Genomic DNA, 255543 nt, shown 5'->3' with positions numbered 1-255543 from the left:
CAGTCCATCCTCTGCCTCTGGAGAATATCACTGCCCTATCACCTTTTTGCATACACCAGACTTACTATTCACTCTTTGTACCCATCTTTTCTTCATTATAATGGCTATTCAATATGAAACTTTGATCCAAGTATCAGAGACTTTAGACAGGAGAAAGCAGGTAGGTTCTTAATATGCCACAGAACCTCTTCCAAGTAAAGAAGGGTGGTGCTGCATACACAGCAGCAACCACCCATCCTCTTTGCACTACATTTAGTAATGCATCACCACTTTTCCAGATACTCCAGATTTTGTAGTGTGGACAGCTTTTTTCTAACATATATGGTCAGCTGTAAATAATAGCTCTAGCCATCTGTTTCCTGGAGAACATTTTTTGACAGCTGCAGAGTCACTTCCTTTCCCACTCTAACAGTTAGGTGTTTTGCCAGTGTGCTCACTGGCAAGCAGCGTACAGGAAGAAGGAAAATAATTATTCTGGGTATATTTGGGAAACTGATAAGAAATCCTGATGCTGTTAGAACACAGAGCTTGCTTTTTATCTCTGTTTTCAGAAGGCAATACTGCTCCAAGAAAATAAAATCATATGGGTCTGGAAGTGAAGGGAAAAGGCCCAAAAGCAGTTTGCCCTCTTTCCTGTTCAAACATGAGCGTAGCCTTACATTTAGATAGGGTATGGAAAAACTGCAGCTTAGGGACAAATTTCAGGGGCTTTGCAGTTCAAAAAGCTGTGGCCTGGCCATATACCTATGTGTTTGCCTATGCATGAAAATATTAAGACCACTGTCTTCCAGTACAGAGCTAAAAAGGAGAATGGAAATAATGCTCCTCCTTCTTGGTCTGCACATTGTCTACTAGGGGCAGAACAAGAAGCAGTAAATATAGAACTGTAGCAAATGATATGGAGGTCATGTGTTAGTAAAATTTTCCACTAATAATGATAGCACTGGAAACAATAGCCAGGGGGAAGATGGGAGAGAGTTGTAATCAGAGGATTTTAAGAACAGGTGGGAGAAGCAACTGTCTGAAATGACATGCCAGCAGCAACCATCAGAAATGCCATGAGGCAGGCAGCTGGACCTGGATGACCTCCTGAGATCCCTTTTAGGCAGGCCTCCTTTAATGGGTCTGTAATTCTACTGCAATTTTCCTCTTTAAGAATCAACTTAAAAGGGAAAACTGTGAGGTGTCCACACTTTGTGACTTTTATAGCACTGGATAACCAACAATTCTGCCTGTGGTCCATGATATGGCATTTATTTACTGAGAGCACTGGTCAGGTAAGATTCACCTATAGGTTTGCTAAGGAATCAAATAAGTGACTTCACTTTAAGCTTTCTTGAAAATGTCTACCCAAATGTAACAGCTTCTAAAATATTCCTCTGGTCTTTTAAGATGAAATCCTTTTGTTCAGTGCAATGCCCACTTTTCACCAGGCACCAGGAGCTATAAGCAAAGGGTTTTTTACAGGAGTCTCGTTGTCCACGTGTTACACTGTACATGAACTGTCTGCTTCCCTAGCAATGGGAGCAAGGCCTGTGCAGAAGAGAGCTGCACCATGAAAGTGCGTGTGTAAAACAGGCTGTTCACAGTTTTTTTCCTGTTTTTCAGAGGGAATTGTTTGTAATATGTCACTTGTTGAACTTGCCACAGGTGCTACTAGCTCTCTTGGGTACCTCAGGCAGCAGTGCACTTACATGTGGCAGTGCTCACTGTTTCCTGCTGGTGTCAGGGGGTAATTCACTGATGTTGCTCAAGAAGAACTCACTTGGCAATACACAGTAGGATGCTGATTAGATCTATGTTATTCCAGGTCCTTTATTTACCAAGTAAAAAAGTAAATAAATCAGCCAATTCTTTTATTTCCTGGAGCATGACATCTGACAGTTGACCTAGAGGAGACAATAAACTTCCTCTTACTATGAATACTTAAATCCCAAAACCATGTCTGAGGCAGCTGCATTTGTGTGAACTACTTTCTGAGACACTTGATAATGAGAAAATTTTGGGTACCCCTTACAGATGATGTTACAGATCACAATTGTCCTTGGATTTCCTAAAATCTTAACAGAAGAAAGAGATATCCTCAAAATCTATAGCCTATAATTTCTGGTTCCACTGGGAATGCATTTGCAATGAATAAATTTACATGCATTGCTTTTCAAATAGTACAAACAGCCCTGTGGCAAAAGTGCTGACTGGTCTCACCTAAAAGTCACTTGGATACCTCAGTGTCTTGAATGCTTTTGTCTGATATGTTCCTGGGCATACTCTCCTAAGTGGCTTTTCTGAAACTGTTTTCCCTCTACAGTACAGAGTAGAAAACAAACATATTCTGAGCAACTCTAACTTTGTGGTAGAAAACTGCCATCCAGTGACATCCAGTGTCAGCATTGAGGATAATTTTTGCCAGTTTTTAGTAGAATAGCAATATGTCTTCACAAGTCTTTTGATACTGAAGGTAAGTGCTTTAAAGCATTAAAAGGAGTACTTCAAAGCATTAAAAGAAGTTAAGAACAAAGATTACTACAAAGAAATCCCATTGCAAATATTCACCTTGAGGCCTTTTCTGTCTTCATATAAGCAAGGTAAGCATATGTTGAAACAGGGAGAAAATCCTTTCTATGCCATAGCAATTAAAAACCCCAGACCTTCTCCTAATTTGCTTTTTGTTATACTTTTAAAACTAACATTAAATAGGCATGTATTTCATTAGGCAGTGTTAAAAAGACAAAATATTCACCAGGACATCAAATGAATGTGTATGTTTCAATTTAATTGGAGGTTGTGTTTGTGAAAATCCTCTACTGGAAAAGTAGTGAACTCACTCTTTTGGAATTTCTGGTTTTGTTGGGCACAGAAATTTGCCACATTACAAATAGTAGGCATCTATACTGTAGGGAGCTATTTCAGTGCCCATTTCAGCCTTTCTCCTGAAAGACAGGAGAGACTTGCACTTCCATATGAACATTTTAGACCAGATTCTGTGTGTTTAACATGTCAATTACCTGTTCTGAGCAGCCTTTAAGACAAAGACTGGACCATATCCAGCAGAGACCAAGGAAAAGAGAGTTTGGACTTGATTAGAACCAAAGTAGCTGAGCCACATGGAGATTTACATTGCTGTCTCCCAGGTAAGTGCTTGGCAGTCAAGAGGCCCCTCACGCTTCTCCGGTAACTTCACCTTTTGAAGCAGATGGAAGCCACCATCTTTAGCACTATTAAGTCAGGTAGGGGAAAAGAATGAATTTGTTCTGCCAGTAAGGACAGTACAGAATTCCAGAAACAGGAGAAATCCATTTCTACAGAGATTGATTTTTCATTTCTGCCCTTGTCCTCCAAGTATGTGAATAGATATACACTCTTTTATATGTATATTTATATGTAAATATATAGATACACATCAGAAGAATTTAAGATGTCACACAGGTATAACATAAAATATAACTTGGCAACCACTGTTAAACTAACAGGTTTTCTCTGGCATTTTATGATCTTCATCTAGATTTATGGAGCAGAACATATGTTAGTCAAACACTGCCTATTAAGAATAACAGTAACTTCGAAGAACTGAAAGTATGTTGTGCCAGGCAAAGGGAGCTCCTTAAGAAATACTTCACATAAAAGTCTCTTTAGAGGCCACAGTTCTCCTAATGATATATTTAGAACTTGATTCAACATGGCTTGGAAAGATTTTAGATACAAACTTTTCAGGAAACAAGTTCAAACCATTTGCATTGGAATTCTATTTGAAACTCAGTAACTGCAAAATCATGTGTCATTAGTATGATTATCCAATTAGTAGCTATCCTCAGAGTATTGTTTTCTGTATTCCAGATGCTTTTTTTATGCAACACTGAGTGAAGCATGCTCCAGGTTTTAAAGCATAAATCTAACATTTTCTCTAGCTTCAGGCACTAAAGTATTACAGGAACACTTTTCAGCAAACTGTCGGCAAAATGCAGGAACAAATAGAAGGTATGTGAGTAAGGTATGTTAAAATAGAAGGTATGTGAGTAAGAATGCAGATATTATTTGCATGCAATAGCTTGGATTTTGAGTGGCAAATGAACAGTGTCCTGTGTGCAACGACAGAAACACATCATGGGGATGCTGGCTGCCCTGTGGCCTCGCTGATCACCAGAGGGAGACAGAGCGTGTAACATTTCCAGATAGTGCTGAAAGTGGCAAGCAGTGCTCAAGGTAAAGGTAGCATGAGATTATGCAAGTTTCCAAAACAGTGACTGATAGGAATAATAATGAGACCTCACTCTGTGCTCTGTGTTCTTTTGGACAGACATGCATATGACAGATGGGTAACTTCATAATACCTCAGGACAAAATATTTCTGAATATAGGCAGACTTACTAGTAATCATTTTGTTTTACTCTAAATTAATGAAATACATATGTAAACACAAATGGTTTAATGAAATCAGCACAGAAGCATGTGCATATGTGCATTTTGGGGTGCTGCCTTGTTGAGAGAGAACAAGAGGAGTGTTTAAGACCCCATTTTCACACCAGAGGGAACCTGTTGTTGTTAAAATGGACGTTTTACATCCTACGATAATATTTAATTATTTCAAAACTTCTTAATGTGTTGTAAGTTTTGGTGGCGAGAATACTGAGAAGTACATTCTCTTTTATAGCCACATTTCTTGTAATTAACCTGTGTTACAACAAGGCTGAGAAGACAGCAGAGATGATCTCTGCCTGACACCTGCAGAACAGTGAGATCATCCTGTGGATGATGAACTCAAGCCTTTACCATTTCATCAGCCAAAATAATGATTTAGAAGTCTACAGTGGCTGTAGCAATGACTGTTGGAAAAAATCTAGCAGCCAAAAATCATAGTACTGCTCCAGGCAATAGACCAGCAGGTCTCAGAGGCCTCATAATTACCTGGATGAGATGGCTTCTCACAGGTCCCATAGCTAATCAACATCCTCTGCTCTCAAGAACTTGCATTTGCTAACTGCCTATGTGGCTAAATTACTTCGTTCTTCTTTCTATCTTACTTTATTGATAGGAAAGAAAAAACTGGCAACTTAATGATTTGCAAGTGGTTGGGCTGTCAGACAGTTTTTCCCTGAAAGCCCATTCAGTGTCATTTCCCTGACATGTGTTGGAGCAAAAGCATTCTGTAATGGTCTAGGATAATGTGGGCTCTCAAGTATTCTGTCTTTCAAAACACACACAGAAAATCTATCATTTCTTCTGTGCACCACCCATGATTGCTGCAGGAATGGATTGCTTACACAGCACTCATTTTAAGTTATCAAGTACAAACAGCTTTTATCTGTTCAAACACAGTGATATGAAAAGTTATTTGAAGAATAGGGGAGAAGAAGGAAAGACACTGAAGCTTCCAAAACACAGCAAAGCAAAAATAATTTTTTAAAATCAGATAGCTCATGTTATAGTGCTTTCATGTATGGCTGTGGCCTTGGCTAATTTTGGCTATTGCAACTGTCTTAAATTTAGTGTGGAAAAAGTGTCCCACTTGCCAGTTCTATGAACCATTTCTTTTGTAGCACTGAAATAATGACATTTCTTGATCAGTCAGGCCAATGGGATTACCTGGTTGTTAATTTCTGGCATTTGGCTTTACTGAAAGTTTTTTACATTTAAAAATAAGCTGAAATAGATAAGCAGACTCATACTGTTCTCTTGTTCTGTTTCCTCTCAGGTATGTCAAGTTTGTGCTGGTTCTCACTAGCAGAATGAATTCTACAGTGGCCAGAGAAAAGAAGCCACATATACTTCTACACGTAGGACATGCACTCACATGAATATTACCTGACTGGAATTTACTCTGCTAGTGCATGGTTTGCTTTAGGAAATCTCTGTTCTTGCAAACAGAAACTTAAAATGGGGGAAAGACTTTTTTACAAAAGCAAAGCCTAGAATTACATCTATTTTGAGCACCCATTTTAAGATCACTTTAGAAAATATATACTACTATTGTTTTTATTTCATCATGTCTTTTCCTCCTTTATTTAGTCATTTACACAGTATCCATCATGATAAAATTTAACCATCTGTACTATGTCACATGAGCCAAATATTCTTTCTAATGAAGTTCCTTGGGAATATTGTCATTAATTTCCAGCTATACTGGGAATTTTTCCCAGTGTTTAAAATTAAGTAATGTCTTTCATCTCCAGAGATCTTCGGAGTTTCTCACATGCTGTGGACCTGCCCCCAGTCATACTTAATTCTTCAAAGAATTTGTCTCCGGTGATGTGATTTAGGTTTTAGTTCAGCACATGCAGTGTTGGGTGTGTATATATAGTGTTTTTACGTCAAAAGCAAACACATTTGGTGTGAGTGCTTGAGTCTGCACACGGACAAAGGCAGGTTGTGTGTTTTAAAGGGCCATTGTTTCATTTACTGGCACAGCGTAACACGGGAGAGGCTGACGGGAGGCAGCGGAAATATTAACTATTTTGGCACAGGAGTCAGGAAGATAGCTGAGAGATCCAAAGAAGCAATTTGATGCTTTTTCACCATCTGCAAAAGAATTTTTCTCAGCTGGTTGGTACAAGCAGCTACAGACCGTGAGTGAGCTCATGCCTGTGTCTGTCTCGCAGAGCTTCCTGCCGCAGTTGCTGGAAAGCCCATTTTCTCTCTCTGCAGTTTCAGGCAACTTTGCAAAGGAAGAACCATGACAGCATGAAAGTGGAACATATAAGAGCTTCCTGTGAGAGGCCAACTTCCAAAAACTAGTTGCATTTCTTTCATTTGGTCCTTTGACTTAGAAAATAGGTTACAATTTAATTGTAATAAGAGATTACTTATAGCCTCTCTTCCATATCCACAATTCTTGTTGGAATCTAAACCTCACCAGACACATATAGCTGTTCAAACTGTACTTTACTTTTGTCTGTGTTCTTTCTCCATTCTTCTTCTGGAGAGAAGGAAGGGTTAAGTCCACAACCTCACAGAGGAGTAATAGTTCTGCCCAAAAGACAAGTCACAACCAAACTATTTAATTGTAAACGTCTCACTGAAGAATTGGTACACGAATGAGACATGACTTCATCCTTTAACCTACATGCTTCACTGGTCTAGGGAACCCTGGTGGGTTTGGCCCATTTTAGTCATAGTTGTCATGGGAGATCCATAATGACTTGGTAAAGTAGCTTAAAAAAATCTCCATGCAGAATCCAGCATATGGTATATTTATTGGCAAATGTTAATCCCCCTAGGAACAAGTTCTGCAGTAACAAATGATGAATTATGTGGCTTCATAAGCACTCATGTCGTCAAATGCACCACTGACCTTTTTACATTTTCTGGGGGATTTTCTGCTGTGTGCAGTTTCTCTAGTTTGGAACTGAAGCAGTTTAACACTGTGTCCTAAAGGAAACAGGTAATCAATAATTTCAGTTTTGGTTACTGTAAAAGGTAAATGAAGCCTGTGTATTTGTTGGGTAAGTAAGCAATACAGGGTTTAACAAAGCTTAAACAGGGCCTAAGAGAGAACTTGAACACTCACAGTACAAGGACACAAAGTAGACTTCCTTTACAGGAGAAAAGAAGTTAGGAGTAGGCCAAAAAGGCCAGTCTTAAAACATGCTGTGTTTAACACAAAGAGTACCAGAGTAAAAAAAAAAAAAAAAAAAAAAGAAAGATAATAAGATAATTTCAAGCATTTTTTTCTGAGGGCAGTACTTCACTCCACCAAACAAGTCTGATATGAATTTTCACAGAAGATGGCCACAAAGTAGCAACCAAGAGGATGAACTCCCATTGCAGTTAATCTGAGAGATTATCTGAATCTGTTGCCTCGATCCCATGGTTATAATTTTGGTCTTGTTGGAGGGGGAAACTCTAGGAGCTGTACTGAGAGCAGAGAAGGCCTGCCTGAAATTACCAGATTGAGAAAGGGAGCTGAAGATCAAGATGTAGTCACATCTGGCCAATCCCATAACTTGAGGCTAGTTAACATCCCATAACAAGATGCTCTGCCCACAAGAGCAGTGTCTGAACCACCATTCCAACAAAGATTGCTGCTGAAAAAACCAGAGCACCTTTTCCAGCAGAATGGTTTTCCAAAACTTAAATTTTAGGATCTGATAGAAAGAAGCAGCTATTGCAGCGAGTGTGGAACACACACAGATCGGTGTATACAGCATACAGTCGGTGCTGCACACAGGTACCCACTGGCTGCAGCACAAGCAGAGATTTGACAACCAATGCTTTCTTTTTCTTATTGGTCATAGACCATGTTAAATTCAAACCTAACTCTTTGTTGAGCCAGCTGATGAATTTGAGTTCTTCTGTTCTTGACTTAATCACTACTAAACTCTGCTTCACCCAGCAAGAGCTGGTATCAGGCAAGGCAGTACCCATGGGAGAAACTGAACCTATATTTGGCAAGGTGCATCAGCTGCCAAGTAAATCAAAGGAATCCATAGCTGCAGTGGTAATGCAGTTGGTTTTGGTCCTGGCTTCTTCCTGGCTTCTCCTGGCTTCTCCCTGGCTTCTCAGCCTGATAGCTGAGATGAACTATCAGAGTTGCATGCACTCAGCTGTGGACAGACACATAGCTGTTGGAAACACTGTTTATCCCTGTGGCTGTATCTATAGAAGGCATGTAAGTAAAGATATAGTTGAGTTATCTTGATTTTAAGTTACTTGTGTAGTAGGAATGACTATTGTTAGTTTATCATGTGTTGCACTACATGCCAGTAAAATCCGTGCTAGGAATTGTGTAAGAGTAAGTTGCTGGCTGGACCGCTACCACTGTTACTTTCTTCTATTGTAAATCCTATGGGGCTTTTCTCCATGGCTTGTCTGGGCTGCACTGTAGAAGCTGAACAGACTGCAAGTGGAGCGGAGCTGGAAGTGCCACCTTCTCCATTTTTGTAAAGACTGACCATAACCACAGAAATTAGTGCAGAAAGCTGTGCACTTCTGCAGCTCCACTGCTATCTTATGCCTCAGGACGCCCTTACAGAGCCACAGAGAATATTCACCAGAGATCTGTCAACCATCTCTCTTACCCTCAGGCCCCAAGGTAAGTAGATACTTTGTCAGCACCACAGAAACAATCCTTGAGGTATCACTAACCCGAGAAGCATGAGGCAAACAAAGTCGACCAGCACAGGCATACTGGAAAACACAGTAATTTAAGTGGACTAAATTGCTTGGGGCTGGGGTTGCCAAGAGAATTTTTGGGCCATGAGAACATTTATACACGCTGGGCCTGGGCTGCCTTCTCCATCCCATCATGACTTCCAGCCCTAATTGATTGGAACTGCCAAGCCTGGCTGCCAAGCAGAATATTTTTACAATCCTGGTTCTATTTATGCACTGACAAATACAAAACTTGGTGTCAGAAAAGAAACTGTGAAGCAGAACTGCAGAAAAAGAGAGGAGTTGGCAGAGAGGACTATGAAATGATGAACAGGGCACTGAGGAGTAGTGCCACATGTTAGTACTGTGCCTGGTGCAAGCGAGTGCTGAGAGCACTTCAAGAAACATGCCTGTACAGGTCTCTGAAACACACTTTGGCAAGATGCTTTATTTTGAAATGTGCACTGGCCTCTGCTGGAGATGAACTTGCTTTTCTGCTTTCAATCTGGTTCAGAGACAAGTGACACCCAAATTTATCACCTTTATCAGAGCATTTTAAAGCATGGAACCAAACCTATTACAAAATGAAAACCACAAAGGATCTCAGTAGAAGCAGAATGTTTTTATTGTCTATGACTGAAAAGGAAAAAAAACCTCCTCTTTCTCAGGCAGGAAAACAACCTTCTTAGCCATGGAGGAAAAAGAAGTGTTCTGGTTTGATTTCTTCTCCTAGCCAGAAGAATTGGTGCATGTCCACAAGTTATAGGGGAATCAGTTTGGAGGACTGCAATTTTCTTAAGGCTGTTTTTTGCACCCGTAGCTGACAACCCATGTATTTATTACAGCTGACCCAATCTAAAACATCTTTTCTCTTTCATTGCTACCTAAAAAAGATATGAGAATAGTAACAACTTCTCTCACAACATATTCTCAGCTCTGTTTCTGCTTATGCAATGACCACAAGACTTCACAAGCTTGTTTGTCATACTTTTAGTCATATGGGGCTGTCTCTCCAGTTATGCTTGCTGCACTTTTATGAATGCATCAGGCTTAAGTAGCACACTTGGTAAAACCCAGAGAATATCTAGAGTGGCACCTAGGAGATAGAGAGGTGAGGGTATTCCGTAATGTGATGGTTTTTCTCTACCTGAGTTCGGATCCTCTCTGCTTTTGCTCATTTGCTGTGTGGTGTGATGAACTTTTAATTCCTGTCCACGTCTGAGATTCCTACAGCAGTGACTGTCTGCAGCTGCCAATCAAAGAGTAAAAGTGAGAAGTGGGTGCATTTCCATATGTATTTGGTAAGACCTTATGTGAACCCTTACTGTGGGTTTCCTAACTGTAGTCATGAGCAATGAGATGCTCACGCAGAGACTGAAAGCAGATAAACTTATCAAAAGGGCAGTAACAAAGCAAGGAGATTCATTAAGAAGCTGTGTGGCTCCTTGAGTAAATACAGCTGCCATCAGAACACTGAAGGTAGACTGGCCCAGAACTGGTTTAGTGTGGTAAGATCAGTGTCACTTCTCATGCATTAAGTAGGTGACTTGATCTTTTATGTGATCCACCAGGAGTGCTTTATGAGCAGAACTGCCACATAGTCATTCGTCACTTCAGCACTGGGAAGATGACTGCTGAGTCCTGCCCTTCTGTCTGCCTCCAGTTATGAAAATTGATTGTGTATTGATTGTATGGTATATTGACTTACTGCTAACACCATAAATAAGGACTGCAAAACTGTCTGCTTTTACATAGCTGAGAAAAGGGATTGCCTACACAAGAGTGCCGTATGTGTTTTCACATTCAAGCTTTTGTAGCAGCAGCTACGAAGGGGGAGAAAAAGTGCCCAGCCACCTCATATGACCGGGCATCAGACTGAGGCACGGCCAGCTGCGGGCACAGGAGGTGAAAATATCCTGTGAGGTGACCAAATCACCTCTTTATTCCCACTCAGCCGCGCGGGAAAGAAGAGATGCCAAACCTTCCTTCGGGCATCCCGCCGCAGGCGAGAGAGGCGAGTCTCCAGGCGCCGGCCGTGTGCGGAAGCGCTCCTTTCCCTGGAAGCTCGCTGTTTCCTGCAGGAAGGCAGCAGAGGGGGCCCTCGGCCCGCGCAGAGGAGATGCAGGCCGCTCGGGGCTGTCCCGACCTCGGGAGCCGCGGGACCCCTCGCCCGCCGCCCTCCTTGGGGCCCGGGCACAGCGGAGGATGGAAACAGGATTTCCAAGCGCTGTCCCTGAGCTAAAGGCTGCGCTGGAACGCTTCTGCCGTCCGAGGTGGCGTGCCTGTCCTCTGCAAAAATAAAATTAGGCTGAGCAACCCAGGGGACGCGTTACTGGGAGCAGCTGAGTTTTTCTGGGTCTCCCCTCCATCTTCCTTCCCTGTAACAGGCAAGCTGAGGAAAACCTTTCCCCATCACACCCACTTGCAAGAACATCTGGTGGTTCCACCACGTTTTTTGTAAGGCATAGTTGGGTCTTGCATATTGTTGGAATTGGCAGGCCTCAAAGAGAAAGTAAGAGAAATGCAGTGAGATTTAATTGCTTCCTGTGTATCTAGGAAAACCACCCTCAAAAGGTGTGATTTTTTAAGTTTTAGTATGATTTTCCAGGGAAATAATTTGTTTGCAACATCAGAAATCGAGAGTTAGACATGAAGACTCTCCAGAATATTTGTCCTTTGCAATCAAGTGTATTGTATGAAAATGATTAAAAGGATACAGGAAGAGCTTTCTCTAAAAAGACAACATTTTTTTAATCATACATAGAATCAAAGGAAAGGCAGTAAGGAATTGATTTATCACTCATCACTAGAATTCATTTTATCTCTGATTCCACAGCACAGCATTAATGCCAACAGGATGGTGCCCAGAAGCATTCTAGAGGAAGCCACTGTAATACCTACATAGTACCTACAAAGTATGATCGTGAGTACAGCCACGACTGCAGAACAGTTTGTTTCAGTAATTATAATTTCCTGAGATTTCATGTTCTCTACAGGAATAAAAGAGTGAAGAGTTGTTATGTATAGTTCAAACTTGTTCCATTTGTATCTAATAAGCAAGTACTATGTACCTGATCATAAAATAAAACCAATTCCTGATGAAACAGCCCCACTACTCAGAGACAAGACAGATACAGAAAGGGAAGGAATAATGAATGGCAAACCCCTCATTTTTATTTACTTGTGATGTTTAACATTTCCCTAGGTTTCTACCTTGTGCAACGATCTCATTTTTGGGGGCTCTCTTCAGGTGAAATATATTATATTTGATTCCTCAAATGAGCCAAAAGTTTCATGATGACCCAGAAAAAATTTTTGTGGAAACTGTAAACTGCTTCCTTTTTTCCTTTTTTAAAACCATCAGGGTAATAAATAGACTGCAAGAAAAAAAGAGATAGGAGTACCAGGACATACATAATCCTATTCCAATAATACTTTTTATGCATAAAGGAGCTAATATTGGTTTTGAGAGTTTTGAAGTAGTCACTGGGCTATTATTTAAAATCTATGTAGAGTGTGCATTTCTTGAGAATTTTTCTCCACAGGAAAATGTACAGAAATGCCAACATTAGTGTACAGCTGATCTTTATCGAGTATGTATTTTTAAGTATAAGGGAAATATCTGTATATTTAAAAAAAATTTGTGTGTGAATAATTTTATCATCTTTCTATTCTGGGGATTAGAAAGGTTTGGTTTCTTTGCCAAATACAGGGAGGACAGAGAGAATGATGCTGACTTTATGCTAATGATTCAAATGGAGTCCTCAAACTGTCAGAATTGTTGTTTTGTCAGCACAACCTGCTTTGGATAAACAGGGAGAATCCAGACAGAAGATGACTGCTAGGGAGGTAAAAATGAGGAAAAATACAACTCAAGAATTTGAGATAAAAGTTACCTATCTTCTCCAGGGCTGTGCAGCAAATCCATCTCTGGGAAAGCACAGGAAGATATCACCAAGTTGAACTTGCTTATGACTAGCTGGGCCACCAGTGTGCTGCCTGCCACAGCCCAGCACGGGTATAGCAATGTGCCTCTAGAACATAAACTCCACAGAGATTAGGATCTAAAACTGGGTTTGTGGCTCCTTGCAGCTCAGGAACCCTTGCAGACCCCTTGTTTTTTTGCAGGGTCTGCTATCTACTGTCAGCTCCCTCTGTAAGCACGTTTGTCCACCTTCCTCTCCATAGGCACAGGGTGTCTCAGCAGTCGTGGCAGAAGTGGAGTCAGGAGGAGATAGAGCAGCCAGGGAGGAGGGAATGAACTACTTTTGGAAGAGCCATGCAAGCAGACTGTGAACATGGAGAGTGAAAGGTTGTCTCTCTGGCTGGAAAGACAACAGGTGAAAGTGAGGAAAAGCCAGAAACCTAGACAATTTACCTGTACCCACATGTCTCTCCAATCTTCGAGTGACATCATGTCACCCATCTGTCATCCTGGAGCCATGGAAGCATTTGATGTGCCCATGTGTCAGTGGATAGCCAAAAAGCACAAGGAGGCTGGGACGAGGCTGGCAATTATCACCTAGTGATGCTGAACACTGAAAAATTTTCTAAAGGCCTTCATGCTCAAACTTACACTCAAACCAGTCAATGTTTCTAATGCTTGTCTAAACTGAGTAAAGAAGCAAAGCACCGCTGCTTTGAGTTTTATGATTAAAGTACAGTGGCAGAGAAGGTATTTGAATCTGACAGCCCTGAAGCATCACATCAGCAATGTTCCTCCTCCCATCTCTGTGCTCAGTGCTGTACCAGGGTGTCACTTCTGTCACTTTCCCATGGGCTGAGCACTAGAGATGCTATGGCACTCTAACAGTGCACATCTACCTGGAAAGAGCTAAACCTTCTTTGATATTTTATGTGTAATCCATATAATCATGCTTTAGGGTTTTTACTTTTCAATGGGTCCTGATTTTACAATAAGCCCTGTATGGGAGGAAAAGGGTTGGAATAATAAATAAGCATGAATAGGGTGCTTGAATAATGATCTGAAGTCTGGTCTTTCACAGCATTCAAGGAAGCCATCCTTTTCTGCCTTGCATTATGCTGCTGAGATGCTGCTGCTAACCTGATACAATTTCTTGTCCATCTTGACTAAAAAGGTAGCATTTGATTTGGAAATAGTACATTTTTTATTTTAAATGGAATAGAAAAAAATTGATTTTAAGCCCTAATTGCATACATGTCAAATAACATGTCACATTTAAAGGCTGTTGTGGGAGCCAACTGGTGTAATTGTATATGGACAGTGTTATCTAATTTACCCTGCTTTGTATGATTTACTGGTATGTTTTGCTGTGGGTTGCATTATTTAGTTGTTTGATAATCTCTTTTCTTTCTGTTGTGATTTATGACACGGCATTTCTGCTTGTTTTATATCAGTGTGTTATTTTGTCAATCAAATTCTCTTTGTGCAGTGGCAATATACAAAAAAGATAGTGGGGAACAGCCCATATAGTGTATCTAATGTTTACTTTAAACAGATTATTTATGGCAAAATATATCAGAGGAACCAATTTGCAAAGCAATGGTTAGTTATATGTAAAGAACAAATGCTGCAATCAGCACTCTATGGGTTTGCTTGTGTATGTGTTGTGGACCTGTACAGTTGTCTAAATGATTAATGGGCACAAAATGAAAACTCTTTTTTTCCCTTTTGAGCCTTTGTACTTTTCCCTCCTTTTTCCTGATGGTGGAGTCATATCCTCTGTCTTTGCTGCATCACATCTCATCTTTCTAGCCTTCTCTGGGACAGAAGGAGTACATCCAGGGCCTGGCTGTTGCGTTTCCCTGCTGGAGGCTGGGGACGCTCAGAGGGTTTTGTCTGGTTTGGTGTCTGTGTGCCCCTGAGGCACAGATGATGAGCAAAAAGAGGATGGAATGTGTCCCAAAGGCTCGAGGCTGTGTGCTCAAGAGGCCATGTAAGGAAGCCAAAAGCAAGATGTAGAATACGTTAACTGTAGTCCTCAACATCTCCTAGTGATATGAGAATGCTAGTGCTCCATTTGATTGATTTCTACACAATTATCAAACTTTGCAGTTCATAATATTTTAGATTTTACAAGCTCTTTACCAATCACTTACTGAGTTCCTCATTTATGAGAAGGAAATGCAAGAATTTACTGAAGTGAAATGAACTTTGGACTTGTGAAACACCTGATTTTCTATGAGCTCTCCACCAAATACGGCAGTGGAGTGACAGTGTATGATACTAATACTATCATAAAAAATTGAAAGAGCAATCTGTAAGTTAAGGCTTAAAAGAAATTTTCAATTATAGTGTTTTCAATTTTATTAGAACCAATTCTACTAAGACAGGCACTCATTCAGAAAACCAGCTTGAGTACTAAGCCGTTGAATGATGATGCACAGTACATGCAAGCAGGCTTATTAGATAGCTGCAGAGGCCATAAAGTGTTAAATTAGTGCTGCTCAAGTTTGTACCAGTATGAATTCATGACACTGTTCCCAGGAAAAGCAAAAATCAGATTGGTTTCTGAAGACTCATATTCACCCATGATATTAATTTACCAGTTTTTAAGCATTCGATTTTTGACAGTGACCTCAGTTATTTACATGTGATTTAGAAGTCAGCATGGTATAATAAGGACTTTAGATGGTTACAAAGAAAACAAAAATAAATTGTATTAAGTGAGAGGGAGCAAACATGCCTGAAGTAGCTTAGGAAGGTGGAGCCTCTTTGTTGATTTCAAAGAGAATGTAAAAGAGTGCAAGGCTGAATGAAGTGTACTTGTATCTTTAATACCTCTCACATATTTGTCATGGGGAAAAAGTGAATCTGTTTTTAGAAAGAAACCTTGCCAAAAAAAAAAGGGATCATGAGAAAGTGCAGTCCCCAGCTCAGCTGTGAATTGGTATTTCCGGGTTAAGTGACCAGAAGGCTTTATGGCCCTTCTTAGAATTACAGGTCTGCATGCCTTCTTTCTCTGTCTTTATCTCTGCATTCACAGGCTCAGTGGATGCTAGGTATTTAACAAAAAGATGACAATTTATTCACTTGAAACAAGAAAACTTGACAGGTCCAGATGACTTTAAAATTTACAACATAAACAAAAGCAAGACAGAAAATAAATAAATACTTCACATCAAAGCTGCTGCTGAGAGTATCCTTATTTTAATAAAATATCTAGAAAGGGCATTTTTTAAGGAAATGAGAAGATAAGATGAGTGCTGGTTTAGATGGAGGAAATAAACAGGTACTGTCTTTGGTTATCTTTCCAACAAAATGCAAAAATTCAAAAAATTAACTGTGGAGGCAGTGTTCAGACTGTGTATAAATCAAAGGCTTTCCTTTAATCTTTTACTAATCCATCACTTATCTTGCCTACTGTACATGCATTGTTAAAAAAGATACAAGCAGAGAAAAGACACACAGATATGCTAAAGGAGTTAAATTACAGTATTTCAAATACAAAATGCAGAACGCCCACCACTGAAAAAGTCTTTGATTTGACCTAGGCATATTTAGTTTTCAAGATTAATAAAAAATTCTCACAGTCATTAGCAGCTCATGTATTTTGGAATTATTGAATCACTTCTTCTTTTTTAAATTATGATAAATACAAAAGATTTGTAAGAGAAGGTATTGATCACCTTTGGGTTATACCAAGCACTAGATTCTCATTATAATTTAGGAATAAGTAACAGTAATGTAATTCAAATTTATTTATTTTTATGTGTATTTTATGAGAGAAATTTGGCTAATACATTTATCTTTTGTTATAAAAATACTTCTAATATAAGAACAGAAGTTGGTCCCTATTCCAGTCCTTTTTTGAAACTTAGTTCAAGATGAAGGTTGTTGAAAATAATATAAATTACTAGCAGTGATACTGCTTGTATCTGAAGAACAGAACTCTTCTACTCTTGGTGATAATGAATTTGACATTTGAGTGTTTCAGAAACCTGCAGTATTTTCTTAAAGCATACAATGAAACTGGAATTTGCAATCTGCTGTGTTTCAGACAATTCAAAAGAGACATGACTACAGAACTGAAGCACAATTTTACTTAGCTTAACCTTGTGTTATATTTTATTTTATGAATTACCCCAATCTTTTTGATTTTAAAATTGGAGAGGAAAACCTTTCCAGATATGACTTTTATAATCAAGTGTTGTTGATTCCACATCCTTTAGTGCATATTTTAATGCCTAAATGTGAAGGATTATCAAGTCATCAAGTACAGAGCACACAGTATCTGTGACTGTATTATTTCATCCTAGATATTTTTCTGAAAACTCTACACCACTGCTCATTGTGTGTATGATGGTGCTGCTGGAGGAGGTATGAAGCAAAGTTACGAAATAAACTAAAAAAACCCAAAAACAATACCAAAAACCAAACAACCAAAAACCCCAACCAAAAGAACCACAACTCTTTAGAGACTGGATAAATAGTAAGAAGCATGTTTAATACAACTAATTTATAGATGAATGTGGTGCCAAGCTAGAATACATTAACAAGGTAAGGCTGCAGGGCCTCTAGGTAAGATAATATATTGCTTTCATTAAAAAGCAATCTGCATGGACCATATCCACTAACACTGGAAACTCTGCAGCTGTCACCTTTATCAGGGGAACAAGAGCAAGCCACTACATTTTAATCACTGGAGTTTGTCAGGAACGAAAAACAGCCAGCTTCCCACAAATCAACAGACATGTATCCTGATAAGGAGAGTGAATTGGAAAAGGACAGCTACACCCCACACTACACCACCTATTCTGGAGTGATCAAAGCACTGTAATTGTAGCAGATAAATCTACTGAATTAGGCTCTGGGATGAAACGCTCTTCTTTTCACAAAACAAATGCAGGTTTACTTGAGTCATCTGAAACATATTTCATTATTAAGTTTGAGTATTCCCAGTACTTGCCACAAAGACAACGAGAAAGAAAAATGGGATATCTGTATCCAAAATCTAGTGGCATTTTTTCCAGAATCTCTTTTCTGGTCATTTAACAGTAATTAATATCAGAAGTGCTATTCCTGGGGTATCCTTTTGTATAACTCTGACAATAAAATTAAACATGGCTATTTATTAATACTTACAGCCTTTGAATTTTTCATATCTGATATGCATGAGAGCAGATACTGTTTTTCTATGGTAGATAATTATTCTTCAAAGAGAAAGCACTAAGGAATTGAAAAAGACAATGCTTGGGACAAGAAGAACTTGAAAATTCTTGTGGGAGACATAGTATGAGAGTCAAATTTTAACTTCAAATGCAATCATAGTTATATGACAGTTTTATTTTAGGCACTGATAGCAGATGTGACCCCTGTAATGGACAATACAACAAAGATTTCCTGTAATGAAGGAAGCATTAAATAAGGACTTTAATGGAAAATATTTTTGTCCAAAGGAAATGAAAAAATCTGCTTGTTTGTGGAGGAAAGACTGCAATTTTTTAAGGCAAGGAGCGACTGATAGACAAGATTTTAATTTTTTAATATTTTTTTTTAATATGAACAAACGCTGTAAAAGGAAATTACTTTTTTAGGGAGAGTTGTTTTGATTTCCAAGAGCTTGGGAGTACTGATTAAAATCAGTTTAATGTGACAGAGGGGCCTTTTAAAAGGAGTTATTCTACTACTGTGCAAGCAAGGCTTGGAGGGAAGGAGATATATTCATTTCATAGGATTTGCAGTTCTGAACTGCCCACCATGTACTAAATTTGGTAGAATTGCTGTTTTCTTACCATTTGTACCTGAAGTTTGAGATCTTAATCAGCAGTGAGACGGAAATAAAATAAATACTGTCTCAGTAGTAAGGTACCAGTATCAGTACTAATCTTGAAAGTACAATGCACCAAAAATCATTACTGCGAACTGTTATTTGCTGTTCATGTTACATGTCTTCATATTTATAGTACTTCAAAACTTTCCAGCACACAGAAAATATTCCAAATAAATTAACTAAATTGGTATTATTGGAGCCCTCCGAGGCAGTTTCATGGATGATATCCATACTCTTGTTGCATATTTACCTGCAGTTAACAATCACCAAATGTCAAAGCCGCAGGCGTCAGAAATGAAACTGAGTTCATAACTGGAAAAGTTACTGTGAGACTGTCCTAAGAGCTAAGTTTCAGAGGGGTCCTCCTGTGGTGTATTCTCCAGAGAATGTGAGGATACACATCCCATCTGTGGGAATTTAGGAGGGATGTGGAGGCAGGCACTAGCAGACAGGTCACCACGGAGACTGCAGGAAGCGCCTGAGCAGATGAGGGACATGCATCCAAGCCTTGGGCATGGGCAGTCTGCCTTCCCCAGGCTCTGAGACAAGGCAGGAAGGAGGTCTGTGCCTGTGGGTTTGCTGCTCCCCATGCCCCAGCAGGACGTGGCCAGGCCGGTGCAATAAACCAGATTTCACAGGCCTATCTGCCGTATCTCAGCACTGCTTGTAGGCCTGGCTGGCTATCCATGAGAACAGCGAGGGCTGATTACAGCACTCACTGCCCAGCAGGTAGCTAAGAAAACCAGCCCCTGCCACTTTCTCTCTGTTTTTGTTCATGCTGAAAGCCGTGGTATCCAGGCATTGCCCCCAGCACTCACACATGCAGAGAGAGCTACATGCACAAAAACTGCTCCTGTGCACTCAGCTGCTCTGTGGAATCCATTCACAAACACGTGGTTTTCACACAGATATTTAAATAATTAAGTAATTTCAATATCACAGTGGTTATATACATCTTACTGTCACAGAGATGGGAATATAAGAATCTGTTGCAACAGGAGAATGAAGTAGACAGCGAAGACACACCTATCTCTGTTTTCAGGGAGTTTAATTCTATAACTGATCTCAAAGTATGAGAATGGTGTTGATGAACACTTCTGAAAAATAATAGGGAATTGTGCTCACATTTTCTAAATTCTGCACATGTTTATGTATGAGAGAGAAACAAAAAAATCCAAGCTGGCTTGTTTTATATGCTTGAAACCTGTTGGTTAGCTGAAAACCAGAAAACCAAACATTAAATCAGTTTATTCTGATGTTTCACCTCTCAAAATCAATTATTTTTATCTTCTCTGCATTTCAACAGCCCTTCTAGATGTAAAATAATATCCAGAATGGCAAGAGAATCAAGGGTTTCTTTTTTGCTCTCATTTGCTTCTGGAATAAAAATTTGGGTCATCCATCATCTGGAGAGCTACTAAAATAAAATCACCAATATTCTGTCAACTTTATGAAGGAAGTCCCATTGTCTTTCTGTTTTCTTGTACTTTACAAGAGAAGATCTGAGTATTTCATGTTGATTGCTTGATTGGCTGCACTGGGACTCTTTAAAAATACTAAAAAATCAACAGTCTGGTACAAATCAAACACAGGCTTCTATCAATCATGAGCCTGGGGTATTATCTGAGGTTTTTACCCAGAAACATGTCATTAAAAGTTGCAGAAATTAATTGGTGCCATTGGCTGTAATGGCTTTCCTGACACAGTTTCTCAAATGTAAAGAAAAATTATGGATAAGGCAAATTCCTCATGGGATTTTTATAGATGTCTGCTTTGTTCTGTTATTGTTTATTGCAAATGTTATTACTGTGATCTATTGCCCCATCATGCTTTGTCTATACTGCTTATACCATTTTGCAGCCCGCAACACAACTGAGGGCTTCTGTCACTGACCAAGATAGCACTTATTTTTAAATTCTATGTTCCATATATTCCTGTAGTGATCTCAAGGCGTTGATTTTGTGTGTTTAAAATTTCATACTTACTCAGATCTTGTTGTGATTGAATAAATGTTGCCAATGATCTGCCTAGAAGAATTGTGAATCTTGTCTCAGTGTGAGCTTCTGTTGCTCTTAGTTGGTAGCTGTACAAAGCTGCAGGAGTTACCCATTTGTTTCAATTGTTGTGATTTGCATATCTACAAAGCAGGTCTGTTAGATGACAGCTTTCACTCCTTTTTTTAAGTAAATTTATTGTTTATTTATTACTTATTACCATCTTCTTGATTACAAGTTATTTTACCTTGCAAGCTAACCTTGCAGAAAGGTAAATATTTTAGGAGCAGAAAACTAAGAAATTGCCTGCACTTACAGCAGTGCAAAAATAGTAGTAAATGAATTCCCCCAAATTAGATTTGGGATTCAAGAAAGATTTCATACTTAATACCAACAGGTCATCTTACCATCATACCATCATCTCTGAAGCAAGATTATACAATTACATGCATTTCCAATTATGCAATTATATTGTGTTTTCCGTTCTGGGACTTGAATGATCTGTTTATAGGCCTTTGGGACCATAAGTCTCTCTTTAAAAAAGGAAAACAAACAAACAAATGAACAAACTGCTGTGAATTAAACTTTAAAGTATATTTTTCTTCATTAAACCCTCTCAGAATAATCTGCGTAAAACTTATTGGACCTTTAGGTTAACATGTACAGTGCTTTCTGTAAAATGCTAATAGGTCGTACATGGTACACTCTGGCAACACGACCAAAACCCAACATACATGGGCAAAAAGGAAAACTCACTGCTATATTACCATCTCAGCAATGTAGGGCTGTTTCTTTTTTTCCCCAAGGCTTCAGGCATGTGGGAAATGGTGTAAAAGGATCAGCATCATTAGCCATCTGCACAGCCTCCAGTCTGTAAAACAGTGATGTTTAGGCTGTCATCTTGCAGTTTTAATCTCTTTCTGCTGTGCACATTAGTAGGCTGTCTCCTGCCCATACGTTTTGGTTCTACCTGGCGGCGCAGTGCCACTCCACTCCCTGGTTCAGGTAATGTCAGCGTGCAGCTCCCAAGCACATGCTTCATCTCTTTGTCACTGTCAGCTTGGTTTTGATTGGATAGTTTCAGAGCTGTGCTTTCAGAGCATTTGAATTGATTATCCTGTGCTAAAGTTGTAAATCCTTGCAGGGCCCCAGCAAGAGTTCAGTGCAGACAGAAACAATGGGCTCTGTGGTCTCATGGGATCAGTAACAGAAACACAAATTTTCTTTCATAAGGGTTTTTTGCTCTGTGCCTTCTCTTGTCACTGATAGCCTTATTCTACAAGATCAAGGTTTATGCAGTGATATGTACCAAAGAGTAGGTTTTGGGTGACCTATTTTACATGTCATTATAATAACATTGTCATAGTCAATCATCCCTATAGCAAAAACATGACCATTTTTATTTGGACTTTTGCTATAATTTTCAGGAAAATTACATCTCAATTTTTATATCTCTACAGATTATGGCTTTTCTTACAAAGGTTGTTTCTTCAGGGCAGTATTGTTAGGCTGGAGACATTGAAAAGTACCCTTCTATGATGGTTGGATCAAGGGGAAAGGCTTTCTCTACCCTTCTTCCAAGACTACTACTCCACCTTCTTTTTTCCTTCATGTTTATTGTTCCATCCTCATCTCTCCCCTATGGGTCATACATCCCATATCATTTAATGACACTCACTGGGGGACTGCTAAGAACAGTGTGTTCTGTGCTTAGTGTCACACCGTGTCTTCAGAAGATCACATCAAAGGGGTCTGAGCTGGAGCTCCTAGTGACACTGTTTCCACCTGAAATTATTCCTTTTAGGACCACAAACACCACCATCGCCTTAGCTAGGTACTTGTGGCACAGCATCTTTAAAGACTAAAGCACCCAGGGCACATGCATTTTTGCAGTGCCTGGAAGTTAAAGCAGTGCTTAAGTCAAGAGGTCTTGCTCTTTTCTGATCACCTCCCAGCTCCTTGTGATGTTTTAGGTGCTCATGATGAGTATGATGCTGAAGCCATTCAGTGAAGGTGTCACACAGCATGTCAAGCAATACGACGTTTACAGCAAAACCTGTAAGCAGGCAACATGTACCTTCATTTTAAATCAACTAAATTAACTATTCACCACCAAATTTAGACTACTCATTATTTTGCAAAACTGTAATAGATCCTTTAAAATCTCACATAAAGCCTACATTTGTTTGATTGTTTTCAACAGTCAGTTAAATTCTCTGTAATTCACACCTAGAAATCTTATGTCTGAGGTCTCATAATCACTGTGTGTCTTTGTACCAAAACTAAAAATGGGCTGCATGTGAGGTGCCTTATTCATACTTGTCTAATTTCATTGTAAGAAGAATGCTTGGGCAGTACTCTGTTTCTTCTTTCTCTCTCGTTCAGATAAACTTGTAGAAGGTTGCTCAGTAGCAATGATTTAGAAGGTTTCTGAGTGTCTGTGATTGCCTGTACCTAGCACATTCCCCTGGCTGCCAGCTCCCAAGGTGAGTCCCTGAGGAGACGTGAGGTGTAACCCAGAGAGGATGGGCAGTTGTCTGCTTCAGTGATTTCCACCATTCCACATCACCTTGCTTGTGCCTTGCAGGTTAAGGAGGCAGGATGCCCCCAGCAGCTGATCAAGGGATATATAACATGGATACAAGGACACCAGCTTGCTTAAGTTCAGCCATTTCCTCTGCTTCCCACCAGCTTCCAGTCGTAGTAACCACCAGGTCTCAGACCAGTCTTTCCTGATTATACCCCGTGCACTGCTTTTCTGACAGTCATCCTTATGAAGAACAGCTATAAAAATCAGCTTGTCAATGTGCTCTGGGAGTGGAGTTAGGTTTTCTTGGAGAATATGGTTATGATTTATTGAATCTGCTGATCACTTGACAAAGCCAACAGAGAGAAACCTTTATTTTTATCTGGTCACTCATGTAGCCAGGCCCTGCAGCACATAGAAAAGGGCTGTGCTGGTTCCACACACAGTGGTATTGAGGGGATTGGAGAGGACCTGCTCCTACTTTCTCACCAGTGTAGTTGTGCTGCTCTCAGAGTGTAGTCAGGTTCTCTTAAAGCTGTAGAAAAACAGGATCCAGACCTGACCCTTTTTCAGAAATGAGCATGGGTTTGATCCTTAGTTTGTGTAAGCTGGCACAGCTGTGACTTGATTTTGTAGGGAATGTAGTGACAATTTAAAACACTTGAGAGACTGGCTTACCAAGGAAAGCAAAGAAAAAAGAGACATCGAACATTAAAAATCTGTTGATAATAAATTTTTATATATATTCTGCAGGCCTGTCTTTAATCTTTGAAATTTACACGATTTTCTGTCTCTGAGACAGAACATTAAGTATTTTTGATATATTTTCAAAGGTCAGGCACAAAGTCATGCTCCTTTAGAGGCCTTATGTCTGTTTGTGCTTTTTTGATGTTTGTACCATCGTGCAGACCTGATAAGTAGATGAATGACCATGATAAATGTGCATAATGAGAAAGTGATAAGAATTGCAGCATCTGACATGAGTTATGTCTCTGTTGTCCAGAATTGGAGATGCTCTACTTTTATCTTTGCTCTCCTAATTTCTTAATTAGAAAGAAAACATTTTTTCTACCCATTGCATATATATTTGGCAAGGATGCTGTGTAATAACAAGATATGTCAGCCAATGAGCTTATTATAGATATTGCTGTACTCTTTTTGCTTAAAAATGTCTCTCCTTCTTGTAGATCAGGAGACACAGGTTTGTGCATATATATCAACAAGGTTTGTGCATATATATCAACAAAAAATTCTAGACATTAAAAAAAAAAGAAAAAAAAAAGTTAGGGCCCAATCCAGCAAGTACTTGAAAATACATGCTCATTTTCTCACATATAAGGTCTGATTCAAGTTGCTGAGATTAGTTTTATGAGTAATGACACACAGATGTATTTTGAAAAACCTAGCAATTGAGATCAGATTCTAATCTGAGTTGCCCAGAAAGTCGGGATCCTGGAAGCCTTATAAGGGCAAAATTCCCTTTAATGAGATTTCTCCAATTGATAGGCCTCTTTAGAAAAACAACCAAAATGTAGCCATTGAAATAGTCCTCTAAAATTGAGCCACTGCGTGTTGTTGGAGAATTAGACCTGTGGATTTTTTAAGAAAGTGCAGCCTGCATTCAAGGATGTTAACTTTGCAGAAATTAACAGAGTGGTCTGAATTAATTTATTCCTTGGACGCTTTCAAGCCAGTGATCGTTTGTTGTCTTATGTCTCTACTCTGCAGAGATTCACACACTTGCATGTGTTTTCATGCCAAGCACTTCCACATTTGTGGAAGGAGAGTTTAATGTATTGAAGCTACTTCTCTCAAAGTGAGTGGCAAAACTGCTCTCTTGAGTGAGAGGAAGATAAGATTAACAGCAATAAAGCTATACCAAGCTAAAAAATTCTGCATGCTGTGAGCTGCAAAACTGTATTGATTTCAAAACCATAGAAAAGGAAGGTAAAATTAATATCTTCTGATTATATACTTCACAGTTGTTGTAGTATAGTATTTCATTCTGCCATTTAATTATTTGCATTACTTTTCTGTGATAATATGAAATTACTTGTGCTTAAAAGCTATCATGAATATTTGAAAGCAACTATCTGACATAACTGCAAAAGCATATAGTCCACATGTTTTTGTTTTGCTTGCATCAAAAGCCAAAGTTTATAAAATATCAGCAGTACTTTATGTAACAAAGAGGAGAGAAACATTTTGTGGAGGGTGTTTATTTAGACTTCTTGGTTTCCTTTCAAGCTAAGATTTGTTTACTAGAGGCATTACAATTTAGTGAGACAAATTAGGCTAAACTTTTTATCTCTGGTGGTTTGCACATGCACTGATTAAACTAGTATTTCTTCTAAAGATTGCCTAGGAAGATAAATGAACAAGAGGAGCAATTAGAGTAAGGAAAAACTAAAGATTGGCTGACATGATTTAAGTTTACCTCTAAGGCAGTTTGTCATTTTGTCTCTATAATCTCTATCAGAATTGACTAAAACCGTAAACATAAATCATTATACTAATTTATTTCACCACACTGTGGTCTGGGAGAAGAAGATTTCATTTTTTTCACAGACTTTGGGGGATTCAAACATTTTCAGAACTTTTTAAATGTAGTATAAAAACAAGCCAGCCTAAAGTATCATTGATTAGTACTTCAGCTTCTTAAAATCTGATTTTTTTGGTGTTAAGCCAAGAAATGTTCCTGTTACTATTGGTAAAATAGCTATTAAGAATTCAGAATACACAGGCATGGATTAGATTTTTTAAGTGACTGGATAAAGCTTAATGCATGACAAAACGTGGTGCAAGGCCATCAGTTAATACTCCACACTACACGAGTTAATAAGCAGCCTTCTCTCCCGAGATGCATCAGAACTAAGTCTGTAGGACCATGGAATACCTTTGTGGAAGGGAAACCAGCAGATGCCTGAGGACATCCTGCAGTATAAATCTCCATGAGCTGTCACAAGACCTGTTATAGACTCTCCAAAAATAGAGTCCTGTATATCTTCATTAGGAACTGTGCTAACAACAGTGTCGCCTGCAATTTTATTCAGATGCCACAGTAAAGCAGGGATGATATTATGTTGTTCTTGTCAAGTGAAGTATTCCTTATCAGGGACTTTAAGGAACAGATATTCCAACGCTGTTTAAATATCTATGTTGGGCTGCCTGTTAGTGAATGGTCTCGTTTGGTTCAGTGGAGCTGCTGATGGCAGCAGGGCCACTGCCTAAATTGCTCCTCCAGAGAAAATCTCATCAGACATTTTGCCTCCCTCATGCCTGCACTCCCACAGACCCTTGATGGCACAGGCTGTGGGTTGCCCAATTTCACCACCTGCCAACCTTACCAAAACCAAAGCAAATGAAAGTTTATTTCTGGCAGAAAATTAGGAGAGGGAATATATCTCCAAGTCTGGGAGGGCAGCCTGCGGTATGGTTAAGTATATTCTAAATATTCTGAAAGTGTTTTTAAACCTGAGCTAGGGGTGGCACTTTCTTACCAAACCCTAATTTAAAAATAACTAATATTTCAGGGTGATCAGAATGTAGGGAGCATGATTTCCTACAGATTTGTGTTTCCTGGTTAATTTATTTAGTATTCTGAGAAGGAAAGTATCTGGCACAGTTACCATCCCTATCAGATTTATGGTCTCTGTGCCATGTCTTGGCACCTGTTTCCATGAAACCCTAAGGAATTTAACCCAGCTTCATACCAATCTTGCTGCATCCCCCATAATTGCAAGCAATCAAGGGTTCAAATGCTGTTAAAAGGGAATACACAGATGAACACTAACATACCTACATGATTCCATAAGACACAGAAAAAGCTAAGTGAAATGCCATTCTTTCCTGGATCTGTATTTCTAGACCAGAGCTTTTACTAATTAAGTTTTGTGAACAACTCAGAGCACAAACAAAAACCTGTGGCTCTGTGCAGTCAAATTTACTCAGGATGCAATAGCATATCAAGTTTTTTTCTAAAAAAAGATTTAATTTTGTATATTATTTCTTGAACGTGTGCTTTGAAAGGATAGGTTTATTGTTTTCACACACACTCACATGAACCCTGCTGTGATGACTGCCGTTGTCTATTAAGGCTGGAACAGTAATTTCCGTAACTAATGGCAATGTGTGGGTACAAGAAACCACTCATGCCCAAAAATGTCAAAGGCTTCTAAACGTCTTTAAAATAGTTGTGTGACTGAGATAAGCATTAATGATGTAATGAACAAGGATTAGCTCCGCTGCTGGCCGGACCCCAAAGAAAATGATGTAATTACAAGGAGCAAATATTTCAGTGCTGTCTCTGCAGGTAAACCACGCTCAGTGAAAGCCAGAAAAATTCCTGCTTAGTTGTAAACTCACTCAACCGAGGGGAATAGTGCAGTCTTCTCTCTGAACAGGAAAGACATGTTGAGAAAACGCTCATCCCAGCTTTGAACTCCAGAGGGCAATAGTCCACAGCACGACGGGTATGTGTTCACTAAAAAAAAATAAAATAAAATAAAAAATTAAAAAAAAAAAAAAAAAGACAAAACCAAACCAAACCAACCAACCAAAAAAAACCCCCCACAAAACAAAAAGAAAAAAAATTTAAAATATAACTACCAATAGTTTCCTTGATACTACCATCAGGACAGGAGTCGTGTCAATAGACTCACAGCATTGGTGGGTGCAGAAGGTCAGCCAGGGTTGCCAGAAGCACAGCTGGTAACACAGTGTCGGGCTTTTTTGGGAAAAAAAGGACACTTTCCCTCTGAAAATAGTCAAATGTGAGTTCAGTGACATGCTTGAGGAAAAGCAGGATAGGATATAAGTGAGGAGAAGATAGGTCATGGAAGCAGGGTTGAGCAATTTAAGTAAGTCCTGATGGGTATTGACTAACAGCATTGAGTGTGGCAAGTGTATAAAATCTTATGATTATTTATTCTGATTTTACTTTTTAATATTGCACTTTTCACACGTTAAGAGAACAGAAATTCTTTCAATCTATCATCCAGGCTGCAAAAACTCTTGCACAGCTTTGTTAATGCTACATAATGTTTGACTCTGAACTAGGAGCAAAAATACTTTATTACCACTGAATACTTTAATAATGTCATTACTTTTTGAAAGGCACACTAGATGGAGCCTATATTTTTTAGTAAATCGCTCCAATTCTGGATGTCTCTGGCAATACCAGAAAGCACTCTCAAGCTTCTCTCAGAAGGTGACTCCTACTGTGGCTTTTGCTACTTCCCAGAGCCCGGGAGTCATTTTAATTTCTCACCAAGATGTGTTCTGCCCACCCTGTCACTGGAGGCACTGTGCCTCTTCTCTCACTGAGCAGAGGAGGTTTCCTCGTTCTACTCCAGCTCTAGACAGGAATGAACTCACATGGGCACCATTATCAGTTTAATCATACAATCAGCAAAGCAAAGCTTGAAGAGACAGAAGGTAGACGGGGGCAAAACCAAGAATGAAACTGAAGCTGTCCATTTGCATGTCATTCTTCTGTGCATCCATAGATCATATGTTTTTAATAAAGACTATGCAGTGTTCATTGTTACATGCTAACACCAATTCTCTCCCTGACATTGAGGAAGAGCTATACCTGCCTACCAAGCCTTCCCTGGTGAGGAAAAATGGATCAGGAAGCAGTAGGAAATTAGTCAGACACATATTTCATATTCAGAGAGGTGAGGGATGAAAAAGTACTTCACCGCACACAGATAGTTCTGAATGTCTTTTTTTTAGTTATTCCCAAACTGATATTGACCAAATGCTCCTGCTCCTGTAGCTACTTGTTTACATTCTAAAAATAGCTCATTATTTGGCTTTATTATTTTAAGGTTTTCTGTGTTTTGTCTTCCCACACTAGTTTTCTGAGTGGATGCATACGGATGCATTTTGTTGTAGTTTAAAGAGACTTAAAGTCTAAAATGTTTCCTTGGTGCCATGCTAATATCAATGGTATAATGAACCTGAATGTTAACTTAAGGTTCTTACACTGTATGAAAGGACAGTTTCAAGTTAGGAGAAGGCATGTTGCAGATACCTTTGGATCAAAACAAAGGTTAACAAATCGGGAAAGTTACACAAAAAATGTGTTACGCCTCATCTGATGGTGTGACAATGTAGTATGTGTCATTTCTAGTTCAGTTTTAGCTTATCAGCAAGATATCTTTTCCAAAGGTTTCAAATCCTGTGTTAGGTAAGGTAGGATTGAATAAAGAAGAAAAAGGATTGAAGTAGCAGCTCACATGAGAATGTTTTTGCCTGACTGAACAACTTGGCTTCTATATATTAAAAAACCCTAAAACACATAATAGTATCACTTCAGTTTTACTTAAATATTCAATTAAAGCTGTCCTGTGTTAACAGAATTGCCATTACTACTGATGTATATTAATGCTGACACATGTGAAAGCAAAAGATTTGTTCCTAGCACAAACTTTGTCTATAGTGAAAACTTATTTTAATTTTTAGTGCCAGACAGTCACTACTTTTCTGGCATTAAAGTCTTTCCCCCTGTATATTTTATCTCCTAAATTTTTATCCTGCCTTTCTGACCTTTTGAGACACTGCCTAATACCTTTAGAGTGCTGGTTGTAAGCCACCCTGCACCTTATTGCTTGAAATGTGTATTCTGTGAAAGAATACACATCTCTCCTGTGATGGCCACAGAATTCCTGCACCTCCACACAAATTCCTTTCTTTCTGCACAGGGTCATTGAAAAAGCATTGCAGAAAAAGTAACGCGGGGCTGTATTTTAAGGTGTGATCAAACCCTCCTATGCCAAAATGAGCAATGAGCTGCATTTAAGTCCTTTTATTCATTTTTCTATGAATGATTTATTTGGATGCCATACTGCACAAGTCCACACCACTCAAGCATATTTTATTCAAATACGTCTTTCAAATTGGGAGAAAAGGCATGACAGACAAAACACGTGACTGCTAACATGAGCTCATCCAACTTTCAAAATGCAATGTGGCAGGCATCCCTTCACACTCTGGGCAAATGGCACATGGTACCAGGAGACATTAGGTTTTTAAAAGTGAAGTTAAACTGATAAATTAGACCTCATTTATTGAACAGCAGTTACAGCCAATTGCCCAGGGAGTAATTTGACACCTTTGAAGACCCTGCTAACTTAATTGGTGATAGTTTGGGGGCTGAAGGAAACATTTAAGCCCGTAGCAGCAGGACACCGTGCAGCATGAAAATGGAGAAGACAAGCATTCTCACTGACAAGGGGAGTCATGTATAGATTTTTGTGTCCATTGTTTTTGCTTATTTGTGTGTGTGCTTTACTCAGTCAATCAAATATAATTGACACCACTGGGTTCTGTTGTTTTGTGGATGACAGGAGCTAATGCAAGGGAAAAAAAGCTGGGAGTAAACTTCCCCCTGAAAGGCTGTGTAAAGGTTTTTCCACTGGGCCTGTGACATTTTTTGCTCAATTGTATTAATTGATGTAGTGACAAGGCAGTTGGAAAGATGATGGATACTGATCACTACACTTTTCTTTTTTTTTTTCTTTTTAAGTATCTGGGCATTAACATAAACTCTCCTTTTCTACAAGCAGTAGGAATGCAGGCAGTAAAAATGTAAGATGAAGATTTTAGCACCTGCAGACCAAGTTTATAGGACTCAACGGTCACAGCTGAATACCACTACAGTATGAAAAAGGCATGTTGCTTTGGGACAGACTTTTACCCAGGACAACCACATTCCCACCTTGTTTTTTTCCCCCTTGTGTTAGAAATTTTGATATTTACTGTGTTGTTTCATGAATTCAAGGGGTATATTTAATTAAGACTAATCTGTCTCTTCCCTAGATTTAAAGTATCTCCAAACTCAGCTTGGAAACCCAGCTGGCTGGCTGAAGTGGCTGAAACGATCAGGTTTCCACAGATAGTCATCACAGCTGGGTGACCAGCTTCCAGCTCTGCACTGACGAGGGTAGGTGGTCCTTGGATTCAAATCACTACAGTGCAGAAACTATTCTGAGCATTTCTGTGAGAGTGATGACATAATCACACATATATGCATTTATTATTCTGCCTCCCAGCTTTCCACAGAAGACACTATAGCTCCAGCACAAAGGAGATGCCCTCATGTGCATGTGACTGAATGCAGAGTGCAGAAAAAATGTGGTAGCACAAGCACAGCTTTGCCTTTGAATGCTTGATCTGAGTTAACACAGACATCAATCAGTCAGTTTCCTGAAGGACATCATCTCTGGAATTGTCTCAGTAGGTAAATTACATAATCAAAATACTAGTTTTTCTGAAAAGACTTCTAAGCCAGTTCCTTGCTTCAGGACTACATTCAGAGGAGCTGGATAAAATGGAAGTTTGTAGGAATCCAGACTTCTAAAGAAGAAAGTCTGAGGCCTTGACACAAAATGTGACATAGATGATGCCTGTGCACATAGATTATTTCTGTGCTCCCCCAATGTTGATTCACACCTGTGAATGAACATTAGGGGGAGCATAGGCCTTGTCTGTGAACACACAGATTGAATGAATATTGTACCAGTCATACTCTTCCATTTACTCATTGTCTCTGGTTATGGTTAGTAGGCTGGGATGACAAACACATTTTATGTGTTAATCTCCTAATTAGAAACTTGGTTTTGAATGTCCCACCACATACTTCTTATTTAAGACCTACACGTAAGAAGGATCCTTGCCTAGACAAAGCTGTTCCCTAAGATCTCATACAGATCCAGAAATTCATGAATAAAATTCAGGCAAGTCCAAGAAAACCAAAGAATTTTTTTCACAAATTCATTTTCCCATGAGTGTCCCATAAATATTTCCTTTAGCACATTGATATAGAAGACTTGTGCCCAGAGATTAAGTGATCTGAATTCACTTCCTCCTTTATCAGAGACATTGTTTATGAGGGTGTTGTTATGAGGCACAAAACAAGAAAAAGCAAGTATGTGGAACAGAGAGACCCAGCTCTGCTCTGAGGGCCACCTCTTTTAGCCACACATTTAGCCAGATGCAACCTCTTTCCTCTAGATTTCTGAGCTGGTTCTTCTCACACCACGTGTGTCAGGGGTACAGTGGATCACAACAAATGGTGTCCGTTTATGGGTCATGCTTTACCTGCTCTTCTCCATCTGATATGGAGCAACATTTGGTATCTGGACTTGGGGAAGCATCATGACACCAGATCTCTGTAGGACACCAGATGGATGTGATTGCATTGACTTGCTGAAGCTGTTTTAGGACAGGTAGATCCAGCCAGCATGGAGCCTGACTTTTTGTAGTAATGGCTGTGAGCACCTTTCTGAACTATGAACAGTTTGGTGTCAGGGCTTGTCTGGTTGGGCAGCAGCACAACAGCTTTACTGGCAGACATATAAGAATCTGGACACTGCCTCTTTTTGCATTTAAAAACTGCAAAATTTTTTTATCCCTATTTCTACAAATCCCCTGGAAAAATACAACAAAGAAAATCCATTGTTTGCCTCTGATTTCAAGCTTCAAAGCTTTCCCCTTTGGATGGCTTGGTGTGCCTGATTATAATTCATGGTGTGCAACACCTGAAACAGTTGAGTCTCCTGCAAGGCCAGATACCTCCAGAAAAAAATGTGTAAACATTTGCAATTTAAATGGTGAATAACCAAACACAGATACTAAAACAAAGTAAACTATGTCAGTGTAGAATTATCTTCATAGCTCAATCAAAGAGTAATAAATTCTTTCTTATTATTGCTTTGGTACATATTGATACAGCTTGCTTATCTGGAAAATGGAGATTCATCAACACAAACTAGTGATCATTTCAAAGTATTAGGCTGTTATCATTTCTGGCCTCAGTCATAAACCAGCAATAAGCTGCATACAATTATTCTGTATAGATGTTTGCATTGTGTGCTATATTGCACAGGCTGACAGGAATGGAAAACCTGGTTAGACATTAGTTGATTACCTAATAGTTTGAAGAAAGCTAAGTAGCTACAAAGGGAGAGCCATAAGTTTCACACTTTATTGAGGAATCTACCTACCAGAGTAGACTCCTGATATAAAAATTTATATGTTTATGTACCAGTGGAAGGGAATTTTTTTTTTATTAGGAGGACTAAGGTCAAATAAGATCATTAGAAGACACTTTCTTGAGGCAACCTTAGCATAAAGAGATGCATTATTGTTGTTGTAGATTTTTCAGCTTTGTCTATTGAATGTGTAATATTTCTAACTGTTTTTTTTATTTTATGGACAATTACTAAGCTTAGCCTGCTTTGATTAGTGGGTGAAACAAACTAGAAAACAACATGATACTCCTCTTCCAAGGAAGTGGTAAGGCTATAAAAAAGGCCCAGGGACACCTGAAATATTTCATCTCCTCAGCATGTCTTCCACACTTTAGGCAAAGGATCTCAGACCCCTCTTAGAGCTGCATGGGCCATGGGAGAGTGGGCATCACCAGGATCAATAAGATGCATTTCAGCAGTGACAGCTGATGGCACTGAAGGTTCTCTGCATGCAATAAAATACTAGGATATAATTCTAAGCCTGTAGGCACACAAAAGATGTGTCACATTTGAGAAAAAGGGATTTTCCAGCTCACATGGGAACATGTAAATCATGAGGGACAAAAAACTCAGTATCTTGAAAGAAGGCATGAAAGTTGGTCTCCCAACCAAACAGAAACAGCCTGATGATAGTTTCAATTTTGATGTCAAGTTCCTATAAATTACTCAAATTCCGTTAAATTCATTAAAATTTCAGTCACACACTTGTGATGTTTTAGAACAAAAAAATGTCCTCCATGTTCATGTGGAGTATGACACGGGTGACTTCCCCGAGATGATATACACGGCAAACTGCTGAACCAAATCTGGGACACTGTTCTTCTGAAACCAGTGTAAAGCCTTGTCTTTTGAAAGGCACTTTTACTTCAAATGGCTAATCCCATGAGAGAAATTGTATATTACTGTCCTTGTAGTTTAGCAGGTAGATTCTAAAATGTTTAAATGGAACCAGCCATTTTCTGCTGCCAGAGAAAACACCGCATGCCTGGAATTGTGGATTTCTTACAAGGCGCCCAGTAACTGGTGGCACATGCTCTGAAGTCCCCTGTAGGTCCATCAATACAGGTCTGTCAAAGACAAGGACCTGCCCAGAAAGAGTAATTTGGAGACATTCAGGTAAAAAAGGGGTCTAAATAATTTCTATAATCTTCACCTTTTTTTCCCTTTACCTTACTTCCAAATACTTCAGGTATTATTGATGTCAACTGGAGTTGACCTTAAAATTAATAATTCAGAAGTTTGATCATATATGTATCAATTTATGTTTCTGTCATGTGTTGTGTTACTTTTTACACAAAGTAAAAACAAGGCATAGAATCACTGAAAAAATCTGTCAGTGACAGTTTTATTCCATTCCTACAGAAAAAGAGTCCATACAGCTCTCGTAGGAAGAGAGAGGGAGTCCTTTTCAGACATTCCTAAAACTTAAATAACTCCACAGTCTTAGTACAGACTGTATGAAACAAATGTATAAAGTCTTCTCTTCTCCCCTCAGATGTTTTGGGGTTCTTTTCTCATTAATCCTCCCAGTGTAGTTATGGTAGCTTGCAAAACATTGGCAACAAGTGTGAGCCAGTAGTCAGCATATTTTTTGTGTTACATTATGAATTTGCAATACTCCTCTGTGCTAGGAGGATAGAATTCAGGACAGCTTGGGAGCTTGGTTCTGGAATCTGCTATGTCTTCATATTCTACTTTCAGTCAAAACCGTAGGGAAAAAAAGGCAATTATTGGTATTTCTTCTTGAGGTGATGAACTTTCTAATTTCATTACTACTTTTTTTTTCCCCCAGTTATTCTGTGTTTGTTTGTATGGTCATTACTTAAGTCCATAAGAAAAAAGGCAAGTGGAAATCATTATACTAAAAATAATCATTGTACTAAAAATTGTAAAGAAGAGTGAATTCATTCAAAGCAAGATGCTTCCTAAAATATCCCATAACCTGTCATTTGTGGAAACTATGATGCTGTTAGGAGCTCTCACTAATGCAAGGAACAGCTCATCATTCAATTCACCACACACTGAAAAAATCCATGCATTGTTATTTATTATTCTTTGTGATGTATACTGATTGCCTCACAGAAGACATGGGAAAATGTGTCATTTATTCATGGGCCTTTCAATGTATGTTTTAGCTCTATCACTGTAATAGGGACAAAAGTAGAGGCTGCAGTGGATGCATCCCAGTATAAACAAATGCACATGTGATTCTTCATGGTAGTATTGAGGAATGCAATCTCATGCTGCTGTTGGTCCCTTCATGCTTAGTCATATACACTGAAATTTCTGAACAAAAACACTTTTCATCTCCAAATAGCCAGTTGCATGCTCCTTGATAGTAGCTTTTGGATGCACATAATTTGTATGCCATACCATTGTGAAGACGGATGTTGGTTCATGCCAGATAACCATAAATGTCTCAACAATTTTATTTCAGTTTTGCTTTATCTATTGGTGCAAGTGTGTGTTTGGTTTTTGTGCCGAGCCAGCTAGCCAGTTTTTCAGGAATGGAAAGCAGCTATATTTTAGACAGATTTGCTGAGGCTCTACTGTGTGTGGTGTATTCAGGGAGCAGATCCTCCATGGGCAGAGGTGAACCTGATCGACTATCACATGCCAAATTTACTCACAGTATTTTGTGCTAATTCTTTAAGGTCTTCAATATGTACATTTCATCTTGAGATACAACATGATCCTGAGTAATGTCCACTGAAAATGTGGATGGAAAACAAGGGTGTATGTCAAGATAGAGAAGGATGGAGCAGCTGAGCCATGGCTGCTCACTTTATGGCATACCAAGGTTGTGGCAAGGCTGTTCCCATCCACAAGTCCTAGGCTCCATTCTGTTGTAGTAAGCAGTATGGGAGCTGGCTCTTTAAACATAATCACTACTGAGATGCCTCTGTATTGAGACTTTTCTAATAGAGTTGATTAGCAAGCACTTCCCCTTCCTACTTCATAATTAGCATCTACACTATGTGAGTTATCTCAAATTTTTAGTAAGGCTTCAAAGCATCCAGGTCTGGGGAGTGCATCAAGGAAGGATATAAATATTTTAGGGGGTGGCATGTATAAGACATTATGGGCACTTGGAGAATATAATGAAAGTATATTACTCCTGGTAATGTTTTGAGTTAAAATGTTGACAGTTTATTATATTCTAAGATACGCATACCTGCAGTATAAAATTCTTTGGTTCATGGAATTTAAATACCAAAACCTTACAAAATATTTTAAATTTCTGGTTTCCAACTCCTAGCCAAGAAAGGTGCTTGGACATATATCCAAATGTGTTAATATGGCTTATATGAATGCAGGCAGTTGCCAAAATCCATTATAAAACCAAAACCTTCTTTAGTAACAGCTTTTGTATAAATATCTTTACACTTTTTTGCTAAACCTATTCTAAAAAAAAAGCCACTTGTGCAGAAGAATGAAATGTTGTGATATCATAGAAACAGATGGTCAGGAAACATACAAGGAAATTGAGACTTTCAGTGGGTTGTCTTATCTTTCTGTGTTTGCTGAAGTTACACCAATGTCATGTAAATCTAAACTTCGTTTAATCACCATGTTCACATATAAACTTGCATTGGCCAAGCAGAATGACTTTTCCATCTGATTTAAGCCAGCATATTGGATCAATGCTGCTGATGTTTTACATCAGTGGAGAGTAATGTCTGTACTATGCAGCTGGCATGCTATGAGAAAAAAAACAAAACAGGGTTTTCTTCAACTTCCCACCTTCCTTGCCACAGTGGGAAGCAGAAATGCAGGGTACATCTACCTTAACACAGTAATAGCTGAATGTGGTGGGCAAGAAATACTTGAAAGAGATGTGTTTGGGGTCATGTAATACACAATATTTGTTAGGGTTCATTGACACCTGCTCTTCACCTATGAAGTATTATCATGCTTCCATGATGGAATTAAGCTCACAGCATTCTTGCAGGCTCCCCAGGGAGCCTGGGTTTTTATTTTACACTGTAATACATGAAAAACAAGCAAAGCAAGCTCTTGGTATGTTTATCCAAAGTTCATTTTCTCTTTCTCTTTATAATCCTGCAATAATTTCTTCATCTCTTTCTATTGATCTAGAGAGGGGGAGCTTAGTACTGTGCCACAGTCACCTGTTCCTTGGGGAAAGAATAAACAATCCCAGAAAAAGAAGGGGAAAGAAAAAAAAAACCAAAACCAAAAGCCCTGAAGATTGACTGGGGGCCCTGGTGTATTCCTTCTTACACCAGAGCATCATTTAAGTCTATGTTCTTCCATCTACCTTGTTTGCAGTAAATAGCTGCCCATGATGTCAGGTCAGGCAGGCGCTGTGGCGTGGCGGCCGTGCTCAGCCTGCCAAGGCGCGGGGCAGCCCCCGGGGAGCCGCGCCTCCGTCAGCCTCCCGAGCTGTCAGGGCTCCAAGCGACAGTTTGTCTCCAGGCTTTAAAACATCCTTGCAAAGTTTCCCCTCCTTCCCTTCCCCCCCTCCTCTTGTTGACAATCTGCTTGAAAAAAGACAGATGCTGGAGCAGTTTTCTTTAGACTCGTGTAATCCCACAAGGCCCAGTGCACCAAATACAATTCCACCCGTCTTTTAAGAGGCCAAGTTGAGGAGGCAGACATGTTGTTGTGGGGAGGACAAGGGGTCCCTTATGCTAACACAAATATTTCCAGATGAATTTGACGCTGTCAGTGTGCTTTCCTTATGTTCTTCGCCCACAATAAACAAACTACTATACAAGTTCTTAGACAAACCAAGGAAAAGTGTCTGGGGTCACATTTTTCAAGACACCTACCTTTCAACTGTATTTAGCTGAATATTTTATAGTCTTTTAAAAGAGCACAGGCTTACCAATATGACACATAATTTCCCCTTGCATCACTTTAGCCTTAGAACACAACAGTGCTCTCTGTAGATTTGTTTGCATGAAAATAAGATTTATCTTGTAAACAGAACTAAATGACTTATGAGAACTTATCTTAAAATGCCAGTTTTATGTCACTGCCACCTTTGCAGGCTGATTCTATTCATGGTGCAAATCCAGAGCCATTTGTCATAGATATTATGTCCAATAGAGTACATTTTAAAAATATAACCTCTAAATAACCCATAAATTGTCATGTCCTCTCTGTGTGCTTTGTCATCCTGTAATCACAAGGAAGCACATTTTCACTCAGGGCCAACCTTTTCTGATCCTAACTGCCTTTTGTCACAAATGACAGATAATTTCTGTGTTCACTTCCTAAATTACACCTGCACCAGGAGAAAGGAAGCATACTCTTTCATGATATCTTCTCCCTTCCTGCTGTTCTTACTTTCTGTCTTTTGCAAACATAGTGCAGGCATTCAGTATTAGAAAATCTTCCTTTGAGATGATCCTGCCCTTGGCCCTCTCCATAGGAAAAAAAAAAGAGATAAAATTAGTGAAGAAACTCTGAAATCTTCCTTGCTCACCATCACTTTTGCCATGCCTGATCTCCTTGAATAGCTTTTCTTCATCAGAAGCTGCAGAATTTAGAATGGTGAGAGGCACATTTTAAACCACTGAGTTGACATACAAGGGATTTTATTCTTTTTTCAGAATATTTTATTCTGTTTTCTTCATTTTTCAGACCAGTCAGGGAGGGCCCTTGAGCTGTCTGCATACACAAGTAATCAAATGCTTTAGGCGTCACACATGTATCCTGAAGCTGGCCTGCATGGCATTCTCCCTTCTCTATATGGTTCCCAGCATGCCCAAACATGGAACTCATCCTTGCTTTAACAGGTAACCAGTCAGGTTTGGAGTCAGCATCACAGCTGTTTGGTTTGCAGCTTCCAAAAGCATGTCTGGAAAGCCTCTTCTCACAGACACCATGTGGCTAACCAGAGAGGTTCGTTACAGCATCCATCCAGCCTTGGGTATCTGTTTGTTCAGAAGGGAAATGCTCACAAATAGTACATTGGCAAAAGACATCATGACTGAACCTATTCTTAGATGCTCATTGCTAAATGTCTTTTGGTGGTCATGGTATTTTCAACTGATTCCTGTTATTTAATTCTAATTCCACACAAATTCAGATAAATTAAATATATAAGGACCCTCATAGCACCAGCAATGGCATCAACTCTTTTTCTCTGACCTAGACAGCTTCCTGTGCCTCTCACAGATTTCTTGAATATCTTACATTAGATATTGCATCCAAATCTGAATTGACAAGTCAGTTACTGCCAGTAGGGCACACTGAATCTTATCCAGGTGCATCACAGAATGATTTACACTAGCACTAAACTTCACACACATGGCCTGCACCCCACTGAACTCAGCATGCACAGCTAGAAATGAGGAAAAGGGGGCTCTGTCACTACAGCACAAGTGATTTTTCTTTTCCCATACTATCAGCAGAGTTAAGGTTATTTTTGACCTTAAAATTGTCATGGTTTACTTACTTGTTTATTGTTCTGCAAATCAAATCCTTCTGAATCACCCCTTCTATTTTGCCTGGCTGCAAAAATGGCTGCATCCAGACAAAATAGTGGATGAGCACTATGGGATCTTTCAGATGTGTAAACTAAGCCTGGATATCACAGTGCAGAGACACCACAATATAAAGTCACTGAGTTAATTTCCACAATTTAAAAAAAAGCGAGCTTCTCAGCCAGAAAAATTTTATTAGCAGTACAAGTACACACCATAACTTTTAGGCTCCTCAAGCCTATGCTAGCACAACACAGGCTCAGTGGGGTACCAAGTCGTGAAGTGAAGATTCAAAATTACATGTGGGTGTGGGAGATCCAGATCGTGCTCTGTGCTGCTTGGGCAACCTAATTCCTCCGCGGGACTACTTCACAAGAACAGCACAAGCTGGCTTTCCAGAACTAAATCTACACTGTTTTCAGCCCCAGCCACAGCCGCTCTTATCTGTGCTACTGCATAACCAAGTGTCAATGACTGGCGCTCTTCCTGTTGGTTGAATCCATCCCTAATCTTTTCTTGCACTGTGTGAGAAAGCTGAAGTAAATATAATAAATACTCTAACTATGTTAGAGTACTCTAACATAATAAATACTACTAAATACTAACAAATACCACTCTAACTTATGTTAGAGTTTCTTTACATCCTTTGCATAACCTGGTAAATGACATAGTAGTATTCAAGAAGCAATTAATGTTTTTTAATGCAATAGAGGATGTAAGAAATGTATCCTAAGCACAGGGTTATGCTCTGAGCAATGAAGAGAAAAAATTAGTTGAACATGCTTTGTTTCTCTGTACTGAACAATAAAATGAACATATGAAAAATATGTGATCATAATGCATATGAACAGTTGCATAACCTTGTGGTTGGTGTAACTAGACTTTTGAAGTCATGGTACACCAAAACAAACAAAACTGGAACCTCAACAAGTTTGAAAGTCTCTGAAGATTTCAATAAAGGAACCAACCAGAAGGTTAGTAGAGATTATATTTTTTTCTCAAATGGCTCTCACATACATCTCCATGGACAGCAGTATTTGTTCACACCATATAGGAAAGCACAGATTAGATTATAGAAAAGTACTACAGTGAGTTATGAATGTATATTTTAAAATTATTTTTGTTATTACATTGAAATCAATAGCTGCAATTTATGAGGACTAACATGATTCCAAAGTCACTGTTTTTCTGTCTCTTCTATGTCCTTCAATAAATTGAAAAAGTCATGAGCTTATTTAACTATTTTATATGGCATTTGGATTTGGTTTTGACAGTGGGCTATAAACATTAACCTTGTTCACAGCAACCCATACCATGCCTTTTGAAAGAACTCTTCTGTGCTGCTTTGTGACCACTTTGAAAAATATAATACCATCAACAAAAAGCCTTCCTGAACTTTGAAGAATATTTTAAAAGTATGTACTTGAACTTAAGTAGCAGAAATTAAAAATTTTGCCTTCTCCACTAAAATTCAAGATTTCAGAGATGGTGAGAGAATCCAGGATACCACTGCTAGGACTCTGTTAGTGTTCTACTGGTTGTGCAGCGCAGTGGAAACTTCCTAAGCTATCCTTTAGGAAACCAAGTCTCTATCCACTTCAAGAATGCTCAGAATTATAAAAAGCGAATGCTTCACTTCATAAAAATCTGACTGGATTGCTCAGAATGAAGTCTTTCAGTGCTTTTTTTCCTGCTAAAATGCATCAAACTGAATAACTGAGCTGTGTTATTGCTATTCAAGGAAAATCTACCTAGTGATTAGAAAATGTCATTAAAAGCAAAATGATTGTCTGTAAAAGTCTTTCCCTGACAAAATGTGTTGACCTAAATGATATTCCTCAAAGGTAAGTCAGAGTGTCATGTGATGTTCTCTTATCGATTGTTGATTCTATGTGTACCTCTGGGAACATAAACCACAAAGAAATGTTTTGAAAGGAAAAAGAGTGACCTTTTATATGTAGGCATTTTAATACTATGAGATGCTGAAATAAGTATAACAAAGGAAGGAAAAAATCTATGTGAAAAAGTGGGTATTTTTGTTTATTTTCAGGATGAAATCAGAGTTATAATACAGCACCTGCCATCTACACTGAAAGCTATAACTTCAAGCCAGCCCTTTATATTCATGCAGTTTATATTGGAGAGGTAAAGTAGGAATCTTTTGTATAGAAAGCATGAGAGTCTCATCTGGGATGATAAATAAAGTGTTGCATCATTGTCATTGTTAGGAAACATAATTCCTACAGTGATTTTTTTGCAATCTTTCTATATATATATTTTTAAAAATGAAAAAATCTGGGTTTCTTTTGTTTGTGTGATGTTTGATAAAAGAGTTGTATTGTTTATTAGCCAAATCAACTCTCATATTGTTAAAAGAGGAGGCTTTGTAGATGCTGTAACAGTAGAAGGAAATTGAATTCATTTTATGCAACTGAAATAACTTGAAGATATGATTACTTTAAGTACAATATTTGAGTAATGTTACTGGAAAGCTTACTTCTAGCCATCTGTCAGACTGACTTATATAATGCTCAGTTTTATACAAGCCTAACAGGGAGCACCACGTGACTTATTCTTCATCAGTTTCTTTATGGTCTAAAGAGAACTAAACAATCCATCCTAAGCCTAATGTATTCCAAATCCCAAGAGGAGGAAGGAGGGTAAGTGTGGATCTATTGAGGGTTATGACCTTTAAGAGAACTCTAATTACAGGTATGGTAGGTAATTTCTCTTGGATCTCTACACTCCTCAAGACTAAGTGGTTACTATTCCTGTGTTCAAGATATGGCTATATAAACTTACATATATCATGAAAGTGCACCTAAATATTTTAGCTGGAATATATTTTGGACACGGTATTAATGAATCATAGAAACAGTTTAACACTGAAAAATCAAACACAGCAGAGTGGAAATAACAAGGCATTTATATTAGAAGGACTTTTTGTAGCATAGTACAAATATCAATATATTTTGTTTAGACAGGACATTCCATCTGTGTTTTGTATCTTGTTATGGCTAAGTTATTGTAGTCATAAAACTGAATAAACTGAGATGAGTAACTAGTGTTACAAAGAACTAAATCTAATGGCTGGATACAAAGTCTTGACAAGGGTATGGAGAGACTTAAATCTTCAGCTTTCCTTCAAACAAAAAATAACTTTTCTTTTTCCTTAGAAATAAAAAACTTGGTTATTTCCAAGTAGATAAGTTTTTCTGCATTTTAAAAATCCTAGCTGCAATTAGAAATAAAGTACAGAAAAAATACAGTGCACAATATTGCCAGTCTGTTCTTGGACAAGAAAGAAAAGGAAGAAGAGCAAATAAGGACAGGCTTCCTAATATTTATCCAGAGCTTTGTGGCTTCCCTACCATGGCATCAAAGACAGAAACCAGTACACAGATTTTCCCCCCTCCAAATCTACATGACAGAATTTCCTCACTTCTAGAGTCACCACTTGTGTGAATTTACCCAGTATTTACCTCTGCTCCTTAGCAGCGTTTGAAGGCAGAGAGAAAGCACTTTGTCATGACCTGGAAAAATGCCTTTTTTTTGTTTGGGGCAGAATATTTCCAAACCCAGAAGCTGCATGCCGATAGTTCATGTGATTCTATTTAATTACAAAATATAATTGATTTCCCTGTGACTGAAGATTTGAATGTGCAGAGGTTGGAAAAAAAGAAATACTGCACAACAATGTGTTGCAGTCCAGCAGCATAAGGGGTGGGAAGGCCAAGAAGTGCCTAGGGCAGAATCTGGGGCAGACTTCTGTCTATACAGCAGATCTGTTTGGCCCACAAGTTGAGAGCAAGCCAGCGCAAACTAGAACTCAGCAAAGCAAGTGCTTCAGCAGAGGAAGAAGTGGGGCAAGAGATGCTCTCCTGGTCTGTTGGAGAAAATGGCTGGAAGGAAGGAGGAAGAAAGAATTGGCTGACATAGGAGAGCACTGCAGAGAAAAGTGGAGTTTTGATACTGGCCAAAAATTCTCCCAGCATCTCCAGGGTGTTGTTGTATTGAGGAGATGGATCATGCCACCAGTATGACACCTAGCCAGAATGACACCTAGCCACATCTCCTTCTTCTCTCTCACCAGCAGTATGCCTACTCTGTCAAAAGAGTGTCCCTCCAGAAGGCTATCCAGGTTGGCTGATTTTTCATTTAGGCACTCACTCAGCTCCAGCACTTGCCTGTTCTCTGCATAGCAGGAACACCTGCACCTCTCCCACCCTCTGTCACCCCATCCCAGTAGCCAGAGCTGCCTGAGCAAGAGGTCATTTGAGACTCTGCTGTAGCAGCCACCTTCCAGCCCACAGCCTGTGTGCCACCCTCCAGCCCTTGTACCTTGCCCTCAGACCTCTCTGCTCTGACTGCAGCTGTACTTTTCCACAGAAACAATTTCAGAGGCTGTTGTCATGTGCACTGGTGGTCACTATTTCAAGTGTTGACACAAGTTGTTATGGTTTTCACCCTTTGGTTTATTTCTTAAGTTTTATCTTCCTTTTACAGTGCTATGAATGTTGTCATCTGTGCTTTCGCAACAGTACAGAGAATTTGCACTATTTGCACTATAGGAATTACTCCTGCCTAGACACAGTTGCTTATTTTTTGCTTTATTTGCATTTTTTTACTTTTTTCAACACTTTTATGCACCTTTGCTGGTGTTATTTCCCTTTAATATTTGTGCTTTTTTTACTTATACCACCTTATTTTTATTTGTACTATTGACTTTTCCAGTTTGTTCATGCAATCTGTTTGCATTTGATTAGTATTCTTGACTCTCTTTGCATTTGATAACATGGTTTGCACAATTAATTCCAGGTAAATGTTTCTGCATGACTGCACTGTTTGCACAACCAGCCTGCCTTCCAGGTGAGAGGAAAAAGGACTAGGATAGCACTAAAATCTCTACAGAGCCTTTTGCCTTCCCTACACTTCCACACAGTGATGTTGGAAGAGAGAAGGTGGAGGGGGAAAAAAATGACCAAAGAATAAGACAAGAGCAAATGGGAGATGGTGCCATGGGAAACAATGACAGAAAAAAAGAAAGAAAACTTAGAAAACAGGAGATGCCAAACATTTTTAGGTTCTACACAAAACGGTGATTTAGACTTTTGTTCTCATAAGTAGCAAAAAGAAAAATTGATCCTGTCACTCCCCTTTGAGTGGATAATCCCACCTCCATTTCTAGAAAGTAGCAAAAAAATATTTGACTGAGTCAGCAACTGAATGCAATCAAAAAATCTTTCTGTCATTTTTTTCACTTGTTTTGTACGTTAAAATAATTGTATAGAAGATGGTGAAGGGCTTAGAGGGAGAAGCCACTCAAGGAGTAGCTGAGGTGACTTGGTCTGTTCAGGCTGAAGAAGAGGAGACTGAGGGGAGACCCCACTGCAGTTACAGCTTCCTTGTGAGGGGAAGAGGAGGGGCAGGCACTGATCTCTGCTCTGTGGTGACAGTGACAGAACATGATGGAGTGGCCTGAAACTGTGTCAGGGGAGGTTTATGTTGGGTATCAGGAAAAGATTCTTCTCCCAGAGGATGGCTGGGCACTGGAACAGGCTCCCCAGGGATGTGGGCACAGCATCAGCCTGATAAGAGCTCAATAAGTGTTTCTGGACAACACCCTCAGGCACATGGTGTAATTTTCAGGACTGTTCTGTGTAGGGCTAGGAGTTGGACTTTGATGATTCTTGTGGGACCCTTCTAACTCAAAATAGTCTGTGATTGTATGATTTTATTTTGTTTTGTAATTTTTGTAATTATCCCTTCCCTCTTCTGTCCTATTGCATTGTGTTTATCTCAACCCATGAGTTTTACCTTTCATCCAGTTCTCTTCCCCCATCCCTCTGGGGGCAGTGAGTGAGCAGCTCTGTAGAGCCAAGCTGCCTGCTGGGTTGAACCACAACAGCTGTGAGTGCCTTTTGAATCAGGGAGCACACAGGTACAGCCACACAGAGCAGTCACCACTCTGCTAATGTCCAGGGCTCCTGTGGCTGTTACCAAGAGGTTACACTGAGCTAGAGCTGTGGGACATCCTGGTGTCATGCAGCTGCCTGCCCCTGAGCATGGTCATGTACCAGCCAGCAACCACCATGGTCTGAAGGCACACACACAGCACCTTTCATGGCTGAAGCCCAGTACAGCCCACAGGAGAGCAGACAGAAAGCAGCATCCTGCCCATACCTAGGGTGCACTCTTTAGAGAGCAGGCATGCAGGATTCCTTGCTTTGGTATCTGCATCACTTCAAGCCTGTGAATTGAAAACAAGCAATTCCTGTGTTCTCACAGGTTACTATGAGGACCTTGCTACTCCAAATGGGTCGAGAGGAAAGCTGGAGCTGTCAGAAGCAGTTGAAAAAAGACTAAGACATCTTGTTTTTCCTGGCAGGTAAGGGAAGGGTGTATTCATTCACTGATTCAATAGACAAAGGCTGAGCTCAGAAGAAAGCCCAGAGAATACTTCTCTGTGCCTGTAAACACGAACACATTTTCATGATTCTCCCCACTTAGTTGCCTGCTGAAGGTGGTGATGCTTGTGATGCTTGTGATCCACTGGCAGCAGCATTGTGACCAGAATACAAACATGGACTGAGAAAAAACATGATCAAATAATTCCCTAGAGAGCAAATAGGATTGAAGCATGCCAGAGTAGAAGGCTGTGAGCCAGGGGCTACACCAACCATCTAGACCACTTTCCACAGCTTTTTCCTTGGGGAATGTTCGACAGTGGCTCAAAAACTGCAGTGTGCGTCTTCTAATTTCACAGAATCACAGGATGGATTCAATGGAAGATAGCTCTAGAGATCATCTTGTCCAACTCCCCTGCTGAAGCAGGTTCACCCAGTGCAGCTTGTGCAGGATTGTGTCCAGATGGCTTCTGAAAATCTCTAGAGAAGGAGACTCCACCACGTCTCCTCACAGCCTGTTCCAGGGCTCTCCCACTTTCACAGTAAAGAGGTTTAATCTGATATTCAGATGAAACTTCCTTTATTCCAGTTTGTGCCTGTTGACCCTTGTGATATCACTGGCCCCACCCTTTGAAATCCACCTTTAAACTATCTGTAATAAATATTTTGGTAACGTTAATTATGTTTTTAAAGTAGGTACCACAAAAAATAATTTAGAGGGAGTAAATTCCTTCTAATGAACTAAGAAGTAATAGTGAAGACTTGCCAGCTTTGTCTGAGTGCTCTACAGTATATGCATTTGCACAAGATACTGTCACTGGAGCAACTTGATGACTTTTTGCAAACCAGTACAATGGGTTTGTGCTCAGACTTAGCTTGACAGCTACAGTGAACAAAATTGTTGTGTTTGGAATTTGTACATAAATAATTCAAAGATCTGTTGGTAAACATGGTTCTCTCCAACAATTTGTCCAACTTCACCTTTTGCTTTTTCTAAGTTCCTTGCATTTGCATAATCTCAATTTTTAAAATGAAATAAAAATGTTAGCATGGGTTAAAAGCTGATTTATCCATTTTTAATGTCTAAGTAGCATCAGGGGTAATAACATTCCAAAGGAAACTGACTAAAATATGACACTTACCAGATATATTAAGCCATAGGATAATTTCCAGATAAAGAGATTATTTTAAAAAATGTTTTACAAATACACTAATCATCCTTTTTCTTTCATATTGTGTAGAATATTTTTAACATTCTTTCTTCACTTATGTACCAGGATTTCATACATTTTTAAATTTGGTATTTTCCTATGGGACTGATGAACATTTCTAACCATAGATGCTCCATTAGGCTCCCCTTTTGACCTTTGTTCTAATCTAAGAAGCAAGTTTCAGAGTTACCTTATACTTAATTAAACTGAGTCTCTGTACTGAAGTGAGTGGAGTTACAGAGATGTTTAGTACAAAGGAATCTGTCTGTAGGTGGCTGTAAATATTTTTTTAGTTAATATATTAATTAGATTGTTTTCACAGAAAAAGACCTGAAGAAGGGGGAGAGCAGGCTGGTAGAAACCTGCTTATGCACCGTATTTTTCAGTCACAGCAGAGAACACAATATCATGTTGGGTAATATTGTTTAAGCCTATAAGCCAGGCAATGGTCTAGAGTCCATGCCTTGAAGAAGACAAACACAGTTTAGTGCTGTCATACAGATCTCTCATTCTCTCCCTTCCCCCTCCCTTCCTCTCCCTCTCTTTCTTTTCTTTTCTTTTCTTTTTTTTTTTTTGAATTGTAACTAATGTTTGGATACATTGTGATAACATCTCTTCTATGTAAGTTCCAGATTGCAGAAGATCAGGATATTTTTCAGAGTCACATTTTTGCCTTACAGCAAAATGTTGATACAATCAAGACTGGCTAGATTACAAGCAATCACAATTTTTTAAAGTCATGTTTCGTATTAACACAATAAATCTATCACCTGAGCAGATAAAATTATACAATGGATAAAATCTTATAGTTTATTTGTTTACAAAACTGCCAGGATGTTTCTTAGGATCTTATTTCATGTTGTCCATGTAGACATAGCTGATATAAGCACTGGATACGATTAGGGTTTTGTTCTGCCTCCAAGAAAACATGTAGTATTCTTCCTTTGTTAGAGGAAGTTCCTGTGCCTTAGCTTTTGATGTCTCCAGATTGATGACTGGACACTCTTTTAGGGCAGTGGCAGCAGCTATAAAACAATTTAAATGTTGTGTTCCTTCTCTTCCAGGTGCAGGTACCCAGCCCGCTGAGGCGGGTGGAAGGCAGGTGGGTGTCGGATTTACCTGCGGGCAGCCAGAGCTGTCATGTGAGCCAGACAGGGAGAACATCTCTCATCCCAGGCTGTGCTTGCTTTCACAGTGGCTGGCAGTGGATGGGTGAGTGAGGGCTTCTTGTTGCATTGCCTCTCGGGGAGAGAAGCCCAGGTCCTACCCTTGAGTTACAGCAACCCCAGGCAGCTCCACAGGCTGGGGCAGAGTGTCTGTAAAGCTGCCCAGAGGAAAAGCGCCTGGGGGTTCACAGCAGCTGAACACGAGCCAGCAGTGCCCAGGTGGCCAAGAAGGCCAGTGGCATCCTGGCCTCTATCAGCAACAGCATGGCCAGCAGGGCCAGGCAGGGTCCTTGTACTTGTTAATAGATATTTATTTACCATTTGCTTTCATTGTAGATCTACATGAAATACGTCTTTGGGATTTTTAATTGAAAGTGCTACCAGGTGATCTGTTTTGTAGTTGCTCATTACAATACTTAAAAGAAAATAAAAGACTTTGTGATTGGATTTGTACTCTTCTGTCCTTAGTGTGTTTACATTCCTATTGATTCAGTTAATGCATCCATCAGGGAAATAAAAATGTTAGGCCTCATTTAATTAAACCAAATTACTTCTGTGGCTTTTACATAGTTTTGCTTGTTTTTTTTTTCTCTTATGGGAGCCCCATTAACATATGTTGAGCTTTGCATTTTGTTTATAACCAAAAGATAAGTGCACAACATAACTTTGGTGAATTAGAGCCCTATGTAACTTATGAGACATTACAAATCAAAAAGCACTAAGTGAACATCCTTTGAACTAACATTTAACTTTAGAAAATAATCAAAAACCTGGAGGAGCTAAAATTACTTGGTTTGAATATCTCCTGCACTATTCCTTTTTGTACCAACCTCTTTGCACATTTAGAACTGTATCTGACCGCAAAGTAAGTTCCAGATATAAAAAGGTCTTAACTGTAGACAAGGACAAGGTAAATATCTGTAGGTAAATATCTACACAATCAGTAGTAGAATGAGCTCACATTATATGCAATCTGTGGGATAGAAGAAGGTTTTCTGGAGCATGAATTCCAAATTCCCAGGATTGCCCTTTGTAAAAGTAATATTAATTCAGAAAATAATGGAAGTAACTTGTGAATCCTTGATCTAGAGTTTTTGAAAATCCATTAAAGATCTTTTGAAAAGTTTTTGCTTTAATATGCATTTCTATATGCACCTATGTGTTTATAAAATAGATGAAAGTAAGTGGCAAACCATCCTATTACTTGATTATTCACATTCTGCCATGATCTCAGCATTTCTGTGCATTAAACTTGCCTAGAATTGTCACAAGCAACTTTAGAAGTCACTCAAAATGAACACTAATGTTAAAGTAAATAAGTTCTCCACTATATTGAACAGTTAATGTTAATAATTAGATTCTTGGCTAAGATAAAATTTCACTATTTCTGCCTAAATTAGAGCTTTCTTTCTTCTATAAATCTTCCAAACTATGCAAAAAGAGGGACCTGTTTCTCCTGTGAATCTATCCTGAAACAAAGTTTTCCAAAGGGAAAAAATATTAAAAAGGATTCTCAAATATACAAGTGAATAATTTGTAATAGTGGACAACCCTCTCTCTAATTTCTGCTTGTTTTTACAGCAACTTATAATGGATATATCAGTAACTTGGGAAGACAGAAATTATCTCAAGACACTAATTTGTTTTCAGTAAGAATGTATCTGTGAGTAGTTAGATAAGTACAGAGTGAAAGCTTTACCAGCAGCCATTATGCAGCAACTTCCTGAGCATCCTGGGAATACTGTAGTGTCTTTCTGATTACCGAGGGCTTTCATTTTCCTGTAAATTTAGTATGACACAGAACTTCTGAACTAAGTAGTTTTCTACAGTATTAGCTGCATGATATAACACTGGAAAATAAGCTTGGTCTCTGGACGTAAAAATTCACCATATTGAGTCTTTTTTTTCCCATATGCAATATGTGTGCAGTTAAAACACATTGTTCACAGACATTACTGTGTTTCACTAACTAGTCTAAGTGAACAAAATAGAGTAATAGAGGCTTTAACAACTGAAGTATATTCTGAGAAACTGTACCCTATTAACACTGCAAGAACAGGAATTCCGTCCCCAAAGACAGTAAAAAACCAGCAGCTCTTGCTCTGACCATTGGAGAGAAACCTATGTGTTCCCTGTAATGATTAACGCTCCTCATGAGTGAGAAAGCTTTTTCTTTCTGCCCAGATACCTGTTAAGGCTTTCTCAACCCTTAGCACTTTAAGGGTATCAAGAGCTGTAAGCCAGCAGGATGGCTGAGACACCCGTGCAAGTCACAGGAGCGCATGACAGAAAAAGAAAAGTGGTTCAGCCACCTCTGCTAGGAGTGTGCCAGCACCACAGCTAACCCAAAGAGATTGCAGCCCCGATTAGGCTTAGTGCAGTAATGGAAAACCATCAGATTCATTCAGTATTCAAGGTAAGCAGCTGTATAACAATTTGTTTCACAACAAAAAGTTGACAGAACAAATCCAAAACAACTCTGTGTGCATGTTTACATGGGAAGCTATTGGCATCAGCAGTGCATTTGAAGGTGTGCTTCAAGTCCCTTATGCTTTTTGTAACATTTTCAAATTCATTGCTGTCTTCAAGATGACAGGAAATCCAGGTCTGCCTTCCTCCTGGGAGATCTTTATTCACAGACAAGTCAAAAACCCTTGACAAAAGGCAACCAAGGGAACTTGCTGACCTTTTAGCTGCCTGTCTAACATCAGTGCAAGTATTGCTTCCTGATAAAATGAGAAATTCAATTTAAGGGGAAACATAGCAGGTATTTGAGTAGACTCTCATTTTATTTTACTTCTTGGGCTGTCTCTCAAGCAGAAAACAAATGTAAATAAACAGGAATTCATTCTTCATTCCTATGCAGTTACCAGAGCCAACAATGCTACTCACCAGGGTAACATCATCCTTGCACCATGGCCCACCCTTCTGTCTGCTCTCTTGTTCACTAATTGATGTTTATCTCCCCAAAATAAGACAGTCATTTAGAAATCCTAGTTTTTTAATATCCCATCATTTTTGCCCCTAATTTTAGGAAGAAATGATCCCTTCATTGAAAACCAATCATTAATACTACAGCTCTTTGCAAATTAGCTGATTGTTCCATTATGGTTAACCATAGTAAATTTCATTGTTTGGAATCAGATATACATCAGATATAATGCCAGCATGCACAAAGCTTGCAGAGTTCTAGACGTAGTCTAGTTTGGTTCCCAACACAGCAAGCACCTTTCCAGTATGAGCCTCTTTTCATCTTCCATCCTTGTCCCAACAGAACCATCTGCTTCTTCCATGATCAGTCTGGAAGACTTGAGTTTCATGTTGAAAGCCTTGACTGAAGAATGCACCAAAGAGTGGAGCATCTCTCCTATGAGGAAGGGCTGAGGCACCTGGGACTCTTCAGCCTGGAGAAAGGAAGGCAACTCAGGGGACTTTTATTAATGTATATAAACACTTGAAGGGAGGGTGCAAAGATGATGGAGCCAGGCTCTTTCTGGGAGTGCCCAGTGACAGAACAAGTGGCTATGGGCACAAACTGAAACAGAGGAGATTTCCTCTGGCAGTAAGAGAGCTTCCTGCTGGGTATGACCAAGAGCTGGCACAGGTTTCCTGAGGAGGTGGCGGAGTCTCCATTCTTGGGGATATTCCAAACGTAGGTAATAGTGGACAACCCTCCGAGTGGCTCTGAGTGGCCCTGCTTGAGCAAGCAAGCTGGACCAGAAGACCTCTGGAGGTCTCTTCTAACCTCAGTTCTTCTGTGATTATGTGGTGCATGAAGGTCATTTGAACCCAACAGATATCCTGGGCTCCTTCAAGGAGAAGAGATGTCAATTTGTATATAGGAAGAAAATCATTAGAGAATGGGTCTCCAATTTTGAGAAAGACTGAGAATAGCATTAAAGATGCTTGGATTCACACACAGCGATTTAGAAAAATCTTCCTGTTGTGTTCTGCCAGTATTTTTTTTTGAATGGTTGGCTGGTTGGACTTTTTTGGTTTTTGTAGGGTTTCTTTGGTTTTAGTGTATTAAAAACTAAAACCATTCTAGAGAAGTTACCTTCTCTGCTTTGGTGTGTACCTAGGAATGTACTATTTTATGTGTATGTGAGACACAAACTATACAGAAGTTTCAAAACTAAATTATCTGATGATTGTAGAGAATAACATACAGATATAATTAAATTGTGGTCTGTTTTGAAAACTAACACCAAAACAGGGAAATGTTCAAGTACAAAAGTAAGTCTTAGAGATTTACATATCAGGTTTGATTTGTACATATTTATTGCATATCTAAGAATTTAGTACTATTTTTCTTCAAGCAATTATCAATACTAATATCTACTGTAGATATGCATATGGAAATTAAACTAACCAACAGTCAGTGGTCAAAGTCAACAAATGAGCTGAAATCTATGTTCTTCTTTGCTTATTTGTTCTGTCCTCTCAGTAAAACTGCAGTGAATGTTGATGCATGAGTCCCAGAACTTCTCCCTGTGACACCACCAGTAAAGTTAAAAATATTAGGAGTTATTTGTCCTTCACTCATGTCCACAGTAACAAACATTATCATACATGTTCTGTATGTGCTATCCTACAATGCTGAATCCCTATCATTCTGACTGAGCAGTGAAGATTTTCTCTTATTAGTATTTTAGCTATGCCTTTCTGCCTTTTCTGCTTGGGCAGTAGGATAGGAAAGGGTTTATTTGAAGAGACTTTATAAGAGGAAGGAAAAGGGCAAGAAATTTTGAAGCATGCTGTCTGTTCTGCAGTGCTTCAATGATGATGTATCTTTGGTTGGTTCATTGAGTTTTTGTTTGTTTTTAAAAGGGACTGTTTTAGTATACTGAACATACCCTAAGGACATAAGCCAATCAGATCTTACCAGCTATTTCATATTCAGGCCACACATCCTACAAGGAATGAAACCTGCCCTCTCAGAACAGCCTTAGCTTCTGTGTGAACAAAGAAAAGGCAAAACAAAATGTCATTAAAGACAAAATGAGCCAGCTGCCTTTCCAGGGAAAGTTGCCTCTCCCATTTGCATTTGCTTAAATGCTGTGCATTGCAGGGCATCTTCCTTCACTCACACATGTATTCTGGTACCACTCATTAAAGTTCATTGCAGTTCTGTGTGCAGAAAAGCAGGAACTTTACCAGTGAGAGGCTGGAATGGATGCAGATAGGTTATTTACTCAGATGTCCATATAATCTTTCAGTAAATTCACATGTGCAGGTGAATCTCTTAAGTACTCAGTACCAAGATTTTATGCTAACCAGAATAAATTCCTGCATAGCATTGCTTTGGCTGCTTACACTGTTTATCTGAATCTGAACCATCTGAAGGAATTTAGGTCTTTCCTAAGTGTGACCTGAAGGAAATCTCCTCAAAGTTGTAATGGTTGTTATCACTGCAGTGTTCTTGAGTTCTGAATCAGTGGCATGGGAGCAGTTCAGTAGCCATTGAAAAAGAGCATTTTGTACTCTCTGGGAGTGCAACAGGTCATAGCAGTGCCTGTGGTTCTGTGAAGAAGCATAACTATTGCTCTATTCCAAAAGAACATGGACACTTCCATGTGAAGTAAAGATGTACTGTATAGCAAAGTTCTCTACATGCTGCAAATCTTATTCTTAACATGTCTCATTCTGCAAAAATTTCAACTTTTGAGGTACAGTAACAGTGTCATAGCATAATCTAAATTAAACCAATATAAACTGTTTTCTAAAGCTGACCATGGTATGACATGGATGCATGAACTGGAATAAGGACAGTATACTAAGAACTGAGAAAAGAGGGAAGAACTAGTGACTGCACAACATATTCTGAATTTTCAAGAGTGGGCAAGACACACTTAATCACAGTGAATGGGGATAAAACTGAGATTCACCTATATGTTGCACCTTTGTTGCTGAACACAGAAGGTGCTGGCTTATTCTGCTTTTTCAAACAAGGCTTATTTTGGGCTGCTCCACCTTCTTTCTTACTACAGGTGCCGCAATGCCACTTTGGTCCTGGCTGACTTCCAGGTGTCCAGCAAATATCACCCCAAAGCCAGGTTCTCTTCTTTTCAGATTTGTTCACCTGTCTTGAGGGAATTGTAAAGTCACTGACCTGAATATACCTAGTAACACTAGGAGGAGCCTAAAAGTAAAACTGCAAAAGGATTTTTTCAGCGCAACCTATCTGAAGTGAGTTGCCAGGTGTGTCAGAGGTGTGATCTTTGTCTAGGAGTGGACCTCTTTAAGTTATGAAATACATAAGCATGGCAATATATTTCTTAGGTGAGAAGGAGCTTAAGCAAATTTGCCCGTTTGTTATGGCTTTGGAAAGGAAATTTTGCTTGTGTCTTGCTACAGCCACCAAGGGATGAGCAGTAACGGGTAAGGACACACGGTGGGCTTACCCCTTTTAAACAAAGAGAACTGATCAGTGGCATCAGAAGAAAAATAAAATGTACATTCCTAGCTCCCTGTCCCACACAGGTTCCATGCCCTAGTGCTTGTACAAAGGGGCAGGACCTGCCACTGTGCTGCCATGAGGAATTGCAGAGAAAAAAGATAATTTTCAGCAGGCTCACTCCAGCAGATGCAATGCATCTGACAGCTCTCCTGCTGTAAAGAGTGAGTTGGGTTGGGTGTGGATAGAAATGGAAATCTGTTCAGGAAGTTTTCAGCTGGCAACTGATCCAGAGATTGCTTTATTTTCAGTCTGGGACAATGCTGAGTGTACTGGGTCTTGAGATCAGGAAGGCAAAGCAGGCTTCAGTTCTTTCCCCAGCCCTGCCTCTCTCTGCTCTTTGTTAAAAGCATAAGGAAATACCCTGGAGGCAATTTACAGTCCAGTCATCTATGCAACCTACAGGATTCAAACTAAATTTAGAGATAAATCAAGGGTAATCCAGTTGGTTTTTCACAGTTTATCCCTGCAAAGCTTGTCATTTCTTCAGTATATTTATTGCTCCTGAGTCTACTTCTGACAATGGATATCAATAAAGTGGATAGATTTATTATTTAAGTTTAAATCATGTTTGATAGAATTTTGTGGTTAATATTTTATTTTGTACTAACAGTTCATCTAGAAACACTACTTTTTCCTAATTTTTCCTTACACTTCAAAAATCTCTGCACCCAGCATAAAGAAAATGAAGCATCTGTGTGCCTGCATGAAACCCTCTCTCTGGCAGCTCCCCTGGCTGAAGTGCAGGTTCTCTGTGGAGGAGACCCAGACAGCTACAGAGTATTGATCACAGATGAACAGTCTACAGTAACAAATCCTAGGGATAGCTCACCTTTTTTTTTTTTTTCTGAAGACCTTTTCAAACCTTTCTCTAATCACTGGGTGGAAAGCTGTAAATTAAATCAGCCAGCTCAGGCTGTGGAAATGCTTAGCAGGCAGGGTGCAGCAGGAGAATATATAAGAGTTTGAATTATTACATTGCTGCAACCTTCCACGTTTACATTCAAGACATAATTTCTGGAAGTAAGCATAAATAAGAATTAAATATCTGCTAAGTCTTTTTTCTTCTGTCCTTTGATTACAGTTGTATTTTATTTATGACTCCCAAAAGAGAGCCAAACTTCTATTATGTGACATTTCTTCTGTAAATTGTTAAAGAATCACAAAAATGAAATACTTCACAGCAGGTTTTTCCTCTATTGCTACCTGCCTGTGGTATTAGCTTGGTCCCTTTCCCAAACCACTCTTTAGTAGGTGATTTTTTTTCTGGTAGGGAAATAGCTTATTATAGTTTGTCTGTCTCTTTCTGTGAATTTCTCTGAAGGTGATTTGGCTGTACAAGGTGTTTGATGCTTCTGCTGCTTCCCACATTGCAACACATTCATTCTTAGTACTTGGAATATATTTTAAAAACTAAATAATTTATTAAAAAAAAAAAACAAAAAAACAAAACAAAAAAAAACCTACACCCAAACTTTGCATGAGCATGTGACAAGTTGTGTACTGAATGCTGTTAAAGGCTATACAGGATTTCATGTTATTGGTCAAAGAAGCATTTTTCTTACCCTCATTACACATCTGAAACTTTTTTCCAGACCTCTTAGCTCTGACAGAAATTCCAGTCTAACTCTGAATTCCAGTCTCAGTTTATTTTTTGCCAGGTCATATTTATTTTTCCTTGCATCAACACTCTCCTTAGATAGCTGGTCTCACTCAGAAGGTATTTAAACCTAGCTGTATTTACAGAAGAGTCTTTCATAACTTTGGCTGTAATTTTGGTAAAAAATCCTAAAGATACAAGAAATGATAAGAAATGGTGCCATGGAGGGCATAGAGCTGAGAGTATAATATCTAAAACTTTATAGGCCACTGTCTTATCCAGCCTTTATAATTATTTATTTATTTCTTCCCCAAGGTGAGCACCCCTTTAAATGCTTTGAGATTGACCATTAGTCCATGACAAAGTATTTTTACTTTGAGATTTACTATTATTCTTTTATTTCTCTTATTTCTCTTATTTCACCTCTTGAACTGGTAATGGTTGTTCTTGCAGTATGTTATGCAAGCTTCTTGTACCAGTATAAAAACATTTCAGTAACTTCTCTTCAGCCACACTCGAATTCTTCAATGAACTATATCCATCACTTTAGGTAGTGCTTTTATCTGCAAGACTTCTGCTACTATCCATGGTATTCTTCATTTTCCTTATCATGCCTCTTTCTCTTCTTCTTTTTCGTTTCCTGTTCTGTGCTTTTATGCCTGAGGGTTTTTTTCATTAAAAAAATAGGTTTGGAAAATACAGTACTGTTTTGACTTGTTTTAAAGTTCTATTGGTTGTGGTAGCATCCATTCTGAAAAGACAGTGCCTTGCGCCCCAAGGACAGTCTGTCTGCCCAATAGGGGCACTTCTCTAGAAAGAAACTGTGCAGTTAACTTCCTTCCTCATCTTGTCATCCTTTCCTCTAGAAGATGCAATTTTGAGCATCTTTCCTTTTCATTTCCAAGCTTTTCCCAGGAGATTTTGTACTGTGATTAGTGGGAAAGCTAGCATTAAATCAGGATTATCTCCTTATTTTATCTGTGCTCCTACATCCCATCTGGGCTCCTGGAGGTCAGTGACTCTTTCCTGGCACTTCTTAGGTGCCAGCCCAACCCTTTCTTCTGCTCAAGGAGACACAAGAAACTTGCTAGTGCCAGGTTAACCTTTCTAGTCCATCCATGCAAAGCTTGTCACAGCGCAGGGACCAAAGCTCTCTCCTGTCACAGTGTTAAACCCCTTGGGCACCGTGGCTGTCCTGCATTTCCCGGTACAACAAAGGGTCACTCCCTGTCCTGTCCCCTCTCTTTTCCCGAGAGGCTGGAGCTGCAGAGCTGCCCCTGGCCCTGAGCAGGGCACTTGCCAGACATTTCCTGCAAAGGTAAAATGAGCACAGCAAAACCTATACGGTAAGATTGCGTGTTTCACCTCCAGAACAAACCTCAGGTTTGCAGCATAGCAACTGGGCTGACATGGGTTTCATTTTTAAGAATTCCTCACAAGTCTCTGCTTAAAACACTATTTGCACTTCTGACAGCAATGATTCTGGTGAATACATGAGTAGAAACATCAAACTTTTTATAATTCTATCTAGTTAGTTCACTCAGACAAGTCCAATTGTTAGTTCAGTCAGACTCAATGACCAGCTTTAGAAATTTTTTACTTTTTAATACCTCCCATAGAATGTTTATTTATATTATTTGCATGTTTATTGTTTCAGTATTCTTTTGAGATGAAACTTATCCAATAAGTAGAGAGAAAACATTCTTAGGCAATATTCCCACAACCCAAACAAAAAGTAACTTACTTTTAATCCTGAAAATACAAATCCCCAACCAACCAATGAACTGAACATAAAGAAAAAAATCCTAACAAACAAACAACAACAACATCAACAACAAACAAAAATTCACAGGCAGGAATTTCATAATGCCTCCATTTTACTATTTCCTACTTCCTGACTGTTTCTGACATAATTTCATTCTTACCTGTGTTATAACTGTTATAACTCTGTTATAACAAATTATTAATAACCAGGGTGAGGTTAACTTTTGCACAGGCTTATTTTGAAGATCTGGCCAGGCTGCAATGTCAAAAGGCAAATTGCTGCTGGAGCTTTTAGTTGCATCTATTAATGCCTCTTTCTTTTGCGGTAAATCTTGTATATAGTGCTACATAAAAAACATTACTTAGTAATGGACACCTGTGTAGACAATACATTTTGTTAAGCAGTGCAGTTCTCAGCATACAGCATCGACAGGAGATGGCAGAGAAGGTGAGTTGCCCTCTAAAACCTTATATCCTTATTCTGAGTCCATTACCCTGAATGCTGGAAAAGTCTGAACTGAGACCTCTCTGCTATTTGGCCATCTTTCTGTGTTTTCTCCTGCAAAACCTATCTCCATTTATTTACAGACTGAAGGGCTTGTATGGAGCTGGCTCATCAGTCCACAAACTTTTCTTTTATCTCTGGAAGTAGCAGCCTCTGATCAAAGACTCTGCATAATTGCAACAGAAGTAATCCTAGCAATACATTTAATACATACTTGTAAAGAAAAGTGAAATACAGAGAAATCTCTTCAATCTAGGATACCTGCTGCTCACAATTTCTGAAAAACAGGTGCAAGAGAATAATTCAAGCATGAGATCAAACAGTAAAGTCAAAAAATATCCTAGTGATTAGATACAGATCAATCTAAACTGCATACAATTGAGTTATTTCTATTTTTTTTTCCATTAGTAGTATGCTATCAATAAATCCACAAATAAAAGTATACCAGATTGTCATCAGCCTTTTCTTAACTCACTCTGAAAATATTCATAATCTAAATCTGTTTCTCAGTCAAGCTTACCTCTGGAAGTGATTCAAAAAGATTAAACAGAATTCTCCCAACTCAGGCTTTATCACAGCAGACCAGCAGTGACATTCCCTGCTCTTCCTGTCTCTTGCTCTTAAATGTTTTCATGAATGAATTTACTGTTATAAGTTCTCATTAGCCCTGCCAATTTGGGGAAACACATTGCTTCTAATAAGGTGCAGGCTGTACACATGTTCCTTTTGGGGACTGGTGTAACAGCTTTTCATAAGGATTTTCAGTAAAAGGAGAAGAGTATTAACATCCCTCTTTCCTTAGCCAAGAGATTTCCTCAAGATTTCTTCAGTGTGCTATTTTCAAAAAAATGCATGCAATAATGCAGCTGTTGCATCAGCCAAGCATTGTCCTCTTACAACAGTACAACAGGTACTCTGTGTCTAGATACTCCGTGCTTCTATCTTGGCCCAGTCTAATCCCACATCACACAAATCCCAGCCAGTCTTCCAAGTGTCAAAACTCTACAGGTTCTCTCTGCATTTGCCTTCTCGTGTGCAATTTCAGTGCTGAAGCACTGAACTGCTGCATAAAACTGCTTCATATGCTCTGCATAAAATATTCCTTTGCTTGTACAGAATAAAACAATGTGTTAAAAACTAAAAACTATTACCTTCAAATTGCTAATATTATGTTGCTTTCAACCACTTCCTGTCTTCTCCTTAGAAAAATAACTTTTTAAAAATTTTACTCTATAGTGGATTTTTTTATTCTCAACATCTGTATTTTCTGGCATTGTGTCATGTAAACTTCCCAGTATTACTCCATTATATTGTCCTCTGACCGAATCTTAATTTTTTTCTCTCACTTATAAAGTAAACTGATAATTCAAAGCTGCAATTTTCCTTTACTGAGTTTTTCCTGTTTATTTTTTTAAAAATTAAATACATATGGAGCACTCATAAATTAATCAGTTTCTTAAATTGAAGAAAGTTATAACACAAAGCCGTCATTTGCAAATTAAAGTTTTATTATTTTATTGGACAAGTGGGTCATTAAATACAAAAATGAGAAAGAGAACTTAATATCTTCAAAGAAATATTCTAAATCAGTACTTTAAAAAATCAGCTGAGGGCTATGAATCCTATTTGGAAAACAGGGATTTTGAAAGTAGTTTTTTAATGGCATATGAGATACTTTTAGCAATAATTGGACTCAATTAGATGACAAGATAAATTATTATTATTTTACTCCTTTTTAGTGTTTAATATTTAGATGATGGTTTACATCAGAGGATCTTTGCTTTACCCACAGCAGAGAGTGCATCACTCTGAATAAACACCTAATCCTTGTAAACAAGAAAATTCAGACTTGGGATGGGGACCCAAAACACCTTGCCTCTGGTCCCTGTATTTGCACTGGCCAATTTCCACATGCTCTCCAACATCAGACAGTGAATAGCTGTGCTACAGAGAGAAGTGTGTGGGCTGCACCATTTTGGCACAGAGTGACAGGCAGACGGTGTAGCCCAGATACAGGCACCACAACCCACTCAGAAGATTAAGGCAGGTAGAGGCAAGCCTGTGTGTCCTGTGAATGGCAGATAAACAGATTGGAGAGCAAGCCAGCAGCCTCTACAGCAGTGCTACTGGTTTGTAAAATGCAGAAGATGTACTGTTCTTGCTCATGGAGTCAGGAACCTCTCAAATCCCCTCTTACAGCATTGGCATTTCCTAGTGCAACAACCTGGTAATGAGCATGATTACTACCACTGGAAAATACTAAATGTTTGTCCTATGGGAAAATCTCATCATGGTGATTTAATTCCCTGGGTGTGTCCACTGCTAGTGTCATCTTTTGACCTCAAGAATGTTTCTTTCAGGCCCTTCGTTCCAGGAAGCTCTAACTTCAGTGGTTTCAGTTTCCCTTACTGACCAAATCAGGAATCCCATTGAGGAGTCTGTGAAAAGAAAGGGCTTTTATACTGAAAATGAAAGTCAATTATAAATTATTATAATGCTATTACTTATATTGTTATTCTATTCTATTCTATTCTGTTCTGTTCTATTCTCTTCTATTACATATTACAATTTGGCAGTCATGAAAAATTGTGTACACTCTTAAGGACCTAATCCCTCATTGCTCTGTACATATTTCACCTATGAAATTTCACCAGAACTCTCAAAATGTAAAATACTACCTGATCTTTTTTCACTGTACATACATAAAGACTAATCTATTGGAAACCACGTGTTTTTTATGCTGTGTACACTCAATTGAGATCTGACACTCAACTTCCCTTGCAGTCATACCTGGCAGCTGAAACATCTTGCTGCCAGCCACAGGGAGTAAAAGCATTCCTTTGCCACTTTACACAGTTTTGTAATTACGCTGACTTTTGTTTCGGCTGTCCTTCCCTTTCCCTTTTCCTTGGATGGAGATCAAAAACAGTATTTAGTTACCAAACCACCTTCTTGCTTTCATGTAATCTAAGAGCTGCCCCTCTAAGGATTTAAACCATACTCGTAGTTCCTGACTTAAGCAGGCAGTAGCAGAGTTGAATGTGAAATTTGAAAAGCACAGTCCCTTCCCAGGTTTTTCTTGCTGTTTGAGCAATATCAAGAAGTTTCCATTTTTTCTCTCTGTTGAGCAGTGTGAATGCCTGAAGAGCAAATTACCCCATCCTCAGTGCCACAGTGAAGCTCTTATAAAGAGATACCATAATATCAGCCCATGAAGACAATGAGAAGGCTGGCGTCCTCAGTGCTTTTAACATCCCTGCTCTGACACGAGGTGATGCACTAGCCTGCAAGCTTCTGGCTGCTGAGGGAAAATGTGCAGACGTCCTGAGAGATTAGATATGCCCATCTGAGCCTCAGAGAAATGGAAGCTAAAAGTGACTGAAACATGTCAAAGTCCTCAGCTTCTGTCCCTTTGCAGGGGACCTTGTCCTGTATGTGTGCACTGACATTTCAGCCAGCTGAGGGCCAGAGATGGGAGCACAGGGAGCAGTTCTCCTTCCCCCTGCCCCAAATGGCACTGCCGGCATCAGCTGGGGCGCGAGGCCGTGCTGGGCCCGCGGGGAGATAAGGGCTGATGGATGGCAGGGATGGCCTGGGGGATGAGATAATGCTGGGACCTACCCAGCAAGTATGCCGTGGGAGGAGATGTTCCCTGCTACTGCCACAGCTCTATCTCTCGCTGCTGTTTGGGAAGGGGTGAGGGCCTGACCCTGTGTTTCTTCAGTTTTTTACAAGAATATTTCCACCCTCTTTAAGTGAAAAAGTTACCTGGGAAAAAGTTGGAAAGCGACTCCATGCCTTCAAAGGCTTTCCTGAGCCACACATGTACACCTTTGTCACACTCCTCTGATTCCTTGTCTTCCTGCTTGCACAAGCATAAGGTCCCCAGTGACCATAAGTGTTTGGTAAGTTATTTCCCTGCTTCAGTGCCACTTCACACACATTTAATTTTACCTTTACTTGGTAATATGAAAATCTTCCATCCCTGGGCTGGTGTTCTGATGTCTTCAAGAGAAGACATAGGCTCTCAGGGTTTTATAGTCATTGCTGCAACTGTAAAATTCAGTATAACCCAGCGGAAGACAATATGCTCTGTACTTTTTTTAAAAAACACTGCAAAATGAGATTTTCAAAGTTGTATTTTCACCCTTTCTCCTCACACAATCCCGTTATACTAAAACATCCCAAATCAAACTGGTGAGTAATCCTTCGGATCTTACTAGGGTAGGGTTGACAATGCTGCTATCACAAAGATATCTGCAAAGATGAGTGTATTTACAAAAAGTCAAAAAATAAAGCATTTTTTTTAAATATGAGGGCATGGAATGTGGGAAATAAGAGAAGACCAAATTTATTGTCTTTTGAAGAAATTTTTAACATTATCAACTAAAGCCTGTTGGTGATGTCTTTTTGGGAGTGAAGTCTCTTCAGCAAATGAATGTTTAATAATCCCCATGCCCTCATTTTTGTAATAATTTCAGTCTGATATTAAATATTACTTGTTCAGATGTTTCTCTGATACAAGGTATGTGTGTCAGTGTTTGGACAGAGAAAAATTGGATTCATATCTCTGTTATGCTTTCAAATTGCTAGGTCAGATTTGGGTCTCTGGCTGTAAATTCTTCAATTCTATTCTAAGTCGAAGGAATGTGACAGATTTAATACCTAGAATAAGTTATTAACTGCAATGATGCATAAACCACTGGCACTTTCCAAAAAAGTAGCTTATGCTGCTTCTGTTTTCCAAAGAAAAATTAAAATATAATCCTATTTCCTTGTTCCTTACAGTTCTTGCAAAAATTTTCTTGATTAATCCATCAAGAACTTGAAACTGATGTGCACATAAATACAATCTTCTGAGTTTTTTTATTGCAGTCATATTTCTGTCAGGATTAGTTACCCTTTCAAAATTTAAAAAGCAAGATGAATTCATATATGCACAAAGCATTGAAGAATCACTAGCTATAAACAGAAAGTGCCTGTATCTACCATGAACTGTTTATAGAAGACTAATATAGAATTACGGGCTGCCTGGAAAGAAATTAAGAAAGATTGGGCGAGTAGGGAACTCTGCCAGCCTGTGCATGTGCTCAACTGAAAAATAGATAGAGTGACCTGTTGACTTTGTAAGACTGAGAACACTTGGATTTGCTTCTCCTGCAGGCTAGTAAGTTATGGTGGGCTCCATGCTTTCCACATCAGCCTGGTTTATCCCCACTCTTGTGGGGACCCTTGTATGGATTCTCAAGGTGGAAGCCATGGTTCCTACACACAGTTTTGCCCTTGAGGGATATATTTTTCAAATTCTTCTAACTGGCTCTGTGCACAAGGAGAGACAGTTACATTTCACTCCTCAGGTATTGAATGATGATTTTTAGAGATTACCAAGGGCTTGGAGAAGTCAACCTATTATGCTTGTCAATAAATAAGTTTTGGTTTTAAGGTATTAGAGAATTTGTCCCTGAGCAGCAGTCTAAAGGATCACTGGGCTACTGTGAATGTCTGTACTTGGAGAAAGGTCTGGGAAAAACACATTCCTTTTTATTGCAAAAACTGAACCAATAAGGGAAAAAACCCAAACAAACAGGGTAGAACTTCAGCACATAAAAACCAGATTTGGGAATTTTGGTATTTGAAATGGAGCCATATATCTCCATAGTTAGTATCTGCTTAATTTAAACTAAAAAATAACTGCCATACCTCACATTTCTTATCCTGAAATCCTCAATAATTGGCTAGAGCATTGTGCATACTGTTATTGCCTGGTATCTTATTCTCTTTGCAGCTATTGGCATGACTAACAAGAAATGAGTGTGTTTTTAATTTTTTAAATAATATTTTTTTCAATCATTATGTTACCTTCCTTTGTTGTTAAAAGGGTGGAACTGTACTCCTCAGTTACTGCAAGAGAAATAATGTAGAGTATGGACTTGAACTGAAGACTCCCATGTCTCAGACAAGAAGTATAGTTTCAGAATTTTAGCACTCATTTTGACTGTAAGATTTATCCTAAATCTGAAAAAGAAATCCCGTTTTAGTTAAAAGGCTGCATCTCAGTATTTGCTTTCAGAAAAAAACTTAAAATGAAAAGTTGTCCTTTAGCCCTAAGTAGATACAGATTGTGGTATATAGCATTGAGCAATTCTACAAGAAATGAACTTTAATGAGTGTTACATCCTTTCTGCTACATCTGTGTTGTTTTGGGAAAACTACCTACTAGGCTAGAGGCAAGAGAATTTAAAAAGCTGTCATGAAAGCCTATGAGAATGAGCCTGGCTTACCTGCAGAGGACAATTTTGCTTTTAAAGCAGAAGAATAATGACAGGGCAGGGTTATAATGTATTATCCTCCTAGGAGTTCTCTCATGATAATCTTCATTGTGCCTGTTCAGAAACCATGTTTAGTAAGCATTAAATATTTACCCTGAGGTAGTACTGTAAGATCTAACAGGTTCTTAGCTGCTACCCCACTAAGCACTAGTGATGAAAGCAAATGATTGAAAGACACTACTTTATACTTTGATGATCATTTTAATACATTTATGGCATTTAAAACTTCCTTTTGGAGTTTTTTCAATATTATACAAAGTAATATTATATATACATATATATATATGTACATGACTTCGTCATGGCTAAGTGCTTGGGCCAAAGTGATAAATTATAGGAAATCTTCAAGCTGAGACTGCTGTGCCATCTTTAATTCACCATGTTGTGTCTAGTTGAAGCTGGGATCCCAAATCAGTGGGGAGCATTCTGTACCTATAAATCACTCCCAATCATGTGCACACTTACGTCCTCACTCTTGTTTTGTTATGAGAATCGTTTTCTGTTGTCTTAGGTACCCTTGGCATTTCTGATGGTTTATGAATAGTTACTTTTGTACCGAATTATATGTTGTGCTGTGACAGAGTCATCGGACACATTATGGCAGGTCATTGTAAAGGGCACCATTTATTACTGGTGTCAACAGCACCCTGCCTCCAGCAGCCAGCATGAAAGTAGGAAATACATAGGGTGGTGAAAACAATTGCAAAGGTGTCTATTGGAACTGCTGGAATGTTCTGCATAACCAGAAGTTGTAGCTGCTGTAGGGAAGTAGTGAGTGGACTGGAGTCTGTAAGGTGTGATATAGACCTACCAGGGAGTTGACTTAGATGTAAAAATCCACAAAATCCAAGAATGAGAATCACCATCCTTCTCATGGCACCAGGGTTGGAACTAGATGAACTTTCAGGTGCCTTTGAGCCCAGGCCATTCTGTGATTATATGACATAAAAGGGAGTGCACAGTTCAGAAAATTGCTGCCTGGATCCTTCAACTGCTACTTCACACTGTGTACAAAGCTACTATGATAAACTTGATCATTTGAAAGTTGTGTTCAGTTTTTTAAAGAGCTGGTGAAAATCCAATTATTTGGGCAGTAGGGCCAACTGAATTGAAATTAATTCTGTAAGTGCTAAGGTTGCAAATTCTGTTTTTATAGAAAATGTAGCATAACACAAGTCATATCTTTGAAAAAAATGTTAAAATGGGCTTTAATTTCATACTTTTTTGATGTATTGAAGGTAGTTTTCATGATGTCATTCAGATAGTTTAAATAAACAGTTTGCATATAAGGTTAACAAGCTGCAGTGGTAGCAGGGTCTGTGTGGGATTATATTAGAATTAATTTGATCAATTACTTTTAGTTCCAGAGGTCTCCAGATGAGCCAGAAGCCAGCATATGCAGTTTGGCAGATGAAGAATCAGTGCAGTCAACACATGCCGTGAAGGTAATGAACATTCTTTCAAACTTCATTTTTCATCCTGAGCAGAGAAGACAAGTAAGCCAAGACACTGCTGCTCAGAGCAGCCAAAATGATAACCATAAATAAGCATAATAGAAAGCCCATGGCTTAAATGAAATAGGGATGGATAAAATAAGTACTTTGCCATTAAAATGATGGTTCTAAACCTCAAATTTTCATTATGATTTGCCCTGGAGTACATGAAATTTCCTCAACCTTGAGATGCAGCTTTTGAATTAAAAGATTGCTGAACATTTTCTTTTGATAAACTGCTTACAAGAAGAGGGTGGTATAAAGAACATTTAGTCAAATCAGGGGAAATCTTTATAATAATCTATTTCTTTACCACTGCTGAACTGAAACCCAGGAGGATCAATTCTATCGGCCAGCTTCCATGGAAGAGAGTGGGAGGCACACCTGTGAAAGGATGTCATGGGCACAGCACTGCCTGGAGCTCATACTCCCATAAACACAAAACTTCTGATGACTTATAAGACACTTTTAACTAGGCTAGAGCTATAAAATAGGATCACAGATTTGAAAAACTCAAGAGCAAGCTGCCTGCAGTCCATGTCCCCAGTCTGTTTCTTGCTACTGAGAGAAATTTTTTATTGGTTTACATTTGTTAGTTTCCAAGCATAATTAAAATGACACCTTAGTAGAAATTGAAAAATTTTACAACAAGTGAAAAAAAATAAATGTCATGCATTGCATTCTGTATATTCACTCTTCTTTCTATCAGCTACATTTTCTTTCTTTTCCTGTCTCTCACTAATAACTTATGTGTATGATCAAGCTTGATGTACTTAAACAAATTATCCATAGGCCCATGGATACCAAACATTGTGATTTTTTTATTTACAAATATAATAATGCTGCTCTTCTAGAAGAAGATTGTTTTATATTTAAATGTCTAAGTGTGGATTTAGAATGTTATTTTTTATTAATATGGTAACCTGCTATGAATTTTCATTAACTGTCTGTGCACAGTTTCATGCTAAGACAAAATTGTCAGGTGGTTTGTATTCGTTAAAAATATAAATGTTAGGATTTGTGTTTCATATTATGCAAGATTAGGACAGAAGCTAATACAGTTTAAAAAATCTCTCCTCATTATAAATCTGATGCATGTGTTGGAAAGAGGAATTTTGACTATTTCCATGCAACTTTTTTAAATGACAACCTTTAAAAGTAAAATGAAGCCCAACTGAAGCAGATTAGATGGGCTAAAAATACTTTAATGAGAATTGCTTATACCTTCAACTTCTTCTTCCAAAAAAATCAGTGACAGCAGTGTTTGCAGCTTAGTAATTTTTTAACAATATTTTGATAACTTTTCCTCTTAGTGAAATAGGAACCATAGTTAAATGCACTGCAAGCCATCCTGTTTTAATGTTTAAATTTTGAGATTCACAGTGCTACCATATTTTCAATTTGCATGTGTGAAAGCAAATTTCAATCAAACAAGCCCTCATGGCCAGATATCTGCTTTCTCTCACTTCTCAGAACAGTCTGTTATCCCTATCCCCAGCTACTGCCAAGTGATTTGCTTAATGTTCATACCTTGGCATTTCTCAGTCATGCAGCCATTGCGTTTTGTTACCTCTGAACAGAAACTCTGGGCAGAAATCCTGTAGTTCATTTGGCACGTGGATTGTTGTCATATAAGTTTTAATCTGCACTGTAAGAGTAAAAATGGGACCTATTAGAGACTGTATTGCCCCTGTCTTCTTCCTTCACATCTCCCACTGATTTTTCAGTAGCTCAAATAAATGCTCTTTCAGACTTTTCCATTTGCAGCTCCTGAAAGAAGCGAGCTGTACGTAACACAGACACAGCTGCCAGCGGGTGGCCATCAGGTCTACAGCAAACCAGGTCATTAAGACCCGCAGTTTGCAGGGAAAGAAGGAAATTTGGCATGTGCAATCAACACCCACGGTTCATTAAATGCCACTCAGTTGTTGTGGGTGATGTTGCCTGACAAGGGGGAGCAACCCACTGCAGTCAATTTTGATAACATTATTTCCCTATCAAAAATTTGGCTATCACAGCTGTAATGAAATGTTGACAGTAGGTGATTTTAAATGTTTTCAGCATTCAGGTACTGGATCATACCACTCACAAGACACAGCTGCTTTCACCATAGTTGTTACTAGATAGGAAACTCTACCTTCACCTCGTGTCTGCAGCATTATTGGCTGTCAGGACATGTTTCTTTAGGCTGTCTTGCTTGCTCTGTTCTATCTGGATACGTAACAATGCACATCTGAAGAAATGTTTATTGACTTCAGTGAGATTTAGAGTTTATATGTCTGGGAACACTCAAGAAAACGAATACAAATTAACTAAAGGTGTGAATTTAAAGTTGTGATTACTTTAATTGTATTATGTGCACATTCTCATTCAAAATTAAAGTGGCCCTAATTCAATCTAACTAAATTTACTTCCAAAGTAAATTAATACATTCTAAATGAGAGTTGGCTATGCAGAAACTTAAAGTGGTTTAGCCAATCTATTTTAAAAGTTAATTCAGATTGATTTTTCTGCATCTTCTAGACAAAAACATCAGGTCTTAAATGAAATGTGAAATCCTGTTTCATTTAGGTGTATAGTGTAAAATGCTACTTGCTAAGAATATTCTGCATGTCTGCAGCCTATGTCTTATACCTGGAAATATTTTTTAAGGCTCAAAATACCGTTTTTGCCATGATTTTCTACATTACTATTCCTTTGCAACAGGGGATTCCTACAGCTATGCCGCTCAACCTCTCTGGACATTAGATCAGCAGTATCTGAGTGTTTTTGAAATAAATGCTTTTATGTCAGACTTTGAAAGCTATTGCAAGTCTTCAGAAGGAAGCGAATTTAACATACTACTATTATATCTTGAACCAGCACAAAACAGAACTCAGGGCCATAAAGAACATGTAAGTAAAAGAAGGCAAGCTGGGCTGCTTTGGAGAAGTTATTTTGAGATTAATATAGTATACATGCATACAAACAGATCCAAGCTCCCCTTAGATTAAAAATAATAGCTATGTACTATAATTTGTAACAGCAGAGACACTAACTGCTGGACTACTGTAAATGCCACACACTTATTTACTGGCTCTTATAGCAGCAGAACAAAATGCAGAAAGAAAGATGATTGCAGAAAATTCTTGTTAACAACCACCCCTATCAATACAGAAGTAGTTAATGGTATTTTCTTAGAGCATGATATCATGTAGTATATTTTACCTACTTATCAAATTCAGAGCAAAAGAGCAATTATTATTACAAAGCTGCAGCATATTCTTCCAGAAAGAAGTATTAGTATATTGTTAATTCACCATTAGCTCAAACAACCTCATTTGCTGATTGATTGATTGATTGATTGATGAACAGAAGAACAATATTTTTGGTATGGATAGCCTGTGAAGATAATTTAGAGGAAGACATACGAAGTGCCTCAATGAGTTAGTATAACAAATTTTACTACTGGTCAATAAAGATTTGTGCTCCTAACCTTCTTGGTGGTTTTAATGAGAAAGGAAAGATATGCCTGCCTCTTAAAGTGCAGCTGTACCATATCCCAGTATACTGCTTTTAATTTAACTAAGGGTCCCTGGAGAGCTTCTTTTCTGATAAATCTGAAGACTACCCTGATGCCATGACTGTTATTGTTATTAGTGCTTGTTCTATGAGGTTGGTGTGGAAAAACTACCACAAATTACAGCCATACCTTCATTTGATTGTGCAGTTGTACCTGAACAGAACAGGGTCTTTGAGAAATAGATTACTATTTAAATTAAGTTGAAAAAAAACTAATTTGGGCTGTGAAAGTCAGGGGTAGGAATAACTTTAGGATTTTTAAAGTTTGAGTTATGAAAGGTGGGATGAGAATTCTTGAATTAACTTGCAAATTGAATAATTTAAATGTCTAAATTCAGTGTAGACATATGAATATATTCATGCTTAATATGTCAAAATTTTAACATCTGGCCTTAAAATCTTATCTTTTTCTTTTGGATCAGTTGGTATTTCAAAGAACTAGATGTACTAAATCTTCCAAAATCAAATGTAGAATGCCCAGCAAAGTGTCACGTTTAGATCTCAAGCAAGTTAATCTTATCTTTTAGCACAAGCCTGTCTAGAAGCCACACAAAAATTTAAGCTCTCAGTGTGTTCAAGACATATTTTGAATCCAAAGCCAGTTCTTTTGGCTCAGAACTGATTTTTCATGCTTATTTGTGGCTATTAATGGAAAGGATATTCAATATCTAAGGAACTTCCTACAATGCTTTTCAAAGTCTCGTAAGAGTAAAAAAATTGAAATCATTTTTGGAAAAATATAAAGATGATAAACCTGTTACTCACATTCATATCATATTTTGTGCTACCCCAAAGTACTTCATGTTATATGTACCTTCTCCAGAATTTGTATTTATGTTGATAAAACAAGGATAATTTGACACACAATAAAACACACTGACAAAATAAAAAATATTTAATCAACTATGAGTGAATTGATTCAATTTTCTATTTGGTGAAGTCTATTTAATACTTCTCCCTGAAAGTAGAAAGATTTCTCTGCGACTGCTGAATTGCAATAATAATAGGAAGGGCATATTCACTGAAAAATATGAACAGCAGTACCAACTCCATGACATAGGAAGTTTATTTAAAGTAATGTTGGCTCCTTGATCTGCTAAGGCTGCAGCTGATCAGTCAGCATGGTCTGGTATTTAACACACACCGCATGTGTGCAAGCTGTAGTTAAGTTGCAATAAAGCTGTCCAAAAACAGGCTAAGATTAGAGCTGTTTGTGAAACCAAGCCTACAGTTCTGACTGTGAGAGTGCAAACAGGTTGGGGCTACAACTCCAGTAGGTTGCAATCCTTTGCACGGGCACCTGGAAGTTCAGCAGTTGCAAAAAGAGCTCCTGGAGCTCTCCCTGAACAGCGTCTTACCATCTTAGTGTTAGCACGCTGCTTCAGTGCAAGGGTGTTAGTTTAAACCACTGCCAAATACCGTGATTTATCAGCTAAGCATTCCTCATGGGACTGTGCTTGAGCCTGTGCTGCAGCTGCACAGCTGGTGTTGTACCTGAGGGATAGGAATGAACGCTGCCTCTACTGCAGAGTCAGCACAAAGTAACATTGTGTGATGCCACATGTGAAGTCCAGCTACAGAGCAAGTCACTAAAACCAGCAAAATTAAGAACGAGGAACTCATTCTGATTAGGCTCAGTGGAAAACTGGTAAAGCTACTGAACTCTGAATGCCTAGATTTTGCTGGTTTTCCTACCATAACAACAGAAATAAAGATGTTTTAATTCGTCCTGTCTCTGTCATCTGCAAATAAAATTTAAGCCTAATTGCTACTCTTCTGTGACAAGAATCAGTCAGTGACATAGAGATTCCTTACATCAGTAGTATTTGAGGAATCACTTGCTCTATTTGTGGCACCTTTAACACTGAATTTCCTACTTGAGTGAGTTTTGTAATTTTTTAATCATAAACAGATTTTTATGCATATACATTGCACCACCAAGGAGTGTGTCCTTGTTTCAGCTGGGATTGAGTTAATTTTCTTCCTAGGGGCTGGTACAGTGCTGTGTTTTTGGATTTAGTATGAGAAATGTGTAAATAATGTTTCAGTCATTGGTAAGTAGTAGTTACCCTAAATTAAGGACTTTTTAGTGTCCCCTGCTTTGGCACTGAGCATAAGAAGCTGGGAGGAAGCATAACCAGGACACCTGATCTGAGATGGCCAGAAGGATATTCCATACCATAGAACGCCTTGTCCAGTATTTAAACTGTGGGGAATCAGCCAGGAGCCACTGATCTTAATCTCAGCAGTCTTAAGCTGTGCCAGGAGAAATTTAGGCTAGACATTAGAAAACAATTCTCAGCAGAAAGCATGGTTAAGCACTGGAATGGTCTGCCCAGTGAGGTGATAGAGTCACCATACCTGGAGGTGTTTAAAAAAAGAATGGATGTGGCACTCAGTGCAATGGTTTAGTTCATAAGGGAGTTTTATGTCTTAGGTTGGACTTGATGATCTCAAAGGTCTTTTCCAACCTCGCTGATTCTGTGATTCTACAGCTCAGGAACTGTCTGGACATCGGTCAGCAAGTGGTAAACATTGTGTTGTGCATTACCTTCTCTTGACTTTTATTCCTCTTTCTCTTGACTTTTCTTTACTACTACTACTATCATTAGTATTGGTATTATATTGTATTTCATTTTAATTGGTAAACTGTTTTAATCTTAACACTCAATTGGAGTGCAAATATAGCATGGTAAATTCCTTTCCTCCAGTAGAAATCACAGCACTCACTGTGTGAGTTTCCTTGCAGGGTTTCAAGCTCCTTTTTTCAAGTTTTAAAGTTGGTGGCAGATTAGTTTTGATAATCCTTTTAAGAATTTTCAAGATGGAATGAGTAATTCCCACAGTGTAGCACAGCAGTCATTCTGATAGCAGCTTCTGCAACAACCAGGTATCTTCCACATGGGTCACAGCAAAACTTCCATATAGGTATCCCTTACTACTTTGGGTGCCCAGTCACAGGGAACAATTCACAGCTCTTTTGGCCAATGACGAATGCAGCACAGGACATCCACTGCCTTTAGACATCTAAAGGAAAGAATTCAGGAAAAGAAACAGTAGGCAAGATAAACAAATGGAAGAGGCTAACAAAATGGTACAGTAGGCCCGGTACACGTGAAACATTAAAACAGTAACAGAAACACTCAAAAAATATTTTTCCAAAGGACTTGGTGACATCAAAGAACACCTCTGGATGGTGTAAAGGGGCCAGTGCTGCAGTATACAGAATTAATGGCCAAAAAAAGGGTAAAGGGAGAAGGGTAAAGGGAGAAAGATCAGACTTTATTAAACCTGAGTCTTTGTTCGAGGTATTGCAGCACAACTCTTCATCTTCCATTATGCTAAATATCCTGATTTATACTTTACATCCCTTCAGTCATTTACACATAGACACAAGTTCTTACCCATTGAGAACCAAAACTTCCCTCTGTTGATTTTTAGTATGATTCAAAACTCATTCAATGTATCTATATAAACAAGCACCACAAGGAAAACAGAATTAAATAATACTCCCTAGCAGCTGTGTTTCACATATACACAGAATTATTTAATGTGATAACCCTATTGATGAAAACAGAATCTTATCAGAATTTTATCTGAGCATTAAAAGTTATTACTGGAATTTCAAAGACATTCCTAATCCAGATGCACATTTTCTACATTTTTAGGCTTCAGTATTAAAGATGGTAAGAAAAAAAAACTCCTGTGTTTTTCTTTTTTCTTTAGCAGCAGACATGCAATTTTCTTTTATTCTCCTTTAAAAGCATGCCTCGATTTTGTTCAAATTTTAAAGGAAAACTGACTACTCCTAAAAGAACAGCATATTCCAGCCTAAAAGATAAGAATCTGACATTGTTACAGGGAAAAACACACCTCAGATTAAAGGCTGCTAAGTAATTCTTTTGACCTAGAAGAATTCCTGCTTCAAGATGTTCGCAGACAAGTGAACAGAAATCTGCTATATACAGAACAGTCTTGGAAGGTTATCCATATTATTTTAAGAACTAGATACAAAGTTCTAAATCCTTGGCTGTGTCTGAAGAACACCTTTGTGTTTCAAAGGAACTGAAACTCTCATTTAAGTCACCCATACAGTTTGGGGTTTTAGATCAGGCACTTAACTATTTTCTCTTCTGTTATCTTTTGAGGCTGACTGAGCTTTTAGCATATCTAAGAGATGGAGATGATAGCCAAAGATTGTGTGCCCAAACAGTGTCCATCCTTGTGTGCCATCAGCCAAAGAGAGGCCAGCACCAGAGTTACTGCACTGTCTCTCTGCTGCCAGATGCTGCTTATGGTGAGGCACTCCACCTGTGCCTTTAGGAAGCCATCTGCTCTGGGGTGAAGAAATAAAGACTGAATAGGACACGTGTTCTCCCAGGCTTAGTCTTTCTCACTTGATCATAACTTCTTTTAGAAGGAGCCAAAAGAAATGGTGTTTATACATGACCTAACCCAGTGGGCTCCCAGTGGACGACATGGGCTCATATTTGCTATTCCATTGCAAAATATTAAGAAGCCATTGCGCTATGTCATTATTATTCAGTGCATGCCAGAAAGTGTAAATGGTGTTTTTGAAAAGCTTCCAGAAAAAGTTCGTCTAGCTCTATGGTTTTGCAGTGTAATGAATAGTCACTTTCCAGCCAGTCAGAATTCTAATTACAGCTCACTGCAAAGAGACAAATGAATTTATCTGGAGTCTCGGTTTGCAGTGCAGGCACACACATGCACAATGAAGTGCATGATAAATGATGATGAATCCATGATCCTTTCTATATTCTTTTCTCAAAGCATGGGATTTGATATCTGTACAAAGCACAAAAGAAAGGATAAACAGTCATCAGTCATTTTTAACAAGAGAAGTTTAGCAAAGGGAAGCAAACAAAATCTGTCTTCAGTTTATGCTACCTGTAAAAGAAATTCAAATGTTGAGCTTTTGAGGGAAAGCAATGAGAAAAATCAACCCTTAGATCCCTTAGATACAAAAAACCTAAACGAAAACATAACAAAAAATCACCCCCTATAAAAAAAACCAAAAAAACAAGAAGAAAAGAACCAAAATAATTTTTAAAAAAAACCCTCCACACCTTGACTGAGTCATTTTGCAGTGGGAAAAATGGAAAAATAAATAAAGGAGACAATTGCTTTGCTGTATTCTCTATGAACCAGACATCTAGACAAAATAACCTGTTAGCTCCTAAACCACCTGCCTCTGTTTGAGAAGGCTGTCCTAAAGATATCAGAATGACCCCTGTAAGTATGGGTGGAGTGACCTCTCTGCCCAGAGACTTCACCACTGTGAGCATTCTAGCAGTGGCTGCCTTACACCAGGCTTACTCCTCACTTGGAATCCGTCAGTGCATTCAAACTGAAGGCTTTTGACAGGTAGGAGGATACCATGGCACAAAGCCATAGTACCCGTGCTGAAGAGAGAGGGGAGAGGCTTTGCCAAAATATACTCCCTCAAAGGTAACTGCTTACTGTAATCACACATCATTTATTGAGTATGAAAGACAGTCTGATACAGGCAGGGTGCAATGACCTTGCAATTCATTTCACTTTTCTTTGTCACAGACAAGACACAGCTGGGTCAGACTGAGGTTCTTACCCACTATCTGACCAATATGAGCTTTTTTCCCCCCCTGCCTAACATTAGTTTTCTTTATAGAGACCAATTAGGAGAAATTCCTCTTCAGAAGTTAGCAGGTCAGATGGAGTGCAGGTGTTTACACTGACCGAACTCAACTGCTCCCTGCTGAATCTGTCCAGAGCACTATCCAGCATGTCGGTGGTCTCCAGACACCACAGGGACCTTGCTCACCTTGTCTGTGCTTGCCCAGAGTAGAAGGCCACCAGGACATCTCCCAGAGCTGCTCCAAATACTGCTTGTCCTGGCATGATGCATCATAGCATTTATCAGCCTGGTCTGGCAGAAAAATAGCATCAAGGTTTTTTTCAGATAGCATTTTTGGAACACAGTGCATCAGTCTGAGTTTCTCATTATTGGAATGTACAGACTTTATTAAATATGTCTATGCAGTTCCATGTATCACATGGTTTTCCTGAGTTTTAAGAGGTTCATTAGTTTTGTGACAAACAACATTACCATAGATAAATATTTATACTGAGTAAGATGGAGCACACATAAAAAATATTAACCTTGTTAGGCAGCTCCATGCTTTAGATGCTACCCAGTGTCTGAGTTCTTCTCTTATCTCCAGGTCCTTTTGTTTAAGTAATTAGGGTATTTTGTTGACATTAAAAGGCTTGAAGGCTTGAATGTCTTAGAAAGTTTAAAAGTATACATTCACCTCCTTTCACTGCACCCAAATTTCCTTTCAGTCTTCTCATAGCAGACAAACTGTGCCATACTCCCTGGAAACTTGACTGATTTCATTGAACTCTAGACAACCAGGATAAGCATATTGTTGACACATAAGCAGATAAGAGGATGTGGGCAAATTTTGGCGGGTGACCATCTAGTGACATGATAAATGTACTGCTGTCAAGCCATGTGCCATAAACCAGCATGTATGCACTGCCTTTTTTTTTAATTCATAGCACACATTGCATAAATAGGACAGTTAAGAGATCTGTTCATACAAAATAGGTACACTGTAGGTAGTAAACATGGATTTATTTTGTTAATGGGTTTATTTGCAGAAAGTCACTAACTCTTAATGCACATAGTTGCTGAGGATCAGAATGTGTATTCAAACTGTATGTTCTAAGTACTCCTGTGGCAAATATCCCTTTGTTCCAGCTATACTGGAACAAAGTATATATAAAAAGTATTTTTTTTTCTTTAATTCTCCTAATTATTATACAGACAGTGCTCACTATTATTTCCCCAAGAAAACCACACATTATTTCATTTTGGCTAATCAGATCTCCATTTGTCACTCTTTTCTCTTTGTGTTTTATAGAGCATCAATATGTTTTACATGTGCTTGCCTGATCTCTTGCTTTGAGGTCAAAAAATTTCATAGTGCAAAATGCAGACAAAGAATTTTTCCTCTTAGATGAAATGAAAGCAAAATATTCATCTCTGTAGTACTTTTATAAATCAAAGGGTAGGAGAAGGATTTAGGATTCTCTCTCATGAAAAAAGAAAAAAGACTATAGAGAGTACTTAAAGTCCTGGATACAGCTGCAGAAGGTAAAGGCACACAAGGTAAGAAAAATGTTGTGTATGCTCCCAGTATTTGCAACATTTACTCCCAGGCACTTGGGATGCTGTTAAAAAATAACACCTTATGATGGTTTTACAGGAGCAAAAGGAGACAATCTTCAGTAGTAGTAAAGCCATCCAAGCCCTTCTGAATCCCCAATGAGCTGGGATCCAGCCACTTTAAGAAATGGTTCTCACATCACCATATCTCACAGCAGAACTCAGCCTATAGATTTCTCCTGAGTCCCTTCTGTATTTCATAACACTTAAAGTTATGCAAAGAGATATCATGCTCAAGGAGCTGGAAAAACAAATTTAAATTGATGTAATACAGCTGGGGAAAGTCAGCTCATGAAACCCAAATCTGACATTATTTTGTTGACTTCCTGTTATTATAATGTAAGAGGGGAATTATAATGTAAGAGTTTTCTTCCAGGCTTTTAGGCCATCAATTAAGGAAGTCTTTAAGATTTTTACTATTTGCACAACATAAAGTGTATCAAGTTTATCTACTTTCCTATAGTGGCAAATGAGAAAATGATGGAGCTGATCTCCAAACTGAACTTTATTATCAACAAACTAAATTCACTACTGAATTTACTGCTGGTGTAAATGTCCTGAAGTATAGTCCATGTCAACTCTTAGAGTGCTTCTTAGAGGAAAACTCACTAAAAATTCAATTCCTAGCTGTCTTCTGGTGGATCAGCTTATCAGTTTCATTGGTGATGCCTTAGGCTCCAGCACTTCTCTTCAACTCTGTTTCAGGTCATATATATTAGACCTTCTGGAATGCATGCTGTGAAGACATATAAAGCTGGTAAGAAAGAATCCTTTTCCTGAATCAAAGCTGGCTAACAGCTCCCAAAAAATAGAATTCCTGTGAATTTTGTAATCACAGAAATACAATTTTTTACCTTTTTTTTTTTTACATTTGTCATCTTCAAGGATCTGTGTGCTTTCTTGGTGGCACTATTGGAGTTTCCTGTTGCTGCAGCTCATTTTTCTTGCCTCAGAAAAAAAAAAAAAAGTAATTTGCATAATTCCCAATATTTTGTTGGTGTTTCCCAGATTCCACACTGAAATGGATAGTCCCCACCCAAAAAACTACTCAGTCAATCAACAGCAACAGCTGCAAATCAACAAATCTTCCATTTAAGAAAATGTCATATTACAAGACACAGGCATTATAGCACTGCATGTGCATTAAGATCTCTTTTCTTCCCTATTTTCAGGGAAAAGGGGTCTTTGCTATCAGGTAAAAAACTTTCAGAAATTCAACAGACTTTTCAACTTTTTAAATTCTTTTTCTTGCAAAGAGAGCATAAGATTAAACAAAAAGGTTCAAGCCTATTGAGCTATTTTCTAAAAAACACACACTTAACATTCCCTCTGTGCACAATTTTTTTTGTTCTTCTTCATTTTAATCAGAATTTATAAACCAGAGGTTCACAATCCAGCTGCTAACATTGGGTATCCATTCCAGAGCAGCACTTGAATGAATAGCAGTCCAGCTGTAGCAGAGGATGTTACTGGTTTTTCCAGCTGGCCACAAACCTGGCACTGGCTGCAGAACAATGCAGATATAGCAACAGTTACTGGAAGAAAGGAAGAAAGGAGGGAAAAAGAATCACAAAGGAGGTTGAAAATAGATTGCAAAAAACTCTGCAAAAATTTATATTATTGAAATCCAAATTTAGCATAACTAAACAGTTCTGAAAATCATGGGTGGTCCGTACTGCATCATCATGGAGAGTAGAATGGTATGATATTCTCTAGGCATTTTTCAATAATTTTACTAACTTTTCTCTTTTGCAAAGTTATTTCCTACCTTCAGGTTTACATTGCATATAAGAATCTTCCAAGAAACAGGCTGGATTTTTCCCTAGAGCTTTTTCCCAATACAAGGATGGGAGGTAAGCCATCACTTTTGGCCTGGCTTTCAGTCATGCTACTGGCATCAGATTCATCCCAAAACAGTAGAGAAGGGAACCTGATGTCCAGAGGAAACCACAAGCAGCTGCCAAAGAAGTGAGGGAGGGAATGAGCTGCTTATACAAAACACTGGATAATCATTGTGTCCGGACCACAACATAAATTCAATCAGAGCAGGGCAAGATGGACTGGGAATGTCTCAAGATGAATACCAACAATTACCAGCACCATTTCTGTGCTTATTGCATTTCTATTTTTTTCAGTGAAAAGATACTGTACTTCTGACAGCTCTTCTATAGACACTCATTTCACTGCGTTCTCTTTGTACCATCATCTGTGAAAATAACAGAAAATAAGGGTAAAGGAAAGACAGAAGCTAGAAAATGACAATTCTAGAAAAACAATCTGTAAATTAGCATAAGGAGTAAAAGGAAAACAAAATATAAATTTAACAGAGCAGAATGCTGGAAGGCAGGCAGGGAGGATCACCATAGTGCCCCAGGTGCTGTTAGGGATGTCTCTCTCTACCTTAAATTTTCATATTGGTCTTTTTCAATAATCGGAATTTTAAAATAAATTGTAAGTTTTAAAAATTGATCTATTCATATTGTCAGATAGGGGACAGATGAACATAAGGTAGTGTGATGAACCAGAAGTTTCTTGAGGTCCATTCCAACTCCATCTCCTACAATCCCATGATAAGGCAGAGTGTTATCAGAGACAGATACCAAACTGAGAAAAGTAACTGATCATGCTGAACAAATGTAAGAGACAAGATCATTCTTTAAAGAATTCTTAAGAAAATACTGCACAGGATTTATATTGTGACAGAATGATCTAAGTGATTTTGGTTTATGTTTCAGGATTACTATTTGCTTCACGTGAACTGGAAACTTATTTCTGTTGGATGCTTCCCTTTTAAACAAATCCCCTGTGGCTTCTTTCTCAGATATAAATAAAGTTTAAAAAAAAAATGTGGAGTGTGGATGAAGGAGGAAAAACAACAGATCCAGACTCCCTGGTACCATTCAGTGGCAGAAGATGCCAAACATAACAAGTAAGTTTTACAACAAGCATTACCGAATAGTCACCTTTCGCATGAAAACTCTGAGGCAAGATAAAAAGACAGTTTAATTCTGTGTCTCTTGATAAGCACTTTTCAACAATCCATAAAATGTGGTTATCTCCAATGTAATGAGAGAAATCAGTTGCTCTTGCATTTAGACCTGCAGTCTAAAATTGAGCATACTGGCAGTAAGGTACCCTAGTTGTGTAGGTCTAGCATTAGAACATGGCACCTTGCCACCCAGAATGAAGAAAGTGACTCAATCCACTCCCTATTCTAAGGCCACATATATATAGATCATTCATGGAAAACATGTCCAAAATACTGTACAGTGTCTCTTGAAAGAGTTGGTTCACATTTCATCAACACTGCACATATTAGGAAATTTTCTTATTATCTGCCCAAACCTTTCCCATAGAAAGATATAAATAAGACTGCAAATAAGACTTTACTTCTTGCAACATTGTGAGGGAAATGTAAAGTTTTTCACCATCACTTTTCTTTACACCATTCTTTAAAACTTCTCATGTATTACCTTAGTATCACATCTTTCATTGCTTCCGCAGGTTTTCCTCAGAGATTATGTAATTTAATTTTTATCTTTGAAATACTTTTAGTTGATGTAGGTCTTTTTTGCTGTCCTCTGCAGACACAAAGTATTCTTGGCCTTGGGCTTGAATATTAGATTTTTAAAAAAGGAAAAAAATCTGTTTCTCATGCCTTATGTAAAATGCTGCTGTTAATAAACCCCTAATGAAACTGCAGATGACATTTTGTTTTATTATGGGTTAGTTCTTGTTTTGCATTTATACACAAAACATATTTAATATTTTCTTTCTGACTGATACTTTTTTAAAAATTCTAGCAGACAATTTTCAAGTTCTTACATTTAAGAGTTTAATAATTTTTCAGTTTTTCACTTGTCTATAGAGTAAATATAAAATTATTAAACCTGAACCTGTTTCATCAACTAAATCACATTTGAAGGACCGGCCAAGACCTGTGCTATCAACTTTATATCATCTTGGTACTTTGGCTGTGAAGTGTTGACCATTCCTTTTTGACATGGCTTGTTGACTCTCTATTGTGGTAGATGGATGGGATGACCAGTTTCCAACAGTTTCAGATAGATTTTCTGGGAAGAAATTGTGTCTTTGAGAATGCATATTATGGTAATTACTCATAGCTATCAAGGGAAATGGTTTTTCTAAAGAAAAAAACTACTTAGAGTTTTGGTTCAGTAACACCCAATGGCTTTGATTTGTATTTTTTCAATATTGCAAGTTATTTTTACTCCTTTTTCATTCGTATATTCCTCATCATCTGGGACAGACAATGTGAGAAGTATTTTTTACCTAAGGGGTGCACAGATTTTACTATGTTTTTCTGTAGTTCATCTTTGTGACTTTTCTTACCCACTTTGTAAAGAAGGACAAAGACAGGCTCCAGTCACATTATTTTTACAGCAAGTTTTAATGCACATAGTTCTCTGCCAGGGCAGGTACTTGATCAATATAGAGAGATGGTAAACCCTGTACTGCTCAGGTTGGAATTTATCAGCAGAGGGAGTCTACCTAGTGCCACAAGTAGGACAAAATATGCTCTGTTTCACAATTTCAGACCATAGATTTTACAGAGAAGTCTGAGAATACAAAATGTAATAACATGAGTGGCAACCTTGAAGTAGGTTCTGAATATAAACTGTGTTACCAAGCGTAATGTAAACACCTCTGTTAGAAAAGCAAGTTGATGTATCTTAAATTACTGAATTAATGAAGTAACCTGCTGCTTATGCCAGCTTTGACATAATTGTCTGATAAAAATGAAAGCCAACACATTGTTTTTCCTTGAGAGAGAATAATATAAAATCTTTGACTGAGACCAATGAATTTTTCCAGAAGTAACATTCTCATCTAAAATAATAGGTTCCATGTCAACATACAGACTTGGCAAAAAGAAATATATTATGGGCAATAGCTCAGAGCTGTTATAAGAGAACAAAAAGGTCACTAGTCCAAGATAGCATTTTCTTCATTTTCTTTTATACTCTGGTTAAAACATAGTATGGGAATTTCCTAATGCTGGTTTATGTTCAGGATCTCTTAAGAGAAGTGACTTTGAAACAACATTTACTCTCTAAACCAGAAAACCCATAATGCATTCTCATCATTCTGAAGTCATAATTACAAATTCACTATCATTTTTCATTTAACTTTTTTTGAATATTCTGATACTTGGATCTAATAAGTAGCACAATGTCAGCATTTCAGTATTCTGTCCATCAGAACATCACAGATGACTATAATTTCCTATATTTTAAAAGACTTAAGTACAAATTTATGACCCTAGCCTCTAAAAAATTGAAGTCATCCATGTAATATTCAAGTAGGTTACACTGATAATGGTCTTAGCTCAGCATACATAGGTTTTTTAGATCATATAGAAAGATGTATTATATACTTTTAAATTCTACCCTGAATCCCACATTGTATATGCAAAAAAGTAAGCAAATAATCATATTTTTATACACCTTCCTATGTTCTTATTGGCAGCTTTCAAGGTACCTCCTGAATGGTCCAGCTGTATCCTCAGTATGCCATAAATACAGGCTCAAGAATTCACAGCACCTCAAGATGCATCATTCTTCTTCAACCCCCATCCACCTATCTGTGCCCAGTGAACGGATGGAAGGGGTCCTACTACATCTTTTCTTGGAGCTTGGACAGGAGCAAGTGCTGAGCAGGGGTAGGATCCAGTTCTTTGTGAGATGCTCAGCCTTCCTCATCTTTTCTCCATGAGCAGTCAGTGCCTGGACCTGACAACCTGTACCAGGTTGCAGAGCACAGCGAACATCTGTCTTCATAGGGTCCTGCTGTCTGAACACCTGTGCAAAAGCACTGGTGCCAGAAGTGCACTTGCATTTCTTCCAGTCCCTCCAGCTAACATCATTTCTACAGACAGTGTGGCCTCTGGACAAGCCCTGATACAGCAGCAGCCTGCTGCAAGAGAAGTATGTGCCAGAATTGCTTTTTCAACCCTTCCTTGATGAATAGGCACATAGAAGTCATCCTGGCACATGGACTGGATGGATGACAGTAAATGCTGGGGCACATACCACTATCAGAAAATTAAGTAATAGTACCTATCAGACATATACCCCTGTTAATGTATTTTCAGGGACAGCAGTGATGGTGAGGATCACACAGACTGTCCTGAAGTCTCTTCCTGGAAGACCAACCCCCAGGAACCAGCACTGTCTCCTGAGGGGGCAGACCATATCCTGTGCCTGCATGGACTGTGCTTCATCTTCTTCTGCTCCATGTAACCAGCCCTGTTTTCTGGGCAGGAGACAGGACCTCTCTTCTCCAGACAACACAGAGAAGGCACTGCTTGCTCTGCTTGTGGCTCCTGCTGCACTGGGAGCCCCACATGGAACTTTATGGAGGCAGGCCCCTTCCCAGCAGGTGCTGCTGCCAGCATGGCAGTATGCACTTTCATGAACTCTCTGGAGTGTGTAGGTAAAATCAAAGAAACTAATGTTGAATCCACACAGGTGTGCACAAACAATCCTTTTGATGTCACTAGAAAACAGGTACCTGGAAGACCCTGGGTATGCTAAGTAAGTTTTTAGACGAAAATAGCATGAGGTCACTGCATGTCTATGCAAATCAGAGTTGTATACATTGCCTTTCTAAGTAGGCTACTGATGTTTAGCCAAACATAGGGTCAGAACAACAGCCACAACAAAGAAAGTTATGGTCTTATCCCAAACACTAAAAAATTGTACTCCAAAATTAATACAGGGTAAATCTTCCAAATTTCAACAACTGGATCATTTCTATTTTAAAACTTGAAGACTAATTAATCTTATAAATATTTAAGTTGGTTTTGTGGGAAGTGACACTACACCACATGAATGTCCAAGCCTCTCTGAAAATTTCAACAACTATGTCTAGATCCAGATTTTAGTAGTGAGCCATATATATTTAATTTTTAAAGATCTAAAGATGCTGCAACTGAAAAATAGTTCAATCATTAGGTATGACATAATAAATATTCTCTAAACATGAATCTTGATTCTTAACAATTGTTCCAAAACTATAATGTTTTCTTCATGTCTATGCACGTGTGCTATTCATTACTTATGTGCTATACCAGAACCATATGATACTTTTAGTCCTGTCTCTGATATCCGGTGCAAGTGACCACCTGAGACAAAATCAGCCAAGCTTTTTGGAGTGCAAACACAGCTGGATCCTGCCTGGCCTGCCAAAATAATTTCTAACTGTGCCTCTCAGCTGTCTGGTTCAGCCAGCAATAACCTCCCATAGGAGAGGGCAAAAAAACCCAGAGCACAAGCACATCCTCTGCTAACACAGAAGAAACTGGGCCAAACTTAAGCTGAGCCAGGTGACATATTTGCCCAGAGCAGGTACTGCTTCCAAACCATGCCTTGAACTGCTGGTTGCCACAAAGTGATTCCCAGTGTGTGGATCTTATTTGTTTGATCATTCACCTGACGGCTTCCAAAAGTGATCACTCCCACTGGCACAGCAGGCAGGTCCACTGAGGCGAGTGGCCAGAGGCAGCTCCCTGGTAAGCAGCTGGGGAAACAGCTTCATGACACCACAGATCTCAGCGTCTCTTGAAGAAAAAAGGCTTCCAAACGGCACATATTTTGCAGAAACTCAGCTGGCCTGTGAAGAGAAAGCTGCATGTTTCTTGGAAGAAAGTATTCCAAATCTTCAAGGATTTCAAATGCATTAAAATAATTAGTTCCATGGACTGGTTGTGTTTGTTGTTCTGGAGAAATCAGCATGTCAGCTATTTCAGATCTACATTCCTAGAATCAGGCAGGAAGTGGGAGGCTGCTCTTCCTTCTTCCATTTTAACCTTAGAACTGCAAAAAAAAGGAGGAACTGAGACATTAGTCCACTATCTTTATATGATTGTGCCAGGACACTAGCAACATCAGGAAGACAACTTGGTGATCTCCACAAAAAGCTTTTCTTGTTTTAATTAATATTTATTTAATTCAATTCTCTTTTGAATTATATATATATATATATATATATATATATATATATATATATATATATATATATATATATATATATAATACACAGTGATAGATATACATGGATAGAATTATATTTTGTATACCAGAAGAGTATATATATAGATATTTTGAGAGTGTGTACATATATAGTACTCAAATGAGAGAATATATTGAGAGGATATATATAGTCTCTATACTTCACAAATATAGACTATACACTATATATAAGTACTTTATCACAAATATAGACTATACACTATACATAAGTACTTCATCTATATGCAGTGATATATATTTACCTCCACATCCTTTCACTCTCTTGTATTAATTTATAGTGGATTTTTCCATGTGGATATTTTTGTAAAAAATGCATATTTTTGTAAAAAAATTAAGATCAAGGCTAAAAAGGCTAAAATGTAGCTTGTGCCAAAGTAGACATCTACCTCAGTTACCCAAGAAAAGGACTAAAGGTAAGGTGACAATTTCTATAAGTTTCATGTACGATCATTTAAAAGAGGTACAAGAGATAGGGAGGGTGATCTAGAGTAAATTGGGATTCCTCTTTGAAGGTGTGTATCTCCTAAGTAAAAGGGAAACATAAAACTGAGGATACTTACATTAAAGGAAATTCAATATTATGCTTAAAAATAGGTAAGCAAAAGATCTTAACTATCTGTCTTTATCTGAAAGTGAAAATACACCTAAGATAGAATGAACTTCCTTATGGTGGTGCTGGGTTTTTTATGGGTTGAAGTTAAAACAATCCCACTATGGGCTACTCTAGAATAGTCATGCTGAATTTTATTAGTATCACTTTCAGTTTACACAAAAATTATTTCTAAGCAGATTCAGTGATTTCATTAATTATCTTATTGCCAATCATATTTGTAACCTCTGTTATTGAAATGAGATGCTTGGTGCCCTGTTTTTTGATATATGCAACACAAAATTAAGGCAAATAAAATATACTGTAGTATGCAATGTAAAATAGATAAATAGATTATTAGAAAGCCACACACCCTCTCTGTAGCTAAATTTGTAGTTTATGCAGGCAAAGCATTTAAAAAATCCCTTTTAAGATATCAATTTAATTTCAATGGTTTGTTACTTAAGTTCCCATCTATTCATCAATGGATTCCTCCAAACTTATTACTTCACTGAGCTCTTGAAGCTGTTTTCTTATGAAGAAATTTGAAAATGTGTTTATTAACTTATTTAGAAACTATGTTGATCACTTTCTCAACACTCTTGAGAGATTAATATTTTTTTTCTTAGTCTGTCTTTAGCATCTGTTATCACTTGAATTAAAAGCTTGAAGGAAATAGATATTTCAAAGCCCAGATTTATTCCTCCAGGGGATAAAATTAGTCAGAGCAGAGTGAAATAAAATTTGTCAAAGGAGAATTATCTTGCAAAACCAGATTTTTGCCTAACATGTCTGAAAATATCTTAAAGAAAAGTAAATATGTGTATTAGATACTGTATCAGCTCTAGTGGCAACAGTGCCAGACTCTTCTGCATTGCTGTTTTGCAAGCTTTCCTATTCCTCAATGGGAAAGCCATAATCAACATTAAATTGATAAACTAATTGTTATAACAGCCAGAGACAGTGCTTTTTGGTGGAAATCAATTATGCTAGAAGTTTTCCATTTTTCCTACTTATCTTTTGCCTTGTTTGGCTATAATGTAGACAGATGCCCCAAGTCAGTTTACAGCAAAATTGTAAATGATGCAAATTACAGCTGCATTTGGGCTGTGAAACTTGAAATAAAGCAAATTCTGGTTCATGCATATCCACTGTGCAATTTTCAATGAAAAATTGCTTTCACATGCCTTTATCTTGTACGTCCACAAAGTGGGGAAAAAAAGTCTCTGTGGATTGGAGGCTATATTGTGAAAAAAATGACTGGAAATATTTGAAACAAATCTTTCTTGTGCCTAGCTCTCACAATCCATGCAAATGCAAACATTTTGAGAGATATTTGTAAGTTGGAGTATGTTTTTTGTTTTCTTTTATTTTAGGGCTCTGGTTCTTTTAAAGCAGCAGCAGACATGTACCAGTGTGTCTGGAGGGAGCGAAGAAATTTTTTCTCAGGCTAATTTTGGACTATTTGGAGTATTATTAATACTATTTTTTCTCAAGTTAATTCTGCAGTCACTTTATAATTTTTATTATGATAAATACTATAATCAGCCAGAAAGCTATATTTAAGATTAAGGCTCATCAACTTGGTGAGTTTATAATTTAGATTATGTGCATATGTTTTGCAGAATGGGATTTTCTCACCTAATCACAGTTGGTCTAAAGTCAAGCATCTATGTAAGTATAAACTTCCTCTCTTGGCAATGAAAATAGGCACTCATCATTAAATTGCTCCTAGTGTAAGAGTTAAAGATGGATAGAATGCCCGAGAAATCATCTATTTATTTTTATTATCTCCTGCCACAGCCCAAATTAAGTGGAATAGCTTTCATTAGATTGCTACCTTTTATCCTGAAGTTATTCAATATGAACTGTACCCAAATGCATATGAAAAACCTAAGGGAGAGCTGAAGTGCAAGATTTTGGAAGGAAGTGTTGGATATGCATGTTCTTAAAATTCCAGCCGTGGTTTCAGAGAGCAGATTTCCATTCTCTTACTTTCTGCTTTAAAATCTAGGTGAATTACCTCAAATAAACCACACTCAGCAGGCTGAGAGGGACAAACTATTTAATAGTTAAGCACTAAATATTAATTAAATGTTTAGTGCTTAACTATTTAAGCACTAAGCACCTATATAAGACCTGATGCAAAGACTCCCTTATTTTGTACATGGGTAATTGCAGCAAGGGAACAGCTGGAAGCCAAAAAGCTGACCTTCCACAATCTCTTTGGAAATCCTCTTGGCAACTCCCTAGCAATGACTTCAAAGGCCAGAGAACATACAAAATACATTGTGTCCACCACCTGGAATATAAATAGCAAATATTGTTCCTTATATATTCCAAAGACATAGTAGCAATGTCACCTTTGCCTTCCACATACATTTTATGAATGAATGAATGAATTAACCAGCACTATAGTTTAATGTTTTGAGAACACATATTTTTTAGAAAAATACTGTGATCAGTAAAACTTGCATATATTCTGATGGTAACATCTGAAAACTCTCAGTCCCCTTGTGATGGATCAAGGCCCCATTACTGCGATCTCATAGCACAGCAGTAGGCTGGTGTACGGGTTTATAGCAGCCCCTACTTTGTGCCAAGCAAGCAGCAAAATAAGTTTCCTTCCCACAGACTGCAGACCTGATGGAACAGCACAGTTCTGCCAAGGTTTACAGCGGTGAGCTGGAGTAGTTATAATACTGGTTTTTGCTGCGTATCAAAAATTGCATATCTCATTTGCTGCATATCAAAAATGCATATTTCATTTTCTTCCATGCTGGCACCTTCTCTACCCATAGACTTCTTCCATGATTTTCCAATGAAGGAAAAATATGCCAAAAGCTTCCACTTCATTCACATTCTGCCTTACTCAAATCTTCTAAACTAAGATCAGCACAGGAATCGTAATACTTTGAAAGAGAAAGACAGTATAGACCTTCTTCATCTATCAAGTGATAACACAAAATCATTTTAAACTCTCATCTTATAAGTCCTGCACTAGATGGAGATAGTACTGCTGGCTGATAGAGATACAATGAGATGTAGATCTGGTTGCAGGAATTTTTTCTCAAAGTGTGTGCTTTCAGCAGGTGATTTTTTAAAAAATTCTCCTACAAATAGACACTTGGAAATGAATTGTTGCTTTGTTTGTTGTTGGTAGTTTTGGTTTGATTTGGTTTTTTCCCCTTGAAACTATTTTCATTATGGTTCTGACCTCAAAGTTCTCACTAGATTAAATTTTCCCTGGACAAATTAGATGAAATTGAATGGCAATGTTACATGCATCACTGGTGAAGCAGTGGCAGTAAGAGTTAGGAGGCACTGGGCACTTCTTAGTGTAGTACCAGAAATTAGCTGCAGAAAAGAGGATCACCTCTGACCCTATCTCCCATTTGAGGAAATGTTCCACAGTTTAAGAAACATGAATTCATTACAGAAAAATTCCAAAGATCTAGAAAAATTGCTCAGATCAAGGCCTCCCTTACATGAAACCTCTTCTCTATCTGGAGGAATTTCCCAATGGTAACTTTTGATGTGCCACCTAGGGACAGCACCAACTGATACTGTGCACTGACTTGTCTCTGATATTGTATGGAAGGTCCAGACTCCTTCCCTCACTGTTCTCTTTTTCTTGTGTCATTCAGTTTTGGATGAAAGAATTAAGACAACTCACAACAGAAATATGAAGAGATAGCTCTAAAAAAAAAGGTGTCAAAGAATAGCAACTGGAATTAGGGGATACAAACATCATTTGGATAACAGCTAAGATTGCACATGAATCTTCGGAGAGATTGATGGCTTCTAATGTTCTTATGTCTAACTGCAAGTCCTAGCAAGTCAGAGAATGGTAAAAAATGTATGTTGACTTCAGTGATTTGACATAAAAAACCTTGTAACAATTTATCCCAGATAAAATGAGTTAAAGCTGATTAATAAAATGCTGCAAATGATCATGCCCTACATGGGACAAGCTGCACATTTTACAGGATTTTGCTACATTCTCTGAAAGCAGGAAAGCAGGTCAAGACAGTTATAGACAGTTTATAGTTATAGAAATGTACGAAATTGACTTAGTCATGCACCACAGGTTTGAAATTACATGGCACAAAATTTAACTGGGCTATAACTGGACAAACTAGGTCAGGGAAATGAGATTAACAGTTGGTCAGAGCACGGTGCTAATAACACCAAGTTGTGGGTTCAATACCCACACAGGACATGTGCTTAGGAGTTGCACTTGATGATCCTTGTGGGTCTCTTCCAACTCAGAATATGCCAGAATTACCGGGCAATTAGGAACCCTTAGTTCCGTTTAATGTGATTAGGACTATGCTTCTCTCTGTGGACAAAAGCAGATCACTGAAGAAGTGTTAACTTCAGGTAAGTGCATATGATGCTTTTTCCAAGTATTGTCCCATCTTCATCCATTCTGGATCTTTTTAAACACATTTTCTACTTTGGCAAGAGATGTCTCAGGTTGGTCTGAGACATCAGGTGAACATCAGGTAAAATGTTGCTAACAACATCCCGGTATTTGTCTCCAGCATGACTCCTGTATCAGAACACAACCCATGAAATTTGACAGACAGTTGTCAAGAAGCAGGAGTCTGAAGCCCAAAGCAAATCAGGATCTCAGAGGCTACTCTGTCTTTTATCAAGTTGCAACGACATGGATTATCTAAGATTAGCAGTGCAAAATAAATTCAAAGCTCTCTCTTGTAAATCATAAACAGTGGAGGAAAATCTAAATAGCAGGTCAGCATATATAACAGTAACCAGTGCTTAGTTCTCACCTGCTGCTAGTGCTTAAGAATCTTCAAAAACAAGTACTTCTACATCATTTTGACAGGGTAAATATACCCAGCTAATGCCAGTAGAGCTCTATATTTAAGTGTACTGGAACATTAGATGAACTAGGGAATAGAAATTCTCATTCCATTATTTGTTAGAGGGCAGGACCTGCCACTATTCCAAAGGCAAATGAAATATCTAACTGATAGCAGAGCTGGTATCTTTCACATCTATTAAAAATACTTTTCTGTAACAGATGAGAACACTGACCACCCATTGCCAAAAAAGGTGACAGAAAAAGTTGTTTTTTTAATAAGATATGCAATTAAATATTCCGAACAAAAGAACAGTCATCATAATTTGAAATGTAAAGTTTATTTGTCTGAAAGGATGAGTGGGCACAAAATCCAATATACAGATTTGGTAAATACTTGTGCTTTGTGATTTTTCTTAGGAACGCTGACTCACTGAAAGTCTTTACTGCTGTGAGTGAGTGCAGTCAATATACAAGAACACAATATTCCTTTTTATATATTTTATAAAAGGGAAAACCAAAATCTTAAAAAATGTATTTCCTCTAATTCTATGCGCTCTGGTGGTTGTTGTTCCCCCACTGTATTTAGCCATTTTCTTGAAAAATCTCAGTGAGGAAACATTCCTTTGGTATTTCTTGAACATTTATCTTTTATGACTGCTTCATAAGAAAGCTAATGAAACAATGTATGTTAATTTATTACAGAGTAGGTACAAAACCAGTGTAGAAAACAAAGTCAAAAGCTATTTTTCAGTGATTACAATTTTTTTGGAAGGATGAATTGAATGAAAGATGAATGAAGTGATCTACCATAGGCTTGATACAATTTAATATTCTCACCAGAAATAGAAAGTGGAGAATGCATACTGTATTTATGAGTCCCACCAAACAGATGTAGCATAGTTAAAGGATTCGAAATCATCAAACCAAACTGGAGTAAATGTTGGTAAAAATACAAAATTCAATAGGGAGAGATTTTATCCAGTCTGAATAATCACTTCCTACATACAAAATGAGGCCAATACCTGTGCTGAATATGGTCACAAACTGAACAAGGCCAGTGTCAGGCTGCTGCAAAATGCTACTTCATATGTGTTTGAAGATGTTTGTCTGGTAGGATAGTGATGGAATTTCTTTTCTGATCCTAGAGAGCAAAGCATTAAAGCAGTTTTGCTGCAGAAGTTTTGGGGTGTTCATCACTGGAATTGTTGAAGAAAAGGTTACAAACATTTTCTAGCCAACAGACTAGGTGATCTCCTGTGGCTCCCTCCAGATCCAAACCATGCAGGCTGACCTTGAACTTGCATAATTCACTATCACTCTCTCTCCCAAAACAGCTATTTCTAAGTCACGAGTCATGTTTTTCTTTCAGTTTCACTGATATTTCAGTTACTAAAATAACACAATATTACAGTGGCTATTTTACTAGTACAATACTAAAATAGAGTCAGTGAAGTAAGACACTAAAAATATGATGTATTTGATTGTAAACCTTGATTCACAGTGCTTAGAGCATATTCATCTTTATTTTGCATCTAATTTAATCATTTTTGACAGATGGGCAGAAGGTAGTAAACAGTATAGTGGCTAAACCTAGATAACTTCTTGTAACTATCTAAAGGCTTCAGCACCTCTGTGAGCTGAACCAGGGAAATTATATGGAGCCCTAATGCTGTTATACTGTTCATTTTAGAAGCAATTTAAAATCAAGGGTATTATACTCCTGAGTGAAACCTGATTCTGCAGGGAAAAAAAAATGAAGCTTTTTATTGTGTAAGAGCTCCCAAGAGTGTTTATGCAGAGTACATTTTTGACTTCTATATGTCCTCTAAAGTGCTGGACTACAGAGGCTTGCAGAGCCCACAGATGCTGGGGGCAGAAGCAGGAATGGTACGGTGACAGTTTCATGCAGCAGGTGTATTGATTTGGAGGAACTATTGGCTGGTGGGCCAAAACCAGAAATTACCTTTTTCAGAGGGTTCTCAATGGCTCCCAAGGCTAATCAAGAAAGTTTGTGACCTGACAAGGGTTATTAAAGGCAAGAAAGTGACATAATTGAGAAGGAAAGAAATAAAAGGCTGCTCCTGAAAATGGGTGGGGGTAAGGATAGTACTGTGATACTGGGGCTTCCCGCCTAGGTGACAAAACTGTTGAAATGTTAGGTGTTCTAGCAAAAAAACCCTCAAAAATCCTTGTGATCTCAATTAGGGCATCCAGCTCATATATAATTTAGGTTAAAATTTTTCCATCTCTGTTCAGTTCCTATGTAATGGGCATCATACCCTGAAGATAAAGTTCATCAGTGCCTGTGAAACAGGCAGTGACAGACCTCAGAGAAATGGATGGATGTGAGAAGACAAATCCTTTTGTCTTCAGTGTAGACTTGAGAATGCATATAATAAATGAATGCAGAGCGGTTAGGAAACAAGGAAAAACTGTGACTGTAGTAAATGCTCCTTGGGAAGAGGGCTCCTGTAAAATCTTACCACATAACCAGATAATTAAAGTAGGCACGTGGCATATACACAAGCTCCACATGTAAACTTAGCTTTGGTATTTCTACTTCTGCTGTTCAGCAGCTTTGCAACTTTATTCATATCCATCTCACACAGCATTAGAGAGGTGGATTTATTGGCTGCAGAGGAAGGGGTGGCTGCAGTTTCCAGTAGGATCCATGAGACCTTCCTCTTAGATTTTCACTTAGTAGCATGAGGTAGACCTGACAGCTCTTATGTATTTGTCAAATGACATACATATTAATACCTACACTGACAAGGATAAGGCTTGGGTTTAAACTGGTGTTTTGCTTTTTGCAGTAACATAGCACAATCTCATATGTGATTGGCTTTTTGCAGTCCCTCTAAATTTTCCTGCAGCATTAATTGTTTTCCAATTTATTTCCTTGAATACTTTTCTCTAATTTTGGTTCTTTTCCCACACATATTTACTAATTCAGTTTTTCAACCCTGAACATCAATTAGTTAAAAATCCAGGTTCTATAGTTATCTTTGGGTTATTTCTTGTCCCCTTTGACATAAAAAAACCCCTATAATAGGTTTCTGTGTCCACAGATCTCTTTAGCCCAACTATAATTACGATACTACTTTGAATCAAAGAAGATAAACTTCTCACACACCTTTCTTAATGAGTGTCCAAAACCAACCAAGCTAAGTTAGGGAATTCTGCATCTTTACCTCTTCTTGGGAAGGGTAAGGGGCTGAGAATGTGACAGGGGCTGTGGATGTGACAGGTGCTGTGGCACTGGTTTGAGGAGGGGCCTGTGGATGTGGATGTGGCAGGGGCTATGGATGTGGCAGGTACTGTGGATGTGGAAGGGCTGTGATGGCTGTGGGGATGCCGCAGGGGCTCTGGATGTGGCAGGGGCTTTGACGGCTGGGGGGATGTGGCAGGGCTGTGATGGCTGTGGGGAAGTGGCAGGGGTTTGGGGAGGGGCTGTGGATGTGGCAGGGGCTGTGGATGTGGCAGGGGCTGTGACGGCTGTGGCAGGGGCTGTGATGGCTGCGGGGAAGTGGCAGGGGCTGAGCATGTGGCAGGGGCTGTGACGGCTGTGGCAGGGGCTGTGATGGCTGCGGGGAAGTGGCAGGGGCTGTGGATGTGGCAGGGGCCGTGACGGCCGTGAGGATGCCGCAGGCCCTACGGCACTGCCCGGCCCCGCCCCGGCCGGGCCGCCGCGGTCACGTGCGGCGGGGCGGCGGGGCGGTCACGTGAGCGCGGGGGCCGGGCCGGAGGGGAAGATGGCGGCGGAGCGGGAGCCGCCGCCGCTGGGGGAGACGCGGTCCGCCGACCTCGAGGAGCTGGAGGACGGCGAGGACCTCTTCACCAGCACCGTGTCCACCCTGGAGGTGAGGAAAGGTCGCCCTCGGCTGCAGGTCCTGCGCGCCGTGGCCGACCCGGCGCCCGCCGGGCCCTCCCCTCCCTGTCAGGCCGCCAGTGCTTCGCTCCTGCCCAGGCCCCCCTCACTCCTGCCCGGGCCCCCGCCCCGCCGCTGCCCCTGCCGACCTGGCCTCCACCAGGTCGCGGCCCCTCCGCACACCTCTGCTTCGGCTCCTCGGAGCTTCCGTCACGGAGAGAAGGGGGTTCTGCTGCCAAGAGAAACTCAAACCTCTTTCCTCCAAGTACCTCCGTTTTCCTTTCATTTACCCTTTTCTGCTGCCAGGGGAATATTCTCACCTTACCTCTTTCCAGTTTCGCTGGGGTATGTGGGTGTGGGTGTGAGTGTGGGTGTGTGTGTGTCTCCGCCTTTGAGTGGATTAATAACGACCCATTTTCTTTGTTTGGCCTCTTTCCGAGGCTTCACTCCATTTCAGTTTGCAGATCTTGTAGAAACTTATTTGTCTCTGAGGTTTTTTCCAAGGGAGCCGACGCAGTGCTGGGCTGCGGCAGCTGCTGGGACCTGCCGGGAAAGAAGCTGGAGGAGAGATGATAAACGCTTGTGTGTTCATTCGTTATAGCGGGAACCTTTTTGGCACGTTGTTGTGGTCACGTTCCACCTACGTGTCTTGCCAGTATCTTCTGGAAGAACTTTATTCTTCCTGTGCATTGATGGCCATCTAAAAAGAAAATTGTTCTGTTCCTCTTTTCCTGAAGAGTTTTCTGTCCTTGACATTTACAGAAATAGGATTGGTGCATGTTTCTCTGGTTTTGCTCTGGTTGTTGTCTGTCCTTAAGAAAAAACCCTGCAGTGTACAGAGTGGGTTTTAAATGTATGTTAAAGTCACTTGCCTTTTCTCAAGCTACTTTTTTTCTTTCTTTTTATAGATGCATAATCTGTGCATTGGTAGAAAAAAATCTGTGGGAAAAATGCACTGAAGGAATAAGAAATGATGTGAATCAGCAGTTGACAAGAATTGCATGAGTAGACTTCTGTGCATCTCTGTGTGACACAGTGTGCATTACTGGAGTCTTTTTCAGTGCACGGAGAAAGACTGCAGTGTAACACAAACAATGTTTTTATTGATGTGGTCAGGAACTAAAGCTGCAGGAGATAAGATAGATTTAGTGTCCAAGTCACAGTTACCATGAGATAAAAAAGTTACTGAAACTCCTCTAACTGCAAACGTTGGCAAAGAAATGGGCTTTGTATCAATTGCTGACAATTCCGCTCTGCTGCTTTGTTTGTGTACACAGTCTGTTTGGGATAGAGTCTCTAAGGGGAAAGGGGAAGCCTTGTTGCTTAAAGAGAAGCTTTTAAAAGCTGTGTCAGTAAGCTTTTTCTGGCATCAGCATTTAGGGAACTGCCTTAATCTTGTGATTTTCCTGAAGATTTGGAAGAGAGAGGTGGTGAAAATTGACTTTGGACTTCTTACTAGCTTAAATATAAATTGGAGGATTCAGTGTATAGAATACCATAGTCCAGAGAAGAATGATTGTCTGATGATGTAGGCCTAGTTAACCTTTTGTCTTGAGTGTTACTTTAATCTGGTAAATATTCATGGACAAACTGATTATAAGTGGCAGTGGGAGTTGTATAGTAACAACAGAATGGTGCCATGCTTTTTGTAGCTAATCATGCATTCAGTTGCTGATACCAGAAGTGAGAGAGCGGCAAGGGACACTGAGGTCCAAACCCAACTTACATGAGGGATTTGGTACTTTGAAAAGGTTCCCAAATGCTTTATCTTGGAGCTATTTGCTTTTAGCATGATTAATTTCAGTTCCTTCCTATTTTATCTTGCTTTCATTCTCTTTGCAGTTCACAAAATGTGTGCTGAGCCTTTCCTGTCTATAATTTGATTGTGCAGTGGAAAAACTGTGTGTTTTCTAATGCATCTTTCAAATAGATTCCATATTAACAAAGTCTCCATTTGGAAAACACAAGCTAAGTTGCTTTTGACAAAATATACATTCATTGTACAGTATGAATGGCAAATATGTAGCATTTAAGTACAGAGAGGCTTAGTTACTTCAGTGGCTTCAAATGGAAAGTATTTTCTCTGTGCATGTTGCAAAAAAGGTAATGTGTTGAATTGAACTCTTTCAATTGTAGAAAGTCAGCGAGAAAGGTCTCGCTGAGCTGTAACACCTGGGATTTCTGGGGTGCAGTGGAAACACCTTTTAGGACTTGAAAATTTGCTGTATGGCAGAGAATGAGAACTCTTCCTTCCTATGGTCTTTGGACATGAGTGAACTGGGAACTAGGTTGGGCAGCAGCTTGTCTGAGCTGATGGGATGTTCATTTTACTGTCAGGTATCCACAGTGCGTAGTAGAGTAGTAGAATGAGAATGATTATTTTGTTTTCATTGTGCCAACTGTATTGTGAGTATGCACCACTGCCTCTCTTACATACAGGGTTACTGAGAGATTTCCCTTCAGCTGCCAGAGTAGCTTTCATTAGTGAGAACAGCTGGGATGAATTATGTACATGGTTTAAGCCAAAATTGCATTTATAGTGATAATCAGTGGTGAGTTCCATGTGATATTATTATATGTGTGCTGGTTGGCATCTGCAGTGCTCTCCTAGATGTCAGGTTTTTGTAGCTCAATATCTTCCTGAGGTCTAGGTAGACTGTTACCTACTTGCTAAAATTTCAAGTGCATGAATTTTGGTGGGGTTTTGTTTGGGTGTTTTGTTTTTTGGTTGGGTTTTTTTTTGTATTTTTCATGATGTGGGTTTTTTTGAGGTTTGTTTTTGTTTTGTTTTTTGGCCATTGTTGGGTTTTGTTTTTTTTAAAACAGCATCCAAGATTTGCACAGCAAGAAGTTCTGGAAGTTAATTGTGCATTATGAAAAGAATCACTCCGTATTACAAGTTTAATCAACAAGCTAATTTGCTTTTTGTGTACTCTGCTCCCATTAGAAGGGTCCACAAACAACTGCATGAAAGTCAAATTTCGTGACATATGTGTAAGATATACATTAGATTTTCTGAAAAAATGGTCACTGTTACTCTCTTTTCACCATTTCTACCTTCTCCCTCCTTCATGCACCAGTCTTTGTCATCTTTCTTGTTTGTATATCACACCATTTCTTATTTCACTTTTCCTAAACTTCTCACTTATCTCTGTACTGCCAGTCTATCTTTCATGAAGTTGCCATGTAAACAGAGGAACCTAGGCTGCCATCTACTCATTCAAACATACGTTGTCATTCCCATACTCCTGTTTATTGGTGTTTTGGGGTTTTTTTAATGGAAAAATACATGGAGAAACTTTAAAATAATCAGTAAGTAGTAGATGTGGTAATTTATCATGGAATGTAATTTAGGGCAGGATGTGTAATAATCTCATTGCCAGTTGATCTGTTTATGTCAAAGATCTGCAGTATCTATTTGTTTTTTGTACATGAGGCAAAACACTAGATAGCCACAGAAGTCTAGATGGCTTTAATAATATCCATTCAGTTTAACAGTGGCCGTTACTGTGGAAGCAGTAAAGCTCCCATTGGAATATCAGAGAGAAAAGCACTAAGTCCTTCAATACTGTACTATACCTTTGCAGAAAGCTAAGTCTGTATCCAAGATTAATTGATGTAATTTTACTGAAAATGTGTGTCTTGTTGCTTGATGTTAAATCTAGGCTGTAACAGAAGTATGTGGAAATTCATTCCAATGTGGCTGCTTGTGTCATCTTCCTTTCTGCTGCAAATGAGACTGTCCTGATGTTGAGTGTGTTGTCTCTGCCAATGCTGTGATTTGTGAGCTCCTGTAACCCTGTTTCAGACAGTGAGCTGGGTTAACCTGAACAACTAGAATATGATGATGGCCACCTTCTGTCAGCCCTCTGTGTTTTGACTGAGGGAAGCTAGGAGGGGCTCATGCAAAGAGAACTAGTTTGGGGGTACCCTACTATTAAGAGAAAGGAGGATGTCCAAATGTCTAGAGCTATAATTTCAACCAGCCGAAAATGCAAGAACTTATTCTTGTTTCTTCATAAGTCAGAGCTGTAAAATACTTGGTTATTGCCTCCAGATGTAAGGAACAATAAAAGAACAGAAAATAGAGCTTGTTACTGATGTTGTAAATTGGAATGGGCCCATGGGCATCTTATCAGAAACTTGTTTTCAAGAAAAACATGGCAGGATCCTGACTGTCCTGGATACCTGGATGTCCTGGCCATTGAGTATCTTGGTTATTGGAAGCTTCACCAAACCTTCAGCTCAGGAGTTGTTCAGAAATTTCACAGCTGTGCACATTTCAGGAAATGGATGTGTTTATGACAGTTTGTGAATACTTGGCATTGAGTAAATTTAAAGTTTCTAAACAGCTATGCTATTTGTCTGTGCCATGAGGTTTTTGTTAGTCTCATCTCCATGTCTTGTCTGATAAAAGAGATTTTCACTGCACTGACTACTGATTCCTTTGACAGGCATTTTTCATTGGCCATTTTAGCTATATTTTGTAGAGATAGAAAAGCAAAGCTGGGATCCTGTCTTCTAGCTCTCATCCATAGAAGACTGTAACTGAAACAGCTTAATGTATTGTTCACAGGCATGGGTGCTTCTTTGGTTTCTGAGAGGCACTTTCTGACCCACTGGCTGTGCAAAATAATCAGGTTATTAGAAATTGACTCAGTTTTTCCTACGTAAGGGCAGTGCCTTGCTGGGTTTTTATAGTTCCCTGAGAACTATGCTCGTTTTGAAGAGAAGAAACTACACTTCATTGCAAAACTCTTAAACAAGCTAATGCAGTGTTCAGACCATGAATAATTTTTAAGATGCTTCTACACATTTTTTCTTATAAAGTCACAACTCTTAGTGAATATATTTAGTTCCCATTCTTAATTCATCTTGTCTGAGAACACTTTGGTCCTGTTTAAAAGGACCAAAGAGCCACAGAAAGATTAATAGACAGTAGGGACCATATCACCTGTCAGCTTGTTGAAGTTTATTTCTGTCTAGCATTCATGACTCCTCCTGACATGGGAGAGAAAAATTGGAAGGGTAAAAATGAGAAGACCAGTAGACAGAGATGAAGAGAATTTGATGGGTAGAATAAAAGTTGCAGTTTTTTTTTTTTTACCTCTTCCATGGGCAGGCCTGTGCTTAGCCATCTCCAGGAAGAGAGAAGTGTAACAAGTATTCTAACTCCAGATATCCTCTCTGTCCTTCTTCACCATAGCTTTGCTGAGCATGGTTTTACAAGGTATGGGATATCCATCTGGTCAGCTTTCCTCTTCAGGTTTTCAAGGTGCCCATAAGGGCTATTTGAGTCCTTGCCCTTGCAAATATTCCCATATGAAGTTTGGAGAGAGCTGCCTGTAATTGTTCTACTAACTACAGCTATGAAGCCTGGTATCCAGTGCAGAAATATTGGCTTTTTCTGTGCCATTGGACAGGCTCTTTCCCAGCTCAGTAACAGAAACGGACTTGGTGGCATGTATTTGTAGCTATTTTTAGAGGAATCTGTATCTCCCTTTAAAGTGGGAATACCTCTGTATTGACCTTTGGTTAACTTGTAACTTTAGGCACGCAGATATTTTCCTTGGGTTGATCAGATTTAAGTGTTCAAAGTGAATTTTGTGTCTGATAGAATAGATTTGTGATTAGAAGCCAGGTATAGTCAAAAATAACCATTAGTAACTGAAATAGCTACTTCCAATAAAACTCAGAAGATAGACTGAGGGAATAGCTTGAAGGTATAAGCATTCTCCAGGGGCTCTCTTCCACCATTCATTAAGCAAGAGCATAGTTAAGTGATAAAGCAGAAAGCTCTCTGCTGATGTGCTATAAAGGTTCAGGAAGGCTTTTCTTCCCTATGGCTGTTTTTCATGGCAGTGACTTGACAAGCACAAACCTACATGCATTCTGCATCTGTGGCAGCGGGGGATTCCCAACTGTGTCCTAAAACTCCAGTCTATCAAAATGTAAGTGGATTGCTGTTCAAAGCTAAATAGCAGCAAAACTGGTTTGGAATGAGTACTTACAATGTTTCAGTGAAGAACTGTTTTTGCTGATAAAACTTTAACCTTTTTGAACCTCAAGCATTGAGAAAGCAAGCATTTCCATGCTTTTCTGTTCTAGTTGGAATGCAAGGTTTTGAACTTGCACTTCTACACAGCCCTGGCTGGAGAGGCAGACCATTTCTTCTGAAGTATGCTGCTTCTGAGTTGTGAAATTGCTTAAAACCTTCAGCTATTAGGTGTAACACATACTCATTTGTGGCCTGGTTTCAGTATTGCTTTAGTTTTCCTTAGTGTCTTCAACAGGGCAAGTTCTAGTCTTCAGTGAATTAAAAAATTGTATCTCTGGTAAGCCCAGCTTCCATGTACAATACAGTGTAATCCTCTGATCCTCTGTGCCAGTAATCCTGTTCCAAAGCTAACAAAATTTCTTACAGCTCCAAGCAGCCTTTAATTATTTGGATGGCATTAATACATTCTTTTCAATCACAGAGCACTTGGAGATTTCCATATTGATTTTTGGCTATGTACAAATCCAGATTTAAATCCAAGCCTTTCCAGGAGGAACCTAATAATCAAGTTACATTTGGCATTTCTAAAAACTTATTCTAGGTCATTCTGTAGTAGCTTTTGTTTCATATTAATAAGCCTGAAGAAACTGTTGACTGTTTTTTCTCTCCAACAAAGAAATTAATAGCTGTTGACTAGCTCATATCTTTTATTCATTGTTGCTGTGCTAGGAATGGGAAATGGAAATAGCTGACAGAGTTCCCTTTCTGTAAATCTTTTGTTTCTTTGCAATGAAACAATGTTGCAATAATTCTTATATACTGACACATGGCAACTTGTTCTCTTATAATCATTTCACTTTTTTTTTTTTTTTAACACAGTCTAGTCCTTCATCTCCAGAGCCAGCAAGTCTTCCCGCCGAAGACCTCAGCACAAACTCCAATGGTCCAAAGCCAGCAGAAATCATGCTGGATGGTGACAGAGAAGATCTCTTTGCTGGTAATGACTATTTTCTTCTAGCCTGCCTGCACAAACCATTTCACCCTTGAACTGAAGGAAATGTACTTTTCTGAGAGGGAGGATTGAAACCTTAAAAGTAGTCTGACAGCGTTGTAGAGGTCTCTTCTTCTGAAAAATGTTGTTAGTTGAGTTTGTTTATAAGTTTCTCTGTGGTGTGTACTGCCAGTGTGTAGTGTGGGTGTTAAGCTGGACATTACTAACATGTTCTGTTGACAGTAAGAATAGTCTTTATAATTTTGTGATTCAAAATGTTCAAATTGTTGGTGTGGAAATGTATGACTTAAGTTACTTTCTTGTTTTCTACTTAATAGTCATGCATAAGCTGTCCCAGCCATTTTTCCAGTTATAAAGAGAGAGGTAATTCAGATTGTATTGCAACTATTTCCTTCTTAATACTCTTGTTTTAATGGAAAGGTAACAAACTGGCACAAGGGACAAGTCCTATCGTTTTACTAGTGCATGATTGTGTCTCTGACAGTTGACAGTATTGCATGCTTTAGAAAAAGATGTGGAAGTTCTGATAAGTGATCTGTTAATAGACAGAACATTTCTAAAGGTTCGTAAATCAGTTGCTACTTCGGTGTCAGTTTTGAACTATCATAACATGGGTTATTGTTGCTGTCAGTTACAGTTGTGGGAACATTAACTATTCAAGAAAGGAGCTGGAATATTTGAAATATATTATGTGCATAAGATGGTTCTGAATGTTACATCTCAATACTATCATTTTCCCTATTACTTCATATTGCATTAGTCAGCTGACAGTCTGCTTTGAATACAGTAATCTCATCCTCATTGGTTACCTGATGTGTCATTCCAAAAGAAACTTTATAGCCTTTAGTTCTGTGTTATTTTGTAGAAATGCATATATTCACATGCCCATTACATTTGTTCTCAACTTCCATAATTTGTATTTCCATGTATTTGAAGTTGTTTGTTCATGACACTGTTAGAATGTATTAACAAGTTTGGTACCTCTCTGAAAGTGTTTTAAAAGAAAAAAGGAATAAAGGATAGAGGGGTGATCTTACTCTTTTTCTGCAATTGTTTTGCCTTATAGCTTACAAAGACCATAAGTGCTTTAGCAATGTAGCTTTCTAGTACTAGTACATAATTTGGTTATTTAGCTTCAGTATATAAAGCCAGCTTTTTATAACCACAGGGCCATCTGGAGTGGATATTTTAAGAAAGACGATTCTCCTTTGGATAATATTAAGAAAAGAAAAAGGGAGACTGGAGTAAATATTGAGAGGAGTCAGACAGAAGGAACAAATGTTTGTAGCCAGATTGTTTCAACTGAAATGAATGCTGTGAGAATAACACAAGGAATTGATTTAATGAGTTTGGGTTTTGCCATGTAGGACATTCTCTGAGCACTTGCAGCACTGAACTGAAGGCATCTAGCACTTCACTTCTACCTCAGCTGAGACTGGTCTTTTGAAGTTCAATTTATAGTACAGAGTCTAGTACTCTCAAACAGAGGAAAAAACAAATATGATGTATGGAGCATGAGATAAAATACGATGTTTTTCACAATTTCTTGTTCTAAGCAAAAAGTTTGTTTAAAGCTGCTGAACTCAAGTCATGAACTTCAGTGTTTGTGTCACTGCCATTCTGAAATGCCATTGTGAAAAAACTGTGTTGAATTTGTGTTTCAGTGCTGTGCACTCACAAGTGTAACTATTCTTTTCTTTCTTAGGACTGTTTTGCTAGACAGTATAGAAACAGCATGAGAAGGGCAAGATGAGATAGCTAATTTCTTGCTCCCAGCATGATTGCAGAAGTCTGGCTTTCTAGGAAAGCAGAATTTAATTTAAAAATTATTGTGACAGAGTTTTTCTTTGACAATTAATTAAGATTCTTTTCCAAAGAATCTTAACTTGGCACATCTTATAGGAACACTTAAGTGAAGAGGAGAAAAATATGAAGCTCCACAGCTTTGTAGTTTCTGTTGTTCCTTCATATTGAATTAGTAGATGCTTTAAAATGCAGGTAAACGAAATCATGTTTGTGGCTCCTGAGAGGAGTGATTGCCATTCTTCAGGGTCAGAAATAATTATAGTTTTTCAGACTTCTAAAAATTGTGATGGTATGCCTCTATAGCTATTGTAGACTTAATAAAACTTTTCCATTGTTCCACCTCATGTTGCAGCGTAATGGAAAAGAAGGTGAAGCAGTACAAATTTTCTCTATGGCTTTAATGCAGGGCAGAAACCTGAGAACTGGTTTAGACTTTTTTTATTATGCTTGAAATGTCTTTGCTGTTGTGTTTCTGTGACAACTACAAAATATGTGCAATATAGATATTCATTACCTTTACTCTGGCAACTTATAACTGAACTATTAAAACAGGGTCTCAAAAATTGAAGAAATTAGTTTTTCTGCTGTCATTGGAGATGAGTAAATTTTTCTGCTTTCTTGTGGTTCTTGTTCTGTAACAAAGCAAACTGTTTTGCTAAACCCACTTAAAAACTTTCACCCTCAGAATAAAAGTCACTATGTTGATTATTTGGCCAGAAGAATTACTTTATCTTACCTTGTAGAGCTCTTGCATGCAGAGACCTTAATGGTCAGTGCTTCAAATGAGGCAGTATTAGGTGTGTCTTAAGGAATTTGGAGATGCATCTTAAAGCTTGGTTGTCAATAACCTGCTATTGTACAGTGAAGAGCTGCATATTGAACTAGTATTCCAAAATGTTGACCCAAAAGTCAAGGTATAGCTGCACAAATGTGCATGGACTGGCCATGAGGGACACAGTTGTCTGTGCTTTCTACATCTGGGGCTCATAGAAAAGCAGTAGATGGTGAACTCATCTGTAAAGTTTTATCAGTTTTTTGTCACCTTCTTCAAAAAAGTGGGAAACTATAATATTTCCTCTCCTCTGTTGGGTAAAAGATTACTGTTATTTTGTTTTTTCAGCTCAAAAATGTTTGGGAATGAATCGTGTTATGGAAGTGTCTAGCTATTGTGTCCTGAGGAAAAGCCACTGTGCTAGGGGCTGGGGTGATGTTTGTTTTCATTGGGTTGTTTTTTTGTTTAGTGGGGGTTTGTGTTGTTTGGTTTTGTGGGGGTTTTTTTTCCCCATTAGGTTTTTTTCTTGGGATATGAGACAGAAAAGGAGGTGATAATTCTCTGATCCAGACAAGATATGTTCTTCAGGCACATCTGAACAGAACAGCTTCTAGCTGATGGTGTCTGTCAGACCATTGTCATATAATGTGTCTGATATGAAGAGTTTGTGCAAATGCCTTGCTGCTTTTTAGAATCTGCTTGTTCAGTTATTTTGCAAGAAATAAATGCACAAAAGCATGTGAACCTACAGTTTTGAAGTCAGAAGGTGGTTATATTAGTGTGTCACTGTTGCATTAAAACTATTCCTGTTCTCATTAAGGCTATGTTTGATACCTCTGATATAATAATAAGGACAATGGGCTATGACTTAGGTGTAGTAGTTCTTACAGTCAGTTCAGTTCAATAAAGTCTCTGAAATATTGCAGTGCCCAGAGAAGCCATTTTTATTAGCTTGTCCTCTTAAGCTTCTGCTTAAGTTTACTTCCAGATTTGTATGTTAACATGGACAAACTTTCAAAGATAATAAGCCAGTTTAATCATTCAAGCTATGTCAGAATGTTAAAGATCTGACATTTGAAAGTGTGACTAGTGAAAATAACTTGTGGCCAAAATGAGCTGCTAGTGAAGAATTGCAAACTTGCATTTTCTAAGATGGTATTTCACAAAACCCGCTGGTGAAAAATAAAGAAACTAGCTCTGTGTAATGCTGAGATTAAGGCCTGTGCTTGAGTTTTGTTAGAAACTTGTAGTTGGCTCTAGAATGTTAATTAAGCATATGTAGTTGTCTCCTACAGCAGAATGTCTTCATGTTCTTTTGAAGCTAAGCAACTTGACAGTGACCCCTAACAAAGACTGTTCATAGATTGTAAAGTATGTATGTATGTCTAGCAGTCTACACTATTAGGTTGGTGGGAGTTCTTAATATGTTCTGGTAACTCACATAACTGATATTAAGTGTTGGATCTCATTATTTTCCTCCCCAAAGTTGGACAGAGCAGTTGCTTGCCTCTTTAAGTGGGAACTTAAGCTCTTGAGAACTGTCCTGAAAAAGAAGACATCTAGATTTCATTTTTCATGCTAATAAAGATACTGAATATTTTAAAAACCAAACAAACCCCACACAAGCACACAAAACCTCTCAAACCGAAAACCAACAATAAACTACACCACAAAACCACAACTTCATACTAAGTTTTCAGGTGAAGATCTAAAATTAATAGATTAAACAAATGTTTCTGGAACTTCCATAGTTTCTACTGTGAAGCCTACTATATTAATGTTTCCATGGGGAAAAAAAGCACACCTGTTAAACAAGCAGAAGAATTATCAGTAAAACCTTTTAATCAGACTTTGTCATCTGATTACTCAAAGTAAAGGGACATGTAAGAAGCATAAATGCCAGAGTTCATCTCTATTTCATGAGCAATAGATCTTCAGCTCACGTACTACCCTAAGACTGCTTTTCTGAGGGGGGGAAGAATAGCTTGAAGTAAGAGCCTGGTGTTTTATATAAAGCTAATGCTTCTTTTTCCTTTCAGAATCCTTAAATATTTTTGTTTTAAAAAAACTTTCTCCCTGTCCAACTGAGTCCCATCATGTCCCTTCCCATATCTTTTCCATGTCACGCTTCTAGATTTGCATACTGTCTGGTGGTGTGCCAAACCTGGGGTGAGAGGTAACAAGAGGGAGAAAGAAATAAATTCCCAATTCTTCCTAAAGTAACTGACCTACTGCTATCAAACAAACACATACTATTTTCTGTGGGTAAATTCCTTCTGGAAAATAAAAACGAAACCAGGCAGCAGCTTTAAAAATTTGCTAATCCTGCTTGGAATTCATTTGATGCACAACCTAAATCACTTTGTAATACTAAGGGTATGTGGATACAAGTGTGAAAAAGCCTGGAGAAGAAGTGTGCTTCTGTTTCATCTGATAGCAGTGCTGCTTTCTTACATTAAATTCAGTTTTTTCAGGAAGTTATACTTTACAGTAAGAGGATTGTGTTCTCAGCTAATGATTGAATTGTTTAATGACTTGTTTTATTAACTGTCTAAAATTTGAAGATATAGAGAAGTAGATAGTGGTGGTTGATGATTTCTTTCCTGAATGTGCTGGAATACAGCTAGTGATAGAAAAAAGGAAGAACTGAAGTGCAATTGCTTTATTTTAGAAATATTTTGTGTTTTACATTTCATCATGTATATAGTATACATTGTTACATATGTGTGTGCATATTTTTCCAAGAAATGTTTCTGTGAAATATTCATTTATATAACATGTATGTTGAATGCTGTTAGCCACCAAAGGAGAAAAATGCCTCTTGTTGAAATGTTCCTATTCTGCCAATCTAAAAGCTCTTTTGCAACTGCCTCAGCATGACTTCCCACCTGATCTTAGGTTCTGAATTAAAATTCCTTATTGATTTAAGACTCCGTGTCCTTCCTGTGGCATTTGAGGAAAGGAAGCATTAGCAGATACTTATGTTTTTTAAGATTTAGCAGTAAGAATAAAGCAATGCTATGAAAATAATTCTTTTCAAAGAATGGCTGTAGATTCTTCATTCATATTAAAAATGGTAAATATAATGAGGTGCTTGGTTTAACTTCAGTTTGAAAATACTATGAAAATACTATGTAATGTGAAATTAGGAAATGCAATGCCAGCAGGCTGGGGGAATTGATTGTTCCACTTGGCTCAGCCCTGCTGAAGCCACACCTGGGGTGCTGAGTCCAGGTCTGAGCTATCCAGTATGAGGGAGACATGGACAGATGGGAGTGAATCCAGTGCAGGGCCATGAAAATGATTGAGGACAAAATGTATGGCATAAGAGATGAGATTGAGAAAGCTAGTGCTGTTCATCCTGGAGTAGGGTTTTGGGGTGGGGATCATATAGTGGGCATGAATACTGTATGGTAGGGAATGGAGAAAGGGGAGCCGGACTTCTCAGTAGTGCCTGCTGACAGAACAGGAGGCAATGGCTATCCACTGAAAACCAGATAATATATAAGACAAATCTTATGGTTTTGTTTGTTTGTTTGTCTTTGAGGGGGTTGAGGGGATGATGCTGGCTTTGGGTTTTTTTTCCTTGTTGGTTAGGGTGGTCAAACACTGGCACAGGTTATCCAAGGAAGGGGTGGATTCTTCTCCTTGGAGATGCTCATGTGATCCAGTTGAGCCAGCTCTAGCTAGAGCCCTGCTTGAACAGGGAGGTCAGATGATTTCAAAAGTCCTTTCCAAACTCTGCAATTCTGAGTGATATGCTCCAAAATAAAATGATGACAGTAAATTTTGTTAGCCTCAAGACAGAATGAGTGTCTGCTTTGGTTTAATGCCTTTTTACCTGTTTGGTAAGTACTACCCACCAAAGTCTAGTTTGTGAAAGGACTTGAGGTCTATTGGAAAGTCAGTTTTGGTATCAAATGATTATTCTGTGGTCCATGTTATCTGTTAAGTAACTGAAATTCTTGAATATGCATGTCTAATGAGAACACAACATTGTTTATTTGAGCTAGAACAGGAACTTCTGTATACCCAGGAAATGTGCAGTTTGTCAGTGGCCAGAACTGGTTAGTGAGATTTGTAGAGCAGGGGTCTGTGTTGTCTTTAAATGTAGGTGAACTGTCCATAGTTTCAAGGGGTACTCAGTTTCTAGTGAGCTGTTTTAAGCTCCAAAGAGCATGGAGGTAAACTAAAGATAATCTTAATGTCTCACTGACTAGTACTGGTACTTTACAGTTTGTGGGGTATTTGGCAGGGGTGGGAGTTTGTAACTACATTTGTTATATGGCTTAGTCTGCTTAATTACATCCTATATGACTAAATCAGCTATTGTTCAAGAGCGAAACAGGTGATGAAAAAGCGCTGCTCCAGTGGTAAAAAAAAATAACAATATGTCATACGGAAATAAATTATTTGTAGCTTGTGACTGCTTTAAAATACTCTTTACTGAACAGTATTCAAAAAAAAAGGCAATACTGGTCTTAATTTAACCCATTCTGCACTACAAGTTCAAATGCCATATCTGGTTTTATCTAGATATTGAAAAACATTATCATGCACAAATGGGTGCTATTTTGTCATGCATGTTTGTTGTCTTTGTGATGCATATCCATCTGTGTTGCAGAGGAAATTTATTGCTAACTCAATATGTTTATCTAGAAGCAACAGAAGAAGTTTCATTGGACAGTCCGGAGAGGGATCCAATACTTTCACCAGAACCTACTCCTGCAGTCACTCCTGTAACACCTACCACATTAATAGCTCCCAGAATGGAATCGAAAAGCGTAACAGCCCCAGTGATTTTTGATAGATCCAGAGAAGAGGTATGCTGTAAACTCTAAACTATGTGAATGTTTCATTTGGATTTTTAAGTTTTGCCTTGTTTTAAAATGCCAGCTCCTAAACATTGGTGCATGGCATTATACCTTGCTGTTTATTTTGCAAAAAAAGTTTAGTGTGAATTTGACTCATGGAAATACTGTAAGAACTCACTACTAAGGTGATTATATTTGAGATTTGTAATATTAGGAGTATTCCTTCAGAATAGATACTTTAAAAGTGTGTATAGGAGTAAGCTGTGAACTTGATACATAAGAAATGTTATTAATTAAAATAATTCTAACTAGCTTGTTACAGTTTCAGCTTGTATTTCTGAAGCTGTTCCTAACAGGGAAATTGAACAAGCAGTTTTTAGAGTTATCCTGCATGCAAACAAACAGCTGAGGGTAATTGCATTCTTAACATTTCTATTTACATTTGGTGTTCCAGTCAAAGCATGGACATTGCTGAGTGACATTCATTATAGAGAGTTCTCTTACCAGACAGTGACTTTGCCTATAAGACCCTATCCATGACTCAATGATGCCTGCTTCCCCAGATACCACATGATGGCATTTGATTCAGATTTTGCTCCCTTCAGCCCTGGTACTGTCCCTTCTGCCATGGCATTCCTTAGGATATCTCTTTTTATCAAACTTAGGTATAGTACATGAAGGATTATGAAATTCTGGAACTCAAACAAGTATCAGAGAATTTTTTATCTGTTGCTTTTTCCTTCCCAAGCTCTTCTGCTGCAGATAACTGTTAATGAAAAGGAATGTCTGTTCTTCGATTACAGGCACATGGAAGCATTGCAAATGAGAGTGGTTGTGAACCACAGTGTCTGCTGGCATTGTAGGTGATACAATGAACAGACCCCTAAATCTCTTGTACTGGAAGCTTTTGCAGTAGGTCTTAAAACTGAAATCACAGGACCATTTAGTTTGGAAAAAACCCTTAGGATCATTTGAGTCCAACTGTAAACTTAGCACTACCAAGTTTACCCCAAGAACTTTGGTTGCAGTCACAGTCAGTGTTAGAAAGTATATTAACATCGGAAAGTATATTAACATTAGAAAGTATATTAACTGGAAATGTTTTATAATTACACAAACATAGATTTTCTCCTCCTTCCTCTATACTCTTATCCTTGTACCCATAGATAATATGGATGTCCATTACCTTGTTAAATGTGGTATATCTTTTTCCTAGATTGAAGAGGAAGCAAATGGAGATTTGTTTGATATAGAAATCAATGTATCAGACCCAGAGAAAGTTGGTAAGTTCCTTGAGCCTAAAAATTCAGATTGTAGACTGTCTTATTCCTTGAAGACTATTCTAGATTTTAGCATGATTTCCTCTTTAGTTTTCCTTTGGCAATTTTTAGTATCTAAATAGAAATCTATTTAATGTATTTTTTTTGAATGAAAAGTGTACGGCAGGATTACACTACCTTGCCCTGGGATAAGTATTTTAATTTTCTTACAGGGGATGGCATGAATGCTTATATGGCATACAGAGTAACAACAAAGGTAGGTAGTGCAACAAACATTTGTCAATACTTTGTATTGTAGCTGAGATGGATCAGTAGTTCACAATGATTTTATTTTTTTTAAGACATCACTTTCAATATTCCACAAAAACGAATTCTCTGTTAAAAGAAGATTCAGTGATTTTCTTGGCCTGCACAGCAAATTAGCAACAAAATACATGCATATTGGTTATATTGTGCCTCCAGCTCCAGAAAAAAGTATTGTAGGTAAGTGCAATTCCAATAAGGTGACACTTAAGTACTGAATGCAAAATACTCTTCTGCATAAATACTGCTTTCTTCTCAGGTGGTCCAAATATTCTTCGTGTTCTGTATTTTTTAAAGGTTCATGTTAAATGGAAAGATATGTAATGGCCTCTTCCAAATTCAGACTAGTGTTGATAATGAGAAGGATAGCTCTTAATGCATGGCCTTGTGATTCTTATCTATGATTCTCTCTTTGCTGATGCCTTCAAGAGCTGATTAGTCTAGCAAAACAAGAATGAAAGAGAGTTTATTTTTAAGTTAAGCTGTTATCAATTGCTTGCAATATATAGAGGTTCATACATGCTTCAGATCTCTGATACTTCTTTTTGCTTTTTTTGGTCGTGGTGAATGCAAAACCTCTCATAAATTTTGCAAGGTTTTAATGCAAAAAATGACTTTTGCGTTGAACACCTTAAAGGATCAGATCCTTTCTCCATGAGCTAAGAAGCATGCCTGGTGCATTAAGAGTCTTCGGTTTTGTGATCTCTAAGTAGAAGAGGTTCTTTCAAAATAGATAAATATTTAAAATAGTAAAGCTTGTTAAAGAATTTTGTGTTACTCATATAAATAAGTGACTCGAATCTAGAATGTTGTTTGATATGTAGATAATTGCAGAACTCCTTTTCAGTAATTTAGTCTGTAAAGATAATCAGAGCAGCAGTTTTTCATGTAAGTAGGAGTGGGCAGATTGAGTAGATGTAGGCAGCAAGAGGCTTGGAAAATTCATTATTTTGCTTCTGTGGGAAAGCACTGTGTTTTTAAGCCTGTGAGACTGAGAATTTGACCTGAATTTTTGGTAATTCTTGAAGTTTATGCATAATTCTGTAATAATCAGATTTTCCTGTAACAAAAATAAGTTTAATTCCAAATGCTAACAGGGCTCATGAGGTTCCTGATCATGTCCTTTGGATGATACAAAATTTAAGGCATTTATGACAGTGTGCATTTACATGAACATGTAGTGCTTGCATCACAGTCAAATTCAGCTTAGACTGGATTTCAGCTACCACTTGAACAAAACAGCATAAAAATTGATGCACCTGGAAGACAGTAAAATGGCGGGACATACTGCAGTGCAAGCAAGCACTGGCTGGTGCTTCAAAGTCTTGTGTAGAGACTTTAACTTACAGGTAGGTTGGGAAAACTCAAATACTGTACAATATTTTCAAGAGCATGAAACTACCTCTTTAAAGTTGAACTTCACAGGTGTTACTTAGTTCTGTTCAAGAGCATGTAGTCAGTACATTTCCAGTTCTGGAGAAAAGGAGGAGTTGATTCTGGTCTGTTTTGAAATAATGCATCTTAAAGCAGAGAGCTGAGAAAACAGCTGAAAGTAAGATTATAGTCTTTACATTATGCATGTTTATGTTTAAAGTCTTAATACATAATGTCATACATTCAGTGTTATGCAGTGTGTGTTGTAAAGAAGTCCCTTGTCTGTTAATTCTGCTACACTGTTGGTAACACCTGGAGTTTAAAGCTCCAGTTTTACTGTGCTGATGAGTGGTAGAGGCTGGAATGTTAGATCTTAGCTACAAATTCAAGTCCATCAGTTACTGACTGTGGAACAAAAGGATAAAAATGAGTCAATTGTGAACTGGAATTGGGCATTCATTAAGGTACTTCACTATTTACATAAGTGTGTGTGAAAATCACATTTTCATTTTTAAAGAAAGTAATCTATGTCATGGATCTTTTCCTGTGAAGGAAGAGTACTACAGAAACAGTCTTTGCACTGGTGTTTAAATAGGCTTATATTAGTAGAGAAAGAAATGTGGCAAGATATTTAGAAATAACTGTCATTTTTACAGGGTAGGAATTCCTCATATGTGTCATTTGTTTGTGTATTCAGTTTCTCCCTAGGAACTTCTGTTCAAAGTTCATCTTTGGAGGCTCTTTTTTTATTAAGCCGCAGGATTTCCTTCTTCTGCAGTAAAATATTATTGTATAGTAATACCGTAATGTAAAAAGATGAGACGTGAATTACCTCAACTTCCCTTGAATACTTGAATCACTTCTATTTGAAGACATACTCAATTTTACTGACAAATTTATAGATTTAATTACATTATGCTGTGTAGAATAATTTTGGGAAAAAATCTTTATCAGATTTATTTTCATCATGTTGCAGAGGAGGGAAAAACTAAGGCTGAGAGGTTAAGAGTTTAGTCCTGTTCCTGTAAGGCTTTGCTGCGTGTCTCCTTCAGGGGTTACTGTGTGAAACTTCTGTGTCCAGAAGGGAGATTGGGTGAGGAACTTAGGGAACTGTTGACAGTGAGTACATCATCAGAATCTCAAAACTTTTAGCTCAAGAGACACAAAAGTAACAAATAAGAAAAATACTACAGCTAGAAATCAGACATCTGGGTTGTATAATAAAACACCTTTCCTTAAAATACCTTTTATTATTTGTATAAAAAAATACCTTGTGTTTCAGGAAATAAGAATAATTATTGATGTCCTGTGTTTCGTGGTGGTTTTGATTGGACTCAGGTTGCTAAACTCCAAGTTTAGATCTTTAGCATGACAAGTAGTGAGTTCAGTCTGACTGTTTTAGTTCTTCTGTTGCTGAGGTTGAATTTATTTCCTATGGCATGACACATCAATAACTAGTTGCCACTCTTGTCTTGATCAGAGAAAGCACTGTAAGGCTACATACATTTTATTCTGCTGATTCTGTTCTCCATGCAATTCAGTTCAGAATTTTCAGAACTTGTTAGTTTGCATTAGTTAATTAAAAAACTATTAGTTTTAGAACTTAAAAGAAAAAATAGTAGAAGGAAAATAATGGTACTAAGCTTACCAGTGAATAGGCTTATAAACTGAGAACATTTTTGTATTCTGCTTTATATGGCTAACTGTTTTCTTTTTCTGGATGTGAGTTGCTAGTAAGACTCTGATCAGCATTTACATTGTTTTCATAAATGCAAGTTAACCTAGTTTTACTTAACTATTAGTCACAATTAATATGTCACAGGAAATTGAGTATTTCACAGAGCTACTTTCACAAAACCATGCACTTTGCAGTTGATATTTTTAATGTTCCCATGTAGTGTTTTTCACTCTAATTTGTTTTAAATGTATAAAGCTAGGTGAGCCTTATATTCTAATCACATCAGTTATGTTAATGATTTATCTGTGATAAAATCAATATGATGCTGTTTCCTTCAAGGCATGACCAAGGTTAAAGTAGGCAAAGAAGATTCTTCATCTACTGAATTTGTGGAGAAAAGAAGAGCAGCTCTAGAAAGGTAATGTGTGTATCTAACTAAAATTTATTTAGGCTCTGAATTATTTGCAGTGTACTATATGGGTTCTGTAATTGCAACACTGGTGATCTGTACTTAAGTGAATCCTGGGGACTGTATAGAACTGTCAAATTTTTGAGTAGAAATTGACTAATTCCCATTAATAACAGGAAGGGTAGCCCGATTCATAAAAAAGATTATAGCTGACTTGTTTCAGGCTTAAAATTAAGATTGCAGAGGTTCATAAATAAAACTACCATTGCAATCTTACATAGACATTTTGGGTTGAAAGAATTAAGACAATTACAGTAATGTATTTATTCCGTAACAAATCAGCTGTTGGGCAGGAAGGCAGGTGAAGAGGCCTTCAATCACATGAAAGTAAAATGGGCTTCTGATGATGTGCATTGATGACATGGATGTGACTTGCTGAATTTTGGCATAAGAGATACTGGATCTCTGTCACCCAGCACTGATATATAGCGGATACTGTCAAAGTATCTTTGTCAGGAAGAGGTCCTGTCCCTGGTATACTGCCACCTTAACCTTAACTTGTACTTCATACAGAGTATGGAATAAGGGAAAAAAGTTGAGCAATCTAATGTGTAAAATAGTTTAACTGCAATCCTTACCTTCTTCAGGAAAAAAAAAAAAACAGATAAGGATCTGGTAAACATACCTAGTGGAGGGTGGATAAAAAATTACACTTGAGGTCTAAGCAGAAGTGCAGAAAAAAAAAAAGGAATGAGTTACATTGAATTGTATTTGTGCATATATGATAACTAAATGGATTGAAGACTCTTGTCTATCCAGCACATAAATAGTTTATACCTAGACTAGAATCAACTAACTTGTCCAAGATTCCCTATAATTCTAAAATAAATCAGCCAGAATTGCCTGTAACAAAAAGACTGTCCACTGCAGTGCACAAAAATGTTTAAACAAGTTCATTTTGTTTTCTGGAATAAGCAGGTTAATAAAGGAGTCTTCACTCAGCTGTTTAAAATAAGAAGCATATTATTTTCCCACTGTGCAACATAGATATGGCAGGCCCCACCTTAAGGAGTTTCTGGTGTAAACAAACTGTGTTGTGAAACACTACCCAACCTTTAGTATGTTACATTGTGGTATGGAGTGCATGGCACTATATTAGATTCAGTCAGGCACATTAGATCTGTTCTGTTACCTGATATTTTAATGTTTAAAATCATAGGTATCTACAACGAACAGTAAAGCACCCAACCTTGCTACAGGATCCAGATTTGAGACAATTCTTGGAAAGTTCTGAGGTATTTATGTTCCTTTAACTTCTTTTATTTATTTCTAAATGTGGTATCCTACCAAGCAATATATTCACTTTATATTAAGACCTAATCCCTTAAATTAATATGAAATCAAATTGGATCATACCCTTCATGGCTAGAATGGCAGAGGCTACTTAGGTAATGGTGTGCCTCAGGCTCTGGTAAAACTTACAGTGCTAGTGACAAAAAGCTATTTGCTGTATAGTGACTTCTCAAGTGAGTCGGTCTGTTCAGTTCTGATGCTTGTTAAGTAAGATCTAAAATTAAACTGGTTTGGAAGCAGCTCTTTTGCATCTAGGAATTCAGCTTGGGGTATATTGGTAGGATAATGTGAAAATGCTGGCAGCGCTGCTCACTAGGCTAGGTATTTTTCTAAATAAGGATTTCAGTCGCCTGTACTATTAATCTGGTACCTTTCACAATATTAAATACATTGTTAAAGATACAATGTATGTCTTTATAAATGTGCATAGTGGTTTCACTCTAATACTGAACTGTGTTTTGGCTAATGTCAGTATCTTAGTTATACTAATACGTCACAGAGGCCTCCCTACTGACAAAAGCATCAATAGATAACTTACAGTGGGTTTGTCAATGCTGCTGACAGACAAAACATCACATGAAGGGTAAATGGTCTGACATAGGGGCCACCTTGTGTAGCATATACAATCTAGCCTGAATAATAATATCAACTAAATTTAAAGTTTGTTAATTTAACTTTGAGTGTGTCTCAGTACCAAAGCAGATAACATACTTGAGGTACGTTTATAGCCTTATATGAAAAGCAAAAAGTCATCAGCCTTTTATTATCAGCATGCAGTATATGTGTTGCATTACAATTAAATGTGTAACAGAATTTCCTTTGTGTAATTTGTTATAAATCTAAGCTTTTCTGTTCCTGTAGTGGCAGTTTGTTTATTGTAGCATATAGGTGGCCATTTAGGACATTTGGCTAGTTCATAACAGCTTTGGACAAGTGGTTTGTTTGTTCCATTTAAATGTAAAGATGTAGAAGAAAAGCAAATAGTCTATATTTTTAAGTTTTCCTCTTGAGAATGTAGAAGTAGTAAATTTGAGAAATTAGATTCCACTATATTGAAACACATAGGACTAAAGAAAACACTATATCCTTTTCTTTCCCCCTTGTGCCCAGTTAAACCTCCATCCTTTTAACCAGTCTCTTTGCCCTTATTTGTCATTCAATTCCAGCTGCCGAGAGCAGTTAACACCCAGGCTCTGAGTGGAGCAGGAATATTGAGAATGGTGAACAAGGCTGCCGACGCTGTCAACAAAATGACAATCAAGATGAATGAATCGGATGCAGTAAGAGCTGATTTTTCGGCTTGAATAATGAGATGAATTAATGAGCCTCAACAATTGCATTTTAAAGCTGTAGAAGTAGAAAATGGGTTATTAATTTCCTTATTGGCTTGAATTCTTAGCTGTATCAGTTGACCACCCTGGAAGTATCTGGATAATTTGCTTCTTTAGAACCAGAAATATTTTTGGTAATCTAATTTGTAATGCTTGACTCTTTCATCTTTTGTCAGTGGTTTGAAGAAAAACAGCAGCAATTTGAGAATCTGGATCAGCAACTTAGGAAGCTTCATGCCAGTGTTGAAGCATTAGTCTGCCACAGAAAAGGTAACTTTACTTTTACATGAACCTTAGGAAATGGTGATGAAACAAGAGCTCAGCATGTCAGAACTCTTAACTAAAATAGTTACACAACGTATTTCAGTACAAAAATTTTCTTCTTGTATCTTCTATTTTAAACTGCTTTAGTATTTTTGTATACCTGCCTTTAATTTTAAATTTAACCAGGGTATCTGTCATTCCTAGAGTTACTCTAATGATCAAGCATATTTTTTTTCCCTTGCACAGTGTCATTATCAGACCTAGCAAGTGATTCTACTACAGTAGACATCCATAAATTTATCTTTAGGTCTCATGGCAAGAGTAATTTCTTTCTGAACAAAAAGTGGCTGCATAAATCCATTTAAACATCTTTTGGTTCAGTATTGCTCTGTTAACTGAGTTAAGTGCTTACACAGGAATATCTTATTCTTAATTTAGTCTGCATAATGATATACCCTCAAGCTACTGTTAAGGTAAACTTTTCTGGGAAGATAAGTAATCACAGAATATCAGCTTTTTGTTTGCTTATTTTAGATAGAAGCAAAACCTGTAAGCCTATGTTGCAATAACCTGTGCTGCTCTTTGACAGAGATGGATTTCTATCAGGTTATTAAAAAAACCCAAACATAATAAAAACCAAACCAAACGAGACAAAACCCTAAACAAACCACAATTATGAATTTGTAGCTCAAGAAGATGCTAAGTGTGCTTTCTGATAATATTTTAGTATGTTAAAATACGATGTTACCTTTGAGTACTTCCAAAATACGTGAAAATGTCATAAGTTGCTTTCTCATAATTCTAATCAAGAATTGCTCTCTGCAGTAAGAATATCTTTAGCCACCTATCCTCAAGGCTAAGGAGTATTTAAGAAGTAATGGAAAATGGAAATCTTTATTTACGGTTGATTTGACACCTTATAGATTTGAAGAAGTGTTGGATCATTGTGTTTTTTCTAAGAGTTGCGTTCAAATTGTAAAGGTTTTAAATATCTGAATACAGCTTCCTTCTGCAATCACTTCTGGTGTTCTGATGGTTCTGCAGGAGCAGCAAAATTGCAAACTAACCTGAAGTAATTTGGACCAAACATTTGTTCAAAGGTCCTTCATGGAACTAAACTTTGTACAGGATTACTTACATGGGATTTGAGACAATTGCACCAGTATTTGTTAATAAATAAGCTCAAAACTTCACTTCCATAGATGCTGATAGTATGTGAGCTTTGGTTGTTTTTTATTTTAAGGCATATCAGAATGTGACAATACATTACAGTATGCACATGTAAAAGTTACTTAAAGTCAATAAACAACCCAACAGAAATAAATTCCACTCATGGGAGTGGTGATTTTGTGAAAGGGTTGGTTTTGTTTCTGTGCTGAACTAAATGGAAAATATGTGCTGTAAACCTATTAAAATTGTTCTGAAAATTTGCTCTGTGGGTAACTTAGCTTTTGTTTTGTCGGTTTGCATTTTCTCTGAAGTAGACAATTGGATAATACTGAAGTGACTTTTTTTTCATATCTTTTTGCTGAACAGAGTAAGCATGACATTAACAGACTTGGCAAAGCATTTACTGATTGAGAGTTTTTTTGCACAGGAGTCTTTCTCCTAAATGTGGTTTCATTGTGATGTCCTTGTGTATCTTACTGTGATCTTTACCTTAATTTCAGTTGGTTAAGTAAACCTCTGCTCCACTGATTTATGCTGCAGAGTAATATAATAAATTAACTAAATCATGCTGAACATTACTCCTGTGTTTCAGAGCTTTCAGCCAACACTGCTGCCTTTGCTAAAAGTGCTGCCATGTTAGGCAACTCAGAGGACCACACTGCTCTGTCTAGAGCTTTGTCTCAGCTTGCAGAGGTTGAGGAAAAGATAGATCAGTTGCATCAAGAACAAGCTTTTGCTGATTTCTATGTGTTCTCAGAACTGCTTGGTGATTACATTCGTCTGATTGCTGCAGTAAAAGTGAGTACTACTAGGAAAAATACTGATTTAGCATTTAAAATCACATTCCTCAGCATATAGGTTTAGGGTAAATGAATGTGTGCGTTTGCTCATGTAACACAATTAAGTTTTTGCCTGGTGTTCTAGCGGGGTAAAGTGAAAGCACTCATGAGTTATTCCAGTGATAAAAATGGCTGTGATCAAAGTTGTGAATGGAGTGGTTAGATCCAGAAAAAATGGAAATCTACTTTGAGCAATACTGATATTGTACAGTATTTGGGGATACTGTACTGTACTGTGTCTAAGCATACAGCACCTGTTTATTTCAGATTACTTACTGTTATGTAAGCATACATAAATATGGAAGACCATAATTTGGTATTCTATATTTAGTAGATAGCCAGTAATGTCTTTAAATAAGAAAAAACCCCAGTTTGTGGATCTACATGTCATTTAAAAAAATATTCAATTTAAGTGTAAGCTATGCTGCACAGCATGATTATGTTTAGACATAAGAACAGGTATCTGTGAATTTCTTTCAGAAATACCTTTGAACTTATCAGGTTGTTGGAAGTACATATTTTTCTTTTGACTTTGTTTCTCTTTTTTTTTTTTTATATGCGTACTTCACTTCTGTTGCCTTAGTCTGTTGCTAACATAAATGTGTTGCTGAAAATGCGTGTAATACATATGCATGAACAGTTTGCTAGTATCTGCAGTTAGAGAATTGTTTGCATGATAGAGCACTTCATAGTGGTTGTTTTGGTAGTGCTTTGATAAAATGAGGGACATAAAATGATTTGGAGCACTAAAGTGTCTGCTATGAAAAGGGTTCTTGAACAGCCTGTCATTTGTGGAAGGTATTGAACTGTGCAAGCACGATGTCAAGTGAAATGCAATACATGGTAGACACGCTAAGGTTTCTTTGAGTATACTACTTGTTTTAGCTTTATGCTAGAATTATTTTTTTTTCTACTGAGAATTTAGATAGGCCTAACAATTCCAGTTGTTCAAGAAGTTTGTCTATTCTCACAGGGTGTGTTTGACCATCGAATGAAATGCTGGCAGAAGTGGCAAGATGCTCAGGTCACTTTACAAAAAAAACGTGAAGCTGAAGCAAAGCTCCAACTAGCCAACAAACCTGATAAATTACAGCAAGCTAAAGATGAGATAAAAGAGGTAATGTTATCAAACATTATTTTGGAGGTCAGACTTTCTGCATCAGCTCATTCATTCTGCATTAATGCTGCTTTATACCATTTTTGTTTACAAATCACTTACTTGCTGTTTCCAATATTTACTGAAACTTTTAAAAGTAATTTACTTAAAACACTAAATGTGTGCAATTTTTACTCATTATAAGATCTGTAAGACAGTTAATACTGTCTCTACAGTCTGGGAGATGGGAGGGAGGGAACATGGACAAGTTGATGCTTTTAACTGCTAACAGCTCACTTGGATAGGCAGAGGAGCCTTTCTTGGTTTCTAGCTGACTGGGTAAATCCAGCAAAGACAGCTAATAGAGAGCTATTCCTATGTTTTGCTTAAATATGCAGCTTTTCTACCCATATATATGTGCATGTATATATGGTGTAATTTCAGTAAAAATAAATCTAACATGTTGAAGTGTCATAATTTATACACTTTTTCTATCATGCTTCACTAAGGAAATTGAAGAGGTAGGACAACTTAATTATTTAACACTAATGCATTCTGAGTATGCTCTAGTGCTCTCCCATTAAATAATGGAAGAATGTTATTGCAGATTTCAAGCTCTTTTACACAGTTGCTTTGTTTGGCTTCGTCATTGGTCACTAACCACATGCTCCTTTGTTCTTTTGCCCTTTGATATATTTCACATACAGTATTTAAATTACTCATTAACTTGATTTTCTTTTCCTTAAAGAAGTCCTTTGTTTACTGAGAAAACCTACAGTTACTCTTGTGTGACCACATTCTTGTTGATTGCCTCTACTGATGCACAATAAATTTCCTGATTACTGGTAGCAGTGGGAAATAGTGGTTGTTTCCCAGTCCCAATATTAAAGCAATTGCTTTTTTCTCAAGGAATTATTTTTCCTGCATTATTGGATAACTAGAGAACATTTTTAGTAAACCCACAGTTTGAGTGTGCCAGTTGAAAATCTCACTGGAACTGAAATGTGTTCAGAATTGCTGAATTCTGTAATAGTGGACCCGCTGGCAGAGGAATTGCAAAGTGGAAGCCTAAGCAGCTTGAGCATCATCCATGACTCAGTTGGTTTTTGTGGGTAAAAGGACAATGGATGGTCCTAGAGATATCTTATTGAATGAGAAATTTCTCGTTGTCAGATACTATAAAATGGCAAACTGTTACCCAATAAAAATTCACATAGGACCTGGGCATGATGAAACTGAAATGTGGAATTCATTAGGCCTATAGAAGCTTTCACAGAAATCTCAGGCACCTCTGTTTGACGTGGTAGGAAGGTATGGTCAATCCTAAACTGTTTTTTATACTATTTAGTTACTAGCTAACTGTTCAGGCTGATCTTCCAAGAAGATACTATTATGACTTACTAAAAGGCTTCATAATGTATATCTAAAAGGGCAGTCAGGGAACTGTGAATAAATATATACTAAAAATATAAATATGGAGATGTTTATTGGAACATAGATGATGTTTATCTCATACCACAGTAGAAACTTGACACTGCATCACAAAATACTTTTGTGAAATAAGTAGCACCACTGGATTGCTAATAGCCAGATGCTACATTGAAGCATGTTGCTTCCCTGCTGCTTTTTTCTGATGAAGACAAATGTTACTGAATGTATTCGTTCTCAGTTAATATGTTGAGATGAACAGATACGGTTGCATTTCAAAGAACTGCTCGCCTGCTGTGGGGCTCTCCGTTTATCTACACAACCAACTCTACAATGTAATAGGTGTGTAAAAGCAGTTACAGGGCCACGTAGATGCTGATGATCCTTCTTGTCTAGCTGGATTCTTTTCACAGCAACCAGGAGAAACAATCTGGTGTCATATATTGTTACAGGAATGCAATGTTCCCAATATGGTATAAACCCATAACAAACATCTCTTCCTCTGAATTTTCCTCTAGTGATCTTCTTACCTGCAGTAATGTTTCTAGTCCAGCTTTCTGTGAAAACAGTTGCCACTGAAAAAGAAGGCTTGTGCTTTGGAAAGCAGATAAGCACATCCTCAGAGGCTTGTCATTTGCAACAGAAATGTGATAGCAATAATCAAATACTTGACCAGAGGCAGAGATGAAGGTTTACTCATCTCTTCTGGAATTAGGAAAGTATGGGGAACTAACTTGAGACTTTTCCAAGCTTGATTGGACAGGTTTAGGTTCCTTTGTATGAAGTTTGTAAAGGGAATAGTAAGTAAAGTCTTTGAGATCCATTTTGTTTTCTAACGAATATTTTTTAAATGTTGTTAAATGTTTTTAATAGCTTAGTACAGTTCCCTGTACCAAGATATTTTTGCATTTTATCTACAGATAGCATTGGCTTAAAGATACCTTTGTTGTAACTGATCTGATGACATCCTATAACACAAAGCTGAAATTGTTACTGTAAGATTTTCTTTTAAATAAGCCAAAACAATCAAATAGGTCCTTTTAGCTCTTAAGTGACTATCAGTGTGCTAAAAAAATTACAGGTAGACTGAATGGACAACACAAAATCTTACCTCTGTATGTCTTTCCTTTGCCAGTGGGAGACAAAAGTTCAGCAAGGGGAAAAAGATTTTGAACAGATCTCCAAAACCATTCGCAAGGAAGTGGGAAGATTTGAGGCATGTATAATTTTTTCCAAGTAACTGAGAGCTCAACTGTACATAATATTAACATTATAAGTAAAATTTGTTAAGAAGTTAATACGCCATAATTTATTTATTAACAGAAGGAACGAGTGAAAGACTTTAAAACTGTTATTACCGAGTACTTAGAGTCGTTAGTGCAAACACAACAGCAGGTAAGATAAATTTTAAACTTTGTACATGTTAATAAATAGTACATGCTGTATTACGTTAGTTAGAAAAATATGGGCTTTAAGCACAGCTGTTTCTAAAACATCAAGAGCTACTAGGCTGTGCCCTATTGGTGAATGACTTGATGATTGCAGTTTCCCAACACATGCAGAACTGTAATTCAGTGAAACAACGGAGAAGTTCCCTTAGGGATATGGGCAAGCAGAGGGTTATCTTGTTATCTTCTCAAACTGAATTAGTACTTTTACTTAGAGATTGGAGTAAATTGTAATCAATATGTACTTACACTTACTGAAGAGACTTGGATTCTTAAATGTTTATTGCTCTTTTTTAAAAATATAGAATATTATTGGCTATTGAATATTGGAAAGTATTAAATATTGAATATTGGAAAGTATTAAAACAGTTTTCAGTGTCTGAGAAGTGGGTCTTGTTAGAAAGAATACTAGAAAAAGTCCAGGCTCTTTTTTCTGCTCATGGCAGGAATAGAGCCCTCCAGCTTTGTTTAATTTAAAAAACCTGAAAAACAGTGTCTTAAGTGGTAAGAAGTGACTGATCTTTGAAAAAAATCTGTATCCTTTTATTCTCTAACATTGTGTTCAGCATGTGGCAACATATCCATAGTTATGAGGAGATTTGTGTATTTAATACTTGTGTTTTTTCTTGCACTATGTAAAAATATTAATGAATAAGTACCTGCATTCTTACTTTGTCTCATGGAGGCAAGTTTACTGCAAGAGGAGGTAGGTATGCAGGGTGGTTTTCAACATTTAGTACCTAATGAGTGATTTTCCCTTCTCTTCAAGCTAATAAAATACTGGGAGGCATTCCTACCTGAAGCCAAAGCCATTGCCTAGAAGAAGAATATTCCAATTGACAAGACACTCTGGATGTTTGTCCTGGATAAAACTAAATTCCACAGTGAAATCACTTTAAATCATCCAAATAAACCACTATATATTTTATGAATTAACATGTGGCTTTTTTTATATACCACAGCATTTTATTAACAAGCTGCATGTCCTGACCCTCTTTGAAGTGGACTGTGGTATGATGTTCTGCAATACATTGCTGAATTGAACACTATTGTGTCTTAATCCTTGCACTAAAACGTGCACTGCAAGGCCTGAAAGCTGATATTTTTGTTCTCTACAACACAATGTTCTGTAGTATGTTTACCTGATCTTTATGAAACAAATTTAATTGCATTGATTAATGTTCACTTAAACATTCCTGTACAAAATCATGTTTTTGTGATTACAATAATAAAGGGATGTATCTTGTGAAATGTTAAATACTCTGTGCTTGTGTCTGTTGATACCTGCTGGTGTTATTAGGAGTATTGTCTAGAGCAAATTAAGATGTATCCAGGGCAAACCCAACATTTTGCAAAGAGTGATGGAGAAGGTATTAAAGATGCACAAACAATTGCCCGTGGTAAATTGTTCTTGTTTAAACTGTAAATCTCTTCGTTACAGATGTTCTTTTCACTTGAAGTTATCACTGCCTTGGCAAATTCTACTGTGTTAGTACTCATAGGGTCAAAAGACATGCTCGGCCAACAGACAGATATAAACTGAAATCTTCTTCAAGTTTTTACAAAGCTTCTGCAGAATTAAAATCACCTGCTTGGTCAAACACTGATGTCTTACTGGACTGACACACTTCATCAGTTGTATTCAGTTGTCATCTCAGGATATAAAAATAATAAAAAAAAAAATCTTGCAGTAATTCTGGTAATAGTTGAGGAAGAAAAGTGGGTAATTCAGCTGAATGTTTGAGAGTTGTAAGAGCTAGTATTCTGTTTGGATTTTCTTCAGTAGAAAATATATTTGAAGGGACTGGTTATACCTTTTGCAAGAAATCAGAGCATGTAAACATTTTTCTGAAATACACAATATTAATGTAAGATGTGATGTCCTGTCATTTTAATAACATACTGAGTTTGTCGATATATTAGTATTAATGTTAACAAATTTTAGGCAAATATACTCACATAAAAAAGCAAGAGAAGCTGTTCCTTTCAGCTAATCATAAGACTGCAGGATAAACACATGAATTTGTATTGTTTGGGGTCAAATATAAAAGAGCACATAATACCATTTCTGAACAGAATGGAAACCTCAATTCAACTGGAAGGTCATACTCTATTTTTACAATAAAGTTAGTGTAAACTTGATTAGTATTTGCTATTGTTTCTCTACGTACCTCTCTTAATTCAATATTTCGAGGAGTTTTCAAGGGAACTAGAACAGAAAACCCTCACCAAAATTTATCAAGCCTAAATTAAGCTTCTTTTTAAATGGTTAAATGCCAAAGCCTTAAGTGAATAATACCCTTATGCATCAGTGTTTGTTCCGTCATTGATCTTAAAACTGCCTTTTGAAGAGCTCAAGTATGCAGGAGATTTATGATGAAGAAACTGATCTAGGCATAAGACTCTGTAAAGTGTTACAATGTACTTAATGCTGGCTTACTTGCTGCTCATTAAAATTGACCAACAGCTCAGGATTAAACTTACTGCTCATAATATATATTGCTTACACTGAAATTGATATTTCCAGAACTAAAAGACTCAGTTTGGACATGGCAAGGTCAAAATAGGTGAACATATCCTTTCATGATTTTTTTTTTCTTTTTTCTTTATTTATTTTTTCTTTTTTCTCTAAGTGCCCAGCTTTCTTAGCTCTTGATCTCTTTTTGCTTCCATCAGGGTTACAATTCATTTGAATGATGGATCACTTTTCTTCTCTTGTGACAAGAGAATAAGAAAGTCTGCTAGCAAGGATTAGTGTGGCTGTCCATACCAGTCAACTGAAAACAAGAATGAGTTGTGCAAGTTTTTCTCAAAACCAGAAGCCTTTTGGGGAACAGAAAGATAATGGCATATCTGGAGTTCACTGTCACACAGGGTTGGTTACTAATACAAAAGATTCCAGGGGTTTTTTTTCATCACAAGGTTAGCTTGAGCAGAATATCCAGATCAGCTGTTACATTTGGCTAGCATAAAACTCTTGCTGTTTCAAGAAGCCATTAATGATCCTGAGATTGGCTCAATTGGCTGATAATGCCCAGGCTCTGGATTCAAGTCCCAGGTGGGTGATTCATTTAAGAGTTGGACTTCATGATCTTTGTGGGTCTCTTTCAACTCAAAATATCCTGTGATATGGAAATTTATTTTGTTTTTCTTCCCCTGCATTGTGAAGATTGGGGATCTGGTTACTGTCTTTCCTCATGTGACTAACATCTGTATTAGCAGAAAAATTTCTCAACCCAAGTGAATGGACTCTATTACTGAACTCTTTCCTCTGTGGACCTCACTACTAGCTATTGTACTAAATTTAAGTGTGCATTTCATTAAAACTACAAGCCAATGTACCACTGAAGAATCACTAGCATAAGCAAAAAGTAAATGTTTGCAAAATGATGAGCTGTATTTGGAATACTGTATGAAAGACAAGGTGCTACTGAATTCTAGTTTACTTTTTAGGTTAAAATAGAATGCAGATATTTGCAACAAATTCTTCTATTCATCATGTCCATCATCCTTTTTAAATTAAATGTAAATAACATAAAGTGACTCAAATTGAAGACGTTATTTCTTTCTTAAGCTGATGTTCAGTGTACAGTAAGTCTGTAATTCTTTCATCACTATCCATTTTAAAACAGAATATTCTGCTTCCCTATCAATTATTCTTTCTTCTACCTCTCCTAAGTTATTTCCCTCTGAAAGCGTCATATGGGAATTTGTTTCAGCTTCTGTGGAGTTCATGCCCCAAATACGTCCATTTCTTTCAAACTGTGGAGATGAGCTGCTGGCTGGTAGGTCCTGTACATTTAAGAGAACAGGCAACATCTACTAAAATTATGTGTACAGTGAAATGATTGTCTCAAGGAAAAAAAAATAGAAACAAAACCCCATTGGGGTTATATTTTTTTCTCTCCTTCCACTGTAGAGTAGAACAGGCTATGTAATAATCTTAATTTGTGGCAAAATATGAGTCTATTACAAATGTGGGGGAAAAAAGGCAATATTTTAGCAGGTTAGAAGCTGAATTTTCAGGTTGTTCAGAACGTTACTTGTTACCTGCTTGGACGATTCTTCTTTTAAAATTCTTGTCTTCCATAGTTGAATCAATAATAGTAATTGCAGTGGTTGTAACTTGTTAGTAATCTTTGGACTGTACTGGTGAAGTCATTCCTTCCCTTTCCCCTCCCCCTCCCCAGATCAGTGAGGAAATGATTAACAAAGGAGAGGGGTAAAAAATAATCCAAATTTTTTTTCTCTTATTAAGAAAGAAGAGTACACAAAGCAGTGTAGGCAGACCTGTCCTAGGATATTCATATGCAAGCTAAAATTAAAGAAATATGCAATGGAAATGGAAGGGCAAGAAAAGACTAGAGATAATTTATCTGTGGTTTAATTTTGTGAGTTGACTTAAAATTAGTTTTTTAGCAATTGAAAAATTGACAAACTTAGATTGTGGTCTAATTAAGGACTGTTTTTTGATCTGGCCTCTTGTTTTGATGTGTATTTTACTTATCACTGAGAATTTTTGTATGGGTTTCTTTGCCTACTTCTATTCTGGAAATTAGCCATTCAGAAAGTCCTTGAATCGTGAGAATTACTGGAAAGTGATCTTTCAGATTTGCCTGCAATTATTCCTTTTTCTCTCCTGTGAATCATTCTAACATGATGGATGCTAAATTCCCCCTCCCTGTATGAGGAATTGCATAGTGATTCTTTTGGAAAAAAAATAAACACAGAAGTAGCCAGTAAAGGGGCAGATTGATGGTTCCTAGTTTCTGTAATTATGGACGGTTAGGTAGAATCTGATCACAGGGAATAGTTACAGCTGGAGTTACAGTATATTATGAATTAATTTTATATTCTGGATCAAGGTAATTTAAGAATAAAACCCAAGATATTGATAGGTGCCACAACACCCAGCACTGAAGACCATCACTTCGTAGAGTACTTTTGAGAGTCTGCTCAACAGATGAATTTGAAGACAGTCTATGTCACTGTTAGCAGTAGAGTTCAACCATTTTACAGTTTCACTTTTAGGATTACTAACATAATTTTAATGCATGTTGTGCCAGTTCAAGTCAAGCTACATTTGAAGTATTTTCACCTTGCTTTGTGTTTTGTGGGAACAATTATTGTAACATCTGTGCAGTTAGCTTTTAAAGACCTGGATGATTTTGAACACACTTTGATAGCATTGTATGAACTAATGTTTCTTAAATTTTTGATCTTTGGTGTGTTAGACAGAAAGACAATCTTGGCCAGCCAGCCATGGGAAGAAATCCTTTTTCTTTCTTCAGATGTAACTCTAAATATTAGCCAACTAATGATGATATATTGTGTAAATTAAGTATTTAACATTCCAAAACATATTGACGAATTTGAATTCAGCTCACCATGTAATCTTCCTTGTTCCTCTTGGCTGATGCACAGTCAAAATTTCCATTATATTCTATTGAATTTGAAACCAGATTAATGTCTAAAACGTTTCTTTGTTAATAAGTTATATTAAAGAGAAAAGTACCTTTTTGAAATTACTGCTTATTAGGTTGCAAACAGCCACAAACAGTGCTCCTATGAAATTCTTCTACTGACTTCTCAGCGTAAATCCATTATGGCACAAGTGGTGTCCTAATACTTATCCCTCTGGTTTTTATTAGAGGGAGAACAGAAACTACATCTAAAGACTGGATTCTTAACCAGAAAGTAACAGTAATGATAGCATGGTAATTTTTACCTAGTATGCCCACGTTTACTAGAGTGATAAGACTATTATCATATGGCTAATCTTTCCTTGGGACTATTGTAATATCTTTATCAGAGGGTGCTTTGTGGGGGAATGGGATTTCATACACACCTTTCAGTAAAAGGACATGATGGAGAACACACGGGGGCTGGAAACATTGCTCTTGTCACACTACCACAGAGCAGTGCTGGGACTGTCCTGCTGGTTGTCAGCAGTTGAGGACACTGGCCCAGGAGCAGTGTTGTGCAGAAACAGATGCTTGAGAAATATCTGGCTCTGATTTCAGGTAATTATTAAAAAATTTTGGTTTGTTACTTCACTTTAGCTTAACAAAGTAAAATAGTGTTAGTTTGCTTAAGTCTTCTTGATTTAAGTCAAATGATGTCTACTTTGTATTGCATCCTTCAAGTCACAGTTCTTTGCTTAGAGCAAAATATAATTAAATTTACCTTTCAGTAAAATAAAGAGATATGGAGGGAAAATGGGCCTGTAATGTGGCACTGTGGCACTTGATGAAGATGCAGGACACACTTTTATGGTGCAAAGAAGAAAAGGATAGATCTCAGCTTATTTTGTGTGCCTCTTTTTGTAGAGTTTTTAAAGAACATCCCATGTCTATCCCCAACTGGTCAGTAACAAGTTGTTACCCTGTATTTATTGGTCACTCAAACTCCCGGTGTGTACACACAGGAAAAGTTCTTTGTGAGAGATAGTTTTCATTTTTCTGTCTAAGGGTGTAAAAACAGTTTATACAGGTGGGTAGTATTTATCACAGCACTAGAGTTCTTTCTCAGGGGAACCAGGTTGTTTTCCACAGACTTACAGCTCTTTCTCAGGGAAAACAAGTTATTTTTCACTGCTGCAGAACTCTGTTCTCAAGAGCTGTCAGCTTTCTCATGGCTTCTGTTGGCTCGAGTCAGAATTCAGTTTGTCGGCCTTTGGCCTGCTGTTTCCCCACCACAGTAATGTTTCCCTCTCCCTCTCCCTCTCCCTCTCCCATGCTATTAATCTAGAAAGAAACAAGTTAGTTTTCAAAATAAATTTCAAAAAGCTCATAGCATAAGCCACAGACATCAGATAAATTTGTTTTCTGACCATTTTTGAGGTATGTTTTTGTACTTGGATCTACTTGTGAAGATCAAACCCATCAAAAAAATGGATTTATCACAGTAGCTACTCCAAAAGATCAGTGAGAGTGTGAAGTCATCTCAGGTAGTGCCTGAGACCCTCCAGACTCACAAGGTGAGTTTTAAGATACACTGTTTAATACAGTGGCAGTTTGTTGACATTTTGCTTCCAAATGGTTTGGAGCTTGGAATTGGCAAATTTGCATGAAGTCAAAGCAGTTGCCTGTGCCAACAGCCTGGCCTCCTAAATTCACTTCGTGTGCATTTAGAAACCTTCTGCCTCCATTATTCTTTAAGCCATCAAAACAGCTGCCTATTCTGGAGTCTTATTTAATTTCTCCAGTGGTGAGGAATCACCTACAGTTCTCTGAAATTATATGGTTTCCTTTGCTAAATAACAAAGTTAAGAGTTGGCTTCTTGGGAACACACACAACACAGGGAACTTTCCTGAGTGCCACTTTTTTTCCCCCTTTTAATTTCATGTCTGTTCCCAACAGGCACTACTAAAGGTGCTGCATTTGTTTATTGACTGACCTAGTCATAGCAGAAGGCTGTGCTGCTATTCAGTGGGCTTGGTGGACTGCAGCATTGAGCGGCAAGAAGTGGCATGAGGTTCAGTAAGAGCAAATGTAGGGTCATGCACAGGAGTAACATATACAGGAATAACCCCAAGTACCAGCACAGGCTGGGGCTGACCTGCTGGAGACCAGCTCTGTGGAGAAGCATTTGGGAGTCCTTGTGGATGACAAGCTGGCCATGAGCTGGCTGTGCCCATGGTGTCCTGGGGTGCATTGGGAAGACTGTGGCCCACAGGTGGAGGGATGCCACAGTGATGCCACATCTGGAGTGTTGTGTTCAATTCTAGTGTTGGTACCAGAAAGACGAGGTACTACTGAAGAGGGTCTGGTGGAGGTCAAAAAATGATAAGGGATCTGGAGAGGAGAGACTGTGGGAACTGGGCCTGTTTAGTCTGCAGAAGACTGAGAGGGGATCTCATTAATCTCAAAGTCGGGTGCCAAAAGGATGGTGCCAGATTCTTTTCAGTAGTGCCCAGCGGTAGTACAAGGAATAATAGACATAAACTACAACACAAGAAATTCCACCTCAGCCTGAGGAAGAACTTTACACTGAGGGTGGCAGAGCACTGGAACAGGCTGCTCAGGAGGGCCAGAGTCTTCCTCTCTCCCTTTCTCCAAACCCATCTGGATGTGTTCCTGTGTCACCTGCTCTAGGTGACCCTGAGTTGTCATGGGGTTGCTTTTGGTGATCTCCAGAGGTCCCTTCCACCCTAATGATTCAGTGATTCAGGTTTGAGCTGCGGTGTGAATTTAGGACTGGATAAATTCGGCCCTCCGGAATTTAATTTTTTTTCCCCTCCGCTTTTTGTGTGCTCCGCAGTAGTGCTGCAGCTCCGGCTGAACCAGAAGCCGACGCTGTGGAGCTCCGTTTGTTTCAAACCACGTTTTTTCCAGAGGAACCTTGCCCCGCCTCGTCCCGGCAGCGCGAGGGGCTGCGGGAGCGGGGCCGAGCCCGCCACCTGCCCCGCCCATGTCACGTGGTGCGTGGTCACGTGACGGGCGTGCAGATGGCGGCGGCGCTGCCGCCGCGCTGAGGGGAGCCGGCATGGAGGTGTTCATCCCGTCCTTCCGATACGAGGAGAGCGAGCTGGAGCGGGGATACACGGTGAGGTGCGCCGGGGCGGGGCACGCCCGCGCCTCGGGGAGGCCAAGTGCCGGCAGCCAGCAGGGGCTGCGCTGCGGCGCTGTGCAGACATCAGTGTGCCGGGGCCGTTCTGCCCTCCGTACCCATGCCGGCCCCGACCTGCCCTGCCCAGCCGTGCCCTGACCAGCGCAGCCCGTCCTGCCCCGCCAGCCTTCTCCCCAGCTCTGCCCAGCCTTGCCCCGCCCTGCTCTCTCCAGCATTGCCCTGCTAACCGTGTCCTGTAGAGCCATCCCAGCCCTGCTCTGTGCACCCCAGCCATGTCCTCCATGTCCAGGCCGGCCTGGAGGGAGCCGTGCCCTGCCCAGCGCAGCCCATCCCTGCTCTGCTCCTCTCGGCACGGGAAGGATGGCCTCAGCCTGCCAGACACCTGCTGCCTCACTCGGGCGCTGCTCTGCGGGGCAGCAGCGGCAGAGGCGGGTGCGGCGTGAGCGGCAAGGGAGGGGAGGCAGCTGCTCCCTCGCCGCTCCGCCCTGCAGGGTCCAGGTGAAGGGGCTGGAGTATCTCTTGCATGTGGAAAGGCTGAGAGAGCCGGTACCGCTCATCCTCGAGAAGAAAAGGGGCAAGGACGTCTCTTCAACATGTACAGATGACCTGAATGGCCAGAGAGAGAGGGCCAGACTCTTCGTGTTGGTGCCCGGTGACAGGAGAGGTGGCAGTGGGCAAACACCAGCACACAGGGAATGCTCTTCAAACATATGACAAGACTGGCTTGTTATCATGAGGGTGGTCGAGCACTGGCATAGGTTGCCCAGAGGACTGTGAAGTCTCCATCCTTGTACTTTCTCAAAACTTGGCTGGACACTATCCTGGGTAGCCAGCTGTATAGCTGGCTCCCCTTGAGCAGGCAGATTAGTTTGCACAGGTTTTAGAGGTCCTTTTTGTTCTCAGTAGTTTTCTCACCTCACAAAACTGTTGGACAGTAGCACATTCACATGGTGCTGCGTGGAGACAGGTGGACCAAAACCCAAGGTATTTATCTGAAAGTGGATATTCAAAACTTGCTTCCTCTATTAAATAAATTCATTTAGTAGCTTAGAAAAAAAAATCTGAATCCTGTAGAACTTCTAGAAGATTAATCCATATAGGTAGTCATAGTTCCATGAAGCAAGTTCATCTTCCTTATGCTGTATATTATTTGGTCTTCACTACTAGCAAGCGTTTGCAGGCCTTGCAAAAGGTAAACCACTTCAGTTGTGTTAATGTGGGAATGTAGCAGCATTAATACTTTTGCCTCTTGGGTGAACTTAAATGTAAGTGACTCTCTACAAGACACCTGTGTGGTTTTGGGGACTTGGCTTTCAAACATTTTGAATTGAATGTGATTGAGTGTAATTACAATAGCACGGACTGATTCCACCACATCGTAGTTGAGCAGGTTAGTTGAAATGACAGAGTGATTTCTAAGATGCGCATATTACACAAATAGAATTTCTCATAGTAATGTTTATTTTTAGTATTTGCATTTAGTGAGTCTCTGTTTCTTTAAATGTAATACTGTCTATGACTCCTGCTATCTACAGGATATGGGTTTTTAAAATTTCATAAATGTTAAGCTGTGTAAGCTTCAAAGAAATCAGAAATGAAACTATATGATTCTAGGCGTCTTCCAAGAAAAGGATCCTGAGAGCAAACATGTTCTATGACGACACTGTTAATTGTTACAGCATTTGTCCTCTCAAGTCATTTACTGGTGGTGAGTCAGTCTAATGGATCTGAAAGTTGCTGTAGTTTAGTAGATTTTGGTAGTTTTTCCTGCATGATTATTTTGCCATTTTATTCAGGTGAGGGGATTTTATTCTACATCCGTACGAACCACGATCATACTTTATGCTGACCATGAAACTGTATGAGGTAGTGTGGCTGAAGTTTGTCTGAGTTGGGCATGCTTGTAGGAAAGGATATGGAAAACTGCCCTTATGATAACATTGTGTCTTTCCTTTGTGTTTTAAAGGACTATTCATGAGAAAAACTTATGCCAGTCTAATTGCCAATTTGTGATTATGTAAATAATTTGCATAAGTATTGTTCCAAATACAGAAATTCAAAGGGGTATCCTATATGTCCTCCTTACAGCAAAACTGAGATTAATGAAAGCTTACCATTGCTCTCTACTAGCTATGAAATTATACAGGTAATCCACTTTATGTTAGTTTTCATCAGCAGCTTTACAATATTAGCATTAAAAAGTGTGGTTTAAAGGTCAAAGAAAGTGTATTCCCAATGGACACTACTGGCAAACTGGTAACAAAAGACAAGAAAAGGCTGAGCTACTTAACTTTTTTTGCTTCAGTCTTCATTTGTGGGTCTCTTTTCCCCACAGTTCTTGAGTGGATGGACTGCAAGGCAGGGAATGGGGATGTAAGTTCTAAGAGATGATAAGGATCATGAAGAACCTGAACATACCTAAGACTATGGATGCTGATGAGATGCATGCCAGAGTCCTGAGGGAGTTGGCTGATGTAGTTGCCAAGCCACTCTCCTTGATATTTAAAAAGTCATCTGAAATCTGAGGTGACTGGAAAAAGGAGTACCCATCTTTAAAGAGCATAAAAAGGAGGACCTTTGAAACTACCAACCTGTCAGAGTCCCCTCCATGCCTGGGAAGATCCCAGGACAGATCCTCCTAGAAGCTCTGCTAAGGCACATGGAGCACAGGGAGCCAGGGCATGCACCAAGGGTGAGTCCTGCCTGACCAGCCTGGTGGCCTTCTGTGATGGAGTGGCTGCATCAGTGCCTGAGGGAAAGGCTACAGGTGTCATTTACCTGGACTTCAGTAAGGCCTTGACATGGCCCCATAACATCCTTCTCTCTAAGAGGTGTGGGTTGTGCAGATCAGCTGTTAGATAGACAAGAATGGGTTGGGTGGTAGCATCCAGAGGGTGGTGGTCAATGGCTCAGAGTCCCAGAGGATGTCAGTGGCAAGTGGTGCCCTCAGGGGTCTGTACTGGGACCAGTATTATTTAATATCAATGACATAGAAAAAGGATTGAGTGCACCCTCAGCAAATTTGCAGATGAACACCAAGCTGAGTGGTGCGGTTACTCTACTGAAGACAGGACGCCATCCAGAGGGACCTGCATAAGCTCTAGAAGTGTGCCTGTGGGACCTTAATGAGATTCAGAAAGGGCAAGTGCAAGGTGCTGCACCTGGTTTGGGACAACCTCTGTTATCAGTCCAGGCTGGGGGATGGAGGGAGAAGAGCAGCCCTGCCCAGAAGGGCTTGGGGGTGCTGGTGGGTGAGGGGCTGGACATGACCCAGCCATGGGCACTCACAGCCCAGAAAGCCAAACGTGTCCCGGGCTGCAGCCAAAGCAGGGTGAGGGAGGGGATTCTGCCCCTCTGCTCTACTCCACCCTGGTGAGACTCCACCTGGAAGGGGTCTGCTGCGTCCAGCTCTGGGGTCCCTAGCATAAGAAAGGGGACTGTTGGAATCAGTCCAGAAAAGGACCACAAAAAAGGGATCAGAGGCATGGAGCTCTTCTGCTTTCCTCTTTCAGTGAGGAAAGGATAAGCAAGTTCGTGTGTCCAACCTGGAGAAGAGAGGACTTCGGTGCTCCATTTTTGCAATAAACAGGGCTTTTAAGAAAGGTGAGGACAGGCTTTGTAGTAGTAGGCTTTTTCAGTGGAACAAGAAGAGTGCTTTTAAACTAAAAGAGAGTAGATTCAGATTAGACATAAGGAACACAGTTTTTACAGTGAGCATAGTGAAATCCTGCACACGTTGCTCAGAGAGGTTTCAAATGGTCCATCCCCGGAAACATTTAAGACCAGTCTGGATGGGACTCAGACTCAGCAGCCTGACATAGATGAATATGTCCCTGCTCATTGCAGAAGGAGTGGATTAGATGACCTTTAAAAGTGACCTTAGATGACCTTCCTACCCAAACTATCACACAATTCTGTGATCACAGAAGTACCACTTTACACAGTTGATTGTTTTACTGTTGTCTTTCCCACAAGTGCCCAAAATTAAAGTTTTTTGTTGGACTGGAGTAGCTGGAACAAGGAACTATCAGAGCTTATGCAACTGAGAATAGCAGAAAAGGATGATGGAAGCAGATGGAAGATTGCTGACTTGCAGACTTTCCACCAGCCCAGTCACATGCCGGCGGGTTTCAGAGGGTGCCTTCTGCACTGTGACTGCCGGGGCCATTGCAGACAAGCAGCAGTCATGGGTGGTTTTCTGAGAAGAGTGGTGATGGTTGTCCTGGCATCTTTGCTAGAAACAGTGGTGGTGACGACCTCCTGCATGAAATGAGGGACTGAAGGGAGAGTTGTTTCTCTCTGTGGTGGCTCTGCATTGCAACCCTAGCATGCTTCCCTGACATCCCTGTGTTTCTAGGTCCTTATCTTTAGCAGAATCGAATCCAGTTCCCCTGGATGCACGCTGCTGCTGTGTGTTCTTACTTCCTGAAAAGAAAGGACACAAAAGGGGTATTTGTCCTTTTCTTTATGGGAATTCATTACCGATTGGTTTGTTTTCAGCTTAGGCCTGTGGTTTTAGATTATTTTCTTTTTTTCCTTGGTGTGGCTAGGCAGCCCTTGGAAAGTGGAATGGCCAGAGATCCATCAGTTCTGCAGAGAGGGAGGAAATGACTTGCCATAGAAAGTGGAAATTTCTGTCTAGTTTTAGAGGGAAAACTACAGTACAATTATGAAATAGAAAGGGAGGGCTTGACCAGAGAAATAAAATACTAGGGATATAAAAGATTGGAAAGAAAAATTAGGGAAAAATATAATTATACAATGCTTGAGATTGGGTTCTTTCAAAAGTGTTTGTTTCAGGAGCTCAGCTTTCCTAAAGCACTGTTCCTCTGATATAAAATCTTGAAAGTCATTTTCCCTCATCCCCTACACAAAAAAATCCTATAGAATATTAATCCCGATGTTTCTGAGTGTGGGGTGCCTGGCTTCGTCTAGCCCTCGCTGCTAGACCAAAGGCAGCAGCTGTGGCGTTTTACCCCAGAGATACCTTTGGTTGGCTGGATGCTGCAGCTGGGCACTCGGAACAAATCCAGGCAAAGTAGGAACTCAGTTTACCTCTGGTGGAAAAGGTTCAGGCGACGGTGAAGAGAAAAGGAGCGGGTTCTATTGTAGAGTCTTAATCCAGAGTTTTATTTTAGGGTGGTAGACCTCTGAGTGTTGTAACAGCTCCCAATAGAACTCCCGGCCCCATGGTCTCGTGTCCTTTTAAGCCCCGGGGACAGGGGGAGGGGACAGGTGAGGGCCAACCAGGTGTGAGGAGGGGAAGGCTCAAGGGATATAGATGCTTGGACAGGCCAATGAACCCGGACCTGAAGGGCATCTTTTGAACTTATGCCAATCACACGATGCCTTGCTGGAATGTTAAGATTGATGGACAGCTCTTAGGCAGGAGGGCAAAAGGGGGCGGGGGAAGGTTGGCACACCTGAGGGGATTTGGGATAGGTGAAACAGGAAATCACACTGCAACAAAACCCAAGGAAAGACCCCAGAGTAAACTTGCACTTGTTCCAGTTCTGTTTGGAGTGAACATAAAATGATGAAACACAGAATATGGGAAATGTCAGTTTTCTTGGTGGACAATTAAATTTCATTGTCAGTTTAAATTGATGACACTAGCTTCTAAACTATTGAGCCTGTGCTAATAAATGCAACAGTTGTTCATAATTTGGCAGTGAATGACCTTTAAATGTAGGCGCTTACTAAGGATGTCCCTAGAGAACAATTCAACTTCGAAATGACACCCACGTGTTCTTGTTGTCATTTAAATATGCTCCCTTTGTCAATAACAGAATAATAAATACTAGTTAGATTTCTAATGTTGATTCAGATCCCAGGAAACTTATTGAATAAATTAGTGTACATTTGATTTATATTGACCAAAAAAATTTTACAGTGGTATATTGCAGGTCAAGGTGACATACATTTAAATGTGTTGTAGAGCAGAGGGCATACTTGACTGACACAAGTGCTTACTGCACTTTTAATTAACACTTCCAATACTACTCTCCAGATTGCTCCTGGAGCTGCAATTGTAGAAGCAACATCTGACATGTGAGATCGTAAACTAATGTGGGTTTCTCGAAAGTTTATTCGCTTTACCTCCATAGAAGCAGCAGTTTAATTACAAGACTGTACTTCTCTTCATGGAAGTATAAAATCACAAGGATCTAAAGTTTGGTAAAGTTTATGTATTTCAGCATTCTTTGCTGTTAAAATAATGTACGTAGAGTCAAAAAGGGAAGTTTTTAGTTCTTCTATGAACACCTAGAATAAGGCACTATAGCAGATTATAAAGGGGCAATATTTATTCATTTTTTTAATGATAAAGTATAGAGGGAGTAATTATGAGTTTATGTAAAAAGATTTCAAAGTATTAGTGTTCTAGCCGTTTAACTTTTAGCTTTCTATACTGTGTAAACTTAGCAGTTTTAAAAAATCTGAACAGATTTTGAGTGCCTTGAGTATGAAATCTACCAGCGTGAAGACGACTTGCATACCGGTCGGGCTTATGTAAGCTCACCATGTATTAACCTTGGGTCAGAAGTAGAAATCAGTGACACAGCAGTCACTCCAAGTTCAAGGAAGTTAAACAGAAGTACTCAATCTATTAGATCTAATTAGTCTTTCACAGTCTTAGTGTCTTCACAGAGGATTTTCAAATGTCCTGGTTTCTCTACTGACAGTCAAAGTAAGTCTGTACAGATGCATTTCTCTCCTACAGGGATAATGAAGATGATAAAAGATAATTTGACAGATGTCAGTGATTCTGTAATGTCAGAAAAATGCTATTTTGATCATTGGTTTTGGTGAGTTTGATGTTCCAATGAAGGTGGAACATCTTAGGGGAGGAAATAGACTAGGTAATTTAAGCCAGATTGCTGTTTCTAAAAATAGATCTTTTTCCTATTTTTTTTAGTAAATCTAATTGGAAAGGGCCATCTAAGATTTCTCTGAGCAAGAAAACCTTTTGTTTTATTTGTGATGGGAGGGTTGACAGCTGAGTAGAAAAGCAGCAGCATGATTACCTCTATCAATTTTCCATCTGAAAGAGCAAAAGTTGACACATTCTATCAGTACACTACAACTGCAAAACATGTATTATCCATTCATCTCCCAATATCTACTGGTTTGCAGTTTTAATGAGGAATTTGCATTTTCAGAAAGATTGGAGGCAGCAGGGCATTCAGACATGCATCACAATAAAGATATATTTGAATTCCGCTGTATCTTTTGGAGGTATTGGTGACAACATTTTGTTAGTAATGTAATATTATCAGTGGAATTATTTCATCAGAGGATTCATGCTTAACTGCTCCTGGTGATGTTTCCAGATAGCATCAAGTCATGATAATTGTAAAATCTTGTCCACAAAGATAGTGTTAAACAAGTACATAGTACATTCTTCACTAGCCAGGAGTGAGAACACACCAGACTTTAAAATGCAACATGAGGGAGATGGAATAGATTTCTCCCTTTTCCTTACTGCAGTGCAATTTTAATCGGTCTTTGAATTTGAATACACCACCTGATGTAATTAATTTCAGGTTTAATTGATAGTTAGTGACCGTTGTTTTGGAATTTATTAAGTTATCTTGGAATTTCACTTGGAATATGATACCGAAGAGGTGCTTCTGTGCAGAGTGCTCGGTGGGATTACTTCAGTGCTGTACTTGGGTACAGTGGAAATACTTGGTTTAGGTATGCACCATGGAAGTGTGCTAGTGGAGGCTTTCAGGCCATTGTATTCTGAATATTCTTGCTATCAGTAGCCATTATATTTTTGTGTTTAAAGGAATTATATGAGGACTTGTATCAACTCTTCATTTTCAGTTTTCTATAAGCCTGAAATTTTTGTGGTTTGTGGAAGACTAAAATAGCATTTTGGAGAATGTTCTGTGAGAGGATTTTAAAGACAAAACAGATGTGTTGTCGTTCCCTTTGAAAGTGGCATTATATTTTTAATAGAAAATGAAAGGAGAAGTGTGTGTTGTCTGTTCATAAACTTATTCTGAGGTGTTGTGATAAGTCTTACAGCTAGAGCATGAATACCCTCTTCCTGTAAACAAAATTATTATTTCAACCTATATATGGTATAAATTTCACATTTCATAAACCAATAAATGTTGTAGGGTTTTGGTTTTTTGTTTTTAATGAAATATTTGGGGCACAGCAATCAGGCTTGGATACTTTCAGGCATTGAAATAAGAAGAGACAGAAGGAGTATACCATGAGTAAGGAGCCTATGTCCATGCCAGGTTCGAAACAAAGTATGTTTCTTCTCATTCCTCCTCTGTTGGTGCAGTGAGAGCTCCACCTCTTGTTCAAAAAAACTTTTGGTTCTGGGAGTGTATACATAGGAAATCTGAGAAGATGAATTTGGATGCTGAATTTGCCCTCAGTGTAGGGTACTGACTATGCTAAGTAATTTATGAGAAGTGATAGCCAAACCTCCACTGCAACCTCCATCTAGTGTATTATTTATTTAGATGTCACAGTGTTTGTGGGACCCAAAGGACCCAGTTAAGTCCAGGGCCTCTGTGAGACAGGTGTGGAATGATGTACATGCTACACATAGTTTCAAAACTCACTCTTTAAAGGGGTTGCCTATACTTGATAATAGTTGTTTCCTGATGAAATGCTGTGAAAAGCATTGCATATCCAAAGATATTCTTACTATTTGAGCACGTAATTCTTTAACAGAGTGTAAACATGTATAAAACTTCTGTGAAAATCTTCTGTCCCACTAGGTTAACTTGAAAATGGTAAGATAAGAATTACTGATCTTCATTATTTTATTTTTTATATATCTTGTCTCCCTGTGATTGCTTCATTTTTTAAAAATGGACCCCCTTTTTATACCAGAGCAAAAGGTATTCAAGTACTGCAGTATCTTCAGATTGGAAAATAATGAAATCTAAAGCTTTCCTTATAATCTTTTACAAAAGGATGAACAAAGTCTTGATTAGGTAGTGAAATAATTAATTGTTCAGCAACAGGTCTGCATTGATGACAATACACTGCTTTTATGAAAAAGGACCATGTGTGTTGAGAAATACAGCTAACTGCTTCTACTTCTGGTTTTGCACAGGACTCTTTCTTTGTGTATAGATTCCCTTCTCTACTCTTTATTTAGTAATCAAGCTCTTAGCAGGAATAGGACTGATCATGTGGCTTCCTTGCAGCTGAGCTGTGATGGTGATTACAGTCTGACTTTCTTGTTCTTTTAAGATGCGGAGAAAGAAAAAAGGGATTATGTCTTCAGTTTAATAGTAAATTAATGGACTAGTAAATTTATGGTAATGTCAGGGAATGTAATAAAAATATTAGCTTTGCTTTAAATATATGAAGAAATGGATATTCAAGAAAAAATGCACATCAACATTGGACTTGAAAGTTACGTCATTATAGAATCAGAAAACATATTAGCCTATTATTTTTCTTATTTGTTCCAAATTCTAAGGCGAATTATCTCCTGTGATGACATACTTCCTATAAAATTTTGAAATGCTTCATTCTTACAAACAAGATGGACAACATTTGAAAACTGTTTTCTAATTAGAGATTCATTCTCTCACTAAAAGTCAAAGACCTCCCAGGTTTATGTTCTAGCAAGGGAGCATAAAAAGTCAGTAATAAGTGACAATATCTATTTTTGGTGTTGAATAGAAATGTCAAAGGCCTTTCCTTTTGCTGAGTGTTCAGAATGTGGGTGTGATTGTGTGATTGGTAGGAATAGTGGTTTTGCACCATTGCCTCTGACACAGTGACTAGAAAGCTCAAGTACATTCTGAAGTATGGCTGAGTTTGGGGTGGATTTTTTTGTTATTTTAGTGTTTGTTGTTTGGGTGGGGGGGGTTGATGGGTTTTGTTGGAGTTTTTAATTTAATGATTTCCTTTTCATATTTGTTGTCTCTATCAAAATTCATTCCTAATTTTGGTTTTATCTTCCTGTGTCAGAAATGTTTCAATATCAGACATCCAAGTTTTGGCATGGATTTCTTTTGCCATTTGAGAAGAGGGAGACAATATTTTTTGAAAGAAATTCACTAAGATCTTGATGAGCACGTCATTTTGGCATAGCAATTTTCTTCTCTCAGGTAACCCAGTCCTTATGTTGGCCTGAATTAGAGGCAAAGTAGGAAAGTATACTTTGTAAGAAGTTCAGCACTTGCAGCTAAGAAGTCTTTTAACATTTTGTCTTTTGCTACCTACTTGCTACTATATATTTATCTGGAAAATAAGGAGAATATGATAATGGGAACCAGAAACAGTTTGAGGGTTCTTGTTAGAATAATTTTTTTCTACATACATTTAGTCTTCATATTTGAATTTTTCCTTTCCTGGCTTGTCATTACAATTACATAATTGCAGCTTTAGAAAACCTCTAAACAGAGTTTTAAGGGTGAAAAAACCTTGTACCATCTGGTTCGTAGTATAGAAATCTAAATTAAAAGAGTGATTTTTTTTTTTGTCTAACCAGTGGGAGAAAGAAGGAAATTTCTCCTGAAATAAATTGTTCTGTATACTAAGAAAAGATGACTTGAAGTTAGTTACTTAAATCATGAAAGTCATTGCTGTTTGCTTTCTTTTCCTTGCTTTTGTTTTGGTTTTTTTTAATAAATTGTGAATGTTAGCATTACTGTCCTTGAATGCAGTGGCCAGAATAATACCACTAACACAAAATTTTCCTAACTGACTAAGTATTTAAATAATACATTTTGTGAAGTGAAAAAGAAAAGGTTAGTTTTGAAGTGTGTTTGGTGTATAGGAAAGAAATGGTAACATGCTGCACATTCAAAGCTTTTTTTTTGCTACTGTAAATTGTCAAAAATTGCTGATTTGAAAGGGGGTAAAAACCTGCTTAAAGTAATCACAGATACAACTGTTATCTGTTACAGGCTAAGAACTTAATGCCCTATTGCTCAAATGAGTTTTTACAATAACGAGATAGCTATATCACACTCCTAAGTGAAAAGCTCATGAACTTTCCTGCATGGTTATTTCCCACCTCTACTCTTCTAACAAGCTCCCAAAGTTGTTGTTGCTTATAAAAGTGGAAAATGGACCTGATAAAAATGTTTAGTCTGCAGGGCTGTGTTTTATTTATCATATCACAAAAGAACAATGTTTTGTTGCATCATGGTCAAAATAGAAGCGACCTTGCTTGTTCATGAGTGTTCAAAGCATAGAGATAAGAGGCAAAGTAATAGAGTACAATAGAAAGAGTGTAGTGTAATTATTTGTGGCTTGTCAAGTGAAGCCCTTTCAGGCCCCAAGTGATTCAAATCTGGGAACTCTGCACAATTCTGTACACTAACCATAGCCAGCATCAGAGAAATCTCACCCAGCTTCTCCGACAGTACTGAAATTGCATCAGTTTGTCACACACTGAGCATGCCAGCTCCGCACAATATCATTTGCTTGCAAATGGGCCTGGCCCCAACGCCCTGAGACACATTCTTTGGTATCTGACTCTTGGCCTGTGATTTGTCATGTCTCTAGTGCTATCGGCGTAAAGTAATTTTAATAGATTCTGATGGTTTGCTTGTGGAAGGTAAAGAATGCACTACAGATTGTGTCAGGTAGCTTTCTATGGCATGCAGTTTGGTGGAGGCCCTCATGATGGTGATAGCCAAACAAAGACTATGGAGAAATGAGAACCCTATTTTGAACAGTATTTAACACTGCCCTTCTCAACACCCTGCTGTGGACATCCTTGCTAACTCAGCAGGTCCAAGAACTTAGCAGCTCAGCAAAGCAGGGTTATTTGTGCTTCAGACTTATTTATGGATGAGAGGATACAGCAGAAAAACAGTGGCTTTTTTGTCCCTACTCAAAAAGTGTGTAAAATGTATAAAAATGTTAATTTGTTTTAAAGAAGTAAACTGGATGTACATTTGTCTTGGTGTTTACCTTTTTATTATTTGTTTCAAGTATTAGTATTCTCTAAATAAAAATCCCTGTGTTTTTTAGCAAATATGTTGCATAATACCATAAAAATTTTTTTAAAAGGCTTATGTGATTTATACTAACATGTATCTTTTTATAAAATTATATAAATATGGCCCAAAATATATATTCCTGAAGAATTTCTTCATAGATTTTAATTGATTTATTTATTTGACAATTATTTGATTGCTAAATCTTTGTTTGAAATTGTTTTCTTACACTATGAAGTAAGTATGTGGCATTATTTTACTCTTCCTTTGACACCACTGAGATGAGATTATTTTGCCATTGACAACTCTGATCTTTGCATCATTTTTTTCAGCTGACTTCCTTAATTGATTACTACTTTGGTGTTGGAGCCTGCAGCATAGCTCTCCAGAATTCTGCTGACACCAATCGATTAATGTGAAGGTGTTAGTTAGTGATTTCATCTAAGAAACATTCAAAACCATGTCAGTAATCGGTTCTTAAAAACTGCCAGATCACTGGATTTTGTTAGTTTGAACATGTTATTTTGCGTTTACAAGGATCAAGGATTTCTCTGGAGAGACGACAACAACAAAAGCCCAACAAAACAAAAGCCAACAAGAAAAACCCCCAAAAACCAAGCCAACCCCCCCCCCGCAACAAAAACCAAAGATTCTCCACACTTTGAAGTGAGTCTTGTGGGAAGAACAGATTTTATTCAGTTGTACATTAATATACTATACGTGCACATGCCTTAATAATTAAAAGACTGTTTTAAAATATGTTCTTATTAATATTTAAGGTATCTCTGAGGAATTTATAAAAATACTTCAGCACAAACTATTTCTTTTTATGTTTACTTGGAGAATTTTTGACAGCAGTGTAACTCTGAGCACCCCGCTAGCAAGTCTGTGCAAGTCTGCCACTTTCTTTTCTGCAGTAACTTTCACATTTGCTTAGCAGCTTTGCATAGCTAAGCAAATTTTTAAAATGAGCCTGCAGGTTTTTTTCCTTTTTTCTTCTAAATATGTTCAGAAAAATAGTGTTGTTTTATACAATTCCTCAGAGTAAAGTCTGTGTTATGACCAGAACTCACTGTTCAATATTGCACATAAGAAAAAAAGGAGTAAAGTTTCTTTTTAAGCTTGATATTAACTTTTGAAAGCATGTTTTGCTTTTATTTCTTGGTGGAGTTTTTTGTAGGATGACTTCTTAAAAACAACATAGATTTTTGCAGTGTGCTAGGCTTTGTGTATGCTACTGTGCATCAGTAAAACTTCTCTGTCTGATTTCCTAGGGGTGGTTGTGGAGTGTGCAAGTTTGCTAAGTCCAGTGAGCATGGTGTGTTCACAGGCTTTGTTTGTGCAGAAGGCAACCTGAATCAGTTGCCTCTACACCAACATCAAAACCAGCAAAGTATTGTGGTCTGTGTAATATGCTAATATTCAGAATGTAGATGGGCATGCATACACACATGTTCATGGGTGCAGATATACAGAAGCACGTGCACATGTCAGCATTGGAAGGATTTGTTGGGTTGTATTGCTGAAGGGTCTGCTTGAGTTCCGGTATGACTTGATGTTTTAGTGATGTGGATGATAGAATGAGAATGTCCTTATTTAAATTTGCCATTGACACCAAGGTGGAAGTGACTGTGATCATGCTGGAGAGCAGTAGAGTTTAAAATAATTTTCATAAGTTGGAAAGTTTATTTAAAAAAGGGAAATGAGGTGCTAACTCAATAGGAACTGGTGTCAAAGGTCATATTTATCAAAAAAATAATCAGTTACATGGAGTAACATCTAAAAGATTAGGCAGTAGATATTCCTGAAAGGATCTGGGGGTTATCATGCATCACAAGATGGCCGTGTCACAAGGCAAATGCCTATTGGGGTTCCAAGAGAGGAATGTAACAAAAATGTCAGTGATGTGAAGTGTATACTAAGTGTGGAGTTCCATGTCCAGGTTTAGGTAGTGCATGCTAAGAAACATGAGCGAATGAGAAAAATTGTGGGTAAAAGAAGGCAATGTAGGAGCACTTACAACAAGTTACATTGCTTTCTGGATCTCTGATCAATGTGAAGGAGCTCTTTAGATTGCAAACAAAACAGTGGGTAGGAACTGCATGACAGTCTCCAGCAATGAAAAGCTGTTGAATAACAGAGGCAGTTGGTCTGTGTATTGACAGTGTTGTGGTCTTCTGCTGTGCAGTTATCAGAAGTACAGGGCTAATTATGAAATGGTCCTGAATCCTAAAGCTACTACACCTCCAGAACACTCTTCAGGAGCAGGGTACAGAAGCTTTGTCTGTTGACTTGAGGCTTACAGGTTTCTGTTAAGAGTAAGAAGTACAGTTGGTAAGATGTGCAGCCTAGAGACAGCAGAAAGAGCCAGGTAACTCCAAGAAATATAGAGCCAGGTTAGATCTCAGGCTCCTTTTTGTGAGCCCCCCATTGACACTTCGCTGTCATCCTTTGCATTATTTCAAAAATTTTGTTTGTATCTTTGCCCTAATCTTTTATCTCTTACAAATTCTTTGGCTTTCTAAAACTCCTATTTAAGAGTCCACACAGAGTAGTTCTGTCTCTTTTCCTGGGGAATGTGAAAGCATCTTATAATGGAATGGTTGCTGAAACAATCATGAACGTGTCCAACTCTGATTCTTTGTGCAAGAGAAAAAAATGTAATTTGTTTATTTGCTCAGGTAAGCCTTTTTCAAGGTCTTCCTGGGACGTAAAAATTCTAGATTTTTCCCCATTTTTAGCTAATATTATTCAATAAAGCTTTTGTGTTTGGTATTTATCCTGCTTTCATGCTAGTCTATATCTGGTTCCATAACTGTAAATATACATAGCAATGAAAGGAGGTGCAGAACATGAGGACTGACATCTCCCTTTTATAAGCTAGTCAAGAAAATGCAGAAATTCAGTGCTACTCGTACTTCAGTCAGTATGCTTTTTCCTGTTTCACAAAATGAAAGCTTTCTGAGTGTTTAAATTGCTGGATGTGTGGTGTTTTAAGAGGTGACTAGATCGGTGGTTTAGCTGTGAAGCAGAAAGCAGTGTGGGGACAGGAGGGTTAGGAGTCCAGTCAGAGGTCTGAGTCTCTAATCCCTGTCCTGCTCACAGGTGTGTTTCACCTCAATCCTGTCTCATCTGAAGGGCATGAAGATAGACTGTACAAGTTAGAAGGCTCTTCAGGTTTACTAAATGACAGAAATAACAGAAGGACAAGCAATTTTTCCTCAATTTACTCCCAAGTATTTTCAGGAGCTGATGAAAAAATTGTATTTTTAAAAGATTATTTCAGAGGGATTTGTAGGGCAACAATTTTTTGCCAAACTATATACCTTATAGTTATACTATATATACCTTATGTGCAGAACTTTCTGTAGGTATCTTTCATTTGATTCTTTCATTTGATTAATGAATTATGTACTAATTTTAATTTTGTGGGACGAGTTGCTGCTTTGTCAATGTGTGCTCAAACATCAGCATTATCTCCATTTCCTGATGTTTCTTGCATTCTCAGTGGTAACACAGAACATTATCTCTGCCCTGGTGCAGGAGGCATGATGTGATGCCTCTCAGTAGTAAGTTCTTGTTTGCTTGTTCTCATGTGCTTTCTTTTCAGCACTGCTATGATCCATTCCATGATGTGATCATGTGCCTTGGCAGAAGTCAAAGTCAGAGCAAAGAATAATGCTCTACCATTTGCCATTCTAGTTCTGTCTTGCTACTCTTAGCCAAGGACATACACAGATAGTTCAGCTTCACTTAATTCTTGATGTATGTAATCCATTTATAGCTCATGTGTAGATGTAGCTTTTTACCCTTCACACCATGGAAATCATCAAAAAATCCTCAGCAGTTTCAGCAAGAATGGTACTTTAAAACAGAAGGCTTGGTGCAAAATATTGGATGCACAGCAGTATGGTGATGTGCCACTGTCCTGAACACTAAATAGAAACCTCTCATATTTCACTGCTGTCTTTCTCATTAGTCGGGGGTTTGATGATAAGTGATTTAAATATCCCTAGTATGCAAGAATCATGGTCACTGACAAGGAATATGATTACAGAGATTTTTTTTTTTACTCCTCATAGCTCAAATAGGCTATTTCTATACTTCTCAAGGTAACAGGGTGGGGTTATGCTGAGCAGCATGATAAGTAGGCAACACGAGTCAACATTTACTCACTCCCCAGTTATAAACCCATTTTTACCTCCTACATTACAAAAGTTTTTAATTTCTTGTTTGTAGACAGTAAAACATGATTCCATTTACCAACTGTCAGCAGACTTGCAGAAGAGCATTGAGAACTAATTTTTCATTCCCCAGAGAATGCAAGTTTGTTGCCAGGTAAGCTATCTTATGACTGGCATATATTGACTGTCAGCCTTTCAGAGGCCCCAGTTCTGGGTCCTGCAAGCACCAGAGACACAAGATTTAATTTTGGTTACTGACTAACTTCCTTCTGGGTGTTTTTAACCTGAGAGCTCTGTGCATGCATGGATTGCTTACCTGTTAGATGAGACAAGATGCCATGAAAACATACTCAGAAAAGCAGGTGAAGAGGGAAATCTCCAAGTCAGCCAAATTTGGTTTTGTACTCATGCAGTCAAACCATAGCTTTGCACTGCTGTACAGAGGTCAGGGGTTTGGAACTAAAACAGGTAAAAAGCAGTAGTTTGATCAGATAGCCTTCTGTCCTAGTAGTACATTTGGTACTGAAGCTGGCTTGGCAATAGCTTTGGCATTGCACTACTTTTTACTACTACAGAAAGGGAATCAAGGTTCCAAATAGACTTAGGGCCCTTTTCTGGTATAGACAGCTTGGAAATGTAAAATGTGTTCTTGCATAGAATCATGAAGTGGTTTGGATTGGAAAGATTGGATTTAAAAAATATCTAATCCAACTCTTTACCATGGGCATGGACAGCTTTCACTATTTCACGTTCCTTGTTAGATTCAGCCTGACCTTTGGCACTTCCAGTGGTGCATATCCACAGCTTCTCTGGTCAACCTGTTACAGTGTCTCACCACCCTCATCATATAAAAAGTCTTCCTTGTTTCCAATCTAAATCTACCCGCTTAATTTATGAGTTAACGTTGCCACCTGTCCTGTCACTACAAACCTTGGTAAAAATTACCCTGTCTCCATCTACCCTGTAAGCCCCCATTATGTATTGGAAGGCCACAAAATCTCCCTGGACCCTTCTCATCTTGTGCTGAACAACCACAACTATTTTCCTTTACAACTCGTCACAGCAGGGATGTTTCAGCTCTCTGGTCAATTCTGTGTCCCTTCTCTTGACTTGTTCCAACAGATCCATTTCTTTCATGTTACTGAGGACCCAAGCACTTCAGGTGAAATCTCACCAGAGCAGAGAGGGAGAGTCTTCTCCTTCTGCCTGCTGACCATGCTACTTTTGATATTGCCCAAAATGCAATTGACTTTATGGGTTGTGAGCACACATTGCTGCATCCTGCCCAACTTTTCAGTCACTGTAGCCCAAATCCTTTTCTGCTGGGCTGCTCTCAACCCATTCATCCTCTAGCCTGTGTTGATACTGAGGGTTAACCAAACCCATGTTTGCTTTTGGCCATGTTGAATTTCATTACATTGGTATGGGCTCACTTGTCAAGCCTGTGAAGGTTCCTCTGGATGCCATCCCTTCTCTTCAGTGAATGAACTGCACAGCTCAGCTTGGTGTTTGGTTCAGTTTTGTGTAGAGGGCACTTACAAGGCCTGGGATCAAACATGAGCAAGACCAACCACAACAATGGCAGATCACTTGCTCGATGAATAATGCAAAGATCTTGACGAGTAAGTTTTTAATTATCACTTGAGGCAAGCCCAGTGGGATTGATTAAATTGTACATGGACAGGATTATTTCTTGAATTCTGTGACTTTGGAGTTCTTGACTTTTAACCTCAATGGTTTTGTTGTATTTTCTTTGATGGAATAATGTCTAAATTTATACTTTACTATCATACTCAGTATTTCGGTGAAAACAATAGAAAAGTTCGCTGTATAGTTTGGGGGAAAAATAGCTGAGTTACAGGCTTCTTAAATGTTTTATAACATGTCACTGTTGGTTTCTTTTTTTTTTTTTCTTTTTATTCTCCTTTGTGTAACACTGTAAATATTTAAATATGGCTCCCAAAAATAAAATCTCTCTAAAATGCTGAGCTCCTGTTGAAGGCTCTAGGGATTTGGTGTACTAAGTTAGAACTGGTTGAATGCATTTTAAAAATAACTTGTGGCTATAATTATTTGCTTCAACAGCTTGACTAGTGGTCAGAAGTAGGAGCCAGCGTGCAGGTCAGCCTGCTGGTGGCCACTGAAACAGCTGGAAGTCCAGTTTTTGCCTCTGGACCTGGAGGCTAACACAGCTGCTCCTGAGCAGCCTTTTTTTGTAAGCTCCCAGTATGAGCACATATTGAGTAACATTGGACTGGCTTGGTTTAGATGCAATGGAAACTTGTAGTCACTCCAGAATATTCCTTTCTAATTAGCAGAAATTTTGAAGCAGAGAAATTGCTTAAGCTTTTTAAGCAAAGGTTTTCCTCAGAAGAGGAAATCGGTACTATTTTGTCTTACTAGGTTGTTGGGATTACTTCTAGATGAAGTGAAGTCAGAGGCAAATATTTGTTTTGTTTGTTCCTGCACTTTATGTTGTAATCCTGTGTTTGTTACTAAAAAGTCCAGTGGTCAAAGAAATGGATTTAGAATTCACACTTAGCTTAATTTTGCTGTTTTCTAGATCTTGATTCTAGCTGGGTTTTGAACCAAGTATGTGTATGTGTGTCTAGTTTGTCTATTTAGAAATAGAGGAGAACATTCAGTAGTTCAAATAAACATCCGTACCCTTCTTTTACTTTCCTGTTAATGTACTCATGTTAATGCTAAGATCTTGAACAGATTCTCCTACAGAATTAAAATAATAAAAGAATCTATTAGTTGATAAATTGTGTGTGTTATGGAGCACTATCGATTACCTCACTTATTAGTTGGGCATTAAAGCAGACAGTATTTAGACAAATAATGAAATGCTCTTGTGACTTGCTTTTTATGTATAAAATGAAAGAGTAGCAAGCAAAATCTGAATAATGAGGGCTTGTTGTAATTCACATTAATGTTCAATTGTGAATGTACAGGATGTATACATTTTTCTCATTTAGAAACATCTATACACTAAAGTTTGTTTCTTCTGGGTAGTTTTTAAGTAGCTTTTTTTTTCTTTAATTAGAATTCTTCATAATAATATGGTTTTCAGCTATAGATACTGGTATATAGGTGGTGCTCTTTACAAGCCATCTACTTGATAATTTTGGGTGTTTATAATTACAAGAAGAATTAAAGTTTAAAAGGCCATAGGAAGCACTGGAATATTTTTGCCTCTACAAAGTTACTAGTATTAGTCATTCTGTAGCTTGAATAAGGTATGTGTGCTCAGCCTGAGGGTTGTCCATGTAAGTAGGCTCAGGATCAGTCCTTGGAGTGATGGTTCTTGTCGGTTTGTGTCTTTGCTGGGGTGCCTAACAGACCAGTAGGGGTCACTCTATGCATTGAATTTAGGGAACATGTTGGTAATTTTAATTACTCTTTTTAATTGCATATGCTAGCACTCTTGAAAAGAAAAAATCCTAGAGGAGAATTCTACTCATTGTTTATTAAATTACTGTTTTTTCTTTGAACTGGGAATATATGTACAAAGCATGTACAATAGTTAATGTATTATAAACTAACATGGCTATTTCACAGATATCTCATGATAAAATTTCAGAGGAGTTTTTGAAAGAGTCTCCACAGTTTGCTGAAAGAGAGTGTGTAGAAAAGAAAGTGATTCTGATTGGGGTTGCTGCATTTCCATGCCCCAACTCAGTAAAAAAGGCTGGAAAGTCTGGTGAGGCAGGTCAATGTGCCACATAAATATTTCAGTGATGTATTCTTCCATTTCTCTCAAAGTCAAACTTTAAGGCTGTTTTTGGTACTCTAGGAGAAGGATATCAAGCCTGTGTGCATCTGTTAAATGAAAGAGATATCCTGGTAAAGATATCCTGGTCTTCTAAGTCTGGCAGTTAATTGTGCAACTAGTTGATGATTAATACAGTCACTTCAGACCAATATATAAGATCCATCTATTTCCAGTTTTTCTGTAGTGGCAGTGTTGTGAAATACATTTTTGCCTCCTGTTTTCTTCTAAAATCTATATCTTAGGATTTAAAATGTTTTCCATATAAGATTGGAGAAAGCTAAAAGCATTTTAATGCTTGTGAAAGGACATAATCCTGTCTTAAATGGGGCATTTATCCAATTTTAAATTAAAGGCTGAGATTTGTACTTCATAATACTTTCTTTACTAAGATTTCTTAATGAGGGATACATTGCACATTTTGATGGAACTAGATATGCTATTTAGATTCCTATCCTTTCCATGACCTCCTCTTCCATACTTACTGCAGTAGTTTATGTATTTGTGTTTTTCTGTGCCACAGTTGTACGCAGGAGCTCAGCTCTTATTTCAAAAGAGCTGGAAGCCACAGGCAATCTTCAATGTAAGTGGTCAAATCTTCAGTGTAAGTGGAAAAAGGTCAGCAAAAATCACTCCAATCTGGTGGCTTAGCTGAAATCCAGGACCTGAGAGTTCAGTTTCTGACTCAGGCAAGTCAAAGTAGTCTGGTAGTTTGCTTCATAAAAACATGGATAGACACGTGGAGTCAGGTGAAACAGATGGAGAGGAAGAGCATATTTGTGATGTTCATGATCTTTTCTTCAGAGGCTGCCAGTAAGGATAAAGTGATTAATTTCAGTAATACTGACACAAGAGCAGATGGGAGCAGAAAAAGTAATAGCAAGGTAGTAAGGACCAGCAGTTGCTTGTTTTTCTGTGCCTGGTGAGATTTGCTTAATTTGATTGATAAGGGTATCTGAAAAGTTGTGCTGATCACTTTTGCATACATTTAACTTTGATGAGAAAACAAAAGATCAGCTCAGGTGTATGTCTATCTCCATTTTTCAGTGAAGTGGTTGAAATTCTATTTATGTTGGTAATATTTTATTATAGTAAAGAGTATAGTTTCTTCTTTTTGTTAAGTGTTGTCTCTTTACTTAGAAGTGTGTATCAGGGAAGAAAGGGAAAGGTGAAGAAATAAGAGTTAAGGAGAGTATTGATCTTTTCCTTGTATTCTTAGTTCATAAAACTGATACTTTATTTCTTTAAGTAGTCCAAAAATTTGTATCTTACAAGCAGAGAAATGTCTTTAAATGACAGTGATGCATTTTTAATTGGAATGGAATAAGAAATTTTGTAATCCTGTAATATAAAAACTATTTGCATCTTTCCAGCCAATGTTACTTGAATTCACAAAATGAATTCAACTTTAGTGTGCTTTTTTCAGTGAGACTGCTTGTTTTTCCTTGCAATATTTTTCTCTGCATTTCCAGTGAAGACATTATGGCTTAAATAAATCATAGCTTTTCTTTATTTTCTCTCTGCCCCCAGGTGTACTGGTTGTTTTGGTCATCTAAGCCTAACATGTTTTAATGCCTTTATATGTAGCCCTTATTTCTCCAAAACTGATCTTTGAAAAAAAGCTTGCTCTCCTTTTCACAGAATCAGAGAATGTTTAAGGTTGGAAGGAACCACTGGATGTAACTTTCACCAATCTCTCTATTCAAGGAGAGCCCCATAGAGTACATTATTCAGGGTTGTGTCCATATGGCTTTTGAATATCCTGCAGTGAGGGAGACTCCAAGACCTCTCTGGGCAATTTTTCCAGTGCTCAGTCACTCTCACAGGGAAGTTCTTCCACATGTTCAGGTGAAACTTCCAGTGTATCAGTTTCTGCCCATAGCCTTTTTCTGTTGCTTGGCACCACCAAGAAGAGCCTGGTCCAGCCTCCTGGCACCCTCTCTTCAGATACTCATGGACATTGATAAGGTCTGTTCTTAACTGTCTCTTCTCAAGGCTAAACAGTCCCAGCTCCCTAAGCCTTCCTTGTAAGAGATGTTCTCCACTCCCCTCAAAACCTTTGAAGCTCTCTGTTGGCCCTACCCCAGGAATTTCATGTCTGTTATGCTGAGGATTCCAGAGGTAGTAGTGGGGATCAAGCGCAGTTCCTTTTGGCCCAGTGTACCATAGCATGGATGCTTGTCTAACTCCAGATCCCCACCAAAATTAATTTCAAATTCATTTTGAATACTTTATTATGTTTTATTATGTTTATTGTAACTTTAGAAGAGTGAACATGTGAGTATTTCCACCATTTTGGTTGATGCATGTAGCAAAATTCTACAGTAGCTTTACAGTATTGTTGCTAACATGATAACACAGAGATTATTAGTTTCAGTTAGGTAATGCTAATACTTACCACACCACATTATTTAACATGACCAAAGATTATTTATTTTAATAATTATTGATAAATGAGTAGTGAGAATTGGGAGATGATAAGGTTTTGGAGGATTTTTTTCTGTTTTGTTTTTTTGTTTTTGTTTTTGTTCTTGTTTGTTTGTCTGATTGGGGTTTTTTTACGGTAGGATTTGGTTACAGCAAATGGTTGTGTCAGTGATTACTTGTATTAATTTATGCTCCTTTTTCTTGATAAAAGCTATCTATTTGGACTGAGAGTGAAACAAGACTTGGAGAGTTCAGGGGTTTGATGTGAAGAAGGAATATGACAAATATCAACATATTGGACTGTATTTTCACGCAGCACTAGTGGACATAACAGAAAAAAACCAACCAAACCATTCCTTTGCTTCTTCATCCATAGAGAAAAGATGGACTTTCTTCAAAATATATCCAAAAAATGTTTTTTAAAGAATGTTGACAAAATCACCAGATTTGTATGTTCGGACCAGATAAAGGGAACAGGTTATAAGATTTGAGAAGATAAAAATATTTTCTCACTTTATTGACTTAAACAGTATTTCTGTTGTTTCTTTTAAACATGTGATTCTTTTTTTGTCTACATACTGTTTTTCTGTAGGTACATTATAAATTTTGATTCTATTTAGGCTTTTCTTAAATCACAGATGTATCAATTTACCTTTTTTAAAACTCAACCTCATTTTCAAGTATACTTGTATTTAACATTAAAAGCTTAAAACTGAACTTTAGAAAAAAGTGAAAGGTAGTACAAAAATAATTTTAAAAGGAAAAAGATTTCAAAAGCCCAAGCAGTAATGTAACTGGTCAGTCAGGCCACCTAAAGACAGGGAAAAAACATGTTCTATCATATAGTATTAAATGTCATACTGGTTTTGGAAGTTACTTTGTGTACACTGAGCTTTGTACAGAACAAAAATTGATAATTTTGTCAAGGAGCAGAGTAGGAAGACTGATGCTGAAGGAAGCATCCGAAAGTGATACTGCTGAAGTTGTCATAGATGCTCAATGTAGATTCCTTTTGAGTGGTGTGTCTTCAGTGCAAAGATGAATCCCTGCTTTAAAGAGCCCTCCTAAGTGATGTTTGCTAATGGAAAGATGTAATTATATGGTTGATGCAGGTTGTACTGTTTCATGCTTTGGAATTCAAAATTACAGCAAGAACTGTAAATTATTGCAAAATGGTAAATATTGTAATGTTTGTGACTACATGCATTTGTTTTCCTTAGGTTTTCAGGATTCCTTTTAGAAATGTTGGGTTCTTGATGTATTGTGCACCTATTTTAAGACAACAGTCTATGGCACTACAATCTATACTTATTCACTAACCAGGGAAGATGCCTCTAATGCATAATGAATCCAAGTATTAGTTTTTTTCTTTTGACTTTGACTTTAACTCCACTGAGTTTAACTAAGAAAACAGAAAAGTCATTGCTTCAGCTAAGTGTGCCTGTCCAGGAAGAAATGGTGATACTGCTACAGGCATGCTTTAAGCAATGGCTTGGGTATTTACCCAGTTCATATATCCCTGTCATAAAGAGTCAGTTTCTGTTCTTTTGAAGTGATGTGGCTTTCTGTGAATTATTCACAGGGAAGAAAAGGTCTTCTGTGCCATCTAAAACAGAAACAAATGCCTGTGATATGATTTTGTGTAAGGAAATCAAGAAATATTAGTATGGTGCCCTAAATGGAAGAAAGCTGTTTGTATTATTGCATGATACAGTTAGGATCAGCCATAAAAAGATGAAACCTGAATCTAAAAGAAGGAATAACATTATCAGATGTAAAGTTGTTTTAGATTATCTAAAGACTGAAAGAGATTATGTAAAAGACTGAAGTGTGTTCATCATAAATCACTTTCAAATTCTGCACATCCTCTATACATCCTTATGTCAGCAGTCTATTATACAGTTTCTCTTTCCATTTCTCTTAGCTCCTGCTCTAATAGGGTGGGCATGTATGGCTTCATATTTTTCCTGAGAGAACTGACTACAAGGTACTAGTGCAGTTTGGGAATTATTAATACTGAATAGTGTTTCCTTAATTTTCAGGGTGATTTCACTGAAGGAAGATAGATGTTTCTTGTGCTTTTGACAGATACTTTGCACTTCAAATAAAACAAATTGTTTTAGATCCAGAGTTAAATTAGAAGTAGGTTCACATAGGGATTTTTTGTTTTTCATAATTGGTTAGGAATTGCTGCTGTCACCAGTATCAGTGTCAAGGCTTTCAGCCCAGATATTTATGCATATCAGATAACTCAGATGAAGAGAATTTCCTGTTTTCTATATAAGCACCAAGTACAAAGACCAGACTTGGAAAGAACAAAATGTAATTTCTCGTCAACTTCTTGTCTAAAGATACTCTTCTATTCTTCTCGATAATTTTGCGTCCTTATGAGTAAAAGTGTATGCAGTAGAAGATCTTACAGAAGAATACAGAACACGTCTTTGTTTTCTTTGTTTAAAAAAACCTCAGGGCTGAAATAAGTTTCATAAATATACCTTAAATAGCATCCTATCTATACTTTTCCGTTGTCTGGGGTACTTCCTCTTTCCTTCCCACTGACTTCAAGATTACAGACAGTTTGCTTTTTAGACATTTGTCATCATATTCATTGAATGTTTCTTTATCTTCCATTTTCCTCTTAGATCTGTATATATTAAATATGCATGGGTTTGTGTATGTGCAAATAAATGCTGACAGCTAGCCACAGCATCTGAGATGACACAGTTTCTTTTAGATGCACACTGAGCTAGCTGTGAAAATTGTTAAAGATGTATTTGAAAGCTGTTTGCTATGAATGAGTTCTTGGTTTCACATAATGTGAATAATTATAAATATTGGCTTCTGGGCTGAAATTTTCCATCACAAATAATTAGTACACATTGAAATTCTTAAGATTCAGTGATATAATGCATCTGCTTCTGAGAAGAACAAAGTAACAAAAACCCCCAACAAAATGAGAAAATATTTTTGCCAGAATTAATAAAATAAATTTGATCATGTAACTGTTGTGTTACCTTATTTTTCCTCTCTTTGGAGTGGGAATTAAAAAGTTTTATTAGAGTGGGAAAAGTAATTGCTCTGTACCAGTCTTAGCCAGATGACCTCTGAAAATGTAAGTTTACCCCAAGTTGAGTCTGAAAGCAAAATTCTTCTAGGTTTTTTGCAGAAAGTGCATTACAAGAACCCCAAGAAAAGAACAAAACACTTCTAACCATTATTGCTTTTGTCTGAAAGAAGTTTCGGTGATAACAACTGGACTGAAAGTTAGCAAGGCTGCTTTCACATTTTTCCTTTGTTGTTAATGAGTTTGTAGAGATTAGTCCATATTGTTTCTACTGTTGAATAACAGAAGATGTCTTCTGTTTAAGACATTATTCACATGCATTTCTATGTTATTTTCAAAGCTTGGATTTCTCTAGTTGTATAAGATTTGGATTTAGTTAACCTCTGGTTTCATGCTGCTTGCCTAAATCAAGGTATAGGAAATGCCTTCTCTGAGAACTGAGTCTTTTATCTCTTTCCCCTTGAAATGGAAAGAAATTTCTGTGTCTGAGGTGGTGAATAATTTTGTTTTGAATCAGAAGACTGATTCATTTATATTCACTGTATTCATTTATAAGCAGTTAGCCTAAATGCAAGGCTTAATTTTAAAAGGTTGGTCATCACTTACCTACAGTAAAAGAGCAACTTTTGGACCATCAGCATCTTCTTTTGGATTGTTTCTTGAAAACAAAAACCTACTGCTGCTGCCTTCTGTGAGATATGAAGTGGAAAGCAAGTCTGTGCTGTACCTCTAGAAGTTTCATGATTTCAAGCCCTTCAGGTACTACTTGTAACATATTTGCTTTTTTTGAATGACTTCTATTTACTTGGTGTAACATTATCCTTTAGTTTTCCAGTTAGACTGATAATGCAAACATAGATTCTGTAAGAAATGGTTGTATAGTGTAATTATACTCTGACAGGTTACTCTGGTGGAAAATGAGTTTTCTGTCCAAGATAACAAAAGAAAAAAGAATGAAAATAAGAAAATTAATATTTTAGCTGCAGGACATTTTGTATGGAGAGCCTCTGCTCATGAATGCCTCAGCATTTAAATCAATACAGTTTGAAAGACTCTTATACAAGCTGATATAATAACCTCTGAAATACTAATGATGAGTTATCACTTCCACTGGGAAACTGTACCGGTCCCAAGCATAAAAGTGGTCATTTAAAATGTCTTTACTAAGCAGCACAGTATTCTGCAGAACTAAATCTCAAGTAGATCTGGCTCCCTAAATGGTAATTCCATCTTTTTTTAAAAGGTCAGCTCAATTAGATTTTGGCAAGATTGAGTCTTCAGTGTCTCTTATGATATTCATCAGGACACATTGGCTGGTAGTTTGCAAGTGTTCATGAGAAAACAGGTTAGTAATATATTGGTACCAGTACAAATAGATTGTCCTCATCACCGCATAGACAAAACACTCATGAGAACTGTGCAATTCTTTAAACACTAGTGGCATGATATAATGAAGTTGTATTCCATTAAGCACTTGTATACAAGGGAGCAAAATGTCATCACCTGAGTGTGGCTGCATTTCTGTGATACAACCTCATCTGTTCCGTCAACTAGTTTTGCTCTGATCAATAAGCAGTTTTCTGTGGCCTTTCACTACTGTCAGATGTCATTGAGTGATGTAAATACACATCAGAAACTAGAAACTTGACAGCTCACCTAGACTAAAGAGAGAAGTGTGGGAGGGGGTGTACTGCTGGGATAGACAGAAATGACAGCTGATGTCTGCTGTGTATAAATGATTTGATATTGCTACAGACAAGATTTTTCATTTTCCATAAGCATGCAACAAAATGGTTCTGGCTTCTACAAGTCAAATCATTTGAAAAGACCAAAAAGAATAAAAAGGATTTTTATATTGCAGGACAGCACTGAACAGAATGGCCCACTTACAGATTGCCTTTATTTCTATTCTTATTCTTGCTTTTTGGTACTAAATATTGGGTTCTACTTGATGCTACAATGAAGGAAGAATAAATAAATATTAGAAATCTTTGCCCAGGCAGCGTACAATGAGTAAAATATCTATTCATGCTCACATACTCTTTCAAAGTATTAGAAAACTCCAATATTTCACTACATAGAACTCCAATATTTCACTACAGAATCAAAAAACTGGAGGTGTTTTTGTTGCTTGTGTTGTTTCTCAGTTGTGAAGAAACTTAAAAATACTTTCAAAAATGGCAATAGAGGGCTAACTATGAAAACAGTTACATTCCATAGTGGGGAATTGAAACTGGAATGTGCAGGTTTTTCTAGTTTGAAGTCTTTTTGAGATGCTTCATGATTCCAATGAAGATCAACTGCCTGGAGTTAAGATGAAGAGGCAAGAGTTCAGGACTATTCAGTGTTCATTTATAGCTGCTGTATTATGGGTCTTGCACTCTGGAACATACTTGCTCCTATTTTACCATAAGAAATTTACATTATGAGTTCCAGAATACAGTTTTCTGTGAAGAGAGGAAGTTTCTGTAATAAATGGTTGGGAGTAGAAAAACATTTAAGCTTTTTGAACAGGTGCGTGGTATTTGGCCTTTCATCTTGAGTGTTGGTTTTATCCTTCCTATGCAGTATATATATAATCCTGACATGTATAGATATTTCTTTATGGTATTTGCTGCTGTGTGAGAAGCAAAATATGGAAGTCATGATTTTGAAGAGAAACTGAATATGTTAGTAAAATAAAATCTCTTTCTAAAAAATTCTATGGGTTTTGTAACTTAAAGTAATAGCTACTGATGTGTTGATCTGAACTCTGGTCTACTTATAATAGCAATGTCACTGATACCAGCTTGCACTCTAGCTTGCTCTCCTGGCCACTGGCAAAACTGCTGAGAAAGTGAGAGTGTTATCTCTGTGTGATGGTGTGTGCATGTGCATACAGGAATGTATGGAATTCCCAGTCTGCACCTCTGCTCCGGTCCAGGGAGACCCAACGTGCAGTGCAGCATCCTGCTCTGGGGTCCCCAGCACAGGAGGGACACCAGCATGTTGGAGTAAATCCTGGGAAATGGCACAAAGATGATCAGAGGGATGGAGTACCACTTCTATGAGGAAAGGCTGAGAGAATCGGAGATTGTTCTACCTAGAGAAGAAACGGTTCTGGAGTGACCTTCTGGCTGTGTTTCAGTACCTAAGGGGAGTCTACAAGAAAGATGAAGAGGGACTTTTAACAAGGGTGTGTCGTGATAAAACAAGGGGCAATGGAATTAAACTGAAAAAGAGTAGATTTAAATATTAGACATAAGAAAGAAATTTTTTGTTGTGGGTGTGGTAAGGTACTAGAAGAGGTTGTCCAAAGAGGCTGTGAATGCCCTGTTGTTGTGGTGTGTTTTATGCTTGTTCAGTTTTCCCTCCATTGTTCTCTCAGAAAGTCCTGCCCTGTTACCAGTTTGTGTCAATCCCCAAACCCCTCCCCAGTTGTCTTGGTTACCAAATGTATCCTTCTTGTTCCCCACCCCTGGCAGCCTGCCTGTCACTCGACACCCCTGCCTCTTTTTCTAGAGAGTTCGGGCCAGGATGTCGAGTGATTGGGTTAGGGGCCAGGGTCCCTCCCGCAACTGTGTTTGATGGGTTCTCCGATCATGCCAATCCTTAATGTATCCCTCTCTGATTTGCTGTCTTTCACCCCTCCCACCCTCTGTAAAACCGAGGCTTTTTCCCTGCCTCGGGGCTCTCAGCTTCTTCCACCGAACCTGCACGTTTCCCTACCAATAAAACCGCCCCCCCGAAGAAACTGAGGGTCGCCTCTTCATTTCATCCTGCGACTTCGGAGCTCTTTACTGCGGCCACACGTCCGCAAGGCTTGACATCGCCTTGGGCACAAAGCCCTGACTCCGGGTTGGGGAAGTGCCTTACTGGCTGGAGGTTGGCTGGACACTTATCTAGCCTGGGCGTTTCACTTTTCACCGGCCACTGCTCCACCCTGTCCTTGGAAGTATTCAAGGCCAGCTTGAATGGGGCTCTGAGCAGCCTGGGCTAGTGGAAGGTGTCCCTGCCCATGGCAGAGGAGTTAGAACTACATGATCTTTATTCTGCTATCCAACCCTTTTGTGTTTCTTCAATATCTTTGCTGCCTTAATAATGCTGTCATGCTTCAGTGTTCTTATCCACTACATTGAAGTATAATTTGTACGGAGAAAAGCCTGTGCTTCTGCTCTGCCAAGATTTGGGCATGTGCCATGAGGTCAGTGCTTAAGTGTTGGAGATTGTGTCTTCAACAGTTACTGGCCACACTGTTCATATACACCAGGATGTCTCAGCTAAGAAGCCTGGATTCAGACCAGGTGTTGTGATTCCCATTGAATTCTGGAGTTCTTAATTTGGGCTCTCAGGTTTCCATCACCTCTGTCTCTAAGGGTTTTATCTGCAGGGCTTTCAACACAGACAATAGTTGTCCTCATCTGGAACATTTAAAACAGGTTTCTTGAGACTGGCATGAAACTTGGTTAAGAATAGCCAAGCATAACCACCCTAAATTACATGCATTCCCTGTTTTCTCAGACATCAGATCATACCTCTACTTTTTCTTTATATTGTCAATTATTTGGTGCTTTGTGTTGCATACAGGGAATGACCAGGTGCTCATCTGCCATTATAAATTTGTAAGGAGCACAGTGAAATGCAAAGTATGTGATGCTAAGTCATCAATTGTTACTCTGCTAGCATATTTCAGTGAATTTACTATGAATTATGAACTATTGCTATGAAAGAGATGCTGCTGGATGGCTCTGTGTAGGCTGATGTTTATTTTAAATAAGAAAATTATTTTGAGTTTATTTCTAATTTATCTCATGAAGTCACTCAGAACCAGTAGTGTGTGTCTTGCAAATAAAAAATGTCATTTTTTTCTGATACAAAAACAACCAGTCTTAGTGTGCATATAATAATGGTAACAGAAAGAGTGATGTCATGTTGTAGCTGTTAAGCAGGACTTTGGTAACTAAATTCATTGTGACCAGGATATTATCCACTTTTTTGTGGGGGTAGAAAGGGAGGTAATTGACTTGTGGAGGAGGTCATTACACAGCAGGAAGATATTCTATATCTTTTAGTAGTCTTACATCTTATCTATATAGTCTTTTATGTCTGGACTCAAATCTTGAGAATTATTCAAGTTCTCTAGAAACTAGCAAGAGAGCTCTAGGGATCTGCTTCAACTTAGCCCCTGCCTGTGCTTTAGGATACTTTATAGGTTTAGACCAATCTAATGTAATTGTCTCCTTTTTTTGACTTAGTTCCTTATACTGGCAAGTGAGATTAGATGTCTGTAGCCCAGTACAACACCTCCAAATACTGTAACTTCCAGAACACATTGAAAATCCCCCCCCAAAAGACGGTATAAAATGCTACTTTCCATTGTTCACAGTCCCATTCTGGATCTGATATTTGTAAGATTCTTTCTAGAGCTATGTCTGCTGTAGTTTTGAAATACACTTGCAATTATAATGTATGACCCAGTGATAAAAAAGATTAAAACTCATTTGTGGTAACAGATGGTTGTGTGGTTGCCCCAAATATATAGCGATTTTCCATTCTATTCTTTTTCTCTCTGTTTTATTGTACATAATAAAGTAAGCACATAACCTGGTTTGTTTTGGGTTTTTTGTTTTGGTTTGGCTTTTTTTTTTTTAATTTACAGATTTTGCAGTGTTTCTGTCACTTCAACTTCTTGTTCCTTATTAAGACTTCAGAGATACAAACCAGTAGCTCAGTAATTGCTTTCTTGAATCTGCCTTTAATAATTACATTTAGTAAAGCTGTATCGAAAATTAGAAAGGCAGAGACTAATGGAAAACTAGATTTTTCACTGAATTAGAAAGCAAGACAATCCATATATTGACAACATTTCAAGTTGAAACAGATCAGGAAAACTGTTTTGGACTGTCTGTGCAAAGAGGCAAACACAGGCCTGATGTGCAGTGGCATCTGCATTTTATACCAGCAGAGAAACTATAAGAGATTTCATGTAAATAGGTGTCTTGAGAGGGGACAGTAGAAATCTGGTTTGGAAGCTAGTCACCTGAGGTTTTTTTAGTCAGAGAACCTTTTTCTTCACATTAACAAAAGTCTAGAAAGTGCTAACTTTTCACTGATTAAAATACCTTATAGGCAAGGTGGGAAAAGAGGAAACATATTTTAATTTCTTGTTTTAGATCTATGGAAGAATATTTGTTGAGGGTGGTATCACAACACTGTGAGTCAGCTTGTATGAAGGGGGTAGAGGAGAGGAGGTATTGTATCAGCGTTTAGTCAGTAGTGGAACTTTTCACTAAAAATTTACGGCATTTGAATTCCCATTTAAAGAATAAAAAATGGGAATTCAAATGGGAAAGCATGAAAACTCTTTTCAGGCTTCTATCCCTGATATGCTAATATTTTAAATGCTTTTTATTGCAAGCAGGCAAGGGATTGCATGATTGATTGATTGATTGATTGATAGATGTATTAAGCTCAATGTGTTCATTAATTACTAGGTGTTTTGTTTTACCTCAAAATTTAAAAAATGCCCCAAAACCTAAACAACTTTGAAATGTATGTAGATCTGACAGTGTAAAAAGATCATTTCATGGTTGTGTATTTTTAGTGGGATGTAAAAGCTTGCGCTTACAAAGATTTTTTTTTTCCTGTTTTTTTTTTTTTTTACTGGTTCTGTCTCTTAAAAGCTTTCCTTTTTCATTTCATAACTGAGCTGGTTTTAGTTGATAGAGGTTATTTGGGTGTCTTTGGGTCTTTTGTAGCATATTGAGATTGGTCTTTGCTTCAGTTATCTGCTAAACAGACACTGGGCCTAAAAATCGGTTGACACTTTCAGTATTTTTGGAGACCCTTATTTTTAACAAACAGTACAATTCCTCTTACATGCTGCACATTAAATAATAGTTTGCTTTGACAGCGTAATGCTTTCTTCTGCTGCATTTTAGAATGCATATACAGAATTAGGCACATTTTGCATGTATGATTTTGATTGGTGTTGATTAGTGCAGCATAGATCTTGTTATTTTTATTGCACTGGGGATCAGTTTTGATAAACATGAAAATAGAGTTTTTATTATGTAAATTTTTACAGTTTATTGGATGTTAAACTCATTTTACTGCAAAATGTTGCTGAATTTTCAATTTTTATTACGTCTCATTGAAGATAGGTTGATGGTTTGCACATTTCTGAATGTAGAAGAGATTTCTTCAGCTAGAAACTTCACCTTAAGTCCTAATCACATAGCATAGGATTAAATAGTAACTTTCATTGTTATACATGTATATTAATCAGTGTGTAATTTAAAGTTAATTAATAGTAACTGTTGGTAATCTGATCAATAGTAACTCTTGGTAATCTGATAGACTTCATCACTAATCCAGCAATTTTTATGACATATGGAAAGCTCCAGTTGTTGCTAGTGTTACAGGCAGTGTACTGTACTGTATGGTGATAGCAGCAGTGAAGCCACTGTTAGATCACCAGCAACCTGACACATTTCACTTCCGTTTGTAGAACCCATAGAAGCTAATATTTTCCTTGTTTGGAATGGAAAAAATAAATGTATAAGAAAGCACTTCAGAAGTCACAGAGGAAATGGAAGGAACCAGAAAGGTGAGGCATGCTTGAGATTCCTTCCTGTGTCACTGGAATTCCCATAAGAGCAAACAAGTATTCTTTGTAATTTGGAAGGAATTTGTCAGTTGCAAATAATTTGCTGTTTTGATAGTAACTTTTGGACCTATGGTTTAGTTTTTTTCTGTAGCTGGTGAAAAAGATGAAAGACTCTTAAAAAGAGAAATAGCATGAAGCTAATGGGAATATCTATCATCTTCATCCCATTCACCTTCTTCAAAATGTTGCAACAGGATCTTCAGAGAAACCTTGCAAACCTAAAGAGCAAATTGCTGCTTGATAACAAAAACCAAAAAAAAACCTGTAAAATTTGTGACAGTTGTGAATATATAACTGGGTCTTCTCAGTGTCTTCCAAAAACATGAGCATAGAAAAAGAAGCAATTTTTTTCATCTTTCTTTTTTCCTCCTGCCTTGGAAGGAGCTTTCATAGGATCATAGGGTCATTTGGGTTGGCAGGGGCCCATGGAGGTCCAGGCACACCCCCCCACCATCCCTGTTCCACACAGGGCCAATGTAGATCAGATTCCACAGGGTCATGTCCTATCATGTTTTGGCTTTCTCCACTACTTCTCTGGGCCTCAGCTCCAGTGTTTATCTAATATACACTTTCCAATGAAACTATTAAATAAACCAGATTTGGCACTAGGTCTGGTCTTATTTTCCAGAAAAATTGAGTGGTCTTTGCATGCAGTAATTTTTCTTTGGTTCTTTAAAAAGAACGGATGGAATATTTGATAGAAAATGTTTTCAGTGGAAAGAAAGATGTGGGAATAGAGTTATAACAGAGTGTCCTAATATAATAGAAAGATAGGCATTTAGGCCTTGGACTTTTAACTTCAGGCCTCTGAATTGTGCCCAATCTGGATGCTCTAAGTAGATTTTTCTAAGCACAAACATGAAATAAGTTGTTCAGCATTGCAGAAGCACTTGGATTTTAGATCTAAAGTTTCCAAAGTAACCATGATGTTACTATTTGCCATACTTTCTGTATGTGTGGTTTTCCTTGTTAAATGTTTTTTTTTTAGTTCTTACATGGAAGGACCCCATAACCCATAAAGACGTTGTCCTTTGTTAATTTGTTCCCACCACAGCTGGGCATGCATGCTGAGCCAAGTGGACACTCAGTGGGGAAAAGGAGTGTGTGACTGAGTGCTGCAAATAGGTATGTGCAGCAGTGTGGGTTGCATTGTGTGAAAAGCTTAAATATCACTGTGAGCATTTAAATTCACAACCCTTGTTTCTTAGCAGTTTACTTCTTTTACTTACCTTTTTACTTCTTTCATCCCTGAGCAGGTAACTGGGAATTAAGGGAAAGGAATATATCATTTGTACAGGTACCGCCCCAGTCATATGTTGATGTCTACCTTTGACATCCCCAGTAGAGAGCTCTTGACTAAGAGACACTTGGGTTTTTGTCATCCAGCTGCCCCACCAGCTGTGCAGGGAGGGAGAGGAGTACCATGTGTTACCAGTGGGTTTTCAGAGCAAGAGGTGCAGTGACATACACTTGTGATTCATACACAGTGGAATTGTGCATTCCCTTTAAAAATACAGGAGTGGGAGTATTTCAGACTATAAGCCCCTTCTCCTGCTCTTCCTTGGCCACCTTATTTTAACAGTATGGTGTTCTCAGGTGTTGCTTCCCTGTGCCATAGATTCCTGTCCAGCATCTCTTACACAAAACTTTAAAATGTCCTCAATTGCTTTTCTGCTTCCTAACATTATAGCTGCTTCTGAATAGAAAAGTGTTCTATAGGTCTGAAATTTATCCTAACTTTGTAGAGAAGCCATGAGCTTTCAATCAGATCAGACATGCTGTGAAAATAACAGAGCACCAGCAGTGCCTATCCTGTTGGAAAAACTACATTATGAACATACTCAGTGCAAAGTTTTGTTAGTAGTTAGGCAGTTTTCCAGAAATTTATGACTTGGCCAAATTTTCCTCCCAGATGTCTTCCTGGTCTTCTTGTCCACATCTTGGAGACATTTGAGTGAAGCAGTTTGGGTTTTGTTTTGGATTGGGTTTTGGGGTTTTGATTGGGTTTTTTGGCATTGATAATGTAAAATGTATTTTTCTTTAAGTATGTGTTTGGACTGTCTCAGCTGTAACTTTCTAAAAATATTTTCTGTCTGAATCACATACCTGATACAGAAAATCTAAGCACAAAAATTAAAGGTTGGCAAAACTATAAGTAACTGAGCACCGTCTTGTAATGGAAAATATTAGATTATTCTAATTGCTCCTGGCTCTGCTATTGAATTCAATAATGCGTTTTATTAAATTACTTCCATCTCGGGTCCTCTTCAGATGTTACTGAGATTGTAAAAAGAAAAATAACATCAGTGTGTCTGAGCTGCAGCGTGAAACAGGCGGGTGAGGAATTAGTTGATGCAAGATGAATATCCCCCTTCATTACCCCTTTAGAATTCTTACCCTGAAAAACATGCAGGTGAAAGAAAAGGTAAGTAGGGACAAAGCCTGTACAGAAAGATGAGTATGTTCTTGCTGAGGCAGTTGGAGATGACTTCTCAGTCACATGTAGGATGCATCTTTTTTCGCCCTATAAATAGAAAAGTGACGCTTAATCTAAATATGTGGAAGAATCCAACTTTTGCTGCAAGAACTTAGAGTTTACAAGGCATTTACATGCCTTCTGCAGGGGCCCACTGCAGTTTCATAATAATAGAGCCTTTGTAACAGAAAAAATATTAGAAAAAGTTATTTATGGCAGCATTTTGTGTGAATAAAAATGTCAGAAATTTTTCTATTCAGTACAAAAGGTAAAACAGGAAAATGGCAAGATTCAAAGGTTTGGATAGGCGAGTAAGTTTTTGCTGAGTACCTAATAAAGCAAGAAGAAAATTTGAAGCCTCAGAATGAACTAAGGAGTGATAGCCGTGACAGTATCAGGTTGTACCTGTAAGACTTCTTAGTGATATCTCTAATATTTTCTTGGTAGTATTTTTGTCCAACTGAATTTAGAGTTTTAAGTCTGTATGTATTTAAATAGGGAACTTGGTTGGTATCTGCTGGTGATGAACATCAAGTTTTCTAGTAGAAGATTTCTTTCACACCTAAGAAAGAATAGGACATGAAATGGGACTCATATTTGAGCTTAAATGAGTGTATGGATTCTGTTTCCTCATAATACTGTTTTTAGGTAGATACTAGCTTTTGTTACCAAAGTGTTCAAGTCAAGTTAGTTCTTTGGTAGTGTGTGCTGGGCTGTGTCTTCTTTTTTTGTCTTCATTGAGGAAAAGGCAGTTGAGGATTTTTAATACATCCGGTGAATAGTGCTGTTTGATTCTTTGAGTTAACATTTGAGGAGGCTGCCACATCGCATTATCATTGCAACAGACAGCAGTTGAAAACAGCACAATTTTCAGTCATCCACATCCTGTTGCTTTGTTTGCAGTATGTATGCCTTTTTTAACATATTTCATGCATCAGACTCAATTTCTAACTTATTTAAAATCTCTCAGAAATGTGCTGGATACATAAAACCTTATCTGGCTGAATACTTGTACAGGCATGTAATTAGCTGATATTTGCCTCACCATCTTCCAAGTGATTGAGAGACCAGTTTAAAATAATATAATATTCACTGAATCAATTTTCATGTCTTTGAAATATAAATACATGACTGTACAACCTGTGTTCTTGGATAGCTTCAATCTTGTAACACAAAATTACTAATGGGATACTTTTATTATATATATTATGGTGGATATTGGTTTGTATTAGTATTTCTACTGCCTTTGAAGCTATAGAATCTGTTGACATAATTGTACCAGAAGTAGTTCCCATAATTGGTCTAGATATTGCCTTTTCTCAGACATGGCTGTTTGAGTCAAAATCTGTGCTGCCTTAGCTCTTCCACTAATGTCAATGTAGTTCTCTGTTTGAAGTGTCTTTGATTTACATATTTGCTGTGTTTTCTATTGTAAGCAAAGCAAGTTAAGAAATATTTGTTTCTCTTGCCTGTGTTATATTTTTATGTTCAAGTAACATCCATACCCTGCTCTGAACTTCGCGCTCACCTGCTCCCTTTTGTGGTGTGCCTGCACCTTGCTGACTGCAGTCCCCATAGACATACTTTGAACAGACGCTCTTGTCACTGAGCTTTGGCCAAACTTTACAATGAGTTCTGCAGTGTGTGCTGCCCATGCTGCTGCTACTGTTAATGCTGTCACCAGTCCCTGAGCCAGTTTGAATCTAGCCCAGGAATATTTGTATTCACTATGTCCAACAAGCCAACTATATAAATACTCTGTTAGTCACAGTGTGTAAATTCAGAAGCTCAAAAGCTTAAATCTCAATTTGGATGCAATATTTTATTATTTTTGAGCAGTGTTTGTGGTAGCTGCTGTTGCATTTTCTTCAGTAGTTATGCAGAGTTTGTCACTTCTCTCTACCTTCCTTGCACATGAAGAAGCATTTGATTTTCTGCAGGTGGATACATTGACAACCACATCCTGGTAACCTGTTTTAGGTCTTGTCTCAGTCACAGCAGGCTTAGTCCAGAAACAAAACTTTCTTATATCTATTTGAGCTTATTTCTTTGTCCCACTTTGAATTACCATTCCAAAGAGATTGACCTGGCAAGGGAAATCTTTGGTGAGCAGGATGGCATTCTTTAATAAATTGATGCAGTGACTTGTCTCTCCAGAAATGAGTGCTGATGTTTGAAACTGTGTTGTGTGTAAGAGTAACACTGGTGGCAGGCAATTGCAGACGTAATGAGGTTTCCATTTTGGAAGACCGGCCAGTGCCAATTTAGTTGAAGTTTGGATGATTTAACTCAGTGAAAGTAAGTGCCTGAAGGTGTTCCACGGATCCTTACTGCTCATCTTCCTATTAACAAAATAACATATTAACAGAATAACTCATTTTGGGTCTGAAAATATGATAATCACAGTATTTAAATGTAGTACAGGAAGGATATTTGCTAAGTTGCACAGACATTTAGGAAAACAACCTCCTTTGACTACTGCTCTTAAAAATTTGCTTGGATGAACTACTTACGTGATAAAGAGGAGCAGAGACTTCTCAGATAGATTACTGTGGAGACCCTAATAAGAAATGTTGCAATGTGGATATACATTATATTTTTCCCCTGGTTTGTAATCATCATGATGAATGTGGAGCTGACTTTAATAGCTTGTGTGTGTGGTATCTTGACTAAATCCTGTTGTGTTTCGAATCCATATGTGTTTTGTTAGTCACCAGGAGAGAAAAAGACTAAATTCATGTATTATGGTAGACATACCAAGGAAAATGAGAAAGTGGGAAGTCAGTTCCTTTGAAATGCTTATTACCCTGATGTTTGTATATCTTTTTATGTGTTCTCTGGCAACATTTACATTTCTGTTTGTAAACAAAATATCTGTGCTTTGGAGGCATTAGGTCACCCAGGTGCATTCACTCCAGACAGAAAATTCAAGTGCAAACAGAATAACACAGACTCAATGTTTCTAGGAAAAAACTTAATGTTGTGTCTAACCTCTCACAAAAAGGAGCTTCTTGCTGCTAGTTGGCTGCAATATGAGGGTACTTTCATTGTGGTTAGGAATTGCATCCTGCCTTGGGAAGTGAGAGGATTCATTACAGACTCTCCAGAGAAAATAGCAAAGGATTTTGTGACAAAATAGAAGATTCCTTATATTTTATCCAACTTAGATTTAATCTTTTTCTTGTAAATATACTTCTGGCAACAGTTATTTTTTGCAGTATTCAAGTATTTTATCCCAATTTACTGTTTCTATTGGAAAGCTAATATTTTCCATAAAGAGGCTCATGGTTTTTCTATTAGTAGAACATCTATGATAAGAGGCATTGAGATGATCCAGATGAGAAAATAGAGCAGATTAGACTAATTTTATTTTTTGTCTGCATAACTATAGGCTTTAGCATGGGTTGTAAACTTTTTCCTTTTTCAGTAAATGATCAACACATTTTCCCTCAAGTCTGACTATAAGGAAGTTAGCCAAATAGGTAACTGCAGTGACAATGCGATTTTGAAAGGATGTCTGTCGTCTATGTAACAGTTGTCCTCTGCGGGGCCAATAAAGAAAAATGCCAAAAACAAATCAGGTCTTGTAGCATCTTGGTTTGGTTATAAATTAGATTTCCATAGCCAGTGTATCATTGGCAAGGGGGTAGGTTTTTTAGTTTAGAAAGCCAAGTAAGTTATTTTTCAGGAAATGACAGAGAGGTTCCTATGGGATTTTATGAACCATGTGTTTGGGAAAGATTGGTTTAAAGAGAGTTGAAAAAATCAGAAAACTACTTACTCTTACATGTCAGCTACTCTTTCATTCAACAGTGACAGCTCCGTAGAAGCCTCCCTTGAGCTTCCCATGTTATAAGAATTACAAAACTGCCTGACTGGGTTGCAGTATAAATTGTTTTTTCTATCTCTTCCTCCAAACCCTAAGAAATATGACGCCTCTAAAAGGCCATCTTCAGGAAGAATATCCCTGAATCCTATGCATGCATTTTGTACATTATTCCTACTAACACTGCCATTTTACAACTGGAGAAGCCTCATACTGCAGAAGAGTGTAGGGGAAGTGTAAGGAAATAATCCTCAACTATTTTGTATTGTTGGTGGAAAATATGAACTGCATGCTGGAAGGTTCCTGAAGAGACTGTAATCTGATTTAGGTAGATACTGGTACAATTAAAACTGGTAACTGTTAGGGAAGAGAGAATTTTTTAAGTAAACAAGTGTGAAGGTTGTATAAATTGGTAAGGAGGCATTTGAATTAGGAGTCACATTCATAAGAACAAGTGATTTTTCTTACATACACATCTTTTTATTTAGTTATTCTTTTTAGCAATGAAAGCCCAAGTTAGATTGAGTAACATGAAATTTAACGGAGTCAGTGAAACAGCAGACTTGTCCTCTTATGTCACAGTAGAAAATCTATTTTTAAATGTTAAAGCAGTAAGGCTGTTTTCCCAGGCAAGAATGGGTCATGGAACTCCTTCACACAGGCTGGAGCTGTTGGGAATACTCTCTGGAAAACCTACAGTGAACATTTCATTTCTCTGTCATGGTTTTTGTCCCTCACAAACTCTGGACAAAGCAGTGTCATAATTGGATAATACCAAGCTTTCATTTCCATAGTCAATAAAATTGTGTATTTTTTTCCTTGTGCTGTAACTTAATATTGTATATTGTACTTGGGACTAAGTGCAACATCTGATTTCATATAACAGACAGTGCTTGGGGTGAGGGAAGGGACACTGAGTTTAACCCAACTTTTGAGCTGACTTGGGGTGAGATAAGCAAATCTTGTAATTGATAATGCAGTGGGTCTGAGTCTCTTTGGGGCCCCTCAGTAGAAGTGAAATGTGTGTTGAGCAGAGCTGTACTGCTGGAGGGTGAGGCGCAGGCACAAGGAGCACCTGCCCCAGGTGAGCAGGGAGGTGGAAGAAGCTGTGAGGACCAGTGCCCAAATGTCTGTGCCAGCTGAGTTGCCCCACTGCAGCTCTGGCATTCTGCCTGCTCTCATAGCCATCAGGAAAATGTTCAGCATGTGTGAGGATGATACCAGGAAGTGTGGATGACTCTTAGCTCTGTGCCTGTTCATACTCCCTCCCAACACTCTCGATTCCTTAGGCATTCACTTCTCTTCCTTTGCTGCCTCTGGCAGACATTCTCGTCTCTTCTTTGGGGCCCAAAGCAAAACCATATGGAGCAAACTGGTCTCATTGGGGCTCTACTGCTTCCTTCTTTACTGTGCCCCAACAAGTTTCCCAGTTCTGCAGCAGAAAAGGGGCCCTTTCCTTATGGGCAGACTGCAGGAGCTCATGTAAGGGCTGCTTGTGTAGAAGAGCAATTTCTAAAGAGAGGAGTCAACAGATGTGACTATAAGCAACCCACCCAAGGAACAGAAGGCCTTAAGTCTCAGTAACTTGAAATGGTGGTGATAACCAAAGTAAACACTGGGTGCTAGACAAAGGAGAACTAGAACTGGGGGGAATATGTTTGGAGAGCCAAAGGGAGATTTCCTTTGCCTCATGCCTCTGTGGACCATGTCAGCCTCCATGCCCTTGAGCTGCCCTGTGCCCGCTGCAGAGCTGATTTTTGCTGCCCTGCTTTCCAAAAGATGAAGTCAGAATAAGTTAATGTGTTTTCATTTGGGGAATAGTGAGATTCAGTTTTATCAAGGCTACTCTGAAGTTTGAGTTGGCTCTGAATACTCTCCTCCTCTCCGCCTCTGCTGTGGAGGGCATTCAGAAGTATGGAGCATTGCCATGAGGCACTGACACTCCCAAGAGGCAGAACTGCTGTTGTAGCTACATGCAGTTACCACAACCACCCAGATGCTCTTACTGATCATGTAAAATATTGTTTTCTCCTGAAACAGGCTTAAAGTTATCTTTTGATCTCTACTATTTTCTGCAGTCTTCTAGTCGTAGTCGTTGCACATCTGAGACAGAAAATGTGCCATTGTCTGAGCGATAATGAAACACTAAACACGTGGAAATCCTATTAGTGTTTCATGGACCGTAGCTGTCATTTCATTTGCTCTGGAATTCCTTCCATATGGCCATGACAAAGGTTTAAGGTTGAGTTTTCTTGACACTTTGAATGCATTAGCTGTTCCTCAGACAAAAGTCTGTCAAGTATACTGAAGCATCTGAAGGGATGTATTTATTTCTGTAAGTAATATATTAAATAGAATTAGGGTCAGTAAGCTTGGTCTTGAGAGATAAAAACATGACACTAGAATTTTGTGGAGTCTTCTTTCCTGGTGAATGTTAGACAAATGTATCTGGTTTTTGTAAATTTATCTTTTTCTGCTTCTGTTTTTTGTATCTTCTTATTCTAAATGACACTGCCCCAATTCTCTTTTGCAGCTATAATTTTTCAAAAGTATTGCAATTCATTTTTTCATGTATAAGTATGCACAAAGTGTTAGGATTAACTTACCATAATAGTAAACTATATAGCTGGCATAATTTCTATGAGTGAATGAGACAGTCGTCTGTGTATTTCTTGTGTAATAGAAAAGCAAACTGAGATGTTATTATACTTGTTAGTTTTCATCCTTACTCATGGTCACGTTTATCATTCTTGTCTGCATTTTTTTGTTAAATTGATCATTGCATGATTTTTTGAGATTAAGTTATAGGAACTGCATATTTTTGCATCAGATTATCAGATAAAATATGTCTTTTTGTGTCCAATATACATATGTGACATAGGTAAGAACTGACTGGAGGCAGTGTCAGTGTTACCCACAATACATGATATGCACTTGTGGGCACCGTGGGCAGTTTTTGTACATCTTATTAGTTCCTGTTTTCTTCCATTTGTGCTTTCTATCTTCGAAATTCCCAGTGATACAGTACCAATTTTTTGCCCATATATAATCCAGTTTAGTTGCTATGTTGGACTGTCAAGGTTCTGCAACAAGAAGAGAAATGTATATGTTCTTGAAAGTATCAAAAAAGGACCATTCGTTTAGAGGTTTGGTAATGATCAGAAACAGATAAATTCAGGAAAATGGTAAAAATCAGGGATGGTTGCTAATAATAAGAAAAGAAAATGGTTTCCAGGATCTGAATGTAATCCATATAATTGGAACAAAGTGAAGAGGGGAAAAAAATTATGTGTAAATTTATTTTATACTCAGACCTGAAAGTTTTTACTATTTTATTAACAAAGACCTTAGGAATTCTTCTTTCAAAGTTTTCATCATGAATTTGGTTATGAGTTACAGTGGCAGAGCTGCAATTCTGCTAGTTTAAGAAATCAGCATTATTCATACTGACATCCAATGCAAAGATTTTTGCCCATACATTGTTAATGTGTGTTAAAGTCTGTTGGAAGAATGCTTTTAATGGCTAATGATCTTGTGCAGACATCACTGATAACTATTGTGGCAGCAACCAAGAACAGTGAGATGCTTTTAGTTTCCAAGTACTCTTGGAGTTTTCTAATTGGTGTATTAAAATCTGTGGTCCCTTGTGTCCTAGTCAGGGTGAACTGCAAATTGTTCAGGGAAGTGTATTTTCTGGTATTACAATGGCTATGGGAAAAGTATTTTGCTTGTCTAATTCAGAGATTAATTCTTGCATTTTTCATTTAAGTATCTTTCACTTATAAAAAGTCATATATCTTTTGAGAGTTATCTGTTCAAGGAACATGAACATTTTTACTAGAAAAGTAATTTCCTAGCACTGTTGCAATTTTTCCCCCGTAGTTCTTCCGTCTTTATTTTGGCACTTTCATCTATGTTCACCAGTTTCCTTATATTGTTTTTCTGCCAGGGCCTGCAATTGCACAGTTAAATTTGTGCGAGATTTGCTTATAGCTATTTTGTATCCATTAAGAGATCCTATCTTTCTCTCAGCTTAATGTATTTTTTGTCTTTCACACAAAGCCATGTCATTTTATGAAACAGTGGCACAGAAACTAATTCATATGCTTTTTAATTTGCTCTTGTGAATTGTGATCTGGTAAATAGTGACAAGGCAAACCTGGAATTTATGCAGTCTGAGTTAAGTCATGTAATCATACATGTTTATAAACATAATTGTGTTATTTCTTGCATTTCTGCTTTACGAGTTAATTTGTAAATCAGTTTAATATTTAGATTTAAATTAGATGAAAACATTTCTGCATTGTCCACTCACTTATCACAAATTTCTTTATATTTCCAAAGTCTAGGTGCCACAATGAGTAGATTAGAAACACCATTTGCACGGTTTTGTTTTCAGTGATACTCAACTTCAAGCATAGCAGTTGCTGTTGCTTTTGTAAATTTTAGGTGTCTTTTAAAGCTGGATCTGAGGCCTCTGGAATGTGAGGGGCAAGTTAAAGCCTTTACACTTTAGGACCAAGATGCAAGGAGTTGAGGGTGTAAGGATGGCAGTGTCTGTATTTTGAAATAACATTACAGGAGAAGCTACGCTTCCTTCTTTCACCTTCTGTGAAAGTAATTGTCAAATACATTGTTCAATGTCATTACATTAGCAATATTTATGAAACTGTTATCAAAAGAGGATGAAGAATAAAAGTAGCATCATTTTTGGTGTTCTGAAAACATTTATGTGGTTCCTTAACCCATGATGAAACACAGAACAAAATAGATACATGCTTTGAAAACAAGGTCCACATAGGGATTTATATTTAATTTCACATAATCCACTCTTCTCCTTTATGAAAAAATGAGTTTTTAGATTTCAGAGGGGCAGATATTTCTCTGAAGACACACAAATGAATAAAATCAAAATGGAACTTCACATGCCAACCTGTAATTCACAAGAAAGTTACCTGCCAAGGGAGTGGTTGTAGCTGAGGGAGGAGCCCCTTTGACTTCTCAAATTGTTTGGCAAATCCTGCAGCCAACAGAAGTGCTAAACTTAAAGTGGTGAGTGGGTCTTAGCTGACTGACGTGTAAGTGGGTGTTATAAAGTTCCTCATAATTCCCAGAGATTTAAAATCAAGTAAATACAAAACTGTTGCAACACCTTAGCTAGAGACCCATGATCACTTTTCATTTAACTGCTTTCATATTTTGTTACCCATTCTTTCTAACAAGTTATCCTTAAAACTTCTTTGTTCTTGTGCAATCCAAAGCAAATTGTTCCTTGCAGAACTATTTCTTTTATGTAATGTGTAGAATATGAAATGTAAATAATATTTTACTCTCACTTAATTAATATGTTAAGACTTAACTAAAGAAAATGTCTCCATTGATTTTCCTTTGCATATGATTCCCTTTACAATTCTGAACCTAAAGTTGTAGGGGTGCCTTGGAGTTTTTTCATGTGTGGAGGAAAATTGTTCCATAGCCACTGGCTGTCCTTCCAAAGTGGTGCAAATAGAAGGGGGATGGGGGGCGGGAAATCAATGCACCCAAATAAGATTATCTGCTTGTACTGTTAGGACACAGACATAGTCCTATTCAAAGATGTAGAATGTAGCACAGGTTATTACAGCAACCCAAATGAATTTTGGTAATGTAAATATTGGTGGGAAATGACTGTGGTCCTATTCATACTGCATTCAAACAAAGGTAAAAGCATCTCAGTCTGGATTAAATAAAATGCTGTCTGTTTTTAATGTTGTTTGGCTAGCCAGTGAAAACCTTAGCATTTTGACCTGTTTGAAAGGCAGGTTCTAGTGGACAATAGGAGGTGTTTATCCAGTATGGTATGTCAGTGTTTGCTCTGATCAATGCTAGCTGGGCATGTTGTGACAGAAACCCCTTTTTTCTGCATTCAGGCATAAACACTGTTTGCAAATTTATTTCAAAGAACATTTTATTTGGCTAAGTTTTGGGTCTTGATGTGATCATCTGTCCTGAACATTGTTTCTCATTGTCCTGAAAATAATTATTTCCAGCATTTTCTGGGCAAAACAGAAAACAAAGAACTCCTAGATAGAACAGGCACCTTTTCTGTATTACTTCTCTGTTGATTTTGTCTTCATTTAATAGACCATATTTTCTTGAGTACCTCGAAATATTTCTCATCACTTGCCCTCAAAACTGACCTGCTGACCTGAGAATCAAGAAAATGTCATGTTAGTGACTACTAATTAGTGGATCCAGAGAGTTGCTTCTCCTGGCCTTTCAACCTTCCAGAGGCAGCAACAAAAGCTGTCACATGTATCATACAAAGAAAATAAGCATTTGCCATGTGTGCATTTTGTTTTCTTTCTTCATAGAGTGTACATAGCACAAATTCAATTGAGACTAGAGGTGAATTTGTAGGTTAGGAGGAAATTAGCCTAGAATATAGTGTTTGCATTTATTTCTCTATTTCCATGCATAACATAATGCATATATTGTCCAGCACTTATTGGACATGTGTGAATGTATTAGTACGCTGCATTGTAAGAAAGGGAGAAGAATTAAACCCGTCCCTGATTTCTTTTTTTCTGTCCCTACCAATTTCTCCCTGATTTTTTTTTCTGTCCCTACCATTATTTTTTATTTTGATTAGTTCAAAGTATATTGCATCTTTCTGAAAGGAGATATTTTAAAGCTTAGTTTTTAATATAAAGCATATAGTCCATGCTTAAGCTGGTTTTTATGTTTGTTGAAAGAACAGGTTAACAGAAGATTCAGCCATATTTAGCATTAATCACTGTTGTACTTTTGCAACTCATGAGGCACATTGGGTTTTTTGGGACTACTTAGAAGAATGACTGTGGTAAAATGTGCAGTCACAACCATGTCACTGAACTGTTTGTGCAAGTAACATTACCCTCTTTTTTATTATTTATAATTTTCAGGTCTTTAAAATAGAAGTGCTGGTGAGTGGAAGGAAACATTTTGTGGAGAAGAGGTATAGTGAATTCCATGCACTTCATAAAAAGGTACTGATCTTTTGCTTTATAATATGTTGCTTTGTTTTGTGTCACTGATGTTTTCCTCTCTCTTGTAATTGTGGTTTTCCTCTCTCTTGTATATGGTTTATCATAAATACATCCTGTGATTCATCCATCTGGAAATTAATTCCTAACTAACTCAATTTCTTCTTTGTTTTGTAGAAGGGAGTGATGATTTCTCACATTTACTAAGTGAGAAATCTCCTTTTCTTTTTGATTATTGTTTACATGCCGTATGGCTAAAATGCTGTCTGTAGTATGTTTTTGTCTTCTGGTAAAGTCACAAAATAAATCCCATGCCAGCCACGAATAGAGTGTTTTTTTCCCAGTTAGGCAAATAATTTGTTAGATCTATACATTTTGTTGCTAACCTGCCAAATGTAAAGATGAGGAAACAACTTTTGTACATGGGAAAACCAGATACGAAAATGAGCAAGTAAATCATCTCAATTAATGTAATATAAAATAAATGCTAAGCTTGTCTACTGAATCATCTCAGTAACATATAGAAGGGAGCTTGGTGCTTTCAAGGGTGGTTATCCACTAATACTTCTGTAAATTGCTTTGACCATTGTTTGTTAAAGTATGAATTTTTCTCTCCAAGCTGAACTGAAAGACTGCTGTGCAGCTGAAAGGCATGCTTTATTTTTTTTCTCTACTTAATGGAGGCCAGGTATTGTGAAGGAGAATTCTGGAGGAGCATTGCAGCCCATTACCAGCAGTGGGACTGTACTGAAGAGCTTCAGTCCTAGGATCTGGGTCAACTAAGCGTCTCTTGGTTTGTAGATCTGAGTGGCAGTGGAGTGTGGGCACAATCAGCTACTTTGATGCTGCTTGCCTTCATTGTGGAAGAGCTTCCTCTGCAAACAACAGAGATCACCATGGGTATTTACAGCTCCTGCCAGTGCAACTTCAGAGGAGTTTATTTCCACCATTATGTTTGCTGGTGGTTCTGAATTAGCTCAGGAAAGAAGCATTAACCTGAGGATGATTTTGCCAGGCTTGTAAGGTGTATAGGTTTAAGCAAACTTGTCTGAGCAAAAGGCAACTATTGACCCATCAAAATCTAAAGACAAGACCCATTTGTTTTACTGCACCATAATTAAGATGTGCTAGTGCTTCTTGCCTATTTGCTTCTTGCCTCAGTAGTGGTATCATCTGCCATTTATTAATACTCATTTCCTTGTTTATTGTTTTACTATAGATATGTCTCAGATATTGTCATTCTTGTGTTCATATTAAATATGAAACCAAATAAGCAAGTGTCAGACACAGTAAAATAAGTCACTCAACAACCACCACGCTTTGTGATATATGAGTGCTTTGTTTTACAGATGAAAATAATTCTGCAGTTGAAGGTAAAGCAGAGGAATAGAATTTATACAGTGAAATAGGCTAGGGCATATTAAGAGGGAAAAATCAGGATTTATATCCTTAAAATGTGCCCTATCCAAGTAGGCAGTCTCCTATTGTTAGAATAGTATAGTGTTGCTGCCACTTGGGGCGTGGCATCCTGGATCGAGGACAGCTCGGTGGCAGCACCTTTGCCACAAGGACCACCTTTGTCACATGCACACACCAAGTGGTGGACAGTGAAATGGCGTTTGTTAACGGTTGGACAGGGTCATTTATAGCAGGGGCTAACGATAAAGTAACCATAAAAGGGGAGGGGTTCCGCCTGAGCGTAACATCGTGATATCTTCCCACATTTGCCCCCCTTTTATGACCATCAAAAATCGTAGAAAATGCTAAGGTTAAAACTGACAAGTGGGAAACATATAACTGGCAAAATGCACGGAACTTGAATAATGTAACACAACAGAAACAAACTTGTAACTGTAAATGTTTAACAAACAAAAAGCTAACAATCTCTAACTGTTTTTTTCTAAAAAACAACACAAAGTTGTTTAAAATACAAGGTGATCAGTCATGGGGGCTGACTGAACCATGACTTTGGATATCTTCACAGGACCTCCTCAGTTTTTTGGTTGACATCAGAGCACCGAATTATCCTCCCAGAGTCTACAACCTGTTTGACCTTAAAACGAGAGAGATTTGGAGAGCTCATGTCCAGACTCATGTTCTCTCCAAAACGTCCTTTGAACCTTTGATGCAGGAAAAACTCCAGGTTGATTGGCATTCCATTCAAGTAGAGCCAGAACCCGGCCAGAGTTCAAACTCTACTTGATGGATACCACTTAAAACAAGACTTTCAAAAACAACATTTATGTGAACCATGACTGATAACATTTTGTTGAGCTTTTTCCCCCAGTCCTTCTCTGTGCCAGCCTCTCCTTTAGTTTGGTCACTGAGTTCTTTCACGACCCTGGCATGGTCTGCCATCAGGCTGCTTGACGATCACAGCCTTTAGGAAGATATGGGCCGTGGGGGTGTCTGAGGATTCAGTCCTGCAAAACAAACTTTACAAATTTCATTAGTTTTTGCCCTGAAGGTCCGGTTTTATCGACTTAAGCGGGCACCATTTTAATTTTACTATTTTTTCTAACGGCTGCGTACCCTCGCCCTGTGAGTACTAGCCTCCAACCCGTTTCCCATTCTCCTAATTCATTTTTGATCATGACTTGTGGGCCTTCCTCTAGTGGCTCCGCATGGCCCAGTGCCTCTGGGCAGGACTTTTTGTTTCATCTCTCCTGGGGAACTGATTTAAAGCTAGTAGGGCAGTTGCTAGGATGTGCTCTTGGTCTTTTGGCAGGATGGAATTGGTAAAACCTTCTGTTTTCGCTAGCACCTCCAGTCTAGTCATTAGGGTTTGGTTAGCCCGTTCGACAATAGCCTGTCCAGTGCTATTATACAGGATGCTGTGGACTAAAGTTATACCCCATCTTGATGCGAACGTTTGGACTGATTTTGAAATGAAACTCGGACCATTACCTGTCTTGATTTGCCTCGAGATACCAAGCCATGCCATGGCCATTAACCAATGATGGATAGTTGCTTTGGAGTCGGTCCTTTGGTGTTGTGTGGCCACGATTACTCCACTGTAGGTGTCCACTGTTACTGCAAGCCATGCTCGGGGTTTCAGCAGCTGGCATAATGTAGAAATTGTTTGCCATATTTCGGCGGCCTTGAGGCCCCTGGGGTTGATGCCGCTGGACCACAGTGATGATTTTTGGCAGTAGGGGCATGAGGCAACGACGTGCTTCGCATCAGCGGCTGAGATCCCGCATTTCTTTGCAAGCGCTTTGGCCCTGATGTGTCTGCTTGATATCAAATGGGAGCATGTCATCCCCTCCAAAAACACTGTCAATGAGAGTAGAGACCATCGCTGAAATAATCCCCCTGTCTGCAATCGCTTTGACAATTGCCTGTATGTCCTTGGCGTTCACAGGCGTATAGGTTCTTTGATTTCCGCCTGGCCCCCCACCCAGACGGGAAATGCTAACTTGGCTGAAGGGGCCCACTTGGCACACGCTATTTTTATTCTCCTCCAGTCCATAAGAGGAGCTTGTTCTTTTCCTAGTTTTCCCTTGACCCAAGGAGGAGGATTGTGATGGCTTACGTGCTCCCACCTTACGTGCTCCCACCTTACGTGCTCCCACTCCCTTTTTGTCTGAATCAGAATCATCAGAATAAGAGTCAGGATCAGCAATGGACCACCTGCGGAACCACTCATCCCAGCTCGAGTCCGACTCGGTCCGGGAACTTGACTGGCTGGAGACTTCTGGGCTCCAGGACCTTTGGGAGCTGTGAAGAACGTCCCCGTGGCTGTAAATCCCCACACTCGGAAAACTCATGATTGCCCACTGTCTAAAGGTCCCTTGTTCGATCCCGGGTTTCGGCACCACTTGTTGCTGCCGCTTGGGGCGTGGTGTCCCGGGTCGAGGACGGCTCGGTGGCAGCACCTTTGCCACACGGACCAAGCACACGCACACACCAAGTGGTGGACGGTGAAATGGCATTTATTAACGGTTGGACAGGGTCATTTATAGCAGGGGCTAACGGTAAAGTAACCATAAAAGGGGAGGGGTTCCGCCTGAGCGTAACATCGTGATATCTTGTGCATAACATCATGATATCTTCCCACAGTATAGTACTGTATAATGTAATGTAGTACAGAATTAGAATTAGAAATATAATTGAATATTTTCAGTTGGAAAAGATGTACAATTATATAGTCAAACTGCCTAAGCAATGCAGGGATGACCAGAAATTATAGCATTGTATTAAGGGCATCATTCAAATGGCCCTGACAGGTTTGGGACATCCACCACCTCTTAAGGATCTTCTTTCAGTGTTTGATCATCCTCTTGGTAAAGAAATGTTCACTCTGAACCTCTCCTGGCACAGCTATGAGCCATTCCCACATGTCCTGTTACTGGATCCCAGGGAGAAATGCTCAGGACCTTCGGCTCCACTTCACCTCCTCAGGAAGTAATGACATCATCCCTCATCATACTTTTCTCCAAACTAAGCAAACTCAGTGTCCTCAGCCACTTGGCATCTATCTGCTGAGCACCTACATGAGGGTCCTTTGCAAGCAGAGGAGAAGAAATGCCAACACCAAGGCTGGATATGGAAAAGGGAGAAGAAAGCCTGTGGTTGTGGACAGAAGCCTTTCCCAGGCTGCTCACCATCAGGGCAGCTGTGCAGCTGTTCCTTCACAGGGGCAGGACTTTATAATTCCCCTTCTTGGGCTCCTGCTGTGGCAGGGGATGACTCTGGCATGGTGTAGAGTCAAATTGTGAGTCCAAGCAGCACCAAATTGTGACTCCAGGCAAGAGGAGAGATTTGGGTGCCACTGTAGGAAGGCTGCCCCAGGCATTGCAGGTTGGTAGGAGAGCAGAGCCCAGGGACATGGAGCAGAAGGTACAGAGAAGAGGAAACAGGCCTGGAGTGATGAGCAGTGGGGTCATGGGCTGGGTCTGGAGACCCCAATCTGGGAACACCTGTCCCAGGATCAGCTGGGCAGTGCTTGCATGTAGAGGAGCAATGATACAGTACTTGACACAAGTAGAAGGAGCCATCAGGATTAACATTCCATCCTACCTGGCAAAAAAGAGCGAGGACAGAATCTATACTGTTAATAACACTGAGACTTTCCCTATAGATTTGTGCATTTATTTTATTTCAAGAGTTGGGGCTGGAAGCTTTTAAGGGCTGACACATACCACCAGTTTTAACCATGTTCCAAGGCACCTTCCAACATCATGGTGCTGGGCTCTTGTTTGCTGGAGAGGCCTTGGGGATCTCTTTCCCTTCTCTTTAGGAGTTGCTGTGACCCTTCAGGGGAGCATTTACTGTGCCATTTGGAAGTGGCAGCCCTGGGCACAGCCTTCCCTGACTCAGCCAGGGGCCCTTCTTACTCTGTAGAATGGCAATGGAAGCCCAGGGGTGGCTGCCAGGATCCCCACCAGCAGCAGTGGAGGAGGTGCCTTTCTGCTGCTGCATTGCACAGCGACACACGCACACTGCTGCACAAATGTCACTATGCAGTTTTGGAGGGACACCCCAGCATTCAGGCCAGCAGCTCTGCATTCATCCTGTGTTTGGTTGGGATGGTTGTGATGGCGTCTTCCACCATGGCTCATCCAACACTGTTGCCAAATATCTCCATGCCATGATGGATCCATGGTTGCAGTGTCTGGAGGAGCATACTGTGGTTCTGAAAGCAGTTCAATGAGCACACGGAGGCTGGATGCCATCCACAGGACACCTGAGCACTCCTTCTTGAAGCCCACCTTTGTGGTGCTCCAGGATGATGGATGTCCCAGAGCCACACCCACCTGATGGATGACTCGTGTCATTGGGGGTGTGGTGACATGCTCCAAGCAGTCATCATCCAGCTGAAATGATTGCAAGACTGACAGTATCCTCCTCTTGCAGAAGGGGTACTTGGGCTTGTCCTCAGCCCATCGCAGGATGGACATGTAACAGAACTGGTGGAGGGTCCACATCACATAACTGGCATTCTCCCAGCTAGCCAGAGAGATGGGACAGCAGGTCCAACTTCAGTGTAATTTCTGGAGCTGCACAATTACTCCATGTAAAAGTCGTGGATGGCCACAGTCTCACTCAGATTTGTCCTCTTGTACACCATTTTCACTGCAATAACTCCTTTTGCAGAGATTTCTTATAACACCAGAAAAACCATAAATGATGCCCCCTTTCTTTCTCTGCAGAAGTAGCAGCAAAATAAACAAATCTGAAAAATAGATATTCTAACCAGGCACTTTGCACCACATTTCACTTCGTTTTGTTTTCTTATTCACTTGCTATTTATATTACTCTGCAAAGGAATAGAGACTTTTCCTTATTTGTTCCCTGCACAGATGCAAAACATACATCATATTTTTGCAACAATATACGTTTTCAATAAGTATTACTTTTTGAAGTTGTAAAATTTTGGTTAGTATTGTTGAACAGCTCATACTCTGAACCTTAGTGCTTTCAGTGTTACAAAAATCCTAGAGAAAGTATTTGCATCAGTTTGCTATCAGCATGCCAGTATGGTCTTTATCCTCCTCTCTTCCCCTTTAATTTGAAATGTATGTTTCATTCTAAATTCCTGCGAGTACATGGCAATTGGAAAGGTCTCTTTAGACTTGCTGCATATTCAAGGTGCCCTTAATGTTGGAGATGTCTGTAGATAGGAGAAACAAAGTTTCTGTAGAGAGCACCTGTGGTAGAAAATGGACGTAGAGGCTGATGAGGAGATTGTGCCTTTTGCTGGAGAACAGTGTGCCTCACTGGCATTGTGGGGAGGAAGGAGGACTGTTGCTCTTAGAAGACATTATTCATTCATCAGAATGCCAATCAATGTTTTGATTAATTACATTTTTTAAACAAAGCTGTTTCCAAGAACACGTCTGGATTTCTGTCTTGGGTTCAATCTTTCATAGATTCCAGTTGTATAAGAAAGTAAAGCCCCACTTCCTGTGTAATCTGGCTCTAGTGGAAAAGGTTTAAAATATTTTCAAGACTTCCATGTTACACCAGGAGTACAATTTATACTTTTCACAGAAACGACCCACAGATGTTGGCTTCTATGAAATAGCTTGCATAGATCATTATGCTTTGCCTTGATTATGAACAACAAACCTTGCCTGTCAGGCTATGCACCATACCCATTACAGTATTATATATGTCTGAACAGAAGTTTTATTATTCTCATTTGGAAAGTTTTTAGCAAGAATTAAATTATTTCTAGGTGTATAACATAGTTTAAAATACAACCATTTGTTCATATTTATCCCCAAATATCTTTTTATACTTCTTTCCCCATATGTTAATAAGTATTGGTAGTTCTTTTTAAATATAATTATGCTAGAAGGTCACAATGTTAAAACTACTGCAGTGAAATTTGCAAAAAACTGAAGAGTAAAACATCTTTTTTTTGCAAGTTGTCTATAATTTTAGAGTAACTAGTGTATACTCTACATCATATTGTCTTTTCATAATTGGACAAATAACTCTTTACTTGATCATGTTCACCATCTTTAGGTCTTTCAGGAAAGAGAGACTACAGCATGTCCATGGGCATTAGGTCAGTGTTACAGACAGGAAGGTACTGTGGCCAGTAATAGTCCTCACATAAATATGTTTTGTTTTGTGTTGGAACAAGTCTGAAGCAATACAGCTAATGCATACATAGTTTTGCTTAATGTTCCTTGACATTGTTATAATTTTTTATAACAATATATATGACTAGATTATTGTAAGCATAAGAAAATGGGCTTTTAGTATATCTTTTGTATATGTATATCTGTATAATGTTGGCTTCGTACTTACAACCAGTATCTATGCCAGCACATTAAATAGTTGGGGTTTGGATGTTTTATATGTAACAGGGCCACAGAGCACAAGGGGATTGTTAATCACCAGCTGAGTTACCAGCCACAGAGTATTTGTCTTGTAAGCAGCTAGGTCTTGGTGGACGCTTGTATATTTTCAGATTTGTCTGCACTCATCTGGAGCGTTCTTCTCATTTGTTGCTCGCTTGCAGGTGCTGTCATAGTTCGCAACAGTGGTGACCGTAGTTTCTTCAACATCCCCAATCAATTTAGAGGGAAAAATGGGGGGTTGTATTCTGTTTTTAAGATCAGCTAGTAAACGTAGCTGGGTTTGGAGTTTTATTTTCAAGTTGTTTTTCTCACTTCACTTTTAATTGTAATTTAGCGCTGTTAAGAAATAAGGAAGTTGCAAAATATTTCCAGAGCAATTGAGGTTTCCCGGCTGCAGCTTCGATACTTGTGATTGCAGAGACGTTGATACGTTGCCACTGCTTTTTCCTATAGTGACATCCCAGCAAGCTCAAAGATGAAATGTAAATTCTCAGTCTCCCATGGGTATGCATGTCAAAGTCAATTTTGAGTTTCTTTCCTTGCATTCTTTGCTTCAGATTTACTCAGAGGCAATATCCAACAGAAAGAATGCCAGCTTCTATTAAAATGCAATAGAGTCTATTTCAGTTATTATTTTTGCTCTGTACTTTTGAGTAAAACATTAATATTTTTTGATTTTAAAAATATGTTGCTCCAGCAAGGGGATTTTTAGTGTTGTCAGGTTGCATGTTTTTGTCTTTGTATATACTATCATATGTATACATATATAAATATATATATATGTGTGTGTGTGTATAGATCTATATAGATACACGTTATGTATAGATCTATGTAGATACATGTGTAAGGTTTCCCGCGGGAATCTTTAGAGGAATAGTTATGGAGCTGTCTTTGAAATATAATCAGTGACAATCTTGCTGTTTCTCTGTGTAAGATATTAAACACAGACTGTCAATCTCTTGGTACACTTTAAGAGCATCAATATTTTTCTCTCTTGATTGCAAGCTCTCTAGAGAAATGGTTAGCACTCCTCCTTGTACTTTTCACACCTGTTTATAATTGCCTAAGTCTGGAATTAAAAGCCATCATCGTGTGTTCACTGCACTTAGCAAGGTAATTTCTGGTTATGTCATGGTAATGTTGTGAGGTATTGTCCCAGGTAGACTAATGGGAAAATCTAATTTCAAATATTGTCATGTAGTGGTTGCCATTTCATTTTCAGGCTATTAGTCACAAATAATTGCTAGTAGGGTTCCTCTTTACTATCCAAGGCAACTGGATGTGAAGATCTTTAACCACATTCTGTAGGTATGACAGCTGTTATTATTTCAGGGAGATGATTGTAAGTAACTTCATTTCCATGCTGTTGTCCTTAATACATAGGTTTTTATGCTCTTTTTTTTTTCTTTTTCTTTTTTTCTTTCTGTCTTTCTTTCTTGCAGCTCAAGAAGTTCATAAGAACACCAGAGATTCCTTCAAAGCACGTGAGAAACTGGGTCCCCAAGGTCCTGGAGCAGCGACGACAAGGCTTGGAGTTGTACTTGCAGGTGTGTCTCCTTGCAGCCTGCTGAAAGTAAAAGCAGCATCTATTTCCACAGCATTAGAAAGTAGGAAGTGTGGCATTTTACTGATAGGCAGTTTTAGAAGTGGGAAGTAATCTGTATACTTACCAGCAGCAGTGATTTCTGTTCACTTAGCAGAACTACCAGCTAGAAATCCAGACTGTTTTGCATTTTTTTTCCTGATTTTTCCAAAGGCTGCTCATTGACTTTGGTGAACCTTCATTTTTGTCTGCCTAAAATGGGGAAAATAATGTTATTATTTCCAAAGAATATATTCTTTGTTCTGTCTATACCAATCAAAAATGTTGCAGAAAAACTATAAGGAGGCTTTAATTAGCTCACCTCCATTTACACAGACTAGGGAAGCATCAGCTCATTAAATTCATATCACTCTGCTGTACATGCCTGTATATGAACTGTTCCTCTAGGTGAAATAGGCACCTGTCACCTCATATTAATCTCAGTTGGTTTGGACATTTGCCTTAAGTCTTAGGATCTACCTAGATGGGTCATGATTTTGATAAAGACAATAAAAGGAGTCTTCAGGAATGATGCAATTGTATAGACGTCTAAATATATCAGGAATAAATCCCATTGATTTTTAATAAATGGAATTTCTATTGTCACCATGATTGCTTTAAAAAATGTCCTGTGGTGTACATTCACAGCTGTTTCTCTGGTGGCAAAGCCAGATGAAGGTGTTCCTCTAAACGTGTTCCCAGTTCACTGCGCTTTCAGCTATACTAATCCAAGTGCTGTTTTACTGAAAGGGTTAATAGAAATAATGTGTCAAAACATAATTGTTTTGAGGGGAAGGCAAGAATAAGTCTTCTATTTCTACTCACATTGGCCTCTTGCAGTGAATTTTTGGTTTTTCTGTTTCCATACACCTTTCTTTTGGACATAATCACTACCAAAGCACACGTACTAGTTAGTCTTAAGCAGCTGATTTCATTAAAAAGGTAGAGATGTAATCTGGTTATCACTTTTAATTGCTGATAAACTGTAAAAGAACATCTCCCCCTACTGGAAGAGTTAGTAAATTCTTGTTCTTTTCCAGTCTTGCATGTTTAATTAACTCTTCCTCTATTCTATTGCTGTTGGCTGTCATAGGAACATGCTGTGGTTTAGGTTGGAAGGGACTGCTGGGCATCATCTGTTTAAAAACATGACAAGCCTCTAAGTTGTATGCATACCAATGTGCATCCTAATTTAAACAAGAAGAAAAGTTGTTAATACTTTTGTCATAGTAATTAATTTCTGTGCCCATTAGTAGAAAGCAGAATTAATCATCAGTGAAATTTTAACATTTAAGATAATTAGAGCCTGGTTCTAGACAATAAAAATTTCATAGTAAGGCACTTCAGTTATGAAGTTATGAGACATTTTTTAATAGTGCCAAGCATTTGCCAAAGCACAGTGTAGAAATATACTACAATTTCAGAAAATGTGATCAGTTTTTTATTTAACACCATTTTTGTAAAATATTGCAAACATGTTTTCAGGTGGTACTACTGACAGTTTATCTGTAGGAGTTGTTTGGCTACTACTGTCACTAGTCAGTGGTGGTGCTTGTAGGCAGACATTTGTGCAGCAGATAAACTTTTATGACGACATGCCAGTCATTAATTGTTTTGTATAAAACCAGCCAGAACGATATGCAAATCCTGAGCTATTACATAGATGTAATGTTCAATGAATTCATACCATGCAGATGGCCATCGAATACAGACCTGTACCTGACAAGGTCTTATCATATTGAGTTCTTATGATATTTTCAACTAAATAGTTGTCTGTAATTAAATGCAAATAAAAAAAATTGACATGAAATGAGGGTAGTAGAATCATTCTCTATAAGTAATAAAGAAAGCAAGACATTCCTCTGTCTAAGACAGAAGGTGCTTCAGTTGCCAGGACCTTGTTACTTTTTGTGACCTTTTCATGATGAAACCGCCCTTTTAAATCCTTTCAGTGCAAGTTGTTTGTTTCTTGGAGTGGATGGACAGGAGCTCAGAAACATTTCATTATATCTTTCTGAAGAGCAGCAAAATTACAAATACATGAAGTATTATTAAATTGTGAGCTACAAGGAGTATTTATTTATTATTTTTTAATGTATCAGTAGCCACTGGCAGCTAATTGTCACAAGACTGGTTATTTTACTTCTGTTTTTGAAAGGTTGCGTCAGGACTTTTTCTTGTTATAGTAGACCAATTTTAATAGAATTTTGAAAGAATGATTTATCTACACTATTTTTAAGTAAGACTTTTGTATTTTGCAAGTTTGACTGGAATGTGCTACTTTTGTTTTTTATACTGTGAAACAATTGACTAGAGCACTAATATGCTTAGTAATTCAACTGCATGTATAATAATATTTACAGAGTCCTTGTGAATACTGAGAACAATCAACTTACTGACAAGAGGAAAGAAGGATTGTGTTTAATTTATTAATGAGGAAACAGATGCAAAGATAAGTGAATGACAGATTGTGGCCCCAAACATTAAAGCAAATTAGTATGAAGAAATAAGCTATTACTACTTTGTTTATCATGGTAAATGTCTCTGCGCATGAGCTTAAACTACAGCACAAAGCACTTAAACTGAGCTGATTTATACTTTGCTAAATAAGAAAATCACAGAATCTGAGAATAAACTGAATTGGAAGGGACTCACAAGGACCAATGAGTCCAACTCCTGGCCCTGCACAGCAGAGCCCCAGGAGTCACCCCATGTGCCCAAGAGCACTTGGTCCAAACACTTCTTGAGCTCTGTCAGGCTGGTGGTGTGACCACTGCCCTGGGGAGCCTGTTCAGTGCCCAGCCACCCTCTGGATGAAGAACTTTTCCTGATATCAAACCTAAATCTCCTTTGAGAGAGAAGAGATCAGTGCCTACCCCTCCTCTTCCCCTCCTGAGGATGTTGAAAATGATGCCTCCCCTTGGTCTCCTTTGAATCTCAAAACACCTGTTACTGTCAGTAGAAGAGTACTTAACCAGCTTTTACTACCTTGTAATGGCCATTGACTAAGTAACTTTATAGTTACTTACTTGTATATCTGAGTTTGTAGCTTGCAGTACAGCAGAGATGAGAATCCAGGTGGTTTTGATTTTAAATTTGTAAAATAAATCACTGGGTTACACTATTGCTCACAAAAATCTGTCTTGATAGTAGTTTTAGTATGCAGTAAGATTTGGACTTTATATTTATTTATGGTTAGAAATATCTTCTCTTGATGAGCTTCATGAGGAGCTTCGTGTTGAAGAAAGGTAGAAGATAAGGATTTCAAGCAGCTGGTTGTATAAGGCGCCTATAATTTGAGAAAGGCTGCCTAAGGGATCTGCCCTGAAAGCCTGTGACTGCTCATAGTAGTGAGTGTAGATAAATGTATTTGCTTTAAAGTACCACAAGGTGAAGGTAAGTGTGGAAGATGATGAAGCAGGCTGATAACCAGCATTGTAGCTTCTGGATGGTGTTTGTTTGGTTTGGGTTTTTTTCATCCACTGTCCAGTCTTGGACTGACTGTTATCACAAATACAGAAATATAATTTGGTTTTTATGTGTATTTAAATAAGATATAAATCACTTGAAAACTCCCACAGTTTTACTGTGTCTGAGTTCAGTAAGTCATTTTGTAGATGGATCAAATGAACAGGTAGTTGGGGTCTTATTTTGAATGTTGAGGGGTGACGCTGGAGGGACCTCATCTAACTGGCTATCAGAGCAGCTGCAGCTGCTTTGGATCAGATCAGTATTTGTTACAAATACATTTTATATTATATACTATTGGAGGAGCAGTTTTTACAGAGCTTATTTCCTGTGAATTGGTAATGGGGAAGAATTTGATCCAGCCACCTGCTCATTTGGAGTTAGGTCATATCCTTGTCCCAGTAAGCTGACACTGGATGTTATTGCCATCCAGTCTGTCTACCCCAGGGACTTGCCCTTTGACAGGTCTGCCTTTTAAAGTTCAATGGAATAGATATTTTCAACCCCCTTGGGCTAAAGAAATCTCATCATTTGCTGATATCATCAGTCCAACAAGATAACAAGCATCGTTAACAGAATTCACTTTGAAGTGGCACCCACACCTCAGCAGGAGACTTGATAGCTGCTGCTGGTCTTCACTGAAATAATTTGCTTATAGGGAGAGATTTTGAAGGAGGCCCATATTTTTTATTAGAGTACTAATTCATTTCATGTGGTCTGGGTGACCTGAAGAAATTCTTCTTGTGACTAGCAAGGCTCTAATATAAAACAGAGTTGTAGACCTTCTAAAGTTCTCTGTATAAATGTATAAATGTAGGGTCTCTATGTACATATGTCTCTAACCAGAGTTAATATGTAGAGCTAATATTCCTCTCTCGGCTGAGGTCAAGAAAACATACTTGCCTTTTATTTATTCTTGAACTTTTTACAAAGAGAACAGTCCTGATTCCTGGAGATAAGATTGGTTAAAGTGCTCCTTGGCTGTGAGACATGAAGACTTGATGAACTTCAACATTCCAGTAGTTTCAGGAATCCAAATCTTAAAAATGAATTATGGCATTTATGAAACTAGACTAGAGATTTGTTTTCCATTTAAGGAAATAATCTGGAGATCTGAGAAGCACTTTGACCTATATTTCAGTATTCTTCAGAATGCAATTATCTTTAAAAATATTTTAACTACCAGTCTTTCCTGAAAACCATAAGTAAAACCATATCTGTTATAATTTTTCTTTTAAGAAATTAAAATCCAATTCTATACTCCTTAGCTGTCTTAGTTTCCAGCAGGGTGGAGTTAGGAAAACAGTGGATGTAATAATGTAATGAATAATGTGTAGTTGCTTTATGAGTAAGCTCATCAGAAATATAAAGAAGAAAAGTACACATTATTATATTGCTTTTTTTTACTCTTTTTGGGGGAACAGTTCAACTGCAATTGCAAAAAATGAGGACAAATGAGCTATTTCTGTAGTTAGTTAGACTGCAGAGCACAATCTGTCAATACAGAAAATTTGGCTAAAGGTGTCTTTTCTTCATGGGCATCTATGATTTTCTTTAATTACTTCAATAAGCATTGATACATAATTCCTTGTGGTAAAGTTTAAATAAGTAAATAGCCTTTCCTGACGGTATAGTGGATATGAACAAAATTTTTGTACTATTTTCTTTTAAGTTGATCTAATTTTGTGATGTTACTTCATAAAAGTTTTAGATTCAATTAAAAATACTGAAAGGTTCTTTTTGTTGATTTGAAAACTCTGTTGCAGAGCATTTCAAACTTAGTATGGCATTTCATATTCAGCTGGGGATAAGAATTGTGCTTTCCTCAAGCTTCAGTCATTGTTCCTTTTCACTATCATTCTGAGGGCTGTGTTAATGTGATTTCTCTGGGTTTTTTATCAAATTGTGAAGAAGAAAGCTTTCCATCACCTTATGCGGAGCTTCATTAGTTTCTTCACTGCTTAACTGATTCAATTTCTGTTGACCTCTTGCTATTCTAACAAGAAGGAATGCGAATTCAGACATTTATAACTTTATCCATTGTCAAGAACACTGGAGAGATCTCTGCTCTAAAATGAAGCATCTGGGCTCCTGATGCTAATGTGCAAGTACTCCACGTAATCTGTTTGCTAGAGCTTTGCCTTTCAATAGCCAAATAGCCTGTTCTATAACTGCAGCTGAAATCCTGCTGCAGAACTCTGAAGCAGGAGTAGGATCAGAAAAGAAAAGAAATTTATTCAGGGAAAAGAAATGCTTGGTGATGTACACGGTTTTTCATTGTTTTCTCTTCTCTTTGAAGTAGAAGAAAAAAAAGGTCCCATAGTAGTACATAAAAGTTATCTGAGCTCTCTTAAGCAGAACAAAAACTAGGCCTTCATATAAAGACAGGAAGATCTTGATTGTGGCTTAAGCTGATACAGTCCTCTAGTATCAGATGTAATCTGTAAGTGCTTTCTAAGTGGAACAGTTTTTGATGTTACATATGTAATAGCTGTAGAGGTGACTGTGCTTTTGGAGATGTTTAGAATTATTGAGATCTCTGTGTGTGATAGGTGCATTTTATGGGACATTTTATTGCCTTTGCCCAACAAAAATGAATCAAGTTGCTTACTATTTAATTATGGAAATGCAGTGGCAAAATGATCTTAGAATTATTCAATGATCATTCTTCAACTATTTAAATTTTATTTCTGTGCAGTTCAGATTCATCACATTTATCCATTTTGTCCATGTTCATTCACCACATTTATCCATTCATTACAATTTTTCTGGCTTTATATTTTCAAAAATCCATTCTGTATCAAGCATTTAATTGTTCCCACATACCTGTGTACCTTCACCAAAGAGTGTTGTGAACACAAAATTTTGAGTTAGTTCAATTGGAAGGCTGGAAAGGTATATGAAAGGATAGCCTATGTCAAGCATAGAAGGTTCTCTAGTTGGAAATAACTTTTGAAGCTGATTTTGTTTTGAAGAAAAATGCCTTATATGGTAGTCTTGCACATTTATACTCTTCATTGGTATCCATTTATAGCCATTTTGGGATATAGGATACAGACCTAAATGGATCTTTGGTCTGAAGCAATGACCTTTCTTATATAATCCTTAAAGTAGTTAGAGACACGCTTGTGTTTCAGGTTGTTACTATATTTGTTTAAACATTAATGTGTTTTCAAGAACTGAGCTCTGTATATATCATGACCACTATCTAAAAAGAAAAAGGAGTTAATTATGTGGTTGAGAAGACATATTTGAACAATTGAGATATATCTATAGAGATAGATAGATGATAGATAGATAGATAGATAGATAGATAGATAGATAGATAGATAGATAGATAGATAATGAAGAGGCATGCAGGTGATGTGACTGTGCAAAGCCACTTGTAAAGGCTTTTTCAGACCAAATGCTTTACACATGGGAGGTAATTGGTTATATACTTAAAATCTGAATTCAGAGGTTGAAATTCTAGGCTATGAAAGTTTTACACAAAATGTGGGCTTATTTTTTTTCTTCTCCACCTTATCCTCTGTGTGCCTAACCTGTGGGGTTTTTTCCCCACTAGGCTTCTGTTTAACCATTCCCCATGTCTATGAGCAGGAGTGGACAGAAATGACTTTGACTTCCTTGTATCATTCATTAGGCACCACAAAAGTTCCTGCAGAGGCAGACCTTTCCTTTGTCCTATATACACATTCACTGTTAGGATCTATTTCTAACGAATTTAAGATCAAATTAGCTTATTTGCGGAAAAATTCCCATCAAGTCCAGAAGAGATGCTTATCTTCCTGATTGCCGTTTCTGGAAACCAGAAATTTTTATTTTAAATACAGGAGAATATGCTGAGAAGAAAGGGCCAGCATTAGAAAGTTGCAAAAAAAAGTTGGATTCGGTGAAATAAGATTTAACTAATGTTTTGCTGGAAAGTCTGTTGAATCACCCACATCTATTAATCACATTGAAAATTCTCTCAATTATCCAAAATTATTCAGTGTCTTCTGTCTCTAACTCCATTTAATGTGCAGAATCAAGGCTGAACAGCTTCTGTAAGGAGTTCGAAAAGCAATGGTATGATAAGTATAAAAAGACAAAATGTTCTTTGTCCTCATTAAAGATTGTGAGCAGAGTGTTAAATAATATTAATGGCTGGGATTGTCAGTACTTAACAGTACTTTCCTAGTACAAGTGATTTTATTGATCGATACAGTCTCAATGTAACAGGGCAGATTATTCTACTGATTTTATCGAAACCTTAACTAAGTTTGTTAGTGTACCACATATCCTTAAATAGATCTAGATGATGATGTAGATTAAGAAAAGCAGACCACCATCCATCTTTTTTTGATCGGTTAATAACTTAAATCCATCATTGTTGTGACCAGCTTTTTTAAGATTCTGTTGTGCATACGTGTTTCTTTGGTGGTAAAGATACATAGCTGGGTCTCGATGGCTGTGGATTTTAAATTAGTGTGCCTGACACATGCAGGATTGCATATTTGTTAAGAGAAAGCAGAAAGCCAAAGAAAACAGTGAAGCAAAATAATTCTGTAGATAGTTTACAGGAGACCCATTTATTAAGTGTCTGTCTGCAGAGATTTATGAAGAATTATTTAAAGCATTTTTCAAGTATGCTCAGAAAATTACCTGGTTTGTGTTTTAGGAGTTAAATTTTTGCTTTTCAACTTGTGCTGTGTTGTGATTTATGATTAGTATTTTTTTCTTTCATCTTCAATAATCTGTTTGGTTTTGCTGTATAGAATTGTGCTGCATGAACTCTCTTATTTTACTCTTATATGTTAAAGTTATCAAAATAAATTTTACTCAGTTAAGCACAGAACTTATATTAGTAGTTGTGACAGATTTAGAAATCATGCCCAAGTGCTTGTTCCCTTTTCATTATACTGTGTATCATAATGATATTGTATTACATTCTTTGCCAAAGTTAAGATGAACATCAAAGTGTACTAATCATGCACTTCCACACAGTGAGAAATGGTCTCTGTCATGACTATACATGCTCAGAATAAGTGGAAAATATTTAAGAGGAGAGAGAAAGAAATTAAGTTCTCTGTCTAAATCACAGTCTATGAAATCAGAACTATGGGTATTAAAACTCAAAGGCTGGCATACTCCTCTAATCTGCTGATGACTATTCTAACAGCCCTGATTCCTTCTAAATCCATACAAAGTATGAGATACTTAATTCATTTAGCTATGGTAAAAGAAGTCACCTTCCTTTTCCTGAATGCAGCTCCACATTTCATGTGTAGGCAGTAAATTTTCTTTTTCTTTAATACATATGTAATAGATTTGCTTAAGGTCTTTGGCAAAGGTGGAGGGAAATCAAAAATGTTTGTTCATTGTAATAAAGAAGGAAGGAGGGGGCAGTAATTCCTGCAGTCTTATTATCACCACCTGAAGTTTGGTAGAATGATTCAGGTTTCCCTCATCTTTTTAATCAATCCATAGCATTTTAAAAACATTTTCAGTTCCTTTTCTGTGCTGTTTTACATAAGGTGATTCTTATATTTAGGTATACAAATGACTATTGCTTTTTTAAATTGGACTTTCAAAGTAAGGTAAATCTTAAGGGCTTTTTCTTCAAAATTAGTCTGTAAAGTTAATGAATTGCTAATAAAGGGATAAACTTATTTTCTGCTGAAGGAGTATTTTATTATTGCAGGTGTAGTGTAACACACTATGTTTCATTAAGGTTGTTCAGTAGTATACAGCACTAAATTAGAATATAGTTTAGACCTAGATTGCATTGACCTTATACAATCTGGTAGCATTGTTCTACATACACTCTTTGTGTGAGTGAAGATCCACCATTAATATTCTTTACACATTTATAAATTGCACATGAGGGCAGGGGGAAAATGTTCATGAAGAAGTGCATAATTCTTTTTTTACATCGGGACTTGAATCTGCACATAAGGCACAGCCTGTGTTTGGAAGCCAGAGGAAGAAAACAAAATATGAAATAACTGAACCATTTATTATGTGCTTTGGATAAAGAACTCCTTCTGGGGGAAAAAGTAGTGTAGGATCATGCTACATGTGTAAGCAATGTTAAATAAATCCTTATACATAAGGAAGCTGAATTAAAGCTTGATTCTAGTGTGCCATAATAACTTTATTGTCCAATATCGTTTGTATCATTTAACATAGACCATTCTGAAAAAAAACCCAGAAAAACAAGCAAACAAAAACCCAACAAGCTGTGGAACTAATCACAGGGGATTACCAGAAAGATACTGAAATAAACAAGCAGTAATTCTTGAACTTCTGGTTTAGATGTTGAAAGGAAGGAGCATAGGAACTGAAGAATTCTTTGCAAGAAGGACTGCTAAGCAAAACATGAGAGCTGGTCTAACAGTAGCTAAGAGAGGTGAGCAGAGGAAGAGGCAAACAGTCTTCCTCAGACAGGTTATGGCAGAGTAGTGAGCCTTCTTCTTTGGTTCTGTAGTAAATTGAATGCTCCTGCATTAGGTGTAATTCCCATGTGTCTGTGTGTGTGCTGCCTTTTCTTGGCATTTATGCAGTCTTAGATGACTCCTTTCTGAAAGTTGTTGAAGGATTTCAAGGTGAAATAAGGGGGGAAGGTCCTGTGGTCATTGGTAGCTTAGAAGAATAACAAATGCTTGTTATCTTCTCTAACATTGTCTATCTCTACCCATATCACTTTTGATTGTCTTTTTTTTTTCCCTCCTGCTTATTGTCTGTGTTCTCAAGATGTAATATAGATTTAGTTACATGTAAAAAAGCTCATTTTACTAAACCCATTCATTGCAGAATTTTTCGACTGAGATAGTCTTGGATTTCTGTGAAGGTACATTTACAAACAAATACACATTGAATATTCCTAAGTTTATAACTCTGATATGGATTTTTCCTGTAGACTTTGAAAATATGGACATTAAAATAAGAAACTTCCAGGATTGCTTTTGATAAACACTTTGAGTAATAAATAAGAAAATTTTCAAGTATTGATGTAAAAGTTGAGGCTTGTGGTGCAGTTTCTTCTTTTTAATTTCTTAAAATTGTCTTTATCTAATATACTTTTTCTTCTGTAGATGAAAAAAGTTTGCAGAAACAAAGCATGAAGCAGAAGTAGAATCTTTAATTTCATTAGGAATGTTGTAACTGGTGAAGATTAATGTATATATCTCTTGCTAATTCTTTTCAATTACTCAGTTCATATAAATTCCCAAACCTTGTTAATTATGCTGAAGTCAGGTGGTAATTTTTAACAGTGTTTCCACAGCAAGGGAATTTTCCTGGTCTAACCTTGCCCTCCTGTAGAAACTCTCAGCAGATTAGGCATTCTGACTCTAGTCCATTCGTTTTCAGCACAAGCCTAATTGCTGCCGACTGCCTGCCACAGGTACCCTGGTTATTGTACATTTAAGGGATGCAGGTTCTTCTGAGAACAAATAAGGAAAGATTAATTGTTTGTTTTGTTTCATCCCAAGAGAAATGTGGGAGCTTAATCAAGAAAAATAATTTCTTCTGTTGATTTGGCTTATTTGTGGAAAGGGATAATTGTATAGAGGCAGGCATAGAGCTATGCATTTTGAAAGAAATTTTGCCATTTACCTACTTGGGAGGCAAAGATACAGCAAAATGAATGTAACACAGCATTGGAATTGATGGGGATGGTTCACATTTCTCATAGTAAGTAATTTGGCTACTGGGCTTTTATTTTAACCAATATTGCTAGGTGGTGTTGTCATTTGTTTTGTCTGCTTCTTTGGATATCTAATCAAGTAGGGGGAAAAACGCTTTTCCAAATTGTCCTTAATTGCCAGAGCACGAAGTGAGCTAAGCACTCAGGTATTTCCAATTAAAGAACTTGTTTCCAGCAAGCACCATTAAATCTATCTTTCCCAATCTGATAAATAAGCTATCAAAGAGTGGAACAGATTAATTGAGAGCAATTAGTTCAAAGCTCAGTATAACAGGCTGAACCAACATTATCAATGAATGCAAATTTTACGTAAAGCAGTAAGAAGCACTGATGCAGCAAAACTGAGTTGAGAGTAGCCACTAAGCACAAAGGAAAATTTTATATGTGATACAGAAATAAAAGACATGGAAGAAACACAGGTCATACAATTCAGAAACATCACAAGATTTATTCTAAAGCATAAGAAAGCCCCGCATATACTTCAGCACTTGTGTTTGTAGACACAGTAATCTCCAAGTGTGCTTTGCTTATGTTAATAATCAGTAACTCCTGTATTTGGTAGAGACTCAGCTTACACACTGAATTTTGATTCCCTTTTAGTACAGGTTTGTGTTCCTATATATCTAGACCTTTTTGATGGGTGTTCCTTTCTTCCAGCTGCCTGTGCATGCCAAATTGCAGTGGTCCACATGGTGCAAACATCATTCTGCATCCTCTGGATGTTTCTCTTAATGACAAAACAGAAAAAGCACCTGAATGCTGGTGTCAGCATTTTGATAGCACACATCATCATGAGGAGAAAGTCTCTCTGTCACCTTAGATATTGAAATAAACTTATAGGCTTCGAGTATAAATATGTTTAAAATTGTTTTACGAGTTTTTTTGCTTGTTGATAATTGTTTTGTATACTCTGCTTTGGAGTAATCTACTCCATCAAGAAGTGGGCACATGAAATAGACTGATTTCTTCAGTTTTTGTAGAACTACCTTGGCTAGGCAAGTTGTATTGCTGCTCTGTGTGTTGGCATCATTCCCATAAATTGACAGCGCAAATATACCAGCTGCCACAACTTTTAAAACTGCTCTCTTAGAGCATCAGTTTGTGTAGTGCATCTCTGGCCTTTACAGCAGCAATGTAGCTGGAGTCTACTTTTGCAGAATTACAGTTTTAAAATGGTTGGATAAAAATCTTATTTCTTATGCTGTTGCAACCCACTGGGTACATCTATTCTAGGAAAATGAAAAGGTCAGTGATAACTTTCCCAATAAAACCTTCTGAGAAAATGTCATTCCACTTATGTGTATCTGACTGGGAGAGTTCATCCTCCATTTTTTGAGCTTCATATTTTTTTATTTCTGGAATATCATCATCATTAGAGGAATTCAACATTCATAACCCTGATAGTATGCTGTCATAGCAGCTCATGAACTGATGATAACATGCATGCTTTAAAAGACACAGAACTTTGAATACAGGTAATTTACAGTATTTTTCTTTGTATCCTTGCTGGCAAGTCACACCTGAATAAGATCACAGTTGTATTCTGTGTAACCATGGTCTTCTGAGCAGCTTCCCCTTAATGCTGGATTCTGAAAAACTCAGATTATCTCCCAAAAATTATGATGAAATTAGACAGGTGAAACTTCTCTTAGTTTCTTTGGATGTTGAGGCATCCACATCTTCAAGTGCACTTTCACTGTGGGATCCAGCTCTCACACATAGTTTAGTGGGAAAGGTTCCTGATGTAACACTCATAAAGAAAAGCACCCACAAAGCCACAGGAGAGTATGGAGGAACAAAGACCATGCACAGAATTCAGAGTCTGCAGTCTTGCAACAGCAGCAATTAAGCAGCCATCTCCACATTATCCCATCAGACGTTTCTCTGTGTATTTGGACTCAGTCAAGGTCAAGCAATGATATGTGCTAATAGTTTTGAACAGCAGCAGTTGTATAACTTCACAGTTAAGAAGCAATTTGTGTTTCTGTAATGATATTGTATTTAAATGCCATGCAGTAGTGCTTACCTGCCTTACAGGGGGATTTTTTTTATAATTAATCAAATTCAGGCAAGTTTAATTATGTGACCTGAATTAGTTATCCAGTTTTAAGTGCTGGAATTACAAGAACAGGTACTGCAAGAGTAAGTTACCACAGAATATTGGGGTCTTTTCATAGTATTGGAAATAAAGATTAGCAGGTTTTATGACAAATTTGCCTTCTAATGTTGTAGGAGGCTCTTGATAACTGGATTCAATGCAGAAACTCAGGAATTGTATTATTAATGTAAAAGTATAGATAGCATTTCAGTGAAGAGGTCCAGCAGCCAGGCTTTACATCTCAACCCAAATTTTAAGTGGCAAAAAATTCCAAAAATAATCAAAATTTCTTTACAGAAATTAATGTCAATTATTTTTGCCCAGTTTTACAGAGCAGTGATGTTCACCAAGGAAGTCAGAGAGAAGTCTATCATCAGACTAGACTGATGGGTTTGTTACTGTGTGTATGGAGAAATGTAAATTATTTTTCCTGTAGCATATTTGCCAGTTATAACCACCATATTATCTTTTTTTAAATCTATAGCAGATTCTATCAACTTCAGATTCTTTCAGCTCTCCATCTTTCAACCTTTTTTTGCTCTGTTTTTTTTCCTCCTGATATTTAATTTTGTCCCTTTGACTTTATTCAATCTTATTCAATTCAATCTACATGTCAGTTTAGTATTGTCTTCTGATGATCATGTATCGAAGGTCATCTCTGTGGCCAGTCAACAATGATAGGTGTTTTGTGGATTTCAGATCTACTATAAATCCTTTCTGAACTGTTACAGTACATCCACATCTGGTGGCATACTCTTGTTTGCTCATCGTGGAGTCTAGAGTTTGATTAATCTTTCTGTACCACTGTATATAGTACTGTGTTGCCTTTTCATTGAAGCACCACGAGGTGCGACTTAAATAACAATTTTACCTAGCTTCAGATGCCACAGCTTTCTTAAAAAGTAAATTAGAGTCTTCAGAGAAATAATAACCACTGGGAAGAAAAGGTGCAACACAGCGTTTTTTTATGAATTCTTCTTGTATGGAAAACATGGAGACCATATATTTGTGCCAAAGTGAGTAATAGAAATAAGGAAGATTGCTGTCTAAAATGCCAGAATATATGTATGATTCATAAATCTGTGATACTCAATTTCAGCCTCATTTGTGGAGTTTACTGACCATAATTAAGTAGTTCTCTGGTTGCTGAGTGAGGAACATCAAGTAGTTGCTAAGTGAGAATATAGCATCAAAAATACGGGATTTATAGAGAACATCTTGGCATTCTTGCGGCATTCTAATGTTATGATAATTTTTAACGGAAATACAGATAACTCTTCTGCTTCTGTTAGCAGGCTAAATTGCAATATTTTTTCTCTGTTTTGGAGAAGTTATCCCTCTTCCAATAAGAAGAATGTGGACAGTTTTTAACCAAAACAGAACATTGTTCACAGAATTGCTATGGTGTGACAAGTACAGCCTTCCAGCTGATGCCACTTGTGTGCCATCAGCACAGAAAGGTAAATAAGCATTCACTGACCAAGTTAGCATGTGTCTTTTCACAAGTAATTGCATCATTCCTCACCTTTATGAAGGACTCTCTTGCTGGTGAGTTTTGGGAGGGACAAGTGTCAAGGAATAGAACCATAATGAAGTACCTGTGATTGAGCAAGGATTACATCGCTCTGTTAATTCTGTAAAAACTTGTCAGTTTGCCACCCAAATAAATGCCTAGACTGTGTAAAACATGGAGCAGAGTGACCTCTAGAAGAAAAATCAATGGCAATTCATATTTCATACGTCTATTATTGCTTGTGAGAACATGGCAGCAGTTTGTTTATAGAGTAGCTTGTTCTACCAGGGATTGTTTCCTGACTTTTTCTTCTTTCTAGTGGTGATGCCTCGCATGGACTGTGAATTACAGCTAGACACAGCAATAGACAAGTTTTATTGGTGGTGATTTTTTATTATTGTTTTCACATTACTGTCTTCAGAATTGCTGCAATGTGTTCTGTTCCAACCAGTGCACTAATCTATAGTTACATGTAAATCGTGTTCACAACTGCTTCTGTGAAAGACTCATGAAGCTGTTTTTTACCTTCTCTTTAGTAGGCAAGGTTCTATCCTCCATGAAGTCATCCATTTGCTAGTATTTTAGCCATCTAAACTGATTCCATTGTATCGCCATCATTTTTAAGCAATTTGTCAGAGAAGCAAGGCATTCTCACAGTCTGCTAATTTAAAGACAGAATTTTGAAAATATCTTTTTTCCCCCTGCTTTGCTTTGTTTTTGTTTTTTTTCTTTTTGAGAAGCTGTTGTAAGATTTGTATCCCCACTGAGGACCGAGATGTCATAGGGATAGAGAAAATGCCGCTCACTTTATGGATTACTGTTAGGTCAACAAAACTTTGGCAGCATTGATTAACTTGACAGTGAGTACAGCAGTACATTTATCACTTATGGCTGTGCTGTAGAAAATCTAATAAGAGGCAAACAATTCCCTTTAGAGCAGTAACAGGTTCACTGTGGCTAACGGTGCATGCACTGGAAATTTCTGACTTTAAATTATACCCTTGCTGCTAGTTGGGTCATTGACTCCAAGCTACTGCACTTTCACTACTATGTTCTGTATTATTAATTTGATCAAAGTTGTTTTGGCTTCTATAAATGTGTGCAAGCCATATATTGAGGTTCATATAAACTCATAAGCATTTTTGAAGAAGGGATGCAGGAGGAACACAATCCAAGCTACATTATACAGAAGGAGCAGTTGCTTGTTACCACTACAAATGTTTGGGGTCTTATAAGGTAATAAAAGAAAAATTTTGAACTGTCGCTTATAAACCTGCCTCTAACTCACAGATTTAAATAAATCCTAATCCCAAATCTATCTTACATTCATTAAGTTTCATTGATTGTTCAGAAGGACTTTTTCCAGATGTGTGAATATGTTCTTTTTTAATTACCAGTAATTACCTTAAAAATTCTATACATGCTGATTTGCAGATATGTTCTTCCAGTTGCCTTCTTTTTGCAATAATAATGAAAACTGAACTGCTAATGAGAGATTTTTTTTGCCTTTCCTATGTAGAAGTACTGCTGCTTGACTACAAGTTACTGTTTGGTTATAATCTTATGGTGAAATAGGGTTTTATTCAGTATTTCTTGGTTTTACTTTAATAGAACTTTTCTCAAAGCCTGTGCATTGGAAAATGCCTTTGCATTGCAAATATTTAAAAAATCAAGGTTTTTTGGTTTTGGGGTTTTTTTTGAAAATTGTACTGATTAGTTTTCTTAAATGGAAGCCCTGCATAAGATACTCTTCTACAGAAGAATATCAAGCTTTTTTTTCAGTTCAAATAACCAAATGTATGTAAAGGTCACATACCCAAATAATTGTGTTTCTAGAAATATGCAGGAAACAAGATTGAAGAGAATTTGGTGTGAAGTGCAGATCAGAATACAGAGTGTGCAGCTTAACTTGTGGCTTTGTGATACAATCCGTAAAATTGCACTTCAAATGAGAGAGTAATTTTAATTTTTTTTAATGTTAGGATATCTGGTACACTAGACTAGGAAGCATTTGTGGGTAGCAGCTGTTATTTCAAGTATTTTATGTTATTTTAGGAAACTGTTTAAATTGGAGGTTTTGTTCTGCAGTATCTGTAAAAATGATGTTGTTTTCTTTGTTGGGAGAGAAGTATTCTACTTGAATCAATTGTCAAGAGGCTTAATGTAATAAGGCAGTTTGTGGTCTGACTAAAAGAAACACTGTGCAGAAGAAATTCCCATAGCAGTTTGTTTTTAACAGAAAAACTGAGTTCACCTGAACCATAAATACATTGAAAACTGAGGCTTAATAAGGTAGAGCAGCTTCAGAAGGAAGAGGGTTTGTTGTCCAATTGTAATGACTACAATTTAACCAAATATCTGTGTAATGATAGTGGAGGTCTAGCAACACCACAGCTGATTCTTTGCAAGAAATGATCAAGCAAGTTGACATTAGTAATGTTTGCATAGTTAGGGGGAAAACACAACTAAAATAGTGGCTCTACTTTTTATTTTACTTTTTTTTTAATTTCCAGGATAGAAGTTGTGATGTTCACTCTTTTATTGCATTTTATAGGTATGAGACACATTTCCACACTTTCTCCTGGGTTCATACAATAAAGGAGTTACCCTACTGGCTGCCTTACTGAACAGAGACCTGGTATTGATTACCTATCACACTGGCATCAGAACTACTCTTAGGATTCAATTTTTTTGTTGTTTTGCATATTTTATTGATCAAAAGTGGTAAATGAGCATCAAGCGTGCAAGAAGACGATGAATTGTTTACTTGCATAAAATAACCTTTCAATAAGGGAAGATGCATTGCTCACACTTTTGGTGCTGTTCTGCTGCCCGAAGCAGATGGCATTCAGCTGCTATTGATTTGCTCCTATAGTTACAGAGCAGCATGTAACAAGGCATGCTCATTTCTCTGAAAGAGAGGTGAGGTTTTTTTGCCAGGGTGGCAGGAGTGAAAAAAGGAAGGATGGAGGGTTATGAGGGTTGTTTTAGGGTTGTGGGTTTTTTGCAAGAAAAACAGGGAAGTCCTGTGCGAACAAAAAGCAGGAGTTCTGTGTTTGCAGAGGAAGGAATTACTTTGTCCAGTTCTGGCAGTTCTGATGACATTAATTCCTGATGCAGATTGAATCCATGAGCAAGCAAGTACTTGGGATTTTAAAAATAGCCAGAATTTAGCATCACAGGCTCCACATCACTAGTCTTAACTGCTGTGGTTTTTTGATTTATACATGTTTGGTCCTATCTGTGTAAAGACTGTTGATTCATCAGCAAGACAAAATCATACTGCAATGTGTTGGGATTGATTATGCAAACAGGTAATTTAACTGAAGAACACAGAATTTAATAATTTACTGCTGGATCTCTCCTGTAATGGAGGACATGCAGGCATGATAAAGTCAGCTTTCTCTGAAAATATATGTGGAAGGATATTTAATGCGGAATTTTGACATGAACAAGATCTCTAATTCTTTGGCAGATTTTAAAAAAATGCAGATATGTGATAGAAAAGGATGTCAGCAAATACAGTATAGGCATGTTTGTTCTAAGACAAAACATTTTAGTTAATTTGTAGTCTTATTCCTGAAAGAGTAGTTTAGTGGGTGATATTGAGGATCAGGGTACAGTCCTTGATCAGTCTCTTTTCACATAGAAATAACCCATCTGTCAAGATCCACAAGTGTTGTAGTGTGAGAGCTAAATTCAGACTCGTGGTGACAAAACTGGACAAGTGTTACATATTAAAGCCTTTCTTGCTCACCTGACTGTTCTGCAGTGACTTACTGCAAGAAATGCTTACTGTTGCTTTTGGACAGTCTTGAGCATTTTCCTGTTCTTAGATTATTTAGGAAAATAAAATTAAATAATTTACTCCATTATGACTGCTCTACTGTCCTCGATTTCTTTTGTATTGTTTCTTTTTAATGAAAATAATGACTGAGTTATGACCCCTGGCAAAACATTGTCATGCAGAGTTAGTTATTAGAGAGCAGAGTTAATTACTTATCAAGAATTTAATTTAAACATGCATATCAGCATCTGTTAAAAATGTACTTCTATTCTCTCTGACATTGATTTCAGTCTGCTTGTGTAATTTATGAAATGCTGTCTTATGCTTTTTTAATATCCATATTATGTCACACATATGTCATTACATCTTGACCATTTCTTATGATGTTTCTATAGCATAAGCAGGCAAGAAGACATTGTTTGTATCTTTGACTTTAACCTGTTGGTTCCAATACATAGTAGACATTCCTTATGAGTGTTTTTCAAAGCAAGGAAAACAGATATTTTTTAATCAATTGCTAATACTATCAGCACAGCATTTATTGCATTGTTCTAAGTTGATTTGGTCTTGCTCTCTTGTGGGGCTATGGAAATGTTTGAAACATAAGAATGTTTACAAACAGAAGTTAATATAAAGAACATCGGTAAGTGTGTGTTTTAAAACAGGGTTTTCTCTTGCTAGGAGAAAGCCCTTTGCTTTCACAAATTTAAACAAATACATTCATATTCTAGTTCTATACCTGTGATGTCTATCTGTACTGTTAGCACTGACTCCAGTTTTCTTTGTTTTCTCCATTTCAAAGTTTGTCAGTGGTCACAATATACTCTGTGCTTCTTTGCCATGGTTAGCAATCACCCCTCAAGTACAGAATCAAGGTATCAAAGTAAATTGTTAGTATATTAACTATTCAGACAAAAAAAAAACCCAACCAAAAAACTCAGCCCTACACACAGATTTTTTACCTTTCTTTTGCTAATTAAGGTAAGTAAATATCTTGCACACAGCATGTATTTTCTTGTTGACTAAAGTTTAAGTAAGCTTCAGAATTTTTAAAATAAAGCTTGCCAATTTCATCAACATTATGAAACAGCCTGGAGTACTTATTCAACATTGTGTTTTGTGCTGAAAGGGCTACCAACACTCAAAACTAACAAACAAAACCCAAAAAACACCACTATATAAGTCTAAATATATTTCGCGAGCTATGTTACCCCTGTTTTACCTCTGCAAAAATGACACAATTGAGTTCATTAACCCCAGGTGAAGTGAATTCCCTGGGCTTTCTACATTCTGTTGTTTGGACTTTGGAGTGGGTACCTGCTGCTTAGTCTAATTAGTTTCAAAGGGAATGTAGAATCATTTCTCAAGAGTTTACCCTGACCCAAAACATCTGACAAGAAAATGTCAGAGATACAAAATAAGAAGTTATTGTAGAGTTGAATAGCATTTTTGTTACAGTATCTTGTAGAAATAATGCAGATGAGAAAACCATGCTCAGATGACTTTTAAATTTTGATACAAGATTTGCATGAAATTGTCATTCTTGTGGAAAGCAATACTTGTTTTCATAGATAAGTTCCTCAGACCTTACCAAACATCTGTCTCTTCCCTTGTTCTGAGCAAAGCCAGCAAAATGAGTTAGAGCTGTGGGAGATTCCTCATGAAGCTAAAAAGAAGTGAAAATGCTATTATAGCCATCAGCAACTCACTCCCCCAATCGCTAATGGCGTTCTAAGGTCCATCATTGTTTTGTTACATTTTTCCAGTATGCATCACTCAGAGCAGTGTTCTCCTAACCTAGCTTATAACAACTTATTTATCTTTGCAAGGATCTTGTAACAACTTATTTATCTTTGCTGAGTTTGCCTTAAGGCTTTTGGTGGGGGGGGATGGGGGGGTGGTTTGTTGAAACAGGGTCTGTTTCCTCTGTTGTACTTTATAGTCAGTAACCATCTATCCTGAGTCTCTCTGTTTCAGTCACACCAGTTCTGTGATATGTTTCCATTCACATGTGTATATCTTTGTTGCCAATAATTCTACTCCTTATTGTTATTACTATCTTCCTGCTACAGGCATATCACTTTAATGCCCAGTTCTCTCATGGTACTCTATTGCCATCATCATTATTATTATTACTATTACTATTGTTGTTACTGTCATCATCATCATCATCATCATTATTGCTGTAATTTTTTTAGTCCTCTGGTTCTAAAGCAGATATAAGCAAGATGCTATACACCATTGTTAATCCAGAAATGAATAAGTTTTCTCTGAAGGAATACTGTGCTCCTGCTGACGTGTTACTGTTAAAAGCAAATACCTTTCTCTGTGTTTTATGATCTCAACTATGGAAATGCTTTGATGAGGATCCAAAAAAAAGGGAAAATGGAAGTGTATGGTGGGTATTCTGAGTTTAAATCTGACAGTGATGAATGCTGATGGCTTCACAACGGCTGCTCGTGTCTAGAACAGACATACTCTTTGCTGAACAGCCAGGCCCAGAGAGTGGAGGCGAATGGAGTTACACCCAGCTCCTGGCCACTCACAAGTGCTGATCCCTAGGGCTCAGTGCTGGGGACAACCCTGTGTAAAGTCTATCCATGATCTGGATGTGGGGATCAAGTGCACTCTGTGTCAGTTTGCAGATGACACTAAGTTGGGTAGCAGTGTTGATCTGCTGGAAGGTAGAAAGGCTCTGCAGAGGGATCTGGACAGGCTGGATTGATGGGCTGAGGCCAGTTGGTTGAGGTTCAATAAGGTGAAGATCTGTGTCCTGCCCTTGGGTTGTTACAGCCCCCCGCAGTGGTACAGCTGGGGGCAGAGAGGCTGGAAAGCTACACAGCAGAAAAGGACCTGGGTGTGCTGGTTGACAAGCAGCTGAACATGAGCCAGCTGTGCCCAGGTGGCCAAGAAGGCCAATGGCATCCTGGCCTGTGTCCACAATAGTGTGGCCAGCAGGAGCAGGGCAGGGATTGTCCCCCTATACTGGACACTGGTGACACCTTGAATCACAATCATACCTTGAATCCTGCATTCAGATCTGAGCCCCTCAATTCAAGAAGGACATTGAGGCACTGGAGCATGTCCAGAGACGGGCAGTGGAGCTGGTGAAGGGTCTGGAGCACAAGTCCTCTAGGGAAAAGCTGAGGGAGCTGGGCAGATTTAGCCCAGAGAAATTTTTTCTCAGGGGGGACCTGATCATTATACAACTACATGAAAGGAGGTTGTGGCAGAATGGATGTTGGTCTCCTCTCTCAGATAAGAAGTGGCAGGATAAGAGGAAACGGCCTCTAGTTAGGCAGGGGAGGTTTAGATCTGATGTGAGGGAAAATTCCTTTAAGGAACAGGTTGTCAAGCATTGGAACAAGTTGTCCAGGGAAGTAGTTGAGTCACCATCCCTGGAGGTATTTATTTAAAAGACATAGACATGGCACTTAGGAACTTGATTTAGTGATGGATTCAGCAGTGCTGGGTAAGGGTTGGTCTAAAAGACCTTTTCCCACCTAAATAAGTCTATAATTCTAAGAGGGTTGTCACATATTAAGTAGACAGGGGTGTACACTAAACCCTGATATTTTGAGGAAGAAGGTTAGGACTTGCAAATTTGAAAAATGTAGAACTGACATTTCCACTTTAAAGTAGATTATGTATTTATGATAGTATTTAATTACCTGGTCAGATCTGTTGCAGGGTTTTGCTTCTTTTTCCCATGCAACCTTCTCCCTGATGCACAAGGATCAGCATAGAAGGAGGGCAGTACCTGACTGACAGAAAGCAAAAACCTATCAATTTTGAAATTTCCCTGGTGTTATAATTTGCAACTACATTTGTTACGCTTCTTATCTTTCTTTTTCTTTTTTCTCTATTTGTCTTGGTGATCCTTTTCCTTTATGTTTTCCAAAATGTAATTTATAGATAAGTGATGTCGCATAAAGCTCTGGTAGTGAACAGCAGAAACTTCGTGAACAGGGAAAATACATGCACTTCTGGTGATATGAATTGTGCTGTGTGCAGGCAGTTCTTGTGGCTGGTTTGTACCTAGAGTGTTCTATGAGGAAATTCTGGCATTTACCCGTGACTCTGTTGGTCTGGGGGGCTGTGTAAGAGGTCTCAGATGCTGCCTGTCTCAGGTGAGCATCCTGGTGCTCCATGGCACTGCCAGTTGGATCCTGCCCTGGGAGAGGGACTGGGTAAATGAGGCACCTTGCTTCTCCTGAATGTTCAGTGGGACTTTTTTAAATGATAGCATATTTATATTTAGTTCTTTTAAGCTTTTAGAAAACAGTACTGCAATCAATGTGTATGGTAATAGTAAATATGATTGCTTTTTTATAAGCCTTCTTCCCCTGTACTCTTGAGAGAACTTTTCCAAGCCTAACTACATAATTTCTGTATCTTCCTAGAATTTCTGTATCTTCCTAGATTTTCTGGATCTACTGATTTATATATATATATAGAGAGAGAGAGAGAGAAAGTTATCTAAGATATTCCTGCGCCTGTTTGTAATCACCACCACTATTCACACTGTCTTTGTTACTTGTTAATTTTTCATGTCCCCAGTGGTCTATTACTTCTGAAAAATACTTCAATTTACACATTTTGAAATCAGCATCTAATTTTGTCGTTAGTGGATATATTTTTATATATATCTTTGTATTACTTTTTCCTGTCACTTATTTTTAAAAGCCTTTCCTATTCCTGCTAAGTTTTTATAACGTCATTAACTTGGCCTGCCCTTTTTTTTCCTTTCTGCCTGTTTCTTTTCCTTTCGCTCTGTTGATTTCTTCATTTCTCATCCAGCTTTGTCTTAACCTCCAATCCTTTGAGCAGTGTCTCTGGAAATTGTATTGACCGCTTACTTTCATTTGTATTTTTCAAAGGAACCATTCTTGCACTTTGTTTCTAATCTTTCAAGGACTAGTCTCCTCTTTTTCTGAAGAGAAGTTCACTGTTTGCTCCCACTAAATTATGTTCCCAGTTTTCTGGAAAAAAAATTCAGTATTTTGTTTTCACATGAAATGGGTTATATTTGTAGACTTAACCACAAGTCTGCACTTAGTAGTTAAATATTAGTTGGAACTGTAACTGTGTTTTCAACTACCTTTCTATCTAAAATGCTCTCATCTTTAGACCTATTTTTAAACAAAAATCAGTAAACTGTCTTGGAGTGTAAGTTATAGGCACTGTCATGAATTTCTGCACACAGATTTTCACTGATGATCCAGTAGTCATTTAAACTATTGGGCTTCCCTTCCATCTAATTTGTCCTTTGCATAGCTTGAGATGACTATGATAGATGGATTTGTCACTCATGAGATACGAGGGGAGTTTCAAGCTCACAGGAAGTATCCTCCAGTCTTGAGGTTCAGAGGTGCAATTCCCCTCTGTCCTTCTTTTTTTTAAACTCTTGTGACTTTACATTATCTTTCAGATAGTTCAGTTGGAACTTCTGGATCTTCATTGGATGTATTTTGTCTTATAATCCCTATAGTCAGTATTTTTTCCCTTTCAAGCTCCACTGCATGGATGTCACTCTTACTGTTGACTTCCCTTTGATACACAGTGTGGGAGTGTTAATTAGCTGGTGCTTAATATGGAGCATCACTTCTGTGTTGTTGTACATGTATTTGCATGTTTCTTGAAACTTTATACAGGTTTTTAAGCACGTTTGATAACCTTATTCTATTCTTACATATGTAAATACTTGTGGTAGTAATGAAAAGTGGAAATTCTTTTTAGAATTAATCCCAGTTAATAACCTCTAACAAGCCTCACTGAACAAGGGAGTGAGTTTCTTCATAGTTCTTCACAATGGATATTATAAAACATGATTGTATCTGCTATTACTTTAAAAAAGAAAAGCTTAATCATTCAAGTCTGGTTCCTTTGTCTACTTGGTTTTTAGCTAATGTGTTCTTTTGATAACCTTTTTATCATTTCATGGGACTGTGTAAAGCAGTTCAGGAAAAGCAGGTTAATAGAAGAATATAGACTCTAAAATGTTCTAAAAGATGTGGATTTTGGTCCCAGTGGAGACTGACACTCCAGCCTACTTACTGTAGCTGGAATGTATTGATTTTCTTTTCCCCCATTTTAGCTGCACCACTGAATTAGGTATTGTGAAGCATCTTTCCCTGTGAAGAGAGGAAAAACTGTCGTGAACTTTTTCACCCTAACAGTACAGCCTTTCAAACTAAACCCGACTGAATAGAAAAGTCTGTAAAAACCCTGTAACTCAGCTCCCACTCTCTTTTCTCCCTTTCCCGCAGTTCTTCCAGCAACCTCAAGAAAGTGTGATAGATGACTGTAAGAAATTGATTTTTAAATATTTCTTTATTAAAACCAGCAATAATAATAATAATAATAATAATAATAATAATAATAATAATAATAATAATAATAATAATAATAATAATAATAGAGAATGATGCATATCTGTGGCATGATCTCTGAAGGTTAGCAAAGTGGTCTTGTTCAGGTTTTCAGAGAGATGTTCAGTTACTGTTATAATTGGCTGATGAGTAGGTTTGGGCCTAACTAGAATGCCAGTGTTCGATTTCACAGTGTCCTCTGTGAAGATATGTCACCATTTACCCTGGCTTTAGTGACAATTTTCTAAAAAGGAAACTCATGGGAAATCATTATGCTGTTTATATGTCTCCCTTGTTGGAGAGCATTATCCTGTGATATTTTAGCACTGTTTTCCACTGCATGATGGCATCTAGCTAAGGTTAAGGCAGAACAAGTCCCTTTGCAATTTTGTGACTATATTTTACTTACTGAAGGAGAAAAGATAACCGACAATTAAGTATTTCAGATGTCACTGAAAGAACATGTGCAACTAATCAATGACATCCTTAGGGAACATGATTTTATGAAACTGATAAGGTAGAAAAATCGGGGATTTTATGATTTGTCTTACATAATAATAATTGCACCCTTCCAATGAAAAAGACATTTCTACTGATGTAAACATCAGACTTTCCCTTGTGTTGTGTTGTGTTGTGGGTTTTTCTCCTGAAGCACAGAGTAGTTCATTAAAGTGTGACAGTAAGAGATAAATACCCTTTACAATTTTCTAAGAAAATATGGCACTTTTAGTTCAGCTGAAATCAATGAGTTGAAAAATGTATTTCTGGAGTCACTTCCCAAATCACTTGCTAGAGGTTGTATTAGGTTTAGTTTTGGGGGAAGAGGGAGTTTTATTTCATTTACAAGGAAATACACATCCTGGGGATTTTTTCTTAAATTAGCTTCCTTAGCACTCTGGGGCCCATATTTGAAATTCATTGCTATGATCTTGATAGAATTTGGATGCAACAAAAATTCGCATTACAAAGAACTAAGTGTGAGTTTTTATTTCTTTGAAAATATTTATCTTTCAGTTTCTGACGGCAGAGCAAACAAGATAGCTAGTCATGCCTACAAGCCAATATCATATATTCACTTGAACAAATGCTGCAGTTGAGCATATTAAATCACAAATTATAGGTAATGGTAGAGAAATTACCTGCTGGTTCCTTTTCTGCACCCTTATTATGTAAAGATGGTCAGGTTTGCAAAATATGGATTTCTTACAGGTTTTCTGACAGAAGTAAAAACTCTCTTGTGTTATGGGTTGTTCCAGGTAACTTAAGCCTATTATTATAATTTATAATAACATTTCTGATTTAAGAACAATTTTTCTTAACTTAAATAGGAAGCTGAGAATGCTTCAATTTTTTTTTCTATATGCACACGCCTAATCCATTGTGGCTGGTTGGTGCTTCTAGAGGTTTTATTTTGGTATTGGTTGGTTTGTTTGATTTGGGGCTTGTGTGGTTTTTTGTTGGCTTTTCTTCGGTTTAGTTTAGTTTAGTTTAGTTGTTGTTGTTGTTGTTATCAGGGGCTTTTTTTTCTCCTCTCCTTTGGTTTCCACTGTGTATTTTAAATGGCAAGATTATGTCCTTGCCCCTTGTTGAATCAAAGCCAATAAAGTCAAGCCAGAAGATAATTTGCCACCTATTAGTATAATTAACTTGTAAACTTCATATTTTTATTTTTAATGCTTAAAAATCCATGTCACATTATATTACATCACTTGCAAAATCCTCCTTTGGTCAATGCAGTCATTCCTTCCTTCATAAAATTCTGGAAATGACAATATTCCCAATCAGCAGAGGTGGTGTACAAATACAGTGCAGTGCAAAATTGCCTTTGCTTCTCTTCAAATTCTACATTTTCAAGTTTAGTGATCACTAAAGCAGAATTATTGACCACTAACAAACTGTATGGCTTAACAGACTAAAATGGATACTATTTGCTTACATTTTTTTGTGAAAGCTATGTGGTCAGGCCAGGATTAGCAGAGCTTGGGTTGACTTGATACATGTTGTGGGGGAAGAAAAAAAACCCAAACCAAAATAGAATAAGATATTAATCTCAAGTGAGTGGAAGTAGAAGCAAATAAGCTTGTAAGACCTGTCAGTAGTTTTCCTTTTATAAAATGGTGTATCCTTCTGTTCTTCCCTGCTCCATTCAGCAGCCTCAGCAGGCAGCTCAGCTTTTAGAAAAAGCTGTCAAGAGTTTATGTATGAAGTCGCACATAAGCACTGGATGCCCTTAAACATCTGTCTACAACTTTTTGCAGCTCCTCATCGCATATAATTAGCAAGATGGTTTTATTTGAGCCAGCCATACACATTTCTATGCAATTCACACACTCTCTGAATATGCATCTACCTCCACACCTTCTTTTGTGCATAACGTGAATGCAGAACGGGATAAATTTTTCAGGAGCAGAGTGCTGATTTTGCAGAATGCAAACAGAGTGGCATTTTTAATGCAGCATCTTCATATAAAGGTGAACTGAAAGGCTTAACACTTACCAACATCTTAGACCTCCTTGTTTGTTATATCCCTTAAAATCTAGAACAGAAAAGTTCAAAAGCTGCATTTTTTGCTGAACTTTTATTCAAACATTTTAGTGATGGCCTCAGCTGTTAAGAAAGTATAGCCTCTGAATTCAGACTTGCAAATGTAAAATAAAAAAATATCCAGTTCTCAAATACTTCTGGTTTTAAATGCTTTTAAGTCCATTACATCTTATGTAATTTTAATATTGAGCAGGTTTTCCTTACACAAATAACCAAACCATTTGCTATAAAACCTGCTATAAAATCTAGATGACTTCTAGATGTCTCTTCCAACCTTTCTTTTTTGTGATCCTGCTATCCTCTATATACCACTGCCTCCCTTGTGATATTGTAATGTAAAAGAATACACATGTGGGAGTAAGTTACCTTCTGAATGTAAGAGTAATGTGTCTTTCCAGACTTGTTTCTTCTCTATATTTATTTCTTCTATCATGGGGTGGGAAAGTGAGCAGGATGAACATGGAAATCTTTGCTTCTAGGAGTCAATTTAATTTTAAATCCAGTGAAGTTTCTTCCATACATACATTCACTTCAGATCAGGCCTTTATGAAGAAAATCTCTTTAAGAAAGCTTATGGCTTAATTTTTCTTGTGAAGTACACGTTTTCAGAATGCATGTCAGTATGAACAATAAAGAAATAGGGGCTTTATCTTTCAGGTGAGACGGTTGAATTTATGAACTGTTTTTCTTTGCCTTGTGAAAACCATAGATCATCTCATCAAGGGAAAAAACAGAGGATGTAGTCTGGGCATTATGTGGCCCTTGTATCACAGTTGTGGAAGAATGTGGCAAGTCTGGCCAGCAGCTGTGTGGTCAGAGCTTTGTCATTCAGAGCCGTAGGGCAGATAAATGGAGTGTATTGTAAGCTGACCTGTCAAGCCAAGCAGGGAGTTTCCCTTGTTGTCATTTACCAAGACGTGCATTAATAAAACTGCACAAAGTGAAGACTTCTTCTGCTCACAAGACAGATGGTAGTCTTCTGTGAGGTGAACATGAAAGCACTAAGCTGAGGCTGTTTTATTTTATACTTTAAATAAACAGAACTTTATTCACAAATGAGCATGCCAGTAACTTAGTTCCAGAGTCAGACATCTGTGCTTGAGAGGAATATAGGTTGGCACCAGTGATGGCAGGTGAAAAAGAATGTAGTAGCATAAGCTGAATGTATTTCTAAGTGATTCATCGAGAACTGTGGTTTTCCTATCAAAATGAGGCATTCCAAAATAGGTGTAAAAATGGAGAACCGAAACATATTGCAAAAGAGAAATGTTGTTTTAGTAGCTTGAATGGAACTGTGCAATATCTAAAATATTTTTTAAACTTGGGTTTCTATTGTGCCTTTTTTTTTACAGACAGTCATTTTAGAAAATGAAGAGCTCCCTAAGATATTTCTCGATTTTTTGAACGTTCGTCATGTACCTACCTTGCCAAAAGCAGAAAGCTGTGGGTAAGCTCTCCTTTACTGAAAAATATATGGAGGCCAAAAGGCCCATATCCACTCAGTGCTGATGCAATTCCATTGACTTAAAATGGTCTTGCTGCCAACTCTAACACTGTAAAATAAATGGGCATTAGGCTAATGTTAAGTATGTTTATGTATCCCCAAAAGGTCGTAAAATAAATCCAGCATGTTCACAACAGAAGGGAAGTTTATGTAATATTCTTGGAAAGCAAAGGAGAGCTTAGATGAGAAAAATATGACTTTCTTGTAGATCATGAAGTATCTACTGAAATGTAAGATATTCATAAGCACTTAGTAAAATTGCATAGAAAGCCTTTGCATATGTTTTATGATCATAGTATCTGCACAAAATAGTGCATCATTCCATGATAATTTTATGATCTCACTCTATGTGTTCAAAAATGAGGTTCTTTTTCCTTTCTGATGACATTACCCCAGTGACCCGATTGCCCATCTCTGGGAGGGGCTCCTAGCCAGTGGCAGAAGGGAATCTTGGGACGATGAGTTTAAGGGCTACAGAAATACCCAAACCAGTGTAACTGGAAGCTCTGTTACCATCTGCAGCTGTGAGCTTGGTAGGCAGAATTTATTTTGCTAGGTAAGATGATGTGGTTGATAGTTCAGAAGCATTACCATTCTGCTCCCCAGAAAGCCATGTGGCCCTTTTCCACTTTGGGGCAGGCTGTTTGGATCCATAGTAGTGAAAAGGCAAATTTACCTGAAGATAATTTTGAGGCCCTTTTATCCTTGGAGGTCTCTATGGCACAGGGCAGTGTCCAGAGTGACTCAGAAGCTATCAGGCTTGTAGTTTTCACTTGCAGTTAATGACATCAGCCAATATCCTCAGTGGAACTACACCTCAGCACTTCACAGATAGATTGATGGAAATTAATCTGTTACAGTAAAATGGATGCTGTCATTTTCAAATAGTGGTGGTTATAAAATGATACAATCTCCCATGTACATTTCCTTATGTGGCATTATGTGGCCACTGACCAGCAAATTGCTCCCTTTGGTGATTCTTAAAGTATTTGGGGGTTTTAATTGTAAAATTAATTTTGTTGTAACCAAAGCTTCCTGTCACTTTACTTGCAGCTCTTTTGATGAAACAGAATCTGAAGAATCTAGGTGAGCTTGATTTCTACTCTTTATAGGGCACCTCATTAAAAAACTACTTTAATTATTGCCATTTACTTTATTTGTTCCTTGCAGTTAACAAATTAGAAGTAGTTTAGCATTAAAATTGTATTTGTTAAATATTACCATCAGCTGTGCTATATCTATCCATTTTTAGTGTGGCTTGAACATCCTTATGCTAGTGTTGAGAAATTCTTTACAAAACTGACAGAACGGTGCCAGCTCTGAAATATATCTGGGAATGTATTTTTTGTAGCAAGATTTAGCAGAAGGAATTAGAGATCTGGGTTCTTCCCCATGCATTTGATAGAGCTTCATCTGCATCTGGTGGCACTACTTGGAATGTATATGCACAGAGCAGAGTGGAGAGGGCTGGGGGAGGCTGTCTGTGCTATGGCTAAGGGTGAGAGTCAGGCATGGGGGGCTTTCAAGGGCTTCTCTCGACAAGTGATGGATACAGCAACTGCTTTGGGGGCTGTAAGAACACGGTGGCATTTTGAGTCAGCTTGGTGGCCTGGAGAGCCTATGGAGCCGGGCTGTAGGTGGTCTTGTAGCCTGCATGACACCACGTGCCAGGGAACAGAGCAGCATCAGGAAGTCTCAGAGCTGCAAGCCAGTCCTCCTGGATGCAGCCCCTTTACTCCAGCTTGACATTGAGGGTTTCAGTGTATGGCTGAGGAGCAGCGAGCTTTGCTTCCCGGAGATGGAGCCTGCCCTTCTGGGCAGCGCGGGTGTGTGGAACCACACTGCATGGCTCCCAGCAGCTCCACCACCTCACTTTATCAAAGCTAGTTTGTAGAACAGTCTGTTTGCTGTCCCTTGATACTGACATCCCTGTTCTTGACCTTTCCAGCAAACTGTCCCACCAGCCTGTGCTGCTGTTCCTAAGGGATCCATATGTCTTGCCTAAGGCCAACGGTAATCAAACCTGTCATCTGTTAACAGCACTTTACTGATCTGACCCTGCACTGCATAAACCACATTATTATTATTAATACTGGCCTAGTCAAATGACACTGGTCCAAAATCTAATAACCTGCCAATAAAACGATAGTTCTTGTGTAAGAAACCATTAAAACACTAAGTGGGGTGGGTGATTTGTAAAAGGGTGGAATTTTCCCCCCAGTTGTTCTCTCAGGCAAACCTACTGAGAATTCAAATCAAAAGAAGAACACTGCTTTTCTTTTCTTGTTGTTGACCCTTTGGCTGTTTTGTCTGAAGGTCTTGAACTTGGAGGCCCAGTCCTTTGTAAGTGTTTTTTCCCTAAACAACAGCTGGTCTACTGCAAGCATGTTTGTATTTCCATTTGGATTATTATTATTATTTCTTATCATTTACAATCTCTGAAGCTCTTTATGGGGAAAAAAGTGTACTTAAAGTGATATATTTCACAAGACATTTACATTAGACTTACGTGATTCAAAAGAGCATTGGAAATTGTTATAAACTCTTTTTTAATATAAAAAGTTCTTTGAATTAATAATTCAGAGAATTTACCCTGTCTCAAATTCAATGTGTGTAGGGAAAAAAAAGTACCATTTTCAGAGTGGGTTCCTCTTAGCTTTGTCATTTTACTTGTTTGAACGTGTTATTTCTAATAAATATTTTATTTTTAAAATGTAATATGCTTTCAAAAGAGAATTTTCTCCCTGAGCTGCACATAGTTTTTTTTAATATGGCATTTTGTTTCATTTCACTAAATACTGTGTGGAAATCTCACACTGCCTTAAAATTAAATTTTTAAGAATAAATTTAGGAAAGAACACTTTTTTGCTTTCCCTAGACAATGGAGTGTACTTCCTTGATATTTTCTCAAGATGCTTCTAAATCCTTGAAGGGAGGGCATAAGGAAGACAAAGCCAATCTCTTTTGTGTGCTGCCCAGTGACAGGACTAGAACATAAGGAGTATTTTCCCAAGCCCAGACACGGGCTGTCCAGAGAGGTGTTGGGTCTCCACTCTTGGAGACACTCAGAAGCTGCGTGGCCATGGTCCTGGGTGACTGTCTGGAGGTGCTCCTTCTTGAACAGGGGTTTGGACCAGATCACCTCCAGTCATCTCCCAGCTGCAGCTGTTCTGTGGTTCTGCTGTTTTTTCAAGCTGTTTGCCACAACCATAGGGATGACCTCATATATTTTGAGAGGGTTAAGCAGTCTCTCTTGCAGGCAGCGACCATGCTAGCTAGTAGTGGGGCCAAACACTATTGATCCTATGAAGACTTACTGAACTCCAATATGTAACTAGAGTGAAACTCAGACAACAGAGGTCCAGTGTGATTCAGGTCCACATCAGAAGACACATTACAAGGCTGTTTAGCTTTTACTTTGACTTAGCACTAGTCTGATTTCACAGACTGAATGTTCATTTGAGGCTGAAGTGCAGATCACAAAATCGATGAGCCAAAGCACAGTAAGGGAAGGGGGTCACTGCACAGGGTCACATCTGACCCAAGTGACAACAGTAATGAAGAATCACCCACAGAGAAACCTCTGTTTAAAATTTGGTCCAGATGCTGCCTATACTAATTCTTCGAGTGAGCCACATTGCATGTCTTAATCTTAGTGTTTAATGCTCCTCCTAATTATATACTTGATTCCTCAAGAGCCTGGTATAAATTATGAACATCATGTAACTCCATACCATTCTGAAGAGAGAAAATGGATTTCATATACTGTTATCCCAAAAAACTGAGACAGATCTTAGTATTTCCAGCCCACATGTAACATTTGGCTCCAAGACTTCAAGATTCTGCAGTTCTGTGATGGTATTTATCTCCCTTCCATAATATGTACTCTGAGTAAGGCTCCTTTTTGTGAAATCATTAGGAACTTTCCAATGAATTTTGTAACTGTTCTTTGAAGTAATGCAAAAAAGCATTAAGATAAAGCCCTCTTCTAATGAGTAATATGTTTATATATTGAGTAGGCCTCATTAATGACATGATATAAAGGACATTTCAGATTCTTGCCAAGGCATTTTCTGACCTTGATCCACAGTATTTAGAATTTTATATGGCAGGTGAATATTCTTTGTATTTGAAAGCCCTAAAACATCAAATTCGCTGCAAGTCATTCTTTAACTAAATGAATTAAAACACAAATTAGAACGTGAGTTGTGGTTTAAAAAAGGAAGAAGAAAACCAAGTCCTGAGTCTAGAGCCTCTACTAGTTGACTCAAGTCTAGTTAGAAAGGAACAAAGTTTTTACAAAACTAGCATTGCCTTTAATTCTTCTTTGTTTTTAGTTTGCAGCACAGAGAAAATATAGATGAGCTTTCTAAAATTTTCCCTCTCAGATTAGTTCTTACTTTGATAGACTCTGATTTCTTTCTCTGTAAAAACAGCCAAGGTTGTTCAACCTATGACCAAAAGTAAGTGTCTGTTAACAAATAACTATTTATTATATGCTGTCTTTGAAGAAGGTGAATTTCAATCAGAAGTCTTTCCTGGATACAGGGATGCCTGTGTTAACATATTTCAATAAGTAGGAAACAGGGTGAGTTTTAAACAAAATAAAAAACTATTTCTGGAATATAATACTCAAAGAAAATTTTTACCCTGTCATTGCACTGTGACTTGTCATTATAAAATACAATCTTGCCATTACTCTAGTGACTGGGCTTTAAGCACTGTTGAATTGCAAGACAGTTTTTCCAGAAATAAGATGCACAGTTACGAACCTCATTGATTTTCAGATTCCCTTTTTCAAGATGTATTTAACAATCTGAGGGCCCAAGTGTACATTACTTTTTGTGTAAGGGTACAGGGAGAAAGAAAAAATTAATGTTCTCAAAAAAAAAAAAAGGAAAAACCTAATGTGCTTCAAACTGAAGATGATACTTTGGAAGCTAAAAAAGTGGGATCTTACATTTACTGTCAGTTGTTTGAAAATTGTTCTGATGGTTCTTTAAGCCATGCAGGAGTCACGGATCTGCAAGACTGTGCTTTGTTGTGTTTATACTTAAGTTTTATATATATATATATATGTATATTTTAGTTTCATTTAATTTAAATTGATATGCTTGATTTTTTAAGTAGAAAAGGCTCACATTAAATCTAATGTTGTGCGGATGCATCATTTTGAAAATTAATCCTTATTTTCCTATATATACTGTATGTTATAGAAGAACCAATAAAAACTGATATCATTTAATCTACAAGGAAAGCATCTGATCACCTTTACAAGTGTATTTTGGTAACGTTAATGACAGCTGCATAGGGTTATTCTGCCAGGGTAATTTGGGACAGATGATCTTACAGGATTTGAGGAAACACTAATGGATTCAAAATATCAGCAAGTCATTTCTAATTATGTCTTACTATGAGAAGCTGGGTAGAATTATGCATAACTTGTTTACAGGGGAGGTTAAAAACATCCTAAAGTATCTATGTTCATAAAATCTGTAATATTCTGAAATCACTTTATTAACAACGAAGAAATAACACATTTAAGACAATAAGGATTGCATTGATAGGGTCCAAATCTACCTTTGTTCTGTATTTTTAATTCCAAAATTATTTATGTGAAAGAGTTAGGGGCAAACCCTAATTCCCACCCACATTAGGTGATCTAATTTATCACATACTAATGATTTTTATAAAAGTTGCATTTTTCCTTTGTGAATACCTGTAGGCTGATAGTTGAAGCTTTGTTTCATGTGGAGAGTTCCACATCAGGAACCGTCTACTCTTAGCAGGAAATCCATTTCTAGTATACTAACAATTTTAAGGTTGTAAGATGTGATCAGAAATTCTTAGTTTTAATGTCTGGTGATTTAAATAGACCCTTCATTAAAACCTCAGATGTTGGTGCATTTCAAAAATCTTTTTAATTCAACAGTGTATATCCATGTACATGGATCTATTATTGTGTTCTATCTGGCAATTCTTTCATGCCAAATGGAACATGAAAATTAACTGGCAGTTTCCTCTGCATCCATGACAACAAAGTAGTGGGAATTTTTTCCATCAAGTACTGTAGGATGACATTTTGTAATGTAACATTTTATGTTGATTGGACAACCTGAAAATTTCTTTCCTCAAATAATCATTTTTGTACAGGCATCCTCAGGTCTTCTCCGTCTAAACATCGCTGTAAACCACAATACAAAAAACAGCTTTGAAGTATTCCCAGTAGTAATCTAGAAATTTCTTCAAGTATATTGAGATTTTGTTAGAAACTGAATTGCCAGTGTAATCCATCTTCCTTGTGAGAAAAGATTCAGATAAAGAGCTGGAGCCTAGCAGCCTTAAGTATTAGAACATCCCTTTAAATCAATAAGCTACAAATCTGGCAGCGCATTCATGCAATGCCCACTGCTACCCTAAAGTGGCTTTAGTGCTGAAACAGCATTACTAATAGCACATCCCCAACGTGGATAAACAGTTGAGTGATGCAGTAACCCAAAGTAAATGAGGCCTTACCTAGTTAAGTTTCACAAAAACATTTATATTGTACTTACATGGATAAGAAAGTAAGTTTCTTCCTTTTTTTTTTCCCTTTTTTTTCAGATGACTTTCCAAATGTAGTTATAGACGGCATTCTACATGGAATATTTTATCCTCACTTACTGCCCAGGTAGAAGGTAATACGAGGCAAGAAGAAGCTGAAGTCATGGTTAATAGAATTAACAGGAATAAAATTCTGTGATGTGAAAATTATGCTCAGAAGCAAGAGGCACAACCTCAGATTAAGTTCAAGCATTACGACTTTTTAAATAAAATCACTGTCATTACAGTTGCTGCTTTTAAAAAAGATATGGAAACAACAGTATTGAAGTTATTTATACTTTCTATATAGTGATATGCTCTGTTTAACACTAAATGTTCTAAGTCATACACTGAACTATGCTAACCTTTGAAGAGAAAAGTTTTACTAATTATTTCTATAATTTCTCTTAAAGCAAACACTAACCATTTTGCACCAGGATTTTTCCCAGCACATTACCCATTGCTGGCACTGGATGGATTAGAAGTGCTGAAGAGAGTGTGTGCAGAATTGGAAACATGCTTTCACATTCTGAAACACACAGCACTCTCTGAGGAAATTTTCTAGGTTTCAGTTTAAATTATTTTACCTACCAGGAGTTTCTCTATGGCTTTTGCACATCTCCATTCGGTTATGACATCTAACTTGTGTGTTTGTTTACTTTCCACACCAACTTGCTGACTGTATTCCATATATTAACATTTTATAAGTCACAGAACATACAAATCTGTGGTAAACTAAAGCAAGAATATTATTAAGATTATGATCAAACTAAAACTGATACATATATATGTATGTTCAGATTTAACTGGAAACTTGTATGTGTGCTGCTGGACATTATAAAATAAATTACTAGGACATGAATGTACCATTTCAGTGGTTTTTTTGTGAAATTTTTCTATTGAAATTTTTCTGAGATTCTGTTCTCTGAGATGGGTCTCACAGATGTCTGTCTTCCCAAGAAGTGTGAGAAAATACCTGTGTGTCTGCTCATTTAAAGCTCTTAGCTGAACATGGTAGCCTTACAGAACTGTATGTCTCGGTGAAAAAAATTAAGGTTAATGGAACACAGAGGAAGTCACTGGGCTCATCAGCAGAAGGGAATGCTACACAAAACCAGCAATGACAAAGCTGGGCACAAACATAAATCAGATCCTGGAGACACACAGGTTGCTCTAACTGGTAAATGTGTTTGGAAGCCATCTGGAGAAAGTGGAAAGCTGGGACTTCAAAAAAAGGTAGGCCTGTGACTGCAGCACTTGTTCAGGTACCGTAACTTTATGAGGTCTGTAAGCTCAGCCTCCAGGAGAGCTTTCAGCTACTGGCAGACTGAGGCATTCTCACTCCTGCTTGCTAACCCTGCTCCCAGAGCTGCTTTTCAGAGAATTTTACTTTAAACAGCTATTAGAAAGAAAAGTGATCAGAGGCAAAATGGAAATCTGATTGCCTAGCCCTAGGCAAATTTAGAGGCCCTTGCCAAGTTCTCCTCCAGTTCTGTTTGCAGAGGACAGTAGTCCTTTCGCAGGTCTCTGAAAAGGAGTGTCCTACCTTCAGGAGAGGCCCAGGGCTGTGGATGAGGAACCAGCAGGAGCATCCTCTAACAGCAAATGATATGAAGAACCTAGGGTAAATCCCTGCCCACAGTTTTTTCCTGTTTCCTTGTGAGTGGAATGCCAATAGGTACCTACAAGCTCTGTGCTGTAGCAGCCTCTTCTGCCCTGAATCACTTTGGCTCTGGATACACCTCAAAGCTCCTTCAGGACACCCTTCAGGAAATGAGTCATTACAAAGAGGAGTAGTGTACTGCCTGCCTGTGTAACAGGTGGATGAGCCCTTAATCAGATCTTGGCACTGCCTCTTCCACCTTGAGTCCTAAAACAGTCAACTCAAAACAAAAAAAATCCACATATCTGCCCTGAACTTAACATAGGTGTCTCTTAAGTGTTACCCTACACTGACCTCCTTTGAAAGCTACCAGTTGTCAGCTTAAGAGTTATTTATGAAGCATCACAAAAAAAATGAACCTAAAGTTCTCAAACTTACAGCAAAACGTAAAGAAAAAGTGTTTGAGCTTTAATATAAGTAACATTAATTAAGTGTTACAAAATTCACCAAAACAAGAATTCTTCTGTTTTAATCAGTTTCTAACAGACTACCTAATTTAATAATAAGACAGAAAAGCTGCTTGTTCTTGATCACAGAATGGTATCTCAGTACTGCGGTTTTCTGAAAGACAGAAGGGACTGACATGTTTAGATTAGGAAAATTTACCATCTCTGCTCTAACCTTACAACCTTATCTCCTGAAAAGCAATACCCCCTGCATATTATGTGGAATCAGTTGAGGTGAAAAAAAAGACTTTGGGGGGGGGGGGGGGGTGGAGTAAAAAATGCTCTCAAGTATTTATCTGAAAGCAAAGTTTATTTATTCAAAACACTTCTATATTTTACCTTTTTTTTAAGTTTTTAGAAATGCTGGTAGTGTTACAGTAAATATTTTCAGTTGAAAAGACAAAAACAAATATTGCTAAAATTTCCAAACAGAACAAAATTACTATATTTTAAACCCTGGAAAAATAGAATTACTTCTATAATTTTTCATTAAAGACTTTTTCTGCAAGATCTAGAATTTGGTGGGATATGTCTTGAATTTCAAGGAGTGGCAGCTCCAACAAGTTGTTATAGAAATAGTCATATCCCTTCTGTATTTGGCAAATGACAAGTACTGCCTAAATGTAACTTCAGCTGTTTTGAGGAGAAAAACTTGGTGGATCATTGAGATTGGTCAAAAACCAGCATTAAAGACAAGTTGTACTTTTCATTCTGACTATTGGTCTCACCAGTCACCAACTTCAACTACAAATGGTTCCTTTACAGCTATTTTGCCACTGTTCACAATCACACAGTCTTGAAGGGGCCGATCATGTTCATCTGTCTGCTGGAGTTCTATCGAGTGCACCACAGACTGTCAAACAAAAAAAGAACAAACAGAAAGGTTCAATTTAGCCAAAGAAACTCCAGTGGCTGAGGTCTGGTGCCACGGAAACAAAAAAGTGCACCTAACATCACTGCTTATTAACCAGTTTGTGAACAAAGTCCTTTACCCTGTAAACTTCCCATATCCTTTTCTTTCCACATTAGCAGTTGTGCCACTCTGTAAATCAAACACAGTTGATAGAAGCACAGGGAAAGCTGTTTGCCCTCCTAGAAAATCCTTCAGCCAAAAAAAAGTTTTGAAGGGGCAACTAAAAATATACATTCAGCTGATTAAGCTGGCACATACGGGATTATATCTGTGGCCTATGAGCAAAAAGTGAATCCAGAGATCACAAAAGGCAAGCATGATTATTTTTCTAATTATACAGCATAACTGCACTTCCAGAAATCTGGTTACTGCTTTTACCTTTAGCATATAACACACACATACAGATTTTTAGTGTGGTACCAGTATTTTTAAAGGACAAAATTAATTTAGGTATATTGACAGCTTGCTTTTTATATTTATCCATTAAGCTGACTAAACTGAAACTTAAGTCTAAATAGCTTCTCAAAAATTTACAGCTACTACTGTAGATCATGAAAATGGAATTCAGTATGAATGTGGGAGTGAGGGGCAAGTATTCTGATGAAGTTTCCAAACTCCTCAAAGTCCAGCAGCTCATGTTTTCCCCAATAATTTCAAAACACAAATTAAAAAGGAATAATCCATAAGGAGAACCAGACTAATAAAAATATAATCACTTGAAAACATAATTTTTTAGCTGAAAATTTGATTTGGCCTCTCATCAGTATGTGTTTGCCTGCTTTACATTCACATGTTTCTAAAAACCCTTAGTAGTGAAAGTGTTACCCAGAACTACCATGCACTACAAAATTTGATTTTAGCCTGTAGAAAACAGTGTTACTGAAAGGAGGAGCTGAACTCTCTTCATTTGTAATTTGCAAAGGTGTAATTTGCAAAGTGTTGATTTCAGTGCTTAGCAGTCTGAAGTAAGGGCTGTGAAAGCCAAAAGCATGGTACAGGTTTCCACTTCTGATATTTCACTTCTAAATTATCCAGCTGGAGCTCCTCACAATCATTTTCTACCATGTACATATTAGATGAATAATGAACTGTCTCTGAACAGGGGTAACAGGGGTATAATGGGCACAATTTGTCCAGATCAACCACTACTTTAAACTTACCATTCCATCAAGGACTTTGCCAAATACTACATGTTTTCCATCTAACCAGGAAGGCTTTGTCACACTGATGAAGAATTGGGATCCGTTGGTGTCTGGGCCAGAATTAGCCATGCTAACCCATCCAATTCCATAGTGTTTGAGCTTGAAGTTCTCATCAGGAAATCTTTCGCCATAGATGCTTCTTCCTATGACAAAAAAAATAAGAAAGCAGACTTTAAAAAAATAAATAAGAAAAAAAAGCTGCTTTTTGTTCAAAAATGTGGAAAATGAAGTACAAATTCAGGACTTGAAGATTCATTGTTTAAGTAAACACAGCAGCATCACTGTCAAACCATCAGCAACTCCATAACTAAAATAATTTTTTGTGTAAAGGTAGGCTAAACCACTACACATAAGGAAGGAATAGTCAAAGCCGATGATGCTTTATCCCTTGAATTTAAGCAAGCTGAATACTTTCAAAGGTCTGGCTTACAGACACCACTGAATAATAGTATAGTTCATCCTGTTGAGCAAATTAAAGTACATATTTATGGCCACCAACAATAAGATGTAATTGTCACAAAATAATGTTTTGTGACAATTTCAGTATTTAAACCTTTCCCTTATGCTAAGAAATTGCTTTAGGCACGTTTAAAAGCATATGAAGACCAAATGGAAGTTAGACTAAAATATTTGGTGTGTATGTGTACAACCATGACATAAAGATTCTGATGTTTTTAAAATAGTTCAGAGAAAAAACACATCAGTCATGGTTAAACCACCATCACTCTAAAAAGAGAAGGCTGTCTGTCTCACTCTTTGCTTGTCCAATGCCTAGCACAATGGGGACACTTTTCCCAGCACCACCAGATGCTATCCCAATAAACAACATCAGCAAGCAAATAATTGCTGCCTACCTTTAATGCTAAAACTATGTCTTTGGTATTATGGTCATCCCCAGTGCTGACTGCTATGAAAAGGAATGAATGTTTTCCATTCTATCCCAGCAGGGAAATCACTAACAGTTCATGCAGACAGTTCAAATTGTAGCATGTCAAGAATGTGCATGTAAAGGAAGAGAAGATATCTGCAGCCAGAGTGAGTGCAGTGCAAGAGATGCTGTGCTGGCATTGCCCCCTGAGTGTACTGAACTGTTCTTCTGGAGGCTCAGGAGGGAGAAGTGATACACACAGCCAGGACTCACAGCACCAGCAAGTTTACGGTTTCAGTTTTAGTAAGAGAAAAAGGGAGAGAGGGCATGACCCTCATCTTCTAATTTCTTTCTCTCTCCCTGTTAAGAAATTCCTTCTCACAGCACATTTCAGAGGTTCCTCAGAACAGACTGAGCTGAGGGCAGAGAGGACAGCCTCCTCCTTCCCTACCTGCCTTCCCTCTACGCGCTTTCACTGTTTCATCACGGATTAGGCTTCTGCTGGATGGCTTGAATTGGTTCACCTATACATGCAATCAGTGAGTGCCTCAGGGAAGGAGCGCTGTCACAAAGCCAGAGCAGGGGAAGGGTGGAGACATCCATCTTTTGGAGACGGTAAGTTGTAGGAGCAGCTCAGCTGGTCACGTGGCTCCAGCCCAGCACGCAAAGCCATGCTTCTTGAATGGGGACAAGTCACAGACAGAAAAGAGCTATCTGCAAAAATTGAGGACAAAGGAAGAGCTACACATACTTATAAATCAGATAACCCAAATAGCTGCAGCTTAGGCTACAAGACACTTGGAAAAGTACTAGGTGCTCTAAACCAAATGTGGGCTGGTTTGGGGTTTTTTCATTTATCTGAGCAGAAACCATGAAGGAATATGCTGGTTTGCCCATACTTTCAGCAGACATTTGAACAAAGAAAAGGGAACCTGGAAGATACTAAGTATGTTACCTCCTGATCCATCTCCAGCTGTAAAGTCTCCTCCTTGAATCATGAAGTCTTTGATCACACGATGAAATTTACTTCCTTTGTATCCATATCCTCTCTAAGAAAATGAAATAATTCTTTAAATGAATGTAACATCCAGTTCTATATACAATCATAGGAAATACACAAGTTGTGAACAGCTAGATTTCACAGAATATACCACCAAGGGATATAATACTGTCTAGAAACATGTTAAACTGAGGTGCAGGTAAAAACATCTAAACTGCACTGCCACAAAGAAGGTATTTATTCAGGTGATCAAAGCCATTGTCTTTATTTGACTTTTTTGTCTGTATCTGACCACAGTAACTCCATATGCTAGATCTGCAAGGCAGGTACAGATTGAGGTGCTCATATCCAGCATCTGGTAATTACATCTTGCAAACCAAGGACCTGAGAAGACACACACTAGTGTACATCCCTGGGGATAGCACTTGTGCACAGGCTCCAGTGAATGAAGACTGACAGTTCACAACTGAAACAGCATTAAACACACACTGCTGCGCAAGCCAAACTTGAGTACACAGCGGAAGAAAACCACAAACATACTTCTCCAGTTGCCAACACAATGAAGTTCTCCACGGTCTTTGGGACAACTTTTCCAAACAATCCAATTACAATTCTTCCGACATCTTTGTCTCCGATCTTCACATCAAAGAACACCTGAATATTTTTGTGAAGGGAACAAAAGTGATATAGATGTGAGCACAGCAAACAGCCAAGCTTTTCAAAGAGTAAGGTGGTAAGAAATTACTTCTGGCTGGTTTGTAGTAATAGTATCCTGCAATTTCTAAGGGTGCTGTTTCAGAGAAATCCTTTCAGAGCCTCCAAAATCAGGTTATGCAGAAAACTGTTTGAGAAATGGTGACTATATGTTTTGATTCTTACTACTTTTAATGGCTCAGTGAGACTGCTGTATCTCAAGTTTGAATAGTGTTCAAGAAGATTTTTCCCAAACATGTAAGTCTTTAAAGCTGAATGGAAAAAATTAAATATGAAAGTAAGGAAGAACAACAATTCTATTCCCATATGGGGGAAATAACAAGGAACTATAGTACTGACACTCCCCTCAAATGACCATTTGCTATCCACTCATAATCTTCTGTTTTAGGTATCAGTAGATATACACAAAAGCCTAAATTCCATTGAATTGACAAACAGTGGGAAGAAAATCCTTTGGCTCAAGCAAGCAGTTGCCTTTCTAAACATGAGTTCAAATCTAGCAGAGAAATAACCAGGCCAGATTATTCAGCTGATTGCCTAAATCTTCAATGTATATGTCACTGAAAAGCAACTTCAAAAAGACAAATGAGTTACAAGACATTTTAATGAATCTATGAATGCATATTTGAACGTGCAAAAATGTTCCAATAATTACTGAAAATAGGAACAGCTGTCAGGAAATGAGGCATTTTGAAGTTCTGAAAAAGTTACATAAAGGCTATTACAACTTCTAGGAAACAGCAATGTGTATTCCTATGATGTGGTATTTGCTGTTCCTTGTGGCACTCAACCAAGCACTACTTGTCTGTAATGCTAAGAAATTAGTCCAATAATGATAATAAATGATCACAGTCTCTCCAATGTGAATGCCTCTTTCACGCTTTCCTACTAAACATTTCTACCATTTCTTGATCTTCTATGTGGTTTTGACTGTTGAACTTTTGGCTAACACTATAAAAGCGCTATAAAGGAAATAAAATTCCTTTTGATACACCTCATTCATTTCCTTGACACTTGGCACTGAATAACACACTTCTTAGATATGTGGCTCCCAAAGTATTAACAGCACACTCTCACTAACTTTTTAATGGTTCTATAAACAAATCTCTCTGAATTGTGCCGCCAGGGTTATCTAGGTAAGGGGCATTGCCTTTCTACGTTTTCTAAAACCATTGCCTGTCTATTTTGCCTGGAAATGTTGTTCTAGTACGACTGCCTGAAATACATGGGCACATATAAGTAAAAAGACCAAGGCTACCAAGCAATCACCCCACAGAGCACGAACATCATACACTTTGTTGACAGCACAAGGAGACAAGTTCGTCATACGCTGCAAGCCTAGCACAGCCACAAGGCTTCATACGTGGCACTGCTGCTTGCCTAAGCAACAAACCCAGTATTAAAAATGTGTCTCTGCATATTTTTGGCCACAAAATCAAGTACGGAAATATTTGGTAGCCCTAGACACTATTTCTGCATAGAAAAGCCATGTTCTCATGAGTGTATTTCCACAGGTTCCCTGGAAATTCAGGGAGCATGTAGACACTTGTGAGCTGGTTGATACAGCATTTTTAAATCTCAAAAAACATCTGGCCAAATTCTTCACCAAAAACTCTGAAAGAAATTAAATATTATAAATTTTCAGTCTTATTAATATTTTTATAAATATTTAATCATATTTACAATCTGCAGTTAAGTATTTCAAGACTGAAATGAAAAAAGAACACACCAGTAAGAGTGGCTGGTTCTCATAAAAAGATTCATATATAATTTACACAAGATGCTGTACATCTAACTGAAAAAATGGACAAGAGCATTCAATTATTTAAGGAAACTAAAGTGACTTTGAAAGGAAGATCTCATGATTCTTAAAGACCAGCTAATGTAATAACCTCATAAATGCAAAATTACTGTCTATGGTGTAAAGCCACAACAAGGGGGCCAAAATACATCTGGAATCATCCTGAGTAGTTTAGTGAAAGGTTTGGCTTTGGGCTTGTGAAGGTCAGAGAAGGAAAAGAAATACTAGAAATAATTAAAATGGATACAGTAAAGAGATGGGCATAGCTACATCTGTACTGTGAGTTCACACCCTGAGTGCTGCATGTAATTTTGGCCTATCTACTGCAGAATGATAAAACCAACCTAAAAAATGTTAAAAAATGGGCAGAACAGATGCCCAACAGGTACAGAATATCTTTTATATGAAGAAAGGTTACAGAAAACTACTTAAACTGGAAGAGAGAAAACTGGTGTGTTTTTTTGAGCTCTGTAAAGTTACTACTGCCTAGGACACAAAAAACTGGCAAAGCAATTCTTTATGTGCCACAGCTATCAGAGAACAGCATAACATTATATATAGCCCAGGCAGAAGAAATGAAGAAGGAAAGTACTTTATTTATAATTAAATAGAAATATATTTCCAGAAGATTATTTGAAGGTCAAATTTACCCTTCCCCCCCCAAAAAAAATCAAATCTGTGGTCTAGAAGTCCATGGCAATGAAACTGTAAGCAGTTGCAGACAACAGAGGCAATGAAGCACAGAGATAAAGGCACAGTCCGTGGCTTAGGATACTGAAGCCATGCTAGAGCAAGCAGTTCTGCCCCTGCCATTCCCTGTCACACTTTCATGAGTGAAGGGGTCTTTCCCAGCATGGACACATTCTCTCCTGACTGCAGGTGGAAAAACACTTGGGGGTTGAAACACAGAATTCCAAAGCTGGACTAAACATCCCACCTCCTGCACCAAACAAACATTTTTTGGAAAGAGATGCTGTCATGGTAGCGTAGTTAGGCGCCTCCCTATCCCGCCAGCCAGCCCCACAGCCCACAAGTCCATCTCCTGGCCAGTACCATTGCAATCTGACCCAACCTCCCCATTCAACCAGAGCCACCAATTCTCTTCAGGGCAGAGAACTGCGTCCAGGTGGTTCTTGGATATCTCCTGTGAGGGAAACTCCACAGCCTCTCTGGGCAATCTGTTCCAGGGCTCAGTCACTTTTGTGCCCTGCACAATAAAGAAGTTCTTCATATTCAGGTGGAACTTCCTGTGTACCAGCTGGGCACCACCGAGCAGAGCCTGGTCCATCCTCTTGGCACCCTCCCCTCAACATTCTCATTGACATTGATAAGGCCCTTTCTCAGTCATGCCTTCCCCAGACTGAACAAGCCCAGCTCCCCCAACCTTCCTGGCAAAGGAGATGCTGCACTCCCCTGATAACTCCGTAGCGCCCCGTTGGATCCTCTCCAGAGTTTCAGCAGAGAGGAGGAATGAATAAAACCCATGGCACAGACGAGCCCCAGAGCAGTCAAACCCCGCCCCGCTCGGGGAAGCCTGGCAGCACCAGCAGCCACAAACTGCCCTGGCAGCAGCAAAGGCTGCAGCAGCGCTGGAGGGGTGAGGAATTTAAAAGTTTACACTTCTGCAAGCCAGAGGGAGGCTCTGCTGGCCCGAACTCCGCGATGTGCCAGTGCCTACCGAAAGGCGGCAAGCCCAAAGGGGTTAAAAACCAAGTAAGCAACCAATTAACCAACCAAGAAAACCCAATAAGACGGTGAAGCTCTGGCGTTAGGCCAAGCCCGCCCCAAGCCCTGTGTGCCCGGGGCCGGCTGTGGAGCGGGCCAGGGCAGAGGTCGGCCGGCTCCCCCGGGACGCCGCCACGGCCGCGGGACATCCCGGCCGCGGGCCTCGCCCGACCCGAACCGAGGCTTCCCGGCGGAGGGCGAGAGTCACCTTGGCTGTCACGCTGGGTCCCCTCCTCTTGAAGGCCTCGGCCACGGGGGCCAGGAAGCACAGACAGGCCACGGCGCCGAGCAGCGCCCCGCGGGCCATGGCGCCGGCCGAGTGCTGCGGCGCCTGCGCCGGGGAAGGGCGGCTCCTCCCGCCGGGGCGGGGGGCTCCCGGGAGCGGCTGCCCGCCCCAGGGAGCGGCCATCCGTCCCGGAGAAAGGCCACCAGTCCCAGGGGACGGCCAGCCATCCCGGGGAAAGGCCACCCATCTAGAGGAGAGGCCACCCATGCTAGGGAGGGGTCATCCATCCTGAGGAGCCATCATCCATGCCCGGGGAGTAGCTACCCATGCTAGGGAGCGATCACCCATCCCAGGAAGCGGTCACGCATGCTAGGGATCGGTCACCCATCCTGGAGAAGCCGTCACCATCCCAGCCGGAGTGGTGACCCGGCGCTGCCCGGGGCTCCCAGGACGGGCCCGGCGCCCTGGCTGGATCCGGGGCGGGTGCTGGATTCGGCGCGGGCTCGGTGTTGCACCTTCTGATGGGCGGCGGGGAGCCGGGTGCCCTCCGCCTTGCCGGCCTCGCTCAACGGGAGCTACGGTACCGGAGACGGGCACAGCCTTCGGCTTCGGCCGAGCTGTGTGCCCAGCAGGCTCCCACAGGTGGGTGAAGAGGCCAAAACAGTAAACGCTTGAGAGATTGAGCCAGCAGTGTGCCCTTGAGGGAAAGGGCAATGGTATCCTGGGCTGCATTCCAAAGAGTGTTGCCAGCAGGTGTAGGGAGGTGATGCTGCTCCTCAGCCCTGCTGAAGACACATCTGGAGTGCTCTGTCCATTTCTGGGTTCCTCAGCATAAGAGAAGTGTGGAGCTCCCGGAGCGGGTCCAGCACAGGGCAAGAAGAGGACTGGAGCATGTCTCTTGTGAGGAAAGACAGAGAGAGCTGGCCCTGCTCAGCCTGGAGAAAGGATGACTGAGATGGCACCACATCAATGTCCATGAGTATCTGAAGGGAAGGTGTCAAGAGGATGGACCAGGCTCTGCCTGGTGGTGCCCAGAAACAGCATAAGAGGCAACAGGCAGAAACTGATACACAGGATGGTCGACCTGATTACAAGCAGGTACTTCTTCACTGTGCAGGTGACTGCACATTGGAACAGATTTCCCAGAGAGACTGCAGACTCTCCTTTATTGGAAATACTGAAGAACTATCTGGGCTCAATCTGAGCTGTGTGCTCTAGGACAACCCACATGACAACCCTGTGGTCCCTTCCAACCTCAGTAGTTCTCTGATTCTGGGATTTTGGGAGTGGGTCATTAGTCCTTCATGTTTGCTGTATTTAATGTGCTAGAAACTACAGGAGCTTGTGAGGCACCTGTAGTACTTTTGGCTTCATTTGTGTTAGCTGTGGTGGTGTGCTGCTTGTCAGCTCACACCTCTGGCTTTGGACAACAAACAGAAATGCTGAAGGAATTCATCAAACACAAACATTTCTCCCAAGCCATTATGTGCTAAAAAATCATTTGCATTCAGGACCTGTTTCAAATGGTGTTGCTGCTGCAGTCCCTAGAAAATTTGTAACTTGTAGCACACTGAAATTTTGTGGCCTCTCAGCTGCCAGCATATGAAAGTTGAAATGGATGCCAATAGACTGCAAGCAGGAAGCTGTCAGTGGCTTATGTAAACACACTTAGGCTTAAACCCAGCAGCACTGTGGTTCTGGGTGTATGGCATAGCACTTACACAGACAATCGCAAAGGCAGCCCAGAGCTCAGGTGCAGTGCCCAAGGGAGTGTGTGCTCTGCGCCACGCACGTGCGCTGCATCTCTGCCAAACTCCTCAGCTTGAGACTGTGCCTCAGCTGGAAAGTAGTAGAGACAATAGCCACAGACTCATAGAATTGTTAAGGATCATGGAGTCCAACCATTAACCCAGCACCGCCAAGCCCAGCACTTAACCATGTCCTTAGACACCGCATCTACATGTCTTTTAAATACCTCCAGAGTTGGTGATTCTATCACTAGCCTGGATAGCCTTCAGTGCTTAACAGCCCTTTTCATGAAAAAATTTTTCATAATATCCAACTTAAACCTCCACTGGCACAGTTTAGGGATATTTCCTCTTGTCCTAAGGCTTTCTACTTGTAAGAAAGAGGCTAACCCCCTCACTGCAGCCTCCTTTCAGGTTGTTGTAAAGAGTGAAAAGGTCCCCCTGGTTATCATTTTCTCCAGGCTGAATATCCCCAGCTCCCTCAGCTGCTCCTCATCAGACCTGAGCAACAGACTGTTCCCCACCTTTGCTGACCTTCTCTGGATACACTTCAGCATTTCAACACCTTTCTTGTAGTGAGGGGCCAAAAACTTAACCCAGATTTTGAGGTGGCCTCACCAGTGCTCAATACAGGGTGACAATCTCTTTCTTGGTCGTGCTGGCCACACCATTTTTGATACAGACTAGGATATCATTGGCCTTTCTGGCCACCTGGACACAGCTGGCTCATGTTCAGCCTCTGTTGACCAGCACACCCAGGACCTTTTCTGCTGGGCCACTTTGCAGCCTCTCTGCCCCCAGCCTGTACCACTGCTTCGGGTTGTTGTGACCAAAGTGCAGGACCTGGCATTTCCTCTGTTAAACCTCATAATCTTGGCTTCAGCCCATCAATCCAGCCTGTCCAGATCCCTCTGCAGAGCCTTCCTACCTTCCAGCAGATCAACACTGCTACCCAACTTAGTGTCATCTGCAAACTGACACAGGGTGCACTTGATCCCCACATCCAGATCATGGATAGACTTTACACAGGGTTGTCCCCAGCACTGAGCCCTAGGGATCAGCACTTGTGAGTGGCCAGGAGCTGGATGTAACTCCATTCGCCTCCACTCTCTGGGCCTGGCTGCCCAGCTGGTTTTGGGCAGCAAGGGGTGCACTTGTCCACGAACAGACAATGTCTTTGCTGTGTGTTTTCAGGTGGCTTGTGCAGCTGACCAAATGCCCACAACACTCAAAGGATTCAGGCATGCTTGTGGAACATGTTCTCTCATGTAGACATTTGTCAGGCATCTGGTTCGTGTACAGCAAGGCTTCTCTGAAACAAACACAGTAAGCTGGTACACTGGAAAGATCCACTTCAAAATTCATTCCTCATCCAATCCAAAACATAGCATACACCGATGCTCACTTTTGGATCTGTGGGATGATCACAGACTGTCTTTCACAGGGGTTGTAACTTTTCTGCTCTTTTCCATTCTGCCCACATGCTGCCTGCACAAGTGGATCTGAATGTAATGAGATTTCTCATCAGGTGACTACAGTAAAAATTAATTTCGCAGCCACAGCAAAGGGCGTGGTTACAGCTTCTGCCTTACATAGCACACGAGCAGAAGCACCAAATTATCATCTTGCTTAATTGATGATTGACACAAATAGATCCTTTTTTCTCAAGAGGTGTAAAACATACTTGTAGTTCCTGAGTCAAAGAGCAATCTGGACTAATCTAGGGCTTGACTTTGACGTCTGACCTATGTGCTGGCATTTTGTACAACTGAGAGTTTTACCAAAGCCCTGCCCCTAGGGGATGCCATCAGCATTAGGGGATTTGGGGCTTTAGGGCATGGTTCAAGACATTTATCCTGTAACTATTTAGATCTGTTCGTTTTAGTAAACCAAAACTAGTACATGTGTGTGTAGGTGGTTATGGCACTTCTCTGATCCCATTGCTAATGAGCACAATATTGCACAATAATATCCTTTAAATATCAAAGCAGGCCCAAAAGGAAACATATGTCTCATATGATATATCCTTTGATATGTCAGTGCACTTTCAGCAGGTATGTTAGTATGCGAGTTTACTCAGGGTAAACTGCATATGTGTTTATATTCTCTGCCAGTTAGATAAGGTACTGAGAATTTAATATGATTCAGCTGCCTTCCTTGTGCTGCAAACACATAGCAATGGTGCTCAACTAATTATGGCATTAAGATTTACTGCAGAAATGTAACAAAGTCCAAAGGCTTACTGGTTTGTTCCAGTAGTTGGATATAAACTTTAAAAAAACTATATTGCTTTATAAAATCATTAGACAATAGTTAAGGATTCCATCTAATAGTGACAGAAACATTTTCAGTCCACATATGTATCTAATCACATAAGTCTCAATAGTTAAAATCCAGGAGGTGTAAACTTACCATTTCCATCTCTGTTTAGAGAATCATAGAATGATTTGAGTTGGAAGGAACCTTAAAGATCATCCAATTCCAACTCCCTTGCCATCAGCAGGTACAACTTTCACTAGACCAGGCTGCTCAGAGCCCATCCAACCTAGCTGTGAGCTCTTCCAGGGATAGGGCAGCCACAGCTTCTCTGGGCAGCCTGCTCCAGTGCCTCACCACCCCCACCATAAAGAATTTTCTTAATATCTAACTTTTAATTTGAAGTATTTTTAGGTTTGACATGCATGGGACAGAACATTTTTGTTACTTCAAATGCATGTGGGTCACCAGATGAATGTGTAAAGAAATAAGGAAAAAGGTGGAGCCAAGGCTAATTCCAGATTTTGAGTTTGAAAGAAGACCAAGGCTGGCTGATGAGACTGTATTGTCTCAGAGCAATTCAGTCAGAGTAGTACATTGATTCAAACCAGGAGGTGCAGAAGAATGAGCAAGGAACTGGGAAGACACAAAAAGATGATCTGTCTGGGAGGCTCCTTAATTTAATACTCCTTTATACAGAGTGTATGTAGGTATGCTGAATGACACTATCAAGTCACAGTACTCCCAAGAGATCCCTTTCACTCTCACTCAATAAAAATGTTGGTGTTTGCAAGGATGACTTCGCTGTTTATTGACATGTAAATATGTTTCATCCATGTACAAGAGGGCAGTATGAGGCAGAAAGAATGAAAGGAGTACTTGATAGCACTGAAGATCTTTAAAAACAGCAAGATGAGAAGATGAGATGGGATCTGGTTTATATTATCTTGGAAAGTTTATGCATACTGGTGATGCTGCTAAATAATTTTTGGAAGAAGATAAAACAATGTTTAAGGAGGAAATCTTGAAAAGACACAGAAACTTAATATGTTCAGTGAAAAGTCAATTTTACACAGAAAATCTCTTCCTGATGCTAAAAGAAGTACACGTTCTTTTTGCAGGAGTTTGATGTCATGACTATCAAATAGGAAGTACACAAAAGCCAGACAAACAGTAAATTTTGTGCTAGCTGTGAAAATAAAGGAATCCTTTCAATGAAGCTAGACAATGTGTAAGAACTTGTTATGAAGTCTTTATTTTTTTGCTTTAATTATTCATCACATTCTTGAAGAATTTGGAGGTCTTTGCAAACTCTTTACACCAGCTGGATACAGTGTGCTGAGAACTACACTGAATGCACTGTGGCTTTGCAGAGACAACTTCTCCATGTTAAAATTTTTAAAAAAAGGTGCAAAATCAAGAGAGGGTCTTCGACAGAAAACCATTCTTTCAGGTTCCATCTTTCCTAGCCATGAACAATTTGTTCACCTCGTCAGTGAAGCTGATTTGAAAAAAACTGTTATCATTTCTTCCCTCAGTTTTCCTTCCTGTAGACTAAACAACCCCAATTCCTTCTATCTTTCCGCATGGGTCAAGTATTAGAGCAGGCGTCATCTGGATGTATAGCTTTTTGTTGAAATATTACCTTTGTCCTTACACATCAGTAGAAGCTACAGATAAGCACATTTTGTCATTTCTTGCCCTTTTTTTTCTCCTTTATTGTTGTATTGCGCTAAATACTTTGTTTAGTAGTTGTTCCGCACTGGGTAACGGGAATTTTGTACTGAGTGTGGTATGTCATGTAGATTATTCCTCCTTTCTCATCACATGGTTTCTCCCCTTGCACTCCTTTCTACACACCTGGTGGTCTGCCCCATGGATACCCCTCCCCTCGCCCTTCCCCAATGGCATCCCATTGGCCACAGTCCTCTCTCCCCACCCCCATCCCCTGGGGCATAAAACCCCACTGCAGGGACAGGTTTGGCCTCTTTTGCCACCTGGGTGGTCGCTGCGGCCAGTGGTGTCCCATCACAAGCCAATGAACAGGATATGGTGGAAGAGCGCTCCTCGTCATTTATCTTCAGTCCATGCAGGCCGTGTGGGCTCGGGTTCCAGCTGGCCAGATTGGACCCACACGAAGCCCAGGGAACCGCCGGTTACTGCACTTTATTTTTAAGTAGTTCAAGGGGCATAAGGCTGTTGTAGCAAAGATTATGTAGCCCATTCAAAGACTGTGCTCAGGCTGTCTTGTGTTTGTGTTACGGTGTAGGGGACATGTTGCATTTTAGAGCTGGCTGATGCGTTATTTGGGTGCTTGTCTCTTGAAGTCACCAACCTTTTAAAAGAATAATTTGCTACTGTTTGACAGTCTTCGATTTAAGTAATAGTGTCTGTAATGAGATGTTTTGTTGTTTCTTACAGGCCTTCTACAATTTAAAAGGGGTACAGAAGAGAGAACTATTGAGCATATAGAATCTGACAGATTTTGATTTCTAGTTGTACTAGCATTGGCAGTAATTCTAGACATCCCTTCATCACTATGGCATGGTATGAGCTATGATTTATTGTAGTTATGTAGAAATATTTTATATCCAAATTGCTCTAGTATATCACGTTATACAGGTAAAAGAATTCTGGTACACATAATAATGCTTTATGGTTCTGTAGGCACTTTCATCGGTGTTAACTGCTTGATAGCTGCCAGGATATAACTTGGAATAAACATTGTGTTCCATAAGACTGCTGTAACTGAGCTTTTATTTTTATTTTGTCACTTTGAAATGGATTTTGGATTCTCAAGGCTGAATAACTGAAGATGTATCATCCCTTCCAGGACTGATCTTTGTCCATAAAGTTTCACACTGCCATAGTGTTACTTGTCTTGTTTATTTTATGTATCACTGGCAGAATAAAATCATAGGTTTAAAGCCAAGCTTTAATCCCATAAGGACTAAGAAATGCCCCACTACATCTTACATACCAGCTAAATTATAAAATGGTTAAAAGTGTTAAAAGATCAGAGCCACTGTGACCTGACATATAATTCTGAGATGCAACAGTTAAAAAAAAAAACATCTTAAGGTCTGCAAATTGTAAGTCACTGTATATGGCCCTCTTGAATAATGAAGAAAGAGGTTTATGGGAAGTTTTGTTTGTGTTTTTTTGTCTTTTCCTTTATGTGATTTCAGAAAGATGGAGTGTATTGTATGTGCTGTCTCTTCTATTAAACCACTTGTAAAATGGCTTAGACTGCTCCTGTCATCTGATGCACTTATGCAAAATGAATGTGTCCTATGCTCCGGATAAGTGTCTTCCTTCTGGTGAATAGTTTTTAAGCTTTTTAAATTTTGTATCCAAACACGATTTGAAGTGTCACCCTTTCCACTCTAATGGTCAAAGCATTTATTTAGGTGATACCAGCAATGTGTTTTCAAAATAGTGCAGCTGGAGGCAGAACCATTTTGAGCCTATATGTTTACAGGATATCAGAGCTATCTGTAATTGCACATCTCATTTAGCACATAGTCATTCATTTAAATTCTGGTTTTCATAGCATCTGTGGTTGCATAAGATCCCTTAGGGCAAAACTGAATTTTTTTTTTCAGTAAAGCATAGTTGTGAGGAAATGTACAGTAAGATTTCTTTGTGTTCAAGGCAAAAAAGCTAAAATTTAGGAAAAATAAAAGCTGGAACTGCATAAAATCCTATTTTTTCCCTTCCCTGAATATTACTTCCAATTATAGTACATTTTTCATTCCAGTTTTCCAAACACTATTGCATGTCCCTAAATTGTGGCTGCCATCTCTTTTCTGTGAAACTACTTACACCTAAAGGTAAGTACATAGATGTTTCAAAAATATGTCTTTGTCAATAAATTTAAGTTCCAGTAATCTATCCTTCCAGCCTGATAATGCCCAGAGGTGCAAATCAGAATATGTAGCCTGTGTTTCTAGGCTGTGTTAAGAAAAAAAGATAATTCCTTCCTCAAATATGGAAATGGGAAACTGAATAAGTAGCATTCCATCACATGTCTGTGGTGAAGGATAGGCACAGGTTTGTTGTTTTCATGTGATATTTGCAATTATTATTATTTCTGTTGTTCTTGGTGGTGGAGCAGGAGAAAGGTAGGGAAAGAAGGGTAGGAAGAGTGAAACAGTGAAAGCTCATTAATTGTCCAGGAGGTAAATGGCAACCCAGGAGTAGCACTCAGAAGAAAACAAACATAATCAGCAGTGCTAAGCTGTGTGAATGAGTTTGGCCCTCACCTTCCAAACAGCAGATGAGGTTGTAGTAATAAAAAGGGAAAATAAAACTTGAAGCTGTTAAAAGGAAAGGGAAAATTACAAGAGCTTTTCCTTTACAATTCATAAGGAAAACATTGGATATTTAGAGAGATTTTGTATGACAACTGATCATTTTAGAAAAGACCTGAGCATCTAGAACAAGGGAAGAAGCTGCTGCCAGGATAGTTTTAAATGGAAGGAAAATATGTTGGTGGTTTGTTTCAAGATGAGTGAAAGGTGAAGATGCATGATATTTCTCTCTCAAACTCACTCTGGAGCCTGCTGTGCTGACAGAAGTACAAAGCTAGCCTCATTAGTACAGGAAATATGGGTTAGAAGATACAGGGGGAAAATATAGGGGTAATTTCAGTGTCCCTGAAGTTCTGCATTGTTATTACCATGTTAAAAGTAGTGTCTGGTCAAGGACCTCATCTATCTAGTTTCTTTCTAATTTCTACTCAGTATGATGCACTGGTTCTGAAAAGATGTATTAATTTGCTATCTGACAGATTACACTATGTAAAAAAGATATCTTAATCTACCTTAAGATTTGTGTCTAGTTCTTCACCTCTATATTTACTTTAACTTTTATTAAGATTTTTTTCTTATGCATATACAGGGAACTGCATACACTTGACTTAGATACCACCCTATTTGTTGCATGTTTCAGGTCTTTCAGAAAGTACACACTGAAGAAGGCAAAGTATTTTATTAGTGCTGTAATATTCTTCTTGGAGATCTTGCCAGTCAAAGATCAAATTTCTTAGAAACACTTACCATGATCCTTTATCTAGAGGAAATAATTTTGTATACTTTTTTGTATATTAAACCCGTGCAACAGCTAGAGGAACTCTGCCAAGATTGTGTAAGGATCAAGGAAAGGACAATAGTCCTGCATACAAGGTGGGCACTAAGTGGTCAACTGTTAGCAAATACATATAGTTGGTGTTTTTACTTAGTATCTTTTATTTGAACAGTGCTACAGTCAGTCACAGGTAAAATTCTCTACAGTGATGCTCATTAAGAATTTCCATGTCACAGTATCTAGGAAAATGTAATGATTTCTCATACATAAAAGAAAAAGAAAATATTCTGATGAGCAGGATACAATAACTCTGCATTTATTGGTGTTTGTTGTGTATGTTCAAATAAACACCATTGAAACTATTCTTCTTTCTCTAACCATTGTCTATGCTAAGTCAATTGTCTCTTTTTTAAATGATTTTTTTCAATAAAAATCCTACTCTCAAGTGCTTTGTAAATACTATGTTTTCTGTCCAGTGACTTATTCCAGCAGTCAACCTTGGATTTCATCATTGTAATGCTTGTAATGAATGGAAGTGTGAGTTATTTTTGAGAAAGGAATTATAGGTAATTTGGAAATAATTCTGACTCGGACTTTTGGAGAGCTGCACTGATGGCAGCAGGACCTCTCTGTGGGAAGAGGGCCTTGGCTGCATACAAGATGCCCACCAAGTTGCTCTATCACTCTCCTCAGCAGAATGAGGGGGAAGGAAATAAGATGGAGAAAAGAGCAATGAGTTAAGAAGAGGGAAGTTTAACCAGAAAAAAAAAAAAAAAAAAAAAAAAAAAAAGAAAGTGCAAAGGGCAAAGGTTGTGCATGGAAGCAAAGGAAAGCATAAGATCTCTTGCCTACTTTCCGTATGCAGGTGTTATCCAGCCACTTCCCAGGAATTAGGGCTTCAGTACACCTACCAGTTGCTGGGGTGAGGGAGGAGGCAGAATGTTGGGGAGACAGTGCTGGTGCCGTGGGGCCACTCAGCAGCAGCCAGGGCACGGCCAGCACCTCTGCAGCCACCAGCTCACAGCACAGCAGGGCGAGGGCTGCTGTGGGACAAGAGCCCATCCAGACCCAGTGCACCTCCATTGTCACAGTTCTGGTGTTCAGGGATACGTGGAGGATCTCAGCTTTGAATTCCCATTGTCAACAGAGATTTTAAATACCTTCTTCGCTTTTGGGAAAGGAGCTTTCAGCCATGGTGGAACTTTTAAGTACTGCTTTTATATTTTACAGTTAAACTACTGAAAAAGACTAGCGTTCTCGTGATTTTTTTTAAAGTGTCATCAACCCCCTAAGCCCTGAACACCACAAAGGCATTTTAAAACAAGAATTTCTTACAAAATACTTAGAATATGCATAATGTATGGAAATGCAATTGTCTGGAATGAAAATTTGCTCATACAGCTGTCACTTCTCAATATTTAATTCGTCAGAAACTGATGCTGATGGCAAGTTTACCACTTGCCATTTGTGTTTCTGTATTTCCTGTGAAGCAAGACTGCTAAGCTGTAAATGTCAGTACTTTTTCTTAGTATATTGACATTAAATGTTTTACTGATTTTTGGTTTTGTCGCCCACTGATATGAAGAATTGTAAGAAAAAAGTAGGAACAGTCTGGGAAATTTCAATTGGTCTGAGCAAACAGAGCAGGTTTCTGAGCAACCTAGTCTAGTTCTAAGATATCCCTGCCCATGGCAGGCATTTGGTCTGGCTGACCTTTGAAGGCCCCTTCCAACACAAACTGTTCTATGATTCTGTGAAGATGATCAGATTTGTGACTGCAAGCAAAGGAACCTGGAATAAATAGCTCAAAGATCAGATGTGTTAATAGCACCTCACTGGGAAATGCTCTCAGAAATAAAACTTCACGTTGTATTTCATGTGCCAGCTTACTTAGTGTAATTGTTAACACCATTGAAAGCATTGCTTTTCCTTTAGTTTTTAGATTCCTTATACTTTGCTGGTATATCCCACAGTTTTGGTTGGCAAAATAATGATTTGTATGGTGAAACAGATTGGAGAGTCTCCCTTATTTAATCCATTAAATTCTAGATAAGCTTCATTAGAGACTCCAAAGACTTGCATTGATTGCTGGTTTTCAGTTCAAAATAGACATTGGTGGATTTAAATGTAATCCCACAAAAGCTACCTGGAAGCTGACTTATTTTTATGTCAGTTTTTACATATCTTAAAATACAGCCCTAGTTTCTAGCAGAAGCAGCATCAGAGTAGAAACAAAGCAGATGTTTCTCTGATTGTATCTAAGGATATGTCAATGGTATTCTTAGAAATAGAGAAATTTTGGCTTGGCAAACTAGTGGTGGCATTTTTGTTCTCATTAAAACATCAGATTGATAAAGTCCATGTACTGCTTTGTTCCAAAATGTTCAGGCTTCTTTAAACATTAGCATTCTTATGATTTCATTGGCATTGCAGGCTTCTAGGAAACTCACTTTTTTACAGATCTCTTTCTTCACATCTTTGCTTCCATCAATCTGACAAGTGCAAAAAAGTCAGCCCTAAGACTGCCAGTTGGAGCTGCTGCTGAAGACACAACGAATACTTAAAATTTGCTTCTAGGAAAGCTTTTCCCTGTTCGGGGCCCTGTCTCTCTCCCCATTGACAGGAAAGCCAGGACTTTTTTAGACTCAGCCATGTTCTGCATCAAAACTCTCTAACTTCAGACAACATAGTCAGGGAAGTGACAGCTTTATATGTATCTCTTTATAGAAGACCTCAGTGGTGTTGTAAATCCAGAGTATATTCACAACTGTTGTGCTTAAACACTGCTGTAAAAGCAGATGGATATATCATGTGACATGCAAACTACTGTTTTCACACTTAGGACACCAATCTGTAAATTTGAACCAGTAAATCTTTCTGAACATGAAGACAAAGTTGGTACTTGTTTCATAAACACATTGGCTATGTATATTATGGCTAATGCAGCAAATGTTCCCCTAAAGGATAAACAATGTCATCCACAGCTAAAGTGTTGTCTTTTAATGGCATGGTTCATAAATTACAATGTCATTAAAAAATTAGATTCAAACTATTTACAAAAGCAAAATAAGTTCATTGCAAAAGTGAGTGAAATGTAAATTAGAACTTGGATCTTTATTCTGCCTCTTTAGCATCAGTGTAAACTCAGTTCTAACCACTGTGTTTGCCTCTGTCAGAGCAGGATATTCCAGAGCACAGGAATAGTGTGCTGGTGAAGCATTCCAGCAGGAGTGTCCTTGTTGGCTGACCCTCTCTTCTCTCTGTCTTCTGTCAGTGATGCTTCCCCATTAATTGCATTTTCTGTCTGAGTAGGATTTTTACATTTGCTGGTGTAAGATTTATATATTTGGCAGCCCTTAAGGATCAACTTGGCTAAGAATGTTTTTCTAGTGAGACTAAGAGTGTCCACATGTGGTCTTTTCTGCCAGAAGACACGAGTGGTAGAAGAGACATTACACAGCTATGATCTGATTAAATTAAGCCTATCCATAGTTGTGTCTGCCTTACCAGTTCAAAGATAGAGGTGTGATTCATGCTTCTCCTTTCAGACCTAGAATAGGACTGTGTGACTACAGATACTATCACAAGTTATATTTTAGACATCAACTGAATAAGAAAAATTGTAAGGTGTCCTAATCCTGATTTCTGAAGGAAAATAAGATGACCATGGATTTCAGATCAAATAATTAGAAAGATTTCCTCTGTGAACACTGGAACAGGAGCAGACCATCTGTGAAGAAGCCAAGGAGACAAGTTCATACTGTAGCAAACGAGGATAGACATGAAGTTAGGACTTTCCTGAAGTTAGGACACCTTCCCTTTCCTTCCTTCTCTTCTTTTCCCACTGACACTTTCAGAGATTTACAAAAAAATGTAGCTCATCTGTCTACCTCATTGCGACATACACATCAGTGACTCCATTGCAGATTCCATCTGTATTTTTCAAAAGTTGTGAGAGAAAATGGTGAACTCCCTCGGCAGCAGCTTCCAGCAGTACCGTGACAACTGTGTCTCCATCTTCCAGTGGATGCTATTGCCTCCTCTATTAAGACATCCAGATGCTGACAAGAGAGCTGCTGTGCAATTAGCTCATTCTGAATCACAGTAAGGGCAAAAGTGTGCTATGAGATGATGCTTTGACTACCTGCCTGAGGTACTGTTTGCAGTAGTGTACAGAGCTCTGTGACACTCATTGAAGCCTTGGCATCCTGTCTGAAATTGGATAACCAGATACTGTCAGTATCTATAACTGCTTTATTTAACATTTATCTTGCCTGGAAACTGTTTCTCTCCCTGCTGGGCAAGGTACCTGATAAAGCAAGCAGTGAATTTTGCTGAGATCTTGAATCTTGCTGAGATCTCAGCTGCTTCAGTTGAAGCTGACTGCCTGAGGCTTTGAGGAGACCATCAGTCAGTCACTAAGCTCCTATCCAGTTTTGCATCTACTTTTTCAGCAGAATCATCTTCAAGGTCATGTATTATCTGAGTGAGTGGAATGAGGTAGAAAGCAGTTTTCTTTCCCTAAATTCCTGCTTCTATCGCCTGCTAATGTTGCATTTATGTGTCTACCTAGCAGTAATGTCAGCAAGACAAGTAAATATAATGGAAGGCACATTTTCAAAGGGTCTTCACAGGCATTCAGAGTTGCAGAAGTGATGCCTTGTGAGGGAAAGCAGGGGAAAGCAACAAAATAAACCAAGTATTTTGGCATGAGCAATGCTGGCTGCTATGAGTAATATGACTTGCTGTCACTAATATTATGCAGGGAATGATTATAAGACCAAGCACATGCTCAGTATTCTGGGCAAACAGCTGAATTCAGTTAAATTACTTCCTTGATTCTAAAATTGTAGTCTACTAACCAGTTGCAAATTATCTGCATTTTGCTTTCGGAACAGCAGATGTGTTGGGAAGGTATTGTACTTCAGATTAATAGAATTGTTTGTTAATAGAACTCTGGGTTTCCCAAAGAAGTGTTTTTCAAAATTGCCTAGAGTAAGAAAGAAAATGTCTGTTACAGAATCAGCTACAGGTTCCTTCTCAGGAGAAATGATCATAGATAGCTACACATCATGAATTATTAGCTATTTTATTACAAACGTTATCTCTGCAAAATTGAAGGAGCACCAGACCTCAGTTGTTGGCAGTTGTCAGTCCTGAAGTAGCAGAAATTATAATAATCCATGTAGAAAGAAAGACTCAGACTGAGGAGCAGGAAAAAGGCTTTGCAGGCTTTGCACACTGTCACATCCATCTCTGACCCAGACTCAATTACTTGTAAAACTTTAGAATTTTCAGTGGCAGTTCCATTTCTATCATAAAAAGGATTGGCAGTTGGAAAAAGAGCTTTGTATTTTGAGGATTTGCCTTTCAAAACAGAGTCATAATTTTATATATCAGCCCAGAAAGTGCTGAAAGAAATTCTGAGAGAAATTGTGAAAAAAAAGGTAGCCAGAAGAGGGCCATGGGACTAGAGAGAGTGAGCGAAGAGAAATCATGAATGCCTGGCTTGACTTCAGGTGCCATCAAAGCTGGCTTCATACATAGCTGACTCCAGAAGGCCTTGACTCAGGAATAAAAGTCTGGTGTCAAGAAGTGCATTGTGACCAGTTCAGACCAGTATCACCACAAAACCAGTATAGATCAAATCTTGGGTGCTTAGACGCTTTACAACACTTTTATCCCCGTATCATGATCAGCGCAGTAAGTTCAACAGGACTTGGAGAACAGACTTACTCTTGTTTATCCTGGAAATAAGGCATAACTGTGAAGAGAAGACTCAGTGAAAAGACAAGTAGTCAATGTTTATTTTGTATAAGAAATGCCAACAGCACAAAAAGAAGAATGGATGGAAGTAATAAGAACAAGACAAAAGTACATTAAGAAATATATAGTTTCAGCACAGCTTTCTATTTCCATTTTCACTTGAATGCAAAAGAAAGGTGGTTTTAAAGTTTCCCATTTACTGTATATAGCCTTAGGGGCTGCTGCCATTGACTCTGAAAGGAGTAAGAATCAGAAGGGATGACATGAAATACAGTCTTTAGTAAAATTCTAGTTAATAGAATACATCTGGGGTGCTTTGTTTTAGGAAAAACAGGTTCATACTGTTTCACAGATTAATATGCTCAAAAGTTGCTGGTATGAATCATGGAGGCATAACCTTTTTGGGGAATGTTATAGATTGCTTATTTGCATTATGTTAAGTTTTATTTACTCCATTTTCCTACCTTGGTTCAACTACTTAGGAAACAGGAGTAGCACAACTGGACTTGGAGAAAAATGGAGAGAGAGTAGTTTATTATGTAAGATCATAGAGAACATGTAGATGTACCCTAAAAAATAGCTGGACAGACTCAGTTCTGGGATCTCAAAGTCTGTTGGATCCTTCTGTACGCATTTTCTTTCCACTCAACAGAGTTGAGTGGAACAAATGGTTTTGGTTTTTTTCTTGCAAAGCACTGCTAAAACAAATGACTGATTCAACAACATAATTTCTCTCAGAATTTGTTGTAGACTCTGGTGGTAGACTGCAGAATGGGACTGGCTGCAGTGGGCTTTAATTCCTCTTTCTCACACAAGTGAGCCCTGAGACTCTTACAAAAGGTTAAGTTATATAGATGGTAAATGGTGCTGTTTGGTTTGGTTTGATGAGAACATTCAGCTGGTTGAGCTAAGGCATGCAGCTATGCTCATACATACAATCCTTGATAACAGCTTTCGTGCTGCTCTCACTTTTTTCCTCAAAACTCTTCTCTGTTACATCACTTAAACTTACATTAACAATTTCTATTAATTAACACAGCAAATCAGGATAATGGGATACTATTTGGCATAATTTTATTTTTAAAACTGATTGCATCCCAGCTGACAACTTCCCAGTAAAAGAGACACAAACATACTAGAGATAGTCCAGCCATGAAGAAGATGAAGGGATTGGAGTATCTCTTCTATGAAGAAAGTCTGAAGGACTTCCTCCCGGAGAGCAGGAAGCTCAGGGAATCTCACCAATGCATGTAGACACTAGAAAGCACAGTGCAAACAGAGCCAGGTGCTTTTCAGTGGTGCCTATGGACAGGAACAGAGGCAATGGGCACATGCTGAAATACAGGAGGCTTTGTTTAAACACCCAGAAACATTTTGTTACTGTAAGGGCAACTGAGCACTGGCACAGGTAGCCCAGGATGGTGGGGGAGTCTCCATCCTTGGAGATATGAAAAACCTGATGGGCCACAGTCCTGGGCTGCTGGCTGTAGGTGTCCTGCTTGAGCAGGGGGTTGCACCTGATGATCTCCATCATATCTGTTCCACAATACCATAATCTCCTGCTTTTACTGAGAGTTTGAACGTCTATCACTTACTGCTTATGACCCTTTCTGATGATAAATTACAGAGTAATGTGGTTTCCGAATGTGTCTGATGTTCTGTATTATTCTTCCACAAGAAGGAATACCAGAATTACTGCCATATGCACACTGTCTTTAATCTTACCAAAATAAACACTGAAGGCATCGACGGTGAAGCAAATTGCTCAGTTTCCTAAAATAGAACAAATAGCACCATGTTATCCTCTTCTTCTTCATGCAGAAATAACTGAAGAACTCTCTGTTAGTAATTAATATGGTAAAAATGTAAGAAATACAAGACAAAACCTATATGAATGTCAAGGCAGTTTAGGAGAGGTTTTGGATTATATCGTTAAACCCCAAATCTTACATGTCCTGTTAGCTCCAAGAACAACATTGTGATCTGTCGTGAACAGAATTTTCAGTAGCTTTACCAAAGTCTGTATTCATCAAATTTAGGCACAGAAGCAAAGGAAATATACCCACTTCTGGACCACTTTCCTCTGAATGTTTAGCTGTTCATATCACACTTATTCAATTGGTTTCAAAGGATATATTATGTGAGAAGTATAAAGCCATACTTAATCCATGTAGGATTAACACCTATTATTTTCACTGACTTGCTGTCTTCATCTGGAGGATAGCCATCTACAGTTAGTGATACTGATAAGAGGCTTTATAGGTAAAAATTCTGATGGAGGTGCTAATTGCCACTATTTCTTTTTTACTTGTTACTACCATTTATTCTTTGCCAAATAAAAAGCCCCCACATACACAAATAAAAAACCCAAAACCCATGCACACTTACAGAAGAAAAAATAACACTAAAACCAACAACACCCCACCGCTCAACCACTTAATGAAATAAAACCTAAATAAGGTTTGTGATACCTTAGCTTTCCCCTAATTTTTAACTGAATGTAGTTGTCTGCCAGATCAAAGCAGTTTTCTTTTATACTACAGGATGTTTCAGATTTTTCTTAAATATATAATAGCTTAACCATCCTTATAATGTCCTAAAGGGGATACCAATTCTGTACACTTACTTTTGGAAGATGTACTCAAAAGTGAATGTTCTGGGCTGTAAGTTAAATGCTGTTTGAGGACTTCTTGTCTGCATGTACACTTACAAGTTTGTGCTATATAAATGTGTACAGAGATGTTTTGAAACAAGCCAGATCTGCTTATTATTCCAACTTAATTGCTGAACGGGCAGACTGCCCTACTTTCTTGTAACTTTTTATTGCAGGGAAGCTGACTAATCTGGCCCTTCCTCCATCAACAGAACTTTGTGAACTGTTCACATCCCACTTTGAGAACAAAATTAAGATCATTGTGAGTTACTTGCCCCCTAACAAAGCTGCCAACACTAACAATTCTCTAATTCCAAATCTTGAGCCTGTCAAAATTTTCAAACTACAAATGCTTTTGGCATTTTATGTTCCAAAACCTCAGGGCACTATTACGTTTTGCCAAGTCTTTCGTCTAAACAGTTACAGTTTTTCTTCATTCTCTAATCCCACTGGGTTCTCACATTGTTAATCTTTCTTTGATGGTGGGGAATATCTTAATAATGGCACAAAGTAAAACAATTATCAGTCCAGTTTTAAGAAAATAACCTGCTACCAATAGAAGATGTTGCATTTGCTATTTAATATTCAATTTTTTTTTGTGTGTGTGTGATTGTAGCACACTGTAAATGTGCAGTATCTTTCAAAGAACATTTCTCGGTTTCATCTCAAGCTGGACCCTGTCCTCTGCACTGGGAAACAGTGTTCTAAAGAGTTAATTTTTGGTCTTTGTACCCTGACTGGTCATGAATTTTTGCTGCTGTTGCTTGACCTCTCAATTTACTTTGACATTATTTTGATCACAATAGAACATTAGGTCTCTTGGCAACTCAGATTGGTTTTGTTCTAGTTTTCATTGAAATTTTTTATGCACATAGTGGTTCTGCCTTTCTCTTTCTGTCCCTCTCTCTCATGCATGTAGTCACAAGCATGCACAGTCTGGAGTACTTTACACATATCATGGCACAGATCAGGCAAGAAAAGGTGGTCTGATGGTTAATAACCAGCTCTCCTGGCCAATGTGTGGGCTCATTCACATTATGCCATTCCATTAACAGATTATATACCTAGCACACATACCATTTTTCACCAGATGACATCAAAGCTTTTTGCAAATCAGTAATAACTAGTACCTCTGTAGAGACGACATTGCTGCAGACAGGAAGGTTTGCCTATTACCTTATTGGGGAAAGTAGTTAGCCTGAGTACAGAAACCAGAGATACAGGATCATGAGGAACGGAGGATCATTACAGAACTCTCATGGTTTTTCAGCCATCCTGTCTCAACCTATTTATTTGACACAGTTTTGTGCACACTATTCAGGATATAAACAGGTTTAAGTCCTGGTTTTGTCATTCTCTATGTCTCAGTGCAAATCTTTTGTGTCATTTTGTTAGTTTCTGTGCCATTTTATGTGGACAGCGCTGTCAACTGGGTATCCATCTGCCCAGATATAATTTAATTCTATACAGTGTAGCAGGTCTGCTTAGGTCTTCAAGTGTTAGAGCCCTTCTTTTTGCAACACAGTGTCTATTAGCACTGGTCTTTTTCTCAGCTTTTCTGGAGATGTAAAACAAAGGCATGTAAAGTGAAACACCAGTCATTGGTTCTCAGAAAGTACTTGCACACAGTTACCTTGATTGCATTCTGTATTGATACTCCGGGTGTTCCTGCCTTATAAATCAAATGCCCTCTTTTACCAGCTCTTATAGACAGCTAATAACTATTATCCTCAGCCCTTTGTATTTAAGTTATTCTTGGTATTTCTTATGTGCAACAAACCCAGACATCATGTGTTTCCAAAAGGCTACCAAAATACTGGTCCATTTCTTTTTATAAAATACATTATTTTAAATCCTTTACATAACCAAGTCCTCCTAATGTCAGTATCTATTTTCCAGATTGTTTTGAAAGTATGTGGGATATTTAGGCAGTGATCTAACTTTCTTCAAGTCAAAAAAGAAGTCTTAAAAGGTTAGAAAAAGGAAAATTTAATTAGATTCTTCTTGGGTCATTGTTTCCATGATTTGTAAGACTGTATGAAATATTATGGGTGAATTACATAAAAATATATATTTTAGATGAGTCCAGTGATAGATCACCCTAGGTTTACAATATTAGTGTTATTTTATAACAGACTTTATGTGGGATAGTGCTTAAAATATGTATTTTAAGTGACTGTAACTATACAGTACTGACAGCTGTGTTTTATATTATTTCTTAGATTTTCTACTCTGCATTTATTATTTTGAGAAATCCAAAATTGTTTTGATGCAGTTATTCCTGAAAATACTACCTGTGTTCAAAAATCAAAGCTGGAGGTTTTTTTCTGTTCACACCATATCACAGATAATAAAGATTAAAAAATCAAAGTTTAACTAATAATTCTCCTTATCTTACATAAATGGAAAACTGTCTGCCTAATTCTCTTACCACTGTGTTGATTCCACACAATTACCAAAAATTAAAAGTGGTGGAAGTATATCTTTTAATCACAGAAAAACAGAAGAAGGAAAAGCAGCTATGACTCAGTGAAGACCAGGAGTAAGGCTGTTGGAAGATGTCATTTTTATATAATCACTTTCCTGACCATAGTCACATTTTGGTTTTAAAGTTGTACCAATCTTAGTGTAAAAGGCTTGGGGACAACTTTCAGCATAGTGTCAAGTTCCCATTAAATGAACTGAAATTAAGTACACTTAACAGTAATAATTTTCTTTGAAATTGCAATTTTCACATGTCTATTCAAGCTAGGGAATGGTTACATATAACAAACTAGTCATCTCTATATACTTTAGATACTTTTATATTCCCTTTGTGTGTGTCTATGTCTGTGTGTGTATCTATATGTCTCTCAGTATAAGTACATACTTTGGTCATTTGGCAAGTGAAAATATGTTCCAAGATTCTACTGAATGCTAAACCAGATCTAATAAATCCAGTATCATACTCTGTTTTATGCAGAGTCTATTCCTTCTGGCTGAATCCCTATTGATTTGCAATCTGCCTCTTAGGGTACAAAGGTAACATAATGCATAGCTGTCAGATTAATTTTCAGAATTCTATATCTGTCTGTATGTGCAGATTTTAGCAGAAGTGAATGGAGATGAATGTGCTGTGACTCAAGCTCAGATTGTACTCAGGGCACACTATATTGCCTGCTCACACATTGGCATGCCATTCACCATTCTAGAAAACTCTCTTTTATAAAAGTTATTGCAGAAAACACCCTTTGAGCAGCCTCCATACACTCTGAAAAATGTGGTTTTGAAGGTTTTCTTGTTCAAAGACTAAGCAGACTTTATTGAAAGGCTCAGTTCTCATGCTGAACCTGAAGGAGGTTCTTAGGCCATTCTGAATTAGTCTGTGAATATTGTCTCCCTTTGTACATGATTAGGAAAATTTCAAAAGAAGTAATAATGTTTCTGTAATTTCTTCAGGTCATGCAGTTTTAGCTGAGGAATCATTTTCCCTCCAAATGACTCAAGAGAATTGCTGTAGTCTTTGGTGATGGCAAAAATCTATATTGAAGTGATTCTTACTTCTTTTGTCTAAAGCATGTGATCAAAGCCACATCTTGCAAATCTTCAGTCTTTTCTAGGAATAGGATGGAAAATGAACACTTGATTTAAAAACGGAAGCTTTGTGCTCTCAGTTCCTGGTAGTGTTAATTATAGCACTTATCCTGCTGCAATCAGTGAAACTTGGGATGCACTGATGTCACCAAAATTTGCCCACTCTTATTACTCTTCACTCTTGATTACCAAAAACTTAAATAGAAAAGAAGAAATCATGTATAGTGCATAAGGGAGTTTCTCAAAATGTATGTTTTTTCTTTGTTTGAGGTACTTGCTTCTTCCAGCCCTATAATTTTTGGCTTTGGAATTATAAATATAATCATAAAAGGAATTTTGTTATGGTCTGTACTACCTACATTGTTCTGCATTCATTGAAGGCAGTCTAATATTGCAATCCTATGTTAAATGTGTCAAGCCTTTATTATAATGCTTTGTGGCCTGAAAGAATTAGGAGATACTCAAGAAAAACATCATCTGTATTTTTTTTTCTAATTTTTTTCTGGGCACTCCTGTATCTTTACATTTCCTCATGCTGCTTTCTGAAAGTAGTGTCACTGGCTCTCTTGCCAGCTGCTCAGCTTTCCTTCCTCTGCTCTTCTCTAATGGCTTTGCAAATCTGAAGAATTCTCTGGAAGTCCCATGAAGAGCAAGACTACATGTTGGACAACCAAATTAACAGTGAAAATGACAGGAAGAAAAGGTTTGAAAAGGTACATGCCAGGGTTGCTCAAGGA

The 255543-nt window shown here is 38.3% G+C and overlaps 3 protein-coding genes across 7 annotated transcripts; 2 read left to right on the top strand and 1 right to left on the bottom strand.

Moving 5' to 3' along the window:
- Positions 1-94753: 94753 nt before the first annotated feature.
- Positions 94754-124551, top strand: SNX2 (sorting nexin 2). Of its 3 annotated transcripts, none has more exons than XM_077171983.1 (16): positions 94754-94910; positions 101796-101913; positions 109166-109329; positions 110537-110603; positions 110813-110856; positions 110942-111083; positions 114295-114373; positions 115584-115659; positions 116884-116997; positions 117225-117318; positions 119075-119280; positions 120295-120438; positions 120927-120938; positions 122981-123061; positions 123169-123240; positions 124063-124551. In XM_077171983.1, the coding sequence occupies exons 1-16, from the start codon at positions 94803-94805 to the stop codon at positions 124111-124113; spliced, it is 1572 nt and encodes a 523-aa protein (XP_077028098.1). In that variant the 5' UTR covers positions 94754-94802; the 3' UTR covers positions 124114-124551. The 3 variants fall into 3 exon arrangements, with proteins under 3 accessions (XP_077028098.1, XP_054508494.1, XP_077028099.1); XM_077171984.1 differs by lacking the exon at positions 94754-94910 and adding an exon at positions 100781-100869; XM_054652519.2 differs by lacking the exon at positions 120927-120938.
- A 7159-nt stretch (positions 124552-131710) lies between these two features.
- Positions 131711-224030, top strand: SNX24 (sorting nexin 24). 2 transcript variants are annotated; one of them, XM_054652069.2, is made up of 7 exons: positions 131711-131841; positions 178128-178211; positions 187468-187572; positions 216431-216525; positions 217636-217668; positions 218531-218595; positions 223186-224030. In XM_054652069.2, the coding sequence occupies exons 1-7, from the start codon at positions 131782-131784 to the stop codon at positions 223254-223256; spliced, it is 513 nt and encodes a 170-aa protein (XP_054508044.1). In that variant the 5' UTR covers positions 131711-131781; the 3' UTR covers positions 223257-224030. The 2 variants fall into 2 exon arrangements, with proteins under 2 accessions (XP_054508044.1, XP_077027432.1); XM_077171317.1 differs by lacking the exon at positions 178128-178211.
- A 1534-nt stretch (positions 224031-225564) lies between these two features.
- PPIC (peptidylprolyl isomerase C) lies at positions 225565-234004 on the bottom strand. Of its 2 annotated transcripts, XM_054652065.2 has the most exons (5): positions 233705-234004; positions 229797-229910; positions 229212-229305; positions 227347-227531; positions 225565-226126 (listed from the first exon to the last, which is right to left on the bottom strand). In XM_054652065.2, exons 1-5 carry the CDS (start codon positions 233987-233989, stop codon positions 225998-226000), a joined length of 807 nt encoding a protein of 268 aa, XP_054508040.2. In that variant the 5' UTR covers positions 233990-234004; the 3' UTR covers positions 225565-225997. The 2 variants fall into 2 exon arrangements, with proteins under 2 accessions (XP_054508040.2, XP_077027431.1); XM_077171316.1 differs by lacking the exon at positions 229797-229910.
- Between the last annotated feature and the right edge of the window lie 21539 nt (positions 234005-255543).

Source organism: Agelaius phoeniceus, chromosome Z, assembly GCF_051311805.1.
Source record: "Agelaius phoeniceus isolate bAgePho1 chromosome Z, bAgePho1.hap1, whole genome shotgun sequence".
NCBI classification, from domain to species: Eukaryota; Metazoa; Chordata; class Aves; order Passeriformes; family Icteridae; genus Agelaius; species Agelaius phoeniceus.
This window is presented reverse-complemented; position numbering and strand designations above follow the sequence as displayed.

Coding starts and splice junctions, on each gene's coding strand:
- PPIC (XM_054652065.2), bottom strand. CDS start 233,989: ATGGGTGGCCTCTCCTCTAGATGGGTGGCCTTTCCCCGGGATGGCTGG. Junction 229,306..229,796: donor TTGTGTTGGCAACTGGAGAA/GTATGTTTGTGG, acceptor TCATTTTCTTAG/AGAGGATATGGATACAAAGG. Junction 226,127..227,346: donor GCAAAGTCCTTGATGGAATG/GTAAGTTTAAAG, acceptor TTTGTTTGACAG/TCTGTGGTGCACTCGATAGA.
- SNX24 (XM_054652069.2), top strand. CDS start 131,782: ATGGAGGTGTTCATCCCGTCCTTCCGATACGAGGAGAGCGAGCTGGAG. Junction 131,842..178,127: donor AGCTGGAGCGGGGATACACG/GTGAGGTGCGCC, acceptor TATAATTTTCAG/GTCTTTAAAATAGAAGTGCT. Junction 178,212..187,467: donor TCCATGCACTTCATAAAAAG/GTACTGATCTTT, acceptor TCTTTCTTGCAG/CTCAAGAAGTTCATAAGAAC.
- SNX2 (XM_077171983.1), top strand. CDS start 94,803: ATGGCGGCGGAGCGGGAGCCGCCGCCGCTGGGGGAGACGCGGTCCGCC. Junction 109,330..110,536: donor TTGATAGATCCAGAGAAGAG/GTATGCTGTAAA, acceptor TCTTTTTCCTAG/ATTGAAGAGGAAGCAAATGG. Junction 116,998..117,224: donor AGATGAATGAATCGGATGCA/GTAAGAGCTGAT, acceptor ATCTTTTGTCAG/TGGTTTGAAGAAAAACAGCA.